Genomic DNA, 206,046 nt, shown 5'->3' with positions numbered 1-206,046 from the left:
GCCAAAAGCAACATTCTCCAATAAAAAAGCCATTAGTGAGTAACAAACGAAGGATTACAAGTTCCTCTTTGCATGAATGTTCTCGCTTGTGGTCACTTTTATGGAAAAATAAAAAAACTGTTCTGTAAATTTATTCACTGGTACATGAAAGCATGCATACACAGATGCACTTAAACACACCAGACGGCTCCCATAGACAGACAAAAATAGACAGACAGACAGACAGATGGGCAGACATTTAGACAGACAGGCACACACACACACACATACACACACACGCAGACGTGGCTTGGCAGCAGTTTGGGTAGAGACAGAAAGAGGGAAACATTATACTGTCCATTTCTATCTACAGAGCAGCCAAATCACATTACACTGTGGTGGTATGAGAAGAGTCATGTGCTCTTCTGCATGAGTAGCTATTACTGCATGAATCATCACTGCCAGACTGCTGCAATCAAACTCTGAGCAGGGTCATTATATGGCCAGACAGGAGCAATAGAACTCAGACCCGTCTCATTAACAACAGACCAGAGCAATCTTATTCAGGCTTTAATGAGTCGGACAAAACTAATCTCACAACAGTTTCATCAGTTTGGAACCGAGGCAATCAAACCACAGAGCTGGGCCATTAGCGCTGGCCAGAGTGATCAAACCAAAATCAGTTTATGTGCATGAAGGTGAATCAGGGCACCATGAAACTGTCCCGATGCACCGTGTCGAGCCTCGGAGGACAGATTATTTGGATGAGGGACATCTGGTTTACATTCCATTCATAAGTTTCCAAACAAATAAGGAGAATCATAGTGTGGGTCTCAGTTAAGGTACTAGGTAGATTGATGCACTAGACCTGGGGTGTAGCAGTGTAGAGGGGCCTTGGTGGGGACTGGGCCTTCTCACTTGAAAGCCAGGCAACCCCTTTTTAAAAAATGTAGAAAAGATGTCCTCCAGTGTAAATGTAGCAGTTTTTAAACTGTATCTTAATCTGAATCAATAATCAAGTGAATAGTAGGGACCTCAAATAAATAAAAGGAATTGTCAAAGCTCTTTTTGATAATCTTCATTTTTCATCACCATGGCAACATTTGATGGCCGTACACCACCATCTGTCTTGTACTGTTGCCAGTTGTACAAAATGTACAATAAGGCATGGAAAAGTTTTTTTTTATTGTCAACACCAACATGTAAGCACAGCTTTACCCACCTGTTTATTCTGATTGCAGGAACTTAGCTTCCTAGCATAGGCTATTACTTACCTAGATGACCATGATATTTAACCATGATATGGCAAGCAACTTCAAATACATCAATATAGTGCTTTTAAGTAAAAAAAATCATGCTGTCAGTTATTATAATAACTAGGCAGGTAAATGTGAATTAAGCAATTGAATTGAACACCGTATACTTCACTATCTAGTGCCTGGATTTTCTAGTATTGTGTCTCATATCAATTCTAACGCTAGCGTTTTGCATGTCTTGCACCAAATGAAAATGCCAAAATACAGCAAGTTACACATCTCTGAATCATGCCGGAACCCTAAATCTCCTGCTTCTCATTTGCACCAGTGCTCTTTCTGTATTGGCTTATTCTCTTCTGCTAAATATGGCAGCCTTTGACCACACAGTGCAGTTATAGTACATCATCAGGCTGTTAACAGGGCATCCTGATTTGCAAAACTGGCATTTAATCATGCAGTTCATATGATGCCAACTGATGTACTATGAGTTTCCATGATATTTTCACTACATTAGCCACTTAACCTCAGTGCAAAGCTGAGATGGCAAACTTTGGAACCCAGAATTTCTAGGCTGATTGACTACATGTAAAGTTTTAACTGAATGGAAAAGGGAGTCAAACTTTTGAATCATCAGCTTTGCAGTAACCAGTCTAGCAAAAGATCACATTCACAGCCACGTCTTCAGATTTTCTCCAGAGTACACACTACTTGTACAGTGGCTAGTACACTACAGAAGTACTTGAGTTGAGCCACAGCGACTGAGTCCCTTCAATCAGCTCCCAAGAGACTGTATGAGCTTGGCGTCCCACCTGCTCCCACACCAAGAGATTAGCGCGGCAGTCTGTGCCAGGCTCAGCTAGGCTACACACCTGCCCCCTCACTGCTGCTAATGAAGGTTGGGAGCTGAATCTGCCTGCTACTGAAACCGCAACAGTGGGCTGCTTTTCAAGCTCCACAAATAATACACCCACAGAACCTACAGGCAATGCAGTCTGAGAAAAATTGCACAGTATATGGCCTTGAATGTGATCGTTCTCTGGACTGCTTATTATGAAGCTAATGGCACAAACCTTTAATTACCTCAAGACACTATTTTCAGTTCAATAACTGATGCTGGCATCATAACAAACTTTGCACCTTTTCCCCCTTATTCTAAATGTATTCAATCAACCAAGCCATGTTTAGGGCCTGACATTTGCTTACTTAGTTTTGCATTGGAGCAACAAAGCTAAAGAAGCATGAAAGCTTGTAAGCTACATATAAGAAGTCACAGTGCAAACTGCATAACTCATCATACGCTTGTCTCTAATAATGTTGAGTTGTTAAGTAATCTACAATAGACTTGTTTATGTGCTTTATGGACACGGTATGATGTCAAACTCAACCAGTAAAAAGGCCATGTTAAAAAATCTCATCAAATCTGTGGGCGAGAGAAAAAATCTTTTTATTTCTTTTTCGTAATATTGTGCTGTAACTCCAACTGGACATTGTTCATTCAAAGTATGCAAATACCACAACAGTAAAATACAGACACCTGTAGTAGACCTTGAAATATTGCAAGGACACTTGAAATAGCCAATATTTAAATGCCCTATTTATCTATTTGCTTGAACTAGACTCAGCTTCCTTTCTTTGCTGTAAGTTCATTAAGACTTGGGCTCAGTTTCTGAGCATTAAGTGTTCATATTGGTTGAACTGCAGTTGAAATACATTGTGGCGATATGACTGGTGTAGATTAGAGCAGAATTCTGTAGCACTGAGCTGTAACTCCTGTCCCATAGACTGTTGTTGGGGTAGGAGAGTCAGAGCACATTACATTTCAGTGCATCTGAGGACTGAAGAGCAGCGCATTGTGAAACAGGCTAATATAACTTTTGCTGACCTGATAGGATTGTGTGGTGGGCTTGACCTGGCCCATGGGCCTTGTGTTTGACTCATGGGACACATGATTGCTTCTATTCTTTTTGCCTATGCAGTTTACACTTGTCGATTTGTTTGTGATACACGGTTAGAAATCATATAAGCAAGTCCATTTGAGATGAATTAACAGCTCAACATGGTTTGAGTGATGTGCTGACTTAGGTGTGTAGCTATTTTGCCCAGTGCTGATTGATGAGATGAAGCGTCCTTCCAGAACAACCAGCACAGATCATCATGGCTAGTCACCAGCACAACCAGCATATGTTATGTTTGTAGCACTGGTATGGTGGTGACCAGCTAAACCAGCACCAAACTAGCATAAACCAGCTTTGACCAGCATGGAATGCTTATTAATGGTAATTTATCAACCCTTGGAAAAAACAAAAACAGAGAAAAAAGGCCACTTTAACTTTTTTCAACTCCGTCTTTAGTATTAGCCATCATATTAACATGGGTGCTAAGGTTGCCACAACAGTAACAAAGTACTACTTCTCTGTTTTTACATGAAATTATAGGAGTTAATGAAGTTAAATGAACATATAGACATGACACCTGGTTAAATCTATAACACCGCCAGTACAGTTTGCTGTTTTGAGAAGGTAAATATGTCATGGACATTTAAATTAGCACTCATTTCGCTAATGTCATCTAGCTAGCTAGTCGCTAACAATACCAAGTATCCCTGTTGATCCCATTAGGCAACAATCAAATGCATCTGCAGTCAGTCCCAGAGCACTTATTAAACCATGAGGAACCTGTGATATCATACACTGTGATATCAACTCATCAGGGGGACACAAAATACAACTGGTGACTATGGGACGTCAACAGGAACCAATGGAAATTTTAATGGTTTCTAGGATTTTTTTCAGCTGGGATGTGTCTTGGCTAATCAACTGCATTTGGAGTTAGGAATAAATTATTTAGACCCACAATTGCTGGCCTGCTTCAGAATATATCAAGCATTTTCAGTGAATCGCTGCCAGAATGCTAATCAGAAACAGCCCACAGATATGAAAATACCCCAGCTCCTCAATCTGATGGAGGAACTTGGTGGGTGAGTGTAGATGTTCTCCAGGTATTATAGGGCTGCCAGTGTTTTGGCAAGTCACTGCAGAACAGCTGTCGAGTATGGCCTGCAGCCTTTTGAGATCCATGACAGAGCATCGCTAGGCCTCGCTCTGACAGCACTGACTCTTAAGTCTTGCAGGGCCATCAGCGTGATTGATGACGAGATGATTTTGGAACAACAAACCCATAATTCCCTCAGTATGGCTGAGCGATGCCGTCAGCAAGCCACCAAAATATCTGTTACTCAGAAACTTTTTTTAATGCCATTGCTTTGCTCCAGTACATTGCTTCACAATAAAGCCTTTCTTTGGTAATTAAGCTGAAGAATTCTGCAGCTTAATGCCTTCCTTTTTCTCCCTGAACGGGGCCATTGGCCACACGATGACCTCAAAAGGCCTTAGAGAATACGCCCCCTGTAATCATGGTCCCCTGTGCTGATTGGATAAAAGGTTCCTTTCTGAAAGACTGATTTATTGACTTGGTGGGGTTGCCTTGAGGAAGCAGAGACAAATGATTACAGAAAAGAAAGAGGAAAAGATAAAGAGAGAAGAATACAAATGAAGAATTAAGAAAGGAAGAGCAGCCAAACACACAGACCCAGTTCTTTTATTTAGAGGAGCAGAAAGAAAAGAAAAAGAGCAAGAGAAACTGGGTGGAAATATTCTGGGAGATTTGCCGTGTCCTTCTGCCCTCCCTCCCTCGTTTGTTCCCATAAGCTCAGGTTTAATTGGAGTGATTAGATTACAGAGTACATCTGCGGTCTTACACCTGCTGCCATGCTGCTCCAGTGAAGGCAGCACAGTTATTCCCCCAGTTCTCTCATTATCTCATACACAGTCGTGTTTTTTTTTATATAGGCGCCTGCACCAAGACAAATTTCTCATTAAAAAGCTCTACCATAATAATACAAGGTCTTCTACAGGACTTCCAGTAGATGCAGACGATTAGTGTAGTACTCTACATGAATATTGTTTAACAACTGTTGCAAGGTTGGACAAGCTCATCGATTTTTCAAAATTTCTGCAATTTCTTCAACTAAATTGTTAAGACATAAACAAAGTCATTCAGAGTGCCAAATGTTTAATGTTTCGAAAAGCTGCCTCACAGAAAATATCATATAAAATGGCTATGAATATGTTGCTGGATGCCCAAGACATTGTTGTACAATAGTTTTGTGATAAGCTTTTGGCTTTTAACACATTGTTTAAAATGTATTAATGGACATTCATGGTGGAGAGGCACACGTAGGGTGTTCAAAGGCATAATAGACCATAATAAATCTTCATTTCTTTCAGATATATCACTAGTATACCATTATCAAACTCAAAATACATGTGTAGGGTCACTGGTGCTTTTGGGTGATGATAAAATGGTTATATTTGAATTATAGATATTGTGATCCCTGGTTCCTATAACCACCACTTTTATTAGTTGAATAGGATTGAGTTCTTTCTGAATATTTTTTCTATGCATTTGCAATTATCAGATTCATCTGCTCGGGGAAGAGGTCTGAAGCACAGCCGACAAAACGTTTTTCTGCATGTTGCATGTAATTACACATTTCCACCAGAGGTCTCCAAAACCCCAAAACCTACATAGTGCATCTTTGTCTGAACTGCCTGCTCTAAGCCTACCATATAAAATGTCTATTGGTCAATTTAATGCATGAATTGTTCATACACTGGAAAGAATAGCTGATATTTTCAAATTGTGTGAAAAGAAGTGACAAAGACACACTACAAGAACAAAAGTAAGTGGTCACTCTTCCTGATTATTGAGCTGAGGTGTATCTGCTGCACCCATTGCTGACAGATACAATTAAACAGATAGCCGTGCAATCCCAAACTATGGCAGTGCAGAACGGGCCATAATGAAGAGCTCAGTGACTTGGCACTGTCAAGAGTTATGCATGAAATTGGTTTTCATGGCTGAGCAGCTGCACACAAACCTCTGAACACTATGCACAATGTCAAGAATCAGCTGGAGTGGTGTAAAGGAACCACGGTGGCTTGCAAGAACACCATAACCTTTGGGATGGATTGGAACAACTGTAAGCCATGCTTCCTGTCCAAAATGAGTGCTTGACCTCAAAATTGTGGTGATTGGAACGGAGGTGAATCCACCTTAATGCCCATGGTTTTAGAATGGGATGTCCAAGGTGTGATGGCCAGGTGTCCACATACTTTTGATTATACAGTGCACAACATAATGTCCCAACAGCAATGTTAAAGCTTGTTGAAGAACATGTTTGGTCGTTTTCATGTAAGGATCAATTCTCTATTGAAAAGGCAGGACTGGAAGTATTAATACTTCAGTATTCATGTGCCCACCCTTATCCCATCCATACCCCCTCCTTTCCCACTGTCCCTCACATCACTCCCTTCAGCCTCTGCCCCTTTCCCTGTAGTGTTACAGCTGACTGGAAGTGGAGGAGCTTTTAAAAGTAGAACTTTATCTGAATTATTCCTGACCACATGCATTATTCACAGGGTGGGGGATCCAGTTAAATCCATCCAAGAGTAAAACTTACATATGCATGACTGCTTAGCCTCACTCAAACACTCAAATTGCCCAAGCAGAGACAGAGAGAGACAGAGAGAGAGATTAAAGCTGAATAGTTTAGGGCGTTTGTTCTCTTTACTCTAAGTCACACACTATTTTCTCACACTTTTTTGAAAATAACATCCTGTATGAGGAGGTGAAACAAACCCTGGTGTTCCACCTCCTGCTTACACATCCGCGACACCAGCGAGACAAACACACACACCCCAGTGATCACGTTCAGCAGTGATGGATTCCCCTTATTATTATTATATTCTTATGAAATGTGCAGAGTTGTTAGATTTGACTGAGGTACTGCTGTGGTCCTGCTCTTTCGCAGATGCGCTGCAGATGTCTAGATCTTGTGGCTTTTTCATGGTGAAGCTCTTTCTCAGTGCCATGGTAAGGCGTTTGGAGCATGCATAAATCAGGTTGATAGTACAGAAAGCATTACAGAGGATGGGTGTGATTTCCTGTAAATAACATCTGCCCTTGCTGCTTTTCTAGTGAAATGAGGAATCGAAACCAAAGCAAGTTCAAAGGCCTCAAACTGCTAAATCTGGCATGATTTGTGGGCGCAAATAGTTTTGAGGAATACTAGGTCTCTAAGAACAAAAGGTATAGTAATATATTTAAGCTTTAGAAGTAAATTACAACAGGTGATTTACAATGCTCATGTAAAATATGTAGCCATTCATGATCAGTGTTTTGGTGACATCTAGTGGCGTGAAATCAAATGGCAACGGGAAGGCCTCAGATGGGCCTCCTTCGCTGAGTTGAACAAATTCTGGGAAGTCCAGAATTTAATCTCAGCACTTCCACTGTGTTAACCTCTACTCCACCACACAGGGGTAATGATAGCATGACTAGCTGCAGTGTAACATTTTATATATGCATGGACAGGAGTTCAAAAGTTTGTAGTTACCTGCTCATGCAATGTTTCTTCTGAAAGTAAAGGTGTTACAGGGGAGCGCCACCAATTTTTCAAAATTTCATGGCTCATTTTAAAGAAACCTTTTTTGTTTCATTTTATAGAACATTTTTGCAGATCTCTTTACAGTTGTGGTGATAGGAACCTGGGGTCACAAAGTCTAAACACAAATAATACCATTTCATTTGCAATCCAAAACCAAAAGTGAACCTACACCTGTCTTCTGAGGTTTTTATCTTTAACACTAATACTGGTGATCGTGAGATAAATAACAAAACCAGAAAATAAAACTTCGTGGACTATTTAGCCTTACAACACCTTTTATGTAAGTTACACCTCTGCCATGAATGACTCTTTAAATGTGAATTTTAGGTGATTATGCCCTTCTAGCTAATGAGTAATGCAGTGAACCTACACATGAGCTTTTATAAGTAGTGCTGATCACGGTGTGTAAATCTGAAAAGCACAGTCTCTTCTGGGACTGTTACCCTGCTATTATAGGTAGGTAGCCAGTAAAATATGACTCAAACAAGGAATCTGAAATCATTCATATATTCTGTGAACAATAATCAGGAATCAGAAATAATGAGGAATATTCAGCCATGTCAATATTTCACAATAAAATTATGTTAATTAACGTCACATTTTTATTGTTTTCACAATTTAACTCATTTTGTGAGGCCACAAAAACAGGATATAATCAGAACAAAACCTCCCTTAGCTGAAATGGTAACGTCACAGGGGAAGAAAAAAAAAATCTTGACACATAATGGAAGTCTAATGCTGTTGCTTCATCTGCCCACTGCTCACCAGATTTCTGGACCAGTTTGACCACAGTGGTAGAACGCTGTGCAAACCTCACCTGCATGAACTGACCTTCTTGATGCCGCATTTTTTTAATCATAGACGCTGCTTCTCCTGCTTTTCCTTTTTCCGTATCTTATACTGATTGTCAAATTTCATGCTTTGCTGTTATTGTTTGCTATCCAGTGTCGACCAGAGGAGGATGGGCTCCTCTCAAGGTTTCTTTCTCTTGCTCTTAGGGAGTTTTTCCTTGTCACTGTTGCTCATATTTTTCTGCAAAGCTGCTTTGTGACTATGTCTGTTGTAAAAAGCGCCATATAAATAAACTTTCACTTGACTTGAAGTCAATGTAAAATGTTTTTTCTCCAAGTTAGTGTGGATTATTTTCTGTTGTTCCATTTATTGTGACATTTCAACACAATGCATAACTGTTTTCATATGCAAAAAAGTAAGAAGAGGTAAAAAGATACAAGGCTTTTGCGCAACAGTGATGATATAATTATTCATATTTGACAAAGACAGTGTGATCACAGCATATTATTGGGTTAAAAATGTAAACACTGCCTGTGCTGAAGTCAGTGCGAATCACTCAGCGGGAGTGGTAAGAGGAGGAGGTGACGCATGATGCTAGTGGTTAATGTCATTTTCCCTGCCCACTGGTGCATGGTGATGTAATCAAAAATCAGAAGTTTTAGTTGTGTGGGCAAAAGCCATTACATTTTTATACAAAATTAAAAGAAACATTTTGCACCTTGGACATCCCATTCTAAAACCATGGGCATTAAGGTGGAGTCACCCCCCGCTCCAATCACCACAATTTTGAGGTCAAGCACTCATTTTGGACAGGAAGCATGGCTTACAGTTGTTCCAATACCTGTTTTGAGGCCTTCTCCATTAAAGTATCTTGAACTTACATGAACTCTTGGTGTCATTCATTAATGTTTATGAAAGCCATCTGAGGTTTCTGATGATTTGGGTGGAATTATCCTCAGCCTTCCAGCTTTGAGGATGTCACAGGGTGAATATTGAACAAACAGACTGGGCCGGTTCACGTGTTTAAGTGAACCATCCAGCATGTAGTTCTGGCTCATCCCGGATCAAAGACGAAGGACACAGCGCAGGATTTGGGTCAATGCAGTTTCAGTCAAATCCATTCAGGAAATGAATGTGCAGTCATTCGGGTGGGGGTGGGTCAACGGTCAGTAGGTTCGTTTATTAGGCTTACCTGAAAAGTCAGAGCTGAAGCTGACTGTGTTGGTGAAGATAAAGGAACCTAGTTCTACTACACAGCCTGAACCGGCAGCAGTGAACAGAAACACAGGAGGACAACCCTTTCTGCAGAATAACAAAACAGAACACCTGCTTTAATACATTTGCACAGTGCTGGCTGTTCAGATTAGTTTTATTTGAAGGAACAGTTCAGCTAAAATGTAGTTTTTTAAAACTTTTATCATGAACTCAAATATGTTATGATACATTTTAATCAAAAACACAGCAACATGGTTACCACTGTTATTATTCGGTTACATATTCTTGTTAACACCTGTGTCACACATTGTCACATGTGATTACTGAACACAGTCTGAGTCTTGTGTAATAATCCAGACACGCAGTTTGCACAACGTTAACTGGGCATAAGCCCATTGTGCAAATGAACTTACCCAAAGTGTTCAGGAGAGAGAGAGAGAGAGAGAAAGAGAGAGAGAGAGAGAGAGAGAGAGAGAGAGAGAGTGGGTAAGACAAGGGGAATGGAGAATAGAAAGGAGAGAGAAATGTTAAAAAAAGAAAAGAAAAAAGATAAGAAAGAGAGGACGACTGAGGAAAGGGAAGGAGATTACAAAGAGAGAGAGAGAGGGAGAAAGTGATGAGAAATTGAAAAAGAATGAGATGGGTAAGAGAGAAAAATGTGGAGGATAGACAGATTGATGGGAAAGAGATAAAGATAGGAAAGAGAGAAAGAGATGTGAAAGAGAGAAAGAGCAATATTGGGAAGAGAGAAAGATGGGAAAGAGAAAGAGAGACTGGGAAGAGAGAAAGAGATGGGAAGAGAGAAAAAGAGAAAAAGAAAGATGAGGAAGAGAGAAAAAAGATGGGAAGAGAGAAAAAAGATGGGAAGAGAGAAAAAGAGAGATGGGAAGAACAAAAAGGAGGAAAAAAGAAAGATTAGGAAGAGAGAGAGAGATGGGGAAGAGAAACAGAGAGATGGGGAAGAGAGAAAGAGAGATGGGAAGAGAGAAAAATAGAGATCGGAAATAGAAAGAGAGATGGGGAAGAGAGAAAGAGAGATGGGGAAGATAGAAAGAGAGATAAGGAAGAAATAAAAAAGAGATGAGAAGAGAGAAAGAGAGAGATAGGGAAGAGATAAAAAGAGAGATGGGAAGAGAGAAAGAGAGAGATGGGGGAAAAGAGAAAGAGAAAGAGAGAGAGAGAGATGGGGAAGAGAGAATGAGAGATTGGGAAGAGAGAAAGAGAGATGGGGAAGAGAGAAAGAGAGAGATTGGGAAGAGAGAAAGAGAGATGGGGAAGAGAGAAAAAGAGAGATGGGAAAAGAGAAAGAGAGAGATGGGGAAGAGAGGAACAGAGAGATGGGGAAGAGAGAAAAAGAGAGATTGGGAAGAGAGAAAGAGATAGGGAAGAGATAAAAAAGATGGGAAGAGAGAAAGAGAGATGGGGAAGAGATAAAAAAGAGATGGGAAGAGAGAAAAAGAGATGGGGAAGAGAGAAAGAGAGATAGGGAAGAGATAAAAAAGAGATGGGAAGAGAGAAAGAGAGATAGGGAAGAGATAAAAAAGAGATGGGAAGAGAGAAAGAGAGATGGGGAAGAGAGAAAGAGAGATGGGGAAGAGATAAAAAAGAGATGGGAAGAGAGAAAGAGAGATGGGGAAGAGAGAAAAAGAGATGGGAAGAGAGAAAGACAGATGGGGAAGAAAGAATGAGAGATGGGGAAGAGAGAAAAAGATGAGGAAGAGAGAAAGAGAGATGGGGAAGAAAGAAAAAGATGGGGAAGAGAGAAAGAGAGATGGGGAAGAGATAAAGAGAGAAAGAGAGAGATGGGGAAGAGAGAAAGAGAGATGGAGAAAAGAGAAGGAGAGATGGGGAAGAAAGAAAAAGAGATGGGGAAGAGAGAAAGTGAGAGATGGGGAAGAGAGAAAGAGATGGGAAAGAAAGAATGAGAGATGGAGAAGAGAGAAAGAGAGATATGGGCAAGAGAGAAAAAGAGATTGGAAGAGAGAAAGAGAGATGAGGAAGAGAGAAAAAGAGATGGGAAGAGAGAGAGATGGGGAAGAAAGAATGAGAGATGGGGAAGAGAAAGAGAGATGGGGAAGAAGGAATGAGAGATGGGGAAGAGAGAAAAAGAGATAGGAAGAGAGAAAGAGCAAGATGGGGAAGAGAGAAAGAGAGATGGGAAAAGAGAAAGAGCAAGATGGGGAAGAAAGAAAGAGAGATGGGCAAGAGAGAAAAAGAGATGGGAAAGAGAGAAAGAGTAAGATGGGAAGAGAAAGAAAAGGATGGGAAAAGAGAAAGAGAGAGATGGGGAAGAAAGAAAAAGATGGGAAGAGAGTAAGAGAGATGGGGAAGAAAGAAAAAGATGGGAAGAGAGAAAGAGATGGGAAAGAGAAAGAGAGACAGGGGAAAGAGAACAAAAAATGAAGAGAGAAATAGAGAGATGGGGAAGAGAAAGAGAGAGATGGGGAAGGGAGAAAGAGAGAAATAGAGAGATGGGGAAGAGAGAAAGAGAGAAAGAGAGAGATGGGGAAGAAAGAAAGAGATGGTAAAGAGAAAGAGAGATGGGGAAGAGAGAAAGAAAGAGATGGGGAAGACATAAAAACAAATGGGGAAGAGAGAAAGAGAGATGGGAAGAGAGAAAGAGATGTTGAAAAGAAAGAGAGATGGGGAAGAGAGAAAGACAGAGAGGGGGAATGGAAGGAGAAAGATGGAGAAGAAAAAAGACAGAGATAGGGGAAAGAAGAGACAGATGGAGAAGAAAGAGAGAGGGGGAAGGAGAGAGAGATGGAGAAAAGAGAAAGACAGAGTGTAAAAGGAGAGAGAGATGGAGAAGAGAGAAAGACAGAGTGTAAAAGGAGAGAGAGAGAGATGGAGAAGAGAGAAAGACAGATACTGTAAAAGGAGAGAGAGATGGAGAAGAGAGAAAGACAGATAGTGTAAAAGGAGAGAGAGATGGAGAAGAGAGAAAGACAGAGGGGAAAGGAGGGAGAGAGGGATGGAGAAGAGAGAAATACAAAGGGGGAAAGGAGAGAGATGAAGAAGAAAAAAGACAGAGAGGGGGGGAAAGGAGAGCGAGAGAGATGGAGAAGAGAAAAAGAGAGAGAGGGGAAAGGAGAGACAGATGGAGAAGAAAGAGAGGGGGAAGGAGGGAGAGACAGATGGAGAAGAGAGAAAGAGAGAGCGTAAAAGGAGAGAGATGGAGAAGAGAGAAATACAGAGAAAGTGGGAAAGGACGGAGAGAGAAGGAGAAGAGAGAAAGACAGAGGGGGGGAAGGACGGAGAGAGAAGGAGAAGAGAGAAAGACAGGGGAGGGGGGGTGGTGCGGGAGAGAGGGATAGAGAGAAAGACAGGAAAGACAGAGAGGAAAATGAATCATCCTCAGGGCAAACAGCAGCTTATTTAACTGAAACTGCAATCACAAGTCATTTATTAGAACATGCTGTAAATGCTCTGTGTGGAGCTGCTTTACTTTCCCCAGTTCATATTAGAAACTGCAGCCAAACAGTGATGGAGCCTTCACCCTGGGCAAAGTCCAGTCCATTAACAATTAGACTAGAGACAACCCCCGCTTTGTTTCGCTTAATAGTGTGGTCAAATAATCATGGCCAGCTGGCAGCTGCCCTTTGGAGCAGTTTGTGAGGAATACTGACGATGGTATAAATCAGGTGATTCACTGATGCCTCATATTAGATTAGAAACAGTGGTATGTGCTTAATTGCGCGTCATCCGTTTGTGTTGGGGTTCATATAAGGTGAGTGTTGTTTAGGCTTTACAGTTGTGCTTACACACTTGGTCCAGCAGAGGGTCACAGCACCCTACCATAGAATTAATGACCTCACAAACTTCTCTTCAATGACCATTACAGGAAAAGACTAAAGGATTGTGGCTTATAGGCTTAATTACAATATCTGTTCTCTTTTATTTGTCATTTCTCAGAAGGGGAAATTTCCTTAATTTGTCTTTCATTACCATTTTATTTCTTCTATTTATAATGCTTGTAGTGTTTAAAGGTGCAGTGTATAAGGTTTAGGGGGATCTATTAGCAAAAAAGAGACAGAGTATTCAAAACCCCATTTTCATTAGTGTATAATCATGTGTAATTGCGAATCACATGTTTTCACTAGCTTCGAATGAGCCCCTCATGTCTGCAAAGGGTGCGGGTTCTTTTCCAACAGAGGCTCCCATGTTGCACCGCCATGTTTCTAGAGAGTGCCTTTTGCATTTTTACATTGAAGTGGCAGCTTGAAGCTTTAGAAGTTTTAGAAGCCAAATTTTGGCAAATGGAGGGTCATACTTAAAAAATGGAGGGTCTTAAAAAAAAAGCAATGGAGGGCGAATCCTTGTCGTGAAAGATGTGAAAACATGAAGAAGCAAAACAACATCGGGACAAGCGATGGCAGAAAAAAATAAAAAATAAAAAATTGATGGTCCTTGTAGGTTCTACTACACACATGGAAAGGGAGGGGTGAGGGAGGGTATTCAGTTGGCTGTAATCTGCAACCTCAAAGCTGTAAATAAAGCTGTAGACAAGTAAATTTATGGCTGATATAATTATGCAAATTCAAAAATGAGTCTGGGCTGAAAAAGTCCTTATAACTTCAGCTTTAATGGGCAGAGCTAAACCTCTGTAGACTGAATAGTTGGATATATGAATATAATTTGGTCTTTGTGACATCACAAAGACAAGCAAAAGACATTCTCTACAGAAAACACACTTGAAATTTTAATGCTCAATTTCTGTTTATTTGCTGAGTTTAACATATTGGAAAGAAAAATAAAATTCACAATGTAAAATGTGCCAATTTTGATGTTTTTGTTTCCCAGTATGTTAAATTCAGCCAATATATAATTTGATCAGGGGCACCCAAACTTTTATATACAGCTGTATATGGACTGGGGAGGGGTATGTTTTAAAACCTTAACCATGTCTACATAGTACGTAAAACATTTTATTCAAAAATACTTATTATTTCAAATGTCATGTAAGTAGTCAGAGTCAAAGTCAGTTTGGCTTGGATAGGGTTGTGCATTTTCTGGGTTTGTGGGCCGTATGCTCACCGACTGACCGTTGCTGCTGGATGAGTCAGGTTGCTGAATGTAGGTAGGCTACTGTTTATCCACAAATGACATCACCCTGTTGCAGATAACGTAATTAAGTAATTGCATTCTAAAGAGCCCTGACGCACTGAGTTATCTGTCTTAGCTTTATCAGTGTTTACTGACTGTAGTTTGTGTGGGGGCGAGAACATTTGACAGCGCTTTATTGCACCCTACTGGACTGGAATATGATCATTTCCCTTTGTGTTGTGATATGTTTGTGTGTAATAAAGATACGTAACTCTCATGTGAAGAATCATATCACACTTTATGATGAAACTATATATTTCAAATGGGAGTCATTCATAAGGAGACGCATGTACAGCGTGTACCACATTAAAACCTTAGACTTAAATTAGACAAAATGTATGATAATGTACAGTTTCCTAAAAAAAAAATAAAATAAAAAAAACTAAGTGAAATTAAAGGGAGGGTTTGTACGCCTCACACTGTACAGACTGTAGGGATGCACTGTATGTGGTGTGGGGGTAAATAAGCAGACACATTTCCTAAACTAGTAGGAAACTTCTGATAATTTGTTGTAAATGTGGCTCTCCTGTTAATTTGTTGTTGAATGTGCGGCTTCTTTGGATCTTCGGTAAAATAAAAGGTGCTCCATGAAACAAACATCAACATTGAAGAGCTTTGTGTCGCAAGAAGTACGCTAAGCACTTCAGCAGACACACCAGTGTTTCACTTTGAAACACGCATTTATTAAATAAACAATAAATACCTCCTAAATGGATGATTTTAAGCCTATTATTCAGTAGCACTAAATAGTCCGTTCATCCATCCATTTTCTAAGCTGCTTCTCCATCAGGGTCGCGGGGGGGGAGCTTGCTGGAGCCTATCCCAGCAGTCTTTGGGCAGAAGGCCGGATACACCCTGGACAGGTCGCCAGTCCATCGCAGGGCAGACAGACAGACACAGACAGTCATTCACACCTAGGGGCAATTTAGCACGTTCAATTGGCCTGACTGCATGTCTTTGGACTATGGGAGGAAACCAGAGAATCCGGAGGAAACCCACGCAGCCACAGGGAGAACATGCAAACTCCACACAGAGAGGACCCTGGTCACCACGCCACCGTGCCGCCCTAGCACTAAATAGTAATATGCATACAGTATCTTATATTTAGGTTCAAATTGTGGCAATATTCTGGACTCACACGCTGCCATAGTTAGAACTGTGATGGACTCTTTTCTCACTAGTCATGGAACTTATAAAATGTCAAAGTGTACCCGACATTAGCTTTGCAAGAAGTACACTGAGGCCTTAACTCTCGCTGCACATGGCTGCACTTTTACTAAACAGTCCATGGGCCAGGTTCGTAAACTCTGTCTTAGGGGCCAATAAACCATACTGGGCCCCTATTAACGTCCATGTTGTTTATGGTTTTGATGATATTGGCAGAAAAATATTTTATGAAGACATCACCGATGACAGAGGTTATGCACCCACCACTTAAACACTCACATGTTCATGTTGCATTTTACACATTAATTATTCATTTTGAACACATAGTTCTATCCCCCTGTAGTTACATTACTTCTATATTTTGTTTATCTTAGCATCAGTAAAACTTTTCCTGCTCGCAAAATTAATTTTTATCATATATTCTAAATCAAATCATTGGGCTGGGAAGTAGATTACAGCCTCCAAGTGTTGAGAAAAAGCTCTGCAATGAGCTAACAACTAATGGAAACTTATTACCACTAGCATTGTGCAAACTGCATGCCTAAATTCGACAGTTTGATATTGGCATCAAACTGTCAAGTTAAGCAACTAAAAATAGATTATGTACTTTCTGGCACTGCATGACATACAGTTATATCTAAAAATGAACAAAAGTATATTTTAAAAGCTAAAAACCTGAAACCATGCCAGCATGTCTTGGCTGGTCAACTACATCTGAAGTAAGGAGAAAACTGCACTTGACTGAACTTTAGACCCCAGCACTTAAACAGGTTTAAGTAATTATTTTGAGCTTTTTTTTTATTTCTATAACAGTAGAAATAAAATATTAGAAAATGGGGGGACTGAAAAAAAGAGATTGCAGTACTAACCCAAACACATCAGTGTTTTTTTGTAATATCATATGACTCTTTCATTCTCTGAATGAAGTCCACTCACGCCAATCATGTGATTCAGTTCAAATTATTTATAAAACTTTATTTTCAATTCAATTGCTCTTCTTTTAGAACACATATCCAAGCACTAAAACCAAACCAAAAACATGTGACAAAAACACGAGACGAGGCTGAACACACACACACACACACACCAGCACACACACACACACACACACACATACTCATAGACACACCCACACACCAGCACACACACACACATACTCATAGACACACCCACACACCAGCACACAAACACACATACTCATAGACACACCCACACACCAGCACACATACACATTACCACCTACAGTGTGAAAGACAGACTACTGAGTGACAAGACCAGAGTCTGGAAAAAAGAACAACAGCAAAAACAAAACAAAATCAATAAAAAAAGGACACAAAAAAGCAAAAGAAAAATCGCACAACTTCTCACGTTATCTTCAGACTCTCCTCTGCTCTAGAGGAGAATGAGGGAGGGGATCAAAAAAAATAGGAAAAGTTCAAAGGAAACCAAACTACACTGAGAGGAATCAAACTATTTTGTTGATTAGTAATGTCTGCGGGAAACACATGAAGCACAGTAGTGTCCGTGCTTATCATATGGCTTTTTCATTCATGCAACAGCTTGGCTGTGGGTTAAAGACAGAGGAGGGCGATATGGCCAAAGTAATACTGTAATACTTTTCACAATACACCAAATGCATTAGGATATTTCGTTTTTCCAAATGAGTTGGAACTATTGCCACACTGAAAAAACGCTGTATGACAATTAATCATGATTATTTAATTCACTGTAAAAAGCACACAGCTAGAAAACAATAAATAATGATATACAATCAGCTATTTGTTAAAATGCAGTTTAAATTATTAACAATCCACGCTCTGCTTTACAGACTTTAGCTAAAATCCCATTCAACCGAATGAATTTAGGTTGTTTAGAGTCACTACATAACATTGAGTTTCCATTTTAAAATGCTACACTAATGAGCTGGTGTCTGTTGCAGCTAATCAGAGATGCACATGCAAAATAAATATCGTTTGAAATGAAAAACACACATTGCAAGTTTAGAGTTTCTCATTAGGCTGAATGGGATCTGTGAAGCTTGTCCAAGCTAACAAAGGTTGCTATGAAGAACACTGGTGGGAGGACCATAGACAGTCTAAAGCTCTGATTTGAACGAATAGTTTACAGTTCTCGAAACACAGTTGTTTCCTGCAATGCATATCGCGATACAATTTATCACAGTATGATTACATATTGCCATATCGCCCACCCCTAGTTAAAGCAAGACTGCAGTGTTGGTAGCAAAAGCCTTCCGATGCTGAAGATCTGTTTCATTTTTCTCTTTTCTTCATGTAATAGCTACAACCTGGCTTTGAGCCTCAGGTCAACATCTAGGGGCTTCATCTACAAAGGCCTGAAGTGTTTATGTAGCATTCACAGTACACAGAGCATAGAGGGACGGTGCCATAGAGCTTCCACAGTAATAAAATAGAATTATGTTAAAGAAAATAAATTCATATATATTTATACTGAATATAGATCTTCTCTTCTGCCTGTTTCTTTAGCCTGAATGATACATCCACGGTTTTTTAACTGTCCTGAGTGTGTATATTTGCGTATTTGTGTGTGTGTGTATGAGTAAAAGAAACAAAGTAATGCAAATTCATTTCCACATAAATAATATGTATCATATCAACACAATTATTGCCAAAAGTAGGTAAACTGTAAAACAAAACTGTGTTGAAGTATTATATTTTATTCACGTGGAATTGATGTGAATGTGAGAATACAATGCATCACTTGTTTCAGTGCAGTAAGAGAGTATGATGGGGCAGAGACAAAGAGAGAGAGAGTCTGAGTGGGGGGAGGTCTAATAAGGGAGGGTGCATACACATCTAGCTGTTCTAAAGCTATAAGAATAACTGGACACAGTCTACAGCATTAGAGCAGCATACGTCACCATGACAACAGCTGCATGTGCTCTCGTTTTGCACATGCTCAGTGTGCTGTATGAGGCACGGCAGGCTTCACCTGTTGCTCTGGATAAAGCCAGGGCGAACCTAGTGTAGCACTTCCACACTACAAAGAATGGAAACTTCTTGAGCGTATTTAATGTATCTAACACTTCTCATTATGGGAGGTGGTAAAAATATTATCAGATTATTCCATCTGCATCCAAACTTTTTAGTACTTTTATTTTATTAGGAGGAATGATTTTACTGTCCTGGGAGATCGTTTCACTTCCTGTTTTTTAAAAAAGCTAACACAAAAATATCATTTCACTTGATGAAATTTCTTAGCCACTTATAATCCCAGGCTTATTACATATTAAGGTCTATTATTCAGTAACTTCAAGGACTTCAATGCAAACTGGCTGAGTTATTCTCACAAAATATACAAGTGTGTGATTAAACTTTGGGCCCAACCTAAAACCCAATCTTAAACCTAACAATTTGAGAATCTCTAGACAATCTACAGAGAAGTGTAAACAAATGTTTTTATATATTAGACATACAGTGTATAAGAGACCTCCCTTCATTTATTGAACTTCCAATCAAAATGTCCATTAAGCACAATTTATTCATTTTTCAGTGTCAGGAAAAAGCAAAAAATATATATAGAAAATTCACCTCAACATCTAAATATAACATCAAATGTCTTTTCAGGAGACCCACTTTCAGTTTTTCAAAGAAATGTGCAGGGACAGTTTTCCAGAAATTCCAAAGATCAGTCTTAGAAACTGCATTTTCTGCTGATCCAACTATTCCCAAACACTTTCAGTGATGCTCTGGACTCCAAAACTGGACTGAAAACCAGCAGCCTCTTTGTCTGATTTGCAAATATTTGTCTGATTTGCAAAAATCTTTTTCTTGAAGTGCTTCTTGAAAGCTACACATCCTTTTAGACTCATAGTGCTGAGTTGTCTTCTCACAGTGGAAGGATGGACAGACATTCTGTGAATTTTTTCAGATCTGAAGCAAAAGTGGAGCTTGATGTATTTTCCAGTATCTTTTAATGATGAAAGCTTGAAGTACTGGTTATTTGATGTGGACAGTTTCGGTAGTCAACCGGGTCTTGCCTTGTTTTGGAAACTCCTGTTTTTACTTAGATTCTTTGGATGGATTAACTTATTATCTAATATCATCAAAAACATGAATAACTTGCACTTAATGACTGTTTTGATTGGAGATGTAACCAGAGATGGGTGGTCTCAGACCTTTCCACAGTGCTGTACTTTTTTGCAGTGCAAAAAATAAAAAATAGAGTCCATCATGCTTTTTAACACAGTGGGTTTCTGATGTAGTATAACAAATTGCCCAGTACAAATACACACACCGCACCCTTAAACAGCTGGGGAAACAGAAAGAGAGGGAGGTGGCAGTGTGTTTGTGTGTGTGTTTTTACCTCAAAGTGCTCAAATACCTCAAAGTTCTCCACTTACTTGAATGTATGTGGACACCTGTGTATGTAAATCAAGCCTGCGAGTGCATTTGTGCATGAATATGTATGTTTTAAGAACTCAGACATAAAGAAAATCTGTCCAGTCTTTTCAGGGACCTTTGCAGACATACTGACTATCAATAGCTCTGTTGCAACTGAAATGCGCTTTAGTGTATAGAGACATACATTACAATCACCATGGTAACAGTGATTTCATCTTCCCCACAAAGATGCATTTTTTCCAGAGTGCAAAGGGTTTGAACGCATGAACTTTCGATGCAAATTAATCCGGACACAATATAAAATGAAAGACAACAATCTGAAAATAAAACACATTCTTACAGTAGTACAGTTCTATTTTGGGCTTTTTTCATGGCGCTACTTCAGACAACTGCATTTCAAAATAAACCCATAAAATGAAAAAGAAAGGAGAACACATGCGTGTTACGAGAGCTTTTTCTCACAATACTGTTTGGTTCTATTTTTTAATTTCTTTTCTCTTTCACACATGTGAAAGGGGGAAAGAGAAAACAATCTGCTTCGTCTCTGCATGCGGCTCACATGCAGAGAAAAAAAGAACAACAGAGCACGAGAGGAGAAAGAGAGAATGAGAGAAAAACAACCAAAAAAAAAATACAAGAAACCATATCCATCACTGAACTTTTTCACATTAGGGATGAAATGAAGAGAGGAGGGAAAGGAAGGAGGGAGGGATTAGGAGGATTAGAAGGAGGGCAGTAGAGATGAATGGAATTAACCATCACTGAGGGAGAGAGGTCTAAGGTTGAGAGGTCATGACTGCTGGCCGCTCCACTGGCCGTCCATCGGTCGGCGAAGCAGCTCCTCCACGTGCCTTGCTACATCCATGGTGTCGTCCAGATCAAAATCACCATCATTATCCAGCATACTGTCACTCCTGAGATAGATAGAGAGAGAGGGAGGGAGAGAGAGAAAAGAGAAGAGAGAAAAAAAGAAAGAGACAAACAGAGGGAGGGAGAGACAAAGACACAATAAAGAGAGAGAGCAAGAGATGGAGGAAGAGAGGAAAAGAAAAACAAAGAGGAGAGAAAAGAGAAGGGAGAGCGAGAGAAAGGAGAGAGAAAAGGTGAGAAAGAACAGCAAAAGAAAGATAAAAAGAGGTGGGAAGAACAAAGAGAAGAGGAGAAAAGAGGATGAGAGCAAGAGAAAAAAAGGAGAGCAAGTGAGAGAAAGACAGAAGAAGAGACAAATAGAGAAAGGGAAAAGAGATGGAGGAAGGGAGAAAAATAGAAGAAAGAAGAAGAGAAAGAAAGGAGACGCAAGAGAGAGGACATAGAGAGAGTAATGGCAGGACAAAGGGGGGCAAAACAAAGAGAGAAAAAGAGAGAGGGAGAGAGAGAAGGGGGGAGAGAAAGAGAGAGAGAGAGAGAGAGAGAGAGAGAGAGAGAGAGAGAGAAGCAAAAAGTGGGTAAATAATAACAAAATAAACTTACAGAGTAAATTGATTCAAAAGAAGCTCTAAAGTGTTGCAAACACCAAATTCTATGTTTTTGGTTTGACTTGATTTTACAAATATCAGATATATAACAGTTGAGCTCTGTACTCCTTTATCATAGCATAGATAAAACAAACAACTGTCCCTATAATCAGTAAAGACAGCAAAGAACTCAAGATTCTGGAAATTTCTCTAAGTGTTTCTGTCAGTTCATTGGACCTAGTCCAGCTACTTCCTCATAACTTAATAATTACAGACTACTTTGAACTCTACTATTCGTTGAATTAAAACCATGCCCAACTATTTTAAACCAAAGCCGCAGTAACTACTGACTACAAAGTTCATTACATTACAAAGAAAGCTGTCAATTATTTATGAAAAACACGCTAAAACTTACAAAGATCTTGACACTTTCTGAAAATACCATTTTTAGGAAGTAGTTAATAAACAAAGGTGGAACTAAATACAATTATTAAGCTTTAGAAGTTTAGAAAATTTGTGATATCGCTACTCCTGGAAAGTCACCATCCAACACACCTCAAAATTTCATTAACATTCTGAAAGGTAGAGCTTTAGAAAACTCTAATATTAAGTTAATATGCCATAAAACACTATTTTCCAATAACAAAGACTACATTCAGTGGCCCAAATCTGTACATTTTAATGCACAGTTACTGTTTATTTGCTGAATTTAACACACTGGAAAAATAATACATGAAATGTGGTCTGTGCACAGGCTTTGGCACATTGTATATTTTATGTTTTATTTTTTTCCAGTTTCCAGGTGAAATTGTGCACTACCATTTAAAGGAAAACATGTTTAAGTGTGTTCGTTTTAGAGCATGTGCTCAATTTAAAAATCAACAAAACCTGTAATTTGACTAGGGGTGTTTTAGCTTTTGCATACAACTGTATTTGTTTTCACTGCATCATCTTCCTAAAGAAAAAACATGATGCATAACCATAGTGACAATCTGATGTTTTTTGATGTTGCTGCTATAAGGCTCCTGCATGGGCAAAATGATTTAACGGACTGAGCTGAAGTGACATGAAAGATCAATCTAAAAGGTCAAATTGATCCATATCGGATATGTATATAGATTTCAGTACCACAAATGAAAGAGTCTGAAAATCAGAATTGAAAATATGAGATTCAAAGTGTTTTTGTTTTTTTTTACAGTTCAGACTTGAGCCACTTTTACCTTTAGGGTCAGCATAGCCAAAATATTTGATACACTGAAAATTCCAATCAAATGTGAAAAAATGTATGTACTAAAAACATGCTGTCATGGAAAGAGTAAGGAAGTGTTCAAAGTGTGTCAGGCTCTGGTCATCCAAAAATACCTACAAAACCTAAAGCTGTCATCCAAAATAACAGATGCACCACAAATATTAAACTAAAAAGTACTAAATTGTAGCCTACATAAAAGTCATTGATGTTTGTCCCACTAACGTTTGAGAGCAGGTCTTAAGATTTCACTTAATTGCTGGCATCATTGTGAGTAGAAGTTAGCAAAGCTAGCTATTGTTGGCTGCAACTTTTCTGTTGGATGTGAATGAATAATTGATAATGTTGCCTTGGAAAGTCATAAGCAAACCAGACATAAACTGTATCTACAGATGGCTACTTTTGTGAACTGTATTTATTTTTTATTTAATAAGTATCCCCATCTCATTTTTAAATTTGATGCTCCACAACGAGGTGATTTTAATAGCGTGGTCATGAACAAACCTACACACATCCAAAACCACAAAAAGGCTTCTTTTGTTTGACTCACATGGCTGGATAAATGCCGTAATTTGATGGGTGACTGACGGCCGGTGATGCTGCATGATCCATGTAGGTGGGGTTTGCTGCAGGGTCAGGATTAGGTGTTGCAAACCTGAACACATGCACACACAGACACACCAAAATGACATTCATCAACTCTCCTTTGCACATGAGAAGTGTCTCATTAGCAAAGCTGTAATCGATCTGACCTTATCTTCCGTCCTGGTGGCCTGGCACCCTACCTGCCACCTACATCAACACAGAGTGCATGCAGAAGCCATCATAAGCAGCTAATAAAGCTAACGATGCTAAATACTCTCATGTATGCTATGAAGAATCCTCTTGGCAGCGGCTAACTCCTGCCAAATTTGACCAGAGTGGACATCTTGCTTACAAGCTAACAACCTCCCCACTGCCGGAGCACTAGCAGGCTAACTCCGCTAATGAAGCTAACATGGCTTAGTATATTCTGATGGTGAAAATAAGATTGCAGAGTATGAGATCTCCATGGTGATGGCTAACTTCCAGCTGAGCTGGACTGGAGAAGCGAGCGCTGATATGCTAGCATGCAATTAGGCTAACTGTGTGAAGATGATGGGTTGGCACTCAGGACATTAAAGACATGAAGGCTTTTACTGAACAATCAGCATGCAGGGAAGTTGCAAGAGAAAGACAGAAAAAGTAAAGGCCACTTGTAGTGGAGGGAAAAGAGCAGATACTCACTCTGGCACTACTTGTTTGATCTGTGGTTTGACATAGCCGTCCACGGCTTTTGCTGTAGAGGTTGAAGACAGAGATAAAGCCACTTATTAAGAACCTTCAAATGTCAGTATCTTCTTCCATGCTATTTTATAGAAGCCCTCTAAGACACTACCCTCCATTTCTCTACAGTTTTCACAAACTGGCTTGATTTTATACATTGTCAGGTCTTACATACATTGCCATATCTACAGTCATATGCAAAGGTTTGAATACTCCTGGTTAAACTGTATGTTTTGCTGACATTCTAAGTGAAAATAAGTTAACACATACTCTAAAGAGAACACTGAAATATGGCACATTTCTACAAATTTCAGTGCAAAATTCCTATGTATTGGCTGAGTTTAAAGATATCTAAGATTGTTTTTTAATAAAATGAGCTTTACTGAGTCAGGAAAAAAAAAACAACATGCTTAAACACAGTGTCCGTGCGCTGCTGTAAGTCACCCTGTAAAGTCTGAAATAGTAAGATAAAGTTAGAGGTACTGGGTTGGGAGTTTTCTGGATAATGTGTTTGCATATTATCATCACATGCCCAGATTTAAAAGAGGGTCCGGCTCGATGTTTGGTTCCCAAATGCAAAATCGACATCATACTGATGAAAATATGTAACAGTAGACGATCATTCAGTTATGTGCCTGTAAGACACGGCATTCACTAAATCCAGTTCTCTCTGAAAAGTCTTTTAACTGGTGATAGGGAGTTGATTGCAAAAGAATCAATTCTTCAACTCCAATATGTCTCGGAGACTCAAATTGTCTGGAATTGTCTCAAGGGACGATTAGATGGAGGCTTGTGTAATACAGGAAAGAGCCTGAGTTTTAATTTAATTACCAGCCTTTATAATACGTCAACGCTGCTCACCAGCTACCAGGAAGCACAAGCTCTGTTCACAAAACCATTTTCGAGATGTCTGCCTTTACACTGTCCTGCTCTGCACCCTATTCTGCTTACGGAAAACCAAACTCAGAATTTTCTTCTTGAGTAGGGTTGCAATAAACAATTAAAATGGTACATGGAACCATTTTAATCCTTCATCCTTTTAATCGCAGACAAAAGGATGAAGTTGTAGTTGGCTTCTTATTTAAATTTTACATTCCACCTTAAATGGTGCTGCAGTTCAATTCTGAAGCCTGCGCAACTGCTGTATCATTAAAGGGGAACAGACAATTTAGATAAAAAATCCAACTTCAATCTTGTTTCATTTTCAATGAATTATGGCTACAATGATTTTCTCAGTAGCTACATCGCTCAGAGTTTCCCCTCATCCTGTAGCCTGCTCAAACTGATGGTAAAATGTATTCAAACACTACATTAATCAGCTGTAATCATTTGTCAAATTACCTGATATACTATCAGTATACTAGGTATAATCTACGAATTTTTGTGATATCAATGTAATGTCTGCTATAACCCTTTATTAATGGCTCTGGCGCTCTCTTGGTGAAAATTAAGTGGAGTGAGGGATTCAAATCCATCAACTCCAGAAGCAAGAATAAAGACTTGGAGCTGACTTTAGAAAACCTGTAATGGTCCATTACTAATCTTAGCGCACTCTCAATCATTAGATTCATCCACTTGGGGAAAGGGTCCCACAGCACTACCCACATTAAAAATGGTCTTTTTAAACCGCCTTCACCTATACACCATATATAGATATCTACATGTAATTATGTCTAATTATAGTCTTAACATAGCCCTAACCTTCACTTAAAAAAAATGTTTTATTTTCACCATTTCAGTTTTTTATTTTATTTTTTTTTTAAAATAACACTTTAAAGCATACAAAGCCTGGACTATTTTGTTAACACCGTTTTTCTCTGGTTTTCCTACATAGAAAGGACATTTATGACATACACGCACACAAAATCACACCACTGTACTTACAATGGCATCACTACACTAGTTTCATCCTCTAATGTGATGTTATCTTCCAGTACCATCAACAGTTTCATCCCCAGTAACAGCAATAATGTGAGATAATAGCATTTCTCAGTTAGAAACAGGCATTCTTAACTGAGCCTGCATAACCTTTAGTGAAAATAGGCCTTTGCTGGAGCATTTTGAATGATACAAGTAATGGGTCCCCCTGAATGTGCTGTGATATTACAGCAAATCTCTGCATTACAGAAAAAACATGCAATACTTCTATCATTTTGCATTGTTTTTCACAAAGTTCTAGAATAATAAGCCTGAGAGATGGATGCATAATTACAAACACAAGAATTAATGTCTTACAGAGAGGAGGGGTGTAATATTTGGAGAAAACCTCGTCTTTGGGCCGATCAGGGTAGAGGAACAGCAGGTGGTTCAGGTCACTGATGCGGTCAGAAAGAGAGCGGATAGAGAAGTCTTTGGTTGTATAGGGCATGAGGTTCCACACCATTCTCTCCCCTGCACAAACACAAATAAACACACAAGTAAGGCTTCATAGAGTTAATACACTAATAGAGTTGTTCACACAGGCTAACTGGCAAAAAAAAAAAAACATGTATATAGATTATACACACATGATATTGAGTAAAAGGAGGTAACAGCAACAGTATTTTTGGAACTATAGTACAAAAATACTGCCACAACTAATACACAGGATATTATGATACAGTACTGTACAAATGTCAGAGACCACCCTTCATTTATTTATTTTCCACTCTAAACAGTCACTAAAAGGAAACAGACAAATAAGAAGCTGCTTGTGTTCTCAAAACAGCAAACCAATTACCCAAGAGTTCAGACCTCAACATCATCAATCAATGTGTTAAGGATTAGTTGGATTGTAAGAAGCAGAAAATGCAAACAACCTCTAAGACTGAACTTTGAAGATGTTGAAAAATGAATCCTGTAATGTTCTTTAAAAGGCTGAATTGTATTTGTTTCTGTGTATTGTTCAATTAAATATACACTGCTCAAAAAAAATAAAGGGAACACTTAAACAGCACAATATAACTCCAAGTAAATTAAACTTCTGTGAAATCAAACTGTCCACTTAGGAAGCAACACTGATTGACAATCAATTTCACAGCTGGTGTGCAAATGGAACAGACAATAGGTTGAAATTACTGGCAATTAGCAAGACACACTGAATAAAGGAGTGGTTCTGCAGGTGGGGGCCACAGACCACTTCTCAGTACCTTTCTGCTTTCTGGCTGATGTTTTGGTCACTTTTGAATGTTGGTGGTGCTTTCACACTCGTGGTAGCATGAGACGGACTCTACAACCCACACAAATGGCTCAGGTAGGGCATCAATGCGAGCTGTGGCCAGGAGACAGGCCAGTACACCAGGAGACGTGGAGGAGGCCGTAGGAGGGCAACAACCCAGCAGCAGGACCACTACCTCCGCCTTTGTGCAAGGAGGAACAGGAGGAGCACTGCCAGAGCCCTGCAAAATGACCTCCAGCAGGCCACAAATGTGCATGTGTCTGCACAAACGGTTAGAAACCGACTCCATGAGGATGGTATGAGGGCCCAACGTCCACAGATGGGGGTTGTGCTCACAGCCCAACACCGTGCAGGATGCTTGGCATTTGCTAGAGAACACCAGGATTGGCAAACTGGTGACTGGTGCCCTGTGCTCTTCACAGATGAAAGCAGATTCACACTGAGCACATGTGACAGACGTGACAGAGTCTGGAGACGCCATGGAGAGCAATCTGCTGCCCGCAACATCCTTCAGCATGACAGGTTTGGCAGTGGGTCAGTAATGGTGTGGGGTGGCATTTCTTTGGAGGGCCGCACAGCCCTCCATGTGCTCGCCAGAGGTAGCCTGACTGCCATTAGGTTCCAAGATGAGATCCTCAGACCCCTTGTGAGACCATATGCTGGTGCGGTTGGCCCTGGGTTCCTCCTAATGCAGGACAATGCTAGACCTCATGTGGCTGGAGTGTGTCAGCAGTTCCTGCCAGATGAAGGCATTGAAGCTATGGACTGGCCCGCCCGTTCCCCAGACCTGAATCTGATTGAGCACATCTGGGACATCATGTCTCGCTCCATCCACCAACGCCACGTTGCACCACAGACTGTCCAGGAGTTGGCGGATGATTTAGTCCAGGAGACCTCTGGGAGGAGATCCCTCAGGAGACCATCCGCCACCTCATCAGGAGCATGCCCAGGCATTGTAGGGAGGTCATACAGGCACGTGCAGGCCACACACAATACTGAGCCTCATTTAACTTGTTTTAAGGACATTACATCAAAGTTGGATCAGCCTGTAGTGTGTTTTTCCACTTTAATTTTGTGTGTGACTCCAAATCCAGGCCTCCATTGGTTAATAAATTTGATTTCCATTGATGGTTTTGTGTGATTTTGTTGTCAGCACATTCAACTTTGTACAGAACAAAGTATTCAATGAGAATATTTCATTCATTCAGATCTAGGATGTGTTATTTGAGTGTTCCCTTTATTTTTTTGATATGTCTTCTGAAGGCTTTGGTTAAGTTTCCTCATTTCTATAATTATGGGAATTCAAAACATCATTGGGTCCACAGTTCTGATCTGCTTATGTGTGGCTGTTCCAGAGTGTCACATTCTATCGGCAATGCTTTTCTATAGTTTATAGTTGTGTGTGCACAACTGAACTCCTGCGTCAGCAATAGGTACAGCTTAAATATTTATTTTGAAAAAAAAAAGACTAGTTTACGGATTTTAAAATATTGATATAAATATTTTTAAAGAGTCTATGCAATCTTCTTCAGTATTAAACATGTGTACATTATATAACAGTCTGCTGTCATATTCATGATAACTAATGTAAATCTGTGTGTCCAGTTAAAGTGTATATTGTAAGGACTGCAGTGTATCATGTCTCATTAGCCTAAGTGACCCTGAGGTAATCAATTCAGTGCAGGGTCTGAATAATAGAAGATTAACTGCTGCATTTAAAATTTGCTTTTGATATGCCAATGATACTCAAATACCCTTTCCATCTCACCTACTGACAATCAGAATTCCAGTTGCACCCAATCATGTCTAGCTAAGATCTTTTCATGGATTGCAGAAGACCACCTGAAGTTAAATTCTATCAAGACTGAACTGCTATACACAAAATGGCATGCCTTCGTTATAATCTTGCCATCTCATTCAAGAACTACTTGGTCACTCTGTCTGAAGCTGCATGCAGCCTTGGTGTAATTCAGGATGACCTGGTTTCGTTCTTGGCTCATGTTGCAAACCTGACTCAGTCATGAAGATTTCTCCTCTGCATTATCTAGAGGATTTCTATTTCTGTAAGTCACTTTGGATAAGAGCACCTGCTAAATATCCATCCATCCATCCATCCATCCATCCATCCATCCATCCATCCATCCATCCATTTTCTAAGCCGCTTCTCCGTCAGGGTCGCGGGGGGGTGCTGGAGCCCAGCAGTCATCGGGCGGAAGGCAGGATACACCCCAGACAGGTCGCCAATCCATCGCAGGGCAGACAGACAGACACAGACAGTCACTCACACACACACTCACACCTAGGGGCAATTTAGCATGTCCAATTGGCCTGACTGCATGTCTTTGGACTGTGGGAGGAAACCGGAGAACCCGCAGGAAACCCACGCAGACACGGGGAGAACATGCAAACTCCACACAGAGAGGACCCCGGTCACCCGGCCAGGGAATCGAACCCAGGCCCTCCTCACTGTGAGGCGACAGCGCTCACTAAATCGCATCACTGTAAATGATGACAACATATTTTGTTACTAAAGCTTGAGCAACAGGCAAGGTCAGTTTTTCACGGAATATTCTCTGCCTCTTAAACTCAGACGAAATTAGTGGTAGGGTCTAAAATGCATGTTGCTGGGAGTTTGTTACCTGTTGTTTTAAGTCAAGTTTATTTATATAGCGCTTTTTACAATAGGCATTGTCACAAAGCAGCTGTACAGAAAAATCCAGGTGCAAGCCGATAAGCAAACCAATGGCAACACTGGCTTGCTTATGTTTTGTTATTTCAAGTGTTTCTGCTTTGTTATTTATACAGGTTGGTCCCAATAACATTCTTTTCTGTAGATGCACAACATGACTGAATTACTGCAACTTTTTTGTGCATTCAGTAAATGCACAATATTGTAATTAACTGTAATTTTGTTTGATTAAATGTGGAGTGCTGAGAACTTCACACAAATGTTACTTAAAATGATCTCAAATGAGAAAAGACATGGTGTTGGGAACAATCAGAGCTATTCTTTCTGCAATCATGCAAATGATCCACAGATCTGAAGGGACTTCTCTTGTGAAAAACAAACCTATGATCATGAGCCACTTCACCCAACCGATCCGGGTGCAGATTCAAGTAATTAGGCCAAGTGTGAAAACAACTAACCCCTAACAGTGACAGGAGTGTTGGGCAGTACCTGCTTTGTTGGGGTTTTCCGCCACCCATGCAATGGTGATGCCCCCTATCTCTGAGTCACTGAATCGCAACAAGAACGTTCCGTTAGGTTTGGACATCAGCATGTCCTGAGCCTGCTGCTTATTCACAAAGCCCAGGATAGCCCTAATACAAACACACAAACACAAACAAAACCAATACAATATTGAGAAGTACAGATATGATTAATATGTGAGTGATCAAAAATGACTCAGGAGAGACAGAAAGAATGATTCAGAAAGCTACAAGTTGGTGTCAATCACAATTTTATATACAGTATCTAAATAAATAAATACAATTATGGCAAATAACAGTGCAAATACAAAAAAGACAATATAGCAGTTGTATGCACTTATGCCAGTCTTAAAGGTGACAGTAACATCTCTTACGATAAAAAAACTATTTGATGAATTACAATAAAAGGGAATGCTAGAAAGCTCTGTCCAGGCTTGAACCTGGTGATAAAGAATGTAAACTGAATGCAACTGTACAATTCATTGTCTAACTGCTATGTAATTAATCATATCATTACATTCAAATAATTATGTACTGTAAACTGCATGGCAAAATGCTGATCAATTTAGACTGCTATGGCTTAACTATGGGCTGTATTGCCAGTATTTCTCTGTGCACACTTATTTACAATAGCTAATCAGCTCCTTATGCTCATTGCAGCTAGTCAGACTGTTTGCACTATGACACTTCCAGCAATCATTTACTGTTGGCAGGACAAAATATTCTCCACAAGAACAATTACTTTTAAAGAGAAGAGAAAAAAACACCTACCATTACCTTAAGAGGTATTCAGCAAGATTTCCATTATATATATATATATATATATATATATATATATATATATATATATATATATATATATATATATATATATATATATATATATGAAACCTGTAAACAGCTTGAGCTTGAATCTGAATGTACTGCATTTATGTGTTTTTATGTGTATAAAAAGCCATTTGCAATGCATTAGCAATACATCAGATTCATTTACATGTAATAGAACCAAAAACGCTGTTTACATGTTTCATTAATCACTGCATATTAAGCACTCACAAAAAACCACAGTTTTTAGCTTACAGCAATGAAAATGAATATGACACAAGAGAGTTGCATTAAAATAATGCAACAAAATGGTAATTAACACAGGTACTAGTGTCTGATACAAGCAAGTGCCTATGGATGCAGTAATTACCCAGTGGCATGATCATCTAGACTAAGGCATTAGCAGTATATTAGCAATGCAAATTACTCCCATGTGTAGCCCTGCCTGTCCTGAGAAAGACTGCAGTGCACGGCTAGGTTAGAGAGCAAGTTGCTCAATGAGGAGTTAATGTAAACTAACTGAACTCTGCCATCTCTTGTGTAAGAACTAAGCCAATCATTATTGCTGTACAAACAGAATTCACCATTCTTGGTAGCTTGCATTCTCAAAAGCTCAGAGTACTCACAATGAAAGCAAATAAGGAAATTGCCTTTAGTTTACTTTATGCACCTCCTAATCCCTTAATTAATTCTTTCAATTATTCATTCATTTCCTGTCAGCCTGCCAGTCTTTCATAACCTCTCACTGATTGGTCATCTTCGGCCACGTTCAGGACTTATTTGGTAAATATGATGCTATCATTGAATTGATGCATTTAATTTACTTTGTATGCATAAAGATAATTACAGCAACACTATTTTGTCTTTCAGTTTACATATTTTGGCGATCTTTGTGTTGCTGCGACATTAAGTCACAGTCATAACAAAAAATAGCAATTTTACAGAAGAATAAAATTGTCTTAACTTTTAAATCATGAGATGTTTGAGATGTTTCTATTGGTTCATTCATTATGAAATGTTTGCACAATATATAGAACAACTGGCATATTCAAATGAAAAATAAATCCCATAAAAATATGGTTTTGATATAACAGTAGTGATATTGTGGGGCAGTCATGGGCTAGGAGGTTAGGGAACTGGCCCTGTGACCAGAAGGTCGCCAGTTTAATCCCCAGAGCCGACAGTACATGACTAAGGTGTCCTTGAGCAAGGCACCTAACCCCCAACTGCTCCCTGGGCGCTGTGGATAAGACTGCCCACAGCTCCGGGCAAGTGTGCTCACTGCCCCTAGTGTGTATGTGGTGTTTCACTTCATCGATGGGTTAAAGGCGGAGGTAAAATTTCCCTGTTATGGAACAAATAAGGGTCACTTAATCTAGAAATTATGTACACATTTGAATAAAGTCAATTCAGTGCATCAATTTTTTTCAGTGTACGTAATCACTTGTTTCAAGAGTTTTGTGAAGATGTTGTCAAAGTTTCCTACCCATCGTTCCAGTGAGGCTTCAGGTGTTTTTTAGTGAGCTCCATGACACCATCAAACCACTGCCAGAACGTGAAGTTCCTGCCTGGCAGGCTCTCCTGGGGACAAACACATTTATACACTTATGAGGGCTTTATTAATGCTTAATAAGTCCTAATGTTCTCTGAGCATGAACACAGTGTGCACATGTAAGAGCCTGCTGTGTGTGGTATTTAGCTCTTAGTCCCCTGATGTCTCAAAGATGATGGGAAACATTAATGTTTTTGATGTTGGGCCTTCTATTTGAATCCTATGAGGAAAAACAGTTCCAGGAAAAGGGTTTTCACTTGAAAAAACACAAGAGCCAAAATATTTAGCTGCTAAAAGGACCCATTTAATGTGGTAACAAACTCTCCACACTTTTGTAAAGTAAATGCTTGATGTAGTTACATTGTTTAAAACAGGCTGCTTACTCCCCCCCAGTACTTACAGTCCATACATTAAATAAACATTTTGAATTTACTGTTTTTTTTTGTGATGTCACAAACCTCAACACATTTACACTTGTCCAGCAGTTTTACCCCCACCCACTAATGCTGAACCTACACGGAGTGTTTCAGGCCAGTCTGCTTTTTGAAAAAGTAGTAAAGAGTGGTTGAAAAATAATCACAGAAAAATGAATGACACTTTAAATCAAACAAATATTATGAGTGGAATACAAGAAAGAACGACACTAACACAGTAGTCAATAGGAATACCCCACAAAGTTAGGAATACATCATTTGTGGGTGTGGTTGTGTGTATAGGGGGCATGAAGTGAAGTTTGAGACTTATGAAACGCAGGCACGACTACTGGCTACATGAGGGCATATCCCTCTTTCTGATGTTCACTCACTTTTAATCAGTGATCTAGGGTAGAAGTCACAACACAAGAGTGAGGACATTAAGCGCTCTCTCTCTCTCTGTTTCTCTTTATGTCTGTCTCTCTGTCTCTCTCACGGAACACAGTGTCCAGATCTCACATTCACACTGGTGGCTTCTGTAAATATGCATAAATACATCCTGTGCGCAGAACATCTGGAATTCAGAAATGCACATCAATTAAACTGAATAACAATTCATTAATAATAGTGAATAAAAATGATAAAATATTAAGAATTATCACTGAACAGTGATGAAAGTTCAAAACTGCTTTTATTCTCGGGTAGCTCTGGGGCTCTAGGCAAAACACAGGAATGGGAACCCTGGGTGCACATTTTTAAATTAGTTGAAGCTCTGGGCTCATGAGTGGCACAACCATCTTCGGTGGAAAAAAGAATGTCTTAGCAAATCTTCTTAAATCTAGTTGATTTATCTAATATTTCTAATTTTAAGATTGTTCTAAGAATATTCTAAGATTAATTAACTTCATTTTAAACATTTTAAGTATATATATATATATATATATATATATATATATATATATAGGGTCCTTGGCTCATGGACAGTGGTTTATCTTTACCTAGTGAAAAGACCGTTGTGTTCACACTATGGAAAGATATTCATGATAAGATCATGAAAATACAGTTACTAAATTTCTGAAAGTAATAACTATATTGTAATGAAGCTTATTTTGTCCATTTATAAAGCTCATTTTTAAAAGGAGAAAACACAAATATGTATGCAAAAGTTTGAACATCCCTGGTGTTCACACATCTTCTAAAGGGAACACACTTAAATATGGAATTTTTCCTGTAAGTTTCAGTGCACAGCTTCTATTTATTTGCTGAGTTAAACATATTGAAAACTAACACATACTTATAAAATGCCATTTCCTCTGCACAGGCCACATTTTATATTTTTTCTCAATATGTGAAATTCAGCAAACACACATCAATTATATATCAAAATGTTCAGAAATGTGTTTTCTGTAGGGGATGTGTAAACTTATGACCTAGAAAATGTCAACTGACCCAGGCTCCCAAACCTCTGCATACAAATGTACACTGTAAAGGCTTGTCAGATCTACCTAAAAATGAACCTAAATAAATTATTTGAATGAACAATGCTTTCAGAGTAATTTTTTTGAGTTGAATAAAACTAGTTCACTTGCTTCTTACTACATGCAGTAATTTTTTTAGGTTGATTTGATGAGCCATTTTTTACAGTGTATATGAATACAAATATAAACGCAATGCTTTGTAAATATCTCAGATATTTCTGATATCAGATATACAGACTATCCTAATAAACCATAATGCTAAACATAAAATAGTTCTGTTGGCAGGCATTTTGGACCTTAACTTTGGAATGTGTCAATAAAAAAAACCCACCCAGAGCTGTGCAAGAATTACACAAGTCTCTGTCTGAGCACTGCATGTTCGGTGTACCGAAACAGCATGAGGCTGTTTCAAAGGCAAGCACCGCCTTAGGTCTGCATATCTAAACCTGCACCATCAAAGCTCCCACACTTGGTAATCATAAACCACTTTAATGGACAGGAGACTGTTGATCAGCCTGGCGAGCATGCACTGCATGCTTGCTGAGGTGGAAAAATTACTAATATACGAATGCTAATATTAAGAGTTTCAAACGGGTGAGTGTAGTTTAGTCTTAAGCTGTTTCTGAAACAGCCAGAAGGGAATTGCACTGTTGTTGGGTAATAGGACCCAGGTCACAGTAAGGGTCATGCTCATGGAATGGTCACTGCTGCACTTGCCTTTTTGGATGAGATCTGATTCTGCGCTAAGTTTTCAACTGAGAAAACATGTTTCAACTTGTTTCTTCTGTGAGTGTTTTTCATTCTGGTGGATGTTTCTGCCAATGACTATCAACTTATATAAGAACAATGTAAAATTTGCTTCAGTTCATTTACGGCACACAGAGGATTAACTTCCCAAGTTTGAGGAAGATACAGAAGTACTGCATATGTCCTGGATATGGAAGTAGCCCTGCTGCATTGCTCTAACACTGACCTCTAACAAACTGTGGTTAGCAGTGACAAAGAGCACAATGGTTAGAGTATGCGCATACGCTCAAGGCAAAGTGAGACAGACAATGTTATTAGGCCGGTATACTAAGGATTCATGATTAATGATTTGTAAAAGGCCTATATTGTCCTTATTTAAAAAAAAAAACCTAAAAAAAACAACCCCACCGGCAGCTGTTTTCATTGCATGAACACTGCATGATGAAGGGATCAACAGAAGTGGTCCAAAATGACTTGGAATACAATTGAACAGGTTTGTGCTGAAAACATGAAGCTGTCTTGTTTTCATTTTGGCAGACCTATAACACGCTTTTATGATTTAAATAACGTGAGCCAAAATGTCATAGCATAAAGACTCAAAAAGATGTTTAGCTCTCAAATCCAAAATCAATATTTCACTGTTGAAGATGTGATGGTAATTCACTTCCTCAGAAGCCACGTTTTTCATCAAGTACTGACCAAGCTCTCTTTGAATGCTCATTCAAAGCCCTTGCAATCATCAAATTCTTTGGCTCAGGAAAGGGCCCCAAAGCACAACTGATGCTGTGAAACGTTCTTCTGCACATTGTGTGCAATTACACCTTTCCACCACAGAGGTCCAAATCCCCAAAACATACATAGTGCAGCTTTGAACAGGCATCTGATTAAAAATGTAAAGTTTTTAAATGCCAGTTTGACCCATTCAGGAGAGCAAATAATATTATCTGTATAGCATGTTTTGGATAATAAAAATGGCTGGAAATGTGCTAGTGTGTTTCAAATGTTTATTAGCCCACACAGTATGATCACTGAATCAAAAAAAAATCAGAAAGCCTTAAAAGTGAATGTCTGGTGTATTACATTAAAAGACATTAAAGTTAAGAATGATTTCTTTCTCTTATAAAGTTATTGCATTGATGACAGAGAAAATACTGGCTTAATACTATGAGGTTGGGAGAGGACTGATGTAAATGATGTAAAATGTAATGACCAAAGCTGTGATGGTCTTGCAGCTGCTTGCTTTAAAATATTTTTTTATGCAAACTGACCAAAATCTAAGTGGGCAGAACTAAATCATGGCCCATAAGTCCATAGATTAAATCAACTTGATCTATGGTCTCATGGGCCATTTGCTTTATAGCGCACCCCACAGACCAATCAGGATACTTCTTGGAATAGCAGTCACCTAGAACATTAAATCCTCTAGAGAAAGGTTTCCCAAACGTTTTAACAGGGATGATTGTAGCGCAGCCCACAACAGTTTTGACAGACTGGTGGAGTTCGAGGTTGGGGAGGCTGATACTGCGATGCATGATTAGCCTAAGGTCATTATTATCAAGGAATGTTTCATCGCCAAATGCAGAAGTAATTGGATGGTTTCATAGCTTCATTCATTAGCTTCTCCCCACATACCACCACACACTATGGTTTGCGGTATTAGCCTCCCCAGTGGCAATGAATCTGTATCTTCTGTAGCTGCCATCACATTTTTAATTGAATGGTTTTTTGTTAGTTTTTTTGTATTCAATCTGTGGTTTTCTGGGCTTGCAGCCCTAAAAAAATGTTTATTAATGTTGCCAGTTTTTCATTTTGACTTCTTAACTTATGATAGCCATCAATTGAAAATATCCAACAGCAATCTTCACACACATACACACAATGCCATACAGAAATGTGATGGAGGCCAATACATATTGAAAAGTACAGAAAATGTGTTTATACAAAAAACAACAACAAAAAAAAATTACAGTCATATTTACATATTGGACTTCATAAGCTAGGCAACTAACTCAACCTTCTCACTGTGGTTTAAAACCTCTGCTCTAGGGTGACCACAGTCATTGATAACCACGCTTTTGTTGGCATGGTCTGAGGGTAGTCTTGAACTGCATACTGCACTTTAAAGGCTAACAATGAACTCTTAATGATCAAAGTTATGTAAACCATAAAGTCTTACAACAAAACAGCAGTTAAGATAATGATTAAGAATTACTCATCAATACAAGGTCACCAACTAATGACCTTAAATAACCTCAATAAACCTGACTTAGATTTCACGTTAAGATTAGACTTGTGTGTTCAGGAAAGAGCAAACTAAGTGTTAGGACTGAACAACACTGGAAAGAAAAGGTCACATTATGACATTGTAATTTTTGAAAAACTAAAAAGAAGCCTGACTATCACTAATAGCAGTGGAAAGGCTTCGCTTAGAAAGGTAAGATCATTTCAAAGACCAATATCGTAATTAACAATCGATAGTTTGTGCTGCCTTCCAAGCCACATTAAACAGTAGTCATTGTAGTCAAAGCCTCTTACCCTGTTAAACTGAGACCAGGTCATGGTCATGCTGCGGTAGTCCTCAGGGTTGGAGCTGGAGCTGCTGAAGGCTTTCTGAGCGAGGAACACCAGGTTCTCCTCAGATAAGCCTCTGTTCGACTGCACCTCTGCCCTGTACTTCATATTGAGAGCATCACACAGCTGTGGCCACAGCACCTTATCTGGCACTATGAAAGGTACCCGGCCCTGCAAAAGGAAACATCAGAATTACTGGTTTTCTATTAAATTCTTTGTTCTCTATAGCCTTAAAAATGAAGGTTCCTATATGGTCCCTGGCTTGAATGTACCTTACTAGGATCAAAACCATGGTATAGAACCATTAAGGAGTGTAACAATATACAGTTTTTATTTATCTGTGAAAAGAACTTTGATTTTGAAGCCAGTATTCCATTACATTTTCAGTATTTTAGGCGTCAAAATTTCTTGGTTTTACAGAGCTCTAACTGTATACCACTTGTATATGTAAGTTGTATATACAACTTGTTTGTCCTATAATCAATTCAGCAACAGCCTGGATGTGCCCAGATGCAAAATGTACAAAACACACAAAAAAAAGAAATGAACTGAATAATACTCAATATTGGTGAAAATATGTATAATTGAGGTACAATTGTTGATCTTGGTTAATGGGTTCATGTTTGTTTGCAATCACATGATGATGACTAAACATGCTCAGAGTCATTCTGACCCAGAACATTTTGCTATTCCTCTGAGTCATTCAGGCATAGATACTGGGTGGAAAAAAAATTGTACCAACTATGAGGGGCAACGCTTTAATGTTCTCCAAAAACTCACCGGTTCGGCAAAAGCATTGTCCCACAGGACTGTAGCTGTAGCATTGTTGTCTTGACTTCCATGGACAATCACCACTACAGGCAAAGATAGCGTCTGAGAAAGACCATGGGGATCAAAGAAAAGAGGAGGAAACAAGATATAACTGTAAGTGACTGCTCACATCATACTAACTGACCTATTTATGCTCTGCCCACAGATGCGGCCTCTGGTTGCAACCATTGCTATGATACATACATTACAAAATTCAGCCTCTTTACAAATCTCATTCTTCCTAACAAGAAACATATGTAAATGTAGAGGATGTCATCAAATTCAAATGATATTTATTTTATATGTAAGCAAAAGTTTATACTGTTAGCATAGATGGGGTAGAGTTTTCTTGATGTGCAATTCAGCTAACGTTACCTGCTAGCCAATTTGTCGTCGCTGTTTGTAACCTCCCTGATTTTTTTAATGAGCTTTGTTATGTATTATTTACAGTGTACACGTTATGCTCTGAAGTGAATTTCTCTGAAGTTCATGTGAAAATGTGTGTATGTGGCAATTTTCTAGTGCTACAAAGTTACATAACTGCATAATAGGGCTGAGCAAAAGTCAGAGATCACCCTGCATTTATTACATTTTCAGTACAGCTTTACAAGTTTTATTATAAGAAAAAAAACTGAAACTGAAAGCAGAAGACTTTAACAGAAAAATAAGCAGTAGCCATAACAACAAAATATTTTTTCTGTATTTAATGTGTCCACCCTTTGCCCTCACTACAGACTGCATTCTTTTCAGAAGATGTGCTTTTAGTTTTTCAAAGATATCTGCAGGAAATATTTTCCACATTTCTAAAGTTCATTCTTAGAAGTTATTTAAACTTTTTACTTCTCACAGTTCAAGCAATCTGAAATACAGTCAGTGATGTTGAGGCCTGGGCTCTGGGGCAGCCAGTTCATAGTTCTAAGAACAGCAATAGCTAGATTTTCTTCTCTCTTTAATGGTGACAGTTTTGGTGGTCTACCAGGTCTTGCAGGTGGTTGTTAGGGATCCTATTTTCTCTGTATCTTTCAATATTTTTTTTTACTTTTGTAAACTGTTTTTTCACTTGCTTTCCTTCACTTCTCCTTCCTTTTATGCATTATCTAATATCTAATCTCCTCAGAAATTTTTCCTGAAAAATGAAGAACTTGTACTTAATGACTGTTCTGATATGTAAAAGGTCGTGTCTGACTTTTACACAGTACTGTAGTACAATAATTATAATACATGTTGTTCCAGCTTACCTTGACCTGAAAAACTAGCTCATTGCCCCCAACACTAAATTGTGACTCAAACAAGATGGTAAACTTTTCCTCGGTTACAGACTCTGCCCCTCGTCGGTCTGAACGCTTGATCCTCTTCAAAGACTACAGAGGAGGGACAAGAGAAGGAGAAAAAGAGGGAAGGGAAAGGGTTAGTGACCCTAAGGGAGTGGATTTTAATGGGGTGTATCACTGCGGTTGATGATGATGAGTTGACGTGCGGTGGCCTGGGAAGACCCTGTTTAATTCTGGGGCTTGGGAGGAATGCATAATTGAAAATGGAACCTCCACAGCAGAATGGCTTACATTCCAGTCTGCCTCAGTCCACTGCTTCTCTAACCAGATCTGCCCTATCTCAGCTACCTAACACAATTAGCCTTAACTCCGTTCAATTTCTGCTTTGGAAAAGTCTTTTGTGATAGCTTTGCATAATACAGAGGCAGTTAATTACAGAGATACAAAATGTACAGTTCTACACGTTCCCAGCATGGAATGACTAGCCGGAAGAATCCACTTCACCAAGGGGCTTATGGTGCACCCACACTGAATTTGCTTGATACTAATATTTGTGAATGATTATAATACATCAAATCAACACTGTTTCTGCCAAAAGTAAGTAAAATGTAAGACAACACTGCATTGAAGTAACATTTTATTAATGTGCAAATGATATACACATTTATATCACATGATTTACATTTTCATTAATTTTACATCACTTTTTTAGTGCAGTTTGTGTTAGCGTGCACTCAGAAATGTGCATGTCACTCACCATGTTCCTGAAGTGTGCACTCAGAGTGCCTGTGGTTTGGTGATACTCCATCACACAGTTATTATTCAGGATTTCTCCACTGCTGTCACTGAGAGAAACACAAGGAGAACGTCTTAAACGGACATGAAAGAGATTTAAACAGACTGATTTAATATAAAATGTTTGTGTCATACTTTCAATGCCAAATGCTTGGAGCTCAAAAAAACCGCACCATACTCAGTGGCTGAATGTGAGTGGCAGAGAGGGAGAGAGGAGGGGGAGGGGGGGGTACAGGGTAGCATTCTACCTACTCTGCATCAGTAGGTGATGATCTGGACTATATCACACACATATCAAATGTTGGTGTGTATATATACATACATATATATATATATATATATACACATACACACACACACACACACATATTCTTATATAGTGTATATCACTGTAACACAGACTCAAGTGGCATTTACTTTTACAATCACAATACATATTGTGCAATATCTGCAATAAGTAGTGTACAACCGATGTAACCTAGTGGATAGGGTATACACATAATGCACTGCATTGTTTGTAGGTGGTGAGTATAACATTAGTTTCTGAAATGGTTTACCAACATCACAAATTCTGTACCATATAAAAACATTCTATACAGTGATTAAGATTTTCAAATAAAGTAGTGGTCAGTGGACCATTTTGGACATGACAAATATACTGAAGTCATAACTTTTACAGTTTTTGAGTCATCGTAAATATTTCATCATTTTCATTTAATATGGAAAAAATGTGGTATTTCCAATCATGGAAAGCTAATGCAATCATGCTGTGGCATTACTATTTACATCTCAGTATTCTGACCCCATTGATAGAATCAAATAATGAAATATAAGTTACAAAACTTTGTTATAACATATATGTTACATTGGGATATTAATCTTAAAATACTTACAGAAGACGCCATGTGACCTCTTTGTCATAATAAGAAAAACATTAATTATCTGCTCAACTAATTTGACTGATTCTTTTATTTTATGACATTATATTTTTGTTGTTCAATTTAAGGCATATTTTTACAAATGTAAACATAAAAATAATGTCAAATCAATTAAATTAGTAATAAAATGTAATAGGAAACATTTTTTGCAAATCAGTACTGAAATGACACCTTGGCTTTAGCTGATATGCTTTACTTGGTAAAAAAAAAAAAAAAAAACCAAGCAAGCAAAATTTCTAATGTCCTATATTGACCCTATTTCAATGGAATATTATTTACTTGTAATATAAATACCAAGAACTGATAAAGTCTTCAGGATGCACCCAAAATCATCAATGGAGATGACAGTGAGTTTTAGGGATGTGAAGATAGCTCAGATGAAGACCCTGAATACCCTGATTACACTCCCAGCAATAAAGACATGGAGAGTAATGAGTCAACTGGATCTAATGATTGACAGCAGTGAATCAAATGATTTGATTCCCTGGCAGAAAAATACAACCATCCAAGGAAATAAAAACAATTTTCTTGGAGAAAAACCTTTTGAAATCCCTGATTACACATTTGCATATTCCATACTGTACTTCATAATGAAAAAATTGACAGAATACTCAATTCCAAAAATATTCAATAGTTGCAGCCCTAGTCTATTTACACAGTTTAGTTCCATCATTTATGTTGAATAGAGACTCCCAAAATTTTACACTGCTGCAAAACAAAGTGCATGCTGTGCCCTGATTGGTGCGCTTTCTACACGCTTCTTTCATTTTGATGTCATGTTTTTATGCAGACATAAGCCAAAAAAAATGACAGATTTCTTAAAATGTAGTGGAGTAAAAAATAGGATATTTGACTTTGAAATGTAGTGGAGTGAACGTAAAAAGTCGCCAAAAATGGAAATACTTCGGTAAAGTACAGATACACAAAAACATTACAGTAACAAATAACATTTACTTTGTTACTGTCCACCACTGACCTGCACTGAGCTAGAGTCCAATGCTGCTGTGACATTAGATAAGTATTGTGGCCCTACAGGACAGATCAGGCCATATTTCAACTGTTCAAACTAACAAACTACTATTTTTGTCTAAATCTAAGTTAGCATATGGCAGAGAAAGCTTTGTGCTCGCCGCTTTCTTCCTTTAGGGGAAACCAAGAGGCTCCACACAGAGATAAGACATGCAGCCTGCAGGTGGGGAGACTTCAACCTGAGCTGAACTTTATCCTGCAGGTTCACAGGAAAATGACATTTGAAATTCAAAATTCTGTTTCTCACCTCAGTTCTCATATTATACTGTGCAGTTTAAACAGCACTATTAATACACAGTAATTCACATTCACAGTCACACTTTATTCTGTATAGGCCTGTAGAGTAAAAATAATCATAAACCATTTAAAATAATTATAATAAAGTTGGCATTATTGCTCAAATTTGATCTAAAGTAAGCAGAGCTCATATGAATCTCAACATGAAAATCACAGAGTGAATGCAGATTCCAACTTTCATCACTGACATTCAGTCAAAGCAAAAGTGACTGCATGTTCCAACCAACGGCTACAGATAATATATAAACCATATATCACAAGACATATAAGACATCTGCTAACCCAACCAAAGGTATTAGCAGGTAGCCTTGATTCTTCTGAGAAGGTTTTACACCAGATGTTGGAACATTGCTGTGAGGGTCTGATTGCATTCAACCACAAAAGCATTAGTGAGGTCAAGTACTGATGTTGGATGAATGTCTTGATCCAGCTCATCCCAAAGGTATTAAATGGAGCTCCATCACTCCAGAGAACACAGTTGCACTGCTCCACAGCCCAATGCAGCAAGGCTTTATAACCCTCTATTCGACGCTTAGCACCTGGAATAGTGACCTTAAGCTTTTAGGCATTCCAGAGCATCCTATTCTATCAGGAATGCTTTTGTATGGAGATCATACAAACTGTATGAGCGCTTAAAAGCCTGTGAGTGTGCTTTAAAGCCTGTGATAGCAATCTGTGTACCTTAAAGTAACTGAATTTATTAACTCATTAGAGGCTCCATGACTGAATAATTAACTCATTAAAGGCTCCACGACTGTTTCACACAACTTGTGGATTCTTGTTGCAGTCGAGGCTCTCAAAGGGAACGCTTGTGTTCCACTTTTCTGATGCTTTTGTTAGTTTGCTGCTTATTTATTCTTTCATATGTATTCTGTGAGTACTGTCCGGCTAAGCCTATTGAAGGGCCTGAAGGTATGACTTTAAAGTCCACTTTATTTGAATGAGAGGGATACAACACGTGATTCTACCATAGTAGTTGGGCTTTGGCCTAGACTACTATGGATGGGTTGAAAGGTCAGATGAGGTAAACGCCAGCTGTATTGTTCTATGTAATTATGTGTACTGTTTTATGATTGTTTGTTTATTTATGTGGATGCCAGGACAATATTTGTTGCCTTTGGCATAGATAATGGTGATCCAAATCTACCAATTCACCAATAAAACCACACTGCCCATTATGTGTCTTATAGTGATAGTAATGTACAAGAAACAATCAATATATAAAGCATTTAGGAATTATACAAGATTGTCGGAGCTTGAAGGAGAAGAGAGGAGTGAGAAAGAAGATTTATTTGCTCTGTTTGTTGTATTAGCACTGATGGCTGGAGGGCTGCAGAGAATTAGAATGTTCTTTTGAATATCTGTCTGAATGGTGTTTGCCTCATGTGACAATGGCTGGTAGGTATGTCTGCAAGTGTGTGCAAGCTTATCAAACCTAATACACTGGCTTTGTCCCCAGTTCTACAGAATCACTGTGTGGAATTTCTCAGTGCTACTCTATAGTATAAAAGAAGCTTTATTGCTGGATGCACTGCAGTAGCTTTGAAGTGAGCATGCGCACACATCCAGATCAAAATTCAAATCAGTGAGTGTTTATTACAGACCGGTTTCATCTAGTACCAATTAAACAGGAGTGAAGAGTGAAGTATAAATATCCTTTTTGGCATTGTTAGATCACGTTGCTTACATATTCAACAAATGTAACAGCAGCCTTTGGAAATAATAATGATGAGTAGATTAAATGCTAAGCTGCTTTTCTTCACTGGATTTAAAAGGTTAAACAGACAATAGCTTTAGCTAAACTGACTGCTGGCTGTCAATTTATCAAATGTCTTAAATAAACAGCAGAAATCACAAAGTCTTAAATTAGATTTCTGATTGGTTGTTGTTGGTGCCTTAATAAATTCAATGCTATCCATGTTAATTAAGTCATGGAATCTTATATCAGTCAGTTTTAATGGGCAAATGGTATATCAATAAGGTCCTAGTTGCTAAGGTAATTCAGATTGACACATCAACAACAACGTCTTCATGCAGACAAGACATCGACAATACAACACTGAACTGTGTGAAGCTGTAAAGGTGTGTGATAAGACTCACTTCCTGGTGTTTTCATTTTTAAGCAGCGCTTTGGCCTGTTGCTCGCTGATGATGGTAGCTTTGACCTGAGGAGGGTTCATGTGGACATTGAGTTTCCCCCCCACCAGTAGACGGACTGTAGCGGCAAACTTCGTCTGTGTCTTCAGCACCTGAGGAGGCTGCTTCTCTATGATGAAGGTGCTGAGGTGAAAAAGAACAAACATTATACGCTTCCATTCAGGAGTTGAGAAGTAAATGTAAGTAAAATGTTATTACATTTTCAGGAAATACTTCTGAAGACAAGACATGTGTGTGTGTGTGTGTGTGTGTGTGTGTGACTTCTGAAGAGATAAGATATAAAATAGCCCATGTATGTAAGGAAGGGAAAGTCAAAGGAAAAATAGTTCAGATCAGATAAACAGTGCTTAAAGCTTTCATATTTGAGAGAAGAAAAAAATCAAGCTTCATTCTTGCTTCTTTCCTTTCACTATGAGTCTGAAAGGATGAGTAGCTGTTAAGAATATGTTACTAAGAAAAAGGAAATGTGTACTATGAACAGCCATTCCAGGCCCCAGGCTGAATGTGTTTGGAATGATCTGGATCATGAAACACAGAAAATGCAACCAACTTCTAAGACTGAACTTTGGAGGTGTGGAAAAATACAAATGTAGATTTTCTTGAAAAACTTTCTTGAGGTTCTGCTGGTGACATCCCGTATAAATAAAAATACGCATGGGAATGAGAGCCTAATGCGTGGCCACAAATTAGGCGTGGGAACGACATAATTAAGTTATGGCCAAGACTTAGCTAGGCATCAGAAAGATCATGCATTATTATTATTCCCATGCCTTACTTCGTCATGGCCACAACTTAATTATCTCGTTCCCACACCTTACTAGGTCATGGCCATACATTCTTTTCATTCATACTCTATGTCACCAGCAGAGTTCTGTTAAAAAGACAGTCTTCTGAAAAAAATAAAAGCTGTTCTAAGGTACACTGCTTACTGAAAATTGCATAGTTAGTCATGAGTACATTTCTATTAACTACATTTCTCCTTTTCTCCTTTTTATCACTTATAAGCACTGCTTTTAAAGGCTGGTAAATTACACATTACAGTTCTTGTACATGGAAAATAGAGCATAAAAATGGCTATTTCAGATTCCATGTATGGCCTCATTCAATAGTAGCTTCCGACTAAATGCACAGGTAGATTAATCCATAGAAGCTTCTGCTTACATTTATATTCGGATGATTCACACACACACACACATGCACACACACACACACACACACACACACACACACACACACACACATTGCAGCTTCAGTGAAGATGATGCATGATGGATATCTCTTCAGACAGTGATGGTTTTTAAAAGCAGCATGGCTCCCATTAAGCTCAATACTACAGCGCTTGAGTAGCCTGAGGCAACACACACACACACACACACACTCACACACTCACAGCATACACGTATTCACCCCCTGTGGCATGTATGGATATAGAGCACATGAGATAATGCTCCTGAGACAGAGTAGGACGCAGAGGGAGTGTGTGTTGTGGGCTCATCAACACTCTGCAGAGCAGCACAGCATAGCAGAGACATCTTCTCAATGCTTCATCTTACTCAAACACTACTCATTCTGAAACACCCTCTATGCTGTCTGGTTAGAGTATGCACAAACCTCACACATGAGCACATACTGATTAATTATATATGCATAATTCATGATTTGCTGTGCTGCTTACTGCTTGTAATTCGAGTTGTAATGGAATCACACTAGCTTTATTCAAGCAAGATCACCTTTTTTAATCTTTCCTGCTCTTTTAAAGATGCAATAGTTGATTAAAATATGTAGAACATAAGTATTGTAGCCCTCTCTTCTCTTGATAATAAAGTCTTTTAGATGGGTTCCTGAAAGCAAGCACAACCACTTTGAGATAAATTAGCCAGCTTATTTACTGTTGTTAACAGCTTGTGAAATTATAGCTAAAAAAAGGACACATTCAACATACAGGCTATATCAGGTATTCTGATCTTTCAAAGCAGCGTTAGTGTAATGTTATACTTTTCTAACATATATATGTAAGGCAATACTTCAATACCCCTTAATAAAAAAGGGCCTTAATACCCCTTAACAGTCTACATCATCGCTAGAAAGTTAAGTCATGACACTGCCTGGTAATGCTGGCAAACTCTAAATTAACATGATTGTTAATTATATGGGTTTGCTTAATGTTGATGGCTGAGAATGGGAGGTGGATCCAAAGAATAAAAAAAAAATTATCCCAGTTTTATTGTACTTTGCTGCATTTGACTGCTAGAGTTACCGTGTATCTTCCATTTCCTTTTTTTAAGCTCAAACTATGCCTCACTTCCAATGGAATTCTTCCTTCGTCTTGCTGTCTAAGCAGCCTTATTTAGCTACTTCTCTTCCAGGTGAGAACACAGCTACTTGGTGGCTAGTAAGTGTTCCAGAATGTAAACTGGAATAAGATTTTTAATTTGCTAATCACTATTTTTATATTTATTTATATTTTTTTTCTTACAACTTTACATAAATTCTATGGTGGTCTAATGTAACTGTCACGACTGGCCCCTCCCAGTCCTGTCCATGTGCTTTTTGTTTACTTTTTCATCCATGTGCGATTGTTTTGGTTCAGTCCAGCTCCCTTGTTGTCTGACTCCACCCCTGATTGTTACCACCTGTTTCCCACCTGACCATCGTTAGTCCTCTTATATTTAAGCCCTGTGTTTTCCTTAGTCTAGTGCTAGTCTTTGTTTGATGTTTGTTTGATGTTTGAACTGTTCGTAAGCCTGTTCTGACGTGCTGTTTGTATAGTTTGGATTTCCGTGTGTCATGTCTGTCCCACCTGCTCTTTGTGTCGGCTATATGAACCTGGACTGTTTTGACCCTGACCCTGGATTTGCCCATAATAAAAGTCGCTTATCTCAGTGTCTGTGTCCGCCTCCTCACTCCCCGCCGTTATACTAACAAGGCTTGGCTGGTCTCGTTTCACTGTAAAAAAAATGATACCATGGTAATAACCTTAAATCTAGTCAAAATATCTTTTATATTTCTCATTCTGAATTGTTGAAAGAATATTATGATTAATTAACTTCTATGCATATTTTACTTGTTTAATTGTAATATTAGTAACTTTTTGCAGTAATTGTGTCTTATATAACATTGCCACATAAGTTGTATGCTTCAAGCATTATTTCTTGAAAAAAAGCTAAATTATTTGCACTATTTCTTAAAATAAGCAACAGAATGAGATAGTTGCTCTAGACAAAATGGCTTAAACCAAGAAAACACTGAAAAATAAGTTAAATAAATCCTACAATAATCTCTATATGGAAAATTATAGCTATACAGAACTGCATCTAAGATGATTTCACCTGCCATGTTTTTTTTTGTGTTGAAATAAAAGTATGACGTACTGTATGTAATGTAATGTTTCAACATGCACTGTTCACTCCCCAGCCCATGCAGTCAATATATATGATGGTAAACTTGTCTTGAATTCATGATGTCTGTGATATCACAAGTATGAACAAAGTTAGATATGACCATTGACTCAGCTTAAAACTGTTCAAGATTTTTGTGTAATTTAATCATTAAGATATAATCAAACTCAGCCACAGTTGTTTAAACTTGCCGAGTCAGAACTGTTTACAGTGGCAGTGACAGGAATCAGACGTCCAAAGTGTTTAATACATCTAAAAGCTACCTCAAAGAAAGCTGTTACCTGACGTGGTTACAAATCTACAGACTGATGCTTGAAATACCGTTTCACAATAGTTTTGAGGTGAGCTATGAGGCAACAGTGTATTTTGTAAATATATGCAAGGTGGAGAGGTGCATCAGTGGCGTTGTAAGTCAAACCTGGATAGCACTGGAGTGTAAGATGTGGTGAAGATACTTCAAGGCTGCCTGCACTGTGCCTGACTGTAGGGAAGCAAGTGCATCATTGCAGCCTTCCAAAGGATCTAGATATACAAATGGAGTGCCAGAAGTTTATACTGTGTATTTCAGTACCTCTGAGAACATCAACAAAACACCTTTGTACATTTCAGCCTAGACTGCTTAAAGGCACAGTAGCAAAATTGTAGAGAAGCAAAGGAAAATTAAAGGATGACTGCTTTTGTTTCAAGAAACCACATCAACATTATACAAGTGAGGGAAAAAAACTAAAAGGAAAGTGTAAAATGTGGTTCCTTTAAAAAATCTCTATTTATTTTCTTTCTTTTGAGTCAATAAAGACATGTATTCTGTTTTGAAAGGACATTCAGGCCTTTGAAAGCACAATGAAAATGTTGAAATCCGTCGTTGCTGGAATGCCCGGGCAGCATTTTCCTTTACGAGAATGTTATTTATGGCTTTCAGACACACTGCCACAACATCACTGCGGTTAAACACTTTGTACCATAGCTGTGATGGAACATAGTCTTGTTCCAAAGAACATTAAAGTGTGGGTCAAATACTCTTCAGCACAAAGTACAACTAAACCGCTCTCTCTGACTGTTCTTCCCTTCTAGGGCTTTTGTAGAAACTCAAAGGCAAAAATAAAGTTAGCTGCATGTGTCCCATTTGACAGAGTGGATCTGGCTTGATTAACGTTGGCACAGTGTTTTTGTTATTGTGCTCTGAGCAACAAACCCGTCATTCATGAGCCAAATATGTTATGCTGATCACAGCAGAAATGCTGAAACATCTGCATGTAAAGGATGTCTTTCTTCAGTAAGACCAGTATTATCTGCTGTTGCACATCTACAGCCAACCGCTCTTCGTCTCTGAAACATGCAGGCTCATGGATATAAATAGTGGGTGTTGAGAGAAGGAACCCCCCCCACCACACACACACACACACAGTTCATTTGTTTTTATACCTTGACAGAACATATACTTACTTTGCTAGACATATGTCCCATAAAATTAAAATGCACTGCTTTTTATGTAGTTTCTTTCAGGCCACATTTCAGGAAATAAGACAAATGCCGTTAACCACTTTCTTTTGTGTAGTTAATCATGACTGCACTCGTCTTCGTTCCTCAAATTTGAAACTAAAAAGAGTTTTTTCCCTTTGAAAAGCAGTGCACAGTCCATGGCTATATGCATGGACAAAATATGTTTCATCAGAATGTATTTATTACATTCAATAACTCAATATTTTCATAATATGCAAACTGAACTGCATGACCGCAAGGTGTACAAGGTAAAAACAGGGCAAATGCAATTCACCAATATCAAGTAAAAGCTTTTTTTAAAACTCTTCACTCATGCTGCTACATTACATCTTGTTTCAAAGGTAATTGGAATTAACTTTTGTTAGTTTGCAGTTTTTTTGCTTTCCCTAGATTTCCTGTGAGCATTGTCAGTGTAGTGCAGTGTTGTCCTTTCTTTATTCATTTAAGAAAATGAAACATGGAGTGATTGTTAAAAACACTTTACAAATTCAGGATTTTTTTTTGTTGGATTTGTAGATTTGTGCCATTTTTGTATGGTTCAGAACATGTTGTCTTCAAAATGTACAACAAAGCACAAACACACACACACACACACACACACACACACACACACACACACACACACACAGACCTGGTGACGAGGGTGGAGATGATGTCGGTGATGGTGCTGTTGAGATCATTGAGCAGCTCCTCTATGGGCCCGGGGATGGGCAGCTGCTGTCTTAAATGCTCTGCCCTTCTGATCTGCTGTCGATTCTGCCAAATGGTCTCTGCCAGCTTCTCACACCTACACGCACACATAGACACACACATTGATGAGAAAAATATTTTTTAGATATAAAAGCTGTTCAAGTTTTTCACTGACAGCAGCTAAATATTGTATGCTTATACACCTGCAGTAATTCATATGGAACAAGTTTAACCTGGGGTACATGTCTTTCAAAATGGGCAGGTTGCCTGAACTGCATGTTCTATGTTTGTATTGTATGTGTATGTTCAGGTATATGTACCATGACTGTAGAATGTCCAGCCCCCCTTCTGGTGGTCCTCCATTTCCAGCCAGTTGCTGACGTCTCTTCCACTGAATCAGCTCATCATCCAGAATCACAGTCTGCTGTTTCCGCAACAAGGCCAGTGTCTTCTGGTGCTTCTCCGCCAGACCCTGAGAACACACACACACACACACACGCTTACTGGCTGAAGACTGACCTTAGAACATTTTTTAATACATACTTACCCTATGTTGCTCTTATGTGTATATTATATTATGAATCTTAAATATTGTCTATTATTTCTACAAATACAAATAAACCATGGTTGTAATTGAAGCAGACAGAACCTTGCACATAATTGTATGAAGAGTCATGAGAAAAATGCACTAAATGTGGCAAAACATGATATTGTCTGGGTTTCCACCCACATATTTTAAGCACAGTTTGGCATATCAAATAAAAAGACTTGATGGAAATGAAAAATGTTAAAGCCAAAATTTGCAATAAAATTCTGTGCACTCATTCATGCTGAAGAAATGAATGAAAATAAAACAAACCCCATCACTTATTATGACTGCTGTTTTGCTTGGCCAAAGATACAAAACATGACAGAAGGCAGTAGGTATCAATGGACTGAAGAGAAATGAAAATGTACCTTTATTATACAGAAAAACATAATAGTCATGTTAGATGGTAAACAGGCATAAGCTGCATGTCAAAAGCTGCAACTGAGAAAGAAGAATCTTTGGTAGCACTGTATTATGAAGACTTCTCAAAATTAAACCTCTCTGTAAACCCTGCCATTTCTCTCTGAAGTGTTGTACATTGTCTTGTACACAATGCAATTGCTAGTGTTGTAGTAGTAGTGTCCAGTCTCTGTCTCAAAACTGCTGGTTGGGATCATAAATTAATGGTCTCCATCTCGTCTCTGTCTGTACATCATCTTCACTCAGACTACCAGCTCATATCGTTCTTCCAGCATGAGCTCCTGACAATAATACAAGAGCATTAACAATTAATGAAGATATGTGTTTACTTTTGGTACATGGATTGCAGAGCTTAGGCTATTTTTGGCCAAGCATCAGAGACCTGATTGATTATATACAGCAATCACAAAAAAGCAGCTATCAAGTGAGGCTAATTATTATTATTGCTTTGATTGTGATAAACATGTATGACGCCATTTTAGGGCCACTGTTAATAAAAATAAAATCAGTAGACTTTGAGAAAAAAGTCATAATATTTAGAGAACAAAAGTCAGAATATTTTGAGAATAAAGTAATAATATTTGGAGGGTAAAAGTGGGCTGCCATAATGTGTTGGGGTCACGGTTGCTGTACTGGAGCGCAGAAGTTCCACTCACTCCTGTCTCTTTGTGGATCGATCATTTTGATTATCATTCTCATCATCTGTGAAACTTCATGCCTTCTTTGATGAAACAGAGACGTAGTCACTGACAGCCAAAATAGACGACACTGTCTGCGATTCTCCTTCAACAAAACACACAGTTTCCTCCAAGTCCGTCTGGTTCTTTATTCTAAATAAACACAGTTTCTTGCACAGCTGTTTGTATTTGCATAACAGTTTTCAAATTTACAGCTATTTGTTTGAATTTAGTTCAACAGCTGGATGGAAACCTGAGAGTGAACAATTAATTTAGCTGTTTAACACACTTGTCATGCAAAGTATAGTCTGCAGAACATCAGACACGCCTATTAAGCCCGTGTGAGTTTGAGTTGTATTTGTTGTGTGCTTGCATCCCCTAATTGCTCTCATTTAGTAAGATTGTGAAAGCACACTTTACCCTTATTACATTACACTGTTCAGGAAAGATGGCACTGTTTCAAACAGTGGCTTAAATTCAGACAGTCGGCCACCCGCCTGTGTGCTGAAGCCAAGGACAGATCCACTGCAGCAATGATTGCTTAAATGTCACGCTCAATGATCAAGCAGGAGCAGAGTGTTATCAGCGGAGACAAACCCTTCACCTGCTCATAAACGATATTATCTATTGTCTGTGGTCTCATTAAATTCTCAGTAGAGCCAGTGAGCTTTCGACACACGTCAGTGAACATAAACTCAACTGTAACTACGTATAAGACTACTGTCAGCCTTCAGCATATTTTAGCTGGTGGTGTATACCGTCCTGTTCACATAGGTCCCTGTTAAAAGTGTGTAAAAGGTTTAACATTAACTGCTTCAGGCCAGGATTCCTGAGATGTGTTAATGGCATTGACATGCTCCTCTGTTGGACCCATTATGTCTATGTCAATGTCTTGTGACATCTCCTTGAACAAAAAAATGACGAAGGCTGAAAACAGGAGTAGCAGTTATTACTGAAGGTGAGGTTTGGTCTGTTTTTTCAATTTATTATTATAGATAATAGTATCAATCAGGCACCCAGAATGCATCAGAAGGACACACTCAACCAAAAATTGAAACCAAAAATGGAAAGAAACGGTTCCATAAGATATAATATATGTAACATTTTGTGAACGCTCTTAAATTTACATAACATTGCTGATGATGCATCAAAAGCAGTTCTCACTGTGTTGGGAGAGAACTGACTAGAAGATTTTAAACAGCTTGCTAAATAATATTAAATACTGAAAGTTGTAAAGTTACAAAAAATATAATACTTTACGGCTTCCCATAGGCATCTAAAGCTGAATTCCAGAGTGACTCCACTACAGCATCAGGAAACACTTCTTTTTTAAATGTGTAAATCAGGTGGGCTTTGGAGCTCCTGTCTAGCAATCTGAAGTTTCTCCAGCATGGGGCACACACTGTTAGTACACAAGGGGGCACACTCATTGTTAGCACAACACTAACCCTAACCCTTTAGTGTTAGTCAGCTAGACAAGAACTAGCCACAAACCTCTAAAAGTCCAGCAGGATCTAACAATCAGTGTTTGCAGTAACAACTTTCAAAACAAGTTAATTATCACAAGATACTGAGTTACTGAGAATTATTTGTGCAATGTCCATTAAAGAATTTCATTGCTGTAAGTTAATGCTATAAGTTAAGAATGTATTGAATACAGCTGCACTGAAGCATGTTTGTGTTTTACTGTTTATCTGCAAACTCTGAAACTATTATTATTATTATTATCATCATTATTATTACTATCATCATCTTTATTTATATAGGATGCAGCATTGACTGTATGGACTGTGGAGTAAATTTTCTGCAAAAAAAAAGTCAGTGGCGGAAACTTTCATGAATCCCTAAACAGTATGCCAGGCAGAATCCGAAACCACAAAGTAAGTTTATTTAAGATTACTTTAGTGCAGTTTACTAAACTGGTGGCACATTAGCTTCTATTACTTGTTATCTCCTTTAGTCCTGTAGCTTACAGTAGCTTGCAGTGGAAAATTGTTTAAATGCCGAACCATCCCGTGTGTGTATGTGTGTGTGTGTGTGTGTGTGTGTTTACCAGTCTGTATTTCTGTAGGGTGTTGGCCTCTCTGGTAAGCCAGGCTTCCACAGTAGCTCTCTTACTGAGGAGACTGGGCTCTCGCAGCTGTCTGTCAGCGGGAGGCAATGTGGCCAGGCTCGTCAGCTGAGCTACAAGGAACAAACACACATTCACAGGATGATACAGTTTAGTGAATTGCACTTTCCCACACTCAACATAACTTTTTTTTCCCTCAAACAGTACCTAAATAAAGACATACTCAGGCTTGATGTAAAGATCTGTCCTGATTTGAAACATTTGTATCATATTCCTTTTTAAAAGTATATAGTAACTCTATTTAAAAGTAACTCTCAGATTTACACTGAGGGGAATCTTCATTTGCAATGCAGCCGAGACACACACAACGGGGGTAAAAAGAAACAAAATGATAACAGATCAAGAAATAGACTGTATTACAATAAATGCCAGTGCTAAACAATACAATAAGAAGACAATACAACAAGATGACAGTAAGATAATAAAACATGCCTGTATCAGAACTGAACCAGGCATATTTTAAAGAATCAGTATGAAGTCAAATCGAATTCTGATTGTTTCTTGAGCTTATTTTACCCTGTTGAGCATTGTTCATGCCATTGTCATCAAAATTACATAAACCAACTTTATCTACAACTTAAATGAGTTAAAAAGTAGTTTAGTGTCTGCAGTGAAGTCCTATTTCAAAGAGGAAATGAAAACAGCCCAGCAGCCTTGTGCAACACATCTGAAACGCAAGTGCTTTGATTGCTTGAACTAGCTACTTCTCACCAAAACATGGTCGATTAGTTAAAAATGTAGGAAGGCGGTTTAAGTTGTGGGTGCAGAAGTTCTAAGCAGCATTTATGTGACATACATGGAGAAATGTGGGGTGCTGCAGCCCCCTCAGCACCCCTTCTTCTCAACCCACTTCTGAAGTCAGAAAGTGAAGGGGTTTAAGAAAAAGAATCATACCTTGTATTCGCAGACTCTCCTGGTATTGTATAATGAAGTACTCCTGGTTATGTTGTAGTTTGCGCAGGTCATTCTCTGTGTCCTGCGTCAGAATCCGCAGCTCCTCGAAGGCCTGGTTGATTTGTTGGTATTTCTGAGACATGCTGTCTATCATTCCGCCCAGCGGTGAGCTCGACTGCCAATCACAGCACACACATTTGTAAGCGACAGGCTGAACAACAAGGCTGTACATCTGACCTCACATTATTTAGGTTACAATTTTAGGAAAACAAAGTCTAAAATTCAAATGTGGCTTGATTTAATTGTATTATTTGGTTTATTTGACTTAAAAAAATCTAAAAATAAACTACATAATAGAGATCAGTGAAAAATCAAATGTACACACTTATTTGCTTACACTAGATGTAGTCGATTGAGCTGAGAAATGCTTCGGAGTCACAAAGATTCGCTTTTGAAGTTTAGAACTGGAGCTGTAATGCTATAAAACACTAGTACTCACCCAAACAGCAAAACTTCTCTCAAACTGCATTCAAGTCTTCACTAGGACAGCACAGACTTGTCGATGTGGTTTAGGACACAGTATGGCTTACTCTGAGCTAAAAAAATGAACAAAACTATGGACAGCCATTTTAGACAACAGGTCTGTGTTCACAAACTACCTGAAGAGTAGAGGGGCTGAGCTAGAATCAGTATTTATTTTTACAATGACTATCTTAAATATCTAAAGGAATCTGATCCAAAATCAGTACTGCTTTGTGAATACCAGCCCTGGTGTGGTCGAAATGGCTGCTTATGTGTTCAGAAAGATATTGACTGTGCATCCTTAATGAGGATCTGAATGTGGTTTGAGCAGTTTGGTACAAGTTTAATGGATGTATTTCTACAGAAAGTATTTGGGTGACTATTGAGTTCTAGTGTTTAATAGCGATGTTAGCCTTGTAGCTCTAGATCTAAACTAAAGAAGTAAAATTTGGACTGCAAACATGTCTTGGCTAATCAGCTACATCGGGGGTAAGTGGACAACTGGTAAACTTGATATTTCACCAAACTATTCCTTTAAGTGATGTGCTTCATTTAAAATAGCTCATTTTAACAATTTTGACCCTACCGAGGGACCAGTGAACCATTCATAGAATCTGGCCCCTTTAATTCTGCTGCCAGAGGAGTTACGGAACAACTGAAGTATGACTTACATTGCTATTCATGTACAAACCAGATTCCAAAAAAGTTGGGACACTAAACAAATTGTGAATAAAAACTGAATGCAATGATGTGGAGATGGCAATATTTTATTCGTAATAGAACATAGATGAAAGATCAAAAGTTTAATCTGAGTAAATGTAACATTTTAAAGGAAAAATATGTTGAATCAAAATTTCACAGTGTCAACAAATCTCAAAAAAGTTGGGACAAGTAGCAATAAGTGGCTGGAAAAAGGAAATTGAGCATATAACGAACAGCTGGAAGACCAATTAACACTAATTAGCTCAATTGACAAAATGATTGGGTATAAAAAGAGCTTCTCAGAGTGTCAGTGTCTCTCAGAAGTCAAGATGGTAAGAGGATCACCAATTCCACCATTGTTGCGCAGAAAGATAGTGCAGCAATACCAGAATGGTGTTGCCCAGTGTAAAATAGCAAAGACTTTTAAGTTATCATCATCAACCGTGCATAACATCATCAATAGATTCAGAGAATCTGGAACAATCGCTGTGCGTAAGGGTCAAGGCCGTAAAACTCTACTGGATGCTTGTGATCTCCGGGCCCTTAAACGTCACTGCACCTCAAACAGGAATGCCACTGTCAAGGAAATAACAGAATGGGCTCAGGAATACTTCCAGAAAGCATTGTCAGTGAACACAATCCACCGTGCCATCCGCCATTGCCAGCTGAAACTCTACAGTGCAAAGAGGAAGCCATTTCTAAGCAAGCTCCACAAGCTCAGACATTTGCACTGGGCCAGGGGTCATTTAAAATGGAGTGTGGCAAAATGGAAGACTGTTCTGTGGTCAGATGAGTCACGATTTGAAGTTCTTTATGGAACACTGGGACGCCATGTCATCCGACCAGAGAGGACAAGGATAACACAAGTTGTTATCAGCGCTCCGTTCAGAATCCTGCATCACTGATGGTATGGGGTTGCATGAGTGCTTGTGGCATGGGCAGCTTGCATGTCTGGAAAGGTACCATGTTCTACTGAACTATGTTCAGGTTCTAGAACAACATATGCTCCCATCTAGACGTCATCTCTTTCAGGGAAGACCCTGCATTTTTCAACAAGATAATGCCAGACCAGATTCTGCAGCAATCGCAACATCATGGCTACGTAGGAGAAGGATCCGGGTACTGAAATGGCCAGCCTGCAGTCCAGATCTTTCACCTATAGAGAACATTTGGCGCATCATAGAGAGGAAGGTGCAACAAAGAAGGCCCAAGACGATTGAACAGTTAGAGGCCTGTATTAGACTTGAATGAGAGCATTCCTATTTCTAAACTTGAGAAACTGGCCTCCTCTGTCCCTAGACATCTGTTGAGTGTTGTAAGAAGAAGGGGGGATGCCACACAGTGGTGAAAATGGCCTTGTCCCAACTTTTTTGGGATTTGTTGATGCCATGAAATTTTGAAACAACATATTTTTCCCTTAAATTGATACATTCTCTCAGTTTAAACTTTTGATCTGTGATTTGTGTTTTATTCTGAATAAAATATTGACATTTGCCATCTCCACATCATTGCATTCAGTTTTTATTCACAATTTGTTTAGTGTCCCAACTTTTTTGGAATCCGGTTTGTATTTGCTTATTCAAAAAGGTAGCATGTAAGACAAATTAAATATAAGGAAAATTCTTGGATTATATCACATTCTTTTTATATCAAATAACAGAAACAAGAGCACTGAGAAATCATGTTACTGATGCAGATGAGCAGATTAAATGGCAGAAATTGGCACATTTTTTGTGTCAGCCATAAGGGTTAAAATTTGGGTCATTACTGGCCAATATTCAAGTTTTTTAAGTACTTTTTGTTTAAAAGAATTTCATTTTGGCCAAAAAATTAGCATATGATTTATTGACAATCATAATCAATAAAACTGTATGCACATATGTATATATGTTGAATCACCACCTTTAGATTGATGCACATCAATGCATTTTTACACCACTACTGATACACACATGATATGGTGATGAAGGTTAAATTCTTCTCAGAACCTTCTAGAAAACAGAGCTAAAAGGATGCGTAAAGTGTGTTTGTTTTCACACACCGTGGACACGCTCTTGAAATCAGAGTGCTATTATCATAACACAGCACAGCGCATGACAGGACAGGGTTTCACTCCAGTGATGGCTTCAGTGAGAATCACTCTTTTATCCAGGTAATAAAACTTATCTGCTCATCTGCTAAGCTGGTATTAGAATGACAGTCATAAAAACGTGACCATAAAAAGTAAAATTAGCCTCATCGCTTGTAGCTATTGGAAACAAAATAAACAGGAAACATCCACTTACACTGCTATTATTATTAAATGCGTCACTAACAATGAGGTCAAATGAAGAGCTACTAGAAACAAAATTAGAAAAGACACAAATACTTGGACACTGTAACAGAAGAGTAAAAGTGTAAAAGTCACATTCCACATTTCATTCATTAAACTTCCAGTCAAAATGACCATTAAGCACAAGTTACAAATATTTCAGGAGATATTTCTAAAGAGATTACATATAAGACAATCCACTTACAGAATGAAGGAGAAAGTCAATGGAAAGAAAGTAAAAAGGTTTTTAAATAATTAAATCTCTTTTAAATATATAGAGAAAATGAGACCCCTGACCTGGTAGAACACCAAAACTGTCAAAGTCAGACAAATTGTACTTAAAGCTTTCATCTTTGAGAAATAGGAGAAAATCAAGCTCCACTCTTGTAACTCAACGCTACAGTAAAAGGTCATTAGTGAGAAAAGAAAATAAACAAAAAATTAAGAAAATGTGTCAATCAAATGATTAAGCTACTGCCATTCACAGAACAATGGAAATCAACATCAACTGAATGTGTTTGGGATTATTTGGGTCATGAGAAGCAAAACATACAACTTCTAAGACTAAAAAATATCCATAAAGATTTCTTATAAAAATTGATAGTACAGGCTTCAGTGTAATTTTCTATTAAATGTTTTCTGCTTTTTCTCATACCATATGCATATATATATGTTAATATATGTTAATACCATTGATGGAGTGTTATGGCAACTCAATCTTATTCAGAATGTGTGTGTGTGTGTGTCTGTGGAAGCACTACTTACATTATTAGCTTCTCTGACGAGTCTCTGCTCTGTGTAGAGAATGTGTTTGATGCATCTCACCAGCTCCAGCGGACAGCGGTCATATGTGCTCTGAAAGACAACACGTTCTTTGTGTATCTGGACGGCTCCTGTCATTATGTATATTTTTTCATGGCCCCATTGTACATTACCATTGCTAACTGACTTTATATTTGCTCCTGAAGCGCACCTATATCGACTGCAGATTCAGGAAGATGACCAGCACTCACTGTGTTTGTGTGTGAGTTTGAGCTTATTTTGCTCTTGCGGTGAGCCGTACTGTAAATAGGGGTCTGTGTGTGTATGTGTGTGTGTGTATGTGTTTACCTTTAACTGTGAAGCATAGTGGCCTAGTTTAATCTTGAGGAGAAAACCGTCCTCTCCCACTTGATGCTCCGCCTTCTTCTGTAGTTCCTGAATTAAACTGTCCAATAAACGCTTAGCTTTAAACTCCTCCTGAGGGTTCTCCAGATCTATCGCATCCCTGAGAGGCAAAGGGTTAAAGATCAATACCCATATTCTATTAAAACAAACATCCAAAACAGACATGGCTTTAGGTTGTGACAGGGCATCCAATGTACGACCCCCAGGACCCATGCTTCACAAGCTGGGAAAAATAACTTTAAAAAGTACTTATCTTCTTAAATTAATCTGTATTTAAGAAACTGTTTGCTACCATTTAAATGTTAAACATGATTTAAAATGCTGTATAACACTGAGAATGAAGTTCATAAAATCAATATTAAGGATGCTTCATATGTGAAAAGGGGTAATGAAATATTGAGGCAGAAAACTTATCAAAAAATTACTAAAAAAAAAAACATTTAGAGCTGCTGTTTCCCCAAAGATACCTAAAATACCATCTGACATCTAGCTTGTTCTATTTTGATCAAAACTGTATAAGTTATTATGGACAAAATTATATAATAAATATAACAAATATATTGAAATAGCAATATATAGTTAATACTTTCAACAGTAGTATGAATGGACATAACATGCTCTTGTCAAGTACACAGAAATATAGTTAGTAGAAATACAGTTCTCTGTAAGTGTTAGTGAGAACCTTTAATTCATTTGTTAAATTTATTTAATTTGGCTATTGAAGTACATGTTATTCAGCATCAGTGAAAAAGCATAAAACATACAAACATTTAACCGAAGCCTCAACAACTACCTATTAAACACACTCACCAGCCACTTTATTAGGTACAATATTAGGATCAATTGCTTGTTAACACAAATAGCTAATCAGCCAATCACATGGCCACAACTCAATGCATTTAGGCATGTAGAGGTGGTCAAGACAACTTGCTGAAGTGCAAACCGAGCATGAGAATGGGGAAGAAAGGGGATTTAAGTGAGTTTGAACTTGGCGTGGTTGTTGATGTCAGACGTCTGAGTATTTCAGAAACTGCTGATCTTCTTTGATTTTCACGCACAACCATCTCTAGGGTTTACAGAGAATGGTCTGAAAAAGAAAATATCCAGTGAGCGGCAGTTGTGTGGACGAAAATGCCTTGTTGATGTGAGAGGTCAGAGGAGAGTGGGCAGACTGGTTCGAGATAATAGAAAGGCAACAGTAACTCTCTGAGGAATGTTTCCAACACCTTGTTGAAAGTATGCCACAGAGAATTAAGGCAGTTCTGAAGGCAAAAGGGGGACCAACCTTTTACTAGCAACCTAATAAAGTGGCCGGTGAGTGTATATATATATTTTGTTCAGTATTTAATGTGACCACTGTTTGCCTTTATTACAGCTTCCATTTGTTTCAGGAGACTTACTTTCAGTTTTTTAAAGAAACCTGCAGAAATATTTGTCCACACCTTGAACGTTCAGTTTTAGGAGTTGGTTGCATTTTCTGCTTCTCATGATCCAATTTATCTCACACACATTCAGTGATACTGATGTCTGGACTTGTTCTGAGAGCAACAGTAGCTTCTTTGTGTGATTTGCACATGTTCTTCTCTGATGTTTTCTTGTTGTTTGCTTCCTTTTCTCAGTAAGAGCTTCTTCACAGCAAGACATCCCTTCAGACCCATAGGGAAAGTCCTTTTTTAATTCTTTTCCTTTGACTTTCCTATTCTTAATGCAAGTAAATTAATTTATGTCAAATATAAACTCTCCAGACAAAAAATTAGTCATCTTGCTTGTTTAAGGTGGTAGTAACTTCAGGCTCCTGCAGATGGCATTGCATGAGGATGATTGGGCTATAAATACTTGCGGTGTGTACAACGGTATTCATAGATTGAGAAGAGGTGGTACAGTGCAGTGAATGTCTTTTTCAATATGTGGAAAATGGGTTGCAAAGCAGATGTTTATGATGAACAAAAAGGAGTGACTACATTTGGGCGTGCCAAAGACCATAGTGTGAAGGAAGTAGCTGAATTTGCAAGTGTATCAAAGTATATGGTCATACAGGTCTACCAGCAGTGGGAAAAACCCCATCTCTGTATTCCAATACGACAATTCTCACAGGGATGCAAATGTGACTGACTGATGACATTCAGAAGCATTCACACATCTGGACTGGCCTGCAAAATCCCCAGATTTGAATACTCTTAAAAATCTGTAGGATTACGTGGAAGAACGAATAAGACCCCAGGGAAGGCATCCAGAAAGAATCAAATTCTTTGATGCAAGAGTGGCTGATCATTGATATTGCCTAAATCTAGAACCTTTTCCAGTCCATGCTAAATTGAATTGCAGCAGTTATTTGTGCTCATGGAGGTATTACAGCCTATTAGGTACATTTTAGTCACAGGTGGCCGATTTTTTGTCTGGTGAGCTTATTATATATGTTACAGATAATCTTCTCAGAAATATCTCCTGAAAAATTAATAACTTGTACTTAAGTCAATTTCACTGGGAATAACATAAATGAAGGGTTTATTTTGACTTTTGCACTATTATGTCTATGTTGCACAGCTGCTGGTGAGGTGTATGTTCCCCCTGTTGTGTTTAGACTGGACGGGACTTGCTGCTAAAAAGACAAGCTCAAATAGTACAGCCTGGGACAAGCTTAGAAAGACCAACTGTACAGCATGAAATAACATAAAGAGAAAAATCAATGAATGAAATGCAGAACTAAAAGAATCTTTGTATAGTTGTAAAAAGAACTTGGAGGAGCAGAAAGCCAATGCTTCTGAAGCTGACTTAATTCAGGGAGGTGCTAATGCTGACAGGTCCTGGCTTTTTCTCCTGCCCACTCTACACTCACAGGCTGTTTCACAGCTTTAAGATGCTTGAGTTTACATACCAGAGTTGCCCTTCAATCCACTGGGACAGGTAGTGTCGCACCTCTATGGGAAAGTGTTGGCCATAGAGAGACTGCATCTGGTGCAGGGCATCACCCTGCAGCTGCTGCGCCTGAATCCACACTGCCATCTGAATATGAGAGAGAAAGATTTCATTATTAATGACATAGTTACACAATTAATAACATTTCATTGGATTTACATTCAGTATTGACAAGCTTGAGTCTGCATTTTTGACTTTTTCCATTATTTCCAGTGTCAACAAATGTCAAACATATGGCAAAACAAAACTGTAGGCACAACAACTTCATTAAATTTAAATGATAATAAAACATCTCGTCTTTCAGTAACAAAAACAGATGTGGTATGGATTATAGGTTTAGAATCCACTTTCAGTATAATTCAGTACAATTTCTACTTTTTCTGTTTGAATTAGCAATAAGTGAGAAATAATTACTATAAATTTACATCACATTTCTATGATCTCCAACAATGGTGACCTCCAAGAGTTAACAGCAGCTTAAACTTCATAACATACCACACAAATGTTACAGGTAGTCATTTGTTCCAGTTCATGATCTCAATCAGGAAGAAACATTTCTAAATCTGCACCATGCTCTAGCAAGGAATAGAGTGCCACTGATGTTAAAACAGAGTGAAACAAGAACTACTGAGTGCTTTATAATGTAAGAGGTTTTCAGTTCTGTTTAGACGTCATTTCCAGTCCATCACACCACTTAACTCATCTCCTCTCTGCACTACCGCAACATCTTAAAACTATTGTTCTGCTTTTGGTTTCCGCCAGGGAAACCCTGCTCATCTAGAAACAAGCTTCATCTTTCACTTACCTAGAATGTGCTTGGAAAACAAAACAACAGGCTACAACATGCAAAGTGGACTCTTTTACTACTGTTTTTAAGATCACTGCTTAAACATACCTGGCAAACATAAAGTGGAACCGAATGGAAAAACAACTACAAGCAGAAACTGCTGAAATATCCACCCCAGGACATACTGGTAGTCTGTGAAACCCAATGCTACAGCAACTATTGACAAATCATACCATTTACTCTCCCCTCCATGCAGTCCATCACGAAAACTAAGTGGCAACAGCAACCTGTTTCTGATACATCATGGTTATGATGGTGCCTCATTTCACTTGTCAAGGGCTCAGCCAATCAGAACAGACGTTATTTATGTAAGTCTGAAAGGTGAATCAATAACAACAGACTGTGAAATTCCAGGGTAAAGAAAAATGGTCATATAAAAAAATTCAGACTCCTTTTGTTGCATGAAACAATTCATAATTTATAAAATAAAACACATTTCTTTAGTGACTATTTTGCCTTATAGTACCAATACCCTTCATGTACCTTTCTGCCATGAATGTATTTAAAAAGACATTATTAATCCAAAATCTTGTCAAAACTATCAGACAGCGTAACCATTTAATGTAATATGTTCTTGTAAGGAAGGTTTTAGAGGCATTAATTGCTTCGGATGTCTGATTCCCATCATCACCACTGAAAAATTCCAACTCCAAGTTTCTCTAAAATGCAGCATTTCTGAATGACTTTCTAAACCACACTGACTGGCTTTGTTAACATGTCAATGACCAAATTATAAGATGCTGTGAAAAATCACTGGAATTCCCCTTTAATATGTGGAGTATGTCAGTTATTAGAGTACATATTTTAAAGAATCTACAGAGAAGCGAGCTGTGATTCCTGCTGGCATTCAGAGAGCTCTTTGAAAGTTCATTCAGTCTCACAGGCCCATCAGAGAACACATTTTAATTCCTCATAAGCAGTGCATAGAAGAGTTGGATACATTTTTGGATGCATTCCTGCCATACTGGATTTAAAATGAAATAATGAGCATAAGGTTAGAATACAGAATGTCAGCTGCAATGCAAGGGCAAGCACATCTACACTGGATGAGCCATAGGAATCACAGCTCTTTGGAGGCCACATTAATTTGGCAATTTAAAATAGTCATTCAGAGTCATTCAGAGAGCGTTGATGTGAAGTGGTGCACTGAAGATTAAATTACTAACTTATGACTTCTTTACATTGGTGGTGATGGGAAACAGGAATCACAATGCCTACTACACAAATAAAGCCATTTTATTTACTATATAAAACTACCAGTAAACCTACACGTGTCTTCTGAGTTTTTATACATGATGTTGATGATGGTGGTAAAACAATGCATCAGATATTAACCAGCATATTTGTAATCTTTTCATGTGATAACGTCCTGTGAGGTAGGTTTTAGAGGCATTAAACTTTTCAGATGTCTGGTTCCTGTCACCACTGTGAACAGTTCTGGCTCGGTAAGTCTCTCTATAACTGAACATTTCACTTCAAATAACTCTGAATAACCTTGTTTATAACTTAACAATTCAATTATGTAGCAATTTTGAGAAAGTCGTGGATTTCACCTTCAAGGCACGGCACTCCACCCACTAACTATCTGGTATTAACCCTAATTTCATATTGGAGAGCTTTATGAATAGATATCAGGCTGTCTGTGCAGTGTTGATGGAAGCTAACTTGATACTGACTGAATATGGGGTATAGACCTGTGTTCTGTTTTGGTATCTATATGGGTGAGCCAATGTTTTAGGGGCAATGAGCCCCCGCGCAATTGTAACCCCAACCTCAACCTCTTCAACTGACCCCAATGTGGAACAACACTCCAACAATGCTCACCCAGAAAAGAACAAACTAAATGCTTGGAAGGCTAGCCATAACAAACCTTTATAGTCGTCCTCCACCCTCCCTCAACCTCTTTCTGAAGAGGCCCTAGTGGCCATTCCTCTGGGCAATGGAAATTGACTTGGATATTTTAATTATTATGAGCAAACAAACTGTTTTCCCCTTCAACTCTGCAATCAGATTAACTAGGCACTGTTGGCTCCCTGTGTGTGAAATGTCGAGACACTGCTAGTGAGCAATGAGAAGTTAAAGGGGAGGGGTGAGAGGCCCCTGCGGTGAAAACAATTTGAAGACAACAAAACTGCAGCTTTCTTTATACTGAACAATTATATACAATGGCCACAATAAAAATTAGCATTTAAACATAATAACAACACCTTCTAACAAATGTTGACTTGCTTGCTCACATTCAAAAATGAAAATCCAGCCTGATTCTGTTTCGTAAATCAAACATGTTTCCTTCAAGCCATACTGCTTTAATGTTGTTAAAGTAAAAAACGCGTAGGGACCAAAACATAAGGAAACTGGATTTTTCTCCTGTGAAAAGGGGTTTGGAAGAATTTCCACCAGTCAGACAGACAGAACTTGCATTGTCACATATCTGATATATATCAGCTTTAAGTACCGCATATGAAAGTAGACCAAATCACTGTTATTAAAAAAGCAAATGTGTATCATGTATTAAGGGAAAAAAATAAATCACACCTGAGCCTCTTTCGTCTGCAAACTTTTGCTTTTGACATGTCTATGCCTACAAACATGGAAACATTGGCAGAAAAAAGTTACTGTGGAGACACATTTTACAAGTGATGTTAATGTACACCCAAAGGTATGCCAGTGGTTTTAAGATCCAATTGTGTTTTTCCCAAGGAAAAAGTGCATACTTCATCCTTTTTCACAACCTAATGATTTATAACACAACAATAAAATAAAAAGCCTGGAGATGTGACAGTATACTGAGTTAATACAACAAAAAAATGTCATTTCAATGGAATATGGCACAATTGTGTTTCTTGACTATCGGTACTAAAGACATATTCTTGTGGGTACCACCCCAGCAACAGAAGGGGTGCCACTTCAGTGACAGCATGTTTTTCCTAAGAAAGTACTGGATAGACTTGCTAATCTGTCCCTAGAGTTGAGATATTCTCTGCTCACCCACTTCTGTGATCTTCTGATGTGTTTCCCACTTCTAAGCTCATTGGTGTGTTGTTTTTTTAGCGAAGACCCAGACAGCTGATGCTGACACACCTAATGTTTTGGCTCAGTCTCTGATTGATTTGTTCTGATTTTTTAGCCTGGTTCTGACCTGTTTGATCCTAATGTTCAGAGACAACAGCAACAGACTCCAGATGCAAAAGCCACATCAAGAATCACCCCTAGGCCACTTTTTTTTTTTATATCTCCTGTGTACGATCTAATGATGTAACCACAACTAGCTCCAAGAAACAACTGAGCAGCTGTCTCAATACATATAGTCAGAAATGTTGGCGGGAGTATTTTAACCACTGGAAGTGTAGCGTTACCACTGTCACTCGCTAAATTCAAAATATATGCCTCAATTCAATACATAATCAATAAAGAGTAGCTAAAAAAGCACCTTATGGTCTAAAAAATAACTTGAATAAGACACATATTTCAATGGATATGTAATATTCTAGAGTATTTTGGTGTGTATATATTCACTTGTGTATAGTACAGTAAACTAAAGCAATTGTCTGAATTTGCTGCAAGATTCTTAGAGGAATCCTGTAAATTGCCTATATATCTTTTTCATAAGAGTATGTTAACATATTGTGTTATTATTTCAATTTTAAGTTTTTTAGAGTATTTAACATTATAAAAGTACAATTTTAGAAACAAAAGCTGTGCTTTATAGTATATTAGCCACTAACTAATATCAACCCAAAACTAACAGACTAGCCACAGGCTAATACTCTAATCATGACACAATGATACAGTACAATCCAATAGGGCCTGGGAATGTGATGTCATGACAGGGGATCCGTAATTGTGGCAGCCTTAGTCGGTTCAATTCTGGTTCTGAACAGGTGAATGACTCTTCCTTTCATACTGGTTTCCCTTGATTTTGGCTGATCTGCAGCCCATAGACTTCCTAAATATGTTTACAGTACTCACCAGTATGTTGACATGACTACCAGATCAAAAATCAGACCGCAAGCAGGTATAAAAGCAAGTTTAATGCAACTATTCGGATGCATTTCTAGTCAACAGCACACTGAAAGCATTGCAGTGAAAGCGGTGATAAACATCAAGCTTATTTCACATCTGCATAGATTTTGCTCATAAAGATTTAATGGGATAAAACCTTCACCTCCATTTAACAAACATGTTACGCCACATTGTATTAGCTAACTTATTCTTTCAAAACTTATGGCCTGGCTAGGCGTTAGGAAGGGATCAGACAATTAGCATTTGTCTGTTTTTCATAATGACTGTAGATTTACTGCTCCTTCAGTGCAAACCATGCGTGATCCAACATGATTTAGCTGAATTTTTGGATTTTATAGGGTACAGTACAGTAAATCAGTTATTAATTTGCTAGCTAGATTTTTTTGCAGTGTTTGCTAAAAGGCTGCGAATAGTAGATTATGCCAATAATCAAGTGAAATATAATAAAAACTGAATGAAATATGTCAAAAGCCAAAGAAAAAAAGGAGTTTGTATGGATCCAGTGTCTCAGTAAAGCTAATTTTATCATAACAAAGTTATTTAGCATCCCTCTGCATCCCTCTGTTGGTTAAGATACACTTTCATTTCAACTGATAAAATTTTAAGCATGACAAGGATAACACATAAAAACAGCAATCTCTTTAAGCTCTTGCAAAGTGTGTAAGTATCTGTAGCATGTAAGCAAACCCTGACAAAATGGCTTAACGATCCCACAATGTAGCACGCTATGATGTTGATTCCCAAACCCTATATGATACCATCATCATAGCGTTGACCGCTAGTCCAGATAGGGTCGCGGTAGCAGTTGGGAGAGCAAAGAATACCAGATGACCCTGTCCCCCGCAACTTCCTCCAGCTCATTCCCGGGGACCCCAAGCCGCTCCCAGGCCATCTTGGAGAAATAATCCCTCCAGCGGGTCCTAGGACGACCCCGGGGTCTTGTCCCGGTAGGTTGTGCCTGGAACACCCCCACCGGGAGGCGTCCACGGGGCATCCGGATCAGATGCCCGAACCACTTCAGCTGGCTCCTCTCAATGCGGAGGAGTAGCGGCTCTACTCTGAGCTCCTTCCAGATGACTGAGCTCCTCACTCTATCGCAGAGCGTGTAGCCTGCCACCCTACGAAGAAAGCTCATTTCCGCCGCTTGTATTCGCGATCTCATTCTTTACCCATGAGTCATTACCCACAGCTCATGACCATAGGTGAGGGTTGGGATGTAGATCGAATGGTAAACAGAGAGCTTTGCCTTATGGCTCAACTCCCTCTTCAGTCTGGTACAGTCCACTACAGTCTGGTACAGTGACCGCATTACTGCTGCCGCCTGGCCCAGCCTGCGGCCGATCTCACGATCCCTCTTCCCGTCACTCCTGAACAAGACCCCAAGATACTTAAACTCCTCCACCTGGGGCAGGTGCCTTTCCCTTCCTGGATCGGGGCCTTGTCATGGCGGAAGGGCTTGTGTGGTCTAGGGATCTTCAGAGCTAAGTTGGTGGGAGCAATATGCTCCTGGTAGGCTCTCCCAAGGTGAACAGGTCTGGAGTGAAGACCCAGACTAACGCGATCCAAACTACTCCAAGAATATCATACACAAAAAATCGTGTACCCTGGTCACCGGGACCTACCCCTGGAGCCAGGCCTGGGGGTAGTGTTCCACAGCGAGCGCCTGGTGGCCGGGCAGCCCACGTAACCTGGCCGGGCTCAGCCCGAAGAGGCAACGTGGGGAGGCCTTGTGGGCCCACCACCTGCAAGGTCCAGCATGGGGGAGCGGTGCAGTGCCATATTGGCAGTGGGAGATTGCAGGGAGGCCCTTGGTGGCCTAGGCCCCTGCAGCAGAAACTAGCCTATACGATACCATGTAATACAAAGTAATTACAAACAAAACAAAGTAACAAAACAAATACTGTAAGATTACATCCCTACTATCTGCATGTAATCACACAATTATGATTTATTATATAGTCACATAACTGGTTACATTTACATTCTGTATTGACAGTTTTAAGTCTGTGAATTTTCAGTCTGTTTCAATGTCAGTATCATGACATTTTGTAAATTTTGTTTTTCCTTTCTGTACACACAACAATAACTTTTCATCAAATTCAAATCAAACTAAAGAATCTTTCCCACTGACAAACAATCATGCAATATAGACTGAAAGTTTAAAATCTGTGTTGTGTTGTAAGAAATAACTCTACATTTACATTTACACTGTGCTCTAGTTATCACTGGCAATACGCACAATTTCAAAAGGTTATGATTCACCTAAAAGAGATGTTAATATTTATACTTTACTATATTTTATACTATATTAATACTAATACTATATTAATGTCCTGTAGGTCAGAGTCAAAACTGCAAACATTTGCCATCGCAATGACTTATAGCCACCACAGCCACACTGCTGGCAATGTGTTTGTAAACAAAACAATAAAAAAACAGAGGTAGCAAGAGAGGAAATGATGTTTAATCCGTTTCTGAACCTTGCGGGTCACATGCACAGCTGTAGTGCTGGTGAAGGTGATGGCTATCTGTACAGACACTGATGGCTTTAAAGCGCCATTAAGATCATGTTACAGTGGCTGAGTAGCCTGAGGCACCTTTCCCTCCCGCTCAACACACACATACACACACCCACCCCAGAGAAAAGCGGCTGAATTATGTAACTTGGTAGATGGACAGAGTAGAAAAAAGGACAGGGAGGCAGGGTGACAGAGTTTATGTGCTGGTCTGGTGTGTCTCTGTGTGGTGATACCAGCTTACGTCTGCACTTTTCCATACATGTATGCATGTGTGCAGAGGGGGTTTAATCTTATTTGCTTAAGCTGAACTCATCCTCAACATCCCTGCATGCCTTGCTCTGGTGTTTAAACTCTAACAGAAGGTGGAGGTCAAACACCACGCCTACTACATTTCCATATTTTCAAAGTACAGCTTTACTCAGACCTGAAATTTTGGTCGGAACCCAAACACAATCAAAGAACTTCCTCATCCAGAGACCCAAAAAGACACAGCATCACCTTTTGAAGCCATACCTGACCACGACAACTTCCTTTCCAAACCTGACCTAGTCAGTATAATTAAGTTTTGATTATTTTAGAAATAATCAAAATTAAGTTTAAAAATGTACAAAATTAAGTTTAAACTCCCTCGAGCGACAATAAGATTGAGCACAGCCAAACTCATGTAGGTTGAATAGGTAAATAAATAGCTTGGTTTCATGACATCACAGAAATAGTCAAATCAAAATGGGCTGTTTTTGCAGCTTTGTTTTCTTTTAGTTTAACATGGACTGTATTGACTGTGATAAATTTGTTTTTTCCAGCATATGGACCCTTTATGGTTAACCCCTTAAAATCCCAGGTTAGGCCTAAGTCTTATCAATCAGTAACTACAGGGACTTCAGTGCAAACTGGCTGAGCTATTCTTAGATTATAGAAGTGTGTAATAAAACAGGTGCGCCCTTGCCATTTAAGGGTTTAAACAGGTGAGGGCTAAGGTTGGTAATGTTTTATTTGGTCAGTTTTCTGAGCCATGACACCAAATGTTTCTTGAAGCAAACTTTCCTGTAAACAGCTGTACTAACTAAGAGTAACAGCTGTCTAAATGGCTACTTGTGCCACTGTTTTTCTTCTTTAGCCTGTTGCTAACACGACCTCTGTAGTTGGAATCATCTTCTCTTTTCTTGGTGCCTTTGAGATTTATTTTGGATCCAACAGAAGTTATAACAAAATTATTGAACAGCAGGAAAAAACTCAAATATAGAGTTATAAATCCTCGATAGGTAGATAAATTATATATATATGTATATATATATATATATATATATATATATATGAAGATGTTAAAAATGCTGCGAATATGTAATTACATCTCGTGGATGACTTTATACGAGAATGACACAGTGTTTAAAAATATGAGAAGGCTAACTAGTTGAGTAATCTGAATGTGTTGCATACAACTTTCATTGTTTTTTTTTAATGGCTTAGTGTTATTGCCAAGTTGAACGGAAATTATGGTGCAGTTGTCTCACAATATGCAACTAGTTGCAAGCAAATTTTGGATGCGTTTGACATGTTCTTTTTGTCTTTACCATGATGAGGTTTTGTGTACCAGTTTGTACTGCTGTGAAAGATGTTTAGCAGTTTCTATAACAGCAGCAAAAAAGCTCCTATACAGAGAATGGTTTCCTTCAGATCAGAAGAAATCAGGACCTTAGTATCAGGCCTTAATACATAAATTACATATCCCATCAAGCACAAATGAGCAGATGAGTCAGAATGCCCGATGAATCAGATGAACTGCATTCACTTCTTGTTGAATTTTGTCACACTTTTTCCTCAGGAAAGCTCAGAGGACAAAGCTGCTAGTTTATTCTCTTTAATAAATACATATCCATTCTGAATGCAAATCTGAAGGCAAATTATGAGGTTCTAATTTTTTAGGAAGCAATTCAATCGATCACGAAATCTTAAATTTTACCACCAATCGATTTTACTATTTTTGTACAACTCAGACTTATTAAAAAAAAAAAAAAAACAAAAACACTGAATTTCTAAATGTAACTACAGAAACCATTTATGGTGTGTTTAAAAGTATATACTAGCACTCTTATCACCAGTAATGTCTTATTTCTTAAGTTCTCAATTTTAATCATGTGATAAGGCTACGTTCACATTACGAGCCTCTTTGCTCAAACCCGTTTTTTTTTTGTTCAGATTTGATCTCTCTAACATGAAGGTGAAAAGAGTGAGATGTATTTAAGCTTAAAGATGTCTGTTTGGCGCTGCTGCCATGGTAATGCTAAATGACATGCCTGTGCAGTGGAAGCACATGAATTCCGATCTGAGTGGTTACATTAAGGTCACATGCGCACAAATCGGATACGTATCTAATTTAGGACCACATATGAAAGTGGCTGAGGTCGGATTTGAAAAGTTCAGATTTGTGCGTTCACACAGCCCTGAAAACATCAGTCACGTTGGGGCAAAAAGTCAGATTTGTGCCACTTCAACTTGGTAATGTGAACAGAGCCTAAAAGACTTACTTGTATGTTATGATCCCAACTTCTAGATTTTGTTTTATTTTCTATTTTTTCTCAGCTCCCTCGTAGGCTTCTCCTTATTGTTATTTTCCATTAGCCCAGTTTGAGTACTTCATATACGGATGATCTGAACACCACAATCATAACCACAATCGCTATTCAAACGGGCACTTTCAGCTCTTAAACTGTCATAGTTATCAAACAAAATGGACAAAGTACAATCGATATACGTAAAGCACAAATCAGTGGCTAGATGAGCAGACATACAGACAAAAAGCTGGGCAGCCTTGCCCATCAATTGGGATGACTTTAGCTGAATAAAATTCATTAGCTTGGCCTGTCTGTCCACATCTCCTCTGCAGCAAGTCATCATTCTTCCAGACTGTTTGCAAAGAGCTACAAATTGAGCCCTAAATAGCAGGAAGTGGCCATTAAAAGAGAATAGAGGACAACAAAGTGTCTCCAATGGAGATCCATTGGAAAGTCCGGCACGAGAAGCAGAAACATGGGTATAATTCACTTGTGTTTTGTACACCGAGTGAATGATTCATTTATATATAGAGGAAGCTAAATTATACTCTTTAAAAGCAGACTTCTGGACAGCTGAATGTAAGTGCTTGTTTAACTGTCTTCTTTCATGACTGGCTAGAAGATTAATGGTGTAGTCATTTTCATGGGAGAATTAAATTTATCTATTAAATATAACATTCACTAGACCACATAACTTCAACAAGTACATTTGACATTTACTGAAGATTATTAAAGCCATTAGCGTTAATATTGAGAAAGTTTGCAGCAACCCCACCTTTCATCAAGAGAAACACTAAGCTAGCTCAGAGACCCTCCCGATAATGTGTTTTACTCTGAAATATGTCACTCACAGTATGAAAGAAAAACATGTTCTGACTTTAACTGACTCTAACCCATGCTGACTTTAAGACACACTATATATCGCTGAGAAAACCTTCTCCAAAATTCTCCAAAATGACAACTTTATAGGAGAAAACATCTGCATTAATTTTAATCCAAGTCAATGGAACCAGACATGTTTCCAAGTAATTTTGGGCCATTTCTTTTGGTTGGTTCATCATGAAATGTACATACAATATTAAGAGCAATATATCATACACACATTTTATTTTTATTGTTTAAGTTCAGCAAAAAAACAGTAATTGTGTATAAAAATGTGCAAAAGTGTGTTCTCTATACAGGATGTGTTAACTTCTTTTTACTTAGAAAGTCAACAAACCATGGAAATTGATAAGGGGTGCTTAGATTTAACTGATAACATCATCAAGTGTTATTTGAGTATTATTTAGTTGAACCTAGCACCAGGTCTTAAAAGCAATTTGGCTATTGGCTGTTCTCTGTGTGAACATTAGTACCCTGGTGGGATTTAAATTTTTGGGGCAAAAGTGGTTTTAGAGGATAAAATAAACCCCACCAGAATGTCAGCAGGTCACTGCATTTAAAATAATGTATTAATATAGGCACTTCTGTAAAGGCGTGATCATAGAGCTTGTCTCTGCTCTTCTAGTTACGTCTCATCATATCAAGAGCTGAGTGAGATCTATTTCCTGTAGCTCATTCTTCACGCAGCAGTAGTAATGATGTGCTTCATAAGCTCCAATGGTGTTCTATCACTTCTTAAGACAAGTGCCACTTGAAAAGGATTCAGCAAACTGTACAACTGTAACCTTGGGCAATGAGTGAGAGGAGAGAGGACATAGATGCAGACAAAATGTAGCACACGCCTCTTATAACTGTGATTCAGGCCGTCACAGGCATGATATGAGAGTACAAAAAAGTGCAGACTTCAATCTTAGCTGCTAAAGCTTCAGGCCTGCTAGTTCTGGCACAAACTCCAAACAGCCATCCAGTCAGTAAACTCAGCAAATCTACTATACACACTGAAAAGCAAAGGTTCTTATAGGGTTCTTGACTTACATTCATACACAGTTGATCATTGTCAGGATTTACAAATATTTAACACTAATTTTAAATACTGTGTTTATCAGTTTGTTGTGAAATGAACTCATTTTATTTCCTGTAAAAATAAATACAAATATATACTTGTGTATTATTTATTTATTTGCACTTCTGCTCATGTTTATGTAAGTAGAGTAAATTGTGTATTTGAATTTTAAAATTCATACAACTGTATGCAAACGTTTGAACACCCCTTGTCAAATTACAAACTTTTTTTTTTTATATGATAAAGTTCCGCCACAGACAATAGCTTTTAAAATATGTGGCAAATTTTTCTGCCAGTTTTGGTGAACAGTTTCTATTTATTTGCTTCTCTAGTTTAACGTACTGGAAAAAAATAAAGAATAAAATAAGTGCAAAACAAAACATGTAATTTGACCAGGAACACACAAATGTCTGCATTCGACTGTTCTTAAAATATTCTGGGCAAAACATGGTCAATAAATATGATGTATGACAAATATGAAATTTCATAATTTCAAAGTAATGTTCTCTTAGGTACATTATACTGGATGCTGGAGTTGCATTACTTTTATAGATGTTATTTAAAAACATCTTTATTACACACTTCTAAGCATAAGGACCTAAGAATTGGTCAGCCAGTTTGCATTGAGGTCGCTGCAGTTACTGATTAATAAGCTTTAGCTTGTAATAAGCCTGGGGTTTTAAGGGGTTAATCTTCATTAAGTAGAAGGGTTTTCACACACACATTTTACATATGATTCAGTAAAAAAGTATCCACTGATGATGCTGTTCCTACCACTTTTAAAAAAAAAAATCTTAATTGATTCCATTCTACTTTTCGAATGTGTGAAATTGACAAATGTCTCTAAGACCATGTGGAAAAGTGCCTTTGGTTCTTCCTCAACATTATACTGACAAGTAATGCACTAGTGCACGGACAATAAATAAGAATTGATGTTATATATACTGAGATTATGAAAATGACAGTTGGATGCTAAGCTTTTTTCACTGACCAAAGGTGACCACAGAAGGTGAGTGCTGCTTGATTTTTTCAGATTTACCACTATTTTACTATTATCAACATAAACAAACATTATCATTAAACATTAAACATTATCAACATAAACAAACATTATCATTAAACATTATCAACATAAACAAAACATGTGTAGGCTCACTGGTCATTTTGAATAGTAAAAGAAATGGATGTGTATGCATTGTAGATGTCATGACCACTGGTTCACATCACTTCCACTGTAATGTGAAATCTGAATCAACCACAATGAATAACTGCATGATTTGAATTATGCAGAAGTTTCGAAAAATTCTCAGACAGGCTGACTTCTTTAGCGTTAACTGTGGCCAAGATCCAAGTGGTCAGCTCACTCCATGTAAATCCGCCGACTCAGCCATCTGGCTGTCACTCAAAAAGGAAGTTAAGTAGGGAACTGTGCAGCAGGAAGTTAACCTTATTTGAGACTCCACCTCTTCCTGTCCTGCATTACCACTATCAATCTGAGTGTCTGTTAGCTAAGGCACCTTTGGCACACACACACACACACACACATCAGTTTCCTAGCAGTACAACCACTCCTACACATGAAACACGAAGACGCACACAAACCACTGATTTCCAGTAACCACACGCACCCACAGAAGCATGTGCGCATGCACACACACACAAACACACATGTATTTGTATGACAACACAGAGGTGAAAACCATTCATTTCCAGTTAACTAACCACACATAGTCGTTTCCAGTTGACGCATTGTTGTGGTCAAGGGCCCTGAGTACTGCTGTGGTCTGACTGCTTGCACAAAAATCAGGTCATATTTTCCTATCAACTCACAAATTACCTTGCTGGACCACTGTGCTGACCATACTCATGTCCTTCCACACCCCTCCCTCAATAGTTCCATACTTTTGGGATTCTAGGCCGAGCTGAGCATTAAATGTATCACTCACAACAGTAAATATATCCTTGGGACAAAACCTCTTATCTCCAAAACAAGCAAAAACATTCAAAACTTTCATTTTAAGGTAATGTGACAAGATTGTATTTGTTTACGTGATTATATGGTTTTGGCACCCTGGTCAAATTTCATGTTTTCTTGCTTTTCTGAAAACGAGTTAACACATCCTCTACAGGGACCACCAGACTGCACATTTTTATACAATGTTTAATACACAGATTTATTTGCTGAATTTATCATATCTGGCAAAAAATACAATATAAAATGTGACCTGTGCAGAATTTAATCCACATTTAGTGTTTCATAATGCTTTTTTCATTCATGCTTTTTTCAAACATGATAAACTCAGCAAATAAATAGACACTGTGCACTAAAGTCTGCAGAAAATGTTATATTTGTTCTCTGAACAGGATGGGTCTTATTTTCACTTGGAAAATCAACAAACAGGATAACTTGACCCGATTCGTTCAAACGTTTCTCTCAAAATTACTATCACTTTCTATTCCACTGTAGCACTGCTGTTTCCTCTTTTGCCGTTTTTTTTTCTCTCTTGTCATTCTACATTGGTTTTTCTCTTCAAATACACACAAACATCAGTACATTCACTCCTTTCTTACCTCTAGTCTTCAGCCCTTTGTTACCATGTAAGAGTAGGAACTGCTGAAGTGAAGCACTGCAAAATCTGAGAGAGATGGAGAGAGAGAGAGAAAGATCAAAAATCCAATTCAGTCAATAATAACCACAGAGGAGGATACAAAGTCTGAACTGTCAGCTGTCAATCACACACACACACACACACACACACACACACACACACACACACACACACACACACACACACACACACACAGACTTGATGAGAATCTGTGCTTGATTAGGGTCAAAGCATGACAGATACTTCCTGTCTCTTCTGTTCCTCTCTCTCTCTCTCTCTCTCTCTCTCTCTCTCTCTCTCTCTCTCTCTCTCTCTAGCTCTCCCTTCTGTCTTTATGTTTCTTTCACTTATCTCTCTCTCTTTACTTATCCTCATTCTCTCTGTCATTCCCTTTTTATTTTTCTGTCTCCCACTCTGGCTTGTTCTCTTTCTATCTGTCCTTCTCTCACTCACTTTCTGCTTTCTCTCTCTTCCCCCTCCCTCTTCTCTGTATCTCTCTCTACTGTCCATTATCATCATTTTTTATCTATTGCTCTCATCCACCCTCTTTCTCCCCCTTGTTCTCTTTACCACTCTTTCTCTGTATCTCTCTCTTGTCCACCCTCTCTTTCACCTATTGTTCTCTGTATGTCTCTTATCTACTCTCTCTTTTCCTTTTCTTTCTCTGTATCTTTACCCTTCTTTCTCCTGTCTCTTTCTTTCTTCTTTCTCTCTCTCTTGCCCTCTCCTTCCCTTTTCTTTCTCTTTCTTCTTTCTCTCTCTCTCTCTCTCTCGCCCTCTCCTTCCCTTTTCTTTCTCTCTCTCTCTCTCTCTCTCTCTCTCTCTCTCTCTCTCTCTCTTTACAGTTACATGATATTGGGCAACACAAAGAGAAAGAGAGGGAAAGAGAGGAAGGAAGAGAAAGAGAGAGAGAGAAACAGAGAAAAAGGGAAATGTACAGTATCACTCAAGCCTGAAACCGCTACAGAAACATTTCTGCTCTCTGTGACTCTCTGTTGATGTCTGTTGTAAAGTGCTGCTGAACTGAACTACATGAGTTTGCATTCAAAGAAAGTGGCTGAATATATAGACAAAACTCTACACTCTGCATACAGATGTGAGGCTTTATCAATAAATGAGACTGCTTCAATATATCTTATATTACGAGGCAGGGCTTTGGATGCACACTGTGAAATTATAGGCTGCTTTTGGTACTGTTGTAGCAGGAAATAAAGCATGAAGGAGGAACACAGATCCCAGACTGAAGAAAAGTGAAGAGGGCTCAGTTAGGTTACACAGCCCTGATTCCATACTAAGGCCCAACTCATATATTGAGTCTGTTTAATTCTAAGGAACAAAATTAGGCTAGAAAATATGTACAAATTAAGTATGATTGTTTTTGTACATACAACCATACAAACATCAAAAAGGGACAAAAAATGAAAAGCAAGTAAAGTGTAGGATATGGGCTCTTTGGAAAAAAGAATTCTACTCCAGCCCTGCACATGTTGAATGACGTCATGTACATGTGACAAGTCTGGAAGCTTCAAAGGGTCTAACACCCGGCCTGCAAAAACATCTAGGTCAAACAATGAAAATCATATTCATATAAGTTGGGTCCTTTTACATTCCACTACATCTAGAGCACTGTCCAAGCCAACTGTACACTCCACACTGTCTGAGCGCTGTTTATATCTAATGAGATTAAACTGCACCACCTGGCATCACTTCTTACAACATGCTCAACGACACACAGACATCAACAAAAGAAAGAAACTTTTATCTACTGACAGAATGGTCATATTCACTGATTGCTCTGTGATAAGATTTAGCGCATCAAACTGACTCTACACTACATTGCGGAACTGGTCGATACATAATGAGCACCAAACACCTGCATGGCTCATTAAAAGAGATACAGTCAGGTTTTCCTTGTGGTGTAGCTGTCTAAGGCTTTGCTCTGTTGTTGGGCAGTCATACTTGAATCTAGTGGATGAATTGGCAATTCAAGGCTAATTTCCATTGTGGTGCAAGACAATGAGAAAGAGGGTGATAGAAAAGCTGTAGGAAAAGACAGAGGTTTACAGTGTTACAGGTTGATAGGCAAGCATTTTTCTCACTGATGTTCAAAACTACATTCCACTTGTATTGGTTTCAGGGAAGCTGGAAGTTAATCACATAGGACTGAAGTCACATATCAAAATGGAAATTTGCCAAATGAACTATTCAGAGGTGGAACAATGACTAAAAATGCTTTTATTAGCTTTTTTTTAATGTGACACTTCTATTCTGCTGATATATACATATGTAACTCCAACAAAAATATTGTATTGTGATATGTATTGTGTATGGTGAAAATGTTTATGACATCACAAAAAACAACAAATTAAAACTGTTGGCAACTTTTGTCTATATGGATTATATATATATATATATATATATATATATATATATATATATATATATATATATATATAAATAATATACTGCTTGTTTTATAAATGAAAATTCATACCTAAAAATTTGGTAGGTATCTTGATTTTCACCCAGTTCTGCTTCTAGCATGTTCACAGTTGGTGGGATTGAAACTGACCCCGAAAGCCTAAGAACACGCTCACTGACCCTGACCATGACCTTACGCACTCCACAAACCTAGCCGGGATTAGAAATGCAGGCCAGGATTATGTAATCTGAATGAGATTGAAACCTGCGAGAGATCTATGGCAAGAGATTCCACACGACTATGTATGTGTGTGTGTGTGTGTGTTTGACCTGTAGAGAGACAGGAACTCATGTGCTAAGTGTGAGAAAGCTGTCAGACGTAGGAGAGACGCAATCTGATATGTGGACAGTGTGTCTAATGAGAACTCTGATTTTTAATAATTCAATGTTATTCATTTTGAATTATATTTCTTTAAACACAGTCATATAAAACATTTAAAATATCCTTGGTTAAATAATATATTTTGCTGTTTTTCTGAAGTTAACACATCCTCTTAAATATGCCATTTTTCCTGCAAATTTAGTGCACAACTATTTATTTGCTGAGTTTAACTCACTGGTTTAACTCAATAAAATGTACCACCAGATTTTCCCAGGGCCCAGTTTACGTAGGATTTTCCTCCCAATATGTTAAATTCAATAAATACAACCCCAATTCCAATGAAGTTGGGCTGTTGTATAAAACATAAATAAAAACAGAATATGATGATTTGCAAATCCTTTTCAACCTACATTCAATTGAATACACTACAAAGACAAGATATTTAATGTTCAAACAGATAAACTTCAGATAAACAGATAAATATTCACTTATTTTGAATATCTTGTCTTTGTAGTGTATTCAATTGAATATAAGTTGAAAAGGATTTGCAAATCATCGTATTCTGTTTTTAATTTGTTTTACACAACGTCCCAACTTCACTGGAATTGGGGTTATAAACAGTAACTGTGCATTAAATGTCCATTGTGTTCTCTGCATAACTTACACATAAAAGTTTGCAAATGACTGTAGATGCGAATAGCACATTGTTATATATATATAATTACAGTGCAACTACACTGCAGTTCAGTTATTGCAGTTAAAAAGTACAGTTTATAATATGCTAGATTATTCATTAAGTTTTACTTGTGAATATTTAACTTAATAATACAGAGCTTTTGAACTGACAATCACGCAAAGTATATTCAGTTCCAAAATATACATGCACTGGTCTTCTAGGTGAAAAAAAGATCTGGAGATTAATTTATATAAAATAATCATCTACAAATCACAATCTCAATGCTAAATGCTAAAAATCTGAATTAGAAATTTTCCCCAAATTGTTCAGCCATACTAAATGGAGAATGGCTTTGTGTTTGCCTGAAACACAGTTACAGCACATGCCTCCCCACAATAAAATGCATCAGCATGTGGAATTGGAGCTTTCTGCGTTCCACCTTGTTTTCTATCACTATATAAAATAAGCTCCTTGCTTGCTGACAAAGAGTGGATTAAACAGCAGAAACAGACACTGTTTCTGTCTTGGCCTTTAAGGTCTACACTCTAATCTATTTTTATTAGGTTGAATGGGAATCTTGCCAACATGCTGTAGAGAAAGTTCAAACATTTCAAGGCAATATTCAGATTACACAAATGCAAACACACCCACCCACCCACACACACACACACATATGCACGCACACATATATGCACACATGCATGCACACACACCCCTGCACAACAACTTTCTGCCAAATGTCCAAACAGCATTTCTAATTCTTCCCACCCCTCCAGCTATCAAGACTAATACAATAAACTAACATCTCTATCTGTCTCTCTCTCCTTCTCTCCTCTCTCTTCTCCATTTCTCTTACTCTGACCATCTCTGTCTTCACTCCCTCTCTCTTTCTACGAATAAAAGCATATTTATGGTCAGTGTGGATGTACAGATGTTTTCAGAGAGACAGAGAGAGAAAGAACAAGAAAGATAATAAGATTATTATTATAATTATAATTATTATTATAAAAGAGAAAATAAAGAGAAAAGAGCGAGAGAAAACAAGAAAGAGAAGAGAAAGGACAATTATAGGAACAAAAAGAGGGAGAACCAGAGAGAGACAGAATGAAAGAGAGGGAGAGAGAGAGATAAAAAGAGAATGAGAGTGAGACAGAGGGAAAGGGGAACGAGGAGAGAGAGGAGGAAACACAGGGAGTAATAAAGGCTCAGTGAGTGTCCTCGCTGTGCTCTCACACAGAGCTCCTGAAGAAGAGAGAAGCAGTGAAGGAGGAGAGAATCGATACCAGCTCACTTGTTTTCTCCTCTGACAGATCAATGCTTGTTTTCCTGTGTTCAAGAAAATAAGCTTCCTTTTCTGCAACTCAAAATTACAGCCAAACACAGAGGATGAAGACACAGTGTGTATTAATTTTCTCATTTTTCCTCGTCCTATAAATCTACCTTTTAGAGATACGAGGCTTTGCTCTGACAGCAGCATTATGTTAACCTGAAGCACATATTTTAACATATTTAACAAAAATTAAGCACCTGCACTCAAATTTCAATTCATGTCCAGTATCAATAATAAATCTATGATAAATTCAGATTCAGTTTTTCTTTGTTTTTTACTATATATAAAAAAAAAAAAAAAGAGTCCCATCAAGGCCATGACAAGACTCTGTTAGAGCCTTATACCAAACTTAAAAGAACTAAAAGAAGTCATACGAATGAGGGTACGTGCACATGCATCCAAACCAAACACATATATCTGGTTAACATGACTGAAATATCATTTTGTGACCAGGAGTATTGAAAATATTCACACTATTCAAATTTCAAACTGCAACATATTATGAATATTATTATTATAAATTATATAAATTATAAATATATATTATTATATATTATATAAAGGAATGGTTAGGGTTAGTGTAAGAACATGCAATCATGGTGATGAATGCTGAGATAATTAAAGTCTAATCTCTGTGACATATGGCCACTTCTCACTGACAATGGTTTGCGTCATCAGTCATGCATTTTAGACATTTACCAGCAGCTGCTCATTGATGTCTATTGTAAATGAGTTTGAATCAACAGGTTTTATGTGCTTTGCTAAGCAGAGGGAAACATGTCAGGCTTGTTGTTCATGGTAATCATTCAATCTTTACTACAGATGCAGGATTAGCTTGAAAGATACTGGAGATTTCCTGTAAAATGTGTTCGGCTTATGATATTGGACACCGAACTAGTAAATAGAGGTTTAATGGCTTTATGATGGTATAAAGAGATAATATCGATGTTTAATTTCATCGTCCGCTTCTACTTCTCACTGTCTGTGTAGGAGTCTATGAGGGGGTGTGTGCATGCATAAGTATGTATTTGTGTGTGCTCTATATCATTAAAAGGTCATCCTAGCTGGGCTCTCCAATGCGTGTGTGGGTGTGTGTGAGTTCACATTTGTTTGCTGTCTGTCATTAGATATTTGATCAAGGAAGACAAGCCATGCAGGTGTGCATTTACATCATGCCTATAAATACTTCCATCACTCCACAGTATGAAAACTATGTACGTCCACACAAAGTACAATTAAAAAAAGGGAAGACAAATGTTTAACCATTACATTTACTTGCAGATGACTACTTGCTAATACATTCCAGAGCTGTAAATCTCTGATTGCTTCAGTAAACAATTAGGAAATGATTTTGTGCACTATAAGATCTTAAACTTCTCAGCTATTTGATATTATCACAATGTTTAAAGGGGAATTACGCTATTTTTCAACATTACTGTATAAATAAATCATTAAGATGTAAAACATGTCATCTCAAGAGGTTCGATGTGAAACATTCAATTTTAGAGAGGTGTACACAGTTAGAATTGTTCACAGTGGTGGTGATAGGAACCACATGTCCGAAGAGTTTGCCTCTGAACGTGTCTGAAAGCTCCCTCAATAAAACAGCTACTGCATAAAATGATGACTAATTTATTGCTTGATGCTACTGTATGTCACTGTATTGCAATAACTTTGGGGTTTTTATAATCGATTGATGGCAAAGGGGTACATGCAGAGTGTTGTAAGGCAAACTAGTCTCTAAAGAAAACTTATTTCTTCATATTTTATTTATTCTCTATTTTACCATTATCAGCATTACATACAAAATCAGAAGGCATGTGTAGGTCCACAGGTGATTTTGAATAGCAAAAAAAATCTGGTAGACTCCTGGTTCCGATCACCTGCACTGTGGTTATTTTCTTCTACAATGCATCAATTCACATCAAAACACTCCGCAAGGCTTTGTTTAAATCTCAACAATAGAATTACAGGCAATTTTAAAGACATGGTGAAATTCCCCTTTTATAATAGACTGAATACAAACTGTGACTGAAGGAACTGTTAACACAGTACAGACAAAAAACATTTCACACTTATTTTTACAGATATTTTATATCCTAAAATAGTCTGAGATTTTCATTTTGGCCAGAAAATAAGGGCATATTTCACTGAATATAACTGAATTATTATAAATGGTTATAACTGCTTACAACATTCCAAACATGATGCATTTGAATGGTCATTCATTTCCATATGCCTAATGCATAAAGAAATAAATATAAGCCAAAAAGGAATACATTTAAACTTTTACAATTAGAAATACTTTTTTACATAAACTGAAAAAAGCCAATACTACTAGAAGTCCCAGAAATACCTTTTCAGAAATATCAGCAGTAGGGTTAGGTTTTTTTCTTATTTTTTTTATTCAATCCTGTCAAACTATCAGTAGTATCAACCAATTCTGTATTATTTCATATCAAATAAATTCAGTGCCATATTTTAATACTAAAGTCTTCAGTCTGATTAGCATTCCTGAGCCAATAACTTGCTTACTAGGCTGATGAGTGACTAAATTACATTTCGCATTGTGGTATTAACCTCAGCACTTCTCGATTAGTCTGCAATCCCTTGTGGTCGGTAAATTAACCCACTTCCAGCACCTCACACTTATTTCTTATGCCACATCCATTTTGTGCTTTTAACTTCAAAGAAGGTACTGAAAAAGGATCAACTGTCAATGAATGATGCCCAGAAGTAGACAGCCTCCATACTTACTAAAAGAATAAGCAAGCCACTTCAGCCACGTTGAGGAGACAGTACATAAAGATAAACAGAAGTAAAAAGGGAAAAAAAAGAACCTTAAATGACATTTATATGATTTAATCTTTAATGTTATACATCACTTTTTTCGTTTTAGTTCATTTCTCTCAGATTTACATTAAACCTGTTTTAAAAAGCTTGTTTGAATGGTCTAATGCAGCAATTCAATTCACCTGCAGAGAACAAATTACCCTCCACTGTCTGATTACTGACTTAAGAACTTCCTGTGCACGTAACCATGGTGACAAACACGCCACTCACAAATCAGCACAGCTACCTCTAACCTCTGGTTACCGTGGAGACGAAGAGCGCTTGCAAAAGGTGCATTACAGCCCAGAGGCTATCAGACAGAAAAAACATGCATGTACAGACCAGACAGGAACATTTAGCTTTAACACCCTTTTGACTTTTATTGGTCAGCAGTATGAAGACCAAGCCTGAACTTTTATGAATCCACATAAACACACACTCCTAGTGCACCACTCTGACAAATTAAATCTTCAAACAGGTGAAACGCTTGTCCCCAGGACTTCACGTGTTTGAGTGTGTACGTGGTATGTTCTCATTCTCGCTCTCCAGTCAAGCTTCATTAATAACACTGACCTAACAGCTGGGTGTAAAATTAACTGCTTAACTAACATCTCTGCTGTCCTTTCCTATGCAACCTCAAGTACAACAACACTAACACACAATGTCAAGTCATATGCATGTCCCATATGTTTTATTTAAAATTTTATATTTTTATATCGCATTGCAAATGAAAGGGCACCCCCAGTTTAGTCCAAAGGAGGGCTGACTTACTGATTGATATATAGTTCCTGTAGGTAATAATAAAACATTCCACATGTAAATATACATAAAGTGTTTTGGATTACTTAGATCACATGCGAAGCAGAAAGTGCAACCATTTAAGACTGAACTTTGGGAGAAAAGATATCTGCAGATTTTTTTGAAAAACTGAAAGCAAGTCTTCAGGAAGCAATGGAAGCTGTAATTTAAAGGTATGGTAGACACATTACATAGTGAAAAATCGGTTTAATTTTCTGTTAAATATATATTTTCAGCTTTTTCCTTACACTGAAAAATGAAAAACATAACGACCATGTGACTGGAAATTAAACATGATTGAATGGTGAGCTCTGCACAGTTCTGTATATGTAAGTATTTAAATGCTAGGAGGGGTCAGAAAAGGTGCTAGGAATGCAGTATTCCAAAGGACAAATGCCTGAATTCAAAGAACTCCAGTCCAAAAAGACCACTGCATGTAACACAAGCATGAAGAATGGCTGACTAATGCCAGAAAGACATCCTCAGACATGCTTTATGTAACCAGCAAATCAACATCAATAGTGACATCTTTTAGCTATACATATTTCACACCTCTTATAACGTCAATGTGAATGGGCGAGGCTAAACTTCTGTAGGGTTTAATAAGCAAATACATTGATATTGTTGAAATAAAACCTCATATCTACACTGATATTTTTCACTTTTTTTACATCATCTGAAAATGCCAGCTGCTCTTTGCGATGTGTAAAAATCACATGATTAATGAACTAATAAAAATGGGCCAAAATCTCGTTACATGAACTCACCTTACAAGAATGTTTTTTCCTTCTCCCAAAAAGTTACTATTTTGGAGATTCAAAGCTTTGATCCCACAATGATGATGTATCTGCTTATTTAACACTACAGCAATCTTAGCTCTGCTTATTCATGAATTCATTGAAGTTAGTAGGAGTATTTATTGCTGGCCTGCATTTTGAGAGATATACAATACAGGACAGCCAACCACAACAGAGATGAGAAACTCTCAGGGCCTTCTAGGCTTTTAGAAAAGGCTTAATATTCTCTGTGTAATAAAATCATGTCTGAAATTTGCAGTGCATATTTATTTAATACAATAATCATGCTTGTTGTTAAACCCTGCAAGTATTATATTATTACGCCTTTTCTGTGTGGAGTTTGCATGTTCTCCTTCTGGTTTCCTCCCACAGTCCAAAGACATGCAGTCAGGCCAGTTGGACATGCTAAATTGCCCCTAGGTGTGAGTGTGTGAGTGACTGTCTGTGTCTGTCTGTCTGCCCTGCGATGGACTGGCGACCTGTCCAGGGTGTATCCTGCCTTCCACCCGAAGACTGCTGGGATAGGCTCCAGCATCCCCCCGTGACCCTGACGGAGAAGCGGCTTAGAAAATGGATGGATGGATGGATGGATGGATGTTTTGATTGGAAACAAAAGGGTTAAACAAAAAAATGGCCAATCAGAATGACTTTTTTCTGGCATGATATCTAGGTAAATAAAGCCATGGAAACTCTCCCATTGGTTAAGACTTTAGGAGCTGTTCTGATGCCCTAATGTACCAGATTAACTACAAACTAACCTAAATAGAAAGTGATAGTTGAATAAACCAATCACATTTTGATTTACAATAAATGGGAACAATTTTGTGAGAAAAAATGCCACTCTAGGCCTTGTGGAAGTTCTAGGCACAGGTTAATCTAACTACGAGACAAGAAAAAGAGAACATACAGGGTTCTTTACTAGTCTTTAGTCACTTTAAAACTGCTACAAGGTAAAATGTAAAGTACAGGTTAATTTCTGTTAAAATACTGTAAATTTAACATGAAATGTCTTTTATAATCTTCACATGTTCCTGTTTACCCTGCGACCCTGACAGAGAAGCGGCTTAGAAAATGGATGGATGGATGTTCCTGTTTAATGGAGAACAGCCAAAAATGTTCATCTGAATAACCATTAGCTTAGTGCTAGCCTATTACTAGAACAGGGTTGCTCCCTTAGCCTTAGCAAAGTTCCTGGACATTTGATCAGATGCTAGGTTTTCAAAATTCAAGTGGCTATGTTCATACTGTGGTCTAAGGAAGACAGATGTCAGGTCAGCTATAGAACCTTTTTCAGTTATTATGTGGCAGTGCTGGGTTCTGCCTACACACATCTCAACATTGGCATCACACCACTGTCCCTACACAGAGGGTAATCTGAACCTATCAAATCTACGCTCTGCATGCAAATGATTTGACTGGATTAAAAAGAAGCTTTCTAAACTTCATTAGACATTAAAATATAATGTAAATGCCTGAATTGAATGACGATCTTGGACAGACAACCAAAAAACCTATATGAGAATTCCTTAAGGGTGCTAGCTGAAATTAGCAGAGGTGCCCCAAACTCAAAGTCTAGCTTTAAAGTCATGGTTCATCACTGTTATTTACATATATCTGTTTTCAAGGCACATTAACTAAAACAGCCTCTTTATTTTTACTGGGATAAAGAGAGGCTGTATAATGATCACATTATTGTTTTACGTGTGATTATATCCACAAATGTCATAAGTGGACCTGAGGGAAATAATAAAAAGCAAGAAAATAGCATACAGCCCCTTTAAGTAAGTTCTAAAACTGCCAAATGTTTATATACCCAGTCGCTCCATATTACAACAGTTCCATCTTTTCTGGTTAGGAAAGCGTAAACACTGACAAATATTTCCCACTCGACAATGGCAATAACCTGAGGTCAGGGAGAAACCTGCGGCTCACACTTCAGCGCTCTTTCCTCGAAGACAAATATTATTTGGTGATATCACGGATGATGTGATAAAGCATGTGCTTGTGTGTGTGTGATGCTCTAATAAAGGGTCCTTTGTAAAGATAGCACTTAGCCCTGCTGGGCACTGACACAGCAACCCCCCCCCCCCCCCCCCCCCCCAAAAAAAAAAATCAGCATGTGCTATAAATATACTGCAGCAGATCATACTGCCGTGTGTGTGTTAGGGTGCATGTGTGCGTGTGTGTGTGTGTGTGTGTGTGGGGGGGGGGGGGGTGTCCCTGCTAGTCACTGTCTGAACATTTAAAAGGCTGTTGTAGCAGTTATTTCAACCCTGCATGCTGGATGGCATGACCAAAAGAAGAATGAGAAAGAATGCACACACATGCACATACACACGCATGACCAACATGTGACTGCAGATACTATATCAGTGACATTCCATGTACAGGAGAACACTACTTACAGACTCAGCTACTCAGTTCAAAGGTATAAAAAGTATTTTATAAAATATAAAATCTAATTGACAACAAAAAGTTTATGAACAGTTTTTTGACTGTGACTTTTCTTACAGACATATTAAGCTTTTATACTGTGTTTTTTAACGGAATTTGTGTGGATTTGTACACCAAAACCACTCTTAACGTTTTTTACATGTCCATTTTCCAACCTCTCTTCATTCCTAAGGTTTATTAGGCTTTTTGTTTTTTGTGATCAGGGCCTTGTCGTGGCGGAAGCGCATGTGTTGTCTAGGGATCTTCAGAGTTGGGAGAGCTCTTTGTCAGGAGCAATATGTTCCTGGTAGGGTCTCCCAGGGTGAACAGGTCTGGAGTGAAGACCCAGAGTAACACGATCAAAAAAAAAAAAAAAAAACACCATGAAAAAAACAGGCACAGAACACTGTGTACCCTGCCTGGGATAGGGTCACCTGGAGCCGGCCCTGTGGGTAGTGTCCCCCAGCGTGCGCCTGGTGGCTGGGCAGCCCACGTAACCCAGCTGGGCTCAGCCCGAAGAGGCAACGTGGGGGGCCATGTGGGCCCACCACCCACAAGGTCCAGCATGGGAGAGTGGTGCAGTGCTGCACAGGCAGTGGGAGATTGCAGGGGGGCCCTTGGCGGCCTAGTCCCTTGCGGCAGAAACTGGCTCTTGGCACGTGGAATGTAACCTCACTGGGGGGAAAAGAGCCAGAGCTTGTGCAGGAGGTTGAGAGGTACCAACTAGATACAGTTGGGCTCACCTCCACCCACAGTGTCGGCTCTGGAACCAAACTCCTTGAAAGTGGTTGGTCCTTGAAGGTATTCAGCCTTCTTGGAGCGAGTGGGTGGGGTTCTGGAAAGGGTCCCACCTACAGACTCCACAGTCTTACTAGGGGACTTCAATGCTCATGTTGGCAATGACTGGGAGACCTGGAGAGGCATGATTGGGAAGAACGGCCTGCCCGATCTAAACCCGAATGGTGAATTTGGATTGTCCATAACAAACACCAAATTCGAACACAAGGATGTTCATAAGTGTACATAGTACCAGAGCTCCTTGGGTCAGAGGTCAATGATCGCATTTGTTGTCGTTGTTCTGGACACTCAGGTAAAGAGAGGTGCTGATCTGTCAACTGATCACCATCTGGTGGTGAGTTGGATCAGATGGCAAGGAAAACTGATGGTCAGACCTGGTAGGCCCAAGTGAATAGTGAGGGTGTGCTGGGAATGAATGTCAGAGAGACCTGTTTAGAATGATTTCAACTCTCACCTCCAGGAGAGCTTTTATCATGTCCCGGGGGAGATAGGGTACATGGAGTCTGAAAGGACCCTGTTCAAAACCTCCATTGTGGAAGCTGCCAGGCATAGTTGTGGCCAAAAGCTTGTGGGTGCCTTGGGGGTAACCCAAGAACCCCCTGGTGGACACCAGTGGTGAGGGGGGCCATCAAGCTGAAGAAAGAGGCCTTTATGGACTGGATGGCCCGAAGGACTCCCGACTCAGCAGAGAGGTATCAACAGGCGAAAAAGGGGACAGCCGCAACGGTGGCAGAAGCCAAATCCAGGGCATGGGAGGAGTTTGGCGAAGCCGAAGAAAAAGACATCTGTCTGGCGACTCAGGAGTGGTCGTGGTGGCTTCGCCCAAGGTGTATTCACCAAGGGTGGAGAAACTCTGATTTCAAATGAGGATATTGTTGGTCGGGGAAAGAGCACTCTGAAGAACTCATTAATCCGGGAGACATACCTCCCTCACAGGAGTCAGGGCCGGAGGCCTCTGGCATGTCAAGCTCCATTTCCCTGGTGGAGGTCCCTGAGGTAGTTGGCAAGCTCTTCAGTGGCAAGGCACTGGGGGTGGATGAGATTCGTCCGGAGATGCTTAACTCTGGATATGGTGGGGCTATCATGGCTGACGCGCCTCTGCAATATTGCATGGACCTCAGGAACAGTACCCTTGGACTGGCAGACTGGGTTAGTGGTCCCCATTTTTAAAAAAGGGGACCGGACTGTGTGTGCCAACTATTGGGGCATCACACTGCTCAGCCTCCCTGGGAAAGTCTATGACAAGGTGCTGGAAAGGAGACTCCGACCTCAGATTGAGAAGGAACAATGCGGATTCCGTCCAGGCCGTGGAACAATGGACCAGCTTTTTACCCTCTCGCGGATTGTTGAGGGGGCATGGGAATTTGCCAACCCAGTCTACATGTGTTTTGTGGATTTGGAGAAGGCTTACGACTGGGTTCCCTGAGATATCTTGTGGGAGGTCCTCCAGGAGTATGGGGTACCGGGGCTACTACTCTGGGCCATTCGATCTCTGTACTCCCAGAGTGAGAGCTGTGTTCATATACTCAGCATTAAGTCGGACCCTTTCAGTATTAGCGTTGGGCTCCGGCAGGGTTGTGCCCTGTCTCCACTCTTGTTCGTGATATTCAAGGACAGGGTGTCAAGGCATAGTCAAGGTCAGGAGGGCATTATGTGTGGAGGCCGGAGGGTGGCATCTCTGCTGTTTGCAGACAATGTTGTTCTTTTGGCTGAATCACATGGTTGCCTCCAGCGCTCAGTGGAGGGGTTTGCAGCTGGAGGCAACTGTGAAGTGGTTGGTATGCAGATCAGCCCATCTGAGTCCATGGTCTTAGCCCGGAAAAGGATGGCATGCCCACTCCAGGTAAGGGGAAAGGACTTGCCCAGGTGGAGGAGTTTAAGTATCTCGGGGTCTTGTTCACGAGTGATGGGAAGAGGGATCGTGAGATCAGCCGCAGGCTGCGACAGGCGGCAGCAGTAATGCGGTCACTGTACCGGTCTGTAGTGGTGAAGAAGGAGCTGAGCCATAAGGCAAAGCTCTCTGTTTACCAGTTGGTCTACATCCCGACCCTCACCTATGGTCATGAGCTGTGACTAATGACCAAAAAAAAATGAGATTGCGAATACAAGCGGCGGAAATGAGCTTTCTTCGCAGGGTGGTGGGCTACACTCTATTTGATAGGTTGAGGAGCTCGGCCTTCCGGGAGGAGCTCGGAGTAGAGCCGCTACTCCTCTGCATTGAGAGGAGCCAGCTGAGGTGGTTCGGGCATCTGATTCGGATGCCCCCTGGACGCCTCCTGGTGGTACCAGGCACGGCCTACAGGGATAAGGCCTAGGAGCAGCTTGGGGTCACTGGAAATGAGCTGGAGGAAGTTGCAGGGGACACGTTCATCTGGGATTCTCTGCTCTGCCAACTGCTACCGTGACCCTATCTGGATTAAGCAGTCAACGACAACGACGATGATGATGATGATGATGAATATATGCAAATGAGCTCTATTCTGATTGGATGCCATGTATTGCGCCCCATTCAAAAAGCAGTCCTGATTAAAGAGTTCCTTAGGACTAAACTGCTGTAAACTGCATAGAAGGAGAAATGAGTAAACATGCTAGTGTTTGTGACATATTGCGATATACTAGTCGACAAAAACAACTAATGAGCCATTTGCAGCTAAATTGTCTTTATACAAATCACACAGACTGCAGAGTTAGTAGGTGAAAATGCTGTTTACATATTACATCACACACTCACATGTTTTGCTTAAGTAATGGAGGGAAAACTTCATGTCATAAAATGTAAAACTGAATTCACAAGATTTCATAAGCAAATTTACCAAACACAAAAAAGCAATAACCTTGTAAACAGAGATTGCTACCCATAAGACAAACATGTCAGTTGCTGTCTTTTAATCTACTATTCTCTTTTAAGGACATGATATCACTGTACTGCTGCTGAATTTGATTTATAAACAATGATCTAACAAAGCCAAACATCTGGAGACTCTTATTTGGTGTCAAAAACCACCAATTCGAGCAAACAAACATGTAAATCAGAATACACTGCACACTTCACCTTTTATGAGGTGGTGGAGGAAATGAAAAACTACCAATTGTATCTAAAGTTAATCAGGACAACCTTCTTTTTCAGTCACCCAGTAAATCATCTTCTGCTTATTTTCTTGTCTATTAATGCAGAGAAATCATTCAAAATAGCATTAGTTGATATGATCATGTGACACGTTATCAGCATTTTGACTGGTCATTTTGGGAAACTTGATTCACACAGTTGAAATACTTGCAACTTTTTGTGGCTGAGTATCATGTGAGTCTTGCTTCACATTATGCAACGGAGGTGCAAATGAGTTTTGTGTAGATTTGTTTTGCCTGTAAACTGCAAGTAAGCTTCACCATGTAAAACCAGACATTGTTTACATAGTGTGAGTTTTGGATTTTAAATATATAACTAATAAAAATTTAAACTATTTGGTTGTAAAGAAATCAGAATCAGCCATAAAATTGTTACCGTTATTCAGTAACAATGCTACACTGTGCATAAGCTCCAGGATAATATACTATAAATATCACGCTAATGCCAAACTCGAAGCAATCTAAAAGCAAGATCTGTAATTTGCTCTTTAGGTTTATATGAGTGTTTCTCTTTATCTCTGTTTGCGAGCCTCACTCACTCTCTCTGTGTTTATGCTTAAATAATATGATTACAGGCAGTAAACCCTATATACAGAGTATATGTATTTTTACGATAGGAAAGGCCAGGTGAATCTTGAGAGATCCTGCTTACTGCACACACTCCCACACATACATCTCTGTGGTTATTAAAAAATAAATAAATAAATAAGTGGCTTATGTTTTACTTTTTTTATCTGGCAGTGAAGACTAAGAGAAGGCAAAACAGCAAGAACAAGAAGAATGGACAATAAGCTTAAATGAACAGAGAGAACAGATGCAGTGGGCAGTCTGTGCTGCACAGGGAGCCACTACAGCACCTAATGTGAAGCAATCAGTAACATCATACATACGCATATGAAAGTTTTGGATTTCACCAGTATTATTAGCTAATTGCATGCCTTAAATTCAATATTATGGTCAGTTTAATGTATAACTCCAAAATGATCTGAATACATGTTGGGCATTCGCCAGTTGTTGGGACACTGGCTAGTTACGTTTCTGCCAACAGTGTGAAAACAGGCACCATCTACGTGAGAAAGAGGGGTGTGTGGGATTGATTGTTAACTTGTTTGATGCCCTGTATTTAAAATAAAGGGGTCACTAAAAGGTAAACAGAATATAGTTTGGCTTTTTAATGTAAAAGATTGTACAAAAAGAAAATCTAAAAATAACTGTTAAACCAAAAATGGGTGGAAAGGTCAATACATGGCTGTTTGTTTGAGCTACTGAATTACTGAATATGCGTTGTGACGCTGTAACAGATTAATGTTCTGTTTGAAATCAATGCCAAATTATGTCTAATTTCAAAATGATGGTTAGGGGCAGTATAGCAGTATTCTAAACATTAGAGCTTATTTTGGGCTCTTCAATGCACAATAAATGTGGTGAAAACTAAGTATGAAGATAAAGCACAATATTTTGAGTAAAGAGGAAAAATACTGCTCTGGGTCTTTACGGTCATGCAGACTTGTTGATGCAGTTCAGGACATAGCATGACTTACTGTAAACTATGTGAATGAACCATGTAGCTGAACACTGGGGGCAGACACAATGTCTTAGTTGAACATGTGGAGTAGGTGAAAAAGGGTAAATCTGATTTTAATTTGTCAGTGAAACAGTCTCTTAATATGCTGAACCACTGGTATCAACCCTTTAAAATGCAGGCTTATAATCTGGTTCAGTCTTATTTCATAACTACTTAATATTATGTCCTACAAACCAATAGCTTATTTTATTTGAAAATTAACATATGAGCTCCACTGGCATTGCTAAAAGATTTGCTTTACTGCACTTTAGACGATCAGACTGCAGTTTTAGTTGATAAATAACTTCTTAAAATTTGCCACGTCTTACATGGTAGACTGCAGCGTCTGCAGACAGCAGGTCTAGCCCAGGCTGACAAGTCTAGTTTATAGCTTCTTCTCTGTCTGTTCTCCTTGAAGTTTGGCACTTTGAGCGTCCAGTGAAAGATGTGTACTGGACTGGTCCAGAACCACACAGCCAAAATTTGAGTCAGCAAGAAGGATGTTTCTCTCAAACTCAAACTCAAACACACACACACACACACACACACACACACACACACACACACACACCCTCATGTCTGTGGCCTACACTGTTCCCTGAGGGTTACTGTGCGCACACACACATACACGCACCCACATACGCCTGCATGCACACTTGGGCTACATGGTCTGAACAAAAATACCATACAGTGATTAAATTGCAACATACACTACTATGTTTTTATGATTTAAAATAGTTTGATGTGTTATGTAATTATTGCTAAAGCTTTCTCTCTCAGATGGCACACAAATGTGAACACACACACACATGCCTGTATGCACACTTGGGTAACAAGAAGAGTTTAATGTCTTATGAAAATATTATAAAAAGCTTTAAATAAATAATTTATGTAAAAAAATTCTAAAAGCTAACATTTGCTGTACAGTCCATATGAAAAAGCTCCAAAAACATTATTATTAAAAACATCTTCAGATCCATCCACCTATTCAGCCGACAGCAGTTGAGCCTCTCCCATTCACGCAAGTTATAAGGAGTGTTTCAGCCTGGACTGCCTTTTGAACGAGACACAATCAGAATAGAGTTCTTTTACATATATTGAAGGGACAGTAACAAAAACAGCCGATTTAATTCTTAAGAGAGGTTGGAAAAGTCAAGTCTTTACTGTCATTCCTCAATATCATCCTCATGGTGTAACACACAACAGCAGCAGACTACACAGGACTGCATATAGTGCAGACACACAACATTGTTAATACTAGACAGAGCAAAACCTCGTATCCCCGTATTTTTGCCAAATTTCAGTTTTTGACATAATTTGAAAATGCTACCTGTCATTTACATTGTGTGTAAATTTCTTCAAGGATGGACCAAAAGAAACAGCTCAAAAAAAAAAGCTTACATTAAAAGTAAAGTAGGTTTTTTCTTCTCCTGTAAAGTCATCATTCTGGAGATAAGAGGTTTTGTTCTGACAGCAACCATACATGATACCCATTGGTCAGGATTCTTACAGCGCACTGTAAAACATTCAGTGATTGGTTAAAGGCTCATTTGCTTTTTGTGTCCTTCTGTGATATCAATATCATAAAAGCCAATACTGTTCTGATGATAAACAAATGTTAAATGACTTTTTCAGATTCAACACCTGAGTCTGATAAGCAGACAATCTGTCCATCATCAGGTGTCATTTACATTCATCACACACAGGAAGACAGATCATCACCCAGTCAGAGAGACGAACATACACAGCTGTTGTCTGTAGAAGGTGGGCTATATACTTCTTGTTGTTTACATCAGAAAGTTAAGCACATGCCAACTAAACATGAGATGTCTGTTTCCTCCACTGAAGCAGTTAATGAAGTCACTGAATCACATCCTGCGCTTGCAAAATCAAATCAAACTGAATGGCTCCAAACAAATCCTAATTGCCTTTGAATTGAATCGCCAATTGTTGGGATCGAATTAGGCCAAAGATTTACAGCCCTAATAACGGACATTTCAAATAGAAAAGTAAACCTTGAAAAAAAATGATTGGCTTCCACTACAAGGCTCCTTTTGTTTCACTATTAGGAAAAAGAGAACTGAACAGACGAGGGGTACAAAAATCTTAACACGCTCTTTACATCCCCAAACAAACAATTTATTGTAATTTTGGTGATTCTGAGTGTTAGATTAGTACGTAGTCCAGCACCTTAATTCTGCTGCTGTATCTCACCAAAAATGTCAGGTATTTGAAAATAAATACAAATTATCCCTCAGCACAAATGTGACTATAGCGAATGCTAGCAAGACAAAGAGAAGTTAAGGCCACCCCACACTGGACATCCAAAAGATCAACCTTTGTTTTAATCAAGGTCCACACGCTGGTGCTGACACTCCAAATTAACGTGCAGCAGTGCTCAGCCAGTGTTTTAGGTAAACAGCTAATGGTAATTTACCTCAGCTAAAATGACTAGTCTTTGTCAACTAATTTCTTTTCAGCTCAAAATCAGCCTGCCCAGCATTCTATAGCAGCACTCTGTTATGTGGAGCAAAAGTAATTCCCAAACTCTGTAAACATCATAGAGAGACACTGGAAATGAACTGAGAAAAAGACATACATACAGCGCTCTTAAATTATTTAAAATAGAGAAGGCAAAGCACCTACAGACAAATTTTTCTCCCTTTGATTTTATACAGTGGAGACAGAAACCAGGCCTAGTCAGTCTTGCTGCCATTTGTCTGAATGGAAAGTTTTATTTGACTACAGACAAAATAAAGAGTTGGTTGTTGAAGGGTGATGTGTTTTACTTTTTCTAACATATAAAGATACCAAAACCATACTGCTACTGTGGTCCAAAAACCATGATACGTAATGAACTGTGGGTCCACTATACCATTGCATCCCTAGATCCCTTCTTCAAAGGTTCATTAGTAAAGGCAAAGATTATATACACAACAATGGCCACTCAAAGAACTACATGAAAGCAATAATGGTTATTTGCTTAGTTAAATGGTTCTTCTGCACAACGCATGGCCTGCTGTACACCGCCCTTAACTGAAAAATGATTCTATATAACATCAAAAAGCGTTCTAGCAATTGTTACATTACAAGAACCATTTTGGCTAAGAGTGTACATTTAACTGATACTCGTATACAGAGCAACTTAGAAAACATGCAAACAAAGCCAGAGCACTACAAAGAACCTGGAAATACTGTAAGAACTGACAACCTGAGACAAGAGCCATGGCATAGCTTAAAGTAGCTAAATGAATACAAATATAGCTACTGAGGATAATGAATTAAGTGCAGCTTGCTTTTTGAAGTAACACAACATAAAGGTTAGGTGCAGAGGAAGAGAACAGAAATAAGCAAAATGACATTTGTTTGAAAAAAAAAAAACAATTTTTTTTAAATCCCAAAAAAATCAGCCAAATAAATTGGTCATTTGCTGATTTAGCTGTAATCAGAATTGGAATCAGCCCTAAACATATACGGTCAGTGCACCACTACCACAAGTACATAGACAGCAGGCGCCATAGGGCTTAAAGGTGATAGTGAGCCATTTCTGAAGGGGTGTAGTAAAGAATGTGATAATGAGTGACTGAAGAGTAAATAGTTCATATGATCATAATCTCTAACCGTCTTCAGTAGCTGAGTGACATCAAAAGATAGGGTAAGGTATCAGACTGCATGTATGGAGAGAGATGAAGAGAAAGATGGACTGACGTATGGAAAGAGAGAGAGAGAGAGAGAGAGAGAGAGAGAGAGAGAGAGAGAGAGAGAGAGACAGAGAGACTATGCGAGGGAGAGAAAGAGAGACTGCAGAGGAACTGGAGCAGAATCAAGCTAAAATTCCCAGATGGTCATAAAGTCAGGCGGTGCTGGAGCTCCACAGCAGCGCACAATATTCCAGCAAGGCCAATCACTAAACCTAACAGAGTCTTACAACTTAAACTTACCAAATTCCTCTATTAAAAACATCTAAAGCCAGGATTCATTCAGCTGCAGTCAAAGCCAGCCACACATAAGCAAACACTTACTGCATTACTCATGTACACTCATGTTTCTTGTTTATTTCTGTACAGTTCTCTTTGGAATTGATCTTTTAAGTAAGCACAAAGTGCCTGTAAATTATGCAGCTTTCTCCACAGTGAGAGGTTTATTATGTATTTCTGTTTTCTGTTGGGCCGCTGATCAGAAATCGTGCTAGCTGGAGCACACTATGTCTATAATGACTAAAGTAACTAGCAAATCACAAAAGTTAGAAATGTCAGCCAGAGGTTATGATGAAAACTGCAACAAATTTTAAAAAATATATTCAAAAACTATCTAGCAAAAGCAAGTCTCCTTCTTGGGGGCATAATCAGTTCTTTTTCTAATAGTGTTTTCAGATAAACTGTGAAATGGATGAAAATAAAATTACTTCTAAAGCTAGCTAAAACAAAACAACAGATCTCATTACAATGTTTTAAATAAACATTTAAACATTAATCAGTAATAAGCCTGGCGGCCCACGTGCTAATGAGAAGTAAGTAATGATTCTACATGACACAGTGAGCATGAACGAGGACACACCAACTATGGGAAAATAGCAGATACAAAACAAACTAAAAGCATTCACAAATCCATTATGGTTTAATAAGGATGAACTGCTTACAGACAAATGCTGCTGAAGGAACAAACAAATGCACTTCTGTCTTTGCCAGGTAACCTGGCAAAAAAAAGAAGGTTGAAGCAGAATAGAAAATGCTTTCCAAGAAACTTTAAATTCAGTGGAAAATGTGACAGAGACTAAGATCAAAGCAAAGGCATGGTTAACGGTCTCATAAAAAACAGCCTTTGTTTTAACTACAAATACAGCCACTGCCTGTCTTGGCAGTTACAACTGTAACGGCCGGGTTTAATAGCTTTGTGATAAACATGTACGATAAAACGTTGACAAAAGGGGAATTCCACCAATTTTTCTAAATTTCTGCACAATACAATGCACTACTACGTGCACAACATCATTCAGAGACCGCTGGTGTGAAATTATCCAGCTAGTGAGTTTCTAGAAAAACTTAGTCAGAATTGGTCAGAGTGGTGGTGATAGGAACCAGAGGTGTGAAGGGTTCAATGCCTCCAAAAGCTCCCACACTGAACGTACTATACAAAGTGGTTCTGATGAGTTTAACATTGTTTTGCCCTAAAATGTGTTTTTAATTCCATTTATAGTGGACAGCCAGAAAAAGTACCCTCAGAGTTTTTTTTTTGAGATGTACCTATATTCAACAGTTATCAACACTACATGTAAATACTCAAAAAGTGCATGATTAATTTTAATCTTCTTCTTTCAGCTGCTCCCTTTAGGAGTCGCCACAGTGGATCATCTGCCTCCATCTTGCCCTATCCATTGCCTCCTCTACTTTCACACCAACCATCTCCATGTCCACCTTCACTACATCCATAAACCTTCTCTGAGGTCTACCTCTTCTCCTTCTGCCCGGCAGCTCCATCTCCAACATTCTTTGCCCAATATATCCACTATTCCTCCTCAACACATGTCCAAACCATCTCAACCTGGCCTCTCTGGCTTTATCTCCAAACTGCTCCACCTTCACTGTTCCTCTGATCTGCTCATTTCTAATCTTGTCCATCCTTGTCACTCCCAACGAAAATCTCAGCATCTTCATCTCCGCCACCTCCAGCTCAGCCTCCTGTCTTTTAGACAGAGCCACAGTCTCCAAACCATACATCATAGCAGGACGCACTACTGTCTTGTAAACCTTCCCTTTCACTCTTGCTGCTATCCTTCAGTCACACATCAGCCCTGACACCCGTCTCCACCCACTCAATCCTGCCTGCACCCTCTTCTTCACCTCTTTTCTACACTGTCCATTGCTCTTGATGGTTGACCCAAGATATTTGAAGTCATCCACCTTTACGACCTCTACTCCTTGCATCTTCACCTTTCCACCTGCCTCCCTCTCATTCACACACATGTATTCCGTCTTATCTCTACTGACCTTCATTCCTCTCCTCTCCAGTGCAAACCTCCATCTCTCCAGATTCTCTTCCACCTGCTCTCTACTCTCGCCACAGATTACAATGTCATCTGCAAACATCATGGTCCATGGAGCCTCCTGCCTGACCTCATCTGTCAAAATGTCTTTATTTGTGTTGAAGACCCCTGATTTCTATCACCACCACTGTGAAGACATCTGAGCTTATCTACAATGCAATTTTTCACATGAAACCATTTTGTAAGACTCTCAACCATTGAGTACTGCAAAAATTTTGAAAAATCGATGGAATTAGATGGAATTGCCACAGAAGGTGACCCCAAAATGAATTACATCTGTTACATGGTGTGAATACTTGAACAATTGAAAAATAACAGAAACATTTACAGAAATGTGACGGATGCTCAAAGAACATTTTGTGCTTGGTCAGAAAGTTCATTCACAATACCATGATTACAATTAACAACTGATACATCCTGCATTCCTAACACATAAATACACTCGAAGCTAGAGGTTGGTGATATATTGCAAAAAGGAAAAATTGCAAAACTTTCATGATACACGATATGTCCAGACATCTATTTTTTTCAGACATCTGATCGGTAGGAAGAGAGAAAAGGAACCATTAGCGCTACTGTTAAAAATACTATCAAAAACTGTGTACACAATGATTTTTATTCAGTATGTGGCACTTAAACCAAAGTAATTTTGCTCTCTTTATATTAAAACATGCAGTTAGTCAGTGTTCTACATGTACTGATGATATCCATGATATGATCAGAAAAGTATATTGTATTGTGTTTTGAAATAATTATGATATACTGACAATATATATTGTCAAATTGCCCAGCCCTACTGGAAAATTTATAATATTTTATGTTGCTTTAAGCTGGAGTACTAGGGGAAATTTCTGTGGTCCTGTGACAATGAGGACATTTCTTATACTAAGCATTGAGATTGGCTACAGATATTCATCAGAACTCTAGGTCTGGGAAATATACCGAAGTGCGAAACTCCAGTGTGTGAAATTGAAACCAGTGTTGTTTTTCCACTCTACCACAGCAGAAGCTTCCAACTCGTACTCTAGTGACCACAATGTAATAATGTGCATGCTGTTTCTTTCTTGTACGATATTTCATTCCTTTTGCTAGATGGATAGATATTCACCTATGTATTTATAAAGCCTCCTTTAGTCAATTTCAAGATGTACTTTTGTGCTTCCTTCATGATTAATTGCCTGCTATGAGAGTACATTTTGCACATTGTACATTTTACAAGCAGTTTTTGTGTCTCAAGGCTCTCAGGTTAAAAGAATTCTCATTGCACTTACTGTCACAGAATGTAGACCATGTTTCTCACATCATCTGCAGCTGTTCATCCATACTTGCACCATATGACTTCATATGGATTCAATATTAGCTGGATTTTTTAAAAGACATTTTTCTGTCAAAGGGTTAAAAAGGATGTTACAAAATAGCCCACGCTGCTACTATCAATTTTATTACTAACTAAGACACAAGAGTACCTCCTCCTAAAACCTACCCCCAAAAATCCTCTAGTCTGTGGTCCTTTAACATCCAGAGTAATAACACAAGCAAAACAAGCTAGCTATTGAAATGCTATCACTAGCTAACAGAACATGTTTTCCTTTGCAAGCGGTGAAGCTTCCTCTCTGTTGGTCAGCATACCATCCACCATTTCCACTCTAGTATGTCTATATTCCAAACCATATTTAACCAAAAATACCTTATGGTATCTTTACGAGATCATTCTGTACCTGCAGGACTAACTGGAGACAACTGTATGAAACAATTCAATTATCATTCCTTTTGGTAGAAAATATGCAGGAATATTTGTCCACACCTCCAAAGTTCAGTCTCAGAAGTTGTTTGCTTTTTTCTGCTGCTCAAGATCCAATTAATGTCAAACACTTTCACTGATGTTGAGGTCTAGACTAAGGCGTTTTATTTCCTGTTTTCAGCAAATGCTTCTTGACAGCTACACATCTTTTTTTAAGAACAAAACAGTTTGTATTATTTAAATCAACCCTGTATATGTTATTATTTTATATAATATAACAACAACGATTAAAATAGCAAGCCACTCCAAGCATTTGATCAGTGGCAGAAAAGGCGAAAACACTGCATAAAAATGGACATATCAATCAGTCCCTGTTTCTTACTGTAAGAGGGACCAGTGGGAGACCTGTAAATATGTATAATTTTATCATGATAATACATATTTTGAAAAGTCGGTCAGTCGGTCTGTCCAGCAGCATTGCTGTGTCTGATCCACTTGTACCAGCACAACACACACTGACACACCACCACCACATCCCAAATAGTACCTGCTCTGTGAGGGTCCATGGGGGTCCTGACCACTGAAGAACTGGGTAAAAGGGGGCTAACAAAGTATGCAGAGAAACAGATGAACTACAGTCTGTAACTGTAGAACTACAAAGTGCACCTATATAGTGAGTGGAGCTGATAAAATGGACAGTGAGCATAGAAACAAGGAGGTGGACATAATGTTATGCCTGTTATGTCTATATATGTAGTAGCACAGCAACAATAATATCAATTTCGAAATTTCATTCAGGGAAGTAAGCAAGAGGAAGAGAGGTCTTTCACAACATTAACACAAAATGGATAAATGTGTACCACATGCTTTAAGTGTGTGTGTGTGTGTGTGAGTCACACACACAAGAGAAAAGGAAAATGGGAAGTTGAGTGAAAATCATTAGCGTAAGTCCAATTACTCTGTTTCTGAAACTCATGTCTCCCCCATCTCCACTATCTCAATTAAACCCCAAGGACAGACCACCACGGCTGCTTCTCATGTACCTCCAACCCCCTACATCATCACACAGCATCTTTTCTCTTGATTCTCTAATGCTTCCTATAAGCTCTTCCAATGGATCTCTAACAAGAAGAGGAACATGAATCACAACTGGCCTTATTTCCTGCGAAACCCATGACACAACCACTTCCCAACGCTTCACCGCTGAACATAGTGTGCAGTTGTGGTATTAACAATGCCAGGCCTAGCCTTCGTTCACCATGGATTGCTATTTCTGGGCTATGTTTATGGAAAAAACTTTCCTTGTTTCCGCATTTTCAGGAATCCATTATTGTTTGATAACAATGCCAGCTTTATAGCTGCATGTACGACATGCTAGTCCTGTTCTAAGGAGTCCCCATGCTCTTCCTGAAATGCAAAAAACTCACATCACCATGATACCAGGAAAATGAGTGAAGAGACACACAAGTAACTCATCAAATCCCAGCTGGACGCACATTTGGTCATCTCTGTGGAGACTTCATAATTGCTTATTCAGAAGGTGTAGCCTTTCACCATAACTAAGTTGCCTTACACTGAGCATTTACAAGGAAGTGTAGCATGAATCCTTTCATAGGTATTTAGTAGTTTTTAATTGATTTGATCTGTCTTGCTGGGCGATGTGGGAAAAAAACGTTATCATGATAAATACTTTAGCAAAATACCAGGGAAATGGATAAGGAAGTACCATAATTAATGTCGGGGCCTTTGTGCAGGCAAAAAACGATCAGAGGACATTAAATAATCATACAATAAAGAAATGAATGGTGGACAGCCAGTGAGATATTTGTTGAAGATTTTCTCTTTGCTTTCTCTTTGTAAATGAACTGATAGTGTTTCCTTTCAAGTTGCAAGTTTTATACTTCTAAAGTAATTTATAAAGTAAATTATTTTGATGCAAAATGCCCAACATCAGTCCAAAAAAAGTTTTGCTTACCTCAGCCTTGCAAACTTTTACAAAAAGCGAAATGACTAAATCAATTTTTGTGTGTGAAAAACATAAGAATGCACTGTGACAGGAGTAAAGCCAATCTTCTGAGTACAATAAGCAGCAGATTGAAAAACGCCTCAGTCGTAACTGTTCCTGCTGTCAGCGCTGGGCCACTCCAGCGTTTGATGCCTTCTCTGTTGCGCATGATTAGTTTCGCTCGCTGAGCGGGTCCTGAAGGTACGCTTTGATCGAACATACCTGTAGAGCTGCAGAAGCTTCAGCGTTTCAAAACCAGCACAATGATCCTCGCCCTGACGCTGTCCTCAGATTACTTCTCTAAATTAGACCTGTCTGGGCTTCAATTCATGTTTACTCTGACCACAATTCACTCTAAAAGATGACGATTCAGATAAGATCAGTCACATTTAACCCTAAAGAATCCCTAGAAGAGCTTGCATTAGTGTGCAATATTGCAGTATTAATAAAAAAATACATAATTAAACACATTTAATAAGGAAATGAAACTTGTTTTTCTTCACCAATGTATTTACAGATTTACAGCTCAAAATGACACCATGCAGATATAAATACACCCAGAAACCACTACTAACAACAATAAAACAGTACACTACACACTATAAACACTACACACATATAACTAGGATATGTTCTCCTTCAGCAACATAGCTGCAGTCCACCTCCCTGACAGTTAAGATGACCTGCCCTTAAAACAAGTTGCATAATTGCTTACATTCTCATTTACAGATGCTTCTCTCAAGGCTCTGGTAGTTTCGGCTTCTCATGGAAGTTATGCACATGTGGTAGAGTAAACTCTACACATGCGCCAGAGAGGAAAAAAAACATAAGAACAGACCATGCAGTGTCTGTGAGTTGTCATGACTGGCAAACATCATAGCATGTGTACTAATTGCGGGGTTGTTACTAGTAATTGAGTAATCTAAAATTACTGAGAAATCAAAGCTTTGAAAAGCACCGATATTAAAAGTGGACATTGCATCACCTCTAAAAGACACTTTACTGGAAAAAAATTTAAAGCAAGTTTTTAAGAAGACTAAAAAAGTAAATGAAAACAATATGGTCAAAAAAAATGCATAAATGGGAGTGTCCATGCAGTCTATTTCTTACTGCAATACGAGACAAGGAGAAGAACTTACAATATGCACTATTATCAAACTGACAATTATTCATTTCTAAACTATAAAGAAGATACATTGAACTGAAGTTTAATTAAATAACTGTGAGAAATCTAACAAAATCTGTGTCAGTGAGTTCACCGCCAGTTCACAGCGCTCATGAAGGAGCAAGCGGGCATGCAAACAAAAAAAGGTTAATTGAGTTAAATGTCTATTCAAATGCAGGCCAACAAAAGTGCTCAGATCTTAGAAAGCTCCTTTATTAAATATAGTGGCAGAAATGACACACTATTCTAAACTGTGGCAAATAACTGAGGCTAACAGCAACTTGATAGGGAATATGCACATGCAGTGGTGAGTCAGAGGAGAGAGACATACACAGCCTGACTCTTGCTGATCAGCCTGCCTATGCTGGGATTTGACAGTGCGCTGTACTCTGACCTAATTGAGCCCGCATGCCTCTCTAAATCCCCCCTCCCCATTCACACACACAGACCTGTTTTTATACAATGTCAGGACATGGGGTCAAGCACACACACACACACACACACACACACACACACATATATATATATATTGGTTGAGAAAAAAAAAAAAAAACTTACTCAATCTCTGAAAAAGGAGAAGGAGAAAACACATTTAACTTTCAATTTCTATTCCTCTATTCTTCACAAACTAAAGGATGATTAGCATTATCAAAAAACAAAACAAAAAAAAACAAAAAAAGAAAAATCAAACAAACAAACAAAAATAGGGATATAAAGTTTTGTCCTGACACTGACTAGTCCCCATATGTAACAATAATGTCTTATATGTGTTCTTGTTTTCTCTGGAATTCCCACACAGTCAGGCTGTTTTGTCCAGAGAATATACAAAAACACACAAACACACACATAGTTTCCCTCCCCTGTTCTGAGAGTGGGTCGCCCTTGCTCTCCCAGGACCATCTGGCATGGCTGCCGGAGCACACAAACATGCCGCTTACCTAAAGTACACTAAAGCATGCAGTACAGCCAGCGGCTGCACAGCACTGACTTTTCTGAACCGACATCAAACAACACTGCAACAAAATAAGCAATTCCAGCTGTAAATGTAGAACAAAGCTTGACTAAAAGCTATAGATCACACCCTTTCACATCCCTCTGGATTTCAGATTCTTTAGAAAAAAAGACTAACCTTGTCAAACCACAGCATGGCACCTAGCCTAGCCTCAGAAAAGCTACATAAAAGATACATGTCTTCAATGACAAAAATAACACATAACAGGGATGCACAATACAGGTGTTGCTGCCACTGTATTTAAAAACGATTCTGTGGATGCAGAGATCTACTGAATATAAATGATCTTGGTTATTATTTTAACCAAGAGTGAATGTGGATTGAACGGTATATTTTGAAACATAATTAACCTATATTTTAAAAAGTGAAGAACACTTCTGTATGGGCCCTTTAATATGTTGCAAAGTATTTTATAATTGCAATACGTGGCAATACGATTTCATGTGATGAGGAATTCATGACTGCTTAGAATTGAGAAAACAAATTTGTGTCCTGATTAAAAACCCCTTCTGTGGGCTTTCTCCTCCCATCCCTGGCTGTCTTTCACTTCACATTACATGCACTTTAGGAGAAAGGGGCTGCAGCTGTGCACGTGTTTGGAAGCAGCAATGAGACAGCAAAACACCCTGACTGTGTTACTACAGGGCCATGACAATAAAACACTGCCCAGTATTCAGGAATATAAAACAAAGCATGGTTCAAAAGAGCCATATTTCATCATATTCTTAATGTTTTCGTGCACTTTTCGTGGCCATGGCTGAGCTGAATAAGGCACTCCGGGCTGTGTGAATTGCAGAAAGTCTCAAAACACCAGCAGTCTCGCAGAGTGCTGCGCTGCTGGATGATGCCTGAGTGCATGTTTGCTGTTTATGTGTGTGTATGTGTGCTTGTGCTTGTGTGTAGTGGCAGTAGCAGGCCAGCAATCTTCTTATATAACGGCCAAAACGCCAGCAGATAACTAACACACACATACTGCCCCCAGACCGCACAGCTAAAATGGCCGAGCTGCTAAAGGACTGTCCTCTCAGCACATGATGATAATGAATACTAATGATATGTTTATTTATACATGCCTCTGTCCACTTTCACTGTGCTTAAACTGTTTATATTCATAAATATGTGACTCAGGAAAGGACCAGGAAAGGAACGCTTACAGAGAGAGAGAGAGACATAAAAAAAGAGAGAGAGAAACAAAAGGAAAAAAATCTGTATCTATGTACATGATATGTATCCATCATATACAGGACTGTGCAAAAGTCTTAAGCACCCAAGACACATCTTCCAAATCTATTTATTTAAAAAAAAGTTCATATTTGTATAACCAAAATAGAATTTTGAATAGTATAGAATATTAATTAATAAATACACACACACACACACACACACACACACACACACACACACACACACACACACACATATATATATATATGTGTGTGTGTGTGTGTGTGTGTGTGTGTGTGTGTGTGTGTGTGAGTGAGTGAGTGAGTGTGTAGAGAGAGAGAGAGAGAGAGAGAGAGAGAGAGAGAGAGAGAGAGAGAGAGAGAGAGAGAGACACTGGAGCAAAACAAAATAAGCTCAAGTTATCAAGATTTAAAAGGGGTCATCAAACTCATTTTTTCCCCTAAGCAATCAGCTACAACAAGATTAACCTATATATGTCTCTACAACCAAGGGTCTTACTCAACAATACCAGACACACACACACACACACACACACACACACACACACACACACACACACACACATACAGGAATGCTTTCTTCATGTGTTCATGTACCTCAAGTGGCACCCTTTGTGACATCAGGACAAAAGAGTAAGGCAGGGGGGAAGAGACAAAGATACAGAAAGGAAGGAAGGAAAGAAGGAAGGAAAAAAGGAAAGAAGGAAAGAAGGAAGGAAAGAAGGAAGGAAAGAAGAAAGAAACGCAAATTACTGGACCTCTTCAGTAAGTCTCTCTCTCTCGCTCTGTCTCCATCTCCGAGTACATTACTATCTCATCACTGAACAGACACACACACACACACACACACACACACACACACACACACAAAGCAATGATTAAACCAAGTATTTCTATCAGATTAGTGCACACATATGCTGTTTTATATATTAGAATGAAGACAGAAGAGAATTCATTGTGCAAACACAGCTCATTGCCACAATAACATGCAGTACCAAATTCAGTACCACAGCATTTTCCAAATCTATCAGCATCACAGCATCAGATGATATTTAAGTTTGTATCGGTAAGGTTAAAAAAAAACAAAAAACAAAATGCTTCATTAGTATTGCTAATCAGTTATCTATACCTGACAGAGCTTTAAATTAGGACTTAATTTAATTTAAAGTTAGATTTAAATTGTATTATTCTGTACTTCTACTGTGCTTTTATATATTTCTGTCTTTATTTTTTGTATTTCTATGCATTTCTATTACAGAGCTCATATCATGGGAAAATGAATTTTCTTCACTTTTTGAAATTAAAGATTGTTATATAGTATGTAGACATTGTTAAAAGTTTCACAGTGTGCTTTTCTGTCCTCAGTCCATACAATCCAATAGAAACTAAGGTGCAAAACGGCAAAAAAAAAATCATTGTTTTGTGATGTCATGAAAACCAACATATTTACCCTATGTCATCTTATTCAGCATAAAGCAGTTTAACTCATTACTGCTCATTACTGATGACGTTATAAAGAATGTTTCAGCTTGGAATTTGTTCTCACAATACAGGACAGCCAATCAGAACAGAAACCATTTACATATATATGTCTTAAAGGCACAGTAACAAAAAAGTCTGTTGCATACTTAGGCATAGAGAGGTTAGAAAATGGCCATGTAAAAATGAATTATGGCTGGTTTTAACACAAACACACATAAGTGGAGCTCAGGGCCAAAATTAAAATACAATAAAAAAAAAGATATGGGAACTTTAAAATGGGTCACAGTACTTTGAAACAAATGTACAGGAAACAAACACACAATTTATTCAGATTTTATGTAACTAATGTTTTTTTCAAATACAACTTTATACAAACTTAAAGGGCCCATATCCTACATTTTTCTCCTAATTTATTTTTACTTCAGAGATGCATTTATGATATTTGTCTGTATTTATGGACCAAAAACAGCCATCCACATTTCCAACCTTCCTCCATCACTCAAAATTAAACAAGATGTTTTATTTCCTGTGCCTTTAAAACATATAAACTAGCTCTGTTATGATGGGCTGCCCTATATTGTTCCTCACTCAAAAAGCAGCCTGAGCTGAAACATGTCTGATACCTTCAATATGAATGAGTGTGCTAAATAGGCTACTCTAGATATATGTAAATATATGTTAACATGATTTTTGTGACATCATAAAAACAACAAATTCAAAATGAACTAGTTTTGCATACATGTGGAATGAATGGTACATTTTGAAACTTAATGTTCACAAAGGACATCACACTCATATATTTTAAGAAATCCAGGTAATAAACATACAGTTTATTCAGATTTTATGTGGCTATTTAAATGACCTATTATACAACTAAAAGTATGAATCAACATAGTATGACAACAATAGCAGTGTCCCGGTATAGAGGCTATATTGGCAGGCATTCCTTCCACAGTATGCGCCCGCTGCCACCTGACTGATGAGAATCATGCATTTGTTTTTTTTTTTTTTCATTCAATGGCCTTTGTGTGATGTGCAAGACATCACCACATTACCGCCAACATATGCAAACAAAGACACACACACACATAAGTTTACTAGAAATGAAAAAAAGTAATGACTTTTTTGCCCCTTTCAAGACACTGGCAAATTTGAATAAGGTCTGCCAAGAAGTTTGCCTTGCAAAAGAAAGGCACAAATTCCTACTCTTTAAAACTGCTTTATTCGTCTAGGAGATGGAGCTGAATAAAAGAGTGCAGCCGCTGTCCCTCTATCTCTGTTCAAACCAAGGCCAGAGTGAACAGTGGAAGGTTTTACCAAACGGTAAAGTAAAACAGTCAAATTTCAACCATAGGAACAGCCAGTCTGACAGTATCATCATCATCATTATCATCTTTAACTGCTTAGTCCAGATAGGGTCACGGTTGCAGTTGGGAAAGCAGAGAATCCCAGATCCCAGATCCCTACCCCCCAAAACTTCCTGCAGCTCATCCTGGGGGACCCCGAGCCACTCCCAGACCAACTTAGAGATATAATTCCTCCGCTGGGTCCTAGGATGACATCAGGATCTCGTCCCAGTAGACCATGCCTAGTAAACCCACACCGGGAGGTGGCCAGGAGGCAAACCGGTGAGGGTCATAGGTGAGGGTCAGGATGGTCAAAGGTGAGGGTCATGATGTAGACAGAACAGTAAACAGAGAGCTTGGCCTTATAGCTCACCTCCCACTTCAACACTACATTCCAGTTCAGTCACCGCATTACTTCTGCCACCTGTCTCAACCTGCGGCCAATCTCACGATCCCTCTTCCCATGACTTGCGAAGAAAACCCTGAGATACTTAAACTCCTCCGCCTGAGGCAGGTTCCTTCCCCTTACCCAGAGTGGGTATGCCATCCTTTTCTGGGAGTTTATAAGTATATGATGGCTTGGAAAAGGTCAGACTGGCTATGATTCCTAGGGTTCAAATTTGACCATTTTATAACTGTGGCTTATTGTCTTTGTTTTATGGACTATCATGTATGAATTAAATGTTGATTATGTGTTTTAAAGGGCCATATTCTACATACTGTGACACGGGCTCAATAGGCATATATATATATATATATATATATATATATATATATATATATATATATATATATATATATATATATATATATGTGTGTGTGTGTGTGTGTGTGTGTGTGTATATATATATATATATATATGCAAATGGTCGTTTTATGATGTCATAAAAACAGTAGCAAAAAGTTCAAGCTTTTTACATCTTAATTTCTATATATGATATTTTGCTGTAACAATATTTTAAACACTAAGTAGACTCACACACAGTAAATGCACTGTTTTAGTTTCTGTTGTCTACTGAGAGGTGAAAAACATTTCATTGCGTTCTGTTCCTGTAACTGTAACTGTACACCTGATACTGACAGTAACAGACAGAAGCTGACAGTCAGAGCGCTGGAAGAAAAGGTCATTCAGTAGATGATGGTGATGACAATGTGGAGGTGTTAGTGGAACAACGATGAAATAACAAGATTCACCACTGTCTTTCAAATGCACCACGATTTCTGATTATGTTTACTCACAAAGCACACACGTACGCCAACTGTGAGAGTGAGAGAGAGCAAGAGTGTATGAGATAGAGGGTGAAAGAGAAAGAGGGAGCGAGAAAGACGAAGTATGTGTGTGAGAAAAAGAAACTAAGACAGAATGAATAGACAGAGTGAGAGAGTATGCAGGACAGAGTGGGAAAGTAAAAGAGACAGCGAGAGACAAAAAAGATAGAAAAAGAAAGACAGAGAGAGACAAAAAAGAGAGAGAAACAGAGAAAAATTGAGAAAGTGTATATGAGTGAGATGGAGAGAGAGTGTTTATGTGCGAAAGAGATATAGAGAGACAGGGAAAGAGAGGAAGAGAGTGACAATGTATATGCAAAAAAGAGACAGAGATAGAGAGAGAGTATGAGAGAGTGAGAGATGTGTGTGTGCATGAGAAAAAGAAACTAAAAAGATTAAAAGAAAAAAAGAGAGAAACAGAAAAAGGGAAGGGAGACAAAAAGAGAAAGTGTATATGATTGAGCCATAGAAAGAGTGTGCGTGTGCGAAACAGAGGCAGAGATATAAAGAGATAATGAGTGAGTAAGGGAGTGAGTAAATTAGTGTATGCAAAACAGAGACAAAGAGACACAGAGACAGAGAGAGAGAGAGAGAGAGAGAGAGAGAGAGAGAGAGAGAGAGAGAGAGAGAGAGAGAAGGGGACAGAAAAAAATAGAGAAAGTGAGAGACAGAAAGTGTATAAGAGAGAAAAAGACAAAGATAGTGTTTATGTGCAAAACAGACAGACAGAGATAGTGAATGAGAAAGAATATATATATATATAAAAGAGAGACAGAGACAGAGGGAGAGGTCAAGTATGAGAGAGCGAGAAAGAGTGTGAGTGAGCGACAGAGAGAGACAGAGAGAGAGAGAGAGAGAGAGAGTATGAGAGTATGAGAGTGTGTATATGTGAAAGAGAGACAGAGACAAAGGGAGATTATAAGAGAGAGAGGAAGAGTATGAGAGAGAGAGAGACAGAGACAGAGAGCGAGAGAGAGACAGAGAGAGAGAGAGAGAGAGGTACTGTTTTAGACAGCTGGACTCCTCTTTATTGAACACTGGGATAAAGGTTAGACAAAACATTATGAGCAAGCAATAACGCAAAAACACACAAAGGTTTTAAGCAAAGAAAGTTTTAAGCAAATGACCTGTACAAGTGCAGACAGTCCACACTCTTATCTGATGAGTGTCTGAAATTCTGGTGATGTAGTCGGTGTAATGGAAAGAAAAGCTGGTGGTCTTTTCTTTTAGCTTATTGCTGTACCAATATGCTGCACTTTGTGTAGGTCTATTTGCTATATTCTCTATGCAATATTAATGTCTGTATTTGGATGTGGACCCCAGAAAGAACAGCTGTTGATATTGCCATACCTAATATCAATTCAAATCAACCAAACAACCTATGAGCCTCATAAGAGCACCACTGCCTTTTACATGTCTTACAGTGCCATTTCATGTATAAGAGTCATTTAATATACTGAGCAACTGAAAACTCCAGAGAAATCTCTAAAGCCAAAAGCAGAAGACAGAACAGAGAGGTGCAGAGTTCAGAGCTGCCAAAGGAAGTTTAACTATCCATAGCTTAATATATTCAGTAAAATTATAATAATAATTATAATAATAACAAATCTGTCTAAAAATAACTGCAACAGCACAAGATGGCTGTGCAAGCAACCAAATGAACCCACAAATTTGAGTCTTTTCTGTTAAAAATTACATTGTATTGTATTGTCTTAGTTTGTCATTTCAATTTGTTTCTTCATAACAAGCATAGAAAATCACTAATAGTACGCTAATGTCTTGGTAACTAGCTAGCTAAACTTCACATTCCACCTTAAGTAGTCCAGTAGATTATTGTCACATCCCCCCTCTTTGAAGGCATACGATCCTCTAAATGTAACTAAAGCCCAGCAGTAAAGTTGCTGAACTTTACCTCCCTCTGCTATCACTGCAGGCTGACAGGGTTACCTACAGAGCACCGCTAGTGGCCTATTAATGAAGTACTGTTCCTTTCTATAAGGTGACATTAAAAGTAAGACATTAAAATAAGAAATGGGACAGGGCCTTTCGTCTCTGCGTTAAAAGTCTAACTAAAAAACACAACACAATATCTGTGCAGCTTTCACTCTGTGAGTAACTGTGCTCAATACAACCAGTATAAACTTGAATATAATCATGAAAACCACTAGTTATTATTCAGGTGCCCACAGGCATTATTAAAACAGTTCATCACTTCATCAGCTGTCCATTTAGAAAACAACGCTTTTTGCTAATAAAACACTCCAGATGCGGGAGGCAGGCTGGAAATAAATGGAGTGAATCCACTCATAAAATTCTTCTATTATTCCTGCGTGGCATTGTTTACATATCAACAGAAGCTTTGTGGTCTTACCTGGAAACCCTACACACCCCTACACAATATACACACTACACACACCACCTGAGATCACAACCTTTTGCCAGATTTTAGGACACAAGACCACATGTATTGCATTATTTGCAGTCAAATGACACGTTCTGTTGATTTTCTAAATGAAAATAAGTTCACACATCCTCTACAAAGAAAACACTTCGAAACAGCTTTTTTTCATTTTAGTGCTTCATTTTCATGTATTTGCTGAGTTTACCACACTGGAAAAAATAAAACATAATATATAAAATGTGCCATAACTTTTGCACACACCACATTTTTTATTTTGTTTTCCGCCAAATATGTTAAATTTAGCAAATAAAATAAGTGATTGTGTATTACACCTTGTGTGTTTGTGTTACTTAGTGGTCTGATGGACCTGCTGCATTATTGTTTTTTTTTTATCAATGCAGTTATAATAATGTATGCAAAAAACACAAGTGACTAGCATAGTGTACTCCTTTAGCAGCTGTAGCCAGTCAGCAGCCTGTCCATGTTTCTCTCTCACTCACACACACACACACACACACACACACACACACAGACACACACACAGACACATACAGACACATACAGACACACACACACACACACAGTGAAGGGACTGAAAATGTGTTATTTTATATGTTCTTCATGAAAATGAGCAAAGGCCAAGGAATCTGAGGTTGAAATAATGATAAATCATAAAATCTGTTCTTTGCTAAACATTGAAAATGGGTCCCACGAATCCAAATATGCAGATGTGTATTCTCTGTAGAGAATTTGCGCTATTTTCCCGAAGAAAATCAACACGTCAGTGGACCAGGGGTGCCCAGACTTTTACATACAACTGTGTATATACCTACATGTAATACTAATATACCCCAAATATATCCCAACCTAACTTCAACCTTACCTCAGTAACTAAAATGTTTTCTTCTTTTAGTCCTTAAAAATGTAACATGGAGCTTTTATTTATGTATAAAATACGTTAATAAAAGAAAACATTTCATAAAGTCTGGATCACTTCGTTTGTTCTGATACTGCAGTGCCGTTTTTTGTGTTTTATAGAAATTTTTGATAATGTATGAAAACAAATACATGTACATGACACTAATGCATGCAGTAACAAGAGTAAAGAAAACGTTTCTCTCACTAACACACACGGGCACATTAATGAGGAGCTAGGAGGCAGAGGCACAGAAGGAAGAGGAGACAGGGCTAATAGAGTAAGAGCTTCATTAAGACTAATGAACAATACAGAGAACGATGTCAGTCTCTACAACCGGTACATAGTGCAGCCAAGCAAAGAGAACTCAGCTTACAACCACACATTCACTCTGAACTAACATCAGATCCTTACAGGCAAAGATGACTCTTTGATTCACACACAAAACACAAAACAAAAAAAATCAACATTTATTCCCTCAGCAGTTTATATTGTTCAGCTGTGTATGTTGATTGTTCATACACACATTATATATATATATATATATATATATATATATATATATATATATATATATATATATAAATTATTTTGTATTGCAAGGCACAACCACAGTGTGCAGCAATATAATCACAGTAATAGTAACATAGTAAATTCCATATATTTCATATCATATTATCATATCATATAGCCCTATAGTGTGAATGTGTGAAATTACAATAATTTGCTCTACTTAAACATTATTGTATTGTACTTGTTAGACAGAATCATATGCAAAAGTTTGTTTGTTTTGTTTTTTTTTGCTGAATTTAACATATTGGAAAAATAAAGCATATTATGTGGCCTGTGCAAATGTTTTTAGGATGATTTTTCCAATATGTTAAACAAAACTGTACTAAAATTATTACAAAATGCCATATTTAAGTGTGTTCCTTGAAAAGCATATGTTAACTTATTTACACTTTTGCATATGACTGTAACTCAGAACAAATCATGGTCTTTATAAAACAATGTATTAAATCACACCATCAAAATCACATTATGCATGATGCAAAACCATCGACCTGTATTCTGGACCCGATCCCTACAGGTCTACTCAAGGAAATCTTACCAGAAATAACTAAGCCTATTCTGTCAATAATAAACTCCTCTCTTAGCCTCGGATATATCCCAAAAACTTTTAAACTTGCAGTAATTAGACCGCTGATTAAGAAAGCTAACCTCGATCCCTGTGAACTATCAAATTATAGACCCATCTCAAATCTCCCCTTCATATCTAAGATCCTGGAAAAAGTGGTAGCAAAACAATTAAGCCCTTATTTGCATAGGAATAATCTACACGAAAAATTTCAGTCTGGTTTTAGGCCACATCATAGTACAGAAACAGCATTAGTAAAAATTATAAATGATCTTCTATTATTCACGGACCAAGGAAATGTGTCGTTGTTAGTCCTCCTTGACCTTAGTGCAGCATTCGACACAATAGACCACGCTATCCTACTAGATAGACTAGAAAACCTTGTAGGGGTAACAGGAACAGCTCTTTCCTGGTTCAGGTCCTACCTCACCGATCGATATCAGTTTGTTAATGTAAAGGGTGAATCATCTGTTCGTGCAAAAGTAATTTATGGTGTTCCACAAGGTTCTGTTTTAGGACCTATATTATTTACAATATATATGCTACCACTAGGCACCATTATCAGTAAACACGGCATAAATTTCCACTGTTATGCAGATGACACCCAGTTATATATATCAAGTAAACCGGATGATAAAATTAAACTTGCCAAGATTGAGGACTGTGTAAAAGACATAAAAGATTGGATGTCAAATAATTTTCTGTTACTTAACTCAGATAAAACAGAGGTCCTGCTTCTTGGTCCAAAATTAGCCAGACACAGACTGTCTAACTCAACACTAAAACTTAACAATCTCTCAGTTTCATCAAGCCTATCTGTTAAAAATCTTGGTGTCATGATAGACGCTGATCTCTCCTTCGACAAACATATATCTAATATCACTAGAACAGCTTTCCTGCATCTCCGCAATATCGCTAAATTAAGAAATTCATTATCTCTACAGGATGCAGAAAAGCTAGTTCATGCATTTATCACTTCAAGGCTAGATTATTGTAATGCCCTGCTGTCTGGATGTCACAGCAAAAGCCTTAACAAGCTTCAGCTAGTCCAGAACGCTGCAGCCAGAGTCCTCACAAGAACTAGGAAGTTTGACCATATTAGTCCAGTTTTATCGGCCCTGCACTGGTTACCAGTTAAATTTCGCATTGATTATAAAATTCTATTACTGACTTATAAAGCTCTAAACGGGCTCGCCCCTCAGTACCTGAGTGAGCTCCTCTCCTACTATGAACCATCACGCCTACTTAGATCAGAAGGTGCTGGCTTACTACTGGTACCTAGAATAAATAAAGCTACATCAGGGGGGAGAGCTTTCTCATACAAAGCCCCCCAGCTCTGGAATAATCTTCCTGCCAATGTTCGGGAATCAGACACAGCCCCAATCTTTAAGTCTAGGCTAAAAACTTACTTGTACAGTCAAGCCTTTGGTGATTAGTCTTCCCTGTCAGGTCTAGACCTGCTGGAGTCTACACTGCTCTGTTTTACTGTAATCTGTGTTCAGCCACTCTTTACAGTACTAACTCTGTTTTTTCTTCTCCTTTCTCTGCCGAGCTGATCAGCTGCCCATCCTGTGCGCCTGATGCTGTTGCCTCTACTGCCTTGATTGGTGCCGCTGCTCACCAGCCTTCTGGACCGGTTTGACCACCACTGAGCTTCTTGCTGTACAGCGCTGTGCAGTCCTCACCCTCAGATCTCTCTCTTTCTTTTCCCACTTTACTATAATACTTCATACTAATAATGTTTGCTGTCCGGTGTCGACCATAGGAGGATGGGTTCCCCTTCTGAGTCTTGGTTCCTCTCAAGGTTTCTTCCTCTTTTAGGGAGTTTTTCCTTGCCACCGTCGCCGCTGGCTTGCTCATGGGGGCTCGGACCCGGATTTTCTTTCTTCTTTTCTCTTCTCTCTGTAATACTGATTGTTCTGTAAAGCTGCTTTGTGACAACACCTGTTGTAAAAAGCGCTATATAAATAAATTTTGCTTGCTTGCTTGCTTACATTACAGCAGTTACATGCAGTTATGCTGTAAGTCATTAGGACTATAAATACAGCAGTAACCAAATATCTTTCTATGTATTGTTTGTAGCATAACAGGATGAACTTCAGGATTAACTGAACCACAAAACACTGACATGTTTGGAATATCAAAACACGTAATCTTGAGGTAGAAATGTTGAGAGAATCTACTCAAGACTGCATAAACTATTGGTCACTTTCTTAGTGTGCTTTATTTAACAGTTAATTACTGTAAAACAGTAAGTGCTTTAAATAGATTACTGCAGATTTGCATCAGCTCTTCACAGAATACTGCCTGTACAATGACAGACAGGAAGAGAAAATAAAGTAATAAGAGTTTTTACTACAGAACACAGTTAATTATTGGTTATTTATGTTTTTTTCACAAACTCTGAAACAGAACATCTCAGTAAAGCAGGATAACAAAAGCTGTACGGCAAGCCTGTAGAACAGGAATGTCCCTTAGCTCGTCTTCTGTAGGACAAGCCTCATTTTGGGCTTAAGTTATCTGGCTAACTGAAAAATTCAGCTCTGTGAAATCGCCTCCAGGCAAGAAACATGAAGTTCCTGACGCTCTTCACTGATGAAACACAAGCATTTCTAGAGACTAGATGTCAGACTCTCTCTATTACTCTCTCTCTCTCCATCTCTCACTCTCACTCTCTCACAACCACATACATACACACCTCAGTTTAGTGTGACAACAATGGACATGCTTCAAGAAATTGTAAACAGACACTCAGCTCTCTGCTCACCCAAAACACTCCACATTACAGCTACAGCTATGAATTTAAAAGGTCATTTTTAAATTTAATGCTGTATATGTAAACAAACTCATTCCGAGTGAATTATTACTTAATGGTTCATTATAGAGAAACTTACAGATTTCTTTACAGTGGTGGTAATAGGAACCAGGGGTCACAATGTCTAAAACACAAATATAGTCATTTTAATTACTATCCAAAACCACTATTGAACCTACACAGGGATTTTATATATAATGCTGATGATGTTGAAATAATGGTGATTTTTCTTTAACAAATTTTCTTTAGGGACTATTTTGCCTTATAACACTCTGCATGTACTGCTGTATAAAAGTTTTAAGCATCTAAGCAAATTTTTCAACAATTTATCTCAGCAGTGAGCTTATCACAATATACATTAGAATAAAGTCATATTCATAATTCAAATAAACATAAAAACAATAAAAAGTAACAAGAATTTATTGGGTCCATATTTTTCCTTGACACCTTCACAGCCACCACAGATACTTGTTAATATCATAAATTACATCATGACCACAATTTAATAAAGCACTGATTGGTCAAACCAGGAGTTGCTTTTTAACTACATATAATACTGGGCTTCCTCAAAGAGAGGTTTGAAAATGGTTATACAAACACACAATACTGTACCTCTCCAGCACAAACATGTTTAAAAATATGCTCTAGACTGAAATCCTATAAATAAAATATCCTAAAATTGGTCAAGCATGGTATTCATAACTTTCTGTGAATTAGCTTTTTGGAGTTCAGAGACTATTTATTGATGCACATGTTGACCTGAACCTGGCAGAGATCGTTTTGTATGAGCTAGGAATGCAGTTTACCACAAAACTGCCATGTGCCAAGAGTGGAAGGCCACTGTGCCATATTTACTTACAGATCAGCAGGTAAAATTAACATCAGCAGAAAAATGAAACAGGCAACTTGAGCAAATGCCAAAAGTCTCCATTTGCACAGAATTCAGCCCTTTGTCAAACTATGACCAGCTCAGGATTGGCATTTGAGAAAAAAACAGATTTAAAACAGTTTTAATAGAGAATTCTATTTTTTTATGAATTGTGCATAATTTAAAGTTTTAAATGTAAACAAAGTCATTAAGAGTGGTTTGGTGTGAAATGCTGTAGGAAACCTTACTGAGTCAGATATAACCACAAAGGTGACAGGAACCAGATCTTTGAATCCTTTCAAGCTACCTTGCAAGAAGCTATTACGTAAAGTAGTTATGAATACACTGCCTGAGGCACTGTTTTACGATAGTTTTGAGTTAAGATTTTGGCTCAAAAATGATTTTTTCTCCCTTTTTTTAGCCATTCACAGTAGGCTGGTACATGCAAGATGTGGCATGAAAAACAGTACCCAAAGAAACAATTTCACCCATATCAACATTATACATAAAAACTCAGAAATAATATGGCTGAATACAATATAACAAATTAAATGTATATTTTTATGATCAGATATAGATTTATATCTGATTTTGTTTACATCGCTATGATTGCCTTATGCAGAAATTTTGAGAAAAAAAAACCCAATAACCGCTTTTACAATGGTTGAATGAACCAAAGCCAAAGCTGATTGTTTATAAAGCTAGATACACACAAAACAATTATATCTGTAAAGATGATCTCCTGTTACTAAGTGTATGCTCAAGGAGTCTAGGTTAAAACCAAAGGTTTAAATAAACACATGCAGATTATGTCACATCAGGGCTAATGACAATATTCTTCCTAGGGTCAAAGATTAGGCACAATTTATTTCTTAATCCCCTTTTCTGGCTGCATACACGTGAAATGAAAGCATCTCATCTATGCAAAAGTTTATACATCATCCAAGCCACCTCATCTCTCTCAATGGTTATTTATTGTCTCCAGAGTAATAATGCTGTATGACTTATATTCTTGCATGCACAACACATGTTTTGTCATTTCTTTATTCAGGAACATGTGTTGTTCATTGACAGTACATACTGTATAATGTATAAAGCATTGTATTATAATGCTTTATATATATATATTGTGAACAGTTTGGCAAAAAAAAAATCAGGTTTACACAATTTTCCTTATCCCTGAAGTAAATTATCAACAAAGACATGCTTGGTGTCAAACCTTTGCTTCTACAAATTAGAACTGGAGTGGTGAGGCTCACACTGCTAACAACACTACTGAAATCAATAGCCACCCAAACAGCCCAAAATGTTTCCAGAAAATAAAACTTCACCAAAACATCTCTCAAACACCTTAAACTGTATCCACGTCTTCATTCAAGTCACAAATACTGTATAAAACAGACAACACTATTAGAGGACTTGTGGATCATTGCATTTATGATGGTCACTGTCAGAAAAACACCAGACCAGCACTCTTACTACTGAGGTAGTTTCTGAATACAGACCCTGGTATCTAAAGAGTCCACCTGCAGTGTTCAGCTGCACACGGTTTATAGTTCACAGTAAGTCAAACTGTGTCCTAAAACACACAGGAAAGTCTGCACCTTAATGAAGACCTGAATGTAGTTTGAGAGAGTTTGGGTTATTTGGCCGACCATTCATTTCAGTGTTCGTTAGTAACTTTGGCCTCACTGCAGCAGTTCTAGATGAAAGAAGCAACATTTGGACTCCATACATGTCTTGGCTGATCAACTACATCTGGGGGAAAAAAATGTGTTTAGAGAAAAACACACAAGCCTGTATTCCCTTAAGTGTGGAGCTCTGACTAATGCAGTTATTTACGTAATAATGCATTAGAGAAAGCTCAGTACACCATTTATGGTGTAAATATCAATATCAATCAACACACATTCTGAAATGATCTTCTGCATGCACTGATCTATCTGACTAGCTCAGAACTTACTGCTCTGCATGACCTTTTTAACTGCTCCCTAGACTCACCTAACACCTGAGACTACCTTCTTCAGCACATATATATACACACACTCTATACACACACTATACGAACACTCACTGCTTTGCCTCATAGCCCCATAGCAAATAGTTTTTCATCTGGACCAACAAGCCGACACACAATATGGCAATTAAGGTCATTAATGATGCTTTGGTAAATCCATTAGAATTCATCAACCATTTCTGGAAATGTAAATGGATGACAGGGAAGAGTTAGAGAGTGAGTTCTCATAACCCAGAAATTTGATACTGATCTGAAAAAGCATCACAATGCTTACCCAATGTTTATTACAGAACAGAAAAAATACTTGAATTGTTACAATCATAATTAACATATCTGAATTTCAAACTGATTTTCAACTGTTAAAGCTGCACTATGTAAGATTACATTAAAATTGAAGTCAGGAGGAAAAAAACATGCTAAACCATGGCATGCATTTGCTGCTGCGAGTCACCCAATAAAACCTGAAACTGTCAAAGGTACTGGATCAGGAGTTTTCAGACTATGTCATACATCTTTACATATTAACTTTAAAAAGAAAATGTTTTATGTTTAGGTCTCAAATGCAAAATCTGCATTATACTGATTAAAATGTAACCAATATAACCATAATAGATCATTCATATACATCCTCAGAAGGCATATCCTTCACCACGTTCTGACAGCCCCCTTTCAACATTCTCACAATCTTTAGATTTATCAGTTCCCGGAAGGGAATTGATGTACATCCACATTACAAAATGCCCTTCTGAAAGATTCTTGTGTAACTTCTTGTGTGCAATTCCACATTTCCACCTGAGAGGTCTCCTAATCCCAAATCCTCCATAGTGCAGCTTTAAATCAAGTACATAACAGAGCTTAAAATATCTGGGCGAACCCGATGAGACCCGACTGCTCTCTTGAAATACAAATGTAATTTCTCAAATAAGTGTTTGTGGGCACAGGCTCAAAGTTCAAATTTCATGAGTCTCACAGCTTTCTTCCCACTTTAAAAAGTTTTCACCCTGCATTCTGTCCAGCTTTAGTTTTACTTCTTACTTTATTCTTACTTTCACAACCAAAAAATAGATTTTAATCTAGTGTGTTGGAGTCTCTCAATCGTGTAGTGTTGTTTAATTTAACTAAAGAAGTATTGGGTTTTCGAGGACTGAACTGCTTTTCACTTTGCAGTATTGGAAAAGCACTGAATCGTTTATTATGAGTTAAACAGGTTTATATAATAACTGATAAGGGCTGATGAACCAATCCAATATTGCTGTGGCTTGAAAAAGCAGTTATATATTATGATGGTTGTTGTCGCTGTTGTTGTTGTCGTCGTCAACTCCTAACCGCTTCATGAATTGCAGTCTGCATATCTGACACCAGTTTTTCTCCCCTTCACAAGTCTCTCACTTTACTTTCACTCTCTCCCCCCTTAGACACACAGGCTCATATAAACACCTTACCTGGCAACTTTTCATAGCCATGAACTTTGACCTTTGGTGGTTGGTGAGGTGCCAGAGGTCATGTAGCTGCTGATTCTCCATTACCCACCACTATCCTGCATCGTCACCAGATCACATATCACGCACACTCACAGAAACGGCGACACATGCATGCAGACACAACACACACATGCAGTTATGTGCAAAAGTCAAAGGTCACTTTTTGCTTATTTAAATTCGAAATCAAGTACATATTCCTGCAGGCTGGGCAAACTCCAAATTGGAGGGACTTACCTCCAGTAGGTCGGTCTTAACTCAAAATGTGTCTGCGCTCTGTTCAATTCTTTGTTATTGGTCTTAATCAAATGTATATAAATAGGCTTAACTCTAGGTCCTAGACTGCCCCCAAAGCCTTGTAAGCTTTACAATATTTTGTGCTCAAGTTGTGAAAAACTGCTTAACCTATCGCCTCAATGCTACGAAATGTTGCCATTTTAAATCTAACAAATAGGTTTAAGTAAAGCATAAAATGTCTCCATGCCTGAAATAGCAGTAATATTTACTGATGTAAAAGCTAAAATGCATCATGTTCGATCTTCTTCATCTTTCTTTTTCACCTTCCAGCCAACAAAATTACATTTGATGTAGCTTTACCATCTGATTGGCCCAAGTAATATGCAAACTAAATTATTCAAATGAAGAGAATGCCTTTGTTGACTGAGGTTTAATGATTCATTTGATTCAATTCAATAATATGAAAGAGCTGAATAGGAGCAAATATCGGCAATAGCGGAGTCACTGATGTTCAAAAGCCTTAAAACACAGAGCTCTAACTTCTTTAACTTCTTGCACTTCATATTTATTTGAAATATTCACACAAATGCATGCCCACTGGCTTAACATGAAATATTACAAGGAAAGAATTCAATTAGACTATGATGTGGATCAAACCCCAATCCAGCCCATTCATTCAATCACACATATTTTTCTAGAAATCTAATGGACAATCACAAACTGTCCATCTGCTTAATGCATGCAAGATAAACAAAACACAATGTTAATGTCCTCAGCAGGATAACCGTGTTCTATAAGCTGGCAGGAACACGAGCGTTACAGAAAACTCACCGTACTTCTCAAAAGTCAATAGTGAAACACTCATGCCCTCCGATTTGGAGCGTTGGCCTACCTATTTGGAGTTATACCCTTCCCATTTTGTATGTTTTCCAGCATGCAGTAATTCCCTACTCATCCAAAAAAGCACAAGTTATTAATTGTTCAATTAGTAAGTACAACGAAAACTAATAATCTGTACTTAATGGCTGCTTTAACTGGAAATCAAATAAATGAAGTGCAATCTCTGACTTTTGCACTAAACTGTATCTGCCTTCAACTAAAACAATCAGTAAGAAAACACTAGAACGTTACAGCTCTCCATGGACATATGGATGTTCTTCATGCTCTTCACAATTAAATAAAATAGCTCTCAACTTGAATAGACATTATTGGATATTATTACAGAAATATCACTAAAAATCTTTCCTGCAATACTCAGAACTGCTTAAAGTCCATAGTTTACAGCCACCTCAAACTTGGTTGGCACAAATTTGAGAGCAGCAAACATCACTTGGTTGATTTAATGCCTGGAAGCACTATACCCTTTGCCAGAGTTCTCAATAGTCACTCTTGGCCTAAATTAAAATGTCACTGTCAGAGATTCTCTACTGCACTGGGCTTACAGACTAGGCCTAATCACGTCTTAATGGAATACTTTGGTGAAAAATCTAATTTACAGTTTACTTTCACCAGTCAAGATTTGGTGTCTGAAGTGTCTTCTATAAAAAATGAACAAAAGTATGGGAAAAAAAAAAACTCAAGAAAGCGTGTTAGTGTTTTTAGCTCTGTAATATACTTTTGTCCATTTTGTATAGTTATCAGCATATAATACAGTATCAGAAACCACACAAGCAAGTCTATTGGAACTTACTTAACAACTTGACATGGTTTCAGTTAACATGCATGACAATTAAGGCTAGCAGTTTGCACTAAATGTTGCAATATGAACTTCTATTACTTGTAAACTATATTTGCCTCGTAGTGCCAGGGTTAAACCAAATATGCCTTGGCTGATTGACTACATTTGGAGTAAGGGAAAAATGATTTTCTTTTCTGTTCATCAATATGAATAAAGAGTTCACTGGTTGAAATTGTCTGATGAGTTACTACTAAAAAAATGGTAACTACACTCTGCCTGGCCTCTAATGACATCAGCTTCCTCTAAAATGTTTCAAATGAGGCCATTGTTGGTGTCTTTTACATTAATATGCATGTGTTCTGGGCTTTCAAGTAAAACGGATGCTTCATTGGACACAAATTAGGAAATTAACTTGAACAGCATAAAACCTTTTAAGCCAAATGGATTCTCAGCTACTCCTTATAGTATGAACCTGGTGCTGCAGGCAAAGAGCTGTCTCTGAAGAGATCATTGTGAACTCATGAAAAGATATGTTAGTGCACATGGCTTGTTAATTATCCTTCTCAGCGTTTCACGGGGCATTTGGGTGCAGTTTGTTCTCACGCCAGTATTTAGCCACAGCAATTTTGAAGGAGAACAGTATGTGTGACAGACCAGAACTGGCAAAATTGGTTTGTCACCACAGTGGGTGGTCAACAGTTCACCAACACAGGCTTAACTCTTCATTTCTAGTCTTCTCTCACACTGCCCTGATGTTCAGCCAAACTTGACAAGATAAACACAAAAATTTCAGAACAAACAAGGAAGAGCAGCAGACAAGCTGTATGGATACGTATGGATACGTACGGACGTATGGATACTTCTGCTTCTAAAATCTAATTGACTGAGCCATGTTTAAGCTGTTGTAAAAACAGCTTATATCTGGGATAATCAGTTAGCAGCCAAAGAGCTAGATTTGACCTGTGAGCAAGTTTTCTCTGGCCCCAACCCATGCCAAAAAATTCTCTTAAGTTCTATTAAAGTTATGTAGAATCTATAACAGAAAGGACTGAACACCCGCCAACCACGATACCAATGAAAATGTACCACATATAGGGGGAAACATCATAAAGACACATATGAAAACACATCTGTTGATTCTCATTTCCAATGCCAATTCAGTTCACCTCTTAGCAATCTATTTTGACCACCACTATGATAATGCTAATTACTGCTATCAAACCAATGAGATTTCCAATGTTATGCTAGCACCAAGCTACTAATACTGGCATACATGCACCAGCCCAGAGTATTTGCTTTATAAGAATTTGACCCAAAGTTAAATCTATCCTTGCTCTATGTAAATATTTATATATAAAAAAAACGTTTGGATGCCCCTGGTAAAATGACATGTTTTGATTTTCTAAGTGAAAATAAGTTAACACATCCTCTACAGAGAATACACATCTGCACATTTTAATACACAATTATTGTTTATTTGCTGAGTTAAGCAATCTTTGACCACTTTGTTGTTTAGCAACATTTTGCATTTTACTCTATTAAATAGCAATAAGCCACTTTAGGCTCATTCATGCCTAACAAAGATATTTGCTATGCCTAATTGTGGTAAAATCATTGTAACATCTAGGCTCTCATGGCTAATTGCTTTAGCATGACGTCACAGCATTCAAAATGCCTTCATAATACAGTAATTACTCTTACACAATATATTGCCCAACTACACACACCCACACAAACAAACACATTCCAGCTTATGGGGTCACGGCAGGTCCTGTTTGAAAGATGTTAAGTATTTCCAGAGGTCAACCCAAAGCTGATTATTCATTCTGAATATTTCAGCAATGCGTGTCTTACTCTGTGTTTCTGCTGAAGTCGTCGCATTGCTCCAATAATGCACTGGCAAATCTTTTCCAGTACTAGCAGCGCTGAAGACTTAAATCCTGCTGAGAAGTGGTGGGAAAGTTACCTATTAAACCTTCACCCGAGCAAGGCCTGATAAATGTTTATTAAGGAGGAATGAACATCAACTTGTGATGGAAGTCAGCCAGTGGATGCAATTTAGATATGCTGCAACGTTCTGGCTGCAAATGATGCTTATAAAGTCTCGCACTGCTACACTTCGTCAGGCTAGGCTGGAGCAAACTACTTCCATTCCAAATGATGCCCAAGGTAGAACCTGTCCATTGTGAGAAATGGTGGTGGTGGAGCTTAAATCAAGCTGTTGCAATGGGTTGTAACATCATAAAGCATGCTGTGTCGTGCAATACAGTATTCGGAGCAAAAACAGATGATGACAAAACCATTGATGGCATAGTGCATGGAATTATTACAATGGCACACACACATAGTTACAGAATGGATAGGTGTGGTCCTAAAATTTGGCTGAATAAGCCATGCTTGAAGCTCTAAAATACTAAATATGCACACATATGATCACACACGCTTAAAACTAGTATTTAATAAGCTGTTTATCATGTTATGTAATATTCCTTCAGTGCAGCATTGCATCTTCACCAGTTTAAAAAAAAAATCAATTTTATATCCATCACTGTTCTCTCACTACATTACCCAGCATGCACTACGCAAATGTGTCACACAGCCATTACAAACATCACACCCGTAAGTATCGGTCCAAAGTGCTAGAAGACTTTTAAAAGTTTCTTCTATCTTCAAGGCACATCATAAGTAGGGAGTCTCTCTTGCCTTCAAACAGGAAAATCTCACTCTAGAGACTACAGCAGCACCACTGTAGGATCCAAGTATGTTTACAACAGACGAGGTGGCGATGGTTGCATTTTCATATTGGCCCTAAAATATGTCAGATTTATTCAAAATAACTGTGCTGTTCACTGAATTATCTTTGACTGTACTGCTTGGCAACCATAGCTGCCAGATACCGAACTTCACTGAATGTTGTTTAACTGTTGTTTATTGCAATTAGTATTATTCATATTAAATGTAAGCTATTTGTTTAACATTGCGCCCTGTTATGGACTGGCAACCTGTCCAGGGTGGATCCTGCCTTCCGCCCGATCCCGACAACTGGAATAGGCTCCAGCACCCCTGTGAGCCTGAGGGAGAAGCGGCTTAGAAGATTGTGTGTGTGTGTGTGTGTGTGTGTGTGTGTGTGTGTGTGTGTGTGTGTGTGTGTGTGTGTGTGTGTGTGTGTGTGTGTGTGTGTGTATGCATGCGTACGTGTGTGCATACGTGTGTGTTTGTGTTTAATATTGCTTTTTTTTATCATATGTTGTACTTTTTTTTTTTTTAGCTCGGTTAAGGATTGTTGCTTAGTGATCATCATTAGTCTCTAAACTCAGAGCCTTTAAGGCAAAAGTGCAAAAATGTTTCCCCCATAAGGCTGTATCAGCCTAATTTTGTTACACAAGAGATCAGTTGCTCATGATATCAGAGAGAAAGGAAGAAAGCAAAAGGGAAAGAGTCTGCATGTGTGTATGTGTGGTGAGATCTCTGAAACAAGCGTAAAGTTGTATGAAAAAAGTGTCACTGAGCTGAAATGGGCAGTATTTTACTAATTTAGTTAATTAGTGTTTCATTTAATATACTTAGCAGGTCCACATGCTAATTATCAGCTTAAGTGCATTCTAGGGAGCAAACTGATATTTTTGTGTGAGCAAAAATATTTCATTTTGTTCTTTTCATCATATAGAGGGGATTTAATAGAATTAAAGGCTGAAATACAACATTTAGAAGCAGTCTTATAGCCTAACTAAATATTTTAGTAGCAATTACAGTTGATGATGTTTAGAATTTAGAAATAACTGCTTTTGGTTCTTTTTTACATAAAAGCTGAGTGGTCAACTGTTTTAGAAAAGGGGAAGGATGCTGAGCCAAGACTACACAGAGAGAGACAAGCTTGAGCTTTGCTTTAACTGTGAACTTCGTCACAGAAAGGAAATAAGTACCCCATACAATGAAAAGCCACACTATAACAGCTTTCAGTTGGAAGAAAGACGTAATTTGGTGGCATATTTGTGTTTTGTTCTGTTATTATATTACGTTTTTCACATCACAGTAATGTTGTTATGTACAGCTTATGAATGAATTCTAGAGGATAGATCAGAAGCTTTTTGGTAGAATATGACAACCAATACTGAGTTGTATATTAAGACACTACTGGCCTGCCCACTGCACTGCATTAAAGGCCTATTCACAAAAATGCATGTGAAGTTTTAATAGTGAACACAAGTATATTAATAGAGTCTTTCATGTCTAGTCTGAAACTAATGGACTGTGAATGCATCACATGATTTTCTGTGTTCTACAGGTGCATTAAAATTAGGCTGACACTGCACTAGAACACACGTTGAGAAGAATCTAGAGTCTGTTAGACTAATGTGGGGAAAAAACTCAAAGAATCAATCAAACAACATGTCTTTTAAACACTTAACAGCAAACTGCTATCATCAAACACCAACTGTTTTCAGTTATGACCTTAATGTATGGCACAAAATGTAATGTGTTAACAAGAAAGGTTGTTTGCAAACCGAGCTTAGACAGCTAATTTAGCTACATACCTTGGAATTGTGATGTGTTTAATAGGCAGTGTGGTTTGCCAAAAATTTTAACCCTTTACATGGCCTGTGTCCACCAGCAGGTCCAAAGTTGTATTACACACTTCTATAGCCTAAAAATAGCCCAGCCAGTTTGCTTTGAAGTCCCTGCAGTTACTGAATAATAACCCTTAGTATGTAATAAATCAGATAATTTGAGCATGTTGTGTGTAAATTTCATATTGTTCTAAGCTAAGTTATATGACTGGACAGTCAAATTTAGGCAAATGCTCCAGATGAGCTGAGACAGTACCTCATGTGTGTGATCAAAAGTGGGCCGTTCACCAAAATATTTTATCCAAACAACAATGGCTGCAGTAGGAAATAGTCTAGACCAATAGATAACAACAGTACCTGGCCACTGTCAAAGTAAAAAATCTTACTCTAGCTATTTGTAATGGTGCAAATAAATTAAAATGTTCACAATTATACCCAAAACGGAGGGGGCAGGGAGCTTTTGATGAGGGGGAAATATCCGCCCTCTGCCTCTTGTGTTGCTGAGCCTGTCCTGTTCACTTAGACATGATGTAATTTAAGATGATGTTTGTTCTAAATTCTTTTTTCCCTGACCATTTTCCAATCTCCTTCTACTGTTTAGAAGTGAACAGGATGTTTTTGATACTGATACTGTGACTTTAAGAATGTTTTATGCAAATTACCTCTGTTCTGACTGGCTGCTCTGTATTGTGCTTCATTGCAAAAGTTGTCATGGCTGAAACTCACTCACTTCCATGTATATATATATATATATATATATATATATATATATATATATATATATATATATATACACACACACACACACACACACACACACACACACACACACACACACACACACACACACACAAAAAACATACACAAGTTTTGAAACAGGGCTAACATGCCACATGATACTGTTTAAGAAAAACAGGAAAATTAAAATTTTCAAGATAGCCTTTCTTTGTAAGACTTTTTTACTTAAACCTGAATAAAACACATTTTGAAAAACGGGAGAAATGGTGCATATTTCTAAGCAGAACTAGCTTTTTTAGCAGCCACTGGCTGCGGCACAGTCAGACTTTGTGTGCATCTCTGAGCGTTAGGGAGGACAGGTGGTAAGTGTGTGTGAAGTGTCGCATCACTCCACCAACGTGATGGAGCACCTCCTCTCTCTCGACCTGGCTCCACTATTATGGCATAAACACATGGTCTGGTTACCATGGCGCCTCAGGAATGAACCAATCACATACCCTGTCAGGCCCACCAAGGCGTGCAAGATAAAATACAAGCCACCTGAAAATGGAAAGGCTCCTGCCTGTGTGTACACGCTACAGGTTCATGCAGGAACGCACACACACCCACACAAAACGGACCATTTAGCCCATCTCCTGTCCTCTGCTCACTGACCTCATTGACTTGCTAAAAGGCCTCTATTGACCATGTCACCCTCCCTGTCACACACGTACGCACAAATCCCAGGGATCCTCTGATGGCCACTGCTGGACATGTAGCTCTTAGCAACAAGGCCAAGAATCCCACCAGTGAACAAGCAATACAGAAGCTCCACCCACAGCCCTAAATACGTAAAGCAAACAGACACTATGAAAACTGAAGATAAACATTTCAAAAAAGCAACTTAGATTTGCATACATCTTGATAATTTGTATATCTACAGATCAGCTACACAGAACCACAAGTGGGCACGCTCAGATGTAGTTGTGTGAAAAAGTTTGACACCCCTTCTCAAATGATGTTTTGTTGATTTTCTAAATGAACACAATTTAACACATCCTCTACAGCAAGCAAACTTTACTAAGGGGTTTTTTTGCCATCAAACTGTAGTGCACAATTTCTCTTTATTTGCTATATTTAACATATTGAACAAAAATAAAACATAGAAAATGTGCCATAACTTTTGCACATGCAACATTTTTTCAATATGTTAAATACAGCAAATAAACAGTAACCGTGCATTAAAACGTGTAGAAGTGATCTCTCTGTAGTAAATGTGTTAACTTAGAAAATCAAAAACAAAATGTAATTTGAACAGAGCGGCCGAACTTCTGCACACGACCGTAGAGTCAGTAAAATATTCAAATTTTAGAACAATGTGTAATGATAGCTACTGTTATCTTTTCTCACAACACACTGTGTTAATTTAGAACTGCCAGGGAGAGAGATGAAGAGAGAGAAAGAGAGGGAGAGAGAGGGAGACTGAGGGAGAGAGGGAGAGTGAGAGAGACTCTAAGACCCCTCAGACTCTAAGTTGGCCTACACTTTAGTTCTTCACAGTAATATGTACATAACTTGCATATTAATTTCACTGCAGTTACTGATTAATAAGCCTGCAGTTTAAGCAATGACATTAATAATACTAATCTAATAATAGACGTGGATAATAAGTGGATAAATCTGGGCATGTTGAAAGAGTCTTTTAGAATCTAACATTACATTTTTGCCATACTGCCATATATAACATAACCACTATAAAGGCCATGTTAAAATAATCTCAACAAATCCCTGGGCTGGCTGTTATTTTTACTTCACATTTTGTCATGATCCCAACTGTCTATTGTTTGTTCAAAATATGTCAAAACTACAAAAATTTAAAAAATAGCAGCAGAAAACAGCAGAAAACCTCTTTAAATGTCCCCAGTGTACAGTTGTTGTTTTTTTATACAGGCCATTCGCTTGAGCTAGACACCTGGTATCTTTTTTTTATTTTATTATTCTGTTTTGGTGGCGCTGCCCTATAGATCATTGTTGGGGAGGGAGCACAAATTATGTTGCAGTGCATGCTGGGAACTGTGGTGCAGTGGTGAAATAGAAAATTCAAATAATTTTGCAGGTCAAATAGGATTGTGCCACAGGCCTGACTTGGCCCACAGGTTTGACACATGGGGCATAGACTGATGATGGATTACTTTTACGCACTGATGAAGACACAGTAGATAGATATCACTAGATATATACCAACCTAACACACTATATACGATCAGCACAGCTCTCTTATTTCACACAACACAGCTCACCAAGATCAGTCCACTCAGATCTGCTCTGGTTCAGTCTTTTAACCCATTGCACTGTCTGGTGTAGTTTCAGCCTCCAGATATACATATATATATATATATATATACATATATATATATATATATATATATATATATATATATATATATATATATATATATATATACATATATACACACACACACACACACACACACACACACACACACACACACACACATACACATATATATATATATATATATATATATATATATATATATATATATATATATATATATATATATATATATATATATATATATACACACACACACACATATACATATATACATATAAAAGACAATATCATGCATAGCACTGCACACACATACCCTCAACTCTTCACATGCACACTCAGCAGCCATTCACATTCACTTGACAACTCCATTACCTCCATACCCAGCACAACAAAATGCCCAGAGCGAGTGAGAGCACTTTAGTCGTCATGGCTGGCATGTCCTCCACCTTGCTGTTGGCATAAGATCCTTCACTCTTTTAATCATTGATGTTTGTTACTGCATGTCTCTCTACCTCTCTCTCTCTCTCTCTCTCTCTCTCTCTCTTTCTTTCTCTCTCTCTCTCTCCTTCTCTCTCCTTCTTACTCTCTCTTTTAAATGCCTTAACTTACATATTTTATTCACTACTTTAATCCACATAAGAAATGGAAAAAGTTTATTTAAGTGGAAGTACCCACAGGCAGCTAAAGCTGAAATGGCCAATCCCTGGGTCTCTGTAGACCTATTCTAAAATAACCTGCCCATTCAGCTCTTAAAGAGCCAATGTCTTGGAAAACATGGAAAAGATAATAGTAATAAACTGTGACAAAGCATTTAGACAGACATTGTTAAAAATTCGAAATGTACCATGCACTCTTAAGCTGCAAAAACAGTCTTTTCTGAATTCACTAAATTAAATAAATTTACATATTTATTTATATGTAGGCCTGCCCATTCAAGTCAGAGGTTATTTACATATACGAGTATTACATACATGATTTTTGATGCATAAATCCACACAAATAAAACAATTTAACCAAAAAAATGATACACTCTGGCAAGTTCGCCAAAGTGAAACAAGGACATAAACATTGTCATCTTGGTAAACAAATACTACAGCAGTAGAGCAAAACACTTCCCTTCAGCATATCTGTTGAGTCTTTTCAAAAGAACCCTGAGACCACAAAAGAAAACCTTCTGAATGGTCCCTTATGATTCTAATTGGGAACTGTAAAGTATTAAAGATGAGCATTCCTTATTCCCTTGACATGGTTTAATCTGAAACTAAAAGTAAATTCCCTGTGGCATAAGTTGAAAAGCCCAAAATGGGTCTACCCTACAGCTTCGGCCAACAGCACATGATGCAGCGCTGCAGCAACCCGAGAAAACGAAAGACAAAAAGGAAAGAAGGCAAAAGAGAAATAGAAAGCAAAAGAGATCCTAAGTAGTTACTTAAGTAAAAAAGCTGAGCTTTATGGACTGCTGGCTAAAATCTCACTTCACCAAAAAAAGAAATTTCAGCACATCATTATACATACATTAAGAGGACGATTTAAATTTTAAATGATATTTTTATTATATATGTGTGAAATGTTACCTTGCAGAGTTAGATTAGCTGTAGAGTAACTGAAGTATAGTGATCAACATACTACATATATATATATATATATATATATATATATATATATATATATAAAAACTAAGTAGAAAGTTCACCCGTTTTAGTTATTTCAACACTGCTGGCAAACTAAGCCTCAACTTGTCCCTCTCTGAGTGTCTTGTATATGTCTCTACATATTAATTATGTCCACTTTATTACAATAAATGACTGAATGTTTCGTTCTGTCACTAACAAAACAATCATAACGCTACCGAAACTTCAATATAGGTTTCAGTAGTGACGGTTTCAATAGTGACCATTTTTTCTCATTTTGAGCAGAAATCAAAAACGCTAGCCAGAATGTGATTACCAAACAAAGCTTTGAACAGTTGAATGAACATAAAAATTACAACATTTTCCAATAAAACACTACAATGTTTACTTAATTACAGAAAATATGTTTCCATGGTGATAATTCTTAAGGTTACACATTACATTTCAGACACATTTACCTCAAGACAATGGGATCTAACTGCTCACCATGTGGCCATGAAATGCAGGGTTGTGGCTAAAGTAAGGCTCTGCCTATGGACTAAATCTCCTTGTACTTTCAGTGACATGATTTTTTGGATTTTTTTTTTAAGCAAAAATTAAGCTCATGATAAATCTAAATCTTTAAACTTCACAAAAACTTTAAAAGCGTTTTTAAAGTAGCGTTTGTACCAGACATCTCTCAATAGAAAGTACCGGCTAAATAATGATTTTGTATATATTAGCTTAATTAATGCCTTGGGTTGAAATAGATCATAAAAAAATCTTTGTAAATATCTAAGGTCTGATTACATCACTGTTTTCTACCACTGTTTTCTTTCTGCATGTTTGAACTAAGTGATGGAGCACAATGGGGGAAATCCTTGTTGTTGGCAAACCCCTTAGAGTATCTTCAGGCATGCAGGAAGCCTAGGTTACAATTTTCACTTAGCAAGCTAACTTTTAGCTTAGCCTATCTGATGTTTATTCCTAAATGCTTAAAGATAGAGGTCCCACATCTAATCCACCAAAACAGTGTTATTTTTTCCACACATACAAAATTGTACCATTTTAAATTAATAACTCACTCTAAAATTGCCCATATAGCCTAAACTCCTAAACTGAATTGTTGCAAACACAACTTTTTTGTGACCTTACAACAGTAGCTACAAAAGAACGCATTTGTGGGCAAAAAGGAGAGATGTAGTAAAGAAAAGAGAGCAGGATGGAATATCTGGCCTCACTGACAGAAGACTGAGGGTGGGACTATAGGATCTGGCCATATAACGGGCCAAGATCAATCAGCTTGGTACCCCATCTGCTCTTGTTCACTGGCAGACTGGCAGTACATATGTATGTCTGAGCACCTAGCCTAGCCATAATCACAAAAGCCTGCAGACCATCAAAAAGTACTTATTCTCAACATTGTTATCATCATCATCATCATCATCATCATTGTTTCAGCTTCATGTTGTGCTAATCTCCAGGGGGCTTTCTCCAAATCCCTCCAGACAGATCCCAAATACTGGCCTTAATATGATGTTCTGCCCCCAAAAAATGACATACACAGCAGAGCTTAAAGTGTTAGGGCTCAAACAAATATTTAAGCACTGGTCATAAACAATCTGTGTACTTGTGCATTTGTCCTAGTGCTAATGTTTTCCTTTGTGGATCAAGGGATTCAAAAGAGCAAATTAGACCATACAGGACACACAGTAATAACTGCCCTCCTTCTCGTTCATCTCCATCTGTTATCCTTACTCTTGTTGACCTGACAGCTTCGCCAGCCTTCCCTTCGCCCCACACTTCCTCTCTTTCATCTTGCCTTGAATGAACTAGCGCTCATGCTGCATCTCTAATTTTCTCGCAGCAAGCCATACTGGAATGTGGACACATGTAATGTAGATGCTTGATTGGGGATGTCATTCATTCCCCCTCCCCATAAACAGCCCAAACTGCAGCTTCTTCTGAGCAGAGGAGGCCATGTAGAGACTGACACTGCTCTTCACAGAATGCCTACAAGTCTACAGCCTGTGCTTTGTGCTTATGCCGCCTTTGTACAAGGGCAGGAAAGCATTTTAATGCACATTAAAGTAACAAGATTTCATTCCATGCAATCAGGACTGTTTGTATTTGTCTATTTGCTGTATATTTCTTGTGGTGTATTTGTTATTTCCATAATATAGAGCAGCTGGCTCTTATCAAATCATAGGGAAAGGTTTTCTTACAATATTTTGCATGGCTGACATGATTTCATAACTATCACACTTTGCACATTGCATCTGTACAGTCATATTCCACCTGATCTATTGTTGACATATTCTGTATTTTTAGGTCCATATAATGAGAATTTGTACAGCTATGTGAAAAAAACAGGACACCCCATTAAATATTTCAATCTTTATTAAGCAATATGGCCATACCAATATTTCATCTTCTTTCAAACAATTTTACAGATAAAAGTGATGTAATTGCAAAAGAAGGAAAATTTAACTTTATCATTTATGTAACACTACTGAGGAAAAAGTTAGCACACCCTATGCCCTAACAGATGGTATTTCCCCCTCTGGCTGAAATATCCTCATTTGGGTGTGTCCTATAACCGTTTTCCAGTCTCTGACATTGACTGGGAGAAAGTTTTTCCCACTCCTTAATTCTTTCAGCTGTGTGATGTTTGAGGGGATTCTTACTGTCTGTTTTAGTCACCCCCAGCATCTTTATAGGATTATGACCCGGGCTTCGACTTGGCCATTCCAGAACTCTCCATATCTTTCTTTTGAGAAATTCCTTGGTGATTTTATTGGAATGTTTTGGGTCATTGTCATGTTCCATGGTCTTCCTTTGCTTCAGATTCAGTTTTTGGACAGATGATCTCACATTTTCCTCAAGCTCACTCTGATACAATGAAGAATTCTTGGTGGATATGATGGAGAGCTTGCCAGATCATGCTGCAGCAAAGCAGACCCAAAGCATGACTTTCCCCCCTCCATGCTTCACATTTGGTATGAGGTTTTTGTATTGAAATGCTGTGTTTGGTTTGTGCCAAATGTGTCTTCTGTTTTGTGCCCACATGACTCAACTCAACTGGCCAAAGCACATTGCTCCAGATATCCTGGTCTTTGCCAAGGGTGTTTTTCCGGCAAATGAAAGCATCTTGCCCTGATGTTTTTTTGTACATCAAGGGTTTCTTTCTTGTACATCTCCTATGAAAACCAAATTTATGCAGTCTCTTTCTGATGGTAGATGCTTGTACTTTGACATCAACTGGGCCAAAAGCTACGTCTACGTCCTTTGATGACCAATTAGGACTGTTAGAGAATTCTTTACAGATCTTGCGGTCTGCTCCTGGGCTGAACTTGCTAGGATGGCCCGACTCAGCCATGTTGGTAGTTGTTTTAAAATGTCCTCCACTTGTAAATTATTTTCCAGACAGTGGAATAGCTATTTTCTACCTGTTTTGGAATCTTTTTAAATCCTTCCCAGACTCATGTGCATCTACAGCCTCTCTGGATCTTGCCATGGTGATTCCACTCACCTCATCAATCAAGAGCAAACCAAACTAAATGTCTGAGGTTTAAATAAGAGAGGCTCCTCCAAAATCCTCTCTAACAATGTTGTAATCATTTGCAGCTGATGTGGTGCACCTGATTTTAATTTAGGCATTTAAGTGGTAAATGAATATAGGGGATGTCCTAACTTTTTCCTGTGTTTCTATTAGTTACATTTTATGAATTACTTTTCAAAGACATTGAGTTTTATTAGTTTAAATGTGTTAAAAAGACAAAAGTTTCTATGGGGTCTTAATTTTTTCCACATGGCTGTAAATTTTACTTGTGTGGATATTTTTTAAGAATATTCAAGGGTTTGCCTGGTGTTGACTGTGGCCACACAGATCAAATGTATCTTTGCATTAATAACATTAATGAACCTATGCTGCTTGATGCTAAAGAATGTCTTAAAAACCTGATCCACTTTGTTTTCCATTGACGTTGTTTTGTTCTCTTAAAATTAATCAAACAGAACTTTACACAGTATTGTTAACATTATCCAGACAAAAAGCAAATCTGCAGAAAGTAAATTTTATATATATTTTTTATTTATTCTTATTTATACTTATTCTGTTCTTGTTCTTTCAAAACAGTTTATAGCACCGAGCAAATTACATACATTAAGTTATACCTTAAAATCTCAGGTTTATTAGATTGTAAATGTGCAGTGTTCTAATACACGCTTGGAAAAGAAGTGAGGAAGGAGGGTTATTCCGTTGGTTGTAACCTGCAAACTCACTGCTAGATGCCACTAAATCTTACACACTGCATATTTACAGCTTATTACACAGTAACTACATAGACTACAAAGCACAAACAAAGAGTTTTTCTTAAGTTATAGAAATGTGTAAAAAAACTTTGTGTCTAGGCCACTTAACTGTCAGCTTATTGTGTAAAATAAACAAAGCTGATTGAAAAGAATGAAAGTATGATTCAGTTTTTTATTTTATACTCCAATAGTTTTAGTCAGTGTTGTACTCAATTAGCACACCTTTTTAAATGTATTAAACGACAGACGCTCACGTTCTTAATACACAGTAGCCTTGAGGATGAGGCTATCCCGAAGGGGCCCTTATGGTTTCACTGTTAGGTCATTCTCATGCTATAGGTTAGGTGTGGATGGGTCTTATATGCTTTTGTATTATTTACCAATTTGTTTTTTTTTTTTGTGTTCAGATTCAGAGGTTGAGCCTGTATCGCTGTCACATAGCTCATACTGAGCTGCTCAATGACACAACCGTTTAAGATTGCCAGCTTGATTCTAACCAGTGACACACCCAAAAAAAAAGACGCTATTTACTGGCACATTATCAACTGATACTGAAAATACATTTCATTTACATTTCTGGCATTTGGCTGACGCTCTTATCCAGAGCAACTTACAATTTGAACATTTTACATAGGTAGGCCAAGGCAGTGTTAGGAGTCTTGCCCAAGGACTCTTATTGGTATAATGTAGAGTTTTTGCCTAGGTGGGGATTGAACCCAAGTCTACAGTGTAGAAGGCAGAGGTGTTAACCACTACACTATCCAACCACTATCCAATACCATGGGTTGTTAATATCAATCAATATCATCAGCCAATTTTTATATCAGTCAGGTCCAAATAAGCACTTCTAAAGTTGCCACTACTGTTTGACACCAGTTCAAGGACAGAGAGTATCACCCAGCACTAATTTACTGTATAATCTGCTTACTATTTGTATGCTGTGTTATGTATGCATCAATTCCAGCAAAGACAAATTCTTAGCACTTGAGCAATAGTGTTTCTGATTCTAAACTAAAGAAAAGTCTTCACCCTCCCTCTGTGTGAGTGTGTGTGAGTGAGTGAGTGTGTGTGTGTGTGTCTCTCTCTCTTTCTCTGTTCATTTACTGATGTCATGTGCTTTGCTTAGTAAGCCTGTAATAGGCTTGAGCAGGACAGGGCCACTTCTCTTTCTGCTTTCAGTCTTTTGCTTTACAGCCCAGTGATTTATACTGAGAGAGAGAGAGAGAGAGAGAGAGAGAGAGAGAGAGAGAGAGAGAGAGAGATACAAACTGCATGTATTAGATAGAAAACAGCCATGAGAGATTTACTGATGCACGTCAAGTCAACCACAACACATCCACAATATTACCCCAACACACACAAGCAAAATACATTCATAGGCCCACACTGACCAGTGCTGATCAGTAGCAATGAGAGATGAATGGATGGATGTATAACACTACTGGATCACAGCTGTAATTCCATTACATAAAAAGTAACCAGAACCGAGTGCAGTATTTTCTATAGTGTCATTATGGTGACCTCACTTTGAACCTTAGAGGTCAGCTAATCCCTCTTATCACTGGCCAGACTCCTGACTCTCTGACCCCTGACCTCTTTCCTCACCAGCAGAAATTGTTCAGTGAAATGAAAGTGTTTTTTGTGTCTTCCTGTAAATCATACCACAGTGACACAGTAAGGACTAACGTGAAGTAGTGAATCAGAGACAGAATTTAGCCTTGAGACAAAAAAAAACTCATTAAGTCTCGTCTACTTCATTACTGTTCCCAGACACTACAAAAATGTAGCTACAAAAAAGGGAGAAATGAATTAATATAGCAATAATCAAAGCTTTTGGACATGTTCCTATGTATGTAAAGGAGGTCCGGCATGGTGAACCATTATCAAGGCCTATAAGTAAACCAAATACCAACTGATTTGAAGCTTTTACTTTAAAAAGTATGTTACTTACTATGCCTTAACATTTTTATTTTAATGAACAATTAACTGTTGATTAACAGAATGCAATACACGATAAGAGTCAAAAGCAAGAGTTTGGATGTATTAACTTGCTTTTACATAGAAAAGCAACAAAATGTAGAATTTGCCCAGAGATGCACACGACTGTACATGGTTCATTATCACAAAAGACTAATTTCATTTGTATCACAGTTGATTTGGCTTTTTTAAAGCTGAAATTTCACTGTGGTTAAAAAAAAGGCCAGAAATGTTGACAATTATTTTAAGATTCTAGTGTTTACTTTATATGTAACTATTTACTGGAGCTCTTACATATTTGGTTGGTATATATGCTTTTTTGACAGAAATCATCAATTTCTCTCATTCCTGAAACAAACACACCTGCATCAAGCCATATTTTGTGTCTTTCAGATGTGGGTATATATTAGGGGTGAGAAGCTCCACACATTTCCAGATACATATAAATATATTTTGAGAATTTTGTATTGCAATATGATATTTTTGATACATAGGTACATGAATACGTTAACATTGAATTTGGATTTATTTTCTTTTTGTTTCAAAATCCAATTGCCAAAACAAGACAAGGTGGCATAAATTTCAAGTTTAAAATTCAAACTTTTAACTGAACTTTGTCGCTTGTTTCAGTGAGCTACGAGTGAAAAACAATTCATATATAATTACACCATGCTTTTATTATCACTAACAATTGAGAGAGAGAGAGAGAGAGAGAGAGAGAGGCAGACAGACACACAGATAGACAGACACACAGACAGTGAGAGTGTATACTGTATATGTGTAAGTGGATTTTAGTCAAGGTCATTTGCAAAATAGTGCAACACAAAGCAAACATGGCTCATCTGATAAAGTGAAAACGCTGTAAACCCTGAAACACAAACACACACAGAGACACTCACACATACACACTCACAGACAAAGACCCACACATACACACACCCACAGAAGAAAAAGGAAGGGGTAAGTGACAGAGGGTGATATAGTCCAGAAGAGAGATAACTCACTGCAAGTAGTGAGATAGTGAAAGAGAGAGTGACACAGACAAGCATGTCACTTCCTCTGGAGCATTTAGGCATTAATATGCCTCAACCACAGAGATTATATACCCCAGGGAGTGTAGATCCTATAGGTGAAAGTAGTGGTCATTTAATTTGTTCAGCTAGGATTCTGTTGGATGACTGACTGCATTTTCTTATTTTTGTATTTATGTACTAGTCTATTTGTTAGATGTGACACACTTCATGGACTTTGCTTGTAACTTGCTCACTCACTTACATTTAGCAGGCTGAGGATTCTCCACAACGGGAGCTATTAGCACTTAAACAGCTTTTGGTACTTTATAGGAGCAGTGCTTCGCATAAATGACACCATAGTTACACAGTTGATAGCTCTACAAAAGTAAGGGTGGTCCATGTAGCTAGTGTTCCTGTGTATAAGCCTAACAACATTTAATTTTATTGAACATATAGTTGTATACAAAAGTTTGAATACCCCTAGCATAACAATATGTCATGGATTTTTTAAGTGAAATTAAGTTAGCACATCATTTACAAAGATTTTTCTGCAAATACAAAATGTGCCATAGCAAATTCAGTTTTTTCCCCCAATATGTTAAATTCAAAAAACAATAATTATGCAAACAGCAATCCTCTGTAGAAGATGTGCATTTATTCTGACTTCAGAAAAAAAAAATTTAATTGCAAAGGTGCACAAACTTTTGCATATGACTATTGTTCACATGCTTCAGTCATGCACTGCACTGGACACTGAAGAGCAGGGTGAAAGCAATACTGAAAAATACTGAAAACCTTTGTTGTGATGTGATGATGCATGTGTGAATTTGTAAACATGATTCCATAAACGTAAAATAAACACCACACAGTAATACAAGTGTGTGAGTTGCAGTAAATGCTAAAATGTAGCTGGATTGTTCTTAAATTGTGCAATAAAAACTTTCTTACTAACCATACAGAACAGAAGGAAAGTGTCCACTTAAGGTGCAATCAAGTTCTAAGTTTTACTGTTTTCAAACACTATGTTATTTATTTCCTAAGATTTGTCTGGGATAGAGTGGGGTTTAGTTGATTTTAGATCAGGCATATAGGAAAAACCACGTTCATACATTTTTCCTAACTCATTTGCTTCTTTAGTTCTGCAGTTTAGCTCCATGCATTGCTCAGTGACCTTATAACACACAACCCTATATTAATGCTCTCAGGACTGAACCCACCACATTCCAGTTGGAAGCCGACAGCTCTACTTATTACCTACTGCCCCTAAAGGAATGCAACACATGGACATTCTGTCTAAAATGGATGTCATAGAATGTTATTGGTGTACATCTGACTACAGTGGCTCATGGGTCATATATATTATCTCACTATGCAAAATTCACCATGTATGTCTGTTCCTACAAATAGTACACAACATCTAGCTTAGCTCCTTAAAATAATAGCTTAGCTCTTAAAAACAGATCTAAGAAGATTTGGGGTGTGTTTACCTAAATTCTTACAGCAAACATGTTAAGTTTTAATTCCATGTTTTTTTTTTAAATAAATGAACTATGTTTAATAAAATAAATAATTATTAATAAATAAATAAAAATTTAAAAATAACATAAAAATAAGAAACTAGTAAAAATAAACTTATATAGTAAAATAAAGGCATAACAGACTCCAATGCAATCAGCATTTTTACTAAGCAGTTTATGCAGTCAGCTACTATACCACTGTTTTTGTTTGTTTGTTATTGTTTACAGGCTAAATTTGTTGTTTTATAATACACACAGTTGCTCAGTGTTCTACCATGACCATAGTATACTCAGAAAAGTGAACTGTGACATGATTTAATGCAATAAAAATAGGATCATCATATTGCCCATCCCATTTGAACAGGATCAGACACCAAAAACACTACAATATGTTAGCCAGCATAAAGGTTGAAATCCTATGATGCAAACGCTAGTAGCCTTTACTGCAGGGAGCTCCAGGACTTCTGGGAGTGAGCTCCTGGCTTTTGTCCATCCGGTAGTCACCTGCTGTTTCATCAGCACTAACTGCCTCTCATCTTACCACTCATGAGTGTCCCTGAACACGAAGGCAGTCTGAGAGATTTATAAAATGCCATCAACCTATCTGGACTTCCTCTTTAACTGTCAGTGCCCCAACTGCTTGTGCTCTCTCTCTCTCTCTCTTATATATGTATATATATATATATATATATATATATATATATATATATATATATATATATATATATATACACACACACACACACACACACACACACACACGCACACACACACACACACACACACACACACACACATCATTTGAATTTTCTAAACCTAAGCCTAAAACCAACTCACAATTTGTTCTTCAAACTGTGTACACTGACACCTGGTCCCCCTGTCCACCTATCTGAGGACACTGTGTGCTGGCTGCAATCAGAATATTCACAGTCCAGCCAAGCCCGCTGAAACTTCAGGCCAACTGCGACGAGATCACTGACCCACACAAACTTTGCCTTGGCAGTATGTGCAAGAGCAGGACCTGTTTATTAAACCTGTAGGGACTGCTTTCCAGACGCAGATTAAACATAGGCCACGGCTAAATTAGACTCATAATGAGGAATCTCAATTGAAAATCCTTTTTTAAGTCTAAGGCTAGAAACCAGAGCATAGAGCTAGGGCCGTGTGAATGCAGCCCGCTCAGACATGCCTATGGATGAAATATGATCTGCAATATTCCTGGTTATGGTTTTCAGTAAGATCACCTTTGACTTCCTTGCATACAGATCCGCTGCCAAGGCCCACACATTCCCGATTTCTCATAGGATGAGCTGGCCAAATAGCTTGTGCCAAGCCACATTCCTTTTGCTTCCTGTTGCCAAAGGTAAAGAAACCCCGCAAAGGCTGATATGAGAAAGATCACATCTAACCACTCTGACTGACTTTGCTTGCATCTTAATGACTGAACTATGAAGATGTTTTATAGAATATGTGGAATTCCCCCTCATGATCTACCATGTTCCATGCTCAAACTGTTCAAACACTCACCAACTAAAGGAAACACAGAGCCAACAACATATAAAAACATCTTTTTAGCCTAATTTTGTGTGTCCATTTTTCAACAGTCAAATTTTATATGCAGATTGGATACGGAACTGGTTCCAATTCGTTTTTAGCTCCTCTGACATCCAGTTCAGTGTTTTCAACCTCATACCGATTCTGAGTGTCAAATCAATGCCATCACTAGTTAGAAAGAAAATGAACACAAAACAAGAGCAGTCATTGGCTACCCACTCTCACAGCCACAGTTTAAAAGACTGACAGCCTAAAAGGCCGTGATTGTTATTTTTAGACAAATTGCAGTTATCACAACAATTGGTCTACACTGACCACCACTGTGCTGCTGTGCACAGAGAAGTCTGTCCATTTTCTCTGCATGAAAAAAACTCAACAGTTGCAGATCATTTATAAACCCTCCTAAACAGAAGCTGAAATGTTTAATGGCCTCTTCAGGTGCTCTGCAGGGGGACTTTTATTGTAAATGAGCTCTGTTCTGATTGGCTGCCCTGTATTATACCTGAAGCAAAAAGTCACAATGAACACTTCACAAATTAAAAATGTTTTATCCTATCTGGAAAAAATACAAAGTATGTGATCACACGTATGTTTCATGAACTGGGATGTGAAAGGTACATTTACAAAGACTAGTATTTATAGTCTCTTCTATTTCAAAAATATGAAGAAAATTCTGTTTTCCTTTATGGAGACCCTTTAGAAACCCAAAATAGGATTGTATTTCCTATGCTACCCTGTATCATATCACTAATAGGGGTGAGTAATATAGTGAAAATACAACAATATCACAGTGTCATTGTATTTTTTTTAAGATTTTCTGATGACAAAATGCACCAGCAATGCCACATTTAAAATTCTATTAAAAACTGAGTACAATGATGTTTTTCACTTACTGCACCGCACTACATCCAAACAAGAAAGGCCATATGTACACATTTTTTAAGATTTAATCTCTTGACAACAGAGCAAAACCTTAGACAGCTATGCCATTGGGGAACCTTTTCTAAACCTCTTTTTAAACACATGCACTTGGTCAGTATTATTAGTATTGGTCAGTACAGTCCATATTATACATAGTATACAGCCACTGAAAAACGAACAATTCAGAAATGGCTGGGGGTACAGCTTTTCAACAGATCAATACTTGAGAAGATCTTCATAATACATGTACTAGAATATTTCATTCCTCTGAGGCTATATAAGGTGGGACTGACCTAACATTAGTAGTACCACACAAAATAATGAGTGTAATGATTTTAAGTGAACATTTCACACAGTACACAGGTACATTATATTCCTATCAATCAGGATTAATTATGCTCTCTTTGTAATGAAACATCCAGTGTACTGTTCTTCAAACACTGCAGATATCCATGAAGTTCAGAAAAGTGTACTCTGACGTTATTTATCGTGATAATGATAAAATACTTCCATACTGTCCACCCCACACAGTCTTTTGTAACAACTGTATGTTCCAATTAATTAAAAACCAGCCCAGTGAGTCAGCTGTGAACATTAACAGCAACAGCAGTTAAACCAACAGGCAGAACAAACAGCACAATGATCAGTATCTCCAGGCACACACAAAGAAAAAGGCTGTTGTCTCTCATTTTGTTTGCCATCTTGTTTGTATATTCTGTTGCCATGACAGGCCAACTGTGTCAAATCTTGTGTGGTCTACAGCCTACACCTAGTACATTACTAGCCAACACTAGGTCCCCAGTGTCCAACAACAGACAACAGATGAAAGCAAAACCAACAAAACAGCCTCTGATCAGTTAATGACTGCCATTTGTGGATGACATTCATGCTTTCAATTCAATACTGTGTTGAATCAGTGTGACCAACTTTTGCAACTCAACTCAACACAGACTCCAAACAGAATGCTGTTGAGTTATATCACCTGCAGATTAGTACTCTGTATCGTATCACATAAAACTACCACATGGCTGAGAATAAAACAGCATGACCTTAGAAGATGGTGAACTCCACCGATTTTTCAAAATCATCTTATTGAGATGTAAAGTAATGTGAAATGAGTCACAGTGGTGATAATAACCAGACATCTGAAGCGTTTAATGTATCTAAAAGCTACAGAAAGTTATTACAAAAAAATGATTACAAATATGTTAATAAGGTGATAAGGTAATAAGGATTTGGCCTAACCACTTGTTTAAAACAAATGGACTGTAGGGTGTTGTAAAATGGAACCCAAATAACACTTTTTTCCAGATTTACCACTATACTATGAACAACACTACTTTTCCCTTAATTTGAAAATGCCAGCTGCCCTTTTCATTTTTCTCTAAATTTCATGGTGAATGGACCAACAGAAATGGCCCAAAATGACTTAAAAAGTCTGGTTACATTGACTTGTATTAAAAGTAAAATTGTTTTTTTCCTTTCCAGGTAAAGTTATTATTTTGGAGCTACAAGGTTTTGCTCCAAAAGCAGTGATATAAAAGCTTTGAAGACATATGTAGGTTCAATGGTCATTTTAGATGGCAAATAAAATGAATATACTCGTGGTAGATACTGAAACCACTAGTTCTTATCCCCACCACTATAAAGAAATCTGAATTTGTTGCATCAGACATTTCACATTAAACCACTCTGACTGACTTGGTAGAGTTCTTCTCCAACATACCTAACAAGCTGGCACCAGTTCCCCCCTGAAATTTGCTTTGCAGTAAATTGTTGACTGAGCAAAACACACACACACACACACACACACACACACACACACACACATATCTTCTAAGCCGCTTCTCATTCTGGGTCGAAGGGGGTGCTGGAGCCTATCCCAGCTGTCATCGGGCGGAAGGCAGGATACACCCTGGACAGGTCGCCAGTCCATCAAAGGGTAGACAGACAGACAGACAGACAGACACACACACACACACACACACATTCACACTTGAGCAAAACATTTTTCTTATATTTTATTTATGTACTTTCTGTGTGACGTGATTACCATTTTTACGTCAATATTTTCCAACCACTCTTTATGTCTTATGATTAAACAGACTGTTCTTGTTACCATGTCTTTAAGACTCCGAAATGTAACTCAGCTCTGTTCTGATTGGCTGCCTTGTATTGCGCCTGATTAAAAGAGCAGTCTTTGCCAAAACACTCTATAATTTCAGCAAGAATGGGTGTGGCTAAACTACTGTAGGCTGAATGGACACATATACCTAAATTATGTTGTTGCTCATGACAGCAAAAACACAAGGGCAGTTTTTTTCTGTTTCCATATATATACACCATATAGAATGGGGAATGTATAGTAAATATAGAAGCGAAGAAGTTTCAGTACCCTTTGAGACTTATTTGACTAATACAAAATGAATGTGTAGCTGAAGTTATGTAATTGAAGGGGAACTCCACCATTTTTTTTTTTTAGAAATTCTGCCTAATTCAATTTACTGTTCAATTTACTAGTTTACTGCTTCTAAAAGCTCCCTCACTGAAACATATTACATGCAATGGTTATGATTACATTGTCTGGTGATTAGGACATAGTTTTATAGTTCTCAGAGATAAAATCTAGATGGTCTTTTAGCACTCGTTTGATGATACTACCACTGCTCAAAACAGCCATCTACCTATGGGTGTAGGAATAGTGTTGATGCAGAGGGGAGAAAACTGTCCAAAGGCACCAATCAAGGTGTCATCAAGGTGTTCATCTCTCAGCCCGTGATCTGTAGGTCATGCTTTATGGCAGGGTTTCTAGACTACTGGGAGCACCCTTTGGTGGTCTCTGGGCCAATACTGAGGGAGGGCTGGTGATGGCTCTTTGTCATAAAAGACAGCGAGAAAGTGACTGACTTAACAAAAAATATATAAAATGCTTTAAAATTGGAAACAGCGTTGTGCAAGAATGGTGCACAAAGGCAGATTTGTCCATTTCCCCTGCCTCTAGAAACAAAACACACTCCCCTCCAACACTTGTCCACTACAGTACTAAGACACTCTTGCAGAAACAGTTCACTTAATTGGCCGTGCTGGTTTTTACTAATACACATCATTTATTGAGAGGGTAGGCACCCAAACATAGCAGTGTTAAAATTTCCCAATTTTCCCAAAAGTTTTGCTTTCCTGTTGGCCTTTGTGCTTTCCACACTCTTAAAATGGTGGTTCTTCTAGGGTTCTTTAGTGAGGAAAGTGCACTCAAAGAAACCCTTGATGATAAAAGGAGCTCGTTGCATCATGAAAAGGTTCTTCAGATTAATGGAGAATGTGCTGTAGATGATACAAAAGGGTTCTATGTAGCACCAGAAAGGGTTCTTCTGTTGTTATGATGTCAAGGCAGTAACAGAGGAACCCTTTTTAGTGCTATGGAGAACCCTATAGAACCATATAAGGCACAGTCTCCATCAATCTGAAGAACCGTTTCATGATGCAAAAAGGCCCCTTAATTAGGCATAGGGTTCTCTGCGTGTTCGTGTTTCTACATATAAGTATTTTCTTTACTACCTCTGAAGAACCGTCTTCTTCAATGTGTTGTTATAACAGGTGGACCTTAAAGTGGGAAAGGTTGAGAACCTCTGCTTTAGGGCACAGCCATACTCACAGAGTCACACCAGCAAGTTAAACGGAAACTAAACCAAGTGCATGATGGGATAGGAAGCCCCGCTATGGTCGCCTAGATAATATCAAAATAGAACCGAGAACGTAAGTTTCACATTAAAACTGCAGCTGCTTTGAAATAAAAGCAGGTGAATTCAGAGTGTGAATGAGTTCAACACTCAGAGGGTAATCTTTTTGTGCTTATTCTGACAGGTAAGAGCACCCAAAACAACCCTGCGCTCAGCCGCAGCCAAACTTCCAGAGTCTCTCAGGGTGACTGTCTACAGCAAACTGTTCAAACTCACGGGCTAAGTGACACAGGCCTGTGCTATTCTTGCCCGAGAGGGGTGTTTAAGCGGAGAGTGGAGTCCTCCCTCCCTCCTCCCTCCCTCCCTCTCTTTCTGACAGGAGGCTGGACTCTCCGCCTGTTGATCCGATAAACAGTGCTAGAGCTTGAGCCTTGCGAAACACACCGGCGCCAAAAGAGCAGAACCTAAATAAAGCCAGAACAGCCCCCCTTCACCCCCCCTTTAACACGCATGTAAAGCCAAAACTGCCCCCATGAGGCACCGTAAACTTTGCCAACAGTGTCTGCAGTAATAAACAGACCCGAGTGTGAGAAAAAGCTCAGCTCACCTTGAACGTTAACCGCCTCGAACTGCCACCAGCGAGAACACTCGGCCGGCTGTGTTTACAGGCTGCGGGCTGTTCTCTTCTCCACTCTACTTCAGCAGAAAAAGTACATGACACGGATGGAAAGCGTGACAAAGCGTGTGCGCGCGGGTGTAACGGACCTACCTCGTGCACGCCGTTTAAATCTGCCGTCGCGTCGCATAAAAAGTGCAGGAGAACGCTCCGGATATCACACACGACCCAGAACGGCAAGTCTCTCTCTCTCTCTCTCTCTCTCTCTCTCTCTCTCTCTCTCTCTCTCTCTCTCTCTCTCTCTCTCTCTCTCTCTCTCTCTCTCTCTCTCTCACTATCTGCCCGTCTGTGTCAACCAGTGGGGGCTACGCAGTTTTTCATTCGCCTCTTCGCCTCTCCGCTTCTCTCTCTCTCTCTCTCTCTCTCTCTCTCTCTCTCTCTCTCCGCTTCTTTCTTTCTCTCTCTGTCTCTCTCTCGCTCGCGCTCTTTAACCGCCCACTTCCGGTGTTGTTGCTCGCGCAGAGTGCACGAGCTGCAGTTCGTTCGACCCTATTAATATAATTTTTATAATATAATATGACAACGCATTTCACTTCTCTTATATATTTATTTACTATATGTTTTATGTTTTAATATGTACATACTGTATATATACATAAATATATAGACATTCTATTTATTATCTCTATCTATCTATCTATCTATCTATCTATCTATCTATCTATCTATCTATCTATCTATCTCTATGTGTGTGTGTATACGTATGTATGCGTATGTATATGTATATATCTATATCTATATCTATATATAGATAGATAGATAGATAGATAGATAGATAGATAGATAGATAGATAGATATATTGTGTGTTTCGTTAACACATCCTCTACATACAACACATTTCTGCACAATTGTTTATTTGCTGTATTTGCTGACTTTTGCGTAGTGAAAAATGAAGAAAAATAAATAAATAAGTTCAGGCCTGTGCAGCAGTTATGGCACATTTTATATTTGACTTTTTTTCTAATATGTTAAACACCAATATGTTTAAAAGTGCCTTCAAATCTGTCTACACACTGACCGTTAGTTAAATGAATGAATAAATAAATAAATAAATGGTTATTTCACTACACAAATATGACTTTTAATGGCCCAAATGTAAAATATGGAGATTAAATGCTGGTAATGGATCAGACTGTGCAGAGAAGAAGGTGTGCACTACACACACCACACAGTACGCTGTAACCCGTACACTTATCTAAACTCACCTGACTGTCAGTTTTATAACAAAGTTCACTTGAACCCTGTCACACACAAGCCACAGCTCGGCCTGGGCTGCGAGCTGAAGTGATGGGTGAAGGCAGACTTCTGCTGTTTGATGTACTCAGTTCTCAGCTGTGGGCCTACTGCTGAGATTTATTACTGAGCTGTAGTTAAAGTGTGTTAGACTGAGTGCCTCCTGCTCCTCCGCTCTCCTGTGATCATCGTTAGGCCTCCGGTCCATTATCAGTCTATTGCGTCATATCGTTTTCTTCTGTAAATACGCTAGCCTACGTCACAGATGACAGATGTTGGGAGGGCTTCCCCGCAGACGCGCGCGCTGTTTTATGACATCACTCCATTATTTTCTTTGACGCTTAAAAGCATCAGCCTGACTGCGTTGAAATTCAAATAAACACCATCAGGGAGAGCACGAGGGGCGCAAGACGCCTGTTTGTGAACACTGTCTTAACGGTTTCACACGCAGACACACAAAACCACACGACTCCGTTCAAAAAGCCCTGCGGCAATGTTATTACAACATACAGGGGTGACGCGCGCGAGTCACAGGCCACGCGGTTTTAGTGTGTGTGTGTGTGTGTGTGTGTGTGTGTGTGTGTGCGTGAGAGTGTGTGTGAGTGTGTGTGTGTGAAAGAGAGCGAGAGAGAGAGTGTGTGAGTGTGCGTGAGAGTGTGTGTGAGTGTGTGTGAGTGTGTGTGTGAGAGAGAGTGTGTGAGTGTGTGTATGTGCGTGAGAGTGTGCGTGAGAGTGTGTGTGAGTGTGTGTGTGTGTGTGTGTGTGTGAGAGTACCTCCCTATTCCCTACTCAGTAAAGGTCTGTCTGTGTCAGAGTTCCAATGGTTTTATAGACCAAAAGACATTACATTTTTGTTTATTATTTTATAATATATTAGTTTATTGGTATTATTATTATTAGTAGTAGTAGTAGCAGCAGCAGTATTATTATTATTATTATTATTAATAATAATGATAATAATATTGACAGAACAGTAATACTATTAAAAACAACATTAGTAATAATTCTGTAATAGTAATAAATATTTAATATAAAATGCACTAGTTTGATTGAGATGTGAGGTCAAAAACAAAGCATTAATGTGTTAAAGCAGAGTCAGGGAGCTCATCTGGGATCAGATTGTGCCTCAAATATGCTAATGAATTCAGTCGCATGCCTAGAGACTAGCCGGTCCTATGTCAGCAGTCCTGTGCTGTCTCGCTGTAAAACCATCTGGTTAATAGGATATTGGTGCATGAACGCATGGAGATGATTATATGGGTGAGGAAGGACGACAGAAGATAAAAGAAACTCTGTAATGGAAATGAGAGAAGGAGTCCAGAGCCACAACAGATTCATAGTGGCCTTCATAGGTAAAACCACGAGCATTAGGATAAATAAAAATGAATTTAATACTCCTGATACAGACTCATGTAAAAGAAAGAAAGAAAGAAAATGACAAAAGTCATACAGAATAAAAGAAAGAGAAAACAAAATAAAGGACAGACAGTAAAGAAAGTAAAAAGTAAAGGCAAAAAAGGAATGAAAGAAAAGAAAATGACAAGACAGACAAAAAAGAAAGACAAAAAAAAAGATAGACAGAGCACAGACAGCAAGGGAAGACAGAGAAAAGGCAAAGAAAGAAAGAAAGAAAGAAAGAAAGGGAAAAGGGAAGAATGAAAGGAAAAGAAAAGAAAAGAACTTTGCTATAAAAGCCCTGTTATTTTTTTCACAGTAAGTGCCTCTTGGAGACTCTTCAAGCCACACACACACACACACACACACACACACACACACACACGCACACACTCAGAGCTCTTTGCACATTATAAAGCTGATGAAGTGCTGAGGTGCTGAGAGGGTGCAGATGCCTGTGATCGATGGTGCTAGTGCACAAGTAAATCAAGTGTTAATCAAAAGTTAATCTATGATACTGCAGTGTTTTCTTTCCCAGAGATTTTCACATTCTCTCTCCCTCTGGCCCCTCTCTCTCTTTCACTGTCTCAGTCAGCAGTCACAAACAACCAATTAATTTTTTTAGCGTGCACACACACACACACACACACACACACACACACACACACACACACACACACACACACGCACACACAGTGCAGACTGCCCCACTACATAAACAGCGCTATCCAAAGGATGTGTGTGTCATAAACAGAGAGCAGAGCGGAGGTGGTGTGTTTTGTGTGTATTTACATGTCATGCAGAAGGTGAAAATAAGAATAATAAATAAATAAACATCATAATCATATAATCATTACAGTTGACTATCCCCCTCTTCTTAATTTTTCCTGAATGAAGACTGCTCTAATTGAAACAGGCCCAATTATCAGTTTATCCCTGAACTGGCTCAGTACAGCGCTACCAGACCAACACTGACACCTGCTGGACAAAGTGCATAAATACAACTATAAACGAGGTCAGGCAGAAATGAAGCACAAGTTCCCTGACCAGAGTTCTGCCCCAGGAAGCGGGATTTATGGGCTCTCATGAAACGAGCAAACTGTGACAGTGTGTATTTTCCACTGCGGAAACAGGAGAAGAGAGTGATTATCTGCTTTTTTCAGGAGTTTTGTGAACTCTTTCACTCAGAGCTCAGATCTCTCTAACTCAGTCTGAGCTGATTTTGGAGATTAGGCTTAGACGGAACAGAACAAGCTTTCTGCAAGAGCAAATAAGGTCTCCTTTGCTCCTCACAGGACGGGCTAGTGTCCACTTTGGAAAAGTGAGAGTAGTGTTAAGGTCAGAAGCTCTGAATGCTTACATGATAAATACATATGGATTTATTAAATATGAATCTTTTCCATTTAATGAGAGGAAGAACAAGCAGAAGCCAAGCCTCAAATTCCCCGCTGACATACAAGAATACTTTAGGAATAACTGCACTCTCAGAAAAAAAGGTACGACACTGTCACTGGAGCAGTACCCTTCTTGTCACTGGGGTGGTACCCTCAGGCGTACATCTCTGTACCTTTAGTCAGGGAACATAACTGAACTATAATCCATTGAAAGTATATTTTCTAAGTTGTATTGACTCCATACACCCAGTCTTGCCTCCAGGCTTTTTATTAAATGGTTCTGTTTTAAAACATTAGTTTATAAAAAGATACAAATATCTACTTTTTCACTAGGAAAAACTTCTTTAAGGTACACAATTGGACCTTAAAACCATTGTTGTACCTCTGAGGGAACGTTTACACTGTTTGGACCTTCTGACGGAGGTGGACCTCTCCAGTCCTTTTCAGGGATCTTTTTTCTTTCTCTGTGGCTTAAATCACATGACAAATGTGATTAAATATTGCCTTTCAGTGAAGGAAACACACATATCAAGTTATTATTACTTTAATAAGCACTAACATAATGCTTTAATGCTATATGCTTTACTTTTACATCAGATGATTTTGTCCTTCTTTAAAAAGCTTCTTTGAAAAGCTCCTCATGTTTTTGCACTCGGCTGTTTGTCATGCCTTCGTGTGCACGTTCACAGCAATTGAATAGCTTGAGTATCTAAACCCGGGTTAAGAGTTCTGTGGAGAATCAATAGAACATAATTTATCATTTACCCCAGATGCCGTTGATCAGCCAAGACATGTTTGATATCTGACCTGTCCTTCTGTAGTTTACAATGAAAGATGCTAGGCTAATACTGCTAACACTCGACAAGACTGTCACCAAACTCAGCAAATACATGCAAAAATCTTAATTTATTGGTCTCAAAAATCTATCAAACACTATGTAAATAAGTTAATAGTATTACTCCACTTTCTAAATCGCTGGACTGCTGCATTTAGCAGGTTTCATGTTTGTTTTTTAGCATAGCTAAGGCTTCATAACTGTAAGACAGCTAGGGGTTGCAGTAAAGCTACAAAAATGAGGTGCTGCATCTCTGGAATGTCTAAAACTCCACAGCAGGATTTGTAAGAGAAGAGAATTCATGACCGTCTTCAATGCCACTTTGTTCACATGTTGGAATCAATAGATCCCACTCCCCACAGCAGACTCACTCCACCTCGGTTGGCATCACCTGGTACCTGCCACAAGTACACCATTAAATTCCTGTCGTATGAGGAGTTGCAGTTGGGTGCAGCATCCAGCTGATGTATTTCTTTATGTGAATACGTGGTCGTCACATATTTAGAACAGGAGAGCAACACTTACAGTAAATCAACAGATATCTATAGATTTATGAAGTCTGCCCACAACTTACAGCTCATCCCTAAAATACCACCAATAATGTGATGCATACAAACCCTACTCTGTTAATCAATGTAGTCTTTTATATTAAGCATGCGACAAGCAGAGGTAGCATACAAAGTGTGGTTTCACTTTGACTGTTTTTTCCTGTCTGCTGCTGTGGAAGCATGTATACAAAGTAGTGGGTTTGGCTAGTGGGGCATTTCCACAATAAAAAGCCTCCTGATGCCAAGCCACAGTCCTGCAGTAACCTCTTCCCTGTACATTGTGCGTTTTCTCTGCTCCAACACACCCACTTCAGCTCAGGAAGGGCTTGTTCATTAGGTTGTTGGCTGGATCAGAGCTGGAAACCACTACCATAAAGAAACAGCAGTGTTATATTAATGCTTCCTTTGGAAACACATTATTGTATAGCTGTACTGTGTCTGTATGTCAGAGAGAAAGAGAGAGAGAGATAAAGAGTCCAAGTGTTTTTATACAATACAAACGTCTTTGGTCAAAGACTTCCAAGGCAACAGGCCAGTAGGATGGAATGGTTCTTCAGTATTTGTGTGTTTTTCTCCTTGGTTGCTTGTTGCCGAACGGCTTGTCTTGTTCCATGATCTGCAGCCCCCCTCAGCTAAAGCTGATGAACAGCCAATGTGGGCAGGACTCCAGGCTGGAGGAACGATCATGTGATGAATATTGAGTCAGCGTTTCCTCTCTGGCTAGTTTGATCTCTCTCTCTCTCTGATTTCTGAAGTCATTTTGTGCACATCACCCCTCACCATGATTTACTCCTTTCTTCAAAACCTGTTTCAGAAAAAAAGAACTAATATATATATATGAGCAGTCACTTCATTAGGTACACATTGCACACCATCACCACGTCAGTGTCACTGCAGTGCCAAGAATGATCCTCCACCTGTCCTGACCACTGAGGAACAGAGTAAAAGCAGGCTAACAGCATATAGAGAGAAACAGATGCACAACAAATTTCCTCTTAATACCACTGATTTGATAACAAACGCTAGATAAGCAGGAGTCTACCTTTTTTGACACATAGTGTATCACGTGGCGAAAAGTATGTGGACATTCAAACATCACATCCACACGAGCATCTTAGTCCAAAACTATGAACAGTAAAAGGGGGTTCGACCCCCCTTTGCTGCAGTAACTGCTGGTCAGGCACTGATGTTATGTGACAAGGCCTGGCTCAGTCGGAGCTCCAGTACATAGCAAAGGTGTGAATGAATCCCTCTCTCTGTAGTTTAGTTGATAAAGAAGCAGGGGGTAGGCAGATCAATACCCTGCAGCACGCTGTGCTCATGTTTTTACCATGGGGCTATAGATTGCTATAGATTTAAAGTAAATAGAATACCTCAATTCTGCTGTACAAACAGTCCACCAGACAGCAACAAACCACCGTTTGACGTCATCTATTCAAATTTTCCACAGAAAACCTGTCCTCCTTGCACACATACAGACTATTGATAGCCTTTTTTGTGTTTTAAACCCATAAATCTGTCAGTTCTTTGAATGGGGTCAGTCAAAGCTTTTAGGTTTTTCATAAACAGAGCACATCAAGCAGTGTACAATTAACAGAAGCAGAGAAATAACTTGAGCCCTTTAAGTCTCTGAACATCCTCCATTTGGAGGGTCATGTTGCCTGAACACTTCGCCCTACTCCTCTATCTCAACAAAAATCAGGTCACCCTATATCTTGGCCTGAATAAGCAAAACAGGTGAAATAGGATTAGTCCATAATGTGGAGAAAACTTTGCTACTGTAGAAGTGTTTTCCTTAAAATGTACACTGCAGACTGTCCAAAAGTGTGTAGACACCTGCTGATCCAATGTTCCTTCTGAAATCAAGGGTATTTGTCCTGTACTCTTGCAGGCAGGCTTTACACTAGGTGTTAAAACACAGCAGTGAGGATTTGACTGCATTCACTCACAACCTCACTAGTCAGGTACTGATGTTGGATCACTCAAACTCATCCCAGAGGTATTCGATGGAGCTTCATCACTCCAGAGAATGCAGTTCCACTGCTCCACAGCCCAATGCGGGTGGGCTTTATACCCCTCTAGCTGCCACTTGGCACTGGGTATGGTGATGTTAGGGTGACATGCGACTATTCCAAAGTGTCCACTCCTTTGCTAATGCTTTTCTATGCAGATTATAGCTGTGTCAGCAAAGGGGGCACCTTACAATACACACACAGACAGACACAGACAGACACAGACACAGACAGACACAGACAGACACAGACACAGACACAGACACAGACACAGACACAGACACTCTTTCTAAGCAAGAAAAAGCAAGAAAACCTGAAACAAGATGCTGTCAGTAGGGCTGAAATGATCACACAGGGTTACATGGAGTATTCCTTATTTAATTAAAATTAATGAAGGATGTAGCTACTGTACAGAGAGCTTGGCGAGAGTGAAATTTACAACACATGAACTACAATGACCATGATGCTGCATTGGAGAATGTGGGCAGTGATGGGTAATGAAGTCCAGAGAAAAGATTTTACCAAGGCAGATAAACTACAGTAGAACATGTTTAAATAAAAAAGACAACTAGTACAGATGTGTGATGAAAACAAAAAAAAAAAAAGAAAAAGAAAAAAAAAAAAAAAAGAAATGATTATACATATGTTCAATCATCCAGAAAGCAAATGGAAATCAGAACTTAAAGGCAAGCTGAAATAATTTTGAAACATGAACAAAATGTAATACGAGTGAATATTATATACTGCCTTCATGTTTCACTAGGGACGAGGAGCGCAAAATACAAAAAAAATTCCATTACTGCAAACATCAAGGGGAGGAACATCTTTATGTGTGGTCAAAGACTGGACACAAAGGTCAGCACGCTATCTGCAACGCTGGGACACTCATTCTATTCATCTTATTATTCCCCTTTTTTTTCCTCTTACATTCCTTTGAGTAACCTTTACTGCAGAATGGCTGCCGTGGTTGCTAAAGGCAGGCAGATAGACTGAGATGGACAAATTACTGGCGCCATTTCATCACATGAAAAGCAGCTGAGATTAATTTGTGAGAAATGACATTTAACAGTGGATGAAATCTAGTAATTGAGTTTTTCCCCTTGCTAGGTCTTTCTGAGGCTCATGTTCTAGGCATGCTGGAAAAATACCTAAAATACATGGAACAGAACACTTTCTAAACCCATTTCCAATTATATAATGCAAGTCTCAACAACTGCAACACTGAGTGTATGTGAATCAACACCTGATAAATCAGCAATAGCCTGAGTTAAAGCTCTGAAAGAAATGAATTGAAATCTGCATCTAAACCTAAACAGGCATTCAGTTCCATTTCTGCTGTTACCCAATATACACTGAGCACTACACTGATAAAGTAATGCAATGAATTTGAACGGGTTCACATGGGTGTATAAATTTCACACAAATATAAAATTTTGACTTGGCAACAGTTGTTTTGATGTAATGGAATCGGGGAAACGATGTCCACATGTGAATAAAGTATATTCAGTGCATTACGTTTTCCTGTGTAGATCTGATCCGAGGGCTGCTTCTAAGACAAAGGTCTGTGGACATAAAACAACACAAGCCATATTTGTATAGAGTAAACAGACAGACAAACAGAGAAGCAGACAAACGGATATAAAGCTAAAGAATATAATACAAAAGCTCAAGTGGCATCACTTTTCCCTCTTCTTATAACTTTTACACTCTTCTTATAGCACGTTCATAGCTAGCTTACACAGCAAAAAAAACCTATTTCACATGGCCAACGTGGACTTACGTTTTACAGTCTTTAAAAATAAACCAATATATTTCTCAACTTTCCCAGGCCAACCACAAAGAAGAGTAAACTTAAAAAAAGAAAAAAGCACATATTCCATTATTTTCATTATAGGTAGGCTGCAAGATGCTAAAACAAGAAGCATTATGTAGGTTCTAAGGAGCCAACAGACTTTATGACGTCAAATGTCTATGAAAATGTAGCTGATCATAAAATTCTCAGTTTTCTTGAAAGATGACTGTGCAGATACCTTGCATCCTCCCTGGAATTATTCGTTTACTGAGAATTGCTTAGTTTAGCTTGCTATATAAGTGGTAATTCATATATGAGCAATGCAATTCAACTGAATAACTTTCAAAACTGTTAGCAAGACTTCACCACAGGTAACAACTACATTATCGGCTATGCAAAAGAATCAAGGTCAAAATGACAGTAAAAGGAAGTGCACTTCTCTAAACATGGTATTATGTACATGAAAATGAATATGACTGCAAATGGCAGAAATATCTAGAAGTGAAAAGCTAAATCAGAGGGCTGGGCATATCTGTGGTTGTCGATCTCACATTGGTGAAGCCACGTCCGAGCTCAGTTCCATGTCCAGCGTGAGGGATTCTGGAAAAAAATTGGGAAAACAGCATCATAGTCAAGCACAAATGATCATTTTAGGCGTGTAGCATTTATGTATAAAATGAATCTGAAGGTGACAATACAACAGCATTGTTTAGAATCGTTTATATTTGATTATAATAATACTGAGTAAAGTACGTGGTCATTTCATGGCCAAAATAAAATTCTCTGGCTATTTTGAATATTTTCCAAACGTAATACATCCAAAAAAGGAACAATAATCAAATCAAATCATGCTAAATTGTTAAACAATCATTTCCTAAAGAACTGCAATCAAACTTGCCAAACTGCCAAAACATTTACATCATTTAGCAGACGCTCTTATCCAGAGCGACTTACAAGAAGTGCATTGTCTATCTAGAGAAGCTATCTTTGCTAGTTACCAATAGGTTAGAGAAAAAGACAGTCCTGAGCTCAGGTACTGCTAGAAACAAAATTCAGTGAAGATACCCAGAAAAAAGGAACAGAGTTGAGCACAGAACTCTGTGCCATGCAATACAATACAATAAACTACAATACACAGTGCATTCAACAATAAAGTAAACTACAAAACACAGGGCAATACAATGAAATATGATTCAAGTGGAGCACAACAATAGCAATACAGAGGTTATTACCTAGAGGTCCAGGGTTGGCCTCTGCCGCCTCATTGTGCATCAACGAGTCGAGAGTGCGAGGAGACATGGGGAACAGATCACTTGTGTTGCCCGAATTAGTCCTGCAACAGACACACAGACACATGCATGTATGAGAACTGCAATTCAAACTCTCATGAGAAGTCACAAACATTCAGTCCACAAATGTGTACACAGATGTCACAGTACGATTAGACTGATGAGTTTGTTTGAACACATGGTAAGTTAACTATCACAACACCACACACATGCGTCACAAAAAACTTTCTTTAATACACACACGCACATACTGTGCATCATGGTCATCTACTCCACATTTGAGTAAAAAAAATGATAAAGTTGTCAAAGGAAATGAAAGTTAGTAAAAGGTCTGGGACAGGAGGCAAATCCAGTAAGAATCACATTCCTTTGTGTAGCTAATCATTAATAGCATTTGTATTATTTGTTAAAGATAGATTTTTCCATTTAAAAAGCAGTGCATGTAGTTTCAGCTATATGAATGGATAAAGCTTAATTGTAAAGTATTTAAGCTCAATCACAAAGTATTTACCACCTTTTAAACCTAATAATACAATAACATTATTGCCACTGTGTGAACGTAGCACTCACATAAACTGAACATGAAAATCATGTAAATACAGGGTGGACATGAACCTGAACATGAAAATCATGGGCTTCACGCTGTGTGAAAGCAGTTCCAAGTTTTTATTACTGACATCCAGTAAGAGCAACCGTGGCTGCATGTTCCAACTCCTCTCTGATTGTGGCCCTCTCACTCTTGCTTTTGGGAACTGGAGCTTTCCACTTTGCTGCTGCTTTTGTCAGTTTGCTGCTCATTGGTTTTCATACATCTCTGAAGACCAATCTCCAGCAAAGCCTTTGGAATTACTGATATTCTGTGTCTTGCTTGTTAAAAGGTCCTTCAGACTCTATTTACTTCAGTAATAAACAAATTTACTGCACTGCAGTAGCTGAAATCTTTGGTTTTTATCATGAGTGCAAACCATAGAACTTGTCATGAAAACTGTATTTGAATGAGAGGACCACTGTCACAGAGTCATAGCAACACCAGCATCCCATACCAACAATCAACTGTGCCTTAAAAGTGCATTTAATTACATATTGCTTAACACATTATTGACACATTAACAGACATCACTAGTTTTCACTTATCTTACATTATTTAACATAAGTTTTCTACACATTTTAGCTTTTATGTCAAATGATGTCTAATAAAAAATGGCTCAGTGAGTGTAACATGTCAAGAACATTAGTGGTGTTGTGAGGGAGAAAAACACTTCTACAATGCAGCTGTACTTGTGAATACAAATAACAAAAAAAATTACAGAAGTCAAGCTACTTTACTGAAAGAGCCTCCTTAACCTCAACATTTCTCACAGATAGACAGATTAAATGTGCAGTGTCACAATGTCTTGGGTCAAACAAGTGGAATGAAAAGAAGGAGCAGTGGTTACAATAAAGAGATAAATAAAGAGGTCAATTCAACAGAGAAAGCAAGAATTATTTTGTCCTGTAAGACCAGTTTCATAACACTACTGATGGATGCTGGAGTTAGTGATAGTTAGTGATGTAAGAATTAATATCTCACCAAAATCAAACATACTGTTCCTGTCATATGCAAACCTATTATTTCTATTACTTCAGTTGAAAATGCCAGGTAGCTTTTACAGTATGTGCACATTTCTTGATGAATGGACCAATAGAAAAAGTCCAAAATTACTTTGAAATAAACTCTAAGTACATTATTAAAATCTTTTTTAACAATGTTTTCCTCTTCTGATTTCAGGTTGTTTGAGAAACAAAGGTTTTCTTACAACAGAAACAATATGAAAATGTGAAATGAATGAACAATACAATGTTCTGAGAAGGCATGAGAAGAATATTTTACAAAGGAGGAAATTAGGCAGTGCTCCAAATCACAAAGGAGTGCCCTACAGAAAAAATGCCATCAACCATAAGCATTTCAGCAGTACTGATACTGAATATATTTAAGGCAAGAGAGCAGTTTGAACATCTGGAGCACAGCCACAGACAACCCACTACCAGGCCCTGTCCAAATCCAAAGATTGTTCACTACTCTTGATGACTTCATCTAGTGCTAAATGGAGCATCATTGGCTAACACAGCGTCTTACAGTTAAGAGAAATGAGGAATAAAGGTAAAAGCTAATGCAATTTCAGTTAAGAATGTCACTATCCACTTTTTAAAATATCAAATACATGGTGATTCATGTTTTGATGTGATACTTGTGTTTTTGTAGATAATACATTCACACAGTGCAAAATTCATATACACAAAACCAAATTCAGTCTAAGTTAACATATCACTGTCACATCAAAACCATCTATATAGAATGGCAACAAAAATGCTTATCTTTACAACTAATGTAGTTATGTTATAGCTTAATTTTGGGGAGAGGAACATGCCTGAATCCCCTCCTCCTTACAAACACAACTCCCTATAAATTCACATCCTCACCAGGGTTCGCATTTCCCACTGCCACCCCATCTCCTCCCTGTTTCTCAGTCCGACATCAGCCCTGCTACAGCTATGAGGGGGGTCTGGCCTTCTAGCTACAGGTAGAAGCTGCCCAGAACTCCAGCCCAAGTTCTTAGAGTTCTCCCCCCTCCCTCAATCAGTCTTCCCTCATACTGCCACCATGTTGAAGGCATGATCTGATCTGAATGTGTAACTATTAAAATATAATAACTAAAGTCACTAAAGTGACCAAAATCATTAACTGATTAGCCATATTGTTTCCTAGCTATGTTTCCTCGAGCAAATGTCTACAGTTACACACAATTATGTGTAAAGTCAAGCAAAGCTACATTTGTTCTTGTAAGTGAAAACGTAAACAAAAAAGATGTAGCATACATTCTAAAAACATTATCATCAGCTAAATAACTAACAAACACGAAGTCCTGGAATGGACAAGGCCGTCTGTCAAACTCAGATAAGCAAGGAGGAATACAATCCAATGCAGCTTTTAAGGTGTGTTAAACAGACCCATTCCGTTGTTATTAGAGAGCTGCTGATCACAAATGTTAATACTGTACAAAATATGCTGGCTTAGACACTCACCCTCTCTCTCTCGCTCCCCCACACCACACACACACGCATGCACACACAACCACACACCAGCTCCCTATTGCCTACCCAGGGAAGCCGTTCCCCAGCAGTTCACTGTCCGGGAAGTCCATGAAGACGGAAGGACACCTATGGAAAGAGGTCAGTTTACAGCCTGACACACACATGCACACACATACATGTGTGGGCACACAGATGTAAGCATACACACCCCTGCATGCCATCATGGCCTGTCTGTACCACAACCCAAATTTCAAGTTTTTGTTTGGGCCATGTGAGCTTTAGTCAGTCTCAAATCCCTATACCTGTAAAGCTCAAAGTGTGTGACTTTTATGCGTGTATGTGTGAGATTAAGTCCTGGATTTGAGCCTTTACCACAGACCACTTTTATTTATTTATTATCATTCCCAGTCAATTCTAGCAAGTACAAGTTATTCCAAGTGGTATACTTAAGATCAGATATAAGATAGTGTACCTGAATAAGGAAAAGGAAAGTCAAAGGAAAATAAGGGGGGGGGGGGGGGGGGGGGGGCGCTACCAAAACCTGGAGCTCAAAAATTACAACAAAGACGCAAGACTTGGTAAATCACCAAACTGTCACCATCACATAAACGGTAAGCTTCATGCTTTCAAAAAGCTCCATTCTTTTTGTCCACCCTTCCACTGACAAAACAACTCAACACCATGGTTCTGAAGGAATGTGTATCTGCAAAGAAGCTGATGAAAGAAGAAGAAAATTTGCAGTAGAACACAAAAACTAGTCAACTGAGATGCTGAGTGAGGTTTTGTGGACTGATGGAATTAGACTGGATTTGTAATTGGGATTCCTTAAACCATGACTTCTAAAGCTGAACTTTGGAATAGGGAAATATGATCTTTTTCTCTGAAATCAAGTCTCCCAAACAGAACATCCATCCATCCATCCATCCATCCATCCATCCATCCATCCATCCATCATCGTTGACCGCTAGTCCAGACGTGGTAGCAGTTGGGAGAGCAGAGAATCCCAGATGACCCTGCCCCCCGCAACTTCCTCCAGCTCATTCCCGGGGACCCCAAGCTGCTCCCAGGCCAACTTGGAGATATAATCCCTCCAGCGGGTCCTAGGGCGACCCCGGGGTCATGGTCCGGTAGGCCGTGCCTGGAACACCCACACTGGGAGGCATCCAGGGGGCATCCGGATCAGATGCCCGAACCACCTCAGCTGGCTCCTCTCAATGGGGAGGAGTAGTGGCTCTACTCTGAGCTCCTTCTGGATGACCGAGCTCCTCACTCTATCGCATAGCGTGTAGCCTGCCACCCGACGAAGAAAGCTCATTTCCGCCGCTTGTATTTGCGATCTCATTCTTTCGGTCATTACCCACAGCTCATGACCATAGGTGAGGGTTGGGATGTAGATCGACCGGTAAACAGAGAGCTTTGCCTTATGGCTCAACTCCCTCTTCACCACTACAGCCTGGTACAGTGACCGCATTACTGCTGCCACCTGTCCCAGCCTACGGCCGATCTCACGATCCCTCTTCCCATCACTCCTGAACAAGACCCCAAGATACTTAAACTCCTCCACCTGGGGCATGTCCTTTCCCCTTACCTGGAGTGGGCCATCCTTTTCCGGGCCAAGACTTGGAGGTGCTGATCCGCATACCAACCGCTTCACACTCAGCTGCAAATCGATCCAGCAAGCGCTGGAGGCATCCATGTGATTCCGCCAGAACAACATCATCTACAAATAGCAGAGACGCCACCCTCCGGCCTCCACACATAATGCCCTCCTGACCCCGGCTACGCCCTGACACTCTGTCCATGAATATCACGAACAAGAGTGGAGACAGAGCACAACCCTGGCGGAGTCCAACGCCAACACCCTTCCTGGATCGGGGCCTTGTCATGGCGGAAGGGCTTGTGTGGTCTAGGGATCTTCAGAGCTAAGTCGTCGGGAGCAATATGCTCCTGGTAGGGTCTCCCAGGGCGAACTGGTCTGGAGTGAAGACCCAGACTGTACCCTGAACCCTGCCCGTGGGCCATGTGGCCATGTGGGCCCACCACCCGCAAGGTCTAGCATGGGGGAGCGGTGCAGTGCCATATTGGCAGTGGGAGATTGCGGGAAAGCCCTAGGTGGCCTAGGCCCCTGCAGCAGAAACTAGCTCTTGGTACATGGAATGTAACCAAACAGAACAGAAGCTGTAAAATAAAGGCAAAGGATGGACATACTGAAAAACACTAGAAAGGTGATTTTGATTTTTATGGTTTGACTGGAAAATAAATAAATGAAGAGTGGTTTCTGCAGAAGAAATATTTTATCACAGTTGAATTTATGAATAATGACTGTTCATATAGTACTGTTTTACACTACTTTTTGGCTTCAAACATGCTGATACAGACTGTACCTCTGAAAGAAAGTAGCCTCATGCAGTCACAGATCTTATTAGGCACTGTAGCCGGTCAGGATTAAACTATCAATACGTGTCTGTTGTAACTGCTTTTTTCTTTGTATTCTTTGTTTCTACTTCAGCTTGTGAATAAAATGGTTCAAAATGTAGTGTATTTCCCTATTCTGTCCACAGTTCCCCGTAATACTATCAACTGAACATCTCACATTATTTGGCGTTCTTATGTGTCAGCAGTTCCTTCTGCTATTTTTACAGTTAATGGCCCGAGAGGAGAAAAATGTCAGCTGACCTTACTGGATATGGTATAGAAGCGTTCTGGCAAATGGAAGCGAAAGGAAAGACTAGAGAGGCTACTTGCTTCAGTGTGGTAAAGCCATAGTGAAGCTGTTCTGCTTACTATGGGAAAGCAAAGTGAACCTGCTCAGCTCAGTCACAAACAAAACCTGCTTTTTTTATTCAAGCACCACAACCTTTGATCCATCCTTATAAGAAGACAGAGAAAAAAGGATACGAGAGACTCCAGCCATTCAAAGTTCAAAGAGGGAAAATATATGCCAACACATAGGACCACATGCACGCAAACACACATGCACCCACGTGTCATGAAAATATCTACATAACTATCCTTCCCATCCACACACACACAGTGAATAATTAGAGCTACTTACGGGGTGACGCAGATAAACTTGGTCTTCAGGTATGGCTGAATGGCTGCAGAAAACAACAAACAAAAACTTTGTAAGTACTCTGTGAGACAACACACATATACATGCTGTCCCACTATCACACATTTCCTAGTGCAATACCTGCATTCTTTCTGAGAAAATCTTTCAGATATGGTGGACCCTGGTGCACAATGATATTCACAGAACACACGATGTCATGTAAACACCTTATCCTGGGTTATTCTGTTTCAAATACAGCTATAGCCAGAAAAAGCACTTTTCCAAGTACAACTGGTGGAATTTTCCATTATTTTGACACATTTTTGGAAAATGATGACATGAAAAATATTTCTGAGTAAACCCCCAGTAGGGATAACTTTTTATTTTGAGTGCATCAAAGTTCTTAACAACTTAAAAGGAAAGTCCACTGATTTTTCTAAACTTCTCAGTGCTTTAGTTCATTAAGATATAATGTCATTCAGAATGGTTTGATTTTGAAATGCACTGTTCGAGAAATTTACAGAGTCGGAAGTGTTTACAGTGATGGGGATAGGAATCAGACACACTAAGCACTGTATGCCTCTGAAAGCCACTTCACAGAAAGCAAGTTACCTGAAACAGTTAACAGTGTGCTGCCGTATGCCTGAGTCTGTGTTTTATGACACCTTTAAGATGGTTTTGGTTTAAAACCATTCATGGCAGAGCAGGGTGCAGGGGGTTATGTGAGCATATTGTGGATATCATTTAAACTTAAAGAATACTGAACTACTACATGCTTCATCACACAGAGAGCACAATTAGTCCTGTTTAAATGGATTTAGTGCAGCACAGTATGTGTAACATTGGTTATTCCCAAATATTTTCATGGCTGTTTTTGAATAAGGCTCTACTAGTGTTTAGTGTCTGTGTACTCATATATTGTAATATACATAATGTATCTTTAATTTTCTGCCATACTGCCAAATGTGTGTGTTCACTGGCCATTTTGAATAGCAAATAAAATGCTTATATTTGTGATGTAGACAATCTCTGGTTCCTATCACCACCACTGTAAAGAAAGGAGCATAAAACATTGCTGTATATTTTCCATCTGGCTGGAATATTGCATGTTGTTTTTCTGGAATGAGTGAGAGAACAACACTGCGGTCAACCCTGTTTGTTCAGAAGTAATCCCCTTGTTCTCATTCTGTCCGCTATGTTTTTTCCCTGTTCCACTACAGCTAAGCTTCCCCGGCATAACATTCCTTGCTAATTTGCATCTACAGGCCTTGTACATGTTTTTTAAGAGACAGGCTGAAATTTTATGGCAGCATATTCCAAACAATGGTTGAGCTGAATTTGAAAAAAAGAAATATCCTGCCATAGACATTACTTGTTTTGCTCTATTTCTAATCGATTTATCATCTAACTGTTAAAATTATGCACAATTAAGGACACAATCTCTGGTGGAGATTTTTTAATGTTTGCTTTTCTCAGCTGATGCTAAATGGCTGCAGTGTGGGCTGGGTGAGCAGAGAAAAGGCTGCCAAGTAGGAGAAAGCTATTACCACATCCAGGCTCTTGGAAGTCAGCGTCAGGCTGGGCCTCGGGCCGGCAGTACTTGCCAAAGGCCTCCTCTTTAGGGATCTCAGGGAAAAGGTAGACCAGTGGTGAGACCAGGATGTTGGTGGCATCCATGATCTTATAGCCCATGATGATCTCAGCGAACGACATACTGTTCAGCTGCTGCTTAGTGTACGGCTCCACTGACTGGATCTGTGTCTTACCTATAACAAACATACACCCATACTTAAATTCACAAAACATACTTGCAAAAATGCACAGTACTGAATATATATACACTGAATTGCCAAGCTACCTTGAACTTACACTAGGGCTGTCAAACAATTAAAGCAATTAATCACAATTAGACATGTTATTATTTTGTAGTCAATCATCATTAACTGCATTTATTTTATTTGCTCAAATCTGACCCTAAGAAAAGTTTGTTTCCATGGCTTTGGTTTTAGCTAAATGAGTGGACAAAAAACTTCATTAGAATGTATTTATTACTTTAAGAATTAAATAACATTATTTTTCTTCATGTAAATGAAGAGTTTACATAAAGCTAAAAGTGAAAATTACATGATTTCCACAGAGTGGGTGCAGTTTCCCATTTTATGCACTGACGTCCATCGAGAGTAACACTAGCTGCATATTTCCTCTGTGACAGCAGCTCTTACTCTCATACTGCTGTTACATCTTGTTTCAAGGGGAACTGGAGTTTTCCACTTGGCTGATGCTTTTGTTAGTTTGCTGTATTTATCCCTAGTTCTCTCATACACACTGTTTCTCATACACTCTGTTTTGATTGTAAATAATCCTTAAGCCTCAGTGTACTTTGTTCACAAACAGATTTACTGTGGAAATGACTCAAAAAATAACTTTCAATAAACAGAGCCATCACTGGATGTTGCCCTCTAAAAGCTGTATTTGAGCAAGACGGCTACAGTAGAAATCACAGCAGTGTGTAGCTGGGCTTCAGGGCGAAAATACAGATGGTTTTTACTGATTAAGAACATGCATTCAGATTAAAAGCACCCAAATTAGTAACTTTCCTCATTTATGTTTTTAATGCACTATTAAAATGTTAACCTTGACATCACTAACCTATACTCTTTGGCCATTTTATGTACTATATAGATGCATTTTGCCTCAGTGTCCTGACAAACACTGACTGTAGCCCACCTGTTAATGTACAATTTATCAGTCCCCTCTACGCCATCTATCAGTGGAAAGGAACCACTATTGGCCTACCACTGAAATCAGTAATAACAACATGTACAGCATACATAGTCGTATGTAAGGTTTTGGCTCCCCTGATCAAATTACAGTTTGGTGATTTTCTAAGTGAAAATGAGTCAACAAATTCTCTACAGGGAACACAAGTCTGTATATTTTTATGCACATTTACTGTTTATTTGCTGAATTTAACATACAAAATATATATTTTATGTTTTACTTTTTCACATTTATTAGCAAAAAAAAGTTTTGCACTAAACTGTCCATCATAAAATGTACATCTATAAAACTGTATATCATACAATGTCACAAAACTGTACATCCCTAAATGTCTCTTTTTCTCGTTCTATCCATTTCTCTCACAAACAAACACACTCACCACTGATGTCTTTCTCCACCCAGGTAAATGTGATGCCTCCCTCCTTACTGCTTTCACTGAAGCGTAGCAGAAAAGTCCCTGGAGGTTTTGGGCTCAGGATAGCCCTCTCTCTCTCCTTACTGATGAAGCCCATGATATACCTGCAAAATACATTCAGCAGAAGCTTCTTAAGACTGATATAAGGTCAAATGATACTGGGAAGATTGCTTGCGGCACTGAAAAAGTAATGTGATTAAACTATTTGATTCAAATGTGCACGTCATTTCTTTTACATAAACAAAATGTACAACATGAACACCATGACTGTTCATAATTGTGTTCATGTGCAAACTATTCAGTGTGTATTGACAATTTAGGCATTTTTATAATTGATTATGCTCACCCCTCATTCCACAGAGCCAGAATATACTTCTTCACCAGGTCGATGATATTGTCCAGCCATACCCAGAATGAAAAACCTTTTCCAGCCATGTTTTCCTGCAAAACACACATATACACACGCAATACAAGGTTAAAGTATGCTTGGGCAATTTGAAAAGGGTTCTTATTAGAATCATTTCAATGTAGTATAACATACTTTGCAAAACTTGGCCCAGGTGATCTGGCAACCAGAGTAGTTGACACAAGGACCTAAACATATGAAAAGAAGGAATGACGCACATTATTAAAATCAGTGACGGAACACCCTCATTCTCACATACACAGTACTGTGCAAAAGTCAGAGACCACATTTTGTTTGTTCAATTTTCAGCCAAAACAGCAATTAAGAATAAGTTACGCATTTTTTCCATTATATATTTCTGAGAATATGCATAAAAATTTGTTGTAGCAGGAAGCTGAAGACAAAGGACAACAGGAGCTTCCAAAACTAGAGTTTAAAAAAATAATTAAAAGATATAGAGAAATTGGGACTTCCAACATCTGTGCAAGACAATATCAATGTATGTCTCTGAACTTAATTGGATCATGAGAAGAAGAAAATGCAACCAACTTCTAAGACTGAACTTTGGAGATGTGGAAAAACATCCCTGTAAATTTCTTACTAATCTGACAGAAAATCTCCAAAAAAAGGATGGAAGCTGTAATAAATGCAAACAGCGGACACACTTAACACTGAAAATGCTTTTTTTTTTTTTAGTTGTTGAGGGTTCTGTTTTCTTACTTTGCTGCTAAATATATGTTTTCTACATTTTTATCCTGGGGTTGAAAATGCATGACTTGTCCTTTTGACTGGAAATAAACAAAAAGGAGGGGGTTTGCACAGTACTGTATACACACAAAGCTAAGCATACCAAGCAGTTTCTCAGCGAGTGTGTTAAGTTGCTCAATAGTCAGGCCTCTCTTGGTTGTAGAAGAAAACTGCCAACTCAGCACCTCAGCCACTTGATCCCACGTTGCCACAGGAGGCTTTGTGAAAAAATTTACATTCTGAAAGTTGAGAAGAGAGAGAGAAAAAAATCAATTAGACACAAAGCACAGTTTAAGCTAAACAGGGGGCAATATTGTTGTTTTACTCACCTTGGGATGGTTGGTCAGCATGTTGTACCACAAAATGGACGCCCATGCATTTGGCATCTGACAGATATTAGAAATGACTACAACAGGGAGAGAGTGTGTCTGTAAGGAGCGGAAAAAAGAGAATGAGGTCAGATAAAACTCTTGATTTTGCATATATACTGCATATGACTTGCATCTTGCTGCACTTGTATGATGTCACCTTGATCAACAACAGTATATAAGCAAACACAAACATCAAGGAAACAGTCAGCCTTGCACTAAAATGGCTTATTTACTTAATTATCCTGCTGTGTGTATTTTAGTGGCGCAACTAGAAACCTTTTCGAATGAACTGCTGTTATTTACAGCAATTACAATCTACCAAAATGTTATCAACATACAATGCAATTAACTATAACTATATTGTAGACATGAAAACCATGAGATTTTTTTGTCCACTCTGTGGTCGTTTCATGGTTAGATTAATCATAAATCATTGATATGGATATAAGTGTAACAGCTGTTACAGTTCATTCTGCTTTATCCACATATTAGGTGCATAAAGCCTTCCTAAGAACCAATTTATGACCTGTTTTTTCTGAACATTATTTTGCTTAAATAAATGTTTGAAGACAACTTAAAGTCTTAAAGGGCTTCAATTTCCTTACAAATGCATATGCTTTTACCATCAACCACCATTTTCAGCAATTAAACAAATGTATAGAAAAATCAGTCATCTTACTTCTACTGAACAAATTCTTCCAAAATCAGAAATAAGCTAGGATTAAAATGAGCATGCTTATGCTTGATGAGCAAAGAATGACCACTGCATCTTACAACAAGGTTTTGTATGTTAAAGAGATGATCAGGCAAAAAATAAATAAATCAAATGTACACAACTTTCCACTTACCCTGATGTTATTGATCACCCAAGATGGGTATGTAGTGCAAAAGCTTTTTTATATTAGGGCCTGAGGTTAACACTGCTAAAAATCAGCAAGTCAATGGACATCCAAATCTTTTTACATGCCCAAAACATCACTTCATACACCTCTTACATCCACCTCTTCATAGTAAGACTAATGCTGACATATGTAAAAATGAAGAAAACTTCACTGTGCAGCTGAGCACTGGAGCAGCCACTTCAGACAACATGACATGTGTTGTGCCAAATTCTGATTAAAATCTTTCTTTGTACTGTTTCTATTTCTAAACAAACCTTCTGTTCAAAAATTCAAGATTAACAGTTATTTTTAAGCAGAAAAAACAGAAGTTGTGCACATAATTTGTAGCATCAACATGCCTGCAAAATGTGTGTGGACGCAAAGGGAAGTCAAAATTTGGCATAACGCCTACTGTCTAAAATGTGGCTGCCTGCAGTGCTCAGCTACACAGTGAGGTTTGTTCATTTTACAAGTTACAGTCAGTCATATTGTGCTCTAAGTTACATTGACAATTCTGCGCAACCTTAATAAAGACCTGAATTAATGAAGAGTGAAATTTCAGGAATGCTAAGCTACACTAAAGAAGACACCACACCTGTCTTGTCTGATTTACAGAAGTGTTTGTGTACATCTGATTTTTCACCAAACCATTCTTTAAAGACTTTCTTTAAAGTGTAAATGCAGACATCGGCACAACTAGGAGGCCTGAGTGAAGAGAATGACTTGGTCAAGGTATGGTGAATCAAAAATCTTGTGCCCAAAATTTGCTTAGTCACCATTGTGTGACGTCTGTCTACAGACTGGTGTACTGCAGGTTTCTCACTTCCATCAATAGGGACACTTCATGTTCATGTAAAAATGTGTGCGTGAAGGTTGTATGTGCAGGGTTGTGTGGTACAGTGGTTTAGTAAGAGAAGCACTGCTTAGTTACACGGACATCAGCATACAGTCATTAAGCCATTAGCACGACCTCATTAGCCTGCTGCAGAGTGCTTCAAACCCCTGCCATCATTAGTGCTAATCATTTCAATATCATCTTTAAAACAATAACATAACATGATTTAACCTAATTGCCGTCCATGGTGTGCCCAGCTGGACTGTCCTGCCAATTCATGACAAGGGTTCTGATTAACTGATTTGCTCTATTAATCAGGCAGAGGGGAAATTATCCTATGGAATACATCACACTTACCACTGTGAAACAGTTAAATCTGCAGTTTTCATTTGAATGGAAAACCAGAGCCTGCAATTATGCTCACAATGTCCTGCACAGTGCGTGTGCGTGCTCTCTCACCTCAAGGTCGATCTTGAGACCCTGGTGGTAAACCTCTGTCTCAAAGGTGATGAGGTGAAGCTCTTCAGTCACAATCAGAGAAGCCTTCAGGTCACAGGGCAAAATCATTAGCACTCTCTCAAGAAAATGACTTATTATGTACCTCTTCATGTACTAATGATCACTTATTATTAATTAATATTACTGAGCAGCCACTTACATCACTGTTGGTCCGGCCACCATTGCCGCACCTCTGTTCTCGTAGAGTCTAAGACAGAGAAATTCAGGTCAGCTCAACTCCATATCTCAGATTTTAATTGATATTATTAAATGGGCAGTCAAGCGGAAGGTCAGTTATAAATAACAGGTTCAATCTAAAATTTACAGTATAAAGAACTGATGTAATTTTGCAGCAGAAAAAACAGTGCAGTAATTTACTGCATTCCTTAAATACAGCAGATTACTGACAAAACTGCTGCATTCTCTCAGAGCGTCTTGTCAAAAACGTAAGAATTTACCGTAGTTAGTTGTAATTTGCAAAGCATACTTGGAAAGTCTTGAGCTGCATGTCTTTGAATTAAGTAACTACATTACGTTGTGAAATACTCCTTATAACTTCAGAGTGAATGGGAGGGGCTAAACTGCTATGGGCTGAACAGGCAGATTTACATAAATGTATTACTGTTTTTGTGACATCACAAAATATAATGTATTCAATATGGCGTTTTGGCGGCTTAGCTCCAATTTTAGGACTGTATAGGCTGGAGAGTGAATGGTACATCTTGAATCTTTTACAATGTTTACATAATACATCAAACATTTTCATTAAAAAACTGAGGATAATTTGGTTTTCTGTCATTTTGGCCCTTTAACAACTGGTATAAGTGAACAAAACTGCTCTGATGAGATGTTCTGTTAACAGTAAGTGATAAACTATACTACAAAAATACTACTAAACTGAGGAGCCTCAGACAGCTCTGGGTGCATTAGACCACACAAGCTGTATATTACAAATACCGGGTTGAAGAAAAACAGTACAAATTCTGCAGTATTGAAAAATACAGTATTGTGATTTATATTACAGTGTAAGTTCTGTAAATAACATTATATCATCAAATTCCATTGTTTTTTACAGTGTGTGTTCAATAAACCAAACAACTCCATCAATTTGACAAACTGTGTATAAACAGCTACTTTGCAGAGAAAACTAGCCATGAAATTTCCTACAGTGTCTTAGATGTTCTCACCAGGTGTTTGAACTCAGCAGAAAGGCTGCCGTTATTGGACTCCTCCATGTTCATCACCTTAGTGTTAGTGCCCAGGATGTTGAACTTACGGGACCTGGAAGAGGATGAAACACAAAAATGTCAGACGCTAGACAATGTCAGTAGGCTTTTTGTTTTGGTCGATGAAAAACAGAAAATATTGAGTCACTATGAGGAAAACTATAAGCAAAACATGCTGATGTATGTGGACTTTCCCTTACTTAAACATTGCATTCAAGTCAAATGTAACTGGCAATATTTTTAATGTATTGACACTGTTTGGTGTTTTTGTTTCTTCCTTTACACATAATAATAGTTAACTTACATCAGATAAGAACAAGTTGAAACTCACCCTCGAATGGCTGCCACATCCCCAGACTCCCTGGAGAGAAAATTATTTAAAACATGTAAGTGCTCCGTCACGCTGTATGTGTCTGAAGATACTTACCAACTTTGAAAAAATTTAAAACTCACTTGTCAATGCAAACTTTGATTTTCAGCTGGTAGTTCAGTTCTGGGAATTTCACCAGTAGCCTAAAACAGAGTTGCAAAAATAACATTTGATGGCTTTGTAATTGTGCCTGTCAATCACTTTCAGTTAGTTTGTGAAGGAATCTTACCGAACTTTGTTGGTGAACTGAACTCCTGTCTTGATGACTAGAGGCCTGTCTGGATGCATAGGCATGCACGGCTGTCTCTCAACCACAAACGCACTGCAACAACACAAACACGCCACAAGAGGGCTCTTTATAGGAAAAATGTGTTAAGTTTATGGCATTAGCATCATAACTCATTATGATGTAACATGTTTTGAGTTAGTTCTTTGCTTTTGTGTGTGTGTGTGTGTGTGTGTGTGTGTGTGTCTCACCTCTTCATGAGGTTGCGGAACAGGTCTACGATTTTTTCCTCCAGGGCAGGGCGGTGCTGAACAATGGGGTCCCCTTTATATGACACCTTCTGCTGAAGCTCCTCCAGCTTCTTTATTTGCTGCCTGATCTGAAGTTGAGACTCAGCCAGTGAAGTGATCCTCAAAAAGAGAAAGAGTGAGATAGACACAGGGGGGAGAGGGGAAAGGGGAAAGAAGAAAATAGCAGAGGAATGTATATTTTAAGATCTTTATTTTATCCACGTATACTTTTATTTGTTGTTTCCTTTTTGTTATTAGAGGGGCTCTTTGACATAAATATGAAATTTAACTACATTTCACATTGCTGTAAACTTGCCTACTAAAGTTTTTTGCCAGTTTATAGACGAAAGCCTGGATTACATTACACGACTTTTACCCCAGTTCTCAGTCTGGCTGAGTCTGTGCTAGTTGGCTCTAGTCTGCAGACTCAGATTTTTTGCCTCTCAATCATCTTTCAGACCAGTCAGAGTGTATCAAACACATTTAATTTTTTGCAACTCAACTTTGAGCATAATCTAGTAATGTAAACTGCTTAACGACTCAATCTGAAAAGACTCTTCCAACAGCCAATGATAACTGTGACTGCAAAGGAACAAAATACAGCAAGTAAACAAAGAAAAATGGTGAAAAGTCTTATTAAAAAGAAGCTTTTTAATGAGCTGAGATTAAGGCATGAGCACAAACTCAAGTTTGTGTGGATTTAAAACACAAAAAAGTACCAGACTGATGACATTATTAAAGACTCAAACATGTTGATCTGCTCCTTCTTTACCGTCTCAGAGCAAACGGCAGAGAAAACAGCAGCAGCAAGCCGCATCACCTTTCATCGTTTACTGGGTGATGCCCAATATTTCAGTACAATACTTTCAGTACAAAGTATTTACAATACATGCTGGATACTGTAGTGCAAGAACAATTAGGTATTTTATAAATATTTATTCATATATTATACAGATCACTTCTCTTTATTAATTCTTTTATCTGGTTAGTTAGCATTTAGTTAATGTATTATTGATAACACACTGCACAGCTTGGACAACATAGGTTCTCCAGTCACTTCCATGAAGCATATTTGATATGATTTAATTTGACTGATTTGACAGAATGAGCATTAAACATTATGAGTAAGAACACAGAGGTAAACAGCATGCAATACTGCTCTCTAAACAGTACAATGAGAAATTGCATTGTGTAGGTACCATGTCTCTAGCCGGTCCAGGCAGATGTTTGGGGGTCCTCCAATGCAGGCTATCTGCTGTCTCCTCTTCCAGTCAGCCAGTTCCTCATCAGTCAGATTTTTCTGGACAAAGTCCATGGCCTGCAGCAGCCCTGCCATCTCAGTCACAATTTGCTGTAAGAAGAACAAAGACAGGCTGCGCTGTGTACATCATGTCTCTGCTGACACTTTATTACACCTGGACATGGCTAAGCTAAGTTCTTGAATGTATTAAAGTGTGTGTTACCCTCCTGAGCTGATCAAGGGCACACAGCATCTGCTCCAGCTGAGCCATCTTCTGTCTGGTGGCTGCAGCCTGGCTGTTCCCATTCAGGTCCTGGGACAGCTCTGAAAGACACCAATCAGAATTAGGATTAGAGAGAAACAGCTCCTACAAAACTCTGAACACAGGCCCTTATGTTAGAAAAACAAGTTTATTCTTGCTTTTTGTTTTGCTTTGTTTTTTTTGTTTTTTTTTTAAATAGAATAGTTTGATTTAGTATGTAAACACCCAACATTTCAAAACATACTGTTCACTTCCCAGTCCATACATAGAAATGATTAAAAAAACAGCCTGTTTAAAAAGCATCATAAGTGGACCTCAAGGTTAAATATAAAATCCAAGAAACCTCAGACATGGGCCCCTCAAATAAGGGTTTCAACTATGATTCTTTTGGAAATATTACAACTAAATGTGCAGTAAAAAACCTCAGGGTTAACAGTTATGCCTTTATTGTTCTGCTTTAGAGAAGCCAGTTTGTATGTCCTAAAGCAACATATATTTCTTACCTCCAGCACTCTTCAGGGTCTTATAGTTGAAGTCAAAGTCATCCTGTAAGTTCTCTAACATCTTCATCTTTTGCTCCATATCCTGAAAAACATCCAAGAAGAGTGAAGTTAAAACTAAGAAACCTTATTAAGAAATCCAGTCTCTACTACACGCTGATCGTAGACACCAGTTTTTCCAGGTAAGTCTAGGATAAGCCCTGCATTGTAGTTTACTTTCATTCTGCTCAAACACATGTGGCTCAATACATGAGCTAACTGTAAACTCGTCTTAAGCTGTAGTGAACAGCTTTTTAGTACCACACATTCATGCTCTTTTTTACAATTTTGTGTTTAACTAAAAGACAGAACAGGTGGTCCTATTATCATCTGTGGCATTTATTACTGAAATCACTCTCAAGAAAATCCGTGGCTACTGAGCACCAATCCAGTTAAGTGTCAGCTACACCAACAAACCTGGACTCTCTTCCTAATGTCCTGCAGGTTGTGCTCCAGGATCTGCTGTTTCTCTGTCACCACTGTTCCAGTTGGGTGGGCGGCCTGGCCATCCTACAGAGATGAAACAGCAAAACTCTGCTTGAAAAGGGTCAACAAAAAGCCAATGATTTAAAACAGTCAATACAGGGCAGATCAGAGTGGTGTTGGTATGAAAAATGGAAAAAAAAATGTACTGTGATGATACTACACCAGTAGTTGCTAGCCTTTTTATAACAAAGCCAACAATCCTTTGTTATACTATTTTGAACAAGCAAATGAATGCATTGAATATTTTATATTTCAGTCTCAAGCTGTAAAAAAGGCTGTTGCATCTAACAGCAGTAGATGAGGCAGCACTGTGGATTAGCAGCTCTGGCAATATTATCGCTGTTTACTTTTGAGGTCCGTTGCATCACAACTGCTAAAGCATACAGTTTAACGAATGACAAATAAAGTTTACTTAGAGGGCCTATAGCCATGGAGAATCACATTTTCTTTAGTTTTTGTGATATAGTATTTAAGCACACTTAAAGTTTCAAAACATATAACTCAGTTTATGTATTGAAACTAAGCTGCAAAAACTCAGCCTATAGAAGTGTAGCTCTGCCCATTCACGCTGAAGTTACAATCAGTGTTTTAGTCTGTACCGCTTTTTAAATGAGGCACAGAGCATACAGGGCAGCCAGTGAGAACAGAGATCATTTAAATACATCAGTCTTACTGGAACAGTAAACTGGAAAATGAAAGACTTGTTCACGGTAGTGATAGGAACCAGGCGTTTAAAGAGTTTAATACCTTTAACATTATGACATGAAATAGTTGAAATATGCTGTCTGATGTCTGACACATTGCTTTTTGTCAGTTTTGTGTTAGTTAATGTTAGACTGATTTTTTTTTTTTTTTTTTTTTTTTTTTTTTTTTACAAAAAGAGGTTCCGGCCAGGGTTTGTAGGTCAGCTTAGTCCCCAAATACTTCAGATTTAGTACTATTTTATCATTATCAACACTGCATAAAAAGACTCAGAAGACGTGTTTGTTCACAGACTGTTTTGGATAGTAAATAAAATGGCTATATTTACATTTTACACATTGCAATTCCTGGTTTCTATCACCCCCACTGTATCTGAGTTGGTAAGTTTCTTTACAATAAACCTTTTCACATAAAAATCACTTTGTTTAAACCTTAACTGAATTATGTAGAAATTTTGAAAAATTGGAGGATGTCCCCTTTACAGTAGAGACCTTTGAGAAGAGGCTACAACGTGTGAATGTGTATGTCCATACTTGCTGAGCAGTGGTGGCAGTCTGTAGCAGTCTCTGCTCTTCCCACAAACAGCGGGCTACAATGCGGGCAATCTCCATGGGCTTCTCCAGGTACTTGCTCTGCAGGTGCTGTTTGATGCGTCTCAGGTTGTGCTGGTACAAAACATTGTTCTCCTGCAGGAATCGGCTGTACTGCTGATCGATCTCTCCCAGCAGGTTATGAAACACCAGCGTGGCGTGGGACTCCTTATTGGCTGCATATGCCCTGTGGAGTCAGAGCAGGAGGTGTGATTATAACTAGAAAGCTAGAATTAAAGCCAAGCTGCAAGATCCAAAATGACAACTCCTTTTCCTACATTGCTAAAACCATGACATCTCTCCACACTGTATTTGGAATCTAGTGGGTTGTTCTTGAAAGAGACGTAATTATTTATATGCCAGAGTGTCTACATATCACACCTATGTTAATAAGGGATTTTGTGTATTACTTGTGTACTGTGCAGTATTTATTCACATATTGTCCGCTCTGTTTACTGACTGCTGTAGTCTAATGTAGTTTTTTTAGATGCATTTTCACTGTTGCATGTTTTAGTTTTTAGTTTACACTGAACAAAGTTTTCCACCCACAAACGTGATGTTTTGAGTGAGAGCAGAAAACAAAAACCCAACCTTCTATGTGGACTTCCCCCCAAAAAACCCCCAAAACCTAAAAACTGCTTCTGCTACTGATGTAACATCAAAACATCATCTACGCTTCTAAGTTTCTGCCTTGTTTTGATGATGAATATGTCACATTTGCAAGGTCTTCAGTTACTCAACACAAACTCCAAACTGCTGACTTCATCTCGCTGCAGTGCAAGCATCATGACATCTAACCTTTCACTTTAAATTACACTCCATAAATAGAAGCACATCTTATCTGTTCTCTGCACTGACAACTACCAGAACCTGAATCAAGAAAATTAAATTCACAGTCAAAATCATTATGCATTTACTGCAACGACTGAACGTGTTCATTTGTACATATGCATGCATCTATGACTGCTGTCATGGAAAAACTTGTATCTCCATTTTCATCTTTTTTTGCAAAATTTCATAAAACCTGATACATTTTGTATTGTGTTAAAATTTCAAAGGGAACTTAAGAACATACAAATGATCCAAAACAACTTGTTACATTTACTGCCATTTCCTGTAAAGTTTCCATTTTGGAGATGGTTTTGTTCCAAAAGCGATGACATAAATCACTGTTGTGGGAACAAAACCTTTTAGCTCCAAAAGCGAAACTTTACAGGTGGAGGAAAAAACATACCTTACTTTCAATGTAAGTCAATGGAACCAGACTTTTTTCCACATAATTTTGGTCCATTCCTCATAGAATTAACAAACAATATAAAGGCCAACAGGCATTTTCAAAGTATGACAACAACTGGAAATAAAAAATAAAATAATAATAATAAATGATAAATAATAAATAACAACAACAACAACAACAAAAGAATAATATGTATATATATAATTTGTTTTCCAATATGTTAAAATATGTTTCAGTAAAAACAGAGATTATGCATAAAAATGTGCAGTACTGTGTTTTCTGTTGAGGATGTATGTATGTATGTATGTATGTATGTATGTATGTATGTATGTATGTATGTATGTATGTATATATATACATACACATACACACACACACGTACATACATACATATATATTTATTTATATGACCAGAGGCACGCAAGCATTTGCAGCATTTCCTTATTAAAAACAGTTTCGTGTTTCATTTACTTACTTTTGGTAAAAATAGAAATCACATTGTCACTGTCAAAACCTCTCAACTCCAAAGTATTTTGATCTCTTTAGAGATCTGAGAACAAGAGCTGCTCTTTTTGTGAACATTTCATGATGAATATACCAATAGAAATGGTCCAAAATTATTACAAAAACGTTAAAAATATTTTTTCTTCTCCTGAAAAGTGTAACACAGGCTTTTGGTTCTGGCATCGACAATATTTTATTCATGTGGAAATAACTGCACATTTGAAGGAAGCAAATTCATGCATCACTTTCACTGTTCAACTGTATAATACTTGCTAATATAGTGTTAGCATATTTGCACAGAACACTTGTGTGGTTTTGTTTCCTAGTCTTCATTAAATGTAGCTAGCTAGCACAGGAACAGTATGACCTCATTTACAGTAAAACACCAGTTAAATCTGACACTTCATCGTACGTTAGACACCAAAATTTAGCGCAAACTGAGCTGCTCTCTGTGTCAGTGGAACTGACACATCTAAACTTCAGTTTTCTGAAAACTCACTGGCTAGTTTTTTTTGTGTCCAGTCAAAGTCTCTACATCATTTGGCAAAACTTTCAGTTTGTAGAAAGTGAGTCCATCTATTCTGAAGTATATTTGAAATGTTACTGTTATACGCAGAGTGGAAAGAATAAACATCCTTTGCATCTTTGCCATGTTTTTCTCTTTTTTGACACTGAAACAAACAGAAAAGAGTTTTGCAATTATGTAGACTCAAACATGTCAAAAGAGAATGTAAATGTAATGCATTTTGTAAAAACCTACGCAATTATGGTGATTACTGTGTTGCTACATAATAACATTTCAATAGTGTGACGAAGTACAAGTATTAACTTTCAACTTCTAAAGATTTATTTCATTACATCAACATTTAAACAGAACCTAGTCATACAACATAAGCAGGAAACAAAGCTAGAACAAGTTTCCATTATTTTCCAGCCTTTCAAACAAATGCCAGAACCTGCACAGCCTCCCAGCTTTGATCAAAGCACAGGGAAAACCATTTAATCTTTCAAACCAATGTTAATGTATTACAGACACTCACCTACAAAAAAAGACAGTGAGAGACAGAGGTTTGGGCTATGTTAGTATACAAGTGATTTAACATCCCAAAAACTGTGAGATATCAAGCACGCGCCCCAGTGCTGCCTACATACAACTACGTGCTTTTTGGTTCCTAATTGATATTGATCACTGTGCAGTCACAGGATAGCCGTTTCCATCAATACATCTGTTCTGTTCAAGACACAGCTATTCTACTACAACAGTCCAGTTTAGAGTCAAAACTTCTGAAACCTTTCTTTTTAAAATCTTGAATAACCATAAAAATAAAAAGATTTTTCTCATTACAGAAACTTAAAACATTAGTATTGGCAGATATATTGTATATTTTGTCACTGCTATTTTCCCAGCAACCTCTAAGTTGTGGATATTCTATTTACCTTAATTATCTGTATTCTATTTAACATAAACAGAAGTGTGTTGCACATTGTGTCAATAATTTTAGAGCTCTGACAGCATTGTTTCTGTTCCTAAGGTATGAGATTTTGGAATTTTAGATTCTTTATGATCACGTTTTTTTTAATCCTCTATTATATAAATTATTACTTGGACATCATAAAAATGTTTTAGTGTGTTTTTGTTATTTAAAATTGCTTACATTCTTAGCTAACAGTCTGGAGAAAAATAAATGATCTGGATCGCACATGGCATTGAGACCAAAACTGTCATCTCAGAATGCAGCTTCAAAACCCTGACAATTAGGCAAATGTTCTTACTGTTTATAATATTTTATTATGAAATGTACCAACTATGAGAAGCTGGATGAGAAAAGTTCAAGATGTGGTTCTAAACTACATATTAAGCAAATGAAAAGTATTTCATGCATGAACTTCCTGCAAACCTGCATTACTTGCAGGAAAGCATGGACATTTTTCCAAACATGCAATGAATTTAACTGAGGGTTGCCATTCAAAGAATAAGGAAGTCCAGCTGAAATTTTCTTTTTTATCTTGTGACTGCTGTCAAGCATAGATGTATCTTTGTGTGAAAACATTACCTGCTTTACTAACAACTGGGTGGCTGGATGCCAAAATAAATCACATTACATGGAGTGAACGCCGCTTCCTGTTAAAGCAGGTTAGGGTTCAAATGCGGTTTGAAACTTTCTAAACTCCTGCAGAGCCACTAATGTTTACTGGCACCACAAACCAAATCTACTGATCACCCACACCAAAAAAACATATGACACTGTGTTAGGATACGTAAGAGCACTGAAAAAAATGACGCTCTGAATTTACAAACATGCACAAGAATGTGCACAAGGGCAGTCATTTCTACTTGAACAGATTAAATTAGACCAACACAAGCGTTATCAAAAATAAGTAAACTGATATGTTGATATAATATATTTCACTCATTGTTGGAACGAAGTAAACATGTGAATCAAGCCAATTCCCATCTGTTTTAACACTGAGTCTTAACATAAATAAGAAGTGTTGTGTTGAAGCGATATTTACCAGTCTTGGCTTTCGATCCAGGGGGCTAGAAACTGGCGGAGCTCCATGGGGAAGCTGTCACTGTACAGATGGTACAGCTGCTCCAGGTAGCGCGTCTCCAGCTGCTGCAACTGGTTCCACTGGGCCATGCTGACCTTTGAGGGGGGAGATGAATATAATAAGATACAAAATTTCACCATTCTCAAGAACATTTCTGCTTTTACCAGGCTATCAATATCTACAACCCAATATATAACAATTTACAAATACAAAATCTGATTCAATATAACTCAATTCTATACATTTTTCATTCTAGAATGAAAGATCCTGGTTGCTTTAGATCATAGTAACTTGTCCACAGGCAGTTTGCAAGCTCAGTATTAAAACAGTGTTTGACAATATACACTAAATTGCCAAAAGTATTCACTTGTCTGCCTTCACACGCATATGAACTTGAGAGACATCCCATTCTTAATGTCTGGGGTTTAATATGATGTCGGCCCACCCTTTCCACAAGGGTTAGGAGTGTGTTTATGGGAATTTTCAACCATTCTTCCAGAGCACATTTGTGAGGTCAGACACTGATGTTGGACGAGAAGGCCTGGCTCACAGTCTCTGCTCTAATTCACCCCAAAGGTGTTCTGCCTGCGGTCAGGACTCAAGTCCTTCCACACCAAACTCACTCATCCATGTCTTTATGGACCTTGCTTTGTGCACTGATGTGCAGTCATGTTGGAACAGGAAGGCGCCATCACCAAACTGTTCCCACAAAGTTGGGAGCATGAAATTGTCCAAAATCTCTTGGTCTGCTGAAGCATTAAGATTTCCTTTCACTGAGACTAATGGGCTGAGACCAATTCCTGAAAAAACAACCCCATACCATAATCCCTCCTCCACCAAACTTTACACTTGGCACAATGTAATCAGACATGTACTGTTCTCCTGGAAACAACCAAACCCAGACTCATCCTTTGGATTGCCAGGCAGAGAAGCATGATTCGTCACTCCAGAGAACACAACTCCACTGCTCTAGAGTCCAGTGGCAGCGCTTTACACCACTGCATTCAACGCATTGCATTGCGCTTGGTGATGTAAGGCTTGGATGCAGCTGCTCAGCCATGGATACCCATTCCATGAAGCTCTCTACGCACTGTTCTTGAGCTAATCTGAAGGCTGCATGAAGTTTGAAGGTCTGGAGTGATTGAGTCTGCAGAAAGTTGGCAACCTCATCATCCGCTGACCCTGCTCTGTCATTTTACTTGGCCTACCACTTTGTGGCTAAGTTGCTGTCGTTCCCAATCGCTTCCAGTTTGTTCTAATACCACTCACAGTTGACTGTGGAATATTTAGTATTGAGGAAATTTCACAACTGGCTTTGTTGCATAGGTGGCATCCTATCACAATACCACTCTAAAATTCAGTGAGCTCCTAAGAGTGATCAATTCTTGTGGCCATGGAAGTGCTTGGAACACCTGTATACAATGATTTGGATGGGTGAGTGAATACTTTTAGCTGTATGTTTCAATCTTTCAACTTTTAGTGTATGTTTTGACTGTATGTTTCAATTAAAACTTCAGCTCTCACAATTTTAAAAATTCCCTCTGTCAAACTGTGAATATAAACACGATTTATCTCTCAACATTTTCACTTGGAGTACCTCAGCACTGTGATATGAATTGAAAGTTTAGAATCTGCTCTCTCAGCAAAATTCCTTGTTTTTCCAACAAGCCAAAAGCCATTTTTTAAAGCAGGAATTAACTTCTAAACCAATGACCATCCCCAAAAGCACTGAGGGGAAACACAGTGCTATCTGAGAAGAAACACCACACAGCTATTCTGCTGAAGCACCATTAGAGCTCCAATCAATGGCAGGCGATCAGACAGCAGCATCCGCTCTCAGAGGAAAACCTCAAAACCCAGAGGCAGAGACACCATCGGTTTCTGTCCAATCCTGCTACCCATCAACACACATACACACATCCTGTTCAACACACACAGGTCCGCTTACCCACCCACGCAAAAACACAGTCTACGCACAAATCTGTACACGCCAAGATGTACCTGCAAAAACGGTCTTCTAAAATACAAAAGAGTGCACAAATATGCAAACATGCAAACACACTTTCACCTTCCTTCAACCTGCTGAGCCACTATGGGCTTCACTGCTGCCATGAAGGCTGTAAAAAGAAAGCAGACTGTCAGTCACCACCTGTGAACTGCTGCGACCATTTTTTCCAAACACCACTTCTACATTTTCCAACTCTAACAGAAGAGCCTCCCCCAGGCACTCTGGATGCCACAGCCTGTCAGGCACTCAGGAAACCACAGCCTGTCAGAACATTGCTGAGTGAGTTCATTTTACTTTTTACACTCACTAGGGCCTGACCAATATGACTTTTTATGTTCATTATAGTACAGCAATTTTTTACCGCTTGCTTTTTATTTTGTGCCATGCTAGTACGACTTCTGCTCATTTGGGCCAGACCAGTATGACTTACCAATATGAATTTTAGTTGTTTGCTAAGGCCTAACCACTATAATGTTTAATGTTCATTGGGCTCCACAAATATAACCTTTCTATTTCAATCAGGGGTCAACAAATGCTTCATTTCAACATACTACATATCCATTTACAATCATTTTGGATATAAAGAGCTTTTGAAAAGAGTAATGATACACAATGCTGATATATAATGGAAAACACATCATTGTTTCTATAATAAAGGTGGTAGTAACCATAATACATCATGTTTCTTGTATGTTTAAAGCAACATACACTAAACCCTTCAAATATTACTTTTTATGATAACTTGGTCTCAACACATTTGTCTTTTTATGTTCAATAGGGCCCAGCTGACATGACTTTCATGTTCACTATGGCCTGACTGGTATGACTTTAATTTTCACTGGGATTTGACAAACATGACTTAATGAGTTTATCTTGGTCCAACTGATATGACTTTGTATGTTCAGTATGATTCAAACAATATGACTTCTTTCTTATGTTCATTAGGGCCAGTCCTGTATGACTCTTCATGCCCATTAGGACCCGACCGGAATGACTTTTCATGCCCATTAGGACCCGACCGGAATGACTTTTCATGATGTTACCACTTTTTTTTATAGTCGCTATGGCCCAACCGATATGACTTTCATGTTCACGAGGGCCTGACCCATACGTCTGCTCAGCGATAAGAGTTATTTTTTGATGTGTATATGTTCATACGCACAACCAAAATGACGTTTTAGGGCCTGAAAACAGTCACTACTACTGATACTAATTTAAGGACCTAAGATTTCCAAGTAATATAATTTGGTTATATTTTATATAATCTGGTGTTAAGCTTGTATTGCTGTAACGTAAGCAAGCAAGTGGTCACTGTTAGCTTATCGACTTTTACAAAGACCAGAACTGAATGTTTTTTCTCACATTAGAGGCCTACAATTAAAAATAAAATATGACAAGTGTTTTATCAGCAGGTTTTGTGTCGATACAGACAAATCAACAGAAACTCTAAATCAGCCAATATTATAAACTGGTTAAACATATATAAACTATATATCAGGCCCTATTTTTCATACTTACACCGACAGATGGTGTGACTTACTACAATGAACATCTGCTGACTCCTCTAGTGGCTGAAACAGAAAGTCACTGGACAAGTTACAGATGACTTCCTTATTGATGCGTCAAACAGCCCTGCTGTTACACAGGATTATGTGCGTCTGTGCCTGAAAAGCATTGCTGCTTTTATAGAACAACCTTATTAAACAAATGGCCTCGGCTTATATTGCAGTAGCAATGGGCAAGAGTAATGGCTTATGAACGCAGAAATGCAGGAGGAACAATTACATTCTCCCTCAAGGGGGGGATAATCATTTCCAATCAACTGGCAACCCTTCTCAGTGTTCAGTATCACCTTTCTTAAAAGAACGAACCAATACTGGAGATGGCCCTTGGAGATCTGGTCAGCATCAGATAACAGCCTAGTTACATAACAGACAGTACAGTGGGGATGAATCGAACAGACAGTGAGAATCTTTTATATTTTGCTGATGTTCCCCACAGCTCTTTTTCCACAGCATGAGGCGAGGCTGAGGTAGCATGGTTAAAGAGCAAGAAAATGTCACAGAGGGGGAGTGAGGTTTTGAAAGGTAAGGTAGAATGAGGCTAGAATAGACAGCCAAATGAACAGAATTAATTTGTCAGTCTTTGTGGAAAGTTATGACTTTCAGAATACTGAATTAATGCAATGATATTTGTTCTATAACTGAATCCTCCAGCATTTTCAACCAAATCAAATGTCCACGTATTCAGGAAAGAGCAGAAAACACAGGGGGCATTTTGATTTCAAAGGAATTTGGTGGTTTTCTTTGTCTCTAAGGTCCTCATAACCACAGTATTTAAAATGTCATTAAGTACCTTTATTTAAAAACCCTTAAGAAAATTTACATATACCTAATGCTAAGATCCATGCACTTCCTGATATGTTTACAACTCTTCCGGTCCTAAAATAACTGCTGTGGATTTTCCATGGCAGACAAGATGGGTTAGTGACAGTCAGTTCTATTTCATTCTTTTGTCTCTCACCTCCCACTCCCACTGTTGCAAACACTTCTCAATTTCCCTCTTACTACACATGCACACTTTATTGGTTCGCTGTCCAAACCCTAGTTGAGGACAGGAATCCTTAGTCTAAATGAAACTGACATAAACTTACAACTGCATACACTTACAGAGACCCTCCGTTTACAGGCATGTCCTATATTAAAGAGCAGAATCCTTTCAGCAGAAGACCAGAAGCCCCAGTGGTCCCTTGTGCAAATGACAGATATAATTTATATGCTTCATCTAAACCAACAGGAAGACATTAAAAGGGACTTCTACTGTTTTTTTTACATTTATTATTATTTAATTTCTGCACAATTCAGTCAATGAGAGGTAAAAAAAAGTCATTAATTTTCTGTTAAGGGCAAAAAATATTAGCAACTTAAAAGAATTCCTACTTGTACACAAAAGTTTGGGCAGCCCTGGTCAAATGTACATTTTGTTGACTTTCTAAGTGAAAATAAGTTTATAAAATGTATAATAAATACATTCTCCACAAAGAACAACTTCCACATCTTAAGGCATAATTACTGATTATGTGCTGAATTTAACATTTTGGGGAAAAATGAAAACTTAAAATGTGGCTTGTGCAAAAGTTGGGGCACATTTCACAATTTATATATTTTTTAATCCAATGTGTTAAACGAAAAGAAACAGAAAATCAACAAAACATGTCATTTGATCAAAGGGTGTCCAAACCTTCACACGCAACTGCATTCCAATTATTTCGTTTCTCTCAAAAACAGAAGGGACACAAAGGTTATAAATACCAAGACTGACAGCTGACAGCTGGTACTTACAATTTCCTGAAAGTGCAAGGAGTTTCGCAACAATATGACACAGAAATGATTGTGCAGCTACTACAGCAGCAGTTCTCTGTATTACAACTCAAAAGAAAAATGAGCTCAGTGGTGATAATTGGCTTTCTACCTTGAAACTTGCTGGGAATTTTTTCATCCATTTTCTTGAAGTCATGAAATAAAAGTGACCAAGCAGATAACTTTCACTTTCCTTTTTCACAGTGATGCATTTTCAACTCCACAATACTGACGCATGTAACATTTATTCAAAATATATACTCATAGCAACGGTAGCCTGGCTTTTATCGCTGCCCAACAGTACACCAACAGTCTGCTCTCTGTTCCCATGCTGTCCATTTTTTAAATGGTGTAGTGCATAGCTTTTACATCTCTTGGTTGATCCCAGATACTTATGGAAAGATCAAAGCGCTATCAAAGAAAGACTTATTTTTCAGCGTCTCTGAAATCAAACCAGCATGACGAAATCTCAAGAAAACAAACTCACCAGTCCACTATAACAAGTCTCAAGCCATTTCATTCCCCAAATTTTTTCTCATTAGTGCTGCTTCTCCTAAAGTTTTTTTTTCCCCACTCAGCACTGACTGATAACAGAGGTTTCAAATAGCAAAATGAAACATATCTGTATTGGTAAATAATCGCTTTAATTGCTTAGAAAAATGATCAGCATTGGTCAGCGGTTTCGAGACATTATTTGTCCGATACTCCAAACTGATTTCATGATGTATTTGCTGTTCTCTGGATGAGCAGACTGTTAAGACAGTGCTGCTTATTGTGCTGAAATGTCTGTATTTTATTCAGTTTATTGCCTTTGCACCCCTAGAGAAACATAAAAACCTACAGAAATGTGTGTAATGGTAATCCAGGCTGTTTATAATCCCAATTTCTTCATTATTTAAATGCTCATGCCTTGGCATCCTCAGATATGTACATGAAAAATACAGGCATCAGCCTACCATTGGTATTGGTGCATCCATAGTTTCAAACTTCCAACTCCAGGTTATCCGTGATAAGCAAGTCTAAACAATGCCAAAAGACTAAAGACTTACAGCAGGATCTTACATAAGAACCACTGCACCCTAACTGATGCCAGCCTAAAGTTATGTAAATCTGTACACAGCAAAAAATGGCAGCCTCAGGATTCAACATACTCGCACACAGGCCAAAGCATCCTGCACCATTCACTGAGGAAGCTCAGTTCTAAACAGCCATAAACTGGATCTCTTTTGGTTCCTCTTACTGTGCTGCCTGTGCTAAAGGGTTGATGTTAACAATGTTAAAGGTTCAAAATGTGCCATTCACTCCACAGTCCATACAGTTTGAATATGGACACTAAGACCATTCTGACCAGCTTGTCCTTTCACACTGAAGTTATGAGGAGTGTGAATGATACACAATAGAGCTCAGCCAATCAGAAAGGAGCTAATATTTATACAAGGATCTCAAAGACACAGCAACAGCGCATTTGATTCTGAAGGATAAAGAGAGGATGGAAAAAATAGCCATCTAACATGAATGACCAAATTTTTGGTATTTACACAAAGGTCCTACTATGTAGGCCAGATAAAACTGAAGAAAATGTAAGACAAGAGCTAAAAAGAATAATTCTGAAAACTCATGAGAGTCTAGCTGAGGATGAAATTTTCAAAGTTGCACAGTTCAGTGCCAATCCAGACTTATTCACTGTACCACACTCAGTCTCTTTACAAGGCTATGGCATACAATGAAAAACACCTGGGAAAGCTGGCAAGAGAAAACAAAGCAGAACAAGGCACCCTATCACTGTCATATCACAACCTTTCTTTTACACTTGACAACGACAGCTTTGCTTTATACTGTGTACGTTTCACGATGAATGTACGATGATAAATGGTCAAGGTTACAACTTGTTAGTACATTAAAGTTAAGAATGGCCTGATATGACAGTGTCAATATACAGTCTTATGCAAACGTTTGAACATCCCTGGTCAAATTACATGTGCTGATTTTCAAAGTGAAAAAAGTACAGATTCTTTACAGGGAACAAACTTAAATGTGGCATTTTTCTGCAAATTGAAGTGCACAATTTTAATGTATGTTGACATATTGAAAACATATTGGAGACAGTAAAACATAAAATATCAAATGTACCATGACTTTTGCACAGGCCACATTTTATGTTTCTTCCACAATATATTAAATTCAGCACATAAACACTAAGCATAATTCTGAATGTGCAGAAAGGTGTTTTCTGTAGAGGATGTGTATTTATTTTCACATAAAAATCAACAAAACGTTGACAATAATCAACCAATTAATTAAAAATGAATTAACATAATTCGACCACTGGTGCCCAAACTTTTGCATTTGCATTTCTTTAACAAACCTAATGTCAGATTGAGCAATGCAGCTGAAATTCAACAGAAGCTCAAAGGTAGCAATCCTGGTCATGAGGAGTTTCTCCTGTTCCATAAAGGACTGAAGTAATAGACTGAATTTACTTGATTCAAATGCTTACATAACGTCCATACTCATCTTTGTCACCTACACCAAGCCAAACTAAATAGGCCGTTTTCTGGCACACATTGGCCTATTTGGTTCTGTGACACTGTAATTCCAGGAATTCTTGCAAGGAAGTATTCTGTGTATGTATGTGTGATTGTTAGCGTGTGTGAAAAGCTGAAGATCATAACTATGAAACCATGAAAGGCAAACTGCATTGCTCATGATCAAAACAACTGGCTAAAGAAAATTACATGACAAGAAAATGAATTCCATACTATTTCCATGCTGTGGTATTATAGTAGTAGCACTGGTACCACTGGTACTGTTGTATTGCTGTCAGTTTGGGTCATGTTCTAATTGCTGCACTGTTTATTGTTAATATTATTATGCTGTATTGTGTTTATCTGATCAGCTTTTGGGTTACTGTACTGTTCCCTGGTACTACTGTTCTACTGTACTGCAGTTATTTTGTGATCTTTTGTATTACTGTTCTGTTGTACTGCACTTATTTAGTTGGGTTTTTATTGCATTGCTACGGTCCTATAGCATTACTACTCTGCTGTATTCTTGTCATTTTGTGTTCTGATGTATTATCAATTCTCTTTCCAATATCGATATCAAAACCAATCTGATCTGAGCCATCACTGATCTGATATTACCCCCCCCCCCCCATTACTGTTCAGTTATTATAGTTCTGTTCCCTCATGTTAGACTACTGTTCTCCTAAGTTCTGTTACTGCTCTTCTATATTATTAGTTGCTCATTTGTGCTTTCAGACATTTTGCAAACTAATCTTTGGACTGAAGTTTACAACTGCTGTCACAGTAATGTGTGCTGAATCTAGGTTACCTGGGCTACACCTAGGCTATATAGATGTAGGTCACTATTTCCTGGTCTTGTTGCTGATGTCCCACTATTCGATACATTAACCCTCAAAATGGTTAACATGGATGTGTTTGACACAGCAATTACATGAAAACCAATGAAAACATCTTCCAGCTTTTATCATGCTCAACAGAGACATGGCCTAAGAATAAACACCTTTTAACTCAAAGTGTATTACTGTTCAAAACTGTAAACAGCCTGCAAATTCCTGGTGAGGAAATGTTTTGCCAACCTGGCAATTCCTGACCTTTACAGTAGGCACCAAAGTCTGTAAAAGCCCAGCCCACTACCCGGGAATCCCATTCTCACTGTTTATACAAGGTTAAAGGAATGATTCATTGAGAAATCAAATTTATATAGTGACACTAAATGTACTTCATCAGCCAAGACATCAGCCAAGACAGGTTTGGCGTGTGACGTTTGCTTGATTAGTTCTGCACAGGTACTCTCAGGCTAATAGAACAGTAGTTTTGGATAACACTGACTTCCATTACTTGCCTGATCCATTAGCCGTGTAGCTTTAGTGCAAAAGTAAAGAGGCCAACTTGGGACCCTAGATTTGTCTTGGCTGATCAACTACGTTTGGGGTCAAGTGGATACTGGGTACACTATGTTTTTTCAGTGAACCACTGCTTTAACCCAGCGTGCAAACTGTGTCACCAGCACAGCCTTTGGGGAACATTGTGCAGTGCAGGGCCGCAGGACAGGGAAACAGTAAGTTAATGTAGAGTTCAGAAACCCACCTCGCTCTAATATTAACTCTAATATCTACCAGTCACACGAACACTAAATTAACTCTAATATCTACCAGTCACACGAACACTTTAAAGCAGGCAAAACTCAGAAACGAAACGAGAGGATTCCCTCCATCCGAATACGGGAAGGGATGACGTCACGGGAGCGAGGGACTACCCCGAAAGGCGAGGAGAGAAATCAAGCCATCCAGATCGATATTTAGAGGTATATGTTATTCAAATATGAACCCGTTACAGCAGACAAACAAAAAAAACAAGCCACGTGCTGTTTCTTTTCGTCCATTTGCGTAAAGTGGATAATAGTTTTTTTTTATGTAAATAGTCTGTCGCCAAGGGAAGAAGCGGTAACGGCTTCTTTGGTGAAGAAAAAGAGCCGTGACCAGGCCTGTAACGCCATGTGAACGTTAACATTCTGTTGTATAGCCGCTGAAACCGAACATTCAACGTGTTGACAGTGCAAAAAGTAAAGAGAAATGCTGTTTAAACGAGTCCTTGTAGCTACAGAAGCTGTTGGGATTCAAGGCTTTAGGGCCGGTGAAGCAGAAGCACGCTTCGGACGGGACATTCCCGCAGCAAAACGTAACCGATCGGACGAAACCCGTGGGCTCAGACGGCTTTTATTTCCGTGCTCACACAGCATCGTGTTCTCAGAAGCGCAACCCGACAACATTAGCCAACTTTCGGAGCAGTTCTGCGGTCTTTCCCTGAGAACGGGCTCCACTAGAGCACATTTCTTGATGTTTTAACACACAGGAACTGACAGAACTCTGTAGCTATGTGACTGGCACAGCTCGCTGGAGAGGACCTGAAAAAGCAATAACAAAGCACATTCACAGGAACGCGTCAACGCGTTCATAGGGCGCCTTACTTACCCTCTGTGTACGTGGTTCGAGATTTCAGAGAAAAACTGACAAAAGTCTACGACCCGCCGCTAAATGAAACAGGCACAGTCTAAAAACGCTTTACAAACACTGTAATTATCAAATAAAATAAGCAAACCAGACGTATTCGACGCCCAGACTTATCCCAACTTCATGATACGAGCCAAAAATGTTAGTCCACAGCAGCCTGTCTGAAGGAGTTGCAGTACGGCTCGAACTTCGTTTTGATTGACGTGCATTCGGCGAATTGCGGCGTGACTGTGGAATTGTATCCAATCAATGCGCTGGAACAGCGGTAGAGGGCGGGATCGTCGCCCAGCGAGCTAGTCCGCGCCCGTTGTTTATTGGCCTGGGTTGGTTGAGCGTTCCGACTCTCGCTTCCTCCCGCCGGGCTGACGTTCGTTGAGCGTGTGCAGCAGAGGGGGCACCGCGCGTGTTCCCGGAACAGCTCGGCTGGAAGTCATCTGAATTACTGGCAGCGTCGACGTCATCACAACTTTTATACAGTCAAAGTGTGCTGGTATTGATAGGTAACGTGAGGTTTGCCTTTATCGATCTTTGTCCTTAAAGGACTGTTACTACCGTTTAACACAGACCCTTACAAAATAAGAAACTAAAATATATATCATACAGTAAAATCTATGAACCTTTCACCTACATACAGCAGTCCTACAGTGCTGTTTTACGTACTTCGTAACCTCTGGTAAACGTTTAACAGTAATGTAATGTAATAATTACAGTAATTCACTATAAGATTCTCAGAGGAAAACTAAAAAATTCTTAGCAGCATGGAAAACAGAAGGTAGTCCTTTCACTGCAGGCCTATGAAACATAGAAGTAGTGTGTGTGTGTGTGTGTGTGTTAACAAACCCAGACTTTTCTTTAGTTATGAACTATGACAACCAACACATAAACTAAACACATTCACACAGCATAAATCATATTAACAAATTTCTCACATAACTGATGGTTAAGGCAAAACAGCCTTAGCTCCCTGTGGCTCCCTTACAGATAAACAAGTTGATTTCTTACTGACAAATGAATGGACACACAGGCAGTTCCTTCCTCATTTCCACGAATTGAAGGCACAGGATATTAGATGGCTTCTTAGATTCAGGGTTGTTTAGTTTTATGGTTTTAAGGCTGTAACTGGAGTTGCTAAGGAAGCTAAAAGAAATGTCCAGTATGGTTAGCCTACTATCTCATGGAGTCCGCTCTAATGAGATCCCAATACTGCTTACTATTGTGTAGGGCTGGCAGATAAACCAGATTTACATCAAAATTGAAATTTTTAAACCACAAGAGCTGCAGTTTTTACTATAGTTCACATTATCCATATCACTGACTTAAAAAGCTTAAGGTGAGAAAATTGGCCTAATGACACTGAACTTGTGAACTGCCTTTAGATGAGTTAGACCAATCACAAGCAGACAAACACCCACGTGAAACCACAACTAACTGTCAGTCTGGCACACAAAACTCAGCATTCATTCCTCAAGCCAGATAAAGTGGATACGTTGGTCTTTTTGGCCACAAAAACAGATCTGGACCTCAATTTATAGAAAGAAATCACAATGTAAGTCATAGTCACAACATTGGTCGGAAAAATTGCAATTTGATATTGTGTCGCCACCACCAGACCACCAGGTTTGGGCCAGTTGGGACAGCAGAGAGGAACATGTGGAGGACTCCCAGAATGTATGCCTCTCCGCAGCCTTTGTTTAGTCAAATTTAATGAGTTATGTGTTCTTGTTTTAAAGTTAAGATGTATGAATGTTTTGTTTGTAGTAAATCTTGTCCCTTTTTTAGCTCATGCTGGAAGTGTTACTGTTGCCTTTCATGATCTGTCCTCATTTCCCCCTGTGAGTTTAGTTCCCTTCTGTGCCTGCAGTTTCACTAAAGAGCATCTTCCTGAAGTGAAAATGGGAGCTTATAGGTCTTCTTCTGCGCCGCCACTATAATATTTTGCCCTAATCTTTCAGCCACTAGTGTGCTGTACAAACAAAAGCTAGCAATTTCAACAGATAAAAGCAGGTGGGTTCATTAAACCGCAGTGGGGAATCGCTATGAGTGAAGAACAGCTGCATACAATAAAATGAACTGTGTATTAAATGTATGTAAAACATACACATGTAAACATACATGAATACAATTTGGGAAAACCTGTCACTGAAAATATTTTAATTGTAGAACAGAATAGGCCTCACTTTCATTCACATAACTGCATCACTCACATGTTAGTTTCATAGTAGTTACTAAATAATATGCCTGGGCTGAAGAGGTCAATTGATTTCTTAACATTAAGTAAGACTGTATTAGGTTCTATAGTACATTAGGCTTTATGGTGGCTTGCCAAAATGGTCTGCCCTTTTGGATCAGTCAGTAAAAGGTCAATGACCAAGAAGAGAAAACATACAGGGAACTGCCATTTGGCCTTTTAAAACTTAGTCATTATGTAAGTAGGCATAGGATGGCAGTTTTTTAGGACAGCAGTATGACTGAGTGCCTAAGTTGGAAGAAAAAGCAAAAAAAAATTCAGTTCAGGGAAATCAAGCTGCTGTGGATGTTCCCGTCAGATGCAAATATTTGTTGTCTGTGGTTCATTTGTTAATGGACGGGGACATAGATGCAGTTACAGTGGAAACAAACCATTCACAGAGCATAAAGCCTAGAATATGCACTGTAAAGGTGTCAGACTAAATAACTATTAGTTCTCAAGGACCACATTGGTTTCTGTTACTGTATGCTTAGTTAAAAATATTAGTTATCATTAGTACCTTAGTTAAAGTATACAGCAGAAATTATCACCTAATTATCCCCTACACAAACAGAACATCACCATCTAATTATCTACACCTAAACATACTGTGAACGAGGCTTGGAAAGATTATAACAAAGGCTTACAGTCTGGAAAACAATGATGGGGTTTAAGCAAATGAAACAAAGAAACTTATTTAAATGAGATCAACTGTCTGAAAACAGTAAAACCTGAGTGGCAGTTTGGCAATACTTTGGTTTCCAACCAAATGAACATGGGCAAACACTGGGTGTTAAGAGTGTTACATGCTGTTTAAGCAGATAATAGTTGGCTTTATGAATTAGTAAGTAAAATTAAAAGGTAACCCAGTTGGTAATTATATGGTTATTATATTACAACAATTGTTTATCTAAATTTCACCCAAGCTTATTTCGCTAATTTATATTTCTAGCAGTTCCAAATACCACAGCATGCAGCTCTGTTTAATATTCTAACATAATAAGTTACACATCAGTTTATCATTAACAGCAAGAATTACATTCAGCCTGTTACAAGGTTGTAATACAGGTTAGCATAATTTTCATGGTATATTTAAATCAGCAATAGCTTTTTTTATTAACTCTTATGGATACTTAAATATCAAAATAGTCATGTATAAAGTCATATGCAAAAGTTTGACTACTCTTGGTTTGGTTGACTTTCTAAGTGAAAATAAGTTCACACATCCACAACAGGATACAAACCAATTTCAGTGCACAATTTCTATTTAATTGCTGAGTTTGATAAAACACAAATAGTGTTAATGAGACAAAAATAAAATATGAAATGTGCACAAGCCACATCTTATGTAAATTAACAGTTATTGTGCATTAAAATGTACATACATGTCTGCTGTAGAGGATGTGTTAATTTAGAGAATTAATAAAACATGTAATGGCACCAGGGGCACACAATGACTGTAAACTCACTGCCCATTTTTATTAGGTACACATAACTTGTATCTATATTTACGGAGACCCTTCAATTAAAAAACATTTATCAACTACCCCACCTATTTTTTTGGATCATCAATTTTTTTTCTAATTTCTAATCCAAACATTTACATTAAAAAAGTCATCCTATACTTTACTTATGTTTCAGTGACCCCTTTATTTTAAATGCACGGCACCAAATTATGCCATACCTTGATTTTCACATAAAAAGGTGCATACAGTACAGTTTTTATTGCTCATTTGTCAATTTTATCAGGTCCACTTACCATATAGGTGCCCTTTGTAGTTCTTTTGTAGGCCATCTGTTTCTCTGAATAACTCCTTATCCCATTCTTTAATGGTCAGGAACCCCACAAGACCACTGCAGAGCAGGTTTAATTTTGGTGGTGAGTCACTCAGTTGCCCTGCAGTTGGTATGTGTTGCGCTGATATAAGAGGATCAGACACAGCAGTGTTGTGGGAGTTTTCAAAACACTGTGTACACTTACTCTTCCACCCATCTACCTTCTAGATGTGAAGTCAGAGACTATAGCTCATCTGTTAATGCGCAGTTTGTGTTAGTTACCCTCTAGTTCTTCATCTGTGGTCAGTTTCTGGCCACAGGATGCTGTAGGCGGGATATTTTAGAACTACAAAGTGCACCTATATGTAACGTGGACCTGATAAAATGGACAATGAGAGTAGATATAAGTGGCTAATGAAGTGGATATATAAATAGTGCATGTACATATTACAGATTTGGACTTTCGAAATTACAATATAAGTAGGGTTTGACCTGAGTTGGGACTCAACGCGTGGCAAACAAAGCAGGAAATAGCATCTTCCTGGAACCTCTAAATGACATGAGGTCTGTGGTTGATGTTTGTGATTACAGAATAGAAAATGAGTTTGGAGAGGAAAAGATATTTTGTGTTTATCACCACTGCATTCACTTCCTGGATTAAGGTTTACTTTGTGATTTCACAAACATTCCTTACACAAAAACCGTTCTTCATCAAGCTTTCACCCCTGTTAGTTGTATGGAAGTAAGAGATGATAATTCAGTTTTGCACAGTGTGGGACCGGGGGGTTTTTAAAGGGCTGTACTTTTTTAATGAATTTAATTTTATCCTTTCTGATTGTTTTTGTAGACTAAAACAGTTGTAATCCATCTTTACATGACCACTCAACTTCTCTTCATCCTCAAGACCAGACATTTTAAAGCAGGGACCTTCTGGGCTCAAAGTGCTGTGGAGATTAGCATGTACCTTTGTCTTGTTCTTCTTCTTCTTTCGGCTGCTCCCTTTAGGGGTCGCCACAGTGGATCATCTGCCTCCATCTTGCCCTATCCACTGCCTCCTCTACTTTTACACCAACCATCTCCATGTCCACCTTCACTACATCCATAAACCTTCTCCGAGGTCTACCTCTTCTCCTTCTACCCGGCAGCTCCATCTCCAACATTCTTTGCCCAATATATCCACTATTCCTCCTCAACACATGTCCAAACCATCTCAACCTGGCCTCTCTGGCTTTATCTCCAAACTGCTCCACCTTCACTGTCCCTCTGATCTGCTCATTTCTAATCTTGTCCATCCTTGTCACTCCCAACGAAAATCTCGGCATCTTCATCTCCGCCACCTCCAGCTCAGCCTCCTGTCTTTTAGACAGAGCCATAGTCTCCAAACCATACATCATAGCAGGATGCACTACTGTCTTGTAAACCTTCCCTTTCACTCTTGCTGCTATCCTTCTGTCACACATCAGCCCTGACACCCGTCTCCACCCACTCCATTTACCCTTGTCTAATGCTCTGAATTCAGTTCATGAAAGCCTTACTAATTAGCCGATGAGCTGAATCAGGTGTGTTTAATGAGGCAACGCGCTGAGGTCTGCAGTGTTTTGGCCCACCAGTACTGGAGCTTGACACATGTTCTTTGGAACTAAGCCCTATTCAAGCTGGATTAATTTTTCCACAGGACGTCCAGTAATGTAATCTAGGTGTGATTTGACCAAAATTCCCCAAATTACCCCAAATGGCCGTGTGTAATAAAAATAGTTACACCAGACTGAAACATCAGAATGTGGTATCGCCTGTTGCCATTAACTTGAGGATTACAAAATAATTTTGGAACAAGCTCTTTTTAGCAGTTAGCTTTGCTTTCAGGTCGCATAAAGGGAAAAAATGGAGTGGCTGTTTTCTGTTACCTTGTTTTGTTATAACAGCACAGCAGTGGTCATTTAAATAGAACTACAATTACTAAGGGAGATCTGGTATTGAATTATGAAGGTATTGTAGAAGCTAATTCGTTCCAGAATTATTATTTAACAGACTCTTAAAAACTACATGCATTAGTACTAAAATTACGGATCTCTTCAGTAATCACTCAGATTACTGTACCTGCCCAAGCAAAACTAATCTTGCTCTGATATGGCTTAAACAGGCTGTTTTGTTACTGTGCTTTTAAGACTGATATATGTAAACAAACTGTTGTTCTGAGTGGCTGCAACTTATTGTGGCTTGTTCAAAAAACATGAAAACATAAGAAACACTTATAACTTCAGCACAAATGGGTGGGACTAAACTGCTGCTTGCTAAAAAGGAATTTTTATTTAAATGGATTAGTTTAAAACAATTTAAACAGGCTTATTTTTGCATCTCATCGACTGAATGGACTAGCGAGTGAATGGTATTTTTTCAGTTACATGGGCCCTTTAAGATTATGTAGTGAAACTGGAATGATCACTTTTCCTGAACCGAAATGATTCCTCCTTCCTTCTTCCTTTTGTGTATGTTCTCCTCATAGGTCCACTTAATGGGAACAGCAGATTTTCTTTCTAGTCTATTCAGACTACAGTACCATGACGTATAAGTGCAGACACCACATGGTGTTGTTGTGTGAATATGATGTTCCTATATATTGTCCTGAGTCTAAGACATTCTATACATTATTCATGCTGCATTTCAAACACAGGCAGGCCTGATGCCTAATACAGGAGTTTAGAGTAAGAGAGACACCAATTCATTTTAGCCTGAGTGTTTTTAAAATAGCCATGTACAGTCCAATTAATGATACAATGGTCTATGACGTTTGCATAGAAGCACTTACTTAAAAGTAAGAATTTTAAGCATTGTTTATGCTCATGGTAATCTAATCAATGTGCATTGATATAAATTCAATATTGTTCAGCCAGCCTGATCATTGATTAAACTCCTTTTTAAACTCTATGGTTTGTATTTTGGCAACACACACACACAGGAAGCTACCCCATCAGCCTCTCCCTCTCTCTTCCCCATCTGCCCTCTTTGTCACTCCTGCTCTGGAAAAAGCACTCTCCTTAATCAGATTCATCTCTCTAATGGAACTAATGGAACTCCACTGAGACAGAAAGGACAGGGTGAACATATAAAAGAGGAGAGAATAAGAGTAAAAGCCTTGCTGATACTTCAGAGCAATTTCACATGTGGCTGCACACAAGTTTACGTTGCTACGTCTATCAAAGTTGGTTATAAGTATGGATATAAGTATTGTGTCAAAATCTTACCCAGTTAAAAGGGAAATTTGTAAACCAAAAATTATTAGGTAAAAGTATATACATATATATATATATATATATATATATATATATATATATATATATATATATATATATATATATATATATATACACACATATAGTGACTTAGTGACTAATTAGTGAGTTAATTAGTGACATGAATTTAGAAAGAGAGAAGGTGAGAGAGAGAGAGAGAGAGAGAGGGAGGGAGGAAAGGAGGGCGAGAGACAGAGAAAGAGAGAGAGATGAATATCTCAGGGTTTTTGAAATTTGAATCAAGCACTTTGAATGTATAAACAAACATGTAAAGAGCAAAACATGCTTTTTCTCTGATAACTGAGTAAGAAAGCAGGTGCTCAATTTCAGTAACATTTTTAAATAATTTAAAAGTGCAAATCTTTACAAATAATTCGAAAGCATCTACGAATCTAACTAACTGTAATATTTAATTATAGTAAAACAGAACTGTCCATGGTTATATGGTAGCTTGCTGAAATTGTCTATACTGTTGGTTCAGTCATTAAAAAAAACCCTAGAGTTGATGACCAAAATGGCAAAATGTACAGGGAACTGACATTTTGCCTTTTAAAAGTCCATTTCTATACAAATATCTTCCATTAATAATTTCAAATGCGTTAATATGTACAAGTATATATTTCTGTTCTCAGTGTTCATTAGTACACAATAATGGAATATAACTGTTTTTCTTTAAGCAATGTTTCTCCATAGTTTGTTCTATTGTGAAATGATTTTATACTTCTAAAGTAGGATGTAGTTATTCAGATACCCGCCTCTGTTCAGTGGGGCACAGAGCTGCCCCCAGTTCTGGTTTCAAAACACTTAAACCACACCCTTAGTTTACTGTATGACTTAAGAATGACTATTATAACTTTGCTGATATTGTTTTTCATTACATACCCACACAGCTTCGTTACCTGTGTTTCTACGCCTGAGATGGAGAAGATTGAAATTTATCTGAAGTATAGAATATGCATCACTCTGTACAATAATGTAAGTCACTCACGTTCTGTTCTTTATCAGGTCTTACCATAAGATGGAAACAATATCAAGACTGTGGAGAACATTAACACTTCTTGTTCAGCGCCCCGTAGAAGCCTATGGCATGTTTCCACCATACCTTAATTTAGAAGCACAAAAAAACTCTATATACAACCCCAATTCCAATGAAGTTGGGATGTTGTGTAAAACATAAATAAAAACAGAATACGATGATTTGCAAATCCTTTTCCACCCATACTCAATTGAATACACTACAAAGATAAGATATTTAATGTTGAAACGGATAAACTTTATTATTTTTTGCAAATATTCACTCATTTTGAATTTGATGACTGCAACACGTTCCAAAGAAGTTGGGACAGGGGCAACAAAAGACTGGGAAAGTTGAGGAATGCTTAAAAAACACCTGTTTGGAATATTCCTCAGGTGAACAGGTTAATTGCAAACAGGTGAGTGTCATGATTGGGTATAAAGGGAGCATCCCTGAAAGGATCAGTCATTCACAAGCAAGGATGGGGCGAGGTTCACCACTTTGTGAACAACTGCGTGAGCAAATATTCCAAAAGTTTAAGAACAACAAGAAGAGAGAAATTTCTGCAAGTAAGCGGCAAGGCAGAAAACAAACATTAAATGCCCGTGACCTTCGATCCCTCAGGTGGCACTGCATTAAAAACCGACATCATTCTGTAACGGATATTCCCACATGGGCTCAGGAACACTTCAGAAAACCACTGTCAGTGAACACAGTTTGTTGCTCCATCTACAAGTACAAATTAAAACTCTGCCATGCAAAGCGAAAGCCATACATCAACAACACCCAGAAACGCCGCCGGCTTCTCTGGGCCCAAGCTCATCTGAGATACAAAAAAACTGACACAAAGTGTAAAAGTGTCCTGTGGTCTGACGAGTCCACATTTCAAATTATTTTAGGAAATCATGGACGTCGTGTCCTCCCAGCCAAAGAGGAAAAGGACTGTCTGGATTGTTATCAGCACAAAGTTCAAAAGCCAGCATCTCTGATGGTGTGGGGGTGTGTTAGTGCCCAGGGCATGGGTAACTTGCACATCTGTGAAGGCACCATTAATGCTGAAAGGTACATACAGGTTTTGGAGCAACATATGTTGCCATCCAAGCAACGTCTTTTTCAGGGACGTCCTGCTTATTTCAGCAAGACAATGCCAAGCCACATTCTGCACGTGTTACAACAGCATGGCTTCGTAGTAAAAGAGTGCGGGTACTAGACTGGCCTGCCTGCAGTCCAGACCTGTCTCCCATTGAAAATGTGTGGCACATTATGAAGTGCAAACAACTGAAGTTGTACATCAAGCAAGAATGGGAAAGAATTCCACCTACAAAGCTTCAACAATTAGTGTCAGTATCCTCAGTGTCCTCAGTTCCCAAATGCTTATTGAGTGTTGTTAAAAGGAAAGGTGATGTAACACAGTGGTAAACGTGTCCCTGTCCCAACTTCTTTGGAACGTGTTGCAGGCATCAAACTCAAAATGAGTGAATATTTGCAAAAAACAATAAAGTTTATCCGTTTGAACATTAAATATCTTGTCTTTGTAGTGTATTCAATTGAATATAGGTTGAAAAGGATTTGCAAATCATTGTATTCTGTTTTTATTTATGTTTTACACAACATCCCAACTTCATTGGAATTGGGGTTGTATGTTTTAATGGAAAAACTTTGGACTATTCCTTTAACTGCTCAAAACATTTGAGTTAATGCTGACAACAGACTGCTTGAAAAAATGGTGTCTGCTTTGTCAATTATTTCCAACCACTCAACCGTCTGCCCGACCTTTAACTATTAATCTGCTACAACAGAAAAGATAACAGCTATATTTAAACTTTCATTCTGATATTTGACTGGAGAAGAAATAAGGTGAAAAGTGGGGAAAATATAGGACACAATACAAAGAGAAAGAGAAACAGAGTGAAACACATTCCCGTGTGATGTTTTACATGTTTATTTTCAATTTCACAATAACTCATCTCAACATAAAACCTGGTTTGATTTTTTTTTTTTATTATTTAGCTACTTAATGCAGTGTACATGTTTCCCATTCACTCATGAAATCTGACTGGAGCCCATACAAAAGGCCATAAGCCTTGGATAAGAGTGCAGCAAACCCAGGACCTGGGCTTGTGGACCTTGGACAGTATCCTAGGCGACAGGCTAGCCACAGTGATGTTTGTGGCAGACGGACAGGAAATGAAACCAAATCCTGAATAATAGTTTGAGGCCAGACCTAAATTAGCTGTGTTCAAGTTACTCCATGGTAAGCAGTGTGTTTTCGCTATAAAGACCAACAAATGTGTAAAATATCTGTCATCATAAAGAATGTGTTGTTGCTGTCGTAACAAAACCTCATATCTTCATAGCTTAATGTAGGTTTAAGGGAAAGTCCGGCCAGAATGAAAAATGAAACCGTGGCTAAAGCTGCTGTAAACATATCTACTCGCCTTATACAGCAGTGCTGCAGTACTCTCTGGAGTGAGATTTCCTGGTTTAAAGGAAAGGAATAGCTTATTGTGATATATATCTTGAAGTACAAGTGGGTGGGAATATTAATATATAATTATATATGTTAAAGTATAGAAAATGATAATAAATATGTTTCCTTTAATAGAATCGTTCCTTTACTGAAGAAA

General features: G+C 38.4%; 2 protein-coding genes across 4 annotated transcripts; both read right to left on the bottom strand.

Moving 5' to 3' along the window:
• Window positions 1-16,972: 16,972 nt before the first annotated feature.
• On the bottom strand, window positions 16,973-151,293 carry stat5a (signal transducer and activator of transcription 5a). 2 transcript variants are annotated; one of them, XM_017725282.2, is made up of 21 exons: window positions 151,021-151,293; window positions 150,859-150,944; window positions 78,035-78,099; window positions 63,537-63,664; window positions 60,605-60,761; window positions 60,260-60,349; window positions 55,960-56,134; window positions 54,988-55,118; window positions 51,569-51,720; window positions 51,190-51,345; window positions 45,604-45,783; window positions 41,202-41,289; window positions 40,412-40,534; window positions 39,144-39,236; window positions 38,328-38,534; window positions 33,089-33,183; window positions 30,746-30,888; window positions 26,646-26,801; window positions 24,372-24,423; window positions 23,656-23,760; window positions 16,973-21,319 (listed from the first exon to the last, which is right to left on the bottom strand). In XM_017725282.2, the coding sequence occupies exons 4-21, from the start codon at window positions 63,662-63,664 to the stop codon at window positions 21,196-21,198; spliced, it is 2,355 nt and encodes a 784-aa protein (XP_017580771.1). In that variant the 5' UTR covers window positions 78,035-78,099; window positions 150,859-150,944; window positions 151,021-151,293; the 3' UTR covers window positions 16,973-21,195. The 2 variants fall into 2 exon arrangements, with proteins under 2 accessions (XP_017580771.1, XP_017580770.1); XM_017725281.2 differs by lacking the exon at window positions 150,859-150,944.
• A 7,409-nt stretch (window positions 151,294-158,702) lies between these two features.
• On the bottom strand, window positions 158,703-195,290 carry stat3 (signal transducer and activator of transcription 3 (acute-phase response factor)). 2 transcript variants are annotated; one of them, XM_017725283.2, is made up of 24 exons: window positions 195,073-195,290; window positions 184,671-184,804; window positions 180,359-180,602; window positions 179,055-179,147; window positions 178,602-178,683; window positions 178,060-178,160; window positions 177,796-177,947; window positions 176,558-176,716; window positions 176,310-176,402; window positions 176,164-176,223; window positions 176,042-176,071; window positions 175,672-175,765; window positions 174,645-174,692; window positions 174,446-174,529; window positions 172,229-172,327; window positions 172,003-172,138; window positions 171,288-171,340; window positions 171,093-171,187; window positions 170,711-170,850; window positions 169,098-169,316; window positions 167,554-167,596; window positions 164,565-164,624; window positions 161,370-161,470; window positions 158,703-160,737 (listed from the first exon to the last, which is right to left on the bottom strand). In XM_017725283.2, exons 2-24 carry the CDS (start codon window positions 184,796-184,798, stop codon window positions 160,685-160,687), a joined length of 2,367 nt encoding a protein of 788 aa, XP_017580772.1. In that variant the 5' UTR covers window positions 184,799-184,804; window positions 195,073-195,290; the 3' UTR covers window positions 158,703-160,684. The 2 variants fall into 2 exon arrangements, with proteins under 2 accessions (XP_017580772.1, XP_037400711.1); XM_037544814.1 differs by lacking the exons at window positions 164,565-164,624; window positions 195,073-195,290 and having other exon boundaries at window positions 184,671-184,798.
• Window positions 195,291-206,046: the final 10,756 nt, after the last annotated feature.

The sequence above is a fragment of the Pygocentrus nattereri genome, chromosome 14, assembly GCF_015220715.1.
Source record: "Pygocentrus nattereri isolate fPygNat1 chromosome 14, fPygNat1.pri, whole genome shotgun sequence".
Taxonomy (NCBI): Eukaryota; Metazoa; Chordata; class Actinopteri; order Characiformes; family Serrasalmidae; genus Pygocentrus; species Pygocentrus nattereri.
The sequence above is the reverse complement of the archived record's forward strand: the minus strand, read 5'-3'. Positions and strand labels throughout refer to the sequence as shown.

What these genes read in the sequence shown, in the direction of transcription:
- stat3 (XM_017725283.2), bottom strand. Translation starts at nt 184,798, where the DNA reads ATGGCCCAGTGGAACCAGTTGCAGCAGCTGGAGACGCGCTACCTGGAG. An exon ending in CAGTTCACCAACAAAGTTCG is followed by an intron (nt 176,224 to 176,309) that starts GTAAGATTCCTT and finishes ACTCTGTTTTAG; the next exon opens with GCTACTGGTGAAATTCCCAG. An exon ending in CTGGGGAACGGCTTCCCTGG is followed by an intron (nt 161,471 to 164,564) that starts GTAGGCAATAGG and finishes TGTCTGTTGCAG; the next exon opens with GACTAATTCGGGCAACACAA.
- stat5a (XM_017725282.2), bottom strand. Translation starts at nt 63,664, where the DNA reads ATGGCAGTGTGGATTCAGGCGCAGCAGCTGCAGGGTGATGCCCTGCAC. An exon ending in ACTATGCTTCACAGTTAAAG is followed by an intron (nt 60,350 to 60,604) that starts GTAAACACATAC and finishes GTTGTCTTTCAG; the next exon opens with AGCACATATGACCGCTGTCC. An exon ending in AAGCCTCACTGGAACGATGG is followed by an intron (nt 30,889 to 33,088) that starts GTAGGAAACTTT and finishes TGTTTGTATTAG; the next exon opens with GGCTATCCTGGGCTTTGTGA.